Below are 288,358 nucleotides of genomic sequence, written 5' to 3'. Positions count from 1 at the left end.
GATCTAAAAGGTGCGAGGGTTGTTTAAAAAATTAAAATCTTAGAACTCTTAATGTTTACCCTTACCAATAAAGTACTCGCATCACCCTGGTATCAGGCAGTTGTGATACTTGCATCCTAAGAGGTAGAGTCTGTTAATTGCTGATATTAAAACCAGTTTTTTTAATAAAAGGAATTACTAAACAAGTTCCTGTAAGATCTACTTTATCTAGTAATAATGACTGTATGTATAAAGCCTGCCTACATGACCATTTTTCTAAGTTAGTGCAGAGGGGGAAAAAAAAAAAGCAAGCACTATCAGATACTGAAAAGAGTATTTTTCTAAGCACTGGCATAATCAAACACTAAATATTTGAAATTCAGCATACTATTTTTAGCCTGAAATGTTGTTCTTCAGTTAAAAGGGAAATTCTTTGTGGGTTTTACTTTGTTCTGCTTTCTGTGAGTCTGAAGGGTATCTGGACTAGATCTGCTCTCTGAGTCACCTCACTCTCCCATGGGACCATGTAGGGAATATGGAGGTCAACACAGGGTGGCAGAGGACAGCACACCTTTTAACGCCCTTCTCTTTGTATGGGATCACAGGGTGCAGGCAAGGGCAAGATGCATCCTGGAGATGCTGCTGTGTGGAGACATCTTGCTGATGTCTGTGAGTGGGGAGAAGGCAGGAGGTACACCTTGGTTAAGTGTCTTTTAATGATGCACCCCTCAGGGCAGGGCACCCCCTTGTTTTCCCAGGTTTCTGTGATGTGCTCTCCGCATCCACAACATGCAGTGTAGAGGGAGGGGGAGATAGATGTGTGGAATTTGTGAGCTTGTGGGAGGAGACCTGTTGCTTTGCTGTCTGAGTGTATCTTACTGCCTTGTTGGCATTAGCCCCTCGGTATCTGCACTAAACTGCCTGCCCTGATTCAGCTTACGCTGGTTTGTCAATATGGTAAATCCAGCTTTAGGATTAGAAATACCGAATCAGAAGCCTCATGGGTGCACAAAGTGAAATGCTGATCTGGTATAAACCTGCTCAGTCAGTTCAAATGCATTCAAAATTGTTGTCAGCTTATACTGGCAGGCTGTGTGCCAGGTCGAGTATTATCTATCTGTGTCGCTTCTCGCTTTGTGCTGGGCAGTCACGTGGCTGATGTGAACCATGTGTACTATGCTCTGTCAAATTAGGCAGCGTGATTATGTGACCAGGCTTGCTCTCTATCAACACAGCTGGGAGATTAATTAGCACATGTATCGGGTGCTTGTGGAGTCCAGGCGAGTTAGTTCATAGCTTGTATACATCTAAACTTGTGCTTTCAGCTATGGATTGGTGATTCCTTGATTTTTTTTTTCTACTTCATTGCTGTTGTTTTGACAGGTATATAGACATCTGATTCAGCATTTTGTCTGTGCCCTATGCACATGTTAAATTCTCCTACTGTGGAGAAATTTGGTCTTCTGGAGCGCAATGCGAGATGCAGCATTGAGATGCCAGTGCTCTTCAGATGGTGCATGCTTCTGGGGATATTTTTCAGGCAACCAGAAGTATAGGCAGTGGTTAGGTGACTGTCAGCAGGCCTTAGCATGGTGTTCTTCCTGCTGGGATGACTGTGAGACTGGGGATATCATTACCAGAGTATTGTTTTATAACCAAATTGTTTGCCTGTGTGTTCTTGTTCTAGTTAAACCACGAAAGCCTAAAGGTGGCTTTCACCGAGTCAGCATATTCTTCAAATCCCTCAGTGAGGATTAGCTGCCTTGCTCCAACACCTCATATCTCCGTCCTCTCAGGTATGTCACTTTGTCCTAAAATGCCTCCCTCTGGGGAGCTTTGCTGGTGCTTGTAGTGCTAGCAAAAGCCTATCAATGTTTGTGTGTACAAAACAAGTATAGTCTGGTTGGAGAGGGAACCTTGCTTATTGATGTTGTCCCGTCTCCAAAGCCAAAGTATGTTATACAATTTGAAAGTATGGGGTTCTTTCCCCCTTTAAATGGCAGTTTGGCCATTTTAGTTATGCTGGCATTTTGAGTGCTCAGGAGTAAAAATCCTGAACTATTCAGATGATTCTTGACAGGTTAATTCCTTGTTCGTTCTAGAAATAGTTTCTCAGAGTTTAACAGATTACAGTAACTACTCACATGAGTATCAGTTGCAAAACCGAATTTGAGATTATTTTTTTTTAATTGGAACAAACCTGTTTCTGGTAGTAGCTTAAAATGTGGGCTTTGGTTTGTTTGGGGTTGTTTATTGTTGTTGTTGTGGGGTTTTTTTAAGCTTGGCAGAGCAGAAGCGTGAGTTAAATTTTTAAAACTTGTTCTTTTTTTCTCTTACAATCCACTAAGAACAAGTATTTAGCAGAGTAAGTCAGCATAGTTATATGAATAATGCTGGAGATGAGGAGATGGAGATGAGGAAGGATAAGAGGGAATGAAAAGGCAGTCGGGATGGGCTTTGTAATAGGAGAGCAGAGCAGAAGAGTTGAAGACAGTAAGACTAAATGTTTTGTCTTGCACAGAAAAGATGCTGGGTTTAGCCCAGGTTAAAATATTCCTGTTCAATTGCAATGTCAATAGTTACCAAAATGGCTTGATTTTCCTAAAAAGATTGAAATATGTTTCTTTGAAAGTCAGCTAGCTTTATTTTTCCCATTCCTGCCCTTACACTGCCATGGCTGGCTACTTTGGCAAGGTGTTTCTTTGCAAGTGCAGCCAGTAAAATGTGCAGTTTTGCTGCTGTTTCTGCAAGAGCTTTGCCCTGGTAAGTGACAGGTGTCTGGTCCCAATCACTGATGAACACTTGAGCTAACTTTGACCTGGCTTTGCTAGGGCAGCATTATGAGCAGCTCTTGCAGTATAGCTTATATGTGATGTTCTTAATTTTTTCAGCTTTCTCTTGATGACGACTATTATGTATATAGATTTACTTTTAAAAAATACATGGGAGTTTTTGTTTTCATTTTGATCCCTTCATTAGAAAACTTTCTTATCGTGCAGTTTGAGTGCATGTTGGTTTCCAGGTGAGTGACTCACGGAGAGGCTTACTGTTTTCCATTGATATGTGTTCAAGGAGAGCAACCTTTGGGCAAAGTTTGCAGCCTGCAAAACTTGCTGGTTTTTTCAGTGTTTAACATTCCTCGTGGTTCTAACTAAGAGTTCTTTGCCCTGGAAATGAATCTTCTTGATTGTAGCTATTCTTAGAATTTTACAACTGACTTAGCTTCCCCAAAGGAGACAGTTGTTAACTTCATTGTTGTGATGTGGTCAATAGTTTCTTCTTGAACATAGACTTTGTGTCTAATCTCTCTATTGCTTAGATGTTGGCAGTTTTTGTGAGGCTTTTTGTTCAAGGTATAAGACTTCAATTTATTCTTGTATAGCTACTGTTTGCAGTGAGCACTTCTGCATCACAGTGATGTTGCCATGTTTGCCACTAAAAGTAATTTTCCCGTTTTCTATTGAACTCCAGTTTTGCAGTAGATCACGTAGGACCGTGGCAGGCAGTACTGATTCCTTCAGAGGCGTTGATAGTGCTTGCTGTGACAGAGCTAATTTTCTTTATGAGTTCACATAAATGTTGCCACCCTTATGAATAATGGACTAAAGGTCCAATAGCCTTTTCCACAGTGCCTGACTGAACTGAGTGCCTGACTGAACTGAAACATGCAAGCCGATGACTTTTTTTTTTTACTATGTGTGGTTTTGGTTTTTGTTGGGTTGGTTTTTTTCTTCTTCCTGCTGTATTGATACTCCCTGTGTCTTGCTATAATGTGATCTCTCTTTATTGGCAATAGAACCAGTACCTGTACTGGTAACAGTACCTCATCCAGTTTCATAGAACAATGATGTTTTCAAGCATTCTGACAGTCACCATTGAAGTCCTAACTAATTGTATTTGGCTAGCAGCATACTTTACTGTTGGTTTATTACCTAGCCTTATCAACGACAGAATTGCTTCCTGAATGCAGAATGCAAGAGCTTTCTGGCAGGAAGAGGCAGCGGAGTTGTGTGTGAATTCAGTTCTTCCCTTTCTTCTCACCCATGTTAAAAATAGTGTGCATTTTATTCATGTTGTAAATTTATTTTTTTAATCCCTGATTGTTTCCTGACCTCTTGGTTTCTTCCATTTTCTGAACAGATGAATACTCAAGGCCAGCGGTGATTGGACATGCTGGAAGTTTTGGATCATACCCAGACAGTGCTGAAGCTATCAAAGACATTCTCATGTCTGTTTTAAATGCATCTGGTTTGAAGCCCTCTTTGACACTGGAGCAGACCACAATGCAGGGAGCTGAGCATCTGGACAGTGATGTGGAACAGTGGGAAGAAAGCAGTGATGGGGATAGCCATGACGACAGTGATTCTGTGCATCGCAACTCTGCCTCTATACAAACAGACATTCGGTTTACAAGGCACCGGGCATGTTGGGACAACACATGCTGTGATTCCTCTAAACCTTCGCTGGATACTTTTATCTGTCCCTATTACTCTGACGGGGCTCCTGTTGCTTCCTCCTTAAACAGTTTCACTCTTTCAGACACATCCCCTCTGAAGCGGGACTGCTTTACCCAGGTGACGTTAACAGGAGGCACAGTCACATCGGCTGTTGTGCATTCTGGAAAAGAACGTTATACTTCCCCTGAACGAGACGTGGCTTTCACAAGGTTTCTTCCTGATTCAACTGTCGATAAGCCAGTAGATCTGTTGAAATACCCTGATGCTTTGGAGCCTGCGCCTGTCAGCAAGAGTGGCTGCAGTTTTCCTGGTGGACTTTCCCAGTCAGAACCACTCAATCCAACAGGTAACTTTACAGGTCCATTTTTGTTTTAAGATTTCTGTGCTAGAAAAGACTGCTGTAATTAAAATGGGCCTTGTTTATGGTGATTGTGAATTAGACAAATGCTGTCATTCAAAATAGGAGAGAGCGGAGAAAGAGAAAGCTTAAAAATGGAGAACCAGAGGGTTGGATTTGTTGAAATGGGAGACACTCGTTGCAGTAGTCATCTGTCTTGTGATGCAGAAATGCTTCTGTAATATGCAACCTTTAGTTAAATGTAGAAATCGTGGAACTGTGAGCAATGTAGAACATCCATTGGATGAGGCTTCTACTACCTACGTCTTGTCTTCACTGTTACCCTTCTCGCAAAAGCAGATAGCTTGGATCTGGGCGTTTGGTAGTGATTCATTGGTGTGTGCGGGCTACCTGGGACATCTTGTGTTTTGTGTGAGCTGGAAGAGAGGGAGTCCTTTGATTCTGGGGTTTTGGAGGCAGAGCATTAACATCCATGCTCGTTATGACTAAATTTTGGCTTGTGTCAGGGCAGGACTGTTTTTCCTCTTCCCCTTTTCAAGTGCACCTGTCATCTCGGAGCCACATAGCCCCATCCAATGCAGATCAGGATCTTTTTACCCCTCACCAGTTTCTGACGGTATGGATATCCCACATGCTGTCTGTGAAGAGATGTAGACTGAGGGCTGTTATCAGAGGAGAGGGTGCTTCCTGAGCAGCGAGTTCCTGCCATGGCAGGGGGCTCAGGGCAGCGCAGGCCTGCAGGTGAGGACCTGTTCAGTGCAGTGTCCCCAAGGCTGGTGGAGCAGCTGGCCTGGCCTCGGGGCTGTGTGCACCTCCATGAGGTGTGCTGGCCTTCCTGGGCAGCAAGCCAGGGCCCCTGCCCCTCTGCCAGCACAGCAGAACAATCCCCTCATGTTTAATACCTAACGTTGATATGAATGGCCTTTGCTACAGCAAGAGGAAGCATTTTAATTTTATTTATAAAGGGTGTTATTGGTATCTAAGGGCATATTCTCACTAGATACGGAGCCTTGGAAACATGCTGCAACTGAGGCCTGATTTTTCTACTTGAAAGAAGGCAAACAGCAGGGAGCACATAGCTTACCTTTGTATTTTAAATACTGTTTGGTTTGGTTGGTTTTGTTTTTTGTTTCTGCATTTATTTTTGGGTTGTTTTTTTTTCTCCCTTTGGTCCATACTAGTCCTAGCGGTGATGCTCCATTGAGCTCCACTTCCAAGCTCTGATCCTCCGTAGCTATTTACTCAGAGCTTCTCCAAGGACTCAGGCTGGCAGCGAGATCTCAATAGGCACGTGCCATTGCAGGACTGGGATCTTTTAATAACTTTTGTCATCTGGGGTAGGCTGTCGTCAACAGTTAGTATGGTGGCAATTATGGTTGTTTCCGTCTGCTGGGTGTTTTGTTGGCCCCATCCATTTGAGAGGTGCCCGCCAGGGAGAAGGAAACCGCACCCAGTGGTTGGAGCTGGCTGGGGCCAGTTGTGCAGGTTTGGGTAGCTGTGTCTGGAAAACATGGCCCAGGCACTCTGTCAGTGGGAACCGCGAGGCACGTGTGTAAGAACAAATAAACTGTGTGTGACTCGATCTTTTGGCACGAGTAGGACATGTCACAAGCTTGTGTTGGGTCAGTAACACTGCTGGCTTTCCAGAAAGCAAATGGAGGAATGCAGCAGCCAGGTGACTGGAGAAGTAGCGTCCTTGATTTTACTTACAAATACTGCTCACAGGAGCCAGGATCCTGTTAGACACTGCACAGTGTGGTGGGCTGTCTGCATTAGACTTTGGTCCGTTCTGTACAAAGTGAAAATTTCTGCAATTCATCATTCCTTGCTGCTTCCAGCCATTTAACTTGCCACTGGGTAGCCTAGGGTTGAAGGAGTGAGGTCTCATTCTCCCCTGCATTGTGCAGGACTATGAGGATGGGAAAAACAAATGGTGAACTGTAAAAGGCCTAATTTGAAGGCAGGAATTACACAAAGCATCTCCTGTCTTGCTATCATTTCCATTTCTATCTCAGAGGTAGTGGTTTCTCACAGGAGAATTTGTGAGGTATGTACAAGACTTAAGAAAATTACATAAGATGACTTAAGTCAGAATTTATTTTTTTTTTCAGTGGGATTTTCTGCTGGTTCTGTGAGATTCCTGTTAGGCCTTGTTCAGACTTTTAAGGACTATTCTCTGGTAGCCTTATGCAACCTTCTGGAAAGACTCTATCATTTTTAATGAAGAGCCTGTGACTGAATTTGGTGTTTTCTGGGGGCTTTGTTGTGGCTGGTGTGCCACTGCAGTTTACAGGGCTTGTTCTTGCATTTAACCTCTGTGTGCATCAAGGTTACTTCCTTCTGTGGCTCGTGAGCCCCAGCAGCCTCCAGGCAAACAGTGGTCAGGAGCAGAAGGGCAACCAGATTATTTTTTGCGTCATACCCAGAGTTGTGTCCAGTTGCTGCATGTGCCGGGCTTCTTGCTTCTTCCTCATGGCATTTTTTTTTAATTTTTGTTTTTACAAAAAGCCTTTGATTAAGCAGTGTTATCTGCAGTGGCTTGAAATGGCTTGTGTGGTGATAGTGTTTAGATGTGGTCTGTTTTATTCTGTAAACATCACCATAGTGAAACAGAAATTGCTTGGTTATAAGGTCAAAGAAGAGGTAATAAACAAATGCCAGTCAGCTAAGAAAACCCCTACAAAACAAAAAGCAACAAACAAACCAGGAGTCATTTCCTTTAATATTTCATAAGTGTGTACATCCATAGACATTATATATAATCTTCACCATCCTTCCTGCAGATTACTTGTAGCAGTGGTGAGTTCTTTGAAAACAAAACATGAGGGTGAGATCTCACACCTTCAATTCTCTGGGGAAGAAGATTGTGACTATATAAAAATCAATCCATGGTACTTCTATAGAAAACCAGATGCATCCCTTCTGCATAGTGAAAAGTTCTTAATGGGAAAAGGAGGTTAATTTTGTTTCACGTGCTCATCGTACTCAGCAGTGAATGCCAGGAAAACAAAACGGATGTTCTGGGAAGCAGAGAGTACTGTGGCTAGTGTGTCTGCTCCAGCTGTACATACTACCACGCAGTATGGGGTTGCATTTGGAAACAGGAGGGAGATTTCCTCAAGGTACGGAAACATAACGGCCAAGTTTTCTCCGAACTTGCTGTAGTCGCACAATACCAGCAGTGAGTGATTCAGGGAATCTTTTAAGGCTGATGCATCTCCCTGCATGCCCAGACATCAGTGAGATTTCTTTTTCTTCCAACTATTGTGAATGAGCAGAGAGCAGTGTAGCAGGCCATGTTGCAAACTGCAGAGCATCGCTGTAATCCCAGCTTGAGGTTCTGGCTGTGGTTGTCCCCAGCAGCTCAGGCTATAGCTGAGAGAAGGATAATGTTGGGAGCACTGTAGCGCTGTCACTGCATGGCATTTAAACCGTGTTTCCCTGGTATTTGATAATCGTGCTTCAGGTTGCCCTGGTGGTTCAAACAGCAATGTGTTCCTTACACTTCTCTCTGCTTCTCCTTAACTTCTGCCACAACCTCCAGCCCCAACAGTGTTCCATTTTGGGAAGGAAAGTTTGCTTTGCTTTCTGGAAACCAGCCTGCACACATCCTGGTTGCTGCAGAGAAAAAAATTAATAAAAGTTCTTGTTACACCCACAGATTCTACTTCTCCTTTGAACATAAGTGCTATACCCTTGAATCGTTCGTTGCAGGACATCTGCATGCTTCCAGAAGATGTGGAGAAGGTGAGCACAACAAAGTCTATAGTCATAATGGGTTTTTTCCATTTTATAGTCACAAAACCCAATGACAGGAGGTGTTTCTCAATAACAGAACATTCTTACAGATGGACTGATCTTTACAAATGCTGTATTTTCCCTCTTCTTCCCCTCTGTCTGTGAACCTACAAACCTAAAATGCCTGTTTCTTAATTTATTTTTACTCTTAATCCATCCATTAAATATTTTAATTGTTTTTAAATAACGGGCATATTTTAGAACACTATACATTTCCACTTATCATTTAATCATTTTCCCACACATTCCTTGAGACCAAACTTAAAGATTATTATAGTCACTTTAAAGTTACAGTAGAATGTTACGTAGAATTTGTTGCAGTTACATGCATATGGATGGTATTTACCTCATGCTTTTACTGTCAGGAGATAGGAAGAGGTTGGAGGGTTTTTTGTGGATGCTTATGATAAGCATGTAAGATGATAAAGAATTATAATATGAATAACAAGCATAGTAACTAACATTTGCAGTAATTTAAGCAGTTTCTCATGGTTTCTAATTTGCATAAGCGACTCAAATGGTCTTAGGTGTGTTCCTAGGTAGGCAGCCCATTCGATCTTATAAACAGAAGTAGAGATGAGAAGATAATGCTGTCATACATAATTCTCCTAAATGATAACCCTTCTTTTCCAATTGTTAGAAAAGATTAATGTTATAATTAGTTATTGCAATGAGTAGGATTTAATACAAAAGAGCTTTAAAAATGTGCCTACAAAAGATTTTTTGGTGGACTGTGGATATGCATATGGTCCCATGTCCTGAGTCCAGAAGGTAATCATCTTGTGCACAGCACTGGTTCACTGGCTTTACTGGAGTGGTAAATTCTGCATTTGATTTGAAGATCTCAGTGTCCCTAAGGTTCATTAAAAAAAACCCCAAAACCAAACCACTCGATAGATCACACACCAAAACCCAACAAACTTGTGAACTAGCTTTTCATGTTGCTTTTTATGAAAGGTCTTTCAGAAAGGAGATGATGTATCTCCATCTGTAATGTGGGAACCAAAACCAAAGTAATTTGCTTTCAGTCACCAGGAGACCAGAGAGTAGATATGGATTAGAAATGATAGTCTGAGAACTATTAAGTGAGGCAAGATTGCATCAGCTACTTCTCCTTTGTTAATGATTGGAGGCTGATGTGATTACAGGTGTTAAGAGATAACAAGAGAGCCCATTATGAAAGAGGCTGCCTTTAAAAAGAAAAACCAAGAAAAAACCCAATAAACAAAATACAAACCCCAAAATGCTTTTAGGTTGTGAAATAATCTCTTTGAAATTTAGGAGACTGAAAACTAAGGTATGCATGTAGTGTCAGCAAGTCTGAGAGTCAGAGTTGTGTGCCAGGAAGGAGATGGGCCAGATAATCTAGTAGGGGACTTTCCACTTGATGTGAGTAGAAGGGAAGAGCAATGAGAAGGTTGATGTGTCACAGCTGAGTTGGGACTGCTTCCTAGGGTGAGGGACCTATCAGGAGGCAGAGCTGAAAGCTGATAGTCATGCTGAGTACAGGAGTGCCTGTATCATGTTCCATCTTTTTGCAGCGCAGCTCTTGGATACACTCATAGTTGCTTTTATCAGCAGAATGTGCTGATATGCTGTGCTCTGCCACAAACTTAGAGTTAACCAGTGCCACACGGGCTTTTTGATTTCAGTCTTTATCTCCCAAAAGGAAAAAGGCTGTTTAATTCTTATCTTTGCTAATGGTGTGTCCTGAAGTTCACTGAAAGTTGTTTCTGGAGAAACTGTGCACTGTGATGTTAATCAGTGTTAGGGAAAAGATAAAAGTCTCTTCAAATGCCCACAGGGACTTGTGGGCTGTCTGTAATGTTGAGATTAATCTCTTCTAAATGCATTTGGCTGTAGACAATAAGAAAGCATCGATGGCTGTTGTGCTGCTTAAGATTTATCTATTTCTAAACACTGATGTCTGTCTTCATGCTACCCATACAGGTTGCAGGGGATGTCACGAATACTGACGTTGAGTGGTATGGTTTTCTGAGCATAAGCCACTTTTTATAAAGCTTTAGTTATTCTGCACACAGGTTCTCTAGCCTTAGATACTGCCATGGTTTTTTAGACAGAGGTTTAGCTTTGCACGATGCAAACACGTGCAGCTGAGAGAGGAGAGGGGGAGAGTATCTGGACATCTCTGGGTTTCCATCCATGCACCTGAGTGCACCTCCATGGTGCATCCACTTTTGAGCTGAGCCCGGGCTGGGAAGCTGTGCCCAGGCCAGCAGCAGTAGTGCAGGTGGGGGGCTGGTGGGATGCTTTGTTAGACCACAGGAAGCAAGGGATACAACAGTGACATTGGGACAGGAAGCCCCAGGTTTGTCTGGATGTCTCAGGGGTGCTGGAGGTGGCATTACAAATTCCCTTTTCCTAGAGAACAGGTGACCCAGGCAGGCAAGATGTTAAGGGACACCATGAGGAGGAGTTGTCTGTCAGGGAAATGCTACTGTGAAGCTTTGAAATAGCTGCCTTATATTTGAGGCAGTGTGCCCCAGGCGAGCTAGGTTCCCACTTGCAGCCTTGGGTTGACCATTTGAGCTATCTCACTGCATATTCCCTATTTCACTGCCTTAACACACCAAAGCATTTTACTAGCTTCTGTACTACCCACCACCTGAAGATCTACAGTCCCTTCAAAACTTGCCACTTCTGGCCCCATCCAAGTTAGTATGTATGCAAAACTGCTTGTACACACAGACTTGAAATTAAATCCTATTAAATAGGTTACATGGACTCACACTTGCATATTAAATAATGTAGTGTAACTAGAAGACTATGTCCCTAAAATGCATACATATTCATGAATGAGGCATGTAATCAAGTTTCTTTTTATCTAATAGATGAGTAAGATAAAAGTAAATTGCATGTTTTAATCAAAGATGAGACAATTATCTGTGCAGTTGCCTTTTGCATGTTGTCTCTGAATTGCCCTTGGGGTGTTTTTTCTGTTTAAATGAAAGGTGAGATAGCCCTACCTTTTCATTTCTTGAGTTGAAAAAGTACAGGGAAAAATTACATATTTCACTTAAGTAAATATCAAATATGCTGTATACTAATGAGTGTTCCAATCTTGTGTCCAGGAAAATGCGCACTTCTTCATTGCAGATATGATTATAGCGTCACTAGAAAAAATGAAATGCAATATCCTAAGCCAACAAGCAGAGTCCTGGAGTGTGGAGGAAACAAGCGGATCAGATGGCAGCTATCACACTGATTTGGAGTTATCTTCTTACCCTGGAGTGAAGAAGTCTGATTCTCCCGCTGCCTCTTCAGACAGTGGTTACGAAGGCAAGTTATGTAGTCTTATGGCAACCTTGTCTGACAGCCATTGCCATTTATTTTTGTGTAAGAAAATACTAAATGAATTTGGACATTGCTTGGAACCAAATCCTGTTAACCTCTTTGAGTCTCAACAGCTGTATTTCCCTGAGGATCATTATGCCACAAGTGTTTTCCCTGTGGGTCCAATTGTTCCTTTTGAATGCTCACATCTGTGTTTTATTATTTTTTATTATTGTTATTATTTTAGATTAAAAAAAAAAAAAAATTGAAGTGCCACATGCCAAGCACAACTCTCCATAGAGAGTGCCTGAAGTTGGCTGGTTTTCTCTGCTTAAATCTTTTCAGGATTTGAAGCTTGGCTCTTTCCTTCTGTGCTTACTTCTGCAGTATGCAGATTGGGTCACACAACTGATTTGAGTGAAACTGCCCAGATTATTCATTCACATATAGTTTGAGGCAAGATAATAAATGCTCCTGGAACTATAATGTTTGAGTCAGTACATGCATTTTTAAGTAGATTTTAGTGTCTTGAGTAATATGGACCTTAGTGATGGAACTTAAGTCTAAAGTAAATAACTTCTGGGGAAAATGGAATGGTGTGCTTGTACATGAGAAAGGGAGAGACCAGTAATAGTATAAAAGCTTTTGATTTAGTCTCTAGAAGCTTTTTCCCAAGAAACCGAGGGACATGCTGTATGACAGACTCACAAGAATTTAATTTCTGTGCTTGTGTATGAAAATAAATAAATTGCTCTGTAAATACAGACTGTGTGCTAAACTTTTGGTAAGCAAAGAAAAATATAATTGCAGCTACCCTATAAATGCTGGAAAAGTTTAACTAGTGGTGTTTTTGTTCTGGACAGGCTGTGCTCTGCTGCCGGTCAGCTCCCCAGTGCATCTACCATCACGTCATGAGGTTACCAGATTTCGTTGCCATAGTGACTCAGAGGATGAATATGTAATTATTGGTAAGCCTTTAAAATTATAACTGCAGAAACAACTCCATTGTTCACCTGAATCTACTGCATCGTTTGGAAAATCTGTTGACTTATTAGATGTTATTGCAGGAGAAGTAACATGAGAAAATGGAAAGAACAATCTATGCATGACTCCTTATTAGAATGCATGCAGAAATACCAGACTGGTGCAGGACTTCCTTTTTACAAGAGTATCTTTGCTTGTTTGAGGGTGTGGTGGGTGACCCTGGCTGTACACCAGGTGCTCACCAAGCCACTCTATCACTCCCCTCAGCTCGTCAGAGGAGAGGAAATACAATGAAAGGCTAATGGGTTGAGATAAGGACAGGGAGAGATCATTCACTAATTACTGGCATGGACAAAACAGACTTGACCTGGGGATATTAATGTAATCTATTGCCAATGAAATGAGAGAAGGGTAATGAGAAATAAACCCAAATCTTAAAAATACCTTCCCTCCACCCCTCCTTTCTTCCCAGGCTCAACTTCACTCCTGATTTTCTCTGCTTCCTCCCCGCAGTGGTGCTGAGGGGCAGAGGATGGGGGCTGTGGTCAGTTCGTCACAGGTTGTCTCTCCTGCTCCATCCTCCTCAGGGGGAGGACCCTCACACTCTTCCCCTGCTCCAGTGTGGGGTCACTCCCACTGGAGACAGTCCTCCATGAACTTCTCCAAAGTGAGTCCTTCCCATGAGCTGCATCTCTTCACGAACTGCTCCAGTGTGGGTCCCTCCCATGGGGTTCAGTCCTTCAGGAACAGGCTGCTCCAGCTGGGTCCCCCAGGGGGTCACAAGTCCTGCCAGCAAACCTGCTCCAGCGTGGGCTTCCCACAGGGTCACAGCCTCCTCTGGGCACATCCACCTGCTCCTGCGTGGGCTCCTCCCCGGGCTGCAGGCGTAGATCTGCTCCCCCGTTACCCTCCGTGGGCTGCAGGGGCACAGCTGCCTCACCACGGGCTGCCCCATGGCCTGCAGGGGAATCTGCTCCGGTGCCTGGAGCACCTCCTGCCCCTCCTTCACTGACCTCGGTGTCTGTGGAGTTGATTTTCACATATTCTCACTCCTCTCTCCGGATGCAATTGTCCAGCAGGCTTTTTTCCCCCTTCTTAAATACATTATCACAGGGGTGCTACGACTGTCACTGACGGCCTTGTCCAGCAGTGGATCTATCTTGGAGCCATCTGGCATTGGCTCTATCGGACACAGGGAAAGAAGCATTGTTTGAGAGAATTTAGGACATGATCATTTCCCAATTAAAAAGGTTGATTAGCTTTTAGGCAGCCCTCCCCCTGCTTCATTACTAGAGCAGAATGTCTCTGTCCACTTACAGTCACCAGTGCTCAGCTTCTCTTCAGAACATCCTGAGTTTCTTTGTTTAGCTTCTGGTTTTTACATATACAGAATTAGAAACCCTTAAAAGTAGCCTGAGCTACATTTAACCTCTATCTTACTTTTTTCCTGTTAACAAAGGCTTTTTTATTTTTCCCTTTGGTTTTAGAGATTTGCTTTTTTTTTTTTTTTCACCTCCTCTTCCCCTAATCTAAGAATAAACAACTAGCTTCTAAAACTACATTTCTAGTAGCAAGACTTATTTTGACATGCATGAATGGGGAAACATTTGTCTTGAAAACAATATGCATGGCCAAAACTAATGCTGCCACTGTGAACACCTTGTCTGCATAAGCATATTTTGTCTATATAAATATAATGAAGAGGTGTGTGCTTTAATTCCATTCAGCTCACCCATTACTAATTTGTTTATGGTGTTAGCTGACATGTTTGTGATCAGTGTCTCCAAATATCTGTCAGTATCCAAAAAAATTCACATGTGCTTTGTTGGTTCTGTATATTATTATTTATGTCTAATGACTTCTGGCTGGACCTGAACTAGCAGGCACTTAGTCTCTCCTTACCAATTCTTCTGCTTCTGAAGGGAGGGTGATGGTGGTGATATGATGTGTAGCTGTTAGGGAGTACTCTTCATCTGTGGATGCCAGAGATCTGCAGAGGAGATAAGACTCCTTATGCCTGTTTCACAACCACGAGGTTATTTCCCACATCCAGCAAGGGTGTTGTAAAGATTAGTGTATTTGAAACTGACACTGTGGTAACACAGAAGGTAGATTTAAAACAGTGCTGAGTAACAGAAGCTTTGTTTCTTAGATGACTTGATAAAATTTTCTCTTTTACCACAGAACTTGAAGACCTTGAAAATCTGTCTGTCGCCCCAGATGAAAGGTAATGCTATGTGTTTTAGCCCATTGGCACGACCTTTTCTGCTGGACCAGCTTTCTGATGACTCTTCTGGCCAGGGTGGGGAAAGCTGTGGGAGTGGTAAATTTGGTCCTCCCAAGGAAAAGGAAGGAATGCTGCTTGACAACAAATGTCTGTGGCACTTGGCTTGACAGAACATTTCTCTGGTCCTGGAGTCTCGCTGGAGGGTGGTGGCTGTGGCTCTGCAAGGGCCTGGGTGTATCAAAGCAAGGGGATAGGAGAAAACTTTTCAGGGATGCAGAAGAGGCAGCGGAGCTGCTGATGACATGCTGCTATTTTTCACTGTCTGTATTGCTTAACTTTCAGATCATCATTTGAACCAGGCAGCAATTCTGCTGAAGCGACAGCCCAGGAGTTGTGCAGAGCTTTCAGAAAACACTGGTTGCAGACAGACTCTGCAGTTCAGCTGTCTGGTTGCCTGAGCTCATCTAAGCAGAGAGTGAGTCTGAGCCGAAAACAGCGCGCTCTTTATTTGGTTCCCCAAATAAGCATTGTTTCCCTGCAGCTGCTTCACTGTTAGGAAAAAGAGGAAGCTGCATTTAAAAAAAAAAAAAAAAAAAAAAAGAGAGAAAGAAAATAAATACAAATGAGTACTTACAGTTTATTAGTTCAGTTTAGATAAATTTTTAGAAGACTTCTTCTTTAGCAACTTTCAGCACACTTAAGATGTGCAGTTGTGAACAGTGACGATGTACTTTCTTCTGGGACTGATTTAACTGAGGGGGACTACATGCATGTGAAAACTGAACTTTAAAATCCTGGAGTATAAAGGGAGAAGTTTCATAGCATTTAACATATGTCCAGTTGGTGGGCTGTTCATCTTCATGATTCTGTCTTTCCCAATAGTCTGTGCTGAAAGAAGACATTCCAAGAGAGCTTGAGTCCAGTTTGAATCTGGCTGAAGAAATAAAGATCATATCCAAATTAAGAGGATCTTCTGGCTGGACCCCACCAAGATCACAGATTATATTTAATATTCACCCTTCGGTCAAGTAAGTCTAAGAGATCTGAGCACTGATCTGTCATTCGGTACAGTGTGGGGATTTGTCTAAAACCTGAAGTTGATGGAAAGAACCTGGATGATTTAACAAAACCTAAAATTAGACGTAGTGCATGATGCAGCCTTCTGCAGTGTCTGTCACCAGCTTTGCTAGAAACCAGATGGCATCTCTTTCCCTCTGTTTGGCATGTCTTGATTAACATGACACATGCACTTTTACATGTGGTAATACACGTACTGTTAGGTGTTATGGTGACAGCGCAATTAGCTGGACTCCTAAAAATTTTATTTTGTGAGACTACCTGGAGAATATTCTTAAGAATTTCCCATTTTCCCTGCTGATCTTTATGGGTAGTAACGTTTTCAGAAAGGGAGAAAACATGTAATGTTTGGGGAAACTCCTGTCTTACTCTGTTTAAAGTGCTGTTAAATGCTCACAGTAGGCAAACTGGCTAATTCCCTGTGGTGCTGCAGGTAAGTTGCTTTTTCAGTTGCAGATGTGGACTTCTACCTTGCCCTAGATATTGATGCCACCTTAAGAAATGGAAAAGAACTTAACCCTTGCAACAAGCCATATTTAGAAGCAGTAATTGGTGGTATATTCTCCACATAATAGCTCAGAGATTCCCACTAAAATAATAAGGTGCGCCTCCTTCTGGAACCCGTGTGGAGGAGTAGGAGTCAGTTCCTAATTTGGACATTTTCACTGGTGCCGGTGTAGCTCTCTTGAGCTTTGGGAGAATGATAACTAAACTGGATTTTGGGTGCTGAAAGGTGTAACTGTTTGCCTCTGTATGCAGGAGAGATGCGGTAGTGGCTGCCCAAAACTTTACATGTGTTGGTTGTGGAACCCCAATAGAAAGCAGTAAGTATTGCTAAAAGGGAAAAAATCCTTATTAAATTCATTACTAGTAATCAGGCTATAATCCTCACCAACATAGATGTACCACTTGTAAAATTATCTGAGCTAGAAGGCAAATCTCATTATTGGATGTGCCTGCAATAATAAAACAGGCAGTGAAGATCTTACCACTGCCTGAAATTTCTCACTGCAGACAGAATACAGGACTTGATAGATGTCCTTCTCATGTACAGTAAAAATTCATGACAGTCAAAAACAAATCAAAAAAAGCAATTAAAAACAAGCTTCCAGGCAGGAAAGTGCTGGGTTTACATCTTCCAATGGTGTCTTTCAGTAATTCTTTTTCTGTGCCAATTTACACATTTTTCAAAAGTCTCTTTTTAGAGACCTTATGGAAGTTTTATGCAACCTTCTGGAATGTGCATTTTTGATCTTCTGGGGTGTGTTTTTAAAACTTTTTTTTTTTCTTTACATCTTCATCACAAAATTCTGCTTGTGTTTTATTTGTGATACTTTAAGAACTGCTTGAAAGCATAATGATTTACAGGTCTGACAACCAGACCTTACCCAAGAAACCTTTGAAGTGGCTTTCAAGTCTTGTTCTGGGTCTGCTCATGAAAGAGCAGCATTTGTGATGGCCTGTAAAGTATCGAACAAGCAGCATTTGTGATGGCACATTAACTTGAGCAAGCCTGAGATGCTGAGATAGCAGCGAAAAATTCACAAACCTCTTTGTATGAAAAAGTATTATATGAATGTGTCCCCAAGATCAGTTTGTCTTTCCATTTGGTGGAGGTATTTTGTTGTGTGTCTTACCTTGTGTGTCTCTTTTGTGGGTAAAGCAATGATGATTTTTCTAAAGTCTCATGGTGATAAATATTATCAGTTGAAGTACAGACCTTGTGCATGTGTTTAGCACAATAATAAAATCCCCTACGTGAAAAAAAAAAAAACAAACCAAAAACTCCTCACTCCAGTAGATCTGAGTTACTTGGAACAGGCATACAGACAAGAGGTATGTCCCATAAGTATTAGAAATATTCACAATTTCATTGCTGTATACCTGCAGAATATATTGGGAGACTCCGCTATTGTGACTACCTGGGGAAATACTTCTGTGACTGCTGCCACAGCTATGCTCAGTCTTCCATTCCTGCCCGAATACTTTCGAAGTGGGACTTCAAAAAATACTATGTATGCAATTTCTCCAAACACCTTTTGGACAGCATATGGCAGCAGCCAGTTTTCAATGTGTCATGTATTAACAAAGCCCTCTACACAAAAAGTAAAGAAATGGACAGAGTGAGGGTAAGTGTGGGGTTTTTTAATTGGGAATTTGTGGGTCTGAGACTTTTGGGAAGAACTTCTTAGGGCAGGTTGTCCTTTGTGTGTGTATGTGGAAAGGAGCCAGAGTTTGTTTCTTTTCACTTGGACTTGTCCCATCACCTCTTCTGGGATTTACCCTCTCTATCCTCAGATGAATGGGGAAGAGAGAGAAGTCTCCAACCTATGTCAGGCATCTCATTTCCCCCTTTGTCTTTGGTAGGTGTGTCCTTATTGGTTTCCAGTTTTAGTTCACAGAGGGGTGCTGGGCTCCTGCAATAAATATTTACCTCTGCTTGGCAATTGGCTGTTGAAGAGCTCTGAAAATTTCGAATGGCTCCTTAATTGTGTGGGCCATTAGAGAAAACACCCTTGGCTCATCTAAGGGCTGTACCTGCTACAGCTTGAGGAAGGGTGCTTCATTGAAGATTACAAGTTGCCATGGGCTTGGCTCCCTTTTTGGCTGAGGAGACGCCTGTTCTTACACAGGTTTGGGTCAAGCATCTTGGTGTGCTGACCTGGAGCCATTTGTAGCATTAGGAATTGCTTCCCTTGTCAGTGAATAAAAGTAGCCTTTGCCTTCCTTGGCCTTTCATGTGTTAGAAAACCCATTTGTTTAATTCTGTGCTGAGTGTGAAGTTCTATTTTTAGGGGTGGCTTGATGAACTGACAAGGGTTGCTGACTCAAATATTGTGTTCCTCACTTACAGATATATAAATACAATTGTTTTTCATTTAAAAATTGTTTTGATTTTTCCCCTTCATCTTTTAGGAGGTGCAAGAACAGCTTTTTCATTTAAAAAAGCTTTTGAAAACCTGCAGGTTTGGTGAAAGGTATGGACCATGAAAAATAGCTTGTTAAAAAGTACCTAAGAGTCTTCTTTTCTAGAGACATTTGAGTGCAGTTTTAAATGACCTAAAATGATCATTAGAGAAAATTCGGATTAAAAAAACTTTCAACATTTTCACTAAAATAGGAGTGAAGAACAGGTTTTATGTGGTGATTTTCTGTTTCTTGTAACAGACTTACACATTAAGTTTTAAATGTTGAATAATTTTTTGTTAGGTGTGTATTTTTTCCTACTCTGGCTCTCCAAGGTTATCACTCATTCTTAAAAGGTCAAAGATATGAATGTAATCTCTGAGATTAGTTGTCTTTAAAAAAAACAAACAAACAAACAACAAATGTGTTCTGTGAAGGTTTGAAGTTTTCTTCTAGAAATCTGTCATAATGTTCAATTCAGTTTATTTTATAAAGATACTCAGATGAAAGTAATAACCAAAAGTGATAAATGCTGAGATATGACCTTGTTTGTTGCTGCAAATTAAAGATTTTTGGTATTCACCTTCCCAAACTGTGGGCAAAACTAATAGGTAGACGTGTGAATGATAAAACCTTCACTGCAGAATTGCTGACCTTTTTAAAAACAGACATGAGCAAAATAAGATTTAAAAGTAGGTTCCATTCTTTCTTTGACATGAACTTCTTTTATGCATCAATTATGTGTTCACCAAAATTAAATAGAAATGTATTTTAATGTCTCTGCTGGACAACCACCTGTGATTCTGTTATAGAAATAAGGAATATAGGATCCTTACTTGTACCTTCTATGTTGGTGATATTTTAAAAGTAATAGTTATATTTTTAGTATCACTTAGTACAAGCATAGTTTCACCTAGTAGTGAATGACCTGTGCAGGGTAAAAACCCTCAAAGCTCTCTTTACAACCCCCCCACCCCCCCCACCCCCCCCACCCCCAAAAATGTAAATAACCCTAGCTTATTGCAGTAGGTAATATATGGGATTTTACATACTGTTCCTGAGGTAGGAGAGCACCCTTTACACATTATTTAAGAACTGATGGCAACTCCAATGCCCAAGGAATGTACGTTTAAAACAGACCTTTTATTCTAAATCCCAAACACTCTGTTTTTTGTTAATGTGATCTCAAACTGGGAGGGGAAGTAGGATTTAGCTTGAACTTGCCTTGTATGATCCCTGGGTGACTAGAGAAGTGAAAGGGATCTATTCTTCAAATACACTTGAAAAACAACTTTTTGTAACTTGTTTTTTCTTTCTCTTTGAAGTGTATTGAAGGAATTTGAACAAGTCCCAAGCCACCTGACAGAGGAGCTGCATCTCTTCTCACTGGATGATCTGGTGAAGATCAAACGAGGGCAGTTACTGCCCCTTCTTAAAGATATTCTGAAGAGCTCCACCTCCCATGTGGATGGTTGCGAGGTAAGGAAAAGCCAGGACTCTTTGTGTCCTTGCAGCTGCTAATGTGAGGAATATCCCTGCTGACATTCCCAAATAATATTTTTTTTCTTGGATTGAAAGTATATCAACTCTTCTGCTGTCCCTGCAGCTCTGTCAAGCGAAGGGGTTTATCTGTGAATTCTGTCAGAGCGCAGATCTGCTCTTTCCATATCAGATTGCCAAATGCAAAAGGTGCACAGGTATGTTCCAGACCAAACATTTTTCTTTCTTCCTTGGGGGGTAACGTTGGGTGTCAAGCTGTTCAGACTTATTTTAGGAAAACACTGAGAACTTGCTTCACTGAAAGTATGTATATTTGAAAACCTGCATGTGTATTTGAAAACCGTGTGTCTTTGAAAACCAGCCTGTGGCAGCTGTCTTGAAGCAGTGAATTCAGAGAGCAAAACCAGGGACTTGCCTGAACATAATTATGGCTGCAGGGGGAGGCTATTTTTTAGGTCTACTCACAAGAGCGTGCTTGGGACAGTGCTATGCTGCTGCTACAGCAGGTCTTGCTGACATTCCTTGTAAGTCCTGCAAATCTTACCAGAATGTTTAGTCACAGTTATTGCAGGGGTGGTTGTTCTGCCCTTGCACTGCTTCTGTTTGCTTTTATACTTGAGGGAACATCCTTCAAGGAACACAGCTATCGATACATTTTTTTTTAAATTTGTTTTTTCCTGAATGTTAAACTGCTATTATTTATAAACAGAGTGCAAAACGTGCTACCACAAAGCGTGCTTCAAGTCTGGAGGCTGCCCCAAATGTCTGCGGATTGCAGCTCGGAGGACATTTTTAGAAACTCCACCACTGGTGCCTCCGTGACACTGGATTCTTCTGACTGCTGATTTCAGAAGATGCTCAAAGCCAAATCTTCAGGTGTCTGACTAAGAATTAAATAATGTTGTTTTAGACATTACTATTTTTAATGTGTGTCTCCTTTATGGGGGGGTTAAAAAAAAAAAAAGAAAAACAAAAAAAAGACCAGAAGACTTTAATATGTTCACTGAAAACTCACCCTAGAGGAATTTCATCGTAACTGGTGACAGAACGACTGGATGTTAATTCTGTGAGCAGCCTTTTGTTGCTATGTTTTGTCCTTATATGTAAGATTTTCAATATTTTTTCATACAAAGATTATTATACTCTGTAATTCTGCAGATAATGTATAGACAGTAAATGAGTATTTGGAAATCCTTACCCGTGTCAGATTTTGGAAATAGGAAAAAGTGGTAAAGTACAAAATCATTCTCTCAAAAGCTCTACAATAGAAAAAGCTTGTCTGCAAGCTTTAGGCAGATGCTGATCTTTGAAATTCTGTTCTGGCAAATGCTTAATGTGAACCACTGTGTTTTAAGTTTCTTTTAAACAGATGTAGGCAACAGCTTGTGGGTGGACCTTGGCCTGCTGCTAGATGCCCACTCAACTGTTCTCTCACTCCCCCTCTTCAACAGGACAGGGAGAGGAAGTGAGATGGAAGAGCTCACAGGTCAAGATAAAGACAGGGAGATCACTTACCAGCTTCTGTCATGGGCAAAACACTCAAACTGGGGAGAATTAAATTTATTGCCAATTAGAGAAACAAAGACAAAAACTAAAACAACTTCCCCTACCTCACCTACCCTTTTGCCTTGGCTCAACTTCACTTCTTCATTCCCAACTCTTCTACCTTTTTCCCTGCCCCAAAGGGTGCAGGGGGATGGGGAGTGGGGGTTGCAGTCAGTCCATAACAATTCCTCTCTGCTGCTCCTTCCTCTTCACACTGTTCCCCTGCTCCAGTGTGAGCCCTTCCTATGGGCTGTATCCTGCTCCTGCATGGGCTGTCCAGGAGTCGTTATTCCTTCAGGAAATATCAGCGTGCTCCAGTGGGCTGCTTTCCACAGGCTGCAGGGGCATCTCTGCCTGGAGCCTCTTCCGCCTCCTCCTTCACTGACCTTGGTGTTTCTAACTTCCCGCACACCCCTTCCTCTGCCTGTGTGATGTTTTGCCCTTAAATAAATCTTCTCAGAGGTACCACAATCTTGGCTGAGGTGCTCAGCTGTGTCCTGCAGTGGGTCCCTGGGAGCTGGGTGAAAGTAGTTCTGTCTGACATGGGGCAATCCCGGCCTCTTCACACAGAGGCCACCCTGCAGCCCCCCACCGCCAACACCTTGCCACTTACTTCCAATACGCTGCTCTGAAAGTTTCTTTCCAGAGCACTTAGAAGGAGAGGCAGTGAGTGAGCAGTGATGTTCCTATTTAGATCCACCCTCATGCTTGCAGACTGAGTCCTTGCCTAAAGGTGAAGTGCTATAAGTTGAAAGCAGCTTTCTTTCCTAGCCTGGTTGGTTACTTCTGATGAAACTGGCTTGAGGAAGCAGCCTCTGCCTTCAGAAACCTAGAGCAGCTGCTTGAACCTGTAAAACCATTTTTCTGTTTGTGGCACATATCAAGTGAGAAACCCCAGAACTTGAAAGCGTGTACTGAAGTTCTGATCTTTCCAATGGGATGCTCTTAATATTTTGAATTTATTGTTCTCATTTTGCGCTTTGTTCTTCCTCCTCTCACCTGCTGGCTCCAGCTTGTAGCAAGGACAAAATCAGCTGTCTGTTACCAGGGTCTGTGTAAGTTCACCTCCAACCTAATGCTCACTAACTCTTCCACTTAGCTATTTTTTTCTGTGACTGAAAACAGCTTACCTACTTACTGCTCAGGAGCAAGATTATTTTCTCTTACTCAACATCACCAAACGGATACTGACGTAGGGTAAGACGTGGTGAGAAAGCCTGCTTACACAGCTGACTCTGTTTAATGTTATGCAAGAGTAAATTTTCATTTAAGATGGGTGCACGACTAACTGAATCACATGAAAGACCTTGCTGTAGGGATTTTCTGCTTACGAAGGAGCTCCCTTGAAAATCCTTCTGTGGGGTAACCTGCAGGGCAGCTGAATACACCTTTTTCATTATTCATTAATTTAGGAGAGCTGATCTTGTTTCTGGCTGTGCTTTTCACATATGTTCAAGTCTCATTAAACAGTAGTGGTATGCAGGAGGGGGAGTGTCAGAGAGTAAGTTTCATGCATGAAGTGTTCATACTTTACATCCACTCGGTTCAGTCCAGGTCTCATAGAGCCTATACTTATCCTAACTAGTTATTGTTATGTACCACAGTGTACATCACAGAAATAGAACATCCTTGACGAGTTTGACTAGCTGACGGAACGCAGAAGACCCAAGAGGGTAAGCATGCCTCTAATCCAAATGAAACTAGTTAACACGTTCTGCTGCTGAAGCTGAAGTAAGGATGACCAAGGTGTGAGGTGCCAACAGGTTGATCACAAGTTAGAAGGAATAAGACTGCTTTGGGTGGGGGGCGTGGCACTCTTGACTGTTGGGTCTGGAGGCAAAACCTTTTGTCTTATGTGCTGGTGTCAGCACAAGATACCACATCACCCTGACTGAACCTCTTTGGTGAGAAGCAAGGTGTGGGTCACTAGACCGGTAGCCACAAAGTGTTCTCAGTGTTGTTGAGGTGAGAATTTGTACTTATCATCTGCTCTCCTGGGATAACATAAAGCAACCATTATAAAACTGAAAGTATACACAGTATCTGACTGTATTTGGTGTTAAAGTGGCTTGAACAGGAAGGAGTGATTTCCATGCTACAAACCCTCTAGGTGTCTTTTGGGGTGTAGCTGTGGTCATTGAATCAAGTTTTGAGACTCACTAAGCTGCTTAGATCAATATTATGCTCTTCCTGAGCATATCTCTGTGGATAAATCCTGAGTTTGATAATTTTTGAGTTTAACCAGATGAAAAGGCAGATCCAAGATAAGAACTTTTTAAGAAACAAAAGCTATATGGCTACAGCGAACATCTCTGCAGGAAGTAAAATCGTACATGTGGGAGCTCTGAATTCTTTGAGAGGAGAAGACATAGAAGGGTTAGGCTGTCTTACCAAGGGGCTGGGCTAGTTAAAAATAAGCTGCCTGCTAGCTAGAAAGCTGAAGATGTTTCAGAGAGGACAGTGACAAGAGACATGCTTCAGCTAGGGAAAGAAGGGGAATTGTCATGCCTTTCTGTCTGCCTGAGCAATGAGGACTGATGCTCATTCTTAACAGTGGCTTTCCATGATGCCATGTGGATGCAACAGAAGCACCTCTGAGGACTGACTCCACTGGAGGAGCACTCCTGGGGACATGAGAGGCAGAGAAACCTATTCCCAGTTAACTGCCTGCCTCACTCCACAGGCAGAATTCAAGTCAAGACAGTTTTACGTGTACTTTCTGTAGGAGCAGATTTTCAAAGGAACACAATACCGATATCTCACTCCTGCTGCTAACAACTTTATCTGCTTTTCCGCTAGGTATTTCTTTATACTGATTTGTTGTGTTTTTCCTCTTAGTTTCAATTCTGAGTTGTATGGAGATGGAAGTGCTTTGTGAAGACTTTGTACAGCACATTGCAGCCAGAATGTTTCATGATACATCATACAGTCGTTACTGTGAATAATAGAATAATACTAATTACCAGGCGTAGTATGGACTTACAAATACAGGTCTTGTTGCAACTGTAAGCAAGTATGTCAAGTAATTAAGTAGTTTTATGGGTCCATATAATTCTGGGGATGTGTCTCACACCCATTCATTTTAAGAGAAGCAAATATTTACATGTTTTATGAGAAATTATACTTTTGTCTGGTTTTACACACAGAATACACAGACTCCTTCAGCAGGAGTGTTTAACCTCTTGATGGGCCCATTTCCATGTTTTTAATTTTTTTAAAGGAAATTTACTACTATTTCTTCACAATTGCTCTGTGACTGCTGCATCATAGTTTTCTTTAGGTCAGCAGTCTAAATACTGTGAAAAACACATGAAGTCTTCTAAGATATAGGTTGTACTAGAGTACCTTCCCTCACAATTCTGAACAAAGCTATACAACCATTTCATTCTGTACATGTAAATGCCATGTTCACACATTGCATATCTGTCTGACCACAGACTGAAAAGTCTTCTGAAGATTGTAAAACCAGGAGGTATTAAGGGAAATCTAGCCAGTAAAGGAGGGAAAGGAGAGGTAGGGAATAGATTTACAAGAAAGGCTTGGGTAGCGTACACTTCAGTGGAGCGTGGAGAGAGCTGAACAAAACTGACAGCAGTAAAAGAAGCTCTGCACCAAATAAATCATCCATCATGTCTACAAAGGATGATGATGATTTACAATTGACTAGATTAAAAAAGCAGGTTAAATATTTTATCAGTAAGTTAAACTTGCCCAGGATGGGTCTCTAGTACTGAGGGCAGATGGTGCAAGATGGGCCAAGTTCCATGCACTCTATGCCTTTGTCCACCAATGGCCTAGATCCCATAAAAAGTGCTGAAGTAGGGATTAAGGAGGAGCTGAGTAAAAAGCTGCAGTTTTATGGGGGCCTTAATTCAATGGTCCTTTTCAGTAACAATTTTTCTGTTACCTGGAGGTCTCTTCCTCAGGCCCAGAATTGCCCTAGTCGGAGCAGCTTGATTCTAGTTTCCTGCCTTCCCCTCTCTGGGATTTGGAAATGTGGAATTTTGCCTGAACGATGGACATATGCTCACTATAAGAGAGAGCTCAGGGAACAGGAAGGAATGTTTGTGGAGCATCCTTCAGTGTCCGCTTTTAGCTGGAAGCATAATTTTATTCAAATGCCTGTCTTGTCCCCCACCACGGATGCTGTGAATGATGCAGGATCTGGATGCACCCAGAGCTCTTTGGACAATGGGCATTCGCAGGAGCTGAGCTGGACTCATTTTTGACAGCTGTTCCCACTGTCCCTGTGTCACTTCTCTGAAATGATCTGACTTGCCTTAACTTCCTCAAGCAGAGCAGCAGTTCCTCTTGGATTCCTTCCTCTACTGTTTTAGTCAAGGCCTTTCCAGTTGTCCATAGAGGCAAAATGAAACCGAGAGGTTAATCTCCAGTGTTACCAGCTCCTCTCCTCCTAGGTCTGTTTATTCGCTTTCTAAACCATTTTTACATCTTTACAGCCCAGATGAACTTCTTTATGAGATGGACTCCTTATGGTAAAAGAGGTAAAACAATAAAATACTTTTGCTCTTCCATAACCTAAGGATGACACTGTGGAAGATATTAGCAAAAAAGCCCCCAAATTCATTGAGATGTTTTCAGCCTTAAGAAAAGAAAAAGTGTTGTAAAGTAGCACAGACAGGTCCTCGGAAAAACTCACCTGCTGCCTTAGGAGACAACAAACACCAAGAAGCATTCCCTGGAAGAAATCACAGTGCCTTGCATAAAGCAGAAGGAATGTGGTGTTGTGGTCACTTCAAAGCAAGACAGTGACTCTGCTGAGATGCTGTTATTGCGCATCAAGGAGTGTGGTGTGGGAAAGGAGAATTTATTTGCCTCACCTGGAACTTGGAGCCATTTTACTGTGCTCTCATCTTGGTCCAACAGTTACTGTAAATCAAGATCCACCTCCCTGAGTTCTCAGAAGGTGAAACTAAATCAAAGCAAGAATGGTTTTACTGGAATGGGGTATGTTTTTACTCCTCCTACACATTTCATGGATGAGACAAAAGAATGTGAGTAGTAGTTTATGTGCCAACACAGCACAAAGGATATATCCATGCTTCTCCTGTAACAGAGGATTTCCTGAGCTAACTCAGACCATAGTAACATCTGGCTGCAATAGCAATGTTCTTCTCACAGTACTTTCCTGTGCCAGCATGTTGTGACGTGTCAGGCTAGAAAAAGTTTTGTGGGTCTATGACTGAAGCAGAGCGCCAGGGCTCCTCAGAAGTGTAACAAAAGACTGAGAAGTCACTGAAGTAGGAAAATATGATGATATGATGAGCAATTGCAGAAAAGCATTTGCATTGTTTTGTGGATAGCAAAATGCAGTTGAACTGAGTCTGAAACAGCCCTGAGGAGTTTGATGGTACAGACGGAAGCACACTCCAGATCTAGACCAGGATCCTGAGCAGAGGAGCATCTTTCTTCTTTAATTTTGAAAGACAAAACAGTGATGGAGACAGACATTCTCAGGAAAGATGAAGTGCGCAGAAGTGTGAAGACGCACTGTCCTCCCTAATGAAGAAAAATTTGATTCTCTTGTTTCATCAATTTATTAGTCAACATGTTAACAGCACCACTCATAAACCTTCCCTCTCAGTCTGCTTAACATGGAGGATATGTTTGCCCCAGACTCCCCTCTAAATGCCTTTGAAGACACCTAGTTCTCTCTCCTTGTTGAATAGCAGCACTGTGTTTGCTGTAGCAGGGCTCCTTCAGCAGGTTCCAGCGGTCAGGCACAAGGCCTGTACCAGAGTTAGACAGGCTAGACTCCCCTGATCCCAATCCCCAGGATTTCTGTATTTGACAGACTAATGGGAAAGCAGAAATAACTACCAGCATATCCTACACACTTCCTATTTCAAAATGCTTTCTGGCTAGTTAACACATGCACTTCCCGTTTTACAGAGCAAATGTGCACAACTGCTGCTCCAGCAGATGCTGGCTGGAAATGGCCACGACATTTCCCCAAGTCAACCTTCCAGTTGCTCCTACCAGTAAATGGGGAAATTCACAAACAACCCATCTACTGGTTGTGGATCTAGCCTCTGATGCTGGATCCAGGGACTGTCCCCATGATGGTCTTTGCACTGCAGTGTGCTGAGTAATCACCAAAGGAGTATGATGACTTTACTCTCATATTTTCCCAGCAATTTTCCTCACATTTTTGTCTTCCCAGATTTCCTTTCAACAGGGAAACTCTTCAAGCCTTCCTACCCCATCCTCTCTGAGTTCCTGCAAACACCTTGTTCACTCCTACTTTCCCAAGAGTTCCTAGCTTCCACAGGTTCCTAGATTTTCCCTCTAGTATTTCCTCCCCTCTTTCTCTAGCATCTGTCACCAGTGGTTGTCTGGAGCCTTGAGCATTCTTTCCTTCACACCTTACCTGCCAAGGAGGGGCACCTTGGTGCCTGCAGCTTATTGCCTCCAGCCACTGTTTCTCCTGGGCACTCATCTCAGGCCAAAGTACTCCCCTGCTCTCTATCCCTGTTCCTCCTCCAGAGGAGCAACCCAAAGAACTCTGATTTTCCAGTGCATATCACGTGAATTAGCCTTTGACTATTACTAAAAGACTTTCTCTTAAATCCCCATTTGTCTCTGCCAGGTACCTTTTCACCACTCGTCCTTTCTTCCAACTTGACCTGCCAGTGAAGCCTGAAACACCTTTCAACAACTTAACTATGACTCTGTTTCCCATTGACCCTTGTCCACCCATGTAACTTCCCAGTCCAAGGAATTCAGAATTCCAGTCAAGCTTATAGGAAAAGAACTATTTCTGATGGTGTAAGACTGAGCTAGCTCACACTTTTGCTTCCCACATCCTGTTGAGGACAGAACACAAGTACATGCTTTTTTCTCAGAAAAAGGATTTGGTTGTAAATCCTCAGATGTTATAATCCAGGGTTACACATCTGCTCTCGATCTAGAAATGCTATTTACTGTGTATCATCAAAAAATGACACTTCTTTGTCTTCAAAGGTGGGCTGTGACCGCATGTGCTGTAGTATCTGACTGTCCCTAGGGCACTGTTTGCCATGTCAATAAGCCCATAGGTACTTCCAGTCTTTTATGTGCACAGGGTCTTACCGGGAAAACAAATGCTGAAACCATGCCAGTGCCTAAGGGCAGACTTCTCAAACAAAACCTATCATCCAAATCTGACAGCAGATGGCAGAAAATACACCTGCTGCTCCTGCCACTCTCCTATGTCATAGATCATTGCAAGCACTGCTCATGCAGGGATGGAGGGGTGGGGGGTGATGTGGGCAGCTGGTGTTCACTGTTCACCACTAACTTGCCTTGGCTGACCAAGGATGTACAAAAAGCCTGTCTCAGGAACAGACGGCTTGTGGCTACACAGGACTTCTCTCCAGAGTTCTGCCTGAGTCAGAGGAAGGAGGAACAAGAGAAAAGTTGCTGACACTGAATCATTTTTCTTTCTGCTGCAGTGAAATAAAAGCTGACCCAGGGATTTTCTGCTTTTTGCAAAAAAATCTTTGTCCTCTCCCTCCTCTCTGCCAACCAAGCATCAGAATTCAGGGCGTGTGTGTGTGTGTGTGTGTGTGTGTGTGTGTGTGTGTGTGATACCTGCATTTGCACTATGACATGCAGTACTACAGCAGTTGGCAGCTGGGAATCACCAAGTGAGAAAGGTGTCCCAGGGTCACGCTGAGGGTGAGTGGCGAGGGTGCCAGGGTGCCACTAAAGCAAGAGGCTTTGGCATGGCATGAGACCCACCATGTGATGGTTTGTGCACTGGGGCTAAAGGAAATTGTGAAATTTGTACCTAAGCTCGAGCTTCTAGTTATTTGCGATGGTTGTAAGCTGCTTGTAGAAACTCCAGGTGACCGGTCTGGTATTAAATGGTCACTATGTTCCTGCACAAGTAGGTATGTTGTCATGCCTGGTCCTGGGTTTCTCAGCCACAGGCAACTGGACACTGGAAAATAAGACATCACTTAAATTTTGCCCTCTGCACTGCCTGAGGACTTTGCCCTAAGTTAAGATGCAGGGCAAGAAAGGAATGAATCACACGTTGGTCAGAAAGATGTGCCTTGACCTCCAAAGGGATTTGGCACAGTTCACAGGCAGGAAGACAGAGGAGAACAGTGACTTGTATCTGTTCACCACCTCCCTTCCCCCGAGCCTCAATCAATAAAGCAGAAACCTCAGTTTTCCTTTCACTGTGAGAGGTGCGAGATGCTTGCTCAGCTGGACTCCCAAGAGATGGCTCCGTGCAGATGGCATAGGAGGTGAGGCTGTTGCAGGCAACAGGAATAGCTGAGAAAGTATCTAAGTGTGCTGAGCTCAGTGAGAAGACAAAACGAGGAGCAGAGAAAGAGTGAAAAGCAAAAGCTTGGAACAGCAGGAGCAAGTCTGCTTGGAGTTTTGTAAATCTGATGGGGCAACAGTACGTTGCTGTTAAGCACAGCTCGTTGCAGTTTTTCCTGTTGTAAGCTTCCCTTCACTCCCCCTGCACACACATCTTTCCTGTGCTTGCCTAACGCACAACTGCGCTGCGGCAAGTGGTTGCTTCCTGGGCAGAGGACACGCTCCAGAACTCACCGGGCGACAACACTGCGCGCTCCAGCTGGCCCAACTGTGTGTTGGCCTAGAAACCTGTCTGTATTTTACAGGTACAATGCCACGGGTGTAGCCACACAACCAAGGCCTACAGTACACAGTCCTCAACCATTGGCTTTTCCTCCTTAGGCAATGGGAGAGGACATGCTTGTCAGTTATTATCTTGTGGCCCGAATCCTCCCCACTGGCTGTGCAAAGTCAGTCCATAGGTGTATGTTGCTCACAGCTACCATCTCCTTGGCAAAGGGAAAAGCTCTCAGAGTGTCTCGCTACAGCATCTGTACTGCCTGCAACCTTAAGCCATCTCCCAGCTGACTGGAGAAAGGACTTGCAATTAAAAGGTTCCTTCCCCTCTGACCCTGCCTGTCTGTACAGGTGTGTCCACACACACCTCCTTGTACATGCATGCGCACAGACACACGCACACACACAGGTGTTTAAAGGAGCTCAATGCAAAACCATCAAGAAATGCTGAGTTTAACTTTGGCTGAATTGCAACCTCTTGTCTCCAAATTGGCCCACATCTGAGAAGCAGGAATGCTGTGTGTTGATCACCCAGTATTAAGCCATCGCTGTGCTATCTAAACATGATGTGAAAGTCAGAATTATATTTTTAATGATCTTTTGATAAAACAAAGTAATGATTTTTCTTCTAACCTCACTGAAGCTTGTCCTCTGCTTCCAGGGTACACAATTTCAACACCTTGTGTCAGTGGAAAGACCAAATTGAGGCCCCCAGCACAAGCTGGCTGTAATTTTAATCTTTAGCAGTCCTCTCTTTGAGGAATTGTATAAGCATGAACTCTGTATATAGGCCATCACATGTAAAATATGATGCCTACACTCCAGCATGTGGGTCAGATGCCTTAAGTTACACTGTAATAAATATTGCTAGTAAAATGTTCAGGTATAGTTATAGGGGGTGGATGTCCCTTAGCTTTACACTATATAGGTGATTTTGGAAGTGCCCTGGGTGAAGAGGGAGGCAAATGAGGCTTGAAGTCTTTCACAGAGTTTGAACTGAAAAGCTGTGTATTCCCAAGCAGCTGCAGGTTTGTTCACGTCTGAACGCTTTGATCATCATTTTCATTTCACTCCGTCAAAGAAACTTCAGAAGGTGACTTGCTCTGTATACCTTGCTCTGCAAGGACAAGAGAGACTTTAAGCGAGTCACAGTTTAAACCTGGATCATGTCACTATCGTCACACCATGCTATATGTGTAAAATTAAAAAAAAATCCAGCCGTTTCACAAAGCATTTACAACTTCAGGGGAATGTACCACTAGAGGGGGCTGGTTGTACATCACTCGGTTTAGGTGTCTGCGCGGCAGGGCCGGGTACGGTGAGCGCTCCCTTGGTGCCTCAGTACCGGTGCAGGTGTGTGGCCAGCGCAGCCCTCAGGGACGCCACCATCCTGTGCCAGCACGCCTCACTGTAGCTGGAGCCACATAAACTGCAAAACCTGCTGTTAGGTGTTGGAAGTGTGGGAAAAGCAAAACAATGAAAAAATCTGCAAAACACACATTTCCTTGACACAGAACAAACACAGGATGGGAGGTGTTTAAGAGTAGGGTTGACTTAGTGCTGAGGGATATGGTGTAGTTGGGAACTGTTAATGTTGGGCTGATGGTTGGACTGGATGATCTTCAGGGTCTTTTCCAGCCTGGATGATTCTGTGATTCTGTGAAGATCCAGTGATTTGTGCTTGCTGTGTCGCCAAGGAGGAATGCAAAGTGAGGTGGAAGCCACGCAGTCCCATTCTTTCACTTACCTCCTCTCAAGAACTGTTTTGCCATTGTCTGCCACCTTGTCTCTCACTCTTCCTCTTCTCCCACAAAAAACAGTGCACCCCTCACACCAAGGGATGTGCTGTGTCGTTATTCAAGCGATAATGGCTTCCTACCCACTCACACATACATACTATGATAAATACTACCCCGAGTTTGTACCTAACTTGGGAGGACAATAATCCAACACCAGATTGGAGGGACGGATCAACAGGTGTGTGCTCCTTGCCCCCCCCCCCCCCCCCCGAAGGGACACCTTTTGGTAAGATTTGAGCCCTCAGCTATGCCAAGTGACTACTTGGGAATTAAGTGTGTGTGATTGCAATCGTTTTTCTTTTTGTCTGTAGTGTTATATAGCCAACCTGCATTTTGTGCGTTTATTGCAGCAATCTTAAAGAATCTGTAAATGCTGCATAAAAAATAAACCATATTGTTTGTGAATCTGACTGCTTCTCTTGAATGCAACTGGACCTACAGCACATGGGCTGTTTGTGCATCTGGTGTCAGGCCTATAGTTACAGCCCTAATCGGCATACCTGTTAAGAGATAAGTCCAGCCACCCCCGGCCCCTCTAATCTCTGAGGATCGGCTATAACAGAAGGGGATTAATCTCTTACCAAATTTAGCCTCACCTTAAACACAACACCTGCCCAGAACCAGGGGCAGAACCCAGAGCACTAACCTCATCAATGCTGCGTTGCTGTGTTCGTGATGCTCTCTACTCCAAAGGTGTGTCTGCAGAGCCACCCCCAGCTGGAGAGGAGCAAACGTTCATCCCAAGGAAGCAATGCCCACACACCCCAGCAGTTGTAGTGTCTGCAGAACACAGCTGCACCATGTGTTCACTTCAAGCTCTGGCTCCTCATTCTCATATCTCCAAGCTTGCCCACCTCTATTCCTGTATTCTCTTAACTCCTTTTACTCTTCATGTTTTGTGAAAGACACACTGAGTGCCAACTCTCTCTGCTGCTGCCAAGTTAGCAATGCAGAGAGTACAGTGTTCTGCCCCTAGAGCCTGGTGGAGAGTCTGTGAGTCTGGTCCAGAAATCCTGAAAGCGTTTGGAGCTCTTTCAGTCTGAAGACACTTTCTATTAATTAGTCTTGGGAAGCTTTAGAGCCATTCCTAAAATAATGGAAGAAATTGCTTAAAGATATCCCTAGAGCTGCTCACTATTAGCAAATGTTTTCTCTCTGGAACACACAGGAGTACTGTTCCTTAAAGGCCTATCTATTCAGGCAGGAACTAACACATACCACCTCCTCCATGCCAAACCGGCACAGTCTAGCTCTCACTTAGAAGCCAGAGAGTGGAGCAGAACTGCACTTGAGATCATCATCATCATCATCATCTTCAATTTGCATGGAAGACAATGTAACTGCAGCTCACAGCTCCTGCTCTCCCATGCTATCTCCAAGACAGGAGGTCTTATGTGTTCATGTTTATCTGCACCTGCAACTCCCTTGCAGAAGTACCTACTGTACTCTGGTAGTGCCAGAGTTAATTTTCCTGACTGTGAGCAGCCAGGAACAGGTGAGAGAAAGCCAAAGGCTGCTGGTAAGTTTACCGGAGATCTTATTAGTTCCTGGATTTGGTGATGCTTTGAAATTATTTTGAATTTCAGCCATGGGCTCTTCAGCGTGCACAAATCCTCTGACTACATCAGTCCCAAACAACTTTAAAAAAAAAAAAAAATCTCCTTTCCTTTTGTACCATGGAGTTTTTCCCTTCCTGCTCCTCTCAAAAATCATGGGATAGTTGTTCAGACTACCCGCTCTATGGTAGACATGGAACCTGCTGTGGTGTCTAAATCAATTTTCCACTCTGTATCTGAAGGTTTAACACTTAGCAAATGATGATCTTCATGCAAGCGACACATTTTCCTGTTTTCTGTGTTTGAATAATTCTTATTATCATTTGCATAAACTCTTTCAGATGTTTTCTTATGTAATGCCCACGAGTTCTACTAAACCTCTGAATTCCCTCTTTCAGTTCTCTTTCTGCTACATCCATTTCTGCTTCTGCATTTAAATTTCTCTAACTTCACTCCCAGTTCACACTGCTGTCTATCCCCATTTCTGCCAGCCTGTAGCTGGGTACTTGCACTGGGAGAACATTCAGCAGAATTAACTGACTCCAGTGAAAATCTCAGCAGAGACAAAGCAGTTTGAGTTTTTACTGTAATTAGTATAGAAGTGGAAAAAGAGTCACAAAGTTACTTTCATCCTTCAGCTCCACAAAAAACAGATTTTCAGGTGCATTTTGCTAACAGAGTGAAGCCTAGCCTTTGTCCACAGGCAAATTCTCCTTGCAGATCCCCAAGGCACGTGAAGATCCATTGCTGCGCACACTGGGATGTTACCCTTCTGTGGGACCCACACAAAGACAACACCGAGTTCACATGAAATTGCTGAGGAGGGAAGAAGGGAAACTGTCAGCACAACTGCGCAGAGGTTGAAGCCCTTACCAGGAGGTGAAAATCATACCTTCTTTGCCTGAGGTGGTTTCAACTCATGTAACCACACTGCAGCAGAACTCACCAGCAACAAGTCAATAGGAATAATGTGATGTGCGGTGGAAAGCAGAGGGCATGATGGTGAGGGAAAGGGGGACTACTACAGGTGCATAGCTGTCATCAGGCATGCAAGATTCACAGGGCCAGAGGAAGAAGTCAGCAGAAAGTGCTTGCCTTTGTGGACCAACGCTCATAGGAGCAGGAGGCCCATGTGTTGGGCCCTGCCCTTGATGTTACTGGTGCAATTTATCCAGCAGGTCTTTTGGGACAAAGTCTATGTTCTCATCACTGGAGCAGACGTGTCCATCTGTTCATAGGAGTGCTTGGTACAAAGAAGTCCTGTGTCATCAGTGTTTCATCCCTCCCTTAGCATTTCCCTCTTCTGTCTCTGTGTCCTGACTGCCTTTATTGTGTTGTGTATACAACTTCTATGAAAAGCCATTACCAGTCTTTCCAACCTCAAGTCACACAATATTGAAGGGCTCTTAAGACACATTAACAAATCCAGGGCACTTGCAGCTGAACATTGTGAAAACACGAGGTTTGGGGCAAGTACGATACCAGAAAAATAAGGCAACAGTCCCTTTCTCCTGTTCGGTGCAGCCTGTAGCTGCGGGCGTTCCACAGTCAGGGGAGATGCAGGCACTGACTTCAATGCATCAGGGTTGGGAGTCCGTTACAGACCTGTGATAAAAATTCTTGAATATAAAAAATGCTTGCCTTGGAATAGGCACAAGTACAATGGTTGTTACAGAGATCAGAACAAAACTCTTGAAGCGTAGCCATTAAAAAAAAGTTGGATTTTTGTCATTTAATCAAAAGATGCAAAAATCTGTTGTACCTAATAATTCTGCATCTGTCTTGTTAAGTGAATGATAGTAAAATCAGAGGGTTAAGTTTCTGAGTTTTGTGTGTTAAAATGGCGGCTGAGTTTCACTATTTTTGTATATCCTATCACTCTGTCTTGTTAAGTGAATTATAGTAAAATCAGAGGGTTAAGTTTCTGAGTTTTGTGTGTTAAAACGGCGGCTGAGTTTCACTATTTTTGTATATCCTATCACTTGCACTGACACAATATGTGAAACAATACAAACCACCAACTAAGTCCTTACTGAACAGTACTGTGGTTAGGAGTACCAAATCAGAAGTTGGAGCTCTGACCCCAGTTCTGTTGCAGGCTGTCTTCATCATCAAGTCACTTAGGCAAGGGTTTTTGTTTGGGTGTTTTTTATGTCTAGAAAAACATCAGGCACTTCAGATTTGGGGACTGGAACTCATTAAAAAATATAGTAAACAAAATGTATTTACAAGGATACCAAAATGTATTTATAAGACCTTCTATAGCTTGCAAAAATATTGCAGTTTTGACAAATCAGTCCTAGATGTAATTTGTAGCCAAGGAATAAATTTATACTTTTTTGAAAGGAATGACATATTGCTAGCAGCGGGGAAGAATCTGATCCCTTGCCAGGTATCACTGGAGGAAACACAGGGTCAGCATATAACTTCACTGATATTACATAGGGCCGAGGATGCCCTTCATTTTGATTCTACTATATATTCATTGGTATGAAACTGACCATTCAGAGCTGAAAGCACTTTAAGAAAGATACGGCAACAGTACACAACAAGTGACTCCATCATTCCATTGGAGTCCCAGGTCGTCCAACAGAATATCATAACATGAGATCTTTTATTTTGTAACTATTTTATCCCATTTGCAGTTCCTCTGCTGTAATCTAGATAGCTTTCCAAAGTGCTGGAGTCAAGCCTCAGTCTGAGAAATGAAGTTTCTATGGCATGATGATGAGCAGGCATGGAAGTAAAAGGGAAGCCTTCCAAATCTACGTACTTTCCTATAGCATCAGATGAGCCAAAGTCCTTTGCCATACCAAGGTCCACTGCAGCACAGACAATAAAGCTACAATGGGGAAGAAACCAGGTCAAAAAAATTGTATCATCCTTCTAAGACTATGTACACACCCAAAGCAGTTCAACTTCTTCACTCACAAATGCAAATTAAAGAAATTACATGGCCTCAAAATGACTGTGGTTCATTGCTGGAGAAGGTGCTTAAACTTCCTCAGCTCCATTTTAGTGGAAGCCCATGCTATTGCAAAGAAGTAATTACTCTAGCCTTAATGCACAGTCTGCATGGCTCCCACCGGGAAGAAGGAGACACACACATCAAAAATAGAAAGATGTACTGTACAGTGGAGTGGGATGAAAGAAAATGATTCTGAAATTCCCAGAGGTGGAGCTGGTATCATTTTTGTCTCAGCTGTAAGCTTCAGGTCCATCTCCCTTCTGAACAGACTAACTTGACACACAGCCACAACATGAAGCTGCAAGACGCATTTTGTCAGGAGGACAGGTAGCAGTGTAAAATCCTAGAAACCTTAAATGCAAAAAAGTATTTGCATGCCTGATAAATCTTAAAACTTAAAGGTAGTTTCACATTCACTCAGATATGGTCGAAATCTGAATGGAGCACACCTGCATGGAAACCATTTTATACCCCACCTTGTGTAACAGCCCCCTTTGATCAACATTAATTTCATGGGAAAGACTGGGCCAAGTGTGAACTTCCACTCTCCTAAGACTTGTACAATGCTGATTAGGGGCCATCTATGCATATTTCTTGCTCACAATACTCCTCAGGGAGGGGAAGGGAACGGGACGTATTTCTGTATTACTTACTCATCCAATATTTTTTTAATATCTTCTGTGATGTCTCTGTATCTTTCCTTTATGTTATTTCTGGAGAAGCAAAGGGCAGCCAGATGAGTGAGCTTCTGAGGCTGGTTCTGCATCTTTTCATTCCACAAAAAGGGATGTATCAAGTTATTTTCTATTCTGAGGAATTTCAGTGGAAGATTCAAAATCCCAGATGGCAAAGCAGAGAGCTGATTCTCTTCAATGTTCAAACATTCGAGCTTTCTGTAATTTTAAGGACCACCAGGTATTTATAGGCTGTTCACACCATATTCTACCTTGACCACAGTTATATAATGTCCTAATTCCCGTCTGATGAATAAATAAACCAAGATGGCATGTATGTACAAAATGCTATGTGTTTCTCACAGTGTACTTTACATTCTAGACACAATTGTACATCTAACACTTTTCTAATTATAATTTAAATACCTGGGTTATCTAGAAAGTCAGGGATGGGTGTATCTGAATACACTAGACATGTACACAGAGAACATCAAGGGCAACAAAGAGCAATACAGTCTCATGTACGAATAATTCCTTTTCTAGTTTCTACTGGGTGGGTTCCACAGAGTTATGTTTCAATTCCTATCTCACCAACATTGCACATTGCTTGAAAACAACCACACATGGCTTAGAAATACATTTTCTCTTTCCTTATCATACAGATCAAGTGTCTGTGCACATATATGGTCCAAATGTGAGAATGATCGCACTTTGCATAGGGATATTTGACGTACAGCTATCATCAAGATGCTTGTAAACAGTGGTTTGGCTCTACTCTATCCACAGCTGTTTCAGGTATGCAAGGTAAACAAAAAAATTTACTGTTTTTGTTTAAATGAACTTCTCACATAGGACAGGATTAAGAAGGGGGAGAGAGGGTGCTGTGAATCTTCCCAGTGTATTCAGTGATACAATTAATATCCAAGTATGGTGCACAGCATTGTGATGTACAGATCTGGTTTCATTTTGTGTTGCTTATATAAACCTGTGGTTCTTGATGTCACTAGGAATAAAGCTAATATCCCTATAGGCAACATGCAGATACTGGAGATATTCTAATAAAAACAACCTACAACGAAAGAAAACAGAATAATGAGTTGGAAACACAAACGACAGACAATCATGGAGTCAGAATAATTTAGGCTGAAAGAGACATCTGGAGGTCATCTAGTCCAACCCTGTAGGTCCAACCATTTCTAACTGCTACACAGTGTGTAGGCCTCTATGGTTTTTACCTAGTATGGAAAATTATGATGTCTTAGGCTATTTTCAGGATCCAAAACTGTGGTTCAGCTCTTACATGAGCTGAGATGATCTATAGAGGTATTCTCTCCACTCAGTGGGGATGTTGAGATGGCTGCCTCAATTAAATATCTAAAGCCAGGAGGATGAAGCTAGGTCATAGCATTCCAAAATACTCTAAAAAGGGACTTTTGCTTCTGTACTCCAGAATCTCCACAGGACAATCAAGTTTTAATGTATTGATTAAGTTTTAAAATGCTACCTATTTTTACTGCTACACAAAAGCAGAGAGTAGACCTAAGAATGGAAGCCACAAGACCATTATTTCTCAAGATGTTTCAGCTAGAATGTCCGTTTACTGAAAATGAGCCACAGCTAATATATTTATGTAGTAAATTTAAATATGGCAGGATATTTTAACAAGAATTACAATTAACTTTCAGTACCTCTGCTTTCTACTACTGTGAGAACGTCTTTTTTGTTTGGGTTAATTGTATGTCTAGAATGGAAATTAGTGAATTATTATAATGTAGGTCAAGATAGAAATCCTTGTTTGTGGTTATAAATGCTGCAGTTAATAAAAAATATCTTACCTAGATGTAAGATGTGATAGCAAATTGAAGGAAGCTGTAAATTTCTTCAGTGAATTCAATGTGTGAATGACATTAGGGATTTCTCTGATGGGACTGTTCAGGAGCACCAGGACTTGTAAGGTTTTAATATTAAACACCTGAGGAGGGAAGGGGACAGTGAGTGGAAACAACAATGGCTGCCCATCACAAAGCAGGTCATAGTTCTTTTATAAGCATTCTGTATTTCTAGTATCAGTAAACTATGCTGGAAGAGCTAGAAAATCAATATTGTAAGAACAGCTAGTACAAGTACTGTATACATAGATACAGCTAACTACTGTAAACAGCACTGCAGATACAGTGTGAGATACAATTGCCAGTCACTTACTGTATCACTTAAAACATTGTGACTGGGAACTGCAGAGCAGAGCTCCTGGGTATATAGACTGCCCAGAACTTCCCTTTATAAGCCTTGGGTTTGTTCCTGGTGTCTCATCCTAACTTTTTGACATTAAACTCTCAATTTCTATAATGTCTGCTTGAAGCATGTTTTTGCTAAAACTGTATGAAAGGATATCAGAAAAATATTTTGTTTGGTCAGCATTTAAACAAGACTTGAAAAGCAACCTGATAATATTTCTTGCTTTTGGAAGTGCAGTGTTTTTCAAGTCATGGATCAAAACCACAACAGGAGTGGTGAAAGTTTTCAAAAGAGAGGTTTAACTATTAGAAGCACCTTCGTTTAAGTTACTCATCTGACTTTTTAAGGTCTTACATAGTTGGCTGCATACTGATGGCGAGTCAGAAAGGCAGGAAGGGGAAGGATCACATTTTAGAATAGTTTGAAAAATACTGATTTAGCTCCTTAGCTCAAGAGCCCTGAAGGAGACATTTGAAGATCTAAATTGGTGCTGCTCAGAGCAGGAGTTTGGGCTAGATGACCTCCAGAGCTCTCTGCCAGCCTGCATCTACAACTGTCAGTTGTTTGAGAACAGTCTTTGCCAAGGCAGACACAGCCCTGGGCCTGAACATGGGAGACCATGTAACGATGTAGGTACCACTGTATCAGGGAGCATGGCAGTGGGTGTGATATCCCAGGCTTCTAAAAAGAAGGAGCAGGGAAATGTTCACAGTCCCCTAAAATGGACACATCTGTCCTATCACCAGGAATCTGCTTAAACTGCAAGTGTTTACAAAATCTAGTCAGCCCATGTTCACTAAAGCTCTTCTAGCTTTTAGTAGCTACTCATGCCTGGCTCTAATTTAGATTTTCCCACTCACTGCAGATGTTTAGCTGCTGCAGATGACATCTAGATACCTTAAGTGAGAGGCCCAGACTGAGACCACTGGGAATTGTAGCTACAGGTTACTCATTTCTGGGGGAAGATTGTGGATAAGGGACAGGAAGACCCGTGAGAGCAGACAGGAGCCTGGGAGGGTAGCCATGAAGACTTCTGTGATCCTTCCTGTGATTCTTCCTAAATTCCAAATAAACATGAAGGTAAAGAAGTTGAATATTGTAAAGTATTATTTTTCACTTCTTTTAAGTATCTGTGCTATGCCATTTGCTTCACTGATTAAATCATGACTCTTAGAAAGTAATTTTTTATATCTAAACTGTGAAATATCTTCTGTCATTTTAGTGAAGTCATGCAAAAAAAGCAGCACATATCTCTATAGGAAAGAAGAGTAAATTATTGAATGACAAGTTAAGGTAGACCAAGGTATTCATTAAAGGGGTCAGGTCTGGAAGGTGAATCGAAAAGTAGACCTAAAAGATACATTAAATATGAATCAGCTGCATTAAAAAGTCTTTCAGCATTTCATTTAAATGCAAAAAAGTAATATCCTTAAGAACAATTCCTCAGGGCTCACAGATTTATCATGAAAAAAAAGCCAGAAATACAGAGTTTGATTCCCCTGTGGATGGAGTCAGGTTAAGCAGTGTCAAAGATATGCCTAAAGGCCGTATTAGCATCTCAAAGCCCAGCCCACCTTGCCCCTCGCCACAAAATCCTTCAGTCATTACTACTCCCATCCATCAATTCCAAGTAACCTATTCTCTTTTTCAAGGTGGACACAGTCCAGAATTGGACTTTCTGCTAAATTTATCTGCTCAAGGAGCAATCCCTGGCCACAGGCCATGAGGTAGAGAGTGGCATATGTGCACACTGACTGCTTACCTGCTTGAGAACAGACTGCACCTATACTGCACAGCACTGGGCTATGGTATCCTCTCTGCTTTCATGCATAATTATTATTTTGTAAGGTAGGGTTTTTTTCAGATTGCAAAGTCTGAAATAAAGTGAGGACACTTCCTGAAGCCTACCATATTGAGTCTTTATAGTGTATACAATAGCATACAGGAGGGTAGAGGGTGACATGCCCTAAAGCATTCAATTAATATGGAAGAGGGGACATCACAGGCAGCCTTGTCCATAGTGCCTATTAGGTTGGGGCCCTGCAATGAACCACTCACAACAACACGATAGTGTTTTGTTATAGAGGAAGCTGTTTGCTCACACCAAGAAATATGGGGATGAATGAGTATTTTTGCAGTGTAGATGATCAAGGAACCAACATGTAATAGAGCACAGACACTGACACGCAAGCTCTGCACCTGCAATCACTGAGACCAGCAAGATCTTCACTCTTATCAGTGCCCTGGTTCAGGCTTTCCTAAATGTGCCATGAGTAAGTGGCCCAGTTCTGTGGCTGTCCCTAAGCTCTGTGATTTTTGGCTTGCGTGTTCTTTTACCCCACTCTCCCATGTTGTTCAAACTGTTGGATTTGCCTTTGTAGCTTCCTAAGGCATACTGGATATATTAGCTCAGGCAGCCTGGTCAAGTTCTGGACTATACTTATCCTCTAGAGAGGATCCAAACCTTCCAACATGCAATTCAAAGCATGTCCAGAGCCTGGGCTGTGAAACTCTTTTTCATTTTGTTGCTCCTTTATTAAACTCTTTCTTTCATTTCTAACCTAGGAAATTTTGCACAAACTCTGCTAGAGCTTCTGCATTATTATGATTTCTCTGTAAACTATACAGTTATTGTTGCATACACTTTCAAACTACAAACTGATACAAATTTTAGCTATTGACCCATATAAACTCAAATACACTTTAATATATAGAATCTAGCATCTGGTTCCTTGTAAACCAGACTTAAGTATTAATTTTCATGACAGATACACAATAAAGTATATCTATACAACATATACTGCCTATTAAATTGCCTGTAGTCATATCAAACCTAAATGTAAGGGTTCCAATACAATATGATAAAATCTAAGAATTATGATAAATATGTACATGAATTAAATAATTAAGATTACTATAGTGAAAGAGAATTTATATACTGCATTGGAGTTCAGAATTTTCTGATTCTTGGAATCCATTCTGCAAGAAAAACAATCTTTCAGTGCTGAAAATTTCCCAGGGTAGTAGCAGATGACTGTAGTCAGAGTAAAAGTGCATTGTCTATATTTCATTAAGATTAAAAATCAGAATGAAAATTCTTCTGGATGTAAACAAAAATCTACAAAACGTGGTTCTAAAGATACAAAATATTCCCAGCAGCAATGTAGATTCCAATGCAGATGTTCTCATTGGTAGCTGTGAAACATTCAAGAGATGTAATATGAACAAGAAAGTCTGAGATACTTAAAGGATTTTGTCATGGAGTTCAAGTTTGTTATGGTGATGAATTTTTTCAGTGTAATTCACGAACAACGGAAAAGAGCTCTCAAGTATCTGTTCCTCATATGGATCAAAGTTCACTAATTTAGCAAACAGCTGCAACAATTCCTTCTGATTTTAAATAACTGCTTCTGAGGAAGTAGAAGAAAAACCAGAAGCACTTTATCTTCTAAGTGATATGATAAGCCTGAGAACAAATATCTTGACATTTACTGAGCTGTGTGGACCGTGGTGGCTCTGTTTCATGTGCAAGCCCTTCTCCTTTTCAATTCACGGCATTTCTGTTTCTAAGTGTGTGAATGGTCAGAGTGTCTGAAACACCAGCTGAGTGCTGTAAACCTGTCCTGTTTTGGCTTAAAGCAGGTGATGGCATCGGGATTCTTTGGTGGGCCTAGGCAGGAGGACTGGCAGTCAGTGCATCTGAAGAAGAGGTGTGTCTCTGACCTTCCTCCCCTCTCCAGAGAGTGTTCTGGAGGCAGCAGCTTCTAGGCCCTGTGTACAAGGGGGAGTTTGGCTCTTTGGTCACGTTCCCCATTCAGACAGGTACCTGTCATTGATTCTTCCAAGGACAAGACAGTGGGCTGGATGCTTTGGTCCTAGTCTGCTGATGGGATCATAAAAGCTTAAAGGCAAGAAAAATTTAGGGTGGTGTTTCTTTAGCAACAACAAATTATGGTCATATATCACTTACTTGAAGTTCTTCTTTTGCTGGAATTTGTAGTTACACCTTCAAGCAAAAAAGCAAGACTTACTGTACAGTTGCATGAAAACCTGTCTTCATATCTAACACATTTCTAAGATGCTGAAAAATATTTCCTGCTTCTAAAAGAAAGCAATGTCAATAACATTTAGGATTGTTTCATACTGAGCAAATTGCAGTGTCTTGATGACCTAGAAAGGGTTATTATTATTTAATCTTTTTATTAATCTACACTTCTGCTTTAATAAATAACCTGACTTTTCAAAGGCAATGTGTCTTAGACAAATAAAATATGTTTTACAAAACAGAAATGAAGACATTTCAAAGACATTGAAAGTGTTGACCACTTTTATAATTCAATTTAATTGGAAAATTTTGGACCAGTTTTTAATGGTGGACAAGAAGTATCTGGACCAGAATACTGACTCTGAAATGAGGCCCCTCCACAGTTTTCATCCTTCTATTAGCATTTGGCATGACTCTGCCAAGATTTTTACACGTGACTCTGAAATTTCTTTACCCACAGATCTTCATGGCTGTACTGCAGAGTGGCACACAGTGACACAGACTTCTGGAGTGTCTGGACATTGTGGATTTTCAGGAACAGAATCCCAACCTCAGCAAAGCATCAGCTCTCTCAGTTCTCCCATAGACAAAAAAAAAAAAAGCGCAATATTTCCCTCATTGGAAGCCTCAGCAAAGCTGCAGGGATCATTGTGTTTACATGCTGCATAAAGTTATAAGATATGTATACTGTGTAATAAAGTTTCTCAGTCCCCAGGCAGCAGTGGAGAGACTTTGGGAATAACTGAAGTCAGTCTGCTCCAGAAAAGGATGCAGCAGAACCATGGCCGTGCAGGGCTGCGCTGACTCGGCTATCCTGCAGACCCAGCCTGTGTCCCTGCATGTAGCTGCATCTTACTCTGTGGATGTCTCAGCCCACTCAATGCTTGCCTGCAGCTCTCTGCAACATGTAAAAGGTGAACGGGCCCTCACAAGGTTGCGACAGTGCTGTGATATTTAAGTACTTTTAAGTAATTTAAAATAATTTAAGTAGCTCGCCTCAAAAGAATAATGTATGCAGCACAGCAGAGAAGATTTCACCAGTGATGACCATGAGCCAAGAATCTTTTTAGCATGTGGCAAGGCCTATCCGTCTACTAAAAACACTTGACAAGTGTGTTGGTTTAGGCCCTGCCAGTACCGGAGACCACGTTGCCGTTGTCCCTCCCCCACCCTCGGACACAAGTAGGGCACAAACCCCGGGTTAAAATAAGAAGAAATTTAATAAATCAGTGTAATAAACAATCTGAACAACAACAGTAGCAATGATAACAACAATAAACAGTAATAACAGTAAACAAGACAAAAGATATACAGAGAAATACCGCAATGAATACAGACAGCCCCGTGCTCCCCATCACCAAAGCCACAGAAGAAAAAGTTCCCATACTCCCATGCTGGACCTGACATCAGCATGGCATGAATAACCCGGCTGGAGATCCCTTTCCCCTCTCTGCTGGGGAAACTTAACCCCATCCTAGCTGAACCAGAACAACAAGACTAGTCTTTCCCCTCTCAAAAAGTCAGTAAAATGGTAATAGTGTTAGCATATAATTATCTTAATAAACAGTAGGCAAAGTGTAGAGAAGTTGAATAAAATAAGGAGGAGGGGTCATTTGAGGATCTCAGATGGTGAAGTGGGGAGTACCTCCATTGATTTAGAAACTTTGGAGATGATTTATACAGCTGAGGAATTTATACCCTACATGTTTCAGCAAAGAGAAAAAAGATCTATAAATACTTTTCTCTACAGCCACATAAGGGTTTTGCTGGCAAGAACGTGAAAAATCAATAATTGTTTTTTATAGTACCAGGAAAGAGAACTCCCAGCACTGTTTGCTTGTGATGATAGTTCTGGTTTATCCATCTCTTCATTGCCAGTTTCCATTTTGGTCACACTTGCAGAAATGGACAATAAAGTGACATAATACGTTTGATGTTATAATTAAAACTTCTTATGCATATGGTAACAAAGAACCTCAAAATAAATAGGTATCAGATAAAATTTGTACCGTATGGCTGCAATGTGGGATACTTCTTACCACAGCTTCCAAACACAGCCATATCACAGCATAACATTTTCAGGTACAAAGCAAGTTGACTGTGAATACTGACATTGCAACAGCTTTTCTAGATCATAGAACAGGAAAAGCAAACAATATTTCACTTGTTTGAAACAATAATACTAATTCTTTAAGGGTCATGGAAAAAGGAATAGAATATTTATAGTTAATTTATACAGAGCATTTGCTTAAGTCTGAGGTTTATTTAAAGCAGAATATACCCAGCTAGAATTATTCCTCAAATCCCCAGTCATTAATTTGTGATCCCCCCTCTCACTATATACATTTATTCTGAGATATTAAAAGTCCATACCTGAAATCCACTATCTACAAGCTTGCTTATCCAGATAGCAACTCCTGTTTCAATGGAAGCCTGTAGCAGACAGTTGGGTGAAGCCTACAACCATTTATATAAAAGTGGCTTAGAAAACCATTTCCTCATGCCAACAGCCAGGTACTTGTGTCCTCCATGAAAGCAAAAACATAAATTCTAGCAGAGGATCCCACATGGGAGTTTGGGTGAAGCTTCCTCTGGCTTGTTCAGCTAGGTTACTAAACTGCTGGTTCAGACCCACCAAAGGACAAAGTTTAGATCAGCAGGCAAATTCCCAGAAAACATGAAATATTATGTTTCTGGTTCCCTACCAAAAGTAAGAGGCACCTTTGCTCATTTTCCGTGTCTGACAACTACTTTGTATGGTGCTGACATAACTTGGGTTGCATTTCACTTTGGCAATAGGTACAGTGCTGAGCAAGTGCCATGAAAATTATGCAGGCTGCATCAGAAAAAAAATTAGACACACTAAAAGTACAGAGGAAGTCACAAAAGAAGGTGAGACAAAAGAAGAAGTAAACAACGAAGAATTTAAATCAAGGAAAATATAGAAGAAAAGTATGTAAAACAGTTATCTCTACAGCTATGCTAATGTTAGCAAAAGAGTTTTAAATCATTCTAAGCACTTCTTTTTTTTGTGCAGTGTTATAGTAAGAAATCTAAGATGATTTTTCTGTGGATGAGGTTACAAAGCCAAAAGGTACTTTGAATGAAAGGTGCTATTGACTATTAAACAGAGCAACATGAGTTTAAAATGCTAAGAGAAATCTTCTGGTATAAGAAGCAACATAATACTTCTGCTTGGGACCTAAACGTCAGGTTTTTGTCTTCATGTTGCTTGCTTGTTTTAAAATGGAAATTAGTTTCCCAAACATCCTCCATGCCATTGCCAACAGGGGCATCATTAGGGTCTGTGATATAAAAAAAAAAGGATGTCAGGCATTAGAGAAGTTCTTAGGGGAAAGCAAACATTCAAAAATGAAGACTGAATGAGAAGTATTCTGCAAAACTCCTACATCTAATCCTTGAGATCCTCTGTTGCCATACTCAGACAAAGCTCTCACACAGTAATCAACTAACGCATAAATATCTGTATCAAGATTTAAAGACTGCAGTTTCTTTACAAACGCTTCCTTTCTTTTTACTTTGATGGGAGAAGAATAAGTCTTCATGTACAGAAAAAAGGGACTGCGGGTAGAATTAGATTATGGTCTACAGTAATGGCAGTAGTTGTTCTGGAGTGTACTCAACCCGAAACACTTCAGAAGTGGCACCCTTTTCCTGAGTGCTTTAGGTCTTGTACCTATAACCTCACTGTCACTTCAATGCCAGATCAAGATTGCAGATTAATTTGTTACATTAGAATTGCACTATTTTGCTAATGCAACAGGACGTGGCAGTTGTAGTCCTCCAGCGTCTACAAGCGGCATGCTGTGTTTCTGAGAATCTCATTTCACATAATGCCATTTTATGACTGTCAATCCATGTCATCCATCTAGCTTTCCTCTCAAAAGTGATATATACTTCTTGATCCTACCTGTAAAGGGTCCTTCTTCTCTTTCAAGTTCAGGTAGCTTCAAGTAATGTATACTATACACTTTTTTTTCTTTTCCTCATGCAAAATTTCTTCTGGTTAACCAGATTTTATCATTTTCTTTTCCAAGGCCATTTCTAAAGAGAAGTGGAAAATAATAGTAGAAGATGGGTTGCATGTACAAGAACTAGATTCCTCTGTACATATGGCTCAGAATCTTATTGCAAAAGCCCTATATACTATTCAATATAGCAGTAAGAAAGACCTTAAACATAAGAGATTAATTTTAAAGCTTCTATAGTTTTAAGAATGACATAGAATCATAAAATAATTCCTATTGAAGGGCATCTCTGGGAGATCATCTGATCCAACTCCCTTCTCAAAGCAGGCCTAGATCAGGTTACTCGGGGCCTTTTCCTGATGACTCATGATTGTCTCCAAGGATGGAAACCCACAATTTGTCTCAGCAAGCTGTGCCAGTGTTTGACCAACCTCATGGGGAAAAAGTTTTACCTTGTATCTAACCAGAATTTCCCATTTTCCAGCTTGTGCTGGTTGCCTCTTCTGCTGTTCTGAATTTGACTCCAGCTGAAGACAGCAGCAGTATCTTTCTTCAAGCATCTCCTCTTAAGGCTGAACAAACCCAGCTCTCTCAGTCTCTCCTTACGTGCCATGTGTTCCAGCCCCCTGACCATCTTACTGGGACTGTCGCGGATGAAAGTATTAACACAGTAATGATTCAGGAGCAAATCAGCATTTATCAAGATTTACAGAGTAATTCAGTAAAATATAATTAGAATAGGGACTTAACTACAGATACGAAGATGACAAGATTCACACTAACTTACTATATGGTACTTTAAATCAATACATATATATACACGCACATTCACAAACACAAGACATACAAATGCATAGACAGACAAAAGTATTTGGAACCAGTAAAATAAGTATGTATCCACACTCGTGAAAATAACTGTATATCCAAACACATAGGTAGGCAGGGAGAGAGTGGGTGAAAGAAGCTAAAATTTCCCTCTTCTCGAGTTTAGAATAAATACTCACAATGCATTGGCATTCCTCAATGGGCAATAACTGAGACTTGAGCAGGTCAACTTCTCCCTGGCCTCCTGTCGGCTCTATTGGTGAACAGTAGTACCTTGAGGAGTTAAGACCTGAGAGGCGTCCCAACTCAGGGAAGATGTGGGTCACAAGCTTGCTTCGTGGTGATCCAGGAGAGTTCAAAGGGTCTCTGTTTACAGGGTCCAAGATAGTTGGCTTTTGTTAGGTAAATTTCACTCTGGCCCAGCTCCAACAATGAGGTATTTTGGTGTCTTCCACCAGCTGCACAAGACCTTGATGGGTGTGCAATTCTGCTATTGTTCTCCAGGCTGTCAGAGGGGCACCTTGACAGCTCTGGTTTCCTGCCATTATCAGTGCTTATTTCCTCAGGCTGGTATGTGGCCCAGGAGGGGGTTAGAATCACACTAATCACCAAGTGGCCCAGGAGTGGGGAAGGGATTGCACCACCACAGGGCCTCTGCCAGGGTGTGTCAATATCCATCCCGTACTGGAGAGCTCCAAACTGGACAGAGTACTCCAGATCTGTTTATACAAGTTCTGGCTATGGACTTATAATCACTTCCCTCCACCTACTGGCCATGCTGTTGTTAATACAGCCAGCATGTGGTTGGTTTTCTTTGCCACAGGGGCATGATGCTGGCTTATGTTCAACTTGTCACCAACCAGCATTCCTGGTCCTTTTCTACAAAGCCACTATCCAGCCACATGGCCCCATCCTGGTGCATGAGGTGTAATTATGTCTCAGGAAATATGGGCCTGAGATTTTGTAGTTTATCATTGTATTGGGTGTACACGGCAAGGTTTTGGTAGTGGGGAGCTGCAGGGGTGGCCTCGGTGAGAAAAGGCCAGAGGTTGCTATGCAGCTGGTTCCAGATGGCTCCAACAGACCCACTGCAGGGCACAGCTGAGACTGTCAGCCAAGAGGGTGGTGCCTCAGGGAAAATGTGCTTTAAAAAGGGCAAAACACCACACAGCAGCTGTGAAAGAGAGGAATGAGAAAAATCTGAGAGAAACAGCCCTGCAGACACCAGAGTCAGGGAAGAAGGAGTGGGAGGAGGTGCTGCAGGCACTAGAGCAGAGATTCCTCTTCAGCCTGTTATAAAGACCATGGTGACACAGGCTGTCCCCTGCAGCCCATGGAGATCCACATTGAAGCAGATATCCACCTGCAGCCCATGCTGAGCCACTACAGAAGCAGGTTTCCTGGTGGGACCTGTGGCCTGTGGGGGACCCACACTGGAGCAGTTCTTGGACTGTATCCCATAGGAGGGACCCCACTCTGGAGCAGGGGAAAAGTGTGAGGAGAGAGCCACAGAGATGAAGTGTTATGGACTGACCCCAACCCCCATTCCCCATCCTCTGGGGGAGGCCATTCGTGGTTAAGGTGTTTGTATTTTGAAGCAACCACTATGCACACTGAGGCCCTGCTTTGCAGAGAGTGGCTGGACATCACCTGCTGATGGGAAGTAGTGAATAAATCTCTTTTTGTTTTGCTTCTATGCACAGCCTTTGCTTTTCTTATTAAATTACCTTTATCTCAAACTGCAAGGATGTCTGTCTTATTTTATCCCCCTGTTCTGTTGAGGAAGGGGAGTGAGAGAGTGGCTGGTAGGGGGGGTCTGGCAGCCAGCCAAGGTCAGCCCACTACAGTCATAAAATGCTTTATGCTGTAATGCAAATATTATGAAATAGTTTCACCAAAAAAAAAGCATTCTCAGCTTCAAAAAAATGAGATGAAATAACAATATACCTGTTCAGTACCAGGCAGTGAACAAATATATAACTTAACAGCTGCATACACACAACTCACTGGTTTGCACATCAGTCTCAAGTACCTCCCTCCTCTCAGCCACAATCACCATACGTGCATCAGCAGTGTAAGCAACCAGTACAGAGCCTCAGCACTGGCTGCGGTGAACAGCTATGGGTTTCTGTGCTTAAAATACAACCAGTATGGTTTGCTGCTTTTTATGAGTTTTTCTGCCCACCATGGATATAACATCAAGTGTCAGCCAGCAAATGACACTAAAAAACTATATTCTACTATAAATGGTCAAAAGACATATATCTATTCTGTGTTCAGTCATTTCACCCATCTTAGATGTTTATTGTGGGGTAGTAAAAATTGCCTTCTGGAAGTTTCTTGTGCTTCATATGAGAAAATTTATGATTTTTGCAAGATAAGAAGCTACCAGGCCCACTAGGACTTTTAGTAATGAAATTTATCCTAGGAGTTTGGACAGGAAAAAAATTTTATTTTTGCTTTGTTTTGGCATCTTGCTGCTTGAGTAGACAGGAATGTTTGCAGTAATGCCTGTTAATGACCAACATGCAGGGTTGTTATTCTTATAAACTAGACCTGGAGAGCATCTGTCACCTTTCTGCTCCATTTTCTCTGTCAGGAAACTTGCTTCAGAGAGAATCAAACCTCTCCTTAGGTCATGGAAACCTGTAGATTTAGGCTGGAACTGTATTTGCCCATGGTTACTATTTTGATTAAGGACACAGGCATATCTGTGTTGAAACAAACTGGGCATGAAGAAGTGTGGTCAAACTGTGTACTGCCAGTCTGGAACTAAGTCTGAAGAAGGGGTTCTCTGAGTTGGATTTGCACTTCACCATGGCAAATCTGATGAACAGACAGGCATGTATCTTTAGGTTGGGTTTGCAAGGAACTGTGGGATATGTGCTCATTGCTGAGGGAAGCATCTGTCTGCTTGACTTGCCCTTGAGCACTGCCAGACGCTGCTTTTACATTTTCATAATTTGTACTATTTATTGCTCTAGTTAGGTACTGTCCAAAAATCCTGCCTGCTGAAAAGAGAAAAAAGGACACTTATAATGAGGTGTACTCTAGCATCATTTTTGAGGAAATGATCATGTGACAAATTCTCCATGCCCCACATGGATTTTTCTCATTCAGAGGAAATGCACCAACAATTAAGACTAAGCATCTCGGCACTGCAAATCACAAAATATGTTAGTCTTTTTTCAACGCATGGAATTCACCCACGCACTATATTGAATGATGTGTAGCATGCAGTAGAAGAGTTAGATAACAAGCAGGACAGAAAGGTCAGGTTTTCAGAAGTACCTCGTGAGTTATGTAATTTAATGAAGAATCCATGAGCAATGTTCTACTGCATGTGAAATATGGCCATTTGCATCACTGACAAGTTCCTATGTAGGGATCCTGAATCCATTCTGTAAGGTGCCACGTGCCAATGCAATGAGATCTTTCACCTAAGAAGCAGATGGGGCTCCTTCAGTGAGTGTTCCTCTGTGTGCTCCCATTCCCTGTATCACCCGAACCTCTCGCTAACCTGACTGAATGGAAAAGGGGAAAACATTCAGGCAACTTCCATATGAAAAAAGCACCAGAGGGGACTTGTTTAAAGTATGATGATACAAGTGAGGTCAACTGTTATCAGACTGTGAAAGAAATGGGGGAATCAGCTTCTGGAAATCATCTCAGAAGCGACCGCAGGATCTTTTACAAGTCACAGGCAGCTTCACAGAGCCTAACATGCCTGTACAGAAGCACTGCTATTAGCCCCTGAGGTCTGATTCATCCTTCTACTGTTAGGCACCTAGCTGAAGCACCAGAATCCAAAGCCTGTTTGCTCCCCTCTTGGGTCCTTTTAAGAATAAAAGAGCATATACAATTCCTCTCTTCAAAAGAGGGGAAAGATTCTTCAGAAGGTGAATCAGATCTTCAGCCAGTTGAACTCACTGAAATTTCTTACCTCTATTCACTGATTACTAAGAGGCTTACAAATTCTATTTACTTTGTTTGTTGACCTCCATTCAATGACTAAATGTGTGGCGGGGTGGCACCGAGCCCTGGTGTCCCACACCGCTGAAGCAGAGGTTCATTTCATACACCTCACACTAGAACAGGACTTGGACTTTGCTACCAGGGCTATTTCCAAAGACCTCACTCTGGAGGTCCGTTGGTCCTTAGCTAGTCCTCAATTTCCAAACAGCACTGCAGACAGTGGTCATTTAGTCCTGAACATTTTTATCAACAAACAAATACTTAGTAAATTATCCTTCATTCAGCCTGTGTAGTTTCACAGGGTTGATGCTCTGTTCCCTTTGCCAGGGATACTTATTTCCAGGGACCTTCTGAGGGAGAAGTTACTCCTTAAAGCTCTGCTACAACTCAGCTCTCAAAGAAACTGGGACCACTGGTTTATCTCCCTAGCTTTCTTGCCCTCCAGCGCTGTGGTTGACATCTTCCAGCCCTCTGCTGGGCACTGTCCACCCCAAAATTTCTGCTGCCTTTTCAGTCAACTGCTTCAATGTGCTACATCCTCGTTTTCTATACTCCCCTGCAGGGGAAAAGACATTTATGCCACACCACAGTATCTTTTTTTTCCTAGCCCAGGACTCCCACTCTCAGGTCTCAGCCTTACACTTCATGAAGCACAAAACAATCCAATCCACCAAAATGATCAAATTATCATTGCTGAAGAGTTGCTGTTGATCAGTGGGCATGCTGCTGTATAAATACCTTTCAGGTGTAATGGTCACATTTGGAGAAATGATCCTCGAACAAACTTTACTGCACAGATCTTAGATTCTTGTCAGGTTTACTACATAAATACATAATCTATAAATAGCATCCGTCACTACTATGTACTACTACAAGGACAGCCATCACAACAGAACTTTGTTTCAGGATAAAAGGTTTATCTATCACTTTTAAAATGCTTTAAATCATTGAAGCACAGCTCTGGTAGTGAGCCAGAAATACTCACTTCTGGACAGCACCAGAAGTGTATTGTACAGAAATAGATGTTACCAGACTTTCAGAATAATATTCAGGTCTTAATACTATGAAGGGGCCAATAATTACATCATCTGAATTTTCAACCTTTCTTCTCTAACTGAATTTTCTTTAATACCTTAATACTGTTATAAAAGTATTACTTTTAATACACTATTGTTGTTCATTTTAAATTAATATTACATAACAATAATAAAAAAAACGGTACGACAGTATTCTAACAAAATAAAAAGTCAAATTACCATTTGTTTCAAACATCGTAAAAATGATTTTGATTTATTTTCTTTCTGGTTGCCTGCTTTATTGACTATGTAAAGATTGAGGTGTTTTAGCTATTAACATACTCCTACAAAATTACAGAAGCTATATAGAAAAAAAAAAAAACCAACGTGCTTTTGTCTCTTTAACTCAGCTTGTAGGGACAGCATTGTTTTTTCATGCTACCATTTCCTTCTACTGTGCTGATTTGTGAAAAAAACATTGTAAAATCTCTGTATGCTATACTTCTACTGCAGATCCTGGGCCTGACATTTTTGACCCAAGTCAGTGAACACGTTCAGATGCCAGGGTCCTTTCCAACAGATCTGTTTTCAGGTTTGGTGCCTAGTTTCCATCTTATTTTTTTTATTACTTAGGTTAAAAATGTTTTGATTAGAGAACATGTTATTGGTTTTCACTTTTCTTTTTAAAGCTCAGTCCTTAAATATTTAATCAATAGCTACTTTATATAAACTGGAAAGAGCTTTTCATTCACATATACAGGTACACAAAATGTCTGGTTATTTCTGAAGCATATGGCGCTGCAAGTCCTTTGTTCTCAGTACAAGTCCCTGATGCCTTTAAAATATTATAAGCCAAGACCTGTCTTTTTACTTGGAAGTATATTCTGAAAAGAGCAGGACCATTCCCAAAACATTTTTTTTTGTCTGAATCAAAGTTGTATCTCACTTCCCCTAAAGTCTGACTCCATGTGATGTATTTTTTCTTGATGCCAGCAGTTTTTCATGGTATGTCTCATATTTCTGGATCAGCTAGAGGGAACTGCTACCCGGTGGGTAGCGTTCAAGTCTGATAGGTGGAAGATCCAAGTTCCAGGACCTGTCCCAATGACTCTTCCACTATTTACATGAAGACCCTCCCAAAGGGATCCAGGTCATACAGGTCGTACTGCAGTTTTATTCACACTGCTTTGCACAAGTAGCTTAATTTCTAATCTGTCTTCTTCTATGTTAATTTTATAGAAGACATGGAATTTGAAACTATGAACTACAGGAATTGTCTTTGTACAATTTACTTTTACCAACATCCTCCCTTGGTGTAGACAGTTTAGATGGCAGCTTAGGAGGCAGAGATCTACAAAGAGGTTTTGGCTGCTCAACCATTTTCTGCTTTGCCTTTGTTTCTGATGAATGACTGAAGATATTTTTAAAAATCAGAAAAATCTGACAAGATGAAACAAAAGAAATCATCATCTCTAGTTTAAGGTGCTGAACTGTAAATGTCTGCTCAGATAAACTAGCTGATGAAAGAATCATAAAACAGAAGAAGTGGGCAAAAAGGACATTTGTTATCTTAATGAATGATTCAACATTTTTTTGAGTTATCATTAATGTTTCAGGAAATAAATCAGTGATATTATTTAAAAAAAAAGAAAGAGCTATTCTATTAACTTTGGAATGCTTGCATTAAAGAATGTTTTTCAGCACTTCTGTCACAAAAGGTGAGGCAATTGGAGTTTTTAATCTCTGAGACAAAGGAGAAACAGTAAAATAGAGGAACGCCCCTTCTCAAGCGTTCTGAGAACACCCGGAAACTGTTTTCTGCTGGATAAACAGATTTAATAAGAGCAACATTTAACCCTGGTAAAAGGCCGAGTCTGAAAGTAGCAATTTTATGCTTCTTTCTAGTTTCCTATTGGTTTATGAATACACACAATGATACTGATTTCAATCAAAGAACCCCTGATTTGGTTTCAGAAATCTTATTATTAGCCAAGTTTAGCAAATCTCTGATTCACAGTAATTTTCAAGATTATCTACAAAACCCAAATTGCAGCATTTGTGCGTTGTTGTTGTTGGTTTGGTTTTTTTTTCTTTTTGGTGTAGAGCTAAAAACACATAAAGACTCAGTCCTAAAGAACTGGAAATCAAAAGGAAAACACAGAAGGGAAAACACTGATGAAGGTGACGTTGAAGAGAAACTAATGGCTCACAGGAAGATTTAGGAAGATTAATAAAATTGTCATATACAGCTAGAAGCAAGGACATCTCTAGCAAAAAGTATTTCAGTAATTTGATTTGAAAGTAAATAAACTTGAGACTTCAGTGCAGTTTTGCATGTGGACAAGATTAATTTAAATGAAGTATAGCATTATATAAAACTGATGAAAAGAAAAAATACTGTGATTAAAAAAACAAACACAGTCCTGAAGCATATAAGCAGGGCTGAGTTCAGATTTGACACTTAGCTAACAGACTTGAATGACAATTCAAGAGAGAAAGGAAGAAGAAGGGGAAGTCTGAAAAGGAAGCCCGGAGTTCAGTTATAGCCATGCTGAGTTTGAATAAATGGTCAAACGTTGCAACAGGATGAGCTATCACTACACAAAAATACCTGGAACTTGGCATGGTTCATGATGTTAACCAGAGGCTGGGGACAGCATCCTTGAAATAAAACTGGAGGCACAGGAGGGAGAATATAATGTTTAAAAAAACCCAAACTGGTGATACACTGCATCTTATCATTCCCATCTTTCACTCTTCAGGATAAGGGTTCTGGAACTTGCCACACGCACAGGGAATAACTCAGTTTGGACCTCAGGACATCTCTAGTCCTCTGGGCAACCTCTGGACCTCCTTCCAACACCGATAAAGATCAAGACATAGAGTGCACACCCAGTTAGGGCATACATCTAAAGACAGATAAATGTCATTGTTTTCTCTCATTTATAGGCAACTTGTGTTGAAACTGGATGACAGATCAAGGACGGTGAGAAATGTTCACAGATGTGATTAAGAGGAAATCATCAGTGCCTTGAGGAGCACTGCCTGCAGATTACCCCAGGGCCAGAACAGACTGGAAGGAAATGAAGGCCTAGGATGAAAGTGGAGTGAAAGAACTCCTGACAGGAGTGTAAACAGCACATTCAATTGGCTCAGGTTCACGGAAGGATGTGAAAGCACCAGAGGAAATTTTAAGTTAGGGAGATGAACAGAGTGGATAAGAAGGAAAGCAGGAGACTGGGTGGCGACAGTGGAGCAAATGCAGCGCAGACAAGAAACCCTAGTGTTTCTGGCTGAGAAGAAAGATAGAGTTGTTCAAGCTGCTAGAGACAGGAAGGATGAAAGCAAGCCAAAGGTAGAGGGGAACATGATTTTCTCATGAGAGAAAATGGACCATTATAGTTGGTGAGATTCTAAGTAAAAATCAAAGTGAAAGCAGAAATGAGGAGTATAGAGGCTGTGGCCATGAAAACACAGCTGTGGTCACTACTGTAGGTGTAATTTAGTTCAAGACACCAGACAGTTAAGCCAGCAAGACTCATCAATGCTGAAGAAGGGAAGAAGAAAATTAGCAGTGGGGAAATTCAGCCTGGTGAACATGCAGGAACAGAGCAAAGGGTACAGGAGCAAAGGAAAGGGGCATCTGTGATATACCCTGCCATATCGCAGGATGGGAGAAGAGCAAAGTCAGCAGCATAAGAGAGGCAGGGAAACAATTTACAAGAAAAGAGGCAGAGTGGCAGAAAGCGACTTCAGATGTGGATCAAAAGAAACCTTGACGGCTGCATTCTGCTCTAACCACAGCCAAATGTCAGGAACTTTCTGCTGCACAGTATCAAAACCAGGTTAATGTTGATCAGGAAAAAGCATATGTTCTGTGTATCAGCTTAGAGCAGAACTCTTTACAGACGTACCCTTTTAAAAATGTATTTTCTTGAGCAATATAGTAACTGTACAGTGTAATACACAGTACTAGTAAGATACAACACTGTGCTTGGTTTTGTTCTTCACCCTGAATCTTTCCCACATTTAAGTTGAAATTTTCCCTTCTCTTTATCACAGTTATTGCATCTCTGTTTGAAAGGTGCCTTGCACAGTACTGCCCAACACAAGCAGAACAGATGAACCTTTGACCAGACTTAGCTCCTGCCTCTGATCTAAGAAGGGGTAGCTCAGTCACACCATGCAAACATCTCCACACACTCAGGACTTCTCATTTTTGTATCTGGTTTGTGTGGCAAGGTTTTGGTAGCAGAGGGGCTACAGGGGTTCCTTCTGCGAGAAGCTGACAAAAGCTTCCCCCATGTCCTATAGAGCCAATGCCAGATGGCTCCGAGACAGACCTGCTGCTGGCCAAGGCCGAGGCCAAAGGTGACAGTGGTAGCGCCTTTGGGATAACGTATTTAAGAAGGGGAAAAAAACCTGCTGCACAATTGCAGACAGAGAGAGGAGCGAGAACATGTGAGAGTAACAACTCCGCAGACACCGAGGTCAGTGAAGAAGGAGGGGCAGGAGGTGCTCCAGGCACCGGAGCAGATTCCCCTGCAGGCCGTGGGGCAGCCCGTGGTGAGGCAGCTGTGCCCCTGCAGCCCACGGAGGGTAACGGGGGAGCAGATCTACGCCTGCAGCCTGGGGAGGAGCCCACGCAGGAGCAGGTGGATGCACCCAAAGGAGGCTGTGACCCTGTGGGAAGCCCACGCTGAAGCAGGCTCCTGGCAGGAGCTGTGGCCCTGTGGAGAGAGGAGCCCACGCTGGAGCAGGTTTGCTGGCAGGACTTGTGACCCCGTGGGGGACCCACACCGGAGCAGCCTGTTCCTGAAGGACTGATCCCTGTGGGAGGGACCCACGCTGGAGCAGAAGAAGAGTGTGAGGAGTCCTCCCCTGAGGAGGAAGGAGCGGCAGAGACAAGGGGTGATGAACTGACCACAACCCCCATTCCCTGGCCCCATTCCCTGCTGCCGGGAAGGAGGTAGAAAAAATCGGGAGTTAAGTTAAGCCAGCAAAGAAGGGAGGGGTAGGGGGAAGGTGTTTTAAGATTTGGCTTTATTTCTTATCATCCTACTTTGATTTGATTGGTAATAAATTAATTTCCCCACGTTGAGTCTGGTGTTGGTGAGTGATCTGCCACCCATGAGCCTTTCATTGTATTTCCTCTCCCCTGACCAGCTGAGGGGAGTGATAGCCTGGCTTGGTGGGCCCCTGGTGTGCAGCCAGGGTCACCCACCACAGCTCTGGTTCACCCATTGCTGCCCGTCCCCGACCGGCTGCTCCGGGCACCCGCTGCCTGCCGGCACTCGGGCTGGGAGCTGAGGCACCTCTGGGCCAAGCCGCCCAGGAGAGCCACCCGCCTCCCGCCACGGCTTCCCGGGGGCGGCCGGGCGTCCCCCAGCCCCGGGGCGGGTTTGGGGCAGCCGGGGCTCCCGGACCCCCCCGAGCCCCGCCGCTGCCCTGCGAAACGGCCACTGCGGGGGGCCCGGGGGCGTGTCCGTGGGCGGGGCCATGCGGGGTGGGCGGGGCCCAGGGGTGGCGCGCGGCGCCGGTGGGAGCAGGCGGAGGGGCTGCGGCAGCCCGGCCCGGCCGGCAGCGCCTGTTGCAGCGCCGCTCCTCGCTGGTAACTACTCTCTAATAATCGTAATTATTTTAAAAATTATTTTCATCATCGTTATTATTATTACTATTATTATTTGCCCCTCGGTGCTTACGGGAAGAAACTAAAATTAAATGGAGCCCTCGCCGCTCGCCACAGAGGGGCCGGGCAGCGCGGCCGCCGGGCGGGCGGTGCCCGTGTCCGCTGCGGGGCCGGCGGGAGCGGTGCGGGAGTCCCGGCGGCGGTTCGGCAGGGGGGGCGTGACATGGAGCGCTGGGTCCGGCGGGCGGCTGAGAGCGTGTGTGCGGGCGTGGGGCCGCGGCCGGGGACCGGACAGCCCCGGCGGGGCCGCGGCCGGGGCCGGCGCTCGGCTGGTTTGGGTTTCACGCTCTGCCCTGGCATCGCGGGCGGCGGGTTACGCTGCCTGGGCGGGATGGCAGGTGTAGATCTGGTCCTTCGTGGTGCAAACTGGGTCGAGCTGAGCCAAACCTCTTCAAATTCATCTCGGAAATATAATTAATTTCAGAAATAGCCCCGGCGCTGCCGTCCTGATTCAAAGCAAACCCCGTTTGATTAAGTGTGATGGAAATCTTGCCTGGGTGTAAAGGCTGTTGCGAGTGGCTTAGGAATGTGGAATAGGGCAGAGAGGGGGACTGGAGAGGACGGGGAGAGGTGGGGGAGAAAATTGCCAAAGTGGAGGCTTTTTTAGCACCTGCGTTAGCTGAAAATTATCTCATTAGGCTGCATTTAGGGACTGAAGAGTAGTCTGCATCAGTGTTACATGAACACTGACCACCCAGCATAATTTTCGGTGTCAAAAACTGCTTAGCTGTTACATTTAATCTTAGTATTTATTTTTTAAATTCCTTTTTGTCCACAGGATCCCGCTAAAGACAACTTCATTATAGCGGTAATAGTTTTGAGAATTTCTGAAGGGCATTTCCTTTGCCTCATTATGGAAATGAAGAAGCTGGTTTGCATGTTGCAGATGACTCTGCTGTTTGTCCCCTGCCTGCAAGGTTAACGTTTCCCTACCAGGCTGGCAGCAATCAATTTCCCCCTTTTGCCTCTGCTTCTGCTCTTCCTTTGCACATACTCCACTGCGTAAAGTGAGTGCAATAGACTGAGGGAAAAATTTTGATGTCTTCCCTCAAAGAAAGTGCGTAAGTTAAATTAGAAGTATGGCTGCAATCGGCATAATAGATACCAGAACGGAATTATTTACATAACACACCAAAGCATTTACATTTTTTTTATGTAATCATCATTCAAGAATCAATAATGTGCCCGAGTGGTTTATTTTATCATTGGCTTTTGTGCTTAGCAGTGCAAGATTCAAAGCAAAACGTCACAACAAAGAAATACACGTTATGTGCATGCTGTGCAAAATTGCAAGCTCTCCCCCAGTAGGCTGTAAGCTCATTTGGGCAGGACCTCTGGGGTCACTGTCTTTGCTCAGTAGTGGTGGTTGTGTCTCCACTGTGGTGCGGCCACCCACTGCATGGTGCTCGGGACTGGTGGGACACCTCACTTCCCGACCCGGCATCCCTTTCTGAGGGAGGCAGAATGGGGGTGGTCATGCCTGCCTTTGGGTTTGGAGTTAGGGTACAACCAGGGTGAGCCTCCAGACCTGGGAGCCCCTGGGTGATGTAGGTGCGTGTACTGAGGATGACACCTTGAGGAAGGCTAGAAGGAAACCTGAAGGATACTGGAATCCCCCTACTAAAACATTTTGTATGTGCTGATGCCATTGACAGCAAAATACTGGGTTGCAGTCTTCCCTTAGAGTTAAATGAGGAATTTTGTGGCTGGCAATAGGGATAATCCAACAAACCCTTGCTGAAATTTTAATTTTTTCTTCACCAAAGCACTGTCTTCAGCAGGGTTAGTAGTTTCACCAACATGCATGAAGCCAAGGATTTGGCAGGTGGGATGGCGGGTTGGCCTAGGTACAGCAGATGATGGCACTGCACTTGGGCTTGGCCAGGTCCCTTCTGCCTGGTACCCGTGGTAAGGATGGCAGGGGAAGCCTTCCCTGCAGTGCCATCTCCTGGCTCTGAAGTGGTGTCTGTATGGGCCAGTGCTAGGTAGTATGTGAACCCCAGACTGAAAACCCTACTTGTCAAATCCCAGAGTGTGATTTAGGCTTCCTCTCTGAAGGAAGTTTTGTATCCTGTATTTTGTGAGAGGGATGAAATTTTGCTCTTATAGGGTCTCCTGCAAAACTTCTCCAGGCTTCAGTGGGATTGGGTTTTTTCTTCTTTCAGATGAAAGGAATAAGGTGGCCTTTGGGTCTGTAAGATCAAGGCCTATCTTTTTTTGTTTCAGCGTAAAAGACATGTACAAGAACTGTGCTTAAAACACCATCTCACTCAAAGGCTTGTGTGAGTTTTCCCTGCTGGGGAAAGAGTCTTTTTTAAATTTTCTGTCCAGACCCTTCCCATGGCAATGGCAGGGGCCATGACAGCAGCTGTGTGGTGGCACAGCCATCTGAGCGGGTGTTTGGTGTGACAAGACATGTGGGAGGGACTGTGGCCCAGATCCCCAGCAGTATCTGGAACTGATCTCCATTGGTGATCTGTCCTGGATGACTGGTAGGATGGTGCTTCCATCAGCTGCTTCCAAAATTTTCACCCTCTATTCCTTCAACAATTGTTAAGATGTACTAATTGTGAGTGTGAAGGTCCACCACAGTGGCAGTCCAGTAATGGAGTATGTTATTCCTGAGTTAAAAAACGAGATGAAACTCCTTTTCCCAGACCTCCACATAATGCAGGGCTTCCTCACTGTTGACGCTTTCTCTCGTATCCCATCACTGTCTATTATAGATTTGCAATTCCTGAATTTTCCCATGTGCAATGCACACTTCAGGTAGCCTTTGCTAAAAAATAAGTACTCAGAAAACTTAGACCCTCCAGTCACCCATGCAAAATCAGAGAAAGAAGCAGCGAGGAACCATAGTCAGGGTTGTGTTGGGAGCACATGCTGGGAGATCTAGAGGAGGAACTCAGAGATGAATGCCATCTGCTCCTCTGCATGCACATTTCTAACTTGTACTATTGCTAAGTAGTGAGACTTATTTATGTATTTATTTTACAGATAACCTGGAGGTTTTTCCTCATGAAAACACAATCATTTATCAGAGATTATAGTATCTTCCTTGTAATTAGAGAATCCACATTTCAGTTTTGGGGTTTGAGGGCTGGATGAAATAAGTACCAATTGTAACAGTGTGGGTTACCAAAATGGAATGATTTTCATCAAGAAGCTAGGACCATGCTGCTAGTCCTCCTACTGACCTTTAGTATTGGTAACATAGGGACCATACTGGAACTGGAAAATTCACAAATTGGTAATATCATTACAAGGTGGACTTGAGGGATGGATTTCTGAATTGATGGTGGACTCTGAAAGAAAACATCTGCTTCTTTGCTGTCAGTGTTTTGCTTTTTTCAGGCTCTTCGTGTGCAGCCTGTAAGTAGAGACCGTCTGGAGAATGCCCAAGCAGAGCCCCTGACCCAGCCAGCTCTTGGGAGCCCTGAAGTTGGTCCTGCTACATGCAGGCTTAGGAGCCTGAGTCAGATGCTCAGTGTTAAGGAGGGGAATACTCCCCATGTAGATATCTGCAGTCAGTAGGCTTCCTTCCTAACCTACCTGGTGACCCTTAGTATTTACAGTGCATTCATTTCATTCTCACTTGTGGGAAGACAGCTAGTCCAATTTTCTTCTCTCTTATGGAAAGATAGCTAGTCCACTTAATGAGCATTTTGAATAAGCATAATTTATTTTTTAATCTGCTTTAGTCATATTTAATTATCCTTATACTTCTTCGTTTAGGGTTTTACTCTGAATCAATATTTAACATACTTTCCTAGTTAGTATTTACCTAGTTTACAATTTATTTATTATTGTTGGTTTTCATTATTGAACCTTCAATATTTACTCTTCCTTTCCTATTGTGATATTTTAACACTACTAAACCTTTATTAGATTGTGGATGTATGCCCTTTACTACTGTTTCAGGAAGCCACTGAAGTTACATTATAGGGTCTTTTCTTTAAGGGAAGTCTCAGAAGAAGGTCAACACATTTCATTTTGCTCTTGCAAGCCTTTATCCTGCAGAAAATGGACTGTTTTAGCTGGGAACACTCATGAGTTAAGTAAGCATGTGTACTTCTACATCAGAAAAGTTTCCTTCCTTGTAGCATTGCATTTTAATGTAAACCAATGAGCATGAGATTTGGGTAGATGAACTCCAGAGGTCCCCTCCAACCAATGTATCTATGGTCCTTTCTTCTCAGCCTGTTTAAACTGGGCACCACAGGATGGAAAAGTGTGGTTAAAACTCTAGTGTAGAAGTATTGGAATAGCAGAGTGGCCACACATGCCTTTCACATCACACTTAAATCAGTGAGTCCAAAAGTTTTTGGAAAAGGAGGTCAGGATCATTCTGGAATTGATTTCCCCAAAGATAAAGCACTGTAAGACTGCAGTAAAAAGAATTTGTTTGAGACCTGAGTATTTTACAAAATGTTTTGTTTCTGTAAGCAGAAATAGTTGTATTTCTTACCAAAGTGGAATTTCTTTCCTCATTACAGTTCCTGTCACCGTGCTGTTATGTTGCCTAACCTTGAAATGAAAGCAGTTTTGTTAACTTTTTACAAATGCTTGTTGCCATGTTGGGATTGAATTTCCTATCTGTCTCGGGGCAGAAAAAAAATACAAAAAATTTTCCTTTTCTTTTGTGCACTGGTGAAAAGGAGACAGTGTGCTCCCTTGAGTGGAAAAAAAAGTCTGAAAAAAACCCAGACTTACTGCTGCTTTTTTTTTTTTTTAAATAAGTTTTATATGGTCATTGTGTTAAATAATAAGGAAAAATGCAAACCCCCATGTCTGCTCTTAAGCAGAAGGCTCAAGTTGAATCACTGAAGACATACCTAAAAATAGTATCTTTTGAAACAACTTGTTTCATGAGTATGTAAAGATGCATGAGAGCATTCTTTTAATTTTTATATAAACATGTTTCTGAATTATTGACTCTAGGAAGTTGTCAATATAATTTTTCTTCTATTGCTTATGGAAAGAACTCAATGAGATTTCAGTGTATCTTAAAGACAAATGCTGCTTTGCATTTACAAGAAAATAAATAATTTATGCCATATATCAAAATCTCTTTACCAACTATACAACTTTTACCCTACTTTTAAATTCAAAAGCATCTGTACTGCTGTCAGCAAACTTTTCTAGAATTTATGCCCTGTTGTTTTGTATACAGTCCTTGCTTGATTGATAGTTCCGTAAAGAGAAATATGAAATTCACTTTGTGAGATTTTTGTCAAATATTGGTAATAAACTCTTGAAAATGTAACTGTTTCCTATTAGTTAGCTTTGGCAGACTATTTTTCTCTTCTTCACCTTCCCATATCTTTGCTGTCTTGATGTACAAGCAGGTGTCATGACTTTGCTCCTCAGTTTTTTCACCTGTGTATCCAGGCCAGAGTTTTCAAATAAAACTTAGATTTCAGATTACCCGGTTTAAGACATGATAAAAATAGAGCAGTCCCTGGAAAGTGCTGAGCAGCTACCCTAAGAAGGCTGTGCTCCTTAAGGTCCCAGAGAAGAGGATGCATCTGAGCTTTCTGGAAGGCCTGCAGACCAGAAGTTCGTAGAAGTCTTCCGGTTCTGGATCTCAGGGCTTCACCCATTTCCACTCGAGGTTAGAGAAATCAGCAAAGACCACACAACATAAGTGAATATAGTTTGAATTATGTTTTGCAGGCACAGTGAGGTAAGTTGCATGTTAGTGACTTGATCAGCTTGGTTTTAATGAGCAAAGTTAATCAGAACTGAAACAAAGAGCTTCACTCAACAGTCAGAATTGAGTATAACTGTTCAGCAGGTGTTCTTTATTCACAGTACTGGGCAGCGCTGGGGATCGCTCCACCACAAGTGCCGCACTTACTAACAAAACTCTCTTACTAATATACACAAAAAGCATACATATGCATTAGATTGCTTAGAAAAGGCAGTCTTCTGCTAATAGATTCTTAAAATTCATTTACATAGCCTGAGCGTGCGTAGTAAAAATAGAGTGAGGGTCTTCCCCCCTCCTTAGGGATCCACATAGCCTTTCTCACACTGCCTGTTAGTGAACTTTAGGTTTCTAGTGTCCATACATGGCCATAGAGTTACTTCATCCATCCTTCAGCTCTGGTTTGTTCCAGCTTTCAGCACTTAACCATGACACTGGCATCTTATTAGGCCCTTGTTTTCTTTAGGTTCTTGCTATTAGGGATGTACTCAGGGAGTTTTTCAGACTGTCCAAGGTCTGTCTTATCTTTACTAGGCAAGGAAGTAAAGGTTTTAAAACATCTTATAAGTGGGTATCTGGGTAACGACTACAGAGGGTAGTTAGGAAAAAGTATAAATGAAATTATGTACCTTACAGTAAAATACAGGAAAAATAGAGGAAAAAATAAAAGTAGTAAAACATAAGTGTTGTCTAACATTAAAACTAAATGTCTTATTTTACAGGTCCCTGTACATTAGCAATTTCAAGTATACTTTTAGCAGCTTCCCTTCAGAACTTGATTAACACAGGAAATGTGAACAGGGACATGCAATGAGCAACAGTGTCAGAACATTTATTTTTGCCTGTGAATTTAAATGAAGTAGTTTATGGTTCTTTAAAAAACCCTTAGTTTCTCCTAACAACTCTATTTCAAAATACCAACCTTGTCATTTCTCCATGAACATGCTTTCCCATCAGCTTGGACCCTGCTCCTCAGGTCCTCACTGACTGCTCTGTTGTAGCTAGGCAGAGTAACTCCTGGCTTGGACAAGCTCCCCTTGCTAAAAAGACAAAGAACCAGAGGAAAGCATCCTCCTCACCAGGTACCCAAACCCAAATGCCTTGCCAAGCTGGCTGGTGGGGTTGCCCTCGTAAAAAAGCCATCTCTGAGTGCGGGAACAGGCTCCCCTGTACCTGGTGGGAGACCTGCAGTGTGGTGCCATCAAATGATAAGCCTGGGTGCATCTGCTATCTGGGAAGTGTGAAGCACAGTAGTAACAAAGACATGGTGCAAGGGGACACTGGGGTGGAGGAAGTAGCACTGTGCTACTCCCTTCCTGATGAGGTAAGGTCATTGGCCACTGAAGGTCTCCCATGCCCGTGATGGTGTGTTTCTCTGAACTAACACCAACCATAAGTTTTTAAAAAAGAAACTGGTTTCGAATATGCATGTCACTAGGAAGCCTGATATTTGCAAAAGTTGTTGGGCTTTAGGTAATGCTGGAGGTGCTGGTATGCACATGGTGTTTGGGACAAATAATTTAAAAAAACCAAAAAAGTCCTACAAAGATAAAATAATGTTTTACACATTTTCCTTCTTGATGATGATAAATGTTTTACAGGATGAGGTAGTAGTCAGGTTCTTTATTATTATATTGCAAACGCAGTTCTTATATTGTCTGTTTGCCTCAGAGAGATTGCTAGGTCAAAAAAGAGATACCAAAGGAGAGGTATTTCCCAGAAAATGGGAAGGGGATTTATAGTCAGTCAGTCAGAGAAGAAAAATGCCCTTACTAAAGATCGTTTAGACCCACCTTCAATCTCCTGTAAGTAATAGGATAACTGACACGTTTTACATATGATTTCTAGTATCAGAAGGAATCAAAGTATTTGTTAATAATTTTTTTTAAGAAATACCACCCTTCCCCTGCTGCCTTTTCATTCTGGGTGTTCAGTTAAAAAGGCATTACAATCTTAATGCTGTGATATACCAGTGAGCCCCAATATTTTTGTGTGGATGCTACACACAGTTTTTCAAACCAATTCAAAAGCAGCCCTCAGGTGAGGATTAGCAGTTTACACTGATTTTCAGATAACTCTTGCTGCAAAGGCCCAAGCATTCACCTTTTCAGTTCTAATTTGCATCCCAATGTCCAGACTTCATCAACATCTACTTCCACAATTACATGCCTCACACAGAAAAGCAGCAAGTGGGAAGAGGAAGGACTGTCCAATGGTGAGACCACTATTTCAAACCATGGGAGATCTCTCAGATATAGATGTTAAAAATAAGTCTTTTTTTGAATAAGTAGAATACAGTAGTTAGCGGCAGGTTGGTTGCTCCCAGCATTTGAGATAGTTTCTTTAAGCAAACTCGGGTAATTCTGCACTACTCTGCTTTCAGTGGCTACATGCCCTTACTTAAATGGGTTTGCGCAACCAATGGTGACCAGAAATCCTAGTAGCTTCAAGAGAGGTATCCCCTTAGGCTGTGACCACCATGTATCTGCCAGGTGTTTATCCTCTCATCCTTCCTCTCAGAGCCTTTCTTGGGGTCAGATTTGAGGACTCTCCTCTGTTGGCCCAGGTGCACAGAAGCCATGCAGTGGCATGTCCCAGAAATTTTGGACAGAATCACCCAGCCTTTGCTAAATGCGAACTTATTTCACAAGGGTGGGTAGGAAGCTGTGCTGAAAAGATGGCCTTTAGTAAAAGCTGGGGTTTGTGGCTGCAGATACCTGTGTACTGGGAAGGAAGGGAGACCACAAAGCTTTGTGGAGAGGTTGCAGATCAGCTGGTACACAGGATCTTAGTAAATGCACAGTAACTCTCTCATTTATGAATCAACACCTCTTACATTCGTTGCTGGAACATACCCTTGGGCATAGAGTAGCTGGAGCATCATAGTTCACATGCCAGCTGTCCTCATTCATGTGGCCGTGGCCAGAAATGCACCTGCCAAGGGTATCCCTGAACTTGAAGCAGAGAAAGCCCACAGTACTGATACCTCGCTGGGATGTGGAAATACACTTATTTTTAAAATGAAAGGTAACAGCTCTTCAGCCATGGAGGAAGCAGAGATTACAACATACAGCTGAAACTACTGAGGAAATGTGAACAGGCTGAACTAAATCTAATCTTTGCGAAGGCACCTGCCAATGCTGCTGTTTAAAGGTGATTTGCAAGTCAGAGCTTGCAGCTTGCCGTTGGGGATGTACTTACGGTATCAGTGTGCTGCACAGGAGCATGGTGGGTCTTACTGCTCTGGAAATTAGTATGGAGAAGGTTGGTTTGTAGGGGTTCATAGCAGGCTCTCAGAGCCACCCCCGGGTTTTTCTTCCTGTTGTAGGAACAGCTCACATGCAGAGGAGGGAGAGGGACCAGTCAAACTGGTGGGATTTTCTTCAGTGTGAGATCTTTGCCTGGCTCTGCTATACTTCGGCTGTCCAGTGTTTCTGACATGAAATGGATATTTCATTACACACTACTCAGTCATGTAATATGTAATGCTGTGAAGAGCTTAAGAACATATTTCATTATACTAAAATTTAGGTAGTTTCCACACTAATGTTTAAAAAAGGATTTAGTTACTGTCATGTGAGAAACTCATTGCTGCTCATGTGAAGCTCCTAACTCACCAGATGGGAAAAGCCAAAGAAATGCCTGAAGGAGCATTAAACCAGCCAAAGCAAGTTTATCTAGCAGGCAGACTGCTCCTGCCACTCTTGACACTGAACCCTCTTTCCCTTGAGCTATTTGGTGATTTGTTCTTATCTTTTATCTCAGTCTTATTCCACCTCTCCTGTGTACCCTGGCTAGCAAAGGGGATTGAAATAAAAACTGAAGATGCTCCTGCTTTCTTCTCCGCCCACCCTTTTCAGCTCTCTGAATGATGATGGTAGAGCAAACTGTCCTTCTGCCTATCTGTTATATTGGGTTTCTCTTGCCTCCCTCTCTGTTTCATCCTGGAGAGTGCAAGCCCTTTGGGGAAGCTTTCTTTCTTATCCTCTGTCTTTCTTTATTCCTGGAACCACAGTGTCAGAAGGCTCCAGCCCTTGTAGGAACCAGCCCTAGGAACAAAGAAGACACAAAGATGCAAAGGGAAAAATGCTAAGCACCCAGGAGCATTCTAGAAGAAAAATTCCTGGCTGCATTACCTATTTCTCTCTGCAGACTTGAGGTACCAGGGAAGATCATTTCTGGCCAGTGCCTCACAGCGACTGAGGCAATGTTCAACCTTGAGCAGAAACATGGCTTATTGTACCTAATCCCGAGTTTTGGAGTGGACTCCATGGCCAGTCTGTACATATTGCCCATGGCAGTGCTTGCCAGGTGTGTCTTTGCCACCAGCTTCTGTGGGAACATGCCCAGCAGAACAGGACTGGCAACCCCAGGGTGGATGTTTAGATATCCTGCCTGTGGAGATCTGAAGAGGACTTACAATGCAGCCTCTTTGGCTCTGTCCTTGTGCCTATGGAGTATGCAAAACACTGCCAGCAGCGTGGGGTGTTGGAGCTGTGGGAGGAAATCATCTCATACTGATGGTGCACCAAGAAATCCTACAGCTCAGGTGATACTCTTGGTGCCCATCCCTCCTCTATGTGCCCTCAGTTAACCCCTGTGGGGTGTGTAAAGGAGACCGAGGCAGAGAATAAGCTTCCACGAATGACTCTTGGGAAGCCCGTCTGGCTCCATCCTTCCCCAGCCCCTGGACCACCTGCTTTCCCCTTTCCCTCCTGCTGCTGTAGGACAGACGCCAGCTCACCGGGCGATCCCAGCCCAAGGCTCCCTGCACACCCATGTCTTGTCCTTGGCACAGCTTCTGCTGTCTGGCCAGGGGGAGTGATGGCAGGGCTGCTGGCCATGCCTCGGTTGTCCATACTGGCCAGTCCATACTGCTTCCAGGTCACAACATAAGCTGTCCAGTGGTATCATCTGCAGAGGTTTCCTTCCTCTTCAGCGTGTTCAGAGGTCTGTGCCTCTGCTGCTTGGGAACACCTGAGCTTGGAGGTGATGGAGTTCACCATTCATTGCTTGAGGCACTGATAAATATCTGAGAAGGTGCTAAATGTATCTGCCTGAGACCATCTCCAAAGCTGTCATGCTCATGGGCTCAGCTGTATAATGAGGGATGGAAACTGCAGCAAAGCTATCCCTTTCAGGGTTTCAGTGTAGGGGATGGGTTGTGTGCTCTTGCTCCCTACAGGTCAGTGAGTGCCAGGGAAAATGGACATCACTGTTGACTTGGGGGTAACCTGCAAGGATGCCCTGGTCTTGTGCATTTATTTAGTGTGACGCAGAGCTGAATATAGCTGAATGCTATTGCTCCTTGGGTTGCTTATGCAGGGGATTTCTAGGCAGCTGCCTGGAAGTGTTTATGCTTTTTGCATGAGGAAAGTGCCCCAGAGAGGGCACTTGCTGGGATAACTGGTGTGCATTACTTGGGTACTAGCTTTCAGTGTTCACTGGCCAGAACAGAACAGAAAATGGAGCAGCTAAGTGAGGATGTAGAGATGAGAAACTCCTCTGCTTGTCTGAGGATGTGTTCTGCCTGTTTTCTAGCAGAGCAGGCAGCTCCTGTGTGATACCCTCTGGTAACAACACAAACAGCACCTGCATGAGCAAACTCATGCCACCTGATACGCATCTGACACTTCACACTTGGTACTTGCTTTCGAGTGGTGGATCTTCTGTCTCTCTGTGTTCCCTCAAAGGTTTTTCACTTTAAGCAGTTGGCAAAATTAAGTCTAATTTTCTCTTTTACAATATGTGCCTTCTGTATGATTGTTAACTACTATCCCAATATAGAGGGTCTTCCTGACTGTATTTTAGTCAGGTACTAAATATGTTGTTTGCTAAAACTTGTCCAAGCTGCCTCAAACTTTTGCTCAGTTGTGCAGAGCCTCGCAGTCTTAGCCACTTTTACTGTCAAATCCCAGCTACTCCTCTATATAGACTTCTTAGAATAGGAACATGCCTTTGGATGAAAACCGTTCAATTGCTTTGTAGAGCATATCCACATCCCTTCAACCTTATCTCAGCTGAGCTTCCCAGAGGTATCAATGCCAATCACAAGGACAGGAAGGTGACTGGCAAGATGAAAAAAAAAAAAAAGCAAGGAAAAACTTGGTTTTGCTTATTTGAGATAAACAAAGCTAATACTGAAAACATGAAGGAATCATAACTGGGTTTTGGGATGAAGCAGAATTACAGCTAAGGCCAGGTGTAACTGGCGTTGATGATTGCTATCAGGTAGAGAGACAGAAATGTCTCCCCCTTCCCAAGGTTTTTCCCCTCATATTTGTTAGTTTACATATGTCATGGAAGGGATTCATCCCAGATACGAGCTCTGACTCAGAGGTTTTATTAATCACTGTGTAAAAACATTACTGGGACTAGATTTGTTGGAAAAGTGTGGCCTTATAGGCATTCCTTTTCCAAAAATAGAGATTCCAGGTAAGGAGTTTGTTGGATTCAGGACCTTTGTTGAAAGCCTGACTTCAGATACCACTGTGTTTAATTTCCAGCCTAATGTCTCCACCAAAAAAACTTCCACCCAATCTTTGTTTGGTCTTCCTGGCCAATGCAGGACCTGTTCCTTCTGAGCAAAAGACTGTCCCCCAGCACAGGACACGGTCAGCCCAGCGCTGGCTTTCATACTGCACCCGTGAGAAGTTGGCAAGTCCCCCCAGTGCAGAGCCAGAAGAAAGGCTGTCTCTGCAAACGCAACCATGGCAAGGCTGGAAATGAACGCCCCTCAGTTTGGGCATTTGATATCCAGATTCTGCACTGAGATTTTTTTTTGGATGTGCTGTAAGAGCACAGCAAGTTCCTCCTGAGGGACGCAAACTTCCCCTCTTGACAGGGAACTAATAACTGCTTGTACAAATTTTTGAGCATCAGTTTCTGTGCAGAATTTCAGGCCATTTATGCCCAGGATTGGAAGATGCCAGCGGGAGGCTGCAAAAAGAAGTGAAGCTGAATACCCTTAGAAATATTATGAAGAACACTGGCAGAAGAGCACTGCATGAGAGCAACTGATCAGAAACTGCTAGGGTAGGAGTCAGGGAGTAACAAAATGGCAAGAGATAGAGGAAGAAGGGAAAAAATACAGAAAATCTGCAAAGGGAAAATGAGAGAATAAAGGGAAATATGCCATAAAAAGAGGAAGAGATAGAGGAATATAGCTTTTAAAGAAGCTGAGTCAAAAAATGAAAAATGAGCTAAAAGCAAAGCAAACCGCCTAGGAGGTTAAAATTTCCAGCATTTAAAAACATATAAAATCAAAACATGATAGAGTATTCAAGGAGGTATGTATGCAAGTGAGCCTGCATGCACACGACATTGTGTTCAGTCCTACACGTGTTTGTGTGCAGATTTTCATCTGGATCCAAAGGAAATGGAATTATTATTTTCTTGGCAAAAAAAACTACCCATGAAGAACTTGTTCAGGAGAGCAGCCTCATTTATAATCGTGGGAGTTTTTTGCTGTTATCGCACTAGTTTGCAGCGGAAGACAGGTTCTTGAAATTCTGGAGGTGGGATGGTGGCGCCTGGGTTCCCAGCAGAACTTTGCCCCGACAGCTGCCTTGGGCACACAGCGAAGCCCTGCACCCAGGTAGCAGGCAGGGGCGGGGGCCTGGGGAAGCCCATTTGCTACTATGCCAAAGCCACCTACAGTTCACTCACCAAAAACTGAGATTGAGGCTGTAAGTCTAATAGATAAATGTGAAGATTGGTTGACTATGAGACAGATTTTACCAGATCCAGATTTTCAAAAGTTATGACTTTGTTTCCTTCCAGCTTTGCAAAAACAACTGTCATTGTAATTAAAAATAAAATATTTTTTCCATCTGTTTCTCCATGCTTTTTACTCTTATAAGCCTCTGGCCACCTGAGCCACCAAGTCACATTTTCATACTTTTCCCCCCATCACAAAGATGAAATATTTCCTGAAAGAGAACTAGAACAGCTAGGAAACAGATTTAGGGCCAAGTCATGATCTAGCCAAGACTCTGGTTTTCATAGGAGTGCAAAGAAACCCCAACAACATGATAGCCAGTATTGTTGCAACAGCCTCTGCAAATGGCACTTCTAGACCCATATGCTTCCTGAGGTGGGTTTATCAGCTGGGGCAGTCACTGCTGGTCTCTGTTCAAAACGTGGGATTCAGGTGCTTTCCTGGGAGAGCAGGTGCCCTGTGCCCTCCTCCTGCTGCAGTCAGACCTGGGGGCTGGCCGCAGGTTGTGGCTGCTTGGTCAGTGAACAGTGGCGAGGCTTTTCCCACCTTTTCTTCTCTCTCTCCTACCAAGTAAAACCTAAGATTAGCTCATGCACTGTTATTAATATTTCACTAGTACTCCTCATTTCAGCAAATGGATGGTTCTGCTCAATAATTCATGGCTGGGTGTAGCCTATTAAATTTGTAGTGGGGTGTACACTTTCCTGTTATTTATTTATCATTGTTTTCATTTTACAGGGTTTTCTTCCCCTGCTATTTCATTTTTCACTTGCTTAAATGACTCTCCGTCAAAGTTTAGACTGCTTGAGTAAATTAATCTTGTTCCTTACACCTTTTAAATAAGAGTAAGCTCTTACTGCAAGGGCCTGCGACTGGGCTGTAAGGAAAACTTTCAGACACAGTCACTTCAGTGTGACAGATCTCTTTGAAGAAAATTACTCTGGGAATTTGGAACCAAGTCTGACAGCCCAAAGTTCATCCACATCCTCCAAGCTTCTGCTTTTTATTTCACAGGGATGTTTGGCTATTTCTGCTGAGGGAACAACCTGCTCCAAGACCAGTGATTGATCGTTGCCCCACCTCCTCCTCTGCCAGCAGACACTGTCTCTCCTAGGCCCCTGTGCACATATGTTTGGGGAGTGTAAATCTTTCTAGGCTGGTTGTGCGTTGTACCTCGTGCCTAGGAGTGATCTTTTGCTTTGCTTTGTGGAAGCAGTCTAGTTTATTTGATCTTTGTGGCTCATTTTGGTCCCTAAATAAGACACCTTCATAATGAAACTGAAATGTAGATTTCCTTAGAAGACTCTTAAGGCAGGTTTTCACAGTTAAGGGTTTGGAAACTGAAAGCTACACAAGCATGTAAATCACAAACCAGCTTCCCAGCCTAGATTTAACGGAGATATCATCCTCCTGGTCATACCTGTGCCCAGCTCCAGGGGAAAGGGTGAGGTTTGGAGACCCACTGCTTCTGAGACTGACCCCACCAAAACCATGCTTTTCAATATGAAAGAACTTCTTTCTACATTCCTCTGTCTCCAGATGTGCCAATATACAAGCCTAGATGTCCCTCTCTGCCCAAGTGTAAATGCCTTGTTGCAGGTTCACACTCAAGGCTGCCAGCTCTGCTGTGTGGCAGAGGTTTCTCTTCATTTTCTTCACATCTGGATAGGTATGGGCCATCACCCTCCATGCTACTGTCTCTCTTCTCCTCTGGCTCCATGCAGCAGCTGTGCCGGGTGTCACTGGCGACACCAGTACAAGAGGTCCATGGGGGTTGGTGGGTCCTGGCATGGAGGGCGGTGGTTGCATGGGGGTGGGAGATCCCGTGTCTCAGGGAGGGAGAGCACGGTGGCAGACTCCAGCTGGAGGTGAAGCCCTGCTGGCGTAGGTCTGCCCCACTCCTTCCTGCACAAACGGATTGAGACAAAGAGTGAGATGCTCTTGTTGCACCAACAGTTATTTCATGATATTGTGATTCCAGCCCCAGAAGACCTCAGTATCCATGTTATGAAAGGTTCAGTGTGGTCACCAACCACTGCTTTGCATTCTCAGTGTTCTTTCTGTCAGATGCAATGCAGAAAGAATACAGCATAAAAGGTATTATTTTCACATTCGTTCTGCAAAGCCCCCAGTCTTTATTATTATGTCTTCTGCAGAGATCACACGTGGCATTTCAGGATACATTGCTAATATAGACAGTCCCAGCAGTGGTTCAAATTACCTCCCCCCACTTGAGCACTTGTTATCACATCCTGCTTCACAAGGACTCATTTACCTTTCAACAGCATTTAAGTTCTCAGGGTCCACTTTCAGAAACGAGGCAGAGACTTTGGTACCTAAATCACTAGTGGCTACACGAAGTGTCACTGGCTTTAACAGGAATAAGAACAGGGTCACATGGAATAAAGGTGTGATTCAGATCTCATCAAACTAGTGGGAATTAGATCAGGCCCTCTGTACTTATACAGGAGCAATGTATTATTTGTTTAAATGAGATCAAATTTAATTAATTTCCATTAATTTTTATTTGCCCTAGTTTTTCATGGACCAGGAGGTTCCCCTCAAAGGGTTCATTTAAAATTGTGCTGTCATTAAAAGAAAGCTTCTACTGTCAGCTTGGAAGATCTGTGCTGCTGTCTCTGCTCAGCTCTGCACCACACCCTTCCCATCCTTCCCATGTGTGTTCTTGGATGGAGGACATATCCACAACCCGTGACTGTATCAGCAGTGGCAAGGAAGGCGTTGCATTATATGAATGTGATTTTGCAAAATAATGGTTTTGGAGAAACTCATACCCTGAAGCAGAAGCAGCCTGGAGGAAGACAGAGGTCTTGGGAGTCTGCAGTGGGCAGTTACAAGTGCAAGAGCCAAGAGGTGGTCATGCCAGAAAAGGCCACTGCAGGATTACCCTTCCCTAGTTCCCGCAAGGAAACTGTTCACCTCAGCAAACCCCAACTCCCTCCTCAGTTTGGGATCTCTGCAGACCCCCTCCAGGCTGCCAGAACACAGTGCTGCCAAGCAAGATGAAGCTGCTGTACCTCTTCTTAGGCAGATGCCCTAGTTCCCCTGAATATAATTCCCATTCATTGGCAGAAACTGGATCAATGGTTCCTGAAGGCTTTTTGGGTTGCTGCTTACCTTGCTAAGAATTTTCCAAGCTTGATGATGGGGGAAAGCAGGCAGTCACTACCCTTCCTAAGGTTCCCCAAGACACCAAGGATGAAGGGGAGGCAGGTGAGAGGCCATCGGCAGGCAAGGAGGCAGGAGTGAAGGCGCGCAGCCTCTCTGAGCTGCGGGGCTGACCCAGAGGCAGAGGAGAGCCGAGGCTGCAGGGGAGGAGGAGAAAAGCGGTGAAAGGGTTTGAAGCCTGTGGTGACACGGTCTGGCTGACTTGCAGTGAAGTGTGGCTGCGTTACAACGGCAGCAGGATGAGAGTGTCAGTGTTGCAAAAGTTAAGTGGAAAGAAAGGTCCCTCAGGCACAGGGACGATAAGAAGCAAAGCTTTTGAAGTATTTTAGTTGTGACAACAGAGAGGAAAGTATTGGTTTTGACCTGTTCAGCTGGCTCAGGGGCATGGTCTAATTATAATTATAGTCCTTCCTCTGTGAGAGTTTAGACACGGTGCGTGCTAATTTATGGTACTTAATTTGCAGTCATTTCAGCTGTTTCCTAATGTCTTTTCCTGTAACTGGAGAAGCACCCATTTCTAACACTTCTGCCTTTCATGCAAGTAAATCTCAAAGTAGCTGCACTGGGATTTTGGCCCTAAGAGTGGTCAAGTGTATTATAACTCGTTATCACAGTACATCCTATTGTAACACCAGCTAGCCCGTTGCTAACCCTAAGCAGACTTCATTGCAAAATGTAAGCTATTTATATTGAAGAATTAGGATTCAACACACTTCTAGGAAATTGCCGCTATAATGATTGCCTGAAGTATCCTGCCCCATGTAAGAAATGACATTAGAGAGATTGTTGTCATATAATTGTACACTCCAGCAATACCATAAACGGACATGACACAGGTACAAGTTAACCAGGTACAGGTAGGAGTTAACTATTGCACCAGACTAGTTAAATGTGTTTCAATGCTGCCCAATAAAATTGTTATTTGTGTGATGCTTCAAGGATGCACAGTGCAGAATTTAAATAGTGTGTGGTCATGACAAGACTTCAGCTGGAGTTGTATGTAAAGACTACTTCAGTTTAATAACATTTGGTGAGACAGCGTTATTAGGTATACACAGCGACATTCCAGTAGGTCTTGAAATGAGTCAGAAAAAGGGAAAGGGATCCATGGTCTACATGGCAAATATATCAAAATCTTTTGTTTATATTTGCCTTAGAAATCCATCATACTTTAAATCTAATTCCCACTGTCCTTGTATTTCTAAGCTTGTTCAAGCACTGTTTTACCACAGCTGGTGCCTACTGGTATGAACAAGTGTACTGATGACACAGTATGGAGCTCAGTCTAAGTGAGATGAATACACTAGTGTGGAAAATCTGAGTCCCTTGCCTACCTTCTGCATAAGCTATAATAACTCAAGAGAGGACGTTAAGAGTGCTTAGCAAACATCTCTGATAAGGAAACACCCACCCCTAGTTTTCCTGTGTAAGTAAGATGTTAGATGTAAGGCATGCATCTATTTGGTGCCCTCTTCTCCATCACAGAAAAGATATTGCAGCATTCAAGGAGACGTGGAGAGAAACAGAAATAAATAGAAAGAGATCATAAAAAGTGCCTAGAACATGTTACAATGTAATTCTGAATACAGTGAATGTACAGTGCTTCAAGAATGGATCTTAACTCTGGAGTTCATGAGAAGGTTTTCCTGAAGCTCTCTACATCAGCGTGTACTTGATGGTCCAGCTAGTCGGATGAATCATGAATGACAGCTTTTTCATTAAAGCCATTCAGTTTGGTTATTTTTTCAGCTGCCTGTTTTCAGAGGTAAAAGTCAGAACAGAAGTTCTTTAAAAAGCTGAAGGTTGATTCTTCAGGCTGTGGAAAGCGGTGGGAATTTTGCTGTAGGGCAGGACATTTCTTAAAATCCCCATGGGGTTGATGAATCACTTTATTGATGCTGTGTTTTCAGTTCTGTTAAAGCTTCTGCAACTCTGCATTATCAGGGTTGGAAGACAGCTAATGTTTGCATCCATCAAGCACTTTTACACTTGACCCTCATCTTAGCTGGGAAACGTGTCCTTGAAATCAGTGTCAGTTGTGAGGCAGCGTGAGGAGCCCTGTGTCCTGTTTGAGGCTCCCCTGTACAAGAAAGACTTTGATAAACTGTAGAGAGCCACCAGGATGGTCATGGGCTGGAGTACATGATATATGAGAAGAGGTGGAGAGGGCCGGGCTGGTTCAACCTGGAGAGAAGGCTGAGAGGGAACTTCTTGGTGTTTAGCTCTATCTAATCAGAGCTTATAGAGATGATGGAGCCAGCCTTTTGTCAGACGTGCACACTGAGAATAAAAAGGTTGCAAGTTGCATCAAGGGAAATTCCAACCACAATGCAAAGAAAAAAGTTTTCACAGCAAGGACAGAAGTTGCCTAGAGATGCTGAGGAACCTCCATCTCTGGAGACACTGCTCCGAGCACCCCAGCCTGACTTTGCAACCACCCTTTCGTTGAGCTCGGAGCAGGACTGCAGACCTTGTTGTTATGCAATTTTAAAACATGGCTACTTTTATCACCGAAGAGAGAAGGCATTTTGTCTATGCCTTCATGCATGCGTGTGCTTAGTGAGAGAGAACGGAACCAAAGGGGGTAAAACTGAGAGGAAGTGGTACCCAGCAGTGGACCTATTGTAGGAGTAACAAGGTGGAGAGGGAGACCAGAGAATGCTAAATTTCCTTATAAAGACAAAATCTATTTCACTATGACGTTTTGTCACCAGTCACTTCCCTCTCTGAGCTCAGTCTTGGGCTCACAGTCTTGGGCTTGACTAGTTGCTCTGCAGGAAAGGAAGATTTTCCTAGCCACGCAGCAACCTGTTTCGACATACTGCTTTGCAGTTCCCCAACCTACAAAAAGTTTGTTTTTTTAAGAAGTTCTTCCCTTTCTGTTGGATTTGCAGCTGTTGAGCTGTTGCTGTGGTAGTTTGGACCCACCGCTTGAGCCTGGGAGGTAAGATCACAGCACCTGCTGTTTTTTAGCAAACTGCCCTCACTGAGTGTACGAGCAGTTTAACTGCACAGGAAATTGTGGTCGCCATGAAAAAGCAGTGCAGGTTCTGTATTAGCATGAAGCATTTTCCAATTGTCTTGTGCACAGCATTTCTACTAACCTTCAGAAAAGTGTTTGATGGATTTAATTGGGCAGAGTGGCCTTTGGCTGAGTGATAGTCTTTGAATTTGCATTAGTTTGGCAGGGTGTGATAAAGGAAGAAGCCATTATTTAGATTACAGAGTGGATACCTGTAAGAATGTAATTATAATTCCAGTGATGAAAAGCACTGATTCATAAAGCTAAAGTGTTTTGGCCTGTAGTGTTTACAATATACTCTGCTGACTGTTAGAACATTTATACTAGGCTTTTATAAATGTAATTTTACTCACTGGAGAAAAAACAAAACTGATTCATGATGGAGCTTGATTGTAGTAGGGACTTTTGCTGTAAAATCAGTGATGTGGGATGGTCCTAACATTACATTTGCCTTTTAAGATCTTGACTGTTGAGGCTGGTCAGTCTTGTCCCTTGTTTTGGATATTTCAGCTCAGGCTGCAGATGAACTGTGACTTACAAATGTCTACAGACATTTTAGCTGGTAGTGTTGTGAACAGGGGCCTTTGGGATTAACTTTTTGCTCTGTAAGAGCAGTAGACTTGCTGGTTTTGTCAGATAGTGGTTTCCTCAGTACATGGGTTTGGTGTGAATGCTGTCTGTATAACTGACCCTTAAGCCTGTGAGCAACTTGATTTTTCAAGCGAATGGGACCTCAGGTCTTTGTTGGAGTAGCCAAAGTCACAGACAACGTTGGCTGGCTGATTCTTTACTGCTGCAGATATCAAGTGAAGATGATCTCTAGCAAATGGCAAGTGAGATTGTGTCATCAGCAGTGCAGATGGGTGCTCAGCAGATGGTTGGTTGATTGTCTTGATAAAAGCAGATCACGCCCTGAAACCTCTCATGTAGAGAAACTCCAGCATGTATCACCTTCCTCCCCCTTGCTGGTCACACAGGAGCAGTTTGCCCTCCCGAGGTGGGGCCAAAGGTTCTGCAGAGGGTCAAGGATGAGGCTGGGGAAGCTCTCCTGTGCGATCCAGGAGATGTGGAAACCCCCTCTGTGGTGGGAAACTCCATGGAGGAGGGATGCTCGAGCCAGGAGGGACTGGGAAATACCTGCCCGCCTGCTGGTAACAAGAGCGGGGATTTCTACTTCAGTCCTGACCATGGAGTCCAGATTTACTTCGCTCAGAAGCTGAAGACAGTGCTCACACAATAGATCAAAAAAAAGTTGTATTGTTACTGGTTTTGAAGCTGCTTCCTTAGTTGAAACCAAGTAAGCATTTGGACTGAATATTGTTATGGTTATAAAATATTTGAGCGTCTATATGAAACTCATTATACTTAAACAAGTCTAGTGGTGTTGCTTCTCTCTCCCTGCTCACAGAACGTACCACACACTCCATCATGTTGTATTATGCTACCCATTTTTTTAATCCCATGTCCTTCTGATTTCAGTCATGAGCAGCTTAAAATGCAGCTGTGTAGCATGGAGCAGAGCTATCTTGATAGAAATCGTACAGTAAAAGTAATCACCATATGTTTTTTATGAAGTGTGAAAGAACTTTAGAAAGAGATTGAGTAAAGGGGAAGGAAGGAGATGGTGAAGGTCAGGAGAGTACAGTGCATTCAGAAATGTAGCTTTCATACTCTTAGCCATTTCATACAAAACAGCACACTCCAGTGAAATGCTGATACAAAAATGTAAAATATCTGTCAAAATGAAAAATACTTATTAAAAAAAAATTAAATGGTACTTAGGACACTGAAACCAGCTGTGCTGCAAGATGGAGTAGGGGGCTTTGCATTGGTCACTCTGTGCATCTTTGCAGTTATCAAAAGGGAAAGCTGTAGGACAGGAGATAAATAGCCACCCCCAGGTGAGACAAGTAGGGTGTCCTGGACATGGAGGCAATGCCCATGGGGAGAAGAGTGGCATGTGAGCCATGAGGGGTGCCCTGTGGCGGTGGCTAAGCAACCATGCTATTTATGGCTTTAGCCAAATTATTCTTCAGAGTAAAGGGGCACAGGAGGACTGTGCCTCCCGCTGCTCCAGTTCCTACTTTGGTTCCCCATTGAACACCAGAGACCCTACAGCTCCCAGCATGGCACCACTGCAGGAGGGAGTCCCAAGCAGCAGGAGAGTCAGTAAGGAGGGCTATGTTCAGATGTGTTCGCCATTTTCTCGTCTAGTTTGGTGGGTGGAAGGGCCTGATCACTCAGGGGCTTGCTAAGCCCCTATGAATCCCTGCTGAAATCAGTGAAGAGTCTTGCAAAGCTGAGGACAGAACACAACTCCTGGCATGGAAGCAACAGCAACAGATTCATAAATCCAGGTGGAATCAGTCAAATGCAAATATAATTTCATCTCTAAAAATAATATATCCACCTCCTTTTTACAGCTGGAACATGTTTTTAATATTTTCCATCTACAGAGGAACTGTTTTCCTGCTAACAAGCTGGAAACACAGGCCATGTTCTCCTTTTCTTGTATCAGATACCAGCTTTCACAGGATATTTGGGACTGAGTCAGTACTTCGTGACCCAACCTTCTGCTATCAGGATGCAGTACGATGACTACCTCACAGGAATAGCAACAGATGCTTTTACATGTCTACCCAGCGTTTTGTGTCCCATCTGCCACCCCAGTCATGATGGGACAGAGGTGGGGCAGCTCCTCATGCCCATATCCAAAGCAGCCCCTGTACATGCTCTCCTCTTCCCCTACCTTACTCTGCCACATGACTGAAGCTGTTTGTCAATTTGGCTTCGTTTGAAAACCAGCTTTGGCCAAAAAAGAAGAAAAAAAAAAAATCACTGGAAAACATTTGAGAATCAGAATGTTTCTTTTTCTATGGGAAAATGTTTTTACTTTAAAACTAGCTAGCTTGTGTTGGTAAAGGGATAGAAAAGATAAGTGACTCAACAAAAAATGTAGTGTACTGGATAAATTTTTTCTTTTTAAAGAAAAATTCTACATACTCTGATTGAAAAATAATATGCACATATATGCTGTGTCCCTTGTAGAATGTATCTGACAGATAAAAGACACATAAGGAGAGTATTTATGGGTTCACAGCTCTGCTTCTTCAGTGTCTTTGTTTCCTTGAAGGATTAGCACTCCCTGCCACTGTGAGGTATATTGGAAAGACATCTCAATTTCTTTACAAACTCTGTGGATTTTCCCTTCCTAAGCCTTGTTGGCTCATACTTGATTTAGGACTCGAGTATCGCATTGGCAAATAAGGTCCTTTATAAAACAGAACATTAAGAAAATAACTCATGGGCATCACCATGTTTCTGAACAGTGATAAATGTCTTTTTTCTGTGTTTCTTCAGATTGTATAGGAAATAAAATATGTGAAATGCAACAGTTTAGTAATGCCTGTGCCTGCATACACGATGAGATTTTGCTGCTGCAGGCACCAGTCTTTTAAAATGCCTTTGAGGCAAAGATTGTCATTTATTGTGGGCTAAACTGTGAATCTTTACCATGCACCAGGGAGGAACTATTTGCCATAACTTCAGAAAGATTCCTCTCTGTGTTTTGTATGCTGATTTAAACAGGAAGATCCCACCCAGACTGAAGGTACTGTAATCCAAGTTACACATCGCTAATAAAGCCAAGTATGTTTCTGTCTACTTTGGGATATAAAATTTAGCTCAGCATCTTTGAGGAAATTAGAAAAACCTCCTATTCATGTGTTATTTATAGCTGTTTAAATAGGGAAATAGTCATAACACTAAGTGCACAACTTGAAATACAAACTTTTTTTATATGAACCACCTCACATGTTCAAAGATTTCACGATTTCTCCTTTTAAATTATTTTCGAAGTTGTTATGTAAGAAATGCATCAGGTTCAAAACCTGATGGTATTTGCTGATGCTGTCAGTCATGGTGAGTAGCTGCCTAGCTGAATAACGCAACAGGGAGGAAGAGGCATATGGATATTAGTTTTTATCTGACATCATTAGCAGAAAAAAATCTGTCACGAAAAAAATGTCCACACAGTTTGCCTGGAATCTGTGACACCAGACAAGAATAAAGGACACAGATGGGAATGATTGTTTGTATAAGATGGCTGGATATTGCCACTGCTCCAAACTGATAGTAAGGCTGGTGAAATTTAACGTGAATGCTACTATCCTACTTTGCTGTGTGTGCACTACGGATCACCCTGCTAATGCAGGGATACAAGCACATAATTTTGATCAGAACTGTAGGAATAACAACAGAATTAAAAATATATGAGAGAAGCATAGTAATAGCAAGTCTGCTGAGAATATGAAGTTTGATTGGGAGATGAACTATTCTCGATTATGCAAAAGAATATGTTTGGCTGACTGTCAATAAGATGGCTTTGCCTGTTGCATTTTAGTTGAAGTTTTTTGCCAATGAGCACAAGATGAAACTTTAAAATTAAGGAACTTCCAGGCCACACTGTTGTGGTTACAGCATTGATTCTTCTTTCAACATGAGATCCACTGAGTAATTTCTCTTTTTCTCACCCCTTAGTGACAAAAACTTGTCTCCAGAAGGAAAATATTTATCACAGTCTAACTCATAAATTTTCTCTTTCCTGTCTCACCCTCAGCCCTTCCATACTGTAGAAAATCAGGTGACTGAGACACATAGTTTGAACAGAAATGCATATAGATACATGGACTTATGTGTGGAACCTTATGAGAGAAAGGTAGAGGGAAATATTTCTGAGGACAAATATCCTATCAGGGATATTCTGATGAGTGACCAGGAATAAGGAGGGCCCCAAAGGTGCAAGAAGTATGGAAAAAAAGATTGAATATGCTCAGGATACTCCCTTTTCCTTTATATTTTTCTGGCATGCAAGACACTTCAGATCTATCACAAGAGTTTCTTCACAATTCTGAGGCCACTTCTCTTATTCCTGCATGCTGGTGGCATTGTCCAGGACAGGGTGAGCATTGGGGGAAGATTGCTGGTGGTCCCTCTTTGATGTCAGCTAGGAAGGGAAGGCTAATGGAGAAAAGAGCTGGTATTTATTCAACTTTCTCAGCACAAAATTCACAGTTAAATTGTTCCTGATGACTTAAATATGTGTTTGTGAAATATAGTGTTGCCTCATGAAATTTGCTTTTTTTTGCTTTGGGGAAAGGTACAACTTTATGTCTAGCTGTAAAGTGCAGTTTCACATCTCTAAAGTTTTCATTGCCTTGCTTGTACCAGCTTAAACACCAGAGAAGTGGAGGAAAATATGAAACAAGGTAACAATTTAATACAAGTCCTGGAGACCTTTAGGTTTTAATGGCTTTGCCATATATTATTTATATTGCATTGTGGGTGCACACTTTGCCAAGTAATACATAACCAGTCAGCTTCTCAGTCTATGGATTCAAAATCCAAAGAGACGAAAGAACATCAATATCTCTGTGTTTCAATTTAGCAGTAACATTCAGGTTTGAGATTATTTTAGATCTTCCTTTATATTTCAGACTGAAAGTAGTTTGTTATTAGATCTCTTAAAACATCAGTGTGATAGTCAGGTTCCTCTGAGGATAAGGTCAAATAAAAGGAGGCTTTATGGCATGGCTGTAATGTATTGGTTTGGAAATGACAGCAGGAAAGGGAGTGCTTTGTAGAGGCTCTTTTGATATCAGTTTGTTACAATTCTCAGCAGCTTAGGTTAGACCATTTTCCCTTTTTTACATTAATGTGTAACTCAACAGTCTTCTGGGGAGGAAGGAGAGTATTTGCACAACTTTAGTTTTGCTTTTGCAATAGCAGGTTTATGCTGTTTGGCAAACAAGTACGAAGTGTCACTTCCAGGCAGTGTCTAATCCCGATGTCCTGATGCCTTCTGAAGCTCAGCCTTTATCATGGAGTGTTTTATTTTCCTTCTGAATTTTTATTACCTTCCATTTCTTTCTTGTTGGCAGTTCCACTGTCTTTCTTGCCCTGACCTGTGGAGCTGCCTTCCCCTCAGTGTCCTGCCTCCACATCTGAGCATGTGCTGGCTTTCGTCTTGTTCTCTCTAAGGAACATCAATTCTTTCACTGATCTTTGATCATGCCAAGTTCAAGACCTTTCCTCACAGCTGCTGCTGACTTTCAAAATCTTGGTTTTGCTGATAGCTAAGCTATCAGAGAGTGGACTTTTAGTCAGTGATACCAGGTGATGTTAGATACTGGAGCTGACAGGCTGAAATCAAGAGATGCTGCAGGAATGAAAATGCAGAAGAAACTCATTTGCATGTTGGAATGGGCAGTCATGATACCTCCATCACCCAAGTACAACTACTCCTAGGGTGACTGAAGAGCAGTTCTCATGCTTGGTGCAGAGATACATTTGATTTCTGAGCTAAGCATAGCCATATTTACAAGAGTGGATAATATTGACCTAAAAAATACGTCAGAAGGGTTCATTACAGCAAAGCCCTTCATTCTGCTAGGTATTATTTGTATAAATGCCCACACATGGAAACAAATATGCTATTAAGAGGATTCTCTGTATTTAATAGATCAGTTAGTTACTCATCAGAGGTCACAACTTCTTATGCAATCAAGAAAAGTCCATTTTATGTTGGTGATATTTTTTTGTCAATGTTATAAATCTATTTGCTAAAGTAATGTTATAGGCAACAACCTGTGGTGTTTCTTATCTGTTAGGCTCTCGAACAGTCTTAATACTATTAAAAGTTGTGTTGCAAATCATATTGCTTGATTAAGTGACTGGACCGGAAGGGGTGTTCTTCTAGTGGAATATGGATTTTCTTGCTGGTAGTGTAAAATTTTCATGTGTCCAGGTGCATTTTAGGTAATCCACATGTTGCAAAAATATACAGCATGCAACAGAATAAGATTGGTAGTGAGGAATCAGAAACAAGAAAGATACCAGGATGAAGGAGGAAGACTATGGATCTAATTTTACCCTACATAACACACATTGCTGGTAGATCACAGGGATTTTTACAGGTAATCCTTGAAAGTATGGTGGCTAGAATCACTTTCAATATTTTATTAGTATTTCAGTAGAAACCACTATCACTGTTGTGCTGAAAACTGCACTTGGGTTCTCGTGCCCCAAGAGCAACTGCGTTATGGATTATGCTGCATTTCTCTATTTATGAAAGTTGGAGTGAATGAACAGATTTTTCTCTGGAAGCTGTTCTCACCCTAAAATCACAGTGATGAGGCAGAAAAAGGGTGCATGATACTACAGGGAGACAGCAGACAAAAAACTAACCCCATGAGATTGCCTTTGGGCTGTTTCAAAGCCTCAAGTCCATAGTGGTTCTCACGGACAGTTCAGGACAGCATTAATCTGAAGCCTGGAGAGGCTGTACACAACTCTGAGTTTTTGTAGAGGGCTAGAGCAAATCTGTAATTTTTAAATTATCCCTATATATCTTTCTATATCCAAGAATCCAAGCCTCCAGGATGCCATGTTGGTTTTAGTCTGGGAATGAGGTATTTCTGATTTTTTTTTCTCCTCATTTGAGCCTGTAGCTACAGCAACCACTTTCTAGGATCAACTCAGGTTTCCATGCTATTCTATTTAAATAGTTGCTTGGTTAATTAATACTTAAAGAGACATAGGACACTAGAGTCATTCTCACAAATATAGAATAATAGATACCCTGTTGCCCGAACAGTTTCCTCATGAATACATGCAAGGGACAGTAGATGCGTGAAAAACAAGAGAGGTATAATGTACATCTTCTGGCAGTGTATTAAATGATGTGACAAATGGAAGTAAACTTTCTCTTTCTGATTATTAAGAAAGGTGCCTAGAAAGGGGAAGTCTAATCCTTTCTCCTGCTTTATATCTTTGATGAGACAAAAGTCAGGAAATCTCCTTCCAGCCACCCATTCCTAAAGTGTCACCCAACCTCAGGCACTGACTTAGGTACCTTGGGGGGCAAGTCCTTAAACTCTCCCCATAGCCAGGAAGAGAAGCAGGCCTCTGGGAAGCCCAGCCTGGTGCTCTGAACACTTTGTGAAGGAGTTTCTCTCCATCCATCCACCATAAGGGTGACCAGCCTCCTCATTAGGTAAGCAGAGGTAGGCAGTGCGAATATCCCTCCGGGCTCCAACTCCAGCCCAGAGCCCCAGGAGCAGACAGGGCTGCTGCTTCTCTGCCAGCGCTGCTGAAAAGGCATGTGGTGAACTGTGTTTCCAAAGGGGGAATGAGGAGAACCAGCACAATTTTGTTTGTTTTCTCCATGAGAAACAAAAGTTAGCAGAGGTAAGATTTAATAGTTAAATTAGTATAAATAAAACTTGCGATTTTGAGCAGGGTGTGGCAAAACAACAGGAGGGACATGGATTTGTATCTCATGTACGCAGGATTTTACCCCTTCACTTGCTTTCGGAATGCTGAGAGGAACTAGGTTTTCAGCTATGGGGAGCTGCTCCGAGACGCTCCAAGCCAAGTGAAACCCCCTCTTTTTCATCACAATTACAAACTCAAAAAAGGCGCCAAAACCCCCAAATGCTTTCTTCTTGCAGACCTGCCACTTGAAGAAATAAGAAATGGCGTCAACAGCACACTTCTCGGAGGAGGAGATGGCAGAGCTACGAGAGGCTTTTGGCAAAGTCGGTGAGTACAGCAAACAGGAAAGACACGGCAGAAGTGTGAAGCGGTAGCAGGCTCTTTTCTTATGTACCAGTCAGCCATGAGGAAATGGTGTTTACTCCAGTGCTGATCTGCTGTGTCACAGAAACCACAGAAAGGCCTTTTCCTGCCACTGCAGGGCTCCTAGATGAAACCACATCAGCACGCAGCAGAGCAATGGCCTCTTACCAGAGACAGATGGCAGGGCAATGAGCAGAAGCATTTATGATTTAACCTCAAAAGCTGTACAGAAAACAGAAAACCATGTTGGAAATATGTTTTCCTAAGAACTTTGTTTATTCCTGACAAATTATTTGGAAGGCAAAAAGTTTTTATTTTAATGTAAATTGATTACATCTTCTGAGGAGAAAGAGTCTGCAGAGGATAAATGTGCAAAGGGCTACAAAATTTGTAATCCCTTTACTATGACCTCTCAAGCCCATATATTTTTAAAGTGTGTGTTTCCTTTTCAAGCCTTTAAAGGTCTCATTTGATTTGTCTCCTTTAAAGTCATGCAGACCCATCACTTTCTACCCAAATTCTAAGAAAAGATCCTTGTGCATCTCACAACTCACTTAACTTTTATTAGCAGATCTGTCAGCCTTGTCGGCTTATGTGTTAGTCAGTTGTCCTTGCTGCTTCAGGTGATGGTGGTTTCACTTCTGAGCACACAGTAGTCCAGGCTGGAAATCTTAAACATCTGGTCATGGTGTGTGCTCTGTACAAGCTGGTGCACTGACAAGACAAATCCTGGAAGGAAGCTGTCCTTCCTCTCCCAGACATTTCTCTTTCCAAGTCCAGATCCTTCTGTTGTACAACTTCAGAAATGGATAGGATGCTCTCTGCTATCTGTGTTAGTCCATGCCACTGATGCGGAGAGCTGAGTTCCTTTGAAATCACCTCAGCATCTGGGCTGGGGAAAAAGAGCCTGCAGAACAAGAAATACACAGATATTTAAAAAACAAATATAAATATATAACCATATATAACTATATAACTATATAATTATGTACATAACCATAGTGTTATAACAGAAACTCTCCACATGATAGATTCAGTTTCCTTTTTTATCTGTGGAGATTTACACAAACTGGTGTTGAAGATTTAACCTGTGTTGATGATCTTCTCATAAAATCCTACCCTGGATCTTGCAACAGGCTCAGCAAGACTATCCATGTTAGCATCATCACAGAGAAACATCCAAGTTTTTATTCTAAGGATGACCATATGCAGTTCCAAGCCTCTAAACTCCTGACTTCTGATGATACTACATGCAGAAAACAGGCCAAAATCACAAGTTATATCTATGAATACATGTGTAAGGTGTAACTCTGTATTGTGTCAACTCCATTTTCTTTAGCTGTTCTGTAGACAGGATGGTCCCTCTATAAATCACATTTGTCTACATGTAAAGCTTGGAAACTAAATTACATCTAAACCTAGCTTTGGTAGGATATTATTATATGTCTAAAACATATAAATTCACCACTCTGAGGTTTTTTTTGATAAATAGTGGTCTTAATTTTTTCTTGGGTGTGAATGACACCACAGTGGTTGAAAATACTGGATTTCAGGATAACAAATCTTTGTATATAATATACCCTTCTCTGGTAAAATAAAAACAACAGCCTTTGTGTGCATAAAATTTCATTGGGCTGATGTAGAATCTAAATGTTTGCTTTAATCTTTGCAGATATCAGTGGGAACGGCTTCATCCATGCCAATGATTTAACAGATGTGTTGAAGGCAGCCAATCTCCCTCTCCCAGGATATAAAGCCAGAGAAATCATTCAGAATTTGAACACAGGGGATGGCAGGATCAGTTTTGATGAATTTATTTCAGTAAGTAATATGCCAAATGGGATACTCAAGGTGGTCCTCAGGGCACAGCAGAGGCACAAGAAAAGGGTCTCATGGGCACCTAGTTAATCCAAGGAGTCCCATCACTGTAGAAGATGAGAATGAGAGAATGAGAGCAGGGGGTAACCAAACTAGAAATCCTGCAATTAAGTGGGGCAAGTTACATGAATGCAGCTGCCTATTGAGTAGATGTAATATCTTCTAGTTTGGTTACATGAATGCAGCTGCCTTTTGAGTAGACATAATATCATCTAGCAGGATAAAGCTTTTCAGTAGTAAGATGCAAGAAGATTATGTTCTGGCTAGATGGTTATGAAAAATTTCAGCAGATTGAAACTGAAAAGTTATGGGGCATTTTTCCTATTAAAAAAGCTGCTTCTTTTTCTGGTCTTAACTGGGGCAAAAGCAGATGCTAAAATAGTGGAATTTCCCTTGAGATGGCGAAACTGATTTTTACTTGTCCTTTCTTCAAACAAAAACTGTTAAAGGCCCTCCTACTGCACATTTTAACTCTGTGGTTTCATACTATATACATTTCTGTTACTTAGCTTATCTTTGTTCACTGCTTTGAAAACATAAAAGCTGTGTATCGTCCTGTTCTGCCATGGCAGATATACAGATTTTGCACAGAAACCTGCTGAACAATGCACAAGCTGTGCTTCCCTATATATGAAGCAGGCAGGACGTGGCTCCTGGCCCAAGAGCTCACTGTTTTGATTTGGTTTAATTTTCCAAAATTTAAAAATTGTCTCTCGTGCTTGAAAGATTTTCCAAAACCTGAAGAGTGACGATGTTGCTAAGTCGTTCCGAAAACAAATCAACAAAAAGGAGGGCATCTGTGCTATTGGTGGGACATCTGAGCAGTCCAGTGCTGGCACACAACACTCTTATTCAGGTAGGTATGGCTGTCCTACACTGATAGCAACTAGGAACAAGTGTGCCCTTGGAGATCTGCATCTTATCTTGGTGCAAAACCAGGTGCTCTGGCCTTGGTGGGCTTTTGTGGCTGTTCAGGCAAGGCTGGTGCAAGGCAGAGTTGTAAAGGTAGTGAAGCACCAGAGCAGCATCTCTCTTTGTCAGAAATAGTGTGAGCTGGTTTACTGGGGTGGACAGAGCTGTGGCTGCTGGAGGAAGCTCCATCCATCTTAGCTTCCCTTACCTTAAATGCATTGGAGCTCTGCTGGCATACAGCTTCCCGGCATGGCTGCAGCAGCACAAAGACTGGCCTGTTGCTGTCCCTGCTCACCAGTGAGGCAAGGCACAAGTTTCCCACTGTTGCTAACCTATTTCATTTCATATTTTACTAGTCTGGTAGTCTCTCTGTAAACACCTGTAACCAAATGGTTCCAGATCTTTTTCTAAAGTACGCATAACCCCATTGGGGCTCTTCTCCCAGAATGTTTCTCCAAGCTGAAAGTTTGGGGCAGCCATGGTTACTTCTGCTTCCTCCTGAGCATAGCCCACTCTGAAGCAACCCTACAGGGAGGAGGTACCACCCTTGGCTGTCTTCTCCAGGGGTAATGGTGGGGAACTGACTCTCTCTGGGGAAGGGAGAGTGAAGGATGCTTCCAAGGTCTCCACCCACCTGAGCACAGATGACACCTTCACTGAGCTTCTGGGGCTGGTGTGAGCTGCTGCTGGTACAGGATAGCTACATTACGTTATAGCCCTGTTGAACTATAGGGAACATTTGCCTATTACCCTCTGAATGCTCCTTGTCAGAGTGCAATCCTGGCCAGGCTCTTCTAGATATTCCACATATGGAGAGTGTCCTGTGCAATACAGAATTCGCTTACTTGTACTTATTTGAAGTTACATGGGATTTCTATTTAGCAGAGTGATGCAACAATGCAAAATTATGGTGTAAGTACAGATTACTCTTAGCAGAGCATATCAACTGCAGCATACAGCTGAATTATGTGAACTTCATTACCAGTCTATAATATGCTTGTCCTCATGACACAGGACAACCCCAGTCAGTGGGAAGAAATATGGAAGGAGTATTAATCAGCTCAAGCCCATTGCTGTCTTCAGCTCATTTGTCTGTCTCCTCAGAGCCTTCTTCCCTTGTGGGAACCCCCTTGTGGGGGCTTGTTGATCAGTCACACTGATGGGAGACTCTTCTCCCCCAGGAGTTCTGCCTTTGTAAGTAATATTACAGTAGAGGTATTGCACAGCAAACTGATGGATTTGATGTTGTGTCCACAGAGGAAGAAAAGTATGCCTTTGTCAACTGGATTAATAAAGCCCTTGAGAAGGACCCTGACTGTAAGCACGTGGTCCCAATGAATCCAGAAACAGATGACCTCTTCCAGGCAGTTGGTGATGGCATAGTGCTTTGGTAAATAATACCTATCTTCCTCACAAATGGGAACCATGAGTCTGCAGAAACTCAACTCTCTGCTTAAATGGAAGCTGCTGACTTTTACATTAAGCTCATGAATCTTTGCAGAATCAGGGCCTTAATAATGCTAGGTTTTTTGCTTCTTTCATCTTTAAAAATGCAATGCTTCTTTAACGTTAAAGGAGGGTTTTTCCTTGCAATAAGATGAAGTCAGTGAAATTCAAGGAGTTACTTGGTTTTAGTTTTGTCCAAGGACTTTTGGGGATTCACATAAAGTGTCAGGAGATAGCGAGTTTTTTCACAGAAATTTTCTACACAATAAACTTCTCGCACAACCTCACCTTGTGGCATTCTTGACCTCACATCTATAGTACAATCTGCATGTGACCCAAAAGAATTGCTCAAGTATTGAGCATGTGCCTGTGTGTGTACATGTAAAAACAGAGGCTATCTATATTTGTTCAGTAACTTTCCAGCTCTTTGACTTGTCCTGCAGCATGACAAAAGTTATTTCTGTCTTTTGTGTGCACATAGCTAGTAGTGTATTTCTTGCTATTTTTTCTTTTATTTCCAGTAAGATGATCAACTTTTCAGTGCCAGATACCATTGATGAGAGAACAATCAACAAAAAGAAACTCACACCCTTCACAATACAGGTACTAAAATACAGCAAGATTCTTTGCTTTTCCCCTTAGGATGCTTTGATATAATCACTTAGTGCAAAGGCTGGAGATACCAGCTGTTTGCTGTTTGTGTCAAAGTGAGATGCTCAGGTCTACATCATAACAACATAAAGACATGTTTCTGTTTCTTTCCAAACGTATGAGCAATCTGAGTAAACAAACTGTGTTTGTATTTGCACTTAACCCAATGTATGTTTGCCAGTTCAAAGTTTCAGATACCTTTGTGGTAGATGCCGTACAAATGCAAGAGCAACTAGATAATACAGTGACCAATTCCAGTTGGAGTAGCTCTCAGAAGGCAGAACTCAACATCCAAGGTCACACAGGCATGTCCATGGACTTGAATTCACAGCTGCTGTGTTGCAGTCTGATGTCCTCACCAAAATATTAACTGTGATCCAAGAAATACTGTGGTATGCAGCATGTCTGAGATGGGACCATAGCCTTTGCCTGCCTTTTACAATCCATGTTATTTCACCTTGAATATTAAATCCATTCTTTATTTCCATTATGTGCACATGTATATGATTTAAAAACTGGACAAAAAAGCTAATTTTCACCTATTTATTGTGTTTCTCACACAGCAGTGTGTAAAGCGATATTTTTATATGAACAGCATCTATGTATTTGGGTACAGAACATAAATAGATATATGGAATAGATATGAACCTAACCCAGTTTAGCCCTCAGCTACTCTGATTTGATGGAACATTAGCCAGGCTCAAGTAAGCTCAGAAGCCATTAAATTGGATTTTTATGCTGTATACCACATTTTTCAGTTCTAATCGTTTTGGTCAGCAGCATAGCTTAGTGATGCAGCTCAGATCAATCCTTGTCACACATAGACATGATTTGATCAATATAGCTTCCACTTTAATGTAACCCTTTTACAGCTGTCTGGTGGAGAAAAGGTAATTAATTTGAAATGCTCCAATTTTTCTAGCTTATGAGAATTTACACTATATCTCTCTCTGCATTTAGTATCTAATCAAATCTCTCTGTCATGCCAGCAGTAATGAAATTCATGTGAAAGATTGCAGATCTGTGTGATAAATGATATTTTCCAGGCTTCTTTGCCTGCTTTACTTGCCCTCTGTTTACAAAGCCACCTTTTTGAATAGTGCAGACCTGTGGGTCAGATTTTCTTATACCTTTTGTTTTAAGTGGGAAGGAAGTAGCAAAAGAACATAACATTCCTGAAACATCACTTTCTTTCTGCCCCTCCCTGGAATCACAGAATACCTCTGCTTCTATTGAACACTCCCAAAGCAGGACTCTATACTCCACAGTTCAAAAATAAAATATCCAGAATTGACTAGTTCTGTCATTGACTGAACTGCAAGGTTAAGAACTCAACAGCTTTATTCATACTGATTCCTATGACCGTGTGTTTTTTGAATACATTGCCAGCTAGCAACTTACTTGCATCTTAGGTGTTACGGCTTTTGCATAGAGCTTAGGGAGTGCTGAGCCTGGAATATCTTCCAGTTGATTCGGTTGTAGCTCCCTTGTTCTTCCATGTGTGCAAGACTGAGTGGAGGAGAGTTTGCCCCATGCTGAAGCTATGTCTGCACTTGTGCTTGTGCATTAGCTATAGGGAGAGCCTGGCCTTGATAACCAGGATTGAGCCAGGACATCACTGTGAACACAGACATATGCTCTGAGCTCCAGTGCCTTGTGATATGGTATCCTTCAACTTTGCCAAAGAGATCCTTTCTGTCTTCGTGTTGGGACTGAGAATTTACCTGTAATCCCAGGACACTCTGTGTTCCCCTGATCCCTGTGATCAGACACATATCCTGGGCTGCATGAAAAGCAGCGTGACCAGCAGGTCGAGGGAGATGATTCTCCCCCTCTACTCCGCTCTCATGAGACCCTACCTGGAGTGCTGTGTCCAGCTCTGGAGTCCTTAGTACAGGAAAGACACAGACCTGTTGAAGCGGTTCAGAGGAGGGACACAAAAATGTTCAGAGGGCCAGAATGCAACTTCTTTGAAGAAAAGTTGAGAGCTGGGGTTATTCAGCCTGGGGAAGAGAAGGCTCCAGGAAGACCTTATTGCAGCCTTTCAGTACTTAAAGGGGGCCTATAAGAAAGATGGAGTCAAACTTTTTTAGCAGGACCTATTGCAATAGGACAAGGAGTAAAGGTTTTAAAGTAAAAGAGGGTAGATTTAGCCTAGATATAAGGAAGAAATTTTTTACAGTGAGAAGGTGGTGAAACACTGGAACAGGTTGCCCAGAGAAGTGGTAGATGCCCCATCCCTGGAAACATTCAAGGTCAGGTTGGATGGAGCTCTGAGCAACCTGATCTAGTTGAAGATGTCCCTGCTCACCACAGAGGCATTGGACTAGCTGACCTTTGAAGGTCCCTTCCAGCCCAAACTGTTCCATGATTCTATGTATGTGAATACATTCATAGTGAAGCTGCTCACAGGTTTCACTAGTGTTGGCTGTGCTTCCTTCCTGTAACCTCAGCTGTCCGGTTACTGCATCATTTTTAAGTTCTCTTCTTTCCCTAGGAAAATCTGAACCTGGCCCTGAACTCTGCTTCAGCCATTGGGTGCCATGTTGTTAACATTGGAGCCGAAGACTTAAAAGAAGGGAAACCTTACCTGGTTTTGGGTCTTCTATGGCAAGTCATCAAAATTGGACTTTTTGCTGACATAGAGATCAGCAGGAATGAAGGTATGTATGGCTCTTTGTTTCAGTGCTCTACTGTTATCACTGAACAGTCTTTGGGATAAAGCTCTTCTAAAAAAATAATCTTAATTCAACTTTTTATTCAAGTATTTGTTGCCTGTCTTTTTGACTGCTCTAATTTCCCTTGTTCTTCACAAGTTTCAGCACTCCAAAGTCCAAGGCTGTATGTAGGCTTATATGTGCAGAACCAGTTGCATGCTCACTGGGTCAGGAATAATGGTCTACACCCAGGTATATTGGTACTTTGGCACTAAATCTGGGATAAGGAAATGCTACACTGCATTCAGGAAGCTTTGCTCTTTTCTTGCTCTTGACTGCCAAACATCTCTTTCTTTGTGAAATCAGAATCATAGAATAATTTAGTGTGGAAGGAACCTCTGGAGGTCCACCCTGGAGGTCCTCTGGTTCAGCCATCTAACTACCTCCTTACAGCAGAACCTGTCTTAAGGTTAGACAAGGTTGCTCAGGGCCTTTTTGAGTGCTCTCTGGCAACCTGTTCCAGAGTCCAACCACTCTTGCTGTGGAATTTTTTTTTCTCATATCTAGTTGGAATTTTCCTTCCTCCACATTGTGACTGTAACATCTCATCCTTTTGCTGTGCATACTGAGAAAATACAGCTCTGGCCCCTCTGCAGTTGTTGAAGACAATACATTTTCATCTCTTAAACCTCTTTCCAAGCTAAACAAACCCGCTTTTCTCATTTTCTTGTCATATATCACATATGCCAGCCCAACCATCTTGGTCTCCCTCCATTAAATTTGCTGCAGTTTGTTAATGTCTCTCTTGTTCTGGGGAGCTCCAAACTGCACACAGCACTCCAGATGTGTCTCGTCAATGCTGAAATTATCTGTGAAATAGCTTCAGTGTGAGGCTGTGAGTGTGTACATGCAGTCCACGTGGCACCTCATCTTGCTGCTTTGTTCCCTGTGTCTCTGTTCACTCAACCAACAGTGAAACTTCTTCAGTTACCATGCAGGTGTTACCTTCATTGCTTCACCCCTTTCACATTTCTATCCCTTTCATAGCCAGAACCACCAGTTTCCAAAGTTCCCACTTCCCATTCCTTTGTAGGTAGTTGCTTAATACCTAATTTTCCCTTTCTAGTATTTTCTCTTTCACTTCTCATCTCAGACTTCGGTTTGTCAGGGTCAAGCCAAGATCATTTTGATGTCTTTTCAGGCTCTCTCTGATAGCCCTTCTCCGCAGCTGTTCCAGGTGAAATTCCCTTTTCTTGAATATGGGACACTTTATTTCCAATGAGCATTCATAGCCACATGATATCAAGGCAGTAATACATCCCAACCTCTATAAGAAATACCTGGGATGCACTGATATAGAGTCAACATAGCACTTAGGGATATGATGTAGTTGGGAACTGTCAGTGTTAGGTAAATGGTTGGACTGGATGTTCTTCAAGGTCTTTTCCAACCTAGACGATTCTGTGGTTCTGTGATTCTGTGATACCATGTTTGGTTTTCGCCTGGTCATATCACATGGTGGCTCAGAGTAGCTCAGAAGACATCTAATACACTCAAGTTGTTCTCATCCTCTATTCATAGAAGCTTTTAGCTAATAACAGTTATTCATATTAATCCCCTAGTGAATGTCTTTGAACATGGCGCTATTAAATTACATTTCATTTTTATTACTGTCATCTAGTTCTTTCTGTCTGATTTCCCAATAATCCTCTGTATTGACTATGCCACCTAGTGAATATCATCATCAAATTTTTAGCACATTACTAGTATTTTTGCCAAGATAATTGATACCAAAAGAAATTAAAACATTAATCCAAAAATCAATCCATGATCAACTTCACAAGAATCCTTCTTCCAGCCTACATTCTCTCAGTGTTAACATTGTTCTCTTGATAAAATCCACTGTCTGTTTCAAATGATTCTATTATTCCCTTCTGGTTCAGCTTAACCCTACAGCACCCTATGTCAAACTATCTATGGAACTCTGAGGAGACGAAGACATGGACTCTGTGTACAGTGTGAACAGACAGAGACCTTTATTGTTATTAACACTGAGAATTTATACTATCTTCAAAGCTATGTCAGTAAGCACAAGTTAGGCTGCCTTATATAATTGGTTACAATGTATTGTGCATTTGCTGTCCGCGTGCTCTAATCTATACACTGATTGGCTAAGCTAAAAGATTAACTCTACCGTCGGCATCCTGGTTATCAGTCCTTTAGTTCCTTAGTTCTGCAACTCTGCATTTTTTTGTTTACCCGCTGCCAACTTTCTTCAATCATTCTTTATTCTTCAATCAAGGATATCGTCGAGCCAAGATGTCCATTTTCTGCCAAAAAGCTCTCCACAGAAGTCCAGATAAATTAGGTCTCCACTCTTTCCTTTATGTAGCGAATCCATATTTCTTTCAAAGAATGACTAAAGATATCAGAAGGACATCAGACTAGTGTGACACACTCTCATGCTATGATCATCTTTTCATTAAGATCTGAGGCAAGGAAATTGGGTAGTTCTTAGACCACACTGAAATTGTCTTGCATTTCTATATGATCCACTACTAGATCCACAACTAACAGGCTTATCATTTTGTTGATGAGGCCTTTTTTCTGTTTATGTATATCCTATCATGATAACCCAACTTGAATTTTGGCAACACTTTGGTTACTCACTTTTAGAAACTAACGTAGCAAAATGTGTAAGTGAGAAAATATTTACACATTATCCTCTACAAGTATTCACAACATCATTCATTTTTTTCTTTTTACCCTGCTTAGCCTTGATCGCTCTTCTGAGAGAAGGAGAGAGCTTGGAGGATCTGATGAAGTTGTCTCCAGAGGAACTGCTGCTCAGGTGGGCAAACTATCACCTGGAGAATGCAGGATGCAACAAAGTTAACAACTTCAGCTCAGATATCAAGGTATGAGAAACACTGACGAACAATAGCAAAACAGCATCTCCACACCCAAATCCCTGTCCTCCAAACAAGGATTGTGCACTGAAACAATCCAAGCAGCTGAGACTGCTCTGCTGAACACATGGAGCTGCGTACCTTTTAGTGGGGTTTACCTTTCTGCTCAGTAGTATTCCTCCTCCTAACCTCCCAGTCACCATTGCCAGCCCCAGCACACCAAGGAATAGCTTTTGGATCTGGACAGGGCATATGGATTCTACTGCTGCATTTTCAGTTCCCTGCCTCTATTGCTCTCTTCCTTCCTAAATGCCTCTTGACCTGGCTTTGGTTTGGAAAAGACTGGACCTTACCCAGACATGTAACTAGGTGGAGGGGAAGAAGATAGGGCTCACTTGATCTTTTCTTCAGTACAGCACCTGGGTTATGCTTCTCTGTCCCAACCTTTGCTACAACCCTGCATGCACTTACCTGCAATTTTTAATTCCGTGGGACTATCAAAAATAATATAGCTAGATGGGGAGGCACTTGCAAGGATGGCTCTCTAGCCCATGCAGGATATTTCCTGTACTTGGGATTTCATGGGCAGATTTCAGCAGAACTTTCTTTGTAGGACCTTCATTCTTCCTAGACAGATGTATTTGAACCTCAGTGGTGCACAGTGATGAGTTTCAGACACTAAAGTTACAGTGTGAGGCCCAGCCAGCATCCCAGGGCTGTAAGGGTATGTCAGGGCAGGTGTCTAAGCTGGTGTCCAAGATAGCATGAGAAAAGCCCTGCTCCAGAGATGCCTGGTTGTAGGCTTCACCAGGGACTGAAGCATGAGAAGTTATTTACCATGACTTACTTGACATACAGTAAAAAACACCAGAGAAGGCAACAGGAGAGTCTGAGAGTCACATTTGACAGTACAATTTTTATTGGAACAGATTTTTGATTCAGTAGGTGGAGGTGACTGGAGAATATCCATGGAGAGGGAAGGGAATGCAGTGTTTCCCATATTTCTGTAGGCTGACTGAGAGGACTATAATGCAACTGATTAAATCCTATCTGCAACTGAAAGATAAATCACACTTACTGCACTTACAGTTGGAAAATAAGGCTCATATTTACCTCTGAGGCCAAGACTTCTGATTTTACAGCCATTCTCTAATTCTGTCTCCCTACCTCACTTCTGTTATAAATAACCACTTTCTAGACATGGTGGGTGGTAATGTAGATGTATAAGATTTACAATAATTCAGGTAATCTGCTTTATATTTTGAAGAGCATTCATTGAGTTAGTTAGTTAAGTCCCTAGACACTGACATGTATTTTCAATTCTTTGAGTTATTTCTGAAGTGAAATTCATATTTTCCATGCATGTACTGAGTCTGGCAGAGCTGGAATTGGATTTCCCCTATAGCAGCCCTCACGGTGCTGTGTTTATGCTGGGAGCTGGCAGGGTGTTGGTAGCACCCTGGTGTTGTGGCTGCTGCTGAGTGGTGCTTACACAGCACCAAGGCTCTTTCCGACATTTCCCCCCTGCCCCAGTGGGACGGGGTGGGCACGATCTTTGGAAGGGACACAGCCAGCACAGCTGCCCCGAACTGACCAAAGGGATATTCCAGACCACATGACGTCTGCTCGAGTATAAAGCTGGGAGAAAGGAGGAAGGGGGGAGGGGGCAGGGTGTCATCCTTGGTCCTCTGAGGCAACCACTATGTGTATTGGAGCTCTGCTTCCTGAAGGCCTGACATCGCCTGTTAATGGGAAGTAGAGAATACATGTTTTATTTTTTGCTTCTGTGCACGGACCTTTGCTTTGTTTTGCTTATATTAAAACTGCTTTTTTTTTTTTTTTTTTTTTTTACCCACAAGGATTGTTTTTTTTTCTATCTTATTTTCTTTCCCCCTTTTTGCCCTGTTGAGAAAAAATGGGGAAGGGGGGGAACTGATAGAGTGACTTGGTGGGTACCTGGCATTTAGCCAAGGTCAAACCACAACAATTACACTTCACAAAAGATTAAAGATGCAACATGTTAAATCCTTGTCTTGTTCCTGCCCCTTTGCCTGAAAAATGCTGATACTGTTGTTGGTTTCAACTTCTGTCCTTGAAAACTATGCTTTCTCTTCCATAACTGTTCCAGCGTTGCTTTGAAATCCACTTTAAACATCTGCTTTCTCCTTCTGCATTTTCTTTTATTAAATGCTCAGCAGCTTGACTTCTACAGCATTATAAAGGTATGCATTTTCTTATCTCTAATTTAATGTTCAGATTAAGTCAATTCTAATGTCTCTTTGTTGTTTCTGTCCTTTTTGTAAGTGCAACATACAGCATTCTGTCTTGCGTGTTGTGTGTCCTGCAGCATATATATTGGCTCAGGGAAGAAACATCTGGCAAATACAGGATAAAGTAGGAATTGCTAAGTGCTTCCAGCTTAATTAATTTAATTATGTAGCCCAGTGATTGATGTAATAAAAACGAAGCATGCAGGCACATTGTTCAGGCATGCAAAACCTCAGCTTTAGATGTGATTTTTCCTCCCTTTAATTTCTCTGTCTGTCACAGGACTCAAGAGCTTATTACCATTTGCTGAACCAAGTTGCCCCCAAGGGAGACGAAGAAGGCATTCCAGCTATTACTATTGACATGTCGGGATTAAGGGTAAGATGAGATAAATTTAGAGTAAATGCCGATATTTTCTGTCTGTTACTTGCTTTGCTGGCCAACACACAGTCGCACCGGGATGCCAGAACAAGCAAACTCTTTTTAGCATTGCAACATGATCTTGTATTTCAGAAATCAAAGCTTTCAAATAATAAAATGATTTGCCTTCCGTTAGATATTATTGCTGAAACTAATAACCATTGAACCACACTGAACCAAACTACTAGCATGTAACAAGTATATTTAAATATAATTATTGGGGAATTTCATCAAGCCATCCCCTTTTTTATGGAATATAACTGTAAAAGCAATATGGTGAGATGGCTGGATTGTAGGTAAAGCCCATTTGAAAACACAGACCTACCGTTAGTAAAAGTGTGAAAGGAAATAGCTATAAATCCAACAAGGACCTGTTTTAACAGCTCCACACCTAGCTCCACACGTAGGGACCCTGAATGGGTCTTGCGTGCAGTGCCAGGCAGTGGGGTGAGGCTGATGGCCCCATTTTCTGCCGGCGCAGGAGAAGGACGACGTCCAGCGAGCAGAGTGCATGCTGCAGCAAGCAGAGCGGTTGGGCTGCCGGCAGTTTGTCACAGCCACCGATGTCGTCCGAGGGAACCCAAAGCTAAATTTGGCCTTCATTGCCAACTTGTTCAACAAATACCCTGCCCTGCATAAGCCAGAGAACCAGGACATCGACTGGAGCTCTATTGAAGGTAAGGAAAATGCAAATAAAGGATGTTTCTGGACACCTGTGCTACAGTATCCCCAGCTCTGAGTTGATCATTTGTTAACTTAACCTTATGTCGTTCAGACATATATTCACTGCAGCGTTAGCACAGGCAGTCTTGAGAAAGGGAGGCAGCTCTTTACATTCATGTAGCTTCTGGTATTGTGTATGTCTGTTCTGTGGAGAGCACGTGTTAAAAGACAAAAATGTTTGTGGAATGTCTGAACCAGTATGGACTATTGAATGTGCTTGTTAGTTGAAATTAGAGTTGACCTGGCATTCCCTTAATTGAGAATACAATTTAAAAATCAGATCTTGCATAAACTTCCTGCCTGCTTGCTCTGGGTTGTGGTCAGGGCCACAACTGTATGGATCATTTGCTGAGCTTCACGTTCTTCTTTCTCAGCCTCATAGTGAAACTGTTCATGCTGGGGCACAGGCTGTTCTTGAATTCTTGAAGGCAGCCTAGTCTCTTCCATGTATAACATGTATAACTAGTGCAACTAAGAAAAGGTGACTGGTGATGGTAGTAGGCGACTCTCTTCTGAGAGATATGGAGCCATCCATCTGCTGACCTGACACACTCTCTAGAGACCTGTGCTGCTTAACAGGGGCTTATATCAGGGATGTCACCAAGAGACTACCAAGCCTCATACAGTCCACAGACTGTTATCCACAGCTGTTGTTTCACATGGGCAACAATGATAACAGCCAGGAGCAGTCTGAGGGGTAACAAAAAGGATTACAGAGCCCTGGGAGCGGAGGTAAGGGACTGGAGCACAGGTAGCATTTTCATCAGTGCTCCCAGTCAAATGGATGGGGTTTGAAAGGGCCAGTTAAATCTGGCAGATCAACAACTGATTATGGGACTGGTGCCACAGCCAGGAGTTCAGCTACTTAGACCATGGGACTCACTTTGAGAAACCTGGTCTACTGGGGGCTGATGGGGTCCATCTGTCAGAGAAGGGGAAGAGCACATTTGATCATAGGCTTGTCAAGCTGGAGAAGAGGAATTTAAACTAAAGTTGCTAGGGGAGGGGAGCCTCAATCAATCCCACTCCTACCAGTTTGATACCAGGGCCAGCAATAGATGCCCAGAGCCTGGAGAGGGATCACAGGTCAGCAGGAGAGCACCTGAAGAGCAGCACAAAGGAATTTCAGTCAGTAAGTCAGCTTCATCAGGGACCAAACTTAAATGCCTCTATACAAACACACATAGCACAGGAAATAAACAAGAGGAATTAGAGACGTGCACACGTCTGCAGGAATATGATCGTATTGGCATCACAGAGAGTGATGGGCTGACTCCTGTGACTGGAATATTGGAAGGAAGGATACAGGCTCTTTAGGAAGGACAGGCAGGGGAGACAAGGAGACGGTGTCACCCTCTATATCAGTGACCAGCTGGAGTGCAAGGAGCTCTGCCTGGGGATGGATCAGAAGCCAGCTGAGAGCTTATGGGCCAGGATTAAAGGGAAAGCAGAGACAAAAGACAGTGGGGGTCTGCTACAGGCCACCTGACCAGGTAGACCAAGCGGATGAAGCCCTCTATAGACAGATAGGAGCAGCTTCATGTTCACAAGCCCTGGTCCTCATGGGGGACTTCAACCACCCCAATATCTGTTGGAGGGACAACACAGCAGAGCATAAGCGATCCGGGAGGTTCCTGGAATGCACTGGTGATACCTTCCTTCTCCAGGTGATAGAGGAGCCAGTGAGGAGAGGTGCTGGGATGGACCTTGTTCTCACCAGCAAGGAGGGTCTGTTGGGGAATGTGAAGCTCAAGGGCAGCCTTGGCTGCAGTGACCATGAAATGGTGGAGCTCAATACCCTTAGGGCAGCGAGGAGGGCACACAGCAAGCTCACTACCCTGGGCTTTAGGAGAGCAGACTTTGGCCTCTTCAGAGATCTGCTTGGCAGAGTAGCATGGGATAAAGCCCTGGAGGGAAGAGGGGCCCAAGAAAGCTGGTTAATATTCAAGGATCACTCCTCCAAGCTCAGGAGCAATGCTTCCTGACAAAGAGGAAGTCACACAAAAATGCCAGGAGGCCTGCGTGGATGAACAAGGAGCTCCTGGACGAACTCAAACACAAAAAGGAAGCCTACGGAGGGTAGAAGCAAGGACAGATAGCCTGGGAGGAATACAGAGAAATTGTCTGAGCAGCCAGGGATCAGGTTAGGAAAACTAAGCCCTGATAGAATTAAAACTGGCCAGGGATGTCAAGGGCAACAAAAAAAAGCTTCTGTATGTATTTCAGTGGTAAAAGGAAGACTATGGAAAATGTGGGCCCTCTCTGAAAGGCAATGGGAGACCTGGTTATGTGGAAAATGGAGAAGTCTGAGGTTACTCAATGACTTTTTTGCCTCAGTCTTCACTGGCAAGGGCTTCTATCATACTGCTCAAGTCATAGAAGGCAAAGGCAGAGTCTGGGAGAATGAGGAACCACCCGCTGTAGGAGAAGATCAGGTTTGAGTCCAGCTAAGGAACCCGAAGCTGCACAAATTCACGGGACCTGATGAAATACATCCATGGGTACTGGCAGATGAAGTGGCCAAGCCACTATCCATCCTATTTAAAAGTCATGGCAGTCTGGTAAATTTCCCACTGACTGGAAAAGGGGAAACATAACCCCCATTTTTAAAAAGAGAAGTAAAGAAGACCCAGGGAACTACAGGGCAGTCAGTCTCACCCCTGTGTCCAGCAAGATCATGGGGCGGATCCTCCTGGAAACTATGTTAAGGCACATGGAAAATAAAGAGGTGATTGGTGACAGTCAGCATGGCTTTACTGAGGGCAAATCATGCCTGACAAATGTGGTGGCCTTCTGCAATGGGATTACAGTACTGGTGCATAAGGGAAGAGAAACCGACATCATCTACCTGGACTTGTGCAAAGCATTTGGCACTGTCTCACACAACATCCTTGTATCTAAATTGGAGAGACATGGATATCACAGATGGACCTCTTGGTGGATGTGGAACTGGCTGGATGTTCGCACTCAAAGAGTGGTAGTCAATGACTCAATGTCAAAGTGGAAACCAGTGACAACTGGTGTTCCTCAGGGGTCAGTGTTGGAACCCGTGCTGTTTAACATCTTTGTCAGTGGCATGGACAGTGGGATTGAGTGCACCCTCAGCAAGTTTGCTGATGACACCAAGCTGTGTGATGTGGTCGACACACTAGAGGGAAGGGATGTGCCATCCAGAGGGACCTTGAGAGATTGAGAGGTGGGCCCGTGCAAACCTCATGAAGTTCAACAAAGCCAAATGCAAGGTCCTGTGCATGGGTTGGGGCAATGCCATGCACAAATACAGGCTGGGTGATGAGTGGCTTGAGAGCAGCTCTGAGGAGAGACTTGGGACTAGTGGATACAAAACTGACTATGATCCAGCAACGTGCACTCACAGCCCAGAAAGCCAACTGTGTCCTGGGCTGCATCAAGAGAAGTTTGGCCAGCAGGTCGAGGGAGGGGATTCTCCCCCTCTACTCTGCTCTTGGGAGACCCCATCTGGGGTGCAGTGTCCAGCTCTGGGGCCCTCAATATAAGAAGGACATGGACCTGTTGGAGCAAGTCCAGAGGAGGCCACAAAGATGATCAGGGGCTGGAGCACCTCCCTTATGAGGACAGGCTGAGAGAGTTGGCGTTGTTCAACCTGGAGAAGAGGAGGGTCCAGGGAGACCTTATAGAGGCCTTCCAGTACCTAAAGGGGGCCTACAAGAAAGCTGGAGGGAATTTTTATAAAGGCATACAGTGATAGGACAGGGTGTAATGGCTTTAAAATGAAAGAGGGTGGATTTAGCTTAGCTATAAGGAAGAAATTCTTTCCTGTGAGGGAGGTGAGACACTGGCACACATTGCCTGTAGAAGGCGTGGCTGCCCCCTCCCTGGAGTGTTCAAGGCCAGGTTGGACGGGGCTTTGAGCAACCTGGGCTAGTGGAAGGTGTCCCTGCCCATGGCAGGGTGGTTGGAACTAGATGATCCTGAAGGTCCCTTCCAACCCAAACCATTCTGTGATTCTATGATTTCAAGGCCAATTTGTGTAAATACTACAATATATAGGGTATGAAGAAATACTACATGCTGCATCATACTCTGTTATTTTACACATCAACCAGTGTCTCTCTCTGTTTATGGCTCAGTGCACTGTAAATGCTGAGTTACGGTTTCAACACAAGACACTTATTTTACTGAAGTGTTGTTTTTTGCAGGCCTGTTGACTGATGTATCTGTTGTTTTAGGTGAGACGAGGGAAGAGAGGACGTTCAGGAACTGGATGAACTCCCTGGGTGTCAATCCACGTGTAAATCACTTATATAGGTAAGAGGAGGTATTACACTTCCTTCAGATGATAAATACAGACAACAAATTGTTTACAAAACATAAAAACTTTTGGATCCTGTAAGAATACATGCTTCTTTTTCTTTTTTGGATACTAAGTTTATCACTACTAATAGTTTAGTTGGATTCTTTTTCTTTTTTTTTTTTTCAACAATGATATATTTTTTTTTATTGGTTTATTGTTTTCAGCGACTTGTCAGATGCCTTGGTTATCTTCCAGCTTTATGAAAAAATCAAAGTGCCAGTAGACTGGAACAGAGTGAACAAACCACCATATCCCAAACTGGGTGGCAACATGAAGAAGGTACAAAAAGCTGGAATAGCTCCAGTATCAATGCCTTATCCTCAAAGGATGTCTCTATCATTTCAGACAGCAATGTGGGCACTTGTGTTGCTCTCAAGACCCAAGTACAGCACATTAAACGATTCTTTCTATTCAGTGAATAATTTTTCATCCTGAAAAAGAAACATATATTTGACTCACTGGCTCTGTTGACAGGTGAACAATATTTGTAAAGTAAAAAGACTTGACACCTTTTGTGTCAACATTTAAAAACTGCATTTGCAGACCACTTTTCCTACTGTATTAGTCACCAATTATAATGCATCTTCACCATGAGTCATTTGGTACCAGTTTAATTGCAGCCATCTGGATCACTGCCCTCCACATCAAATGAAGACAGTGATGATAATTATTCTTGACCAGATGCCTCAAGAACCGATCACAGAGTTGCTGCTAAATACAAAGCTTTCTCCCAGCTATCTGGATGAGTAGTTCCATCCAGTTAGGCCAGAGTGATTAACTGACCTAAAATATTGACTGAGACACTAATCCTTTGTCTCAGTGCAATGCCGTGATGCTAGAGGTACCCACGAGCCATAGATTTGTATTTTCCAATGTAATCTGTTTTTCAGGCCCTGGTGATATAACATTTCCTTCTATGTTAACTGTTTACCGTGGTATTTTTGGGATGGAACTGGCTGCTGGTAGTCTAACAGTTGTATTATGAGAGAGCTCCAATGCTCCTGTATGCCCAGAAGGATCTGGGCTAAGCGATCCAAAGAATTTAAAGTAACAGTGTCTTGTTTTTTTCTATATTATTGAACCACACTAATTGACCCTGTCATTAACAGCTTGAAAACTGCAACTATGCAGTAGAACTGGGAAAGAATCAAGCCAAATTTTCCCTTGTTGGCATCGCTGGGCAAGATCTGAATGAAGGAAACCGTACGCTCACACTGGCCTTAATCTGGCAGTTGATGAGAAGGTATGGCAGTCAGACACAAACTTCAGAGTGTTTTGGTATACTCAGTTTGAATTGTAACAATTTCCTGATGGTATCACTGAGAAGGCTTTACAGGCTACAGCTTTCTCGCTCCTCTGTTTATACTTACATGCAAAGACAGGGTAACCTTTTGCTCACTCCTAGTTAGGAATGTGTTCAGGAAGCACATTATCTTGTGGGCAAGGCTCATGCAGAAGATTATTGTCACTATCTATATAGCATGAATAAATGTTCATTGCATGGAAGAAAGAAAAAGAAGTTGAAAGGTCTCTGTATCAGGGAATGGGGAGAATGTACTGGAAACAAGGAATTGATGCAGAAGTTTTGTAATCTGCTACCTGAAGTGGATGAAACTCAGTAGCTCTTCCCACTTTAATGTAATTGTGTGTGTGTGTGTGTGTGTGTGTGTAAGAGCTCCATAATTGGGTGTAAAGAGACCCAGTGGTTAGGAACTGAATACAGACTAAATTCAGTTTATAAAAGCAAAATATAGGTTTATTAGGCAGGTAATTAATCTAGGGATGTGGTAATTACTTGCCATCAATTTGGGATGTCTTTCCAAGATGTACACTGACATATAAGCAAAATATTCCAGGCCTGTGTTTATGCAGAAGATCAGTTTTAGATGAGCATAACAAGTCCCTTCTGACCCTAAAGTCAGCAATTATTTTTTTAAGCACTACGGGAATGAGTCATTTACACTGAGATCCACTAAAAGGGACCTTTTAGGAAATTTTGACACCCCAAAACAGTTATTAGGGAATCAGGGATGAATTAGATCCATTAGATTAATTATCATGTTATAATATAATTCATATACACTGTGAGTGTGTGGGAAGCAGGAGAATATCATGTCTAAGAGGACTCTTGGGTGATCCCAGCCAAGCTGCGCACATACAGGATGTTTCTGAGGTTATGGTAGACTTCAAGCAAATACAGGTATCCTGGCTTCCCTCTTAAGGTACACCCTGAATATCCTTGAAGATATTGGCGGTGGAGAGAAGGTCAATGATGAAATCATTGTCAGCTGGGTCAATGAAACACTGACTGCAGCCGGGAAGGATTCAACCATCTCCAGTTTCAAGGTATGTTTTTTTTGTTAGAAGTCTCTGCTTAGGGATCTCTTATTCAGTGTGTTTGTGTGTATGTTATATACATTGCCTGTATATAGACATATATACTTGCACACACTACATTATGATACAACTAACTGCATAGTTTGATTTTTTTTTCATTCCCTTTTAAAGGCATGTTCAGATACACAGATTTTATTTAAGGGGCTTTACTAAAAAAGGTAACAGAAACATGAGATGAACATAACAGAAAACATGTTGAATGCCAGTATGACATAGAAAATTCAAGTATAGAGCCAGGAACGATGACTGGAATTAAGCAAGAACTGCTTATCCTGTTGATTATTAAACAACAGCAATTACAAATGATGGTATTAAAAAGAATAGCTATACGTTTATAACCTGGTAGTACCATTCAGGGGCATGTTGCCCTATTTTGAAAAGTACCATATAAACAGAGACAGACCAATTCCAGAGAGCTTCTGATTTTGCTAGTGCATTCACAACACCTCCCAAGCTGGAGAACAATCAGTGAATGCAAATCTGCATTTTGCAGCAGGTGAGGACAGATCCATCAGACTTCATGTAATGAGCTCAGGAGTCACCCATCTGGTCCCCCTCACACCTCTCATCAGTAGATGTGTCTCAGTGTCATCTCCCCATAGGAAGCAAGTTCACTAGCCCAGCACCCCATCTGTTGCTTTAATGATGTCTCATCCATTGGGGGGGGAAAAATCAGTGAAAGCGTTCTTAGTCTGCCTTAGATGAAAAATTATCCGAAGCAGCCCTTTGTGAAGATCTGAATGGTATGACTGAGCTGTCCATTGCTCTTGAGCCTAGACTCTGGCTTTGTGGGAGATCTATCACCCTGTTCTTGCACCTAATTGTATTTTTCATCTATGCAGGATAGCAAAATCAGCACCAGCATGCCAGTCCTGGATCTCATTGATGCCATTCAACCAGGATCAATCAAATATGACCTCTTGAAAACAGACGACTTGAATGATGAGGAGAAGCTAAATAATGCTAAGTACGTTTGTGCCAAATGACACTTAACACAAGTTACTTGCTCCGGCTTGCCTGACTCTGTCTTTGAAAACTGCTCTGCTATTATTCTTATCTGGCACAACCTCCACTGAGAAATACCTCCAGAGTTAGAAGCATGAAGTCTAGGAGCTAGGCAGTAAAAAAGACTAGCAATGGAAATGAAGTGTGTAATGTTATAATTCCTGCTTTATAATTCCCTTGAAGGTATCAAAATCACTTAGCTTCATAAGCCCCTATTTTCTCTTATTAAATTTAAAATTCTTTCAGAGATCAGGGAACAATGCCAACAATGGTGAGCCATGGAAACCAGTGATTAGAGGTCATGATATCTCTTTAGTCACATACGGGTGGAACAAGGGCATATTTAAGAGAGAAGGGGGAGCACAGGATTCACGCCTGAAAAACTGGTTTCATGGACTTGGATATTATTTTTTTTTCCTGAGTGCAAACCATTTCCTAGCAGGGAGCAAATCCTGGGTGCATCTCCCTTTCCTTTCAGAGTTATACTGAATACTGTATACTATACACCTCCCAGTCTGATCATCACTTTAGCTTCTCCTTCGCTATGTGACAACTAAAAAAGAGAATAGGGTGACTCTAAGGCAATCAGAGCTGCCATCATTTTCCCCACTGTTCTTTTTCCTTTCCATTTCCTCCCATCTGTTCTCTTTCTTTCCTTGCAATCCTACATGTGCTTAATTCCTTCATCCCCCTGCTGATGCGTTCCTCTTTTCCTCTCACTTTCTTCCTTTCTTCTCCACCCCCACCCCCCATGTTTCTCTGCAGTTTTGGGAGAATTTCACAAATGTTTGTGCTCTGCAGTGGGAAGAAACTGAGATTTTCTAGCTTTTTTCATTAAAAAATAGAAGAGACATACCCACTGGAGAACATCCAGTAGCCGTGCAACAGTGCACTCTGAGCAGGGAGATGGGAAGGTCAGCTTGCAGATTCTGGGTTGTGACTCAAGTAGAAGAGAAGTCCCTGAATGTTGATTTCCAACAACACTGTTCTGCACCAACATCAGCCTTCTGCTTTCCAATCGTGTGAATTTGTTTATGTGCAAAGACTGAGTTGCAGTGATTGAGGGAAGAGCAAGATCAGAATTTCTGGTTGTGAAGATAATCTTTCAGGGGATGGGAGACTAAATGTTTCATACTAGAGTTTGACCTGCAATCTTCCAAGCTGCAGGTAATCAGTGCTCTAACTATCATGGAATACTGTCTACCTTTACTAGAAATGTAGTTCTTTATGAACCTGTCTCATACATTCTTATAGAAAAGTTTAATTTTGATGAATCAGAAAGAAAGCTCACTCTGGTACTGATCATGTAAAAAACTGCTTAACAGAGGGAAAATCAATGCTACTGCACTAATTTATTTTTTATTTTATTTTATTTTTTTTCATCCCTGCAATGCAGATATGCCATCTCTATGGCAAGAAAGATTGGAGCAAGAGTCTATGCCCTTCCAGAAGACCTGGTTGAAGTAAAACCCAAAATGGTTATGACAGTGTTTGCTTGCCTTATGGGAAAAGGCATGAAGAAAGTTTAAAGCACAAAAGACTTGTACTGATGCTTGGTATTCATCCCTTTGATTCCCTCGAACTGGATGCTCTTCTCTGTATAACAGAAATATGCAGGGTGCTCATGATTTTAAGGCATGAATGTTACACAGTTCCAGATCATACAAAAGTTGTGTATCCACATGTATCCAGGAAACGTTTTATTTTGAACAGTAATATGTGCTTGATTTCTTTGCCTTATTTTCCACTTTGCTAGATATAACCATTTCAGATTCCTGAATAAGTTTTCACTAGCGAGGCCTATACATATCCTTTTATTAATGGATACCAGGGTTTTCTGTCTGAAGTCACCTGGAGATCTTTGTCTTGTGAAGAAGAGACAGCTTTTAGGATTATGAAATGTTATATACTGCTTCTGCCTGAAAATGTCTTCATGCTTTTGGTAGCCTTTCTGCCATACTTTCCTTCAGTTTGCACCTGGGATAACAAGAGGGGTTTCCCCAAGCCAATGCAAGTATTAGTGACTATATTTTTGGAACAGTAGGATCCTCTTAGGAAATTCTTGTGAAAAGTGTTTGAGGTTTGCAATGTGTTGCTGATATGTGAAGTGAGCAGTACTTTTCCCTGCAAGTTATGCCTCTGCTGTCAGTGGCATTACTCACAGAGTACTTTACTACTCACTGAAAAGAACATACCATAACTTGGTCCTCCAAGAACACCCAAACTCTGGAACCTTTGCAAGAAATGCTTTCCAAAGGATAATTCATTTTTATGTCATATATGCTTAAAACATAAGCAGATTGCAAAGCATGATAGAAATGAAAACCATGTTAAAGAAATTAAGGGGATATACTCAGCAGCAATATGATAAGTGAACCAAAGGGATGCAGAATGACATATTTATGTAGTGAATAAAAATTTAAAAATCTGTTTACTTCACAGACTTGCACTTGAAGGGCTGTGGCCCTGATTCAGGAGAGCATTTAAATCTGTGCTTGCATATGAAACACATACTAAAATGCTTCCCTGAACCCAGCCTGGGATCCTCAATGGAGCTAAATCAGCACAGCTTTGTGGCTAACAAGGTGCAGTCAATTTGCCTCAGTTGAGGACCTAGTCCTGTCTATGGATAGTCAGTGGGATATATTTGCACTGAATCTCTTCCTTGGCATAAGTCATTTACTGTTCTGGCCTTTATGTGGATTTTACTGTGGTGAAATGCAGAAGGAGGGAATTTTGCCTTAATGCAATCCCATTGACACAGTCTCAGTTCCCTCCCTCTCCCCTTCCCTCCAGCCCTTTCAGAATTGCCTTAATAAAGAACCAGTATTCAATGACATGAGAAGTCTCTCCAAATAAAATGTTCTATGAAGCCAAATGTGTATTCTTTGCTTTTAGTAATACATGTGTAATGGGGAAGTGTGTATCCTACAGCTGAAACAGGGAGGGATTTAAAAAAAGCAACTGTGGGCTCGCTAAGGATGTGTCTTCCATATTGTTATTGAAACCACAGACTGTGGAAAACAGGAAGAATCATTTCCTAGGTCTTTTCTGAACATGCCGCTCTGAGACACTGCTGAAGACAGGACACTGTTCTGGCTGGACCTGACCCAGTATGATTTTCTCCATTCAGCACAATACCCGTCATCCTCTTCCTTTGCTCATATACCCATAAACTTTGGTTCTTTAGGCATTCTCCAGTGCAAACATGCTACTTGGTTTCTGTACTAATGGTCAGATCCTGTTCCTGATCAGATCTGGCTGCCCTGTTCCTCTCATGAACCTAAGTATTTAATACAAGGTGGGAAGGGTACAGTGTCCTAAGACCTACTCCATCTGGTCGCAGTATTTCCCAGCGCTGGCAGAGGAGGAGAACATCTTGAGTGTTAGATGACAGAGACATCGCCCCAGATTATTGTCCATCAAAGGGGAGTTACCAGAGCATGACACCTATGCTGCCGCTCTTTTCAGGTGTAGGACGTGCTGTTGCCATACAAGACGGGTGGCACTGCAATGGTGTCTGCCCCTCCCTTGTGTTGTTTGACTTGGGAGTCCTGCAGAGGTAAACCAGAGAGGAAACTGCAGGCAGGAACTGTGACCACAGCATTTCTGTCAGGCGGGATGACCATGTATTTTGTGTGAGTTGCATGCATGTGTGTATGTTTGCAAACTGCAGGGGCCATTTTCAGCTGGATAGACAGTGTAGATCAGGTGATCCTGCCTGAAGACTGCCCTGCTCCAGGTTCTGTGTCTCAGGGAGATGCCCTCACCCCAGACACAGGGGTGGATGTGAGGGATGAAGTAGATGACAGATGGAAGATGGTGAGAGGGGGGCTCTTCCCTTGGTCCCAAATGAATGCAGGCACTTGCTCTCCCCAGGGAGAAGAAGGGATTTCCAGGCATTTCCCATTCACACCAGCCCTTAGCAACTCAGTTCTTCGCAGGGGGGTTAGGATTTTTCGAGGATCCTGCCGAGAGAGGAAGGCAGAAGAGGATTTCACACATTATGCATTGCCCATTGCCCAGGGGCCATGGAGATCGAAACCTGCCTCTGGCTCAGGCTCTGGAAAGCGGCCAGGTGATGTACGCTGTTATTTGAAGCACGTTTTATGAAGGGCGCTGCTTTTCTGCCTCCTCCTCAGCATCCCAGCACTGAAGCCAGGCACCCTGCCATACAGCCCTCCCCGTTGCTAGTCCCGTGCCCCCAGGCTGCGTTTTGGGACACTATCACTGAGCCCCAACCTGCAGCTCTGCAGCCGCCGTGAGCCCTGGCACCAGCCCTGGCACCAGTGCAGCAGGGAGAGCTAACCACGAGATGGCACTCACTCTATCTGGAGTTTGAGAGACTGGCATGCATGAACTCTGAAAATGCTCTCCTCTGGGAAATGGAGAAAAACCGGGATATTTAACCCTAGGCAAAAAGCTAGCACCTGCCAGTGTGCAAAAGGGAGTAAGTGCTGTTGGCAGGGATACTATAGTAAATGTCTTACTAGATCTTCATCCCTATCTCTATAATCTCCCTTGAAAAATAAAGCTGTCATGGACCCGATCGTGCAGGAATAGCTGCATTCTGGTACAGGAGTAAAAACATTTTCACTTTTCAATGCACCTCTGTTTAGCTGGGTATTCTTGTTTATTTGGTAGACTTGAGGTTCTGCTTTCATGAACTGGTAATAGGAGCTGGTAATAAAGCTCCCAGCAGATGCTGAAGGGGTTAAACTCACGACAAACATCACAAAAAAACACAGGATCTGGAATTTTTGCTGTTGCTTTTCTCCAACTTTTTCCATCATTCTTAGAGGAAGCAGCTGTCATTGGGATTCACTCCCAAATCAAGCTGGCTTTGTAGGCACTTCCATTATTGATTTTCATTGCACAATTAATCATAATTTTCAAAGCTTCAAAAAGGCTTAGACATTCACATGAATAAAAATAAAGCATCAGCAGTTAGACTGACTAGGAGAAAAATCCTTGAGGGCAATCAATCCGCATGCTTCAGGGTACAGTCTGATCACCAGATGGACTCAGAAGGAAATATCCCCCCATAGTGTAGTAATGCATAATTAGGTGCATGATGAGGATTTTACACCTTCTTGTAAATCATCTATCCTGGCTAGAAATCATCTATTCTGGCCTTAGAAAGGGTATAGCAAGTAGTACAACTGGCTGCTGTGCTCTTGTGCAGATAAAGTCATGTTTCTACTTTCTTCAGAGATGGATTTGAACCAAAACCCCAAGCTGACATCATGCCTCCTTCCAAATGCAGCTTAATACTGCTGTGCGCCTGATTACAGACTTCAGGCCTTGGTGTGACTGCTGCCTAACTGAGCAGCAGCTTCAATCTGGCTCCCACTTGGAAAACAGCACCCTACCTCTGGCAGATAGCTGCAAAAAGCACATGAGCAGCACCAGTCCTACAGCAAGTGCTCAGCTACCACTGCTTTCAGCTTGATGGAGAATGGATCCCGGTGCCTCTGATCTTGCAAACCCATGTGTTGATTTGCTACTGCGACTCTCCAGATCTCCAACTTCTGCCATTTCTGTCAGACTTCCCCACCATCTGGAGAATGGACTTGTCAGGAATTTGGAAGCGTTTTCCTCCAGGCTGCTCAGTCACTTTAAGTTCAGTACTTTTCAGGCAAGCAGACAAGGCAAGCAGCAGAGAGTAGCACCACTGAATGCCTGAGCCTCATTGCCTGCTGTGTCGTGAGCAACGTCACAGTTAAAATTTATCCACAAACCTAAGAAGCTGTTCATTAAGCAAGACATTAAATAGAGAAGCTCTGTGTACTGGTAGAGGTGATAATCTGTGGACTTTATATAGCTTAGTGTGGTGAAACTCTGAATTGGGACCAACACCACTTGATAACGTTCTCATTTTGTTCTTATTCTTTACATGAATCAGTGCTCAGTGGCAGTTCTCTTCTGCCACCAGGAAAACTGTCGTTCCCCTGATGGTTCTTTCGCTGCGCTGAAAGTAACACACAGCTCTTAGTTCTCTTTACGCAAAATTACTGTATTTTTCAGCCATTGGTTTTTGTTTCATTGCTCCTTATTTACTTTTCGTGCCCTGATCACTTTTTAAAGGCAACAGTGTGTTACAAAAAACCTCATTTTCGCCCAGGGTGAAAGCTACTATTGCTTTTCCAGATCCATGATAAATTGTCCAAAGCTGGGAAAGACCAGAATTCACACAGGTCACGTGCTCACAGGTAATGATACGACTGAAAAGAGCAGAAACCTACATAACCAATCATGCATAGGAGCGCTGAACTCCCTCAGGGCAGGCACTCATTAAGTGTATGAGTTAAGGATCTAAAAGAATACAGCAATGAATATCTGTAAGCACACAAACCGTGGAGAGGAACCCCACACATCCACTCAGGAAATCTACCAGGTGATTGACATGCACAATGCTGCTTTGATTCACACCGGGAGAGAAGCAATGTCCCATTGCCAGTCACCTCTGGCAGCCTATGAAGTTGTCCTGGCTCTTCACTGCAGTTAAGCAAACTGGACACCTCAGAGCACGTGTCAGTTTGTCACTGAGGTGGGGAGATGTCTTCTGACCAGCCCCTCAGTAGGGTAGCATGCCCTCTCTTGTTGCAGCCTTGAAGGAGAACACCCTGCACATCTGAGAGGTGGTCAAAACAGTCCCATGATTAAATAACATGCCAGTGAAAGGCTCAATCAGCCACATCAATGAAAAGTAATAGAGATCTCTGAGGAGGGATGCAGGTCCTCACCACCAGCCCTACCTCCACTGCTTGCTGCACTGTTACATTTCATGTCAGGGAAATGTGGCCATAGTGCCCCACTGTGCTTCAGTCACAATCTTTCTCAGACCAACATGGGGCGATGATGTCCATGTGGTGATCAGACCTTGCAGAACAGTCAAATGCCTCTAGAAACTTCACAAAGTCACTGTTGGAGCCAAATGCTAGGAATATAGGGTTTGCTAATTTCAGAGGTTGTGAACTGTGCTAATGAGACCTGCACTGTCAGAAACCTCCTTTGCTTGCCAAGATTTACAACACGTGGGAACAACCTACTAAGCCCCTGCTGACCTGGTGGCATCCATTCATGAGCACCCAGAGGCTTCGAGCTTAGTAAAGGAGCAAATTCTCCTAAGGTCATTTCACAGCGCACTTCTTGTACAGGCTCTGGGCAGGGGAATACACAGCACCGTGACAGAAATCCCTCTCTAGCCTGCAGTGATCTCCTAAAGGTTTGGAAATGACACCCCAAACAGGAATCACGGGGCTTTCAGAGCATGGTTCTTAGATGCAGATTGCAGGAACTTTCAGCACAGTTGCCTTTAGTTGACAGAGCAGCCGCACCATACTGGGCTGGAGCAGCCACACAACCGTGTCACTGCTTTGCTGGGGGGCTGCAACTGCAACACTGGTAGTGCACTGTAGGAAAGCTCATCTCTTCCCTTTCCCATCCCTCAATGGACCGAAATGTTGGATGCATCCATCTGGATACATTTGTACAGGAGCTGTTCTGCTGAGACAGTGATGAGTCTCTGCAATGTGTATCTGCTTGTGCAGACTGATGGTCGGCACGAGCTGAGAGTGAGATGTGCCTCTCCGAGACGGGGACCACACCAGCTGAGAGGGGTCAGTGGAAGGGGGCAGAAGCTTTGCTTCATGGAGCTTCTCTTCACCAGCCTCCTCAAACAGCTCCTGGCATCCTCCAAACAGGCCCCAGAAGCCTCCAAAAGCCCAAAGGAAGGGCCCACTCTTCTAACCTCTGACAGATGCCATGCAAGCAATGTGAGCAAGTACAAGCAGCGCAGAGAAGAGCAGCAAATACTGTTGATGCACTCAGAGACAGGCAGAACACATCACTACTCCAGGGCTAATTGCCTTCCTGATATGTACACACAAACCTATGTACACAGAGAGGGGGACAGGTGTGCACCCATTCTCTTGCACCTTAGCTGAAGCGTGCTCTCTGTAGGTGGTGCTTGAAGCACCTCTCTCAAGTGCTCAAGAGCTCTGCCTGCAGTGCTCCTGTGGCTCCCTTTGATATCCTTTGTTTAGCAAGTGCTCCTTGTTAAGACACTGGCAAATAAATCAGTATCTACCAGGAATAAGAAAACATGAGTCACAACGTGTTGTTTGGGTGGGAGTTATGGACCTTCAGGAAACAGAGCTCATGAGGAAAGTGTTTAACCAGTACAGACACTTCTTCAACTCCCCAAAACAACACATACACTACAGTGTCTTTCTCTCTGCTGACCCTGGAAAGCTAAACAGCAAGGATAGTAGAATAAAAAACTAATAAAATAGGCTGGCATAACTGAGTACTCAAAACCACAAAGTGAACATGTATTTTCATTCTGCCTCTGCTCATACCTATCAACCATGACTGAAACATACTGTCTGTACAGAACTCATCTAGGGATGAGAAGTCTGTTTCCTCCTAGGTTTACGCATCATTTTTCTAGCACAGGTAGCATTTGATTTTTATATTTGGGAATTACATGAGGGACAAATGCCAGAACCACAGAAATTTAGATATAGTCCAGATTTTCCCCTCCTGGTGGTTTCATGGGCTGCAAAATTGTTTCCAGAATGAAATGATAGAGGTTGGTGACATTGGCCATGTATGTAAATGATCACAGTGTCCTACAGAGATTAATTGGTTCATGAATAAAGATGAGGAGCTGAGGTGTGCAGGGAGAAATCATTTATCAATTATATGCCTTGGAAAACTGAAAGATGATGCGGCCTTAATGGCTGAATGGGTTTGAAAGGGAGACTTTTAAATTGAGTTCTAATTCTGTTCTGCCGCATTCATAATAAAGAGCTGTTAAACTAATTGCATCCTTGTGTGGCTCATGAGCAATGGCACTCAGCTGCATCGCACAGGAGGCAAAGAGATCAGAGTTTAGTTAGATTTTAGTTGTCCTTTGCCTCATGTAGGAAGGATGCTAAGCGGTTACCTTTGGCCTCATCAACAGTGATAACACACACGAAAAAAAGGGCAAGAGCCTGTAAGTATTTTTCAGGAGATTAATTTTGCATTCGAATCTGAATTTAAAGAACCAAGAAGGACAGCACAGACTCACTTGGCTTTTGTGTCCCGCTTCAGTCACATGGATCCATTGGTGTGATTACCCCATCCATGGAGAGACTCATTGCCGATTAACTGGCAACAAGAGGATTCTGGAGGATCAAAACAGTAGTAGAATATGCTAATCTCGAACAGGGAAAAGGATCTGAGGGATTCAGCTGCTGATAACAGCTGACCTCTGGTCCTCCTGCCCCTTCTGTGTGCTTGTTAACAGGTTTACTGTTACAAACAGACAGTACCAACCTAGCATGGGCTCTGGTACATGCTGAAATACAGACTCAGATCTGAGAATCTTGATGCAGAATGAGGCTTGTTATGTAAAATCTTGCTGCTGGATACCATTCAAGCAGCAGGATCAAAGAGGATAGATATACTTAAGTCCTGTTTGAGTTTAAAGGAAATCTCATGACACTTGGTTGCTGAAAGCCAAGGGTACCACTGATGGGAATCACTAGAGATTACTCAGTGGCACTGCTGCAACTGCTTGAGACCGTCTGGCTGCAGCAGTTCAAGCAGTTCCTCCTTTGACTTGTTTTATCTGACCACTTTCTAGAGTCTGGCTCTCCTTCACCAGCAAGAGCAGCTGCAGGAGCCCAGCATGATGCTGGTGCAGACTCCGGAAAGTATGAGTGCTCTCATACCAGTGTATGCTGGTGCAGAGGGTGATTGAGCAATGATAGATACCCTGACTTGGCTGGGACAGGGATGCCTGGCCTCTTCTGCTGCCACCTTTTTGGGCACTGGCATCTTAAAACCACCACACAAAGATGTGCCAAAGCTTGGTCTGGGTGAGGTACAACACCTATGCAGCATCCAGAGGCCACTGGTGTTACTACATGTGAATGTGGAGAGGTTCATCCAAAAGAGTGGAAATATCTCTTTAGAATTGCCTTCAAAGTGTGATTATACTTAAAGAAGCAATATAGTAATGTCAGCAGGAGGCTTTATATATTACCAGTCCTAATTCCCACACATGTAATTTTGAACAAAGAAATCAGAGACTACTTTGTTAATTATCTGCTCTGAAAACTAGGACCTGATCATCCCTTTTCAAATAAAAGCCTGTGAATGTCTGAAAGCTACTCTGAAAGTTAACAGAAACCAACACAGATCAAACTGTCCCCCATTACTGCAAGGCTTCTGGTCACATCTGCTACGGTAACACCTGCAGGCACCAGTTGAGCATAGCCCATGGTCCACCTACGCAGTGTAGAAGGAATGACTAATCCAGGTGCAGCAAAACCTTTGAACTCAGCCAGAATTTCTGACCGACCAGCTCCTCATCAGGGAATGCTGATTCATCAGAAGCAAAGAGGGTTGCTGGAAAGGATCAGTTTTGATGAATTTCTCAATTAGAGAAAAATATATTTGTTCAAGAAAGAAAGCTTTCAAATGGCTGGAATCTACCTTTGGAACAGTTCCTAAATTCAACTTTATTTCCTCCAGGTCTTAAAAAAAGGATCATAGGAATGTGAGTTAATTTTCAATAAAATTATGAAAAAGCCTTGAAATTGAGTAAAAATCAAACAATGGTTGAAATTAACAAAATTAAACGTTTGATTAACTCAATTGTTTTTACAGTTGTCCTTCACAGTATTTTTTAAGACTGCATTTTTCTTCCCATTTTATCTGGGAAATACTTTCCAGATTCAGAAATTCTTGAAGGTTAATAAACAATTTCCTGTTGTAGGTAGAGCAAGTATATCTTAATTTACGACTTTTGTAGCTCAGAACACCATATATTGCTTCTGATCTGAAGTGTCCAAGCTGAGGGAGGGAGATATACAGAATCCATGGGATACACTGAAACAAATGTAGCCTCCTACCTCCAAGTGAGTCACCCCAGGTCCAGTGGCCATGAATAGGACCAGGCATTTTATCACCCTCTCAGATGTCCACAGGACGTCACCAATGAGTTGCTCCCGAAAAGCGCCCACTTCTCTGCAGTGCCTATGCAAGCGGCACGAGATGGCTCACTCAGCTATGGCAGTCTGAAGTGGGAAGGGCTAACGTTAGAGGAGATGATTCTCTTCCTAAGCAGATGAGATGAGCAGATAGGGGGAATGTCAACGTAAGTCAGAGGACAAATGATAAACCCTAACAACTGGATGGAAGCAGGGAATGCTTAATGCTTAAGTTTGGTGTCTAAATACATCCCCATCCCTTTCTATTATGTCAGTAGGTTTTTTCCTGATGTTCTGCCCGGGTACTGCTACAGCCCTCCTCAGCAGCTCACAAGGCTTTAGGGGTAATCAATGTATAGCTGGTATAAATTACACAGTATACATAGATTATATCAGGAAAGGAAATCTGACCTGCTCAGAGACTGAACTGTCACAGAAATTGTCTTTGTGTGTGACATGTGCCTCAGCACAAATATCTTTGCAATGGGAACCTCCACACTTTCAAAAATCAGCCCACTTTATGGAGGTGCTTACTGACCAGGAACATCATTTTAGGCACCCAGATTCAAACAGTTTGGCTGCTGCTGGTGGGGTGGTGGTGCCGGGATGGAGTTAGGGGCTGCTGTGCGTGTGGTGCTGCCATTTAGTCACCCAAGGTTGGTGACTGAAGATAGCAGGGAGGATGTTGTCTTCATTGTTTGAATACTAATGGAAGGAAAAATAAGCAGAAAGACAATTGATCCAAATAAGCAATGTCCAGCACACACTTGAGTCGATGGGTTTGTGTCCTACCTTGGGTCATGAGACCTCTGAGGATTTCAGACAAGCAAGAGGCATGGGGATACACACTTTTGCCTCCTGGTCGGTCACATCTTCTATTTTATTTCTGTTTATTTTTTGATCTTTCATCCTACATTTACTTTTCTATTTACTGTGTTTTAACCTGTGCAGTGCCTTAACCACCACAAGACTCCAGTTTGTCCTTTCCTCAGAATTTCCTCTAGTGCTTTTAGTTTCCTCAAACACTCATTTTTTTCATTTTTTCGTTGTGAAATATTTCCACTGCACACCAGAGACCAAAAAGCTAGTAGGAACACAGCAGCTTTCAAACAATGTGTGAACTATCTCTTTGCAACAAGATGGAGAATCCAAAGAAAAAGCAACCAACATACAAAAATGTCTGACACCTACTACTTGCCCAAAACGTTCTTCTAAGGTAGATAGCAGAAAGTGTTCCCTTTTCCCACTTAACTAACACTTTAAGACATAGTGAAGTATGTTCCTTTTCTTTCCGTTGTTACCAGCAACCCTATTCCATTTGCTTTTCCACCTCCTCTGTTACACCCATCTCAGCAGATCAAATTTTTCTTTAAATTCATATCTGTACATCAGACATTTCCAGGTGAAAGTGTGCCTGAGTGACCAGGTTTTGTCTCCTGTATTTTATGATCTGTTGGCAGCTTCCTTTTGCCTACATGAGGGAAGAGCACCTGAACCGCTGGTTTAAAAATCAATCCCTGTGGCAGAGCGCTGTCCACACCCCTTGCTGGGAATGGCCTCTGTACCTTGCCAGAACTCCCTATTTGTTTGAACAACATCTAGAAAAGATAAAATAGGAACTACAAAATCTAGGTAAGGTGTCAGGGGTTTAACTTCCTGTGAGCCTTTTTTTTCTTTCCCTTTGGTGTTCAGTTTGTACTCAGCTCCAGTTTAGGGATTTTCAGTGTTGGTATATTTTCACAAAGATACTAACCCCAGAGTACTCAATGCGGAGTGTGATTCACCTCTGCTGACTTCAGCCATCTAAAACTTACCTGTCTGGCTTCTTAGGGCTGATCTGCCCTCCTAAATGAAAATGAGCGAGGACCGAATTTGAGCTCCAAAGCCCTGATTGCCTGCCCAACTGGAGCACTGGCTCTGATCTGGACCACTCCAGATCTGTTTTAGAGGAGACTGGTGGGTGCAATCTAGTCCATGTTACATAATCTTAGCTCCAGGGCTTGCTCCCAGGCATTTTTCACTCAGTTGCACAGCTATAACCCTAAGCTACACCTACAGCATCAAATAATTTAGTTCCCCCATTCACACCCAGGTCTTGGCTCCCTGGTTTCCCCATTTCATGTATGATGATTCACTTCTCAGTCCTCTTCCGGAATTAATTCCCTCCGGAAGAAAATCATGTTCTATTTCTGGGGACCGCTCACCTGAAAAACCTTTTATTTCAGACAGCAGGTTTAGTTCCTTCATTCTGCACCTTTATGACATACTCAGCCAAGAGCTAATATTAGGGTGGCTCTGTTGCTGGAGATGTAAATGAGCACTTCTCCTCTGCATGAGTCTGTCAATGGGGTGTTCTCTAACCAGTGTCAAGACTGGAACTCTTACGCTGGTGCATGGTAGAAGAGGATTTGGACCATGACAATAAACTGTGCCCTAGCCCAGTTAGATTTACTGTTCAAGCACAGAATGTAGATGGAGATCATCTATTCTGGTTGTGTCAAATTCATTCAGCTTTTTGACACGTCCTTTCTGGACAACTGTGTATAGAAATATGGTAGGCAAATCTTGGGGCATGCAAAAATTAATAATAATGAGATTAAGAGTCATTGGTACTTTTGCTTGAAAAGCTAACCCAGTATGACATATGGAAAATACATGGATGTCAGAACATCACAAAAAAGAGGACATGGACCAGCACAAGCAATCTGAAATCCTTGGATGAATCAGGCTTTAACCAAAGAGGTAGAAGCCAGCTGCAGAAGATGGAGACCCAGTTGATATGCTCTGTCCTGAGCTAGAGGAACTGCCCTCAGTAGCAGGTAGGCATCATATCCCACTTGCGCCTTCTTTTTTCTGCTAACAAACGCCATCAAAAAAAGCTTTCCTGCTCAGGATTTTTCCATTTGGACCTAACAATCTCACTCCCACTCCTCTCACCCACCTTCATGCTTGGCTGTGACATGCTATAGGAGTTCTGATTGCAGAGCACGCTGCTGGACCTCCATAAATATTAGATCACAAAAACTTTGTGTTGGTTGTTCTTTCTTATGTCTGAGGTTCGTAGCTGCAATGAAATGACACAAAGGCTGAGATGACAAAGTGACTTGCCAATATGAAAATTTCCAAAATGTACTTTATCCTTTCGTAGATGGAGGACAGCAATACAAGCAGGACCTCCCAAGGGAGCTCTGTCATATTAACTTAGCCACCAGTAGCTTGGGGTTGAGGTGAGAGACAGTATTAAATTTTAACCACTCTTTAAATAACATTTTTGAAATCAGTAATGTGGATCCTGAACCCTTGACTTTCCAATTGCATTTGGTTTCATTGTGGATATAAGGAGGATGAAGTCTTACCTGTTCTTTTCTGTCCTACTTATTTGGATTCAACAGAAGCCTGTCTTCACTCTTCCAAGGTAAATATCTGCTGGTGCTACTGAGCTTTTAGTGTGGGGTGAGTGGGAGAGGGAAAGTATTGAGGCAAAAAAACCCTCTAAGTCACATAAGAAAACATTTGGCAAAGGTTGACATTTATTTATTGCTCTTGTAATTGGATATGTGGTTCAATTTAACATATAGATGGTGGAGGAAATGAAATTATTCTAAGTCTTCTTTGCATCCATAAATCCTATGTTTTTAATCATATTAAAACTATTCCTTTTGGTCTAAGTGCAAATCAATTCTGTTCATTCAGTGCTTCTGAATGCCAATAAAGGGCATTCTGAAACTTAATGGGAAAAAATAATTTGCTTCATTTGCCTTAAAACAAGATCTTAAATGAATTACTTCTTGAGGTAGAAACAGAAACCATTTCAGAAAGTGCTAACAATCTGTTTTCTTTCTAAAGCAGCTTTTATGATTGTTTTTCCAGTCATAAATCATTTTTGAATAACCATTTGGTATTTGTACAATGTTTCAGAAGCAGCTTTATTGTTACCTATCGATAAACTTCAGAAATGCCCTGAAACCAAATGCTTTCTTAAAACACGAGAACATATGTCAGAGATGAAGACAGGCAAAATGCTTTTATTTTCTACATGTACAGCAAGTTTAAAAACCTGAAATATTTTAATAGGTAGAACTAAAAGGATAAGCCCCTCCTATGGTGATATTAAGCAAGATGAATAAGGAATCACAATGAAACACAACGTGCTCCCAGGACTGAAATACCTACACAAGTAATAGTGAATTATGTCTCACAGCCCTTCTGTGGCTCTGCACCACACACCAGTGGCAGACCTGTGACAAGTGAAAACCATTGAGTTCATGCCTTAAAAGAGAGGATCTTTCATCTCCATTTGTGTTGCAACCATATTTTCTTGTGGATTGCTATGGAAGGGTAAGGATTATAATAGGGGGACAGTTAAAGAAGTTTCTAGGTGAATTCAGTGGAGCAATATTGCTCTGTGCTACTTGAAGGTTCATTTATTTAATGTTTAAATAAAACCCTGAATATCTGACCCTTACAGAACAATATGGCATTTCCCACTGCAAAGCACAAGTCTAATCCTCCCAGCCCCAGTTATGAAAATAGCAAATGTAATGAGATTTTAAAGGTGATATATTATATCTGACTTTTTACTTTTATTTGAGCACTAGTGTTGGAGGATTTAACGGTCATGTATTAAAGCTTCCCTTTGCAAGGCTATAGTGTGATTACTGCATCAGGACTTCTAAAAAAAACCCTGATATTGTGACACTTCTGAAAGAGCTTATGGCACTGGAAAGACACCTACCTCACTTGTAGGGAAAGAGGAAGGCTAGAAGCTGTTGGAGAGCCAGCAAGGTAAGAGAAAAGAGGCAGACATCTGTGTTCCAGGCAGATGAATAGTTTACATGGTCCAGGAGGACAGGAGAAGATGCTAGCAGTACTATTCTAGTGACACTACCTGCCGAGAGCCATGGTGAGACATTCAGTTGGAGGTAAGTAGGGAGGCCTCTCTTGTGGAGAGGTTAGTCAGAAAGAACATGCAAGGTTTAAATGGCTTGAGGCTATGAGGACAGGGAGACACATCCACGCTGATGCCTTGGTGTTGTGGGCCTGTGTGATATATGCTGCTGACAGCCCTCCTAGTGACTGAGAAATGCAATGGAGAGGAGAGGTGAAGAGACTGAGACGCCAGCAGAGAAATGGCACTGATTTATGTCTATCTGTGAGATGGTGGCCAGGGGCCCTGGATGGGATTCATTTGACTATACAGGCTTTCTGCACATTTCTGCATAGGCACAAAATTCCTTCATCTTCCTGTACAGCTAGTGGAGAAAAAAAAATATATTGAGGTTATAATTCGTTCCAGTTTAGAGTACACATCTAAATTAACTCAAGTTAACCAGACCCTGAGAGTGCCTGTTTCTTTATTAAGATGAAGATATCAAAACCATCTAAAATGAACTCTAATGCATCCCACTCACTCTGTCATAGCTACAGGATAAGACCTGAGCATTCTAGTATGAGAACGGCAGCTGGATTTCTATTTACCCAGAAACAAAAGGAAGAGGAAAAAGAGATGGGTAACAGTGATAGAGTCCAGCGGGACCCGGGCAGAAAGTTGGAGGGGAGTGAGAGGGATCCTCTCAAGGACAAACTCAAAGAGCAACCAGGGAAGCAAAGCATGATAACAGAAAGTGAAAGAAAAGAGGTGTGTTCAAGATTAACATGTTCAGCCGTACGAGGGCAGCAAACAGGGCAACAAAGTTGGGGGTGGAGGGTTGTTTCTGAGGTTGGTATAAAGGCAATAATTAGAGCTTTTGGTGGGTGTTTTCTAACAGGAGTGGTGCAGAAGACAGATGAAGGAGGGTGTAATGATAAATCAAAGCAGAGGAACTGAGAAGCCAAATGACCACAGTTTTGGCTGTTAACACTCCCCATGTTAAACACGACTACAAAAGCAAGGGCAGAACTTGGATCAGCTTGTTCAGTGTATTCAGGTCCTATCAATGATAGCTACAGAGGAATGGCTGATGGCTAGCACCTGTCCAGTACTTACCACACTCAGCTGAAGCATTTGTGCAACAAGTACACACCAGCTTCCTCATTATGGTACTCTCAAGCTGTGGGAACAAAACCAGATGCAGCAGCCCTTTTCTGATCTCCCCTGTGAAAAGACTTCCCCAGATATAAGAAGACAAATTCACTTCTAAAGTAGCCCCAAACACATACTTTGGAGTGCACTTGCCTGAAGAAATAGGCAAACTGCCAACCCTGCCTATCTCTGATTGCTTTTTGATGCTCTGTCAAATGATGCTGGAGGCAAAAATAGGGTTGGCATATTGTTGGTTCTGCATGAGAAACAACAGTGATTGCTTGGAGCCTGGCTAAAAGTAGAAAAGATGAATCACCTGGTTGCCAGATGCTGTCAGGTCTCTGTTTGAAATCAGTCACAACAACGAGTTGTGACAATCATGTTATACAGCTTCAAAATACTAGTTCTGAGAGCCCTGCCTGTTTTCTTTTCAGAACAGTCTTTGCAGACAGAGCTGGCAGGAACTTCCACAGTGGCTGGATTATGCACTGCCACTAACTTCACACAGTTAGAGGGCCAAGAGCCACCCATGCCCAGAAAATGAAAACACAGGTCTGACACTCCCCTGAGTCTCCTCTTTCTACACGTAGAGATTATTTTAATTATCTATCCAATGTAATTTTGAACTACATGGCTTGCAGGGCACTGAAGATCAGGGCTGGATTTACAATGCAAAGTGGTATTTTTTCTTTCTGGAAAGTGAACTTCACTTCTGTTACTGATGGTGGGGTCAGGCATGGAGTAGCTGCAAAGATCCATCACATGCACAATGTGTCCAGACCATGGGTTTCAAGTAAGAAGGAAATATAAATTACTGGGCAAAAAGGGTGAGGATAGTGGTATAGACCAGCTGAAACCATACCTGGCAAAGGGACAGAAATGAGGAGATCAGAAAAACTGGACTGGCGTAGGTATGATGATGGTAGTAGCTTCTGTGCATCTACAAAACATCATGTTTGGCTTTTGCCAAATTGTGAGGGCTTTTGCCAGACTGGGAGGGCTCATGACTCTACTGAACAGTGACTGAGACCAAGAAACTCAGGGGAGAACAGGAGAGATGCCTTCCTAGTCAAAGCTAGTTTTCCACTGGTGCTGCTGCACTCTGGATTAGCTGAGGCTGGTTGCTGTTGTGCTTGTGCCAGTTCCCAGGAGCCATCTCAAGAGACCAGCAGTAGGTATTGGCTACCAAAGCCCTGAACCACTTCTTTCATTAATTTTACTGACTGGCAGAAACAGGGGCTGGAACAGGGCTCAGCATCTTCATTATTGAATCTTCATGGGGAATGTCAGTTCATGGCAGCAAAGCCAAGGAAGACAAGAAAGGTCAAGTCTGCTTCTCTACTTTTGTGTGACCTAGAGTAGTTTCAAGTACCTGTGCTTTACCTAAATACCCTTATTTTTCAGGGATGAAGTTCTGTGTGCTCTCCCACAAACAGACAGACAGGTTGAAGCCCTTCAGGATTTACTGAACACCACTGAGGTAAACAGATCCCTCTGTCTTTCTGATCTGTAGGCCAAATTTTTCCCCAAAGTACAGTAATACTGTTCCCCTCACCTCAAATCCCTGAGAAAGATTTAGTCCACCTTCATTCATCCTAATACAGCAACTGAGAAAATGCTTGGTTTTCATTGCTCCTCTACCCTCTGATTTACATGAGGTGACCCCTCCTTCATAACATTAAAGTAGTGCGTTATATGAGAGCTTAGATTTCTTCAACTGATTTTGTGTGTTAAGACACTGCAAAATTGGCAAAGCACCAACACACAGTAAGTAGAAATACATTTCTAGGGAACATAATCACTGTAGACCAATGCAATCTTGAACTATGACTTGCACAGCTTTGAAGATCAGAACTGGACTTTTGTGGTGTTTGTCTTAAAGGAGTATTTAGAAAATGAAAATCTCTTAAGTGACACTTTTTTTTCTTTTTATTAGTTGAATCTTTCATTAAAGAATAGAGTAATTTAATTAAAATAAGGCATCTCTTCCTCTTCAAAAGCATTTGCTCAATCACACCAACTCCCAGTTTGAAGCCAACACTCTGCAACAAAGGTGTAACCATTCCCTTGACCAACATAATTTACAGGATGATTGAAGATGTGTCTCAGATGACTGAGAGCTTTTAATGGTGCCTATGTCCAGTCTTTCTCTGTCTTTCTTGGCTCCTACACATTTTACATCCACCCCAAAAATCTACTAGTTTTCTGCTGTCCCTACTAGCATCTTCTGATACTTCCCTTCAGTTCCCACAAACCTTGATAACTTCCTTTGCTTTTTTCCACTTCCACAAGTCAACTCACATATCCATCTACCTTGCTCTACCAAAATCAATCTTCCCTCCTCCATCTCTTCCTCACCACTGTCATTCTTCACTTTTTTGTAGACAGGACCCCCAAGAAGTCATGAAGAACAACTGCAGTACATTCAGTGCAGAGAGAGCATGCAGTGGCTTCTACCAAGTCACTTATGTGAATATGCAAACTAAACATTTTTCAAGGGTTATAAGCTGACCATTTTTTCCCCATGGTTATAAATTGGGCAAGTTATAAGATGAAAAGGGAAAGGGAAAGGGAAAGGGAAAGGGAAAGGGAAGACACAAATAGTACCTCCCAAAAATTTTTCATGCTTACAATCTAGCGACAAAGAAGAAACTGAAAATCAGCATCTTACAAGAAGAATTATCATGCTATTTATAGGTGCTACTCCTGCAAAAGTTGGAAGGTAAAAACCTAAATCAGAGGAAATGCTTTGTTCTTACAGCACATATATTGCATGTAGCATCCATCAGAAGACCTGGACATAGGAACACCTTCAACTGTCTTCTATAGCTGCCCCTGGGGCAGTATTGACCATTGCTGATGCTGGGTAAAGAGACCCATAATCATATGCATTATCAAAGTTTCTGATTTACCCCCATTCATTGTTCCTCTGCCACCTCAGTTGTGTCAACCCAGAGTTCCTTAGTTCTCCTTACTCTCAACTCAAAGAACGCCTACACCAAAGAGAAACTAAATCTGAACTGGTGCACATCAGTGCAGACAGCAGGCTAGCAAGGGCAACAGGGAAACTGGTGCTGGGGAGCTAAGCATCCAGATTACTTCTTGGATGGGTCTTCAGAACAATGCTGAGCCATGTGATGCTGTTGCTACCCTGCCAATAATGTCTGAGATGGCTACACTGAGACTAGCTCAGCCATTTGTATAGCACATTGCAGTAATATATCTGGGGGCCAAATTTTTTTACATTTATTGTTCCAAAGTCTTGATTAAAAGCATGGATGAGTTTTCTGCATGATTTTTCAGACATGTTCTCTCTGAGAAATGAGTGAGGTAACCAGCTGACAGCTGATACACGCCTGGAAACATGGTGCCTAAGTTTAACGGCACCATGTATTATACATGAGAAATACAATATTCCTGGTGCAATTGCACCAGAAAGGAAAAAAAATCCTATTGTCTGATGACTCCCTGCTGTATGTCTTCAAAAATGCATTCAAGACTTATGTTGATCTTTTTCACATTGTAAATTCATGCCTAATTTTCTGCTTACTGTCACCCCTAGATCTTTTGGTATTATTGGTTTTAAAGTTGCAGTGTTTTATTGAATGTGTTGGCTTCTGATTTTAGTATTGTAAAAGATTTAATTTGATCAAGAAGAATCTAATTTTCTTATTTTCCTCCCATTTCTAATCTCTGTATTGCTGCTTCAACTTGACTTATATTCAAACCCCTTCTGGCATTTATTTATTCCCTGATCAAAGTCATCAGCAAATACAATAACTACAAAGACTGGCATGATCTTCATTAATTCTCCAAATACCCTCAGGGAAAATAACTCTCAGCAGACTTGAAAACATGTAACATAATAACCAGCTAAACATATATATTATACTAGAAATACTATCTCAGAAAAGGTTATGTTCCTGTCTTTGTTCTTGATTTATCAATTTATGTGCAGAAGTCATTATAAACATTTCTTAAATATGCACGTTTTATTTCCAGCAGCAGCAGAATAGTATAACACAACACAGGGAACATTAAATTGCTTGTTACAAGTGGTGTCTTAAATTGAAAGCGTATGCTTTGATTGTTTTCAAAATACTTATTAAATGTTAGTAAGAATAGTTCTTCTTTTCCCAGTAAAAAAAATTCATATTTTTTTAATTTGTAGGTTATTCTCTGGCAACCTGTTGTGGTTGAAAACATCAGGAAGGACAGAGAAGTCCATTTCTATGTCAGGGCATCCAGCATAAATAGCATAAAAGCTCAGTTACGGCAACTGACCATCCAGTACAAGTATGTATTTTTTATTTATTGTCATGAATGTTTCTGTAAAGTTGTTTGTCATTTATTTAACAGGAGGTCGTGCTCTTTCTTTGTTATTCAGAGTCTCAATGGAAGATGTTCAAGGACTTATTGAAAAACAGACTATCAATGACACAGTCAACCCACGCAGATCTTCATCATATTATGAAAACTACCATTCTATGAAAGAAGTAAGATATTTTTGTTGTAATCTTCTGTAGATTCAAGAGGTGAAATTTGTCTCATGGTTGAGAACGGACATAGGGAAAGAAATCATCAACAGGTAAATAATTACCATTGTATTGCTCAACCACTGAGAGTTGTATTTACTGTAATGCCTTCATAGAGAAAGAAACACCAGACAAAATCTCTCATACATGTATTGCCTCGAACTGCCATTCAAATGCAGTCCATAGAAAAGCACAATGAAGTAGCAAAACAACGCATAAATATTTAAACCATGAAATGAATAATAATTTAACCAAACAGAAGGAAAGAGGAATTTCAGGGCTATTCTTGGACTGTGTTGTGACTATATCTTAGTCTATTTTAAGAGAAATTAGAGTCAGACAAGTGGTAAGTGAGCTGAATTGCTAGTTTTTCTTTTCCATCAACTAAGAGACAGGATTTTGGGAGGAAGAATGAATTTAAGTCTAAACCATTTTCAGGGATGAAGGAAAACAATGGAGAGAAGATCTATTTATTAATTTCATCCTTGCAGATATATCATTGGATGGAAGAAGTAGTGAAAGTCCATTCTGACCTCCTCCAGAAAATATGTATTGGATCATCATATGAAAAACGACCACTTTATGTTCTGAAGGTACAGCTATGACTTAATGCAAAAACTTTCCAAGTACTAATGAAAGCAAGTGATGAGGCTTGGCCAGAACACTTTTTAAAATCTATACTTACACGCATTTTTTTGTTTTAGAAGTTTCCTACGTTCTTCTAGTAAGGTGCATTACCTTTGTAAAGGCACATGACCACATTAGGTTCCTTGTTGGGTCATGAAGAAGTTATTACATCTAGGCCATCATCCAAGTCATGAAATACTGGTATGGTAGATACCCTCCTCTGTTGACAGTGAAGCCAGTCTAGTTTGTTGCTCTGCATAGTTGGTGATCTTGGCCTCAGGTCTTGCTGTAGTCTTGGTGTCTATGGTAGGAGCTTTCTGCAAGCAGTCTGAATATGGCGCTCTGTCTGTATGTGAATTTAACTGAGAACAGTATCCTGGCCCAGGATCAGTCTAAGCTCTCCCTACAAGACAGGTGCTTCTTCTTCCATCTTGGTTACCCTTTTCACTTCCATTTTTATGTGGGACACTTTACAATGGTGACATTTTAATACAATTTCTCTTTTGTCAGCTTTCTAAAAGCCAGGAAAACCCCAAAAGTGCCATATGGATTGACTGTGGTATCCACGCTAGAGAATGGATTTCTCCTGCTTTTTGCCTGTGGTTCATAGGCCATGTGAGTAGATAATCACATCTGATTAGCATTTTCAAAGCAAAGCAAAAAATCTTGATGTCATTTACCTTCTCCGTACAACTGAGCTCTAAGCTCCATGGTCTTAATCCATTTAATTCCACAACACTAAGATATGAGATCTGTGTCTAACCTGCGTATGTAGCAGTGAGTGTGTGTGTGTATGTGTCAGTAGATGGAGAGGCATGTATGAGAGAGAGACAGAAAGTCATACAGATTGAATGTAAAAGAGCTCAGATGTCAAGTATGAAAGAAACTTCAAAGTATGTGCAGCAAATACAATAAAGACGTTTACAATTATGAACAGTCAGGGATGGAGAGGGCGCACCAGGAAAAGCAAGTTTTTGGTAATCTACTAGGGCTATAACTATACTGCCACACGGGTTCAAGGAATTATCTTGGTTCTGGGTCATGCAGCACGTGACGGCTCATGCCCATATTACTCCAGCTGGCACTGGCTGGAGTAGATCAGAGGACACCCAAAATGAGCTCAAGCTGTCCTACAACCCATGGCTCTTCTCTACTTGCCTCCTAGAGCAATAGGTACACCACACTGGCCTGCTCCAGGCATGGCATAGCTCCACAGCAGCATGCACACCAGCAATCTCCACTCAGCACTTGCTGTGATGTGTCACCTGCTGCTGTGTCTGCCGCTACAGCTCCTCCACCTCCTGCCTCTGCATTTTCTATTTGTGCTCCTGCTTTTTCTGGATCTGCCTCATTCAGAGAATGAGGCCACATAAGCCACCTTTTTCTGAAAGTACCATCCCTGCTAGAGACACCCTCATTTCAGACCTCCAGAACATGACCAACAACTGCCAGCCACATGTACAGTTCATGGAAATCAGTAAATCACAGATGGGATGAGACTGTAGTATGGGCTTGGCCTGACCAGCCTTGATGTGCAGCCGCAGACCGATGGTTACATCTGATCTTTAATATCTTTAATATCTACACTGCTCAGGATAGTGAACAGAGGTATGCCAAAAGATACATCATCCATGGTTCGTACCTGCATTTTAACATATGTTGACTCTTTTGGAATTTAAGGCACCTCTGGTCAAGGCATTATACTGAGCTGATAGCCCAATTCCTAGTATGGACCACAAAAAGGCTCCTAAGGGCTTTCTGGCTCAGACAAGGTTGCCCAGCTTGCTCAGTTAAATCCAGAGATATTATTTATTTTTCTTTTTTCACAAAAGCAAAGTTCACAGTAAAAATAAACTAGATCAGATTGAGACTTCACAATAACCAGTACTGTAGCTAGAGAAACAATGTAGATGACTCCTTGAAACATGAATTATGCTTTGGCCATGATCGAACTAATGATGTTGATAATAATAATAAGACGTGTTTATTTCTGTCCTCAGACACAACTATAAAAGCTCAATGTCTATAACATTTGAAAGGAGATTGCAGGAGTTAGGGACAGATACAGCTGAATGCACCTTGTGACCCACTGATAATCCCAGACTTCAAGGTTCCCTTGGAGAGAAATGCATTTGCCCTTTTCATGCTGCTCCAAGTAATTACCAGCTGTGCTGTCACTTTGCCAGTGACATGTCTCTGCAGCATTTTTCAGAAGTAACGAGCTGAACATTTAGGTTCTCCATCCCCTTGATCTAATCTACATGTTTTAAATTCAAATTTTATTTCTTTATCACTTCATGAAATAACATTTTAAAATCTGACATCAATACACATCTACACACACACATTAAAATCACTACCTCTCTAGCAAATCCTAGGCATCCTTTATAATGGGTCTACTCTTTATCACTTAATTTTGTTGTTAAGATTGCAGAAAGATTGACATTTCTCATTTAGTCAGAGAAAGTCCATTGCCCGAGGAAAACTAGGAAGGATTTAAAATGAAAGAAGGTGATTTAAGTAAGGCATAAAGAAAAAATATATGATTAAGGATTTAGTCTATTCTGGTAGTAACAAAACCACTTGTCTAGGTTAAAATTTATCCCTGTGTCATGAACCAACAACCAGGTTAGGTATCACTAAAGCCTTCAAAATAGGCTGTGAAGCAAAATTAGCAATGCAGATCTTATCAATTCTTGGCCTACAAGTGCACTGAACTCACAATGCAATAAGAAAAAAGAATGTCATGTACAGCAGCCATTTTAAATGTTCCTTGTTATTTTGGGGCTTGTTTTATTTTATGCCACTTTTGTAGTGTTTTGGGTGGGAGGGATGGTTCCTATTATTTATACAAACAGCAAAAGCTCAAACCTTCCTATTAATAGGCTTCAACTCCATCTCATGACCACCCATTAACATTAAAGGACTGCAGTGTATCTGATTGACTGTATCAGCTTGATCCCTACCCTCTCACTGGCAATTCTAACTAAAGAGCTACTTTGCTATTTAGCAATTTCTGTGGTGCGATGCGCATCTGTCAGGAGGTAGACTGGTCTGATAATTGTCCAATGATTATACATCTGCCATCAGGTGCCTTTCTAGGAAGGTAAGAAAACCACTATGACAAATGCTTTTAATAAGTTTCCCCTGTGCTTTATAGGCAATCCATGTGCGTGAACGAGATCAGACAATGACAACACTTCTGGAGCACTTTGATTTCTACGTCATGCCTGTGATAAATGTGGATGGCTACGAGTACACATGGAGCCATCCCTCTGTACGTAGAGCTTTTTTGACATTGCACAGGCTGTGTAGTGTACTGCTGTGCTATTTATGGGAACTATCATTGTGCACGCTGAGGGCATCATTTCCATCCTGGAACTGCATGCCCCAAACTCTTAATCTGTGCTTGGGATTTCTGCATTTCTGCCTTATTCAAACCACAACAAACACTACAACTAATTGACATTTGGCCCACAGTATCTTTGTGTCTTCCAAGATGCTGGAGATGCCTTTGGAAATGACAGAATCTCATTCTGGGATTTTTATAGTTCCAGATGTCAGGGAATGGCTGTGTCAGCCTTCAGCAGTAAGGTTACAAATACCGGCCCAATCTAACACAAGCTGAAGAGCATGCTGCATCATGTAGAGCACAACCAGTAACTCACTCCTGCCTCCTTTTTATTTCAGATAAACAGAAGGTACAACAGGTATCTTTTGTCCAGGATTTTATTTATGCGTTGGAAATTCCAAGCCGTTGAGATGGTTCTTTGATTTTCAGATCCTTCACTCAAGTTAAAAAAAAAAAAAACAACTCCACTCTTTTACTCTTTCAATCTTCAACCCAGCTTGGTTTATATTTGGATAACTATACACAGACACCTCAACAGCCACACCCCAAATTTCCAACTTTCCACATGCTGTCAGCAATGCCTACAGAAAAGTTGGACTTGGACTCCTAAACTCACATACCTGGCCAAACTGTATGCCTTCTCCCCTCCTTCCACAGTCCAGATTCATTGAAATAGATGAGATGGGACCACTACTTATCCTACACAACACTTCCTTTCATCATCTTGCCTCGCTTGTGATCAGACTGTGGTTTCATAATCTTCCTTGCTCTTTTGCCTCTCCATTGGCACATGACCTGTAGAGGCACAAGTGGGATGTCACATTTAACTAACCAGTGAGATGGTGCATCAGTTTTAACAGCATTTTTCCTGAACACGGCTTGTGTGTCTCTTTTCATAGAATCGGCTATGGAGAAAGAGCCGCTCCTCACACGGTAACAGCAAGTGCATCGGTACTGACATGAACAGGAATTTTGATGCACACTGGTGTGGTATGAAATTATTTCCTTCCTACTGTATCCCTGCCTCACTTTTAACCTTTAAGATTCTTTATTTTGAAAACATTATCATTTACCATTTCACAAAGTTGATATAAAGATATATGCAGCTGACTATCTGTTATGAACCAGTGAACACCTCCCCGGCTTGAGATACTTTTGTTGGGACTCAGGATTCTTCCTCCCCAGATGCCACACTGAGGACTTTTCCCAGCATGATGACAAGAGAGAGGGGGACCAGGATCCTGGATCCTGCCCCTTGCATCACACCATGTTACATCTGGTGCAGGTTGTTAGTGGTAAGGAGGAAAGAGGGAATAAGTGGCCCTTGCCATGTCACCAAAGGCCTGTTGTACCATATAGCTGATGCTCTACCATGTTGTATGAATTGCCCACCTCAGTCATCCTTCGGTAATGCCTACCTGACCAAGATTTTTTGGCTCTCAGTGTTTGTTATCAAGACTATATCACATTTACTTACTTCCACAGGCACTTTAGTACTTGACAAGTTTTTAATAGTCTGCAGAATAGCTATCAGATCTGGCTTCACTCAGTACTGACAGTAACGCCTTGTATGACTTTCTATCATTTTAGTCCATTGCTAAACTGGGAGTAAAGATGTTTATTTGCCATCCATGGCTTTTTAGATTAAGAAAAACATACATTTTTTTCAAGCATAAAATTATTAAGATGGTGACCAAATACACAGATTTAAAAGTGATATTCAGTATAACTATGTCATAAAAACAGAACTTGAAGTCTGAAGGAATAAGAACAAAAACTCATGTGATACATATACTAGTTTCAGGGAAAGGTTATGTAATGTAGTGCTTTCAACATGTAAAGCACTTTTGGTGGCGAACAACTTCTGAAGCAGAAAAATGATTCTACTTTACAGAAAGCAGAAGAATACAGGTAGATTAGAAAGTGCTTCCTCTCTAAGTAAGTCTTTGGACAAAATGTACACCTTCTTAGAGGGCAAAACCAGAACATCTTACTTGAGTAACTAGGGAAGTATTCATACAGTTTTCAGCCATGCTATGCTCCTCTCTTAGACATGGTTGAAAACATAGAAGAGAGAAGCCTTAGCACCTTGCAGGGTCATCTGAGACAAAAAACTGTACAGATGAGTCCAAGCACCAAAGTCAGGTGCTTACAATAACTTAAACAGATGATGGTAAGGATATCCCTAGGTTTCTACTTCTTTTAATTATACAGTCAGTAAAATGCTGAAAAACAAAATCCTATTTTTCTTAAGTAGCATAAAAATATTGTTTATACTGATTCAGATATATTAGCAACTGATAGAAATGGCTGAACAGATTTGATCCAGATCATATTAACTGCAGAATCTCCATTACTGCTATAGCTGTGTGAAACACCAGGAGTTCAGCAGGATCCTCAGAAGAACCAAGCTGGAGTTTTGTCACTTTATAATGCTATTGTAATTATTATTAGCTGTGCCAATTGAATACTATAACGTGATTGTGTTCATGGGAAATGACCCCAAATTAATGGGAATGGGAGATTTAATCTTTACTCACATACTTCTAAAGAGAGAAGAGTTCTTGCAAGGGGTGCCAAACATTCTGAATTTCACTGGCTTCAGATTTGTTTGTGAACACATTGAGCCACCACAAAATTTCAGGTTTTAGATCCATGCGTTTAATTAGAAATTTACTGCCGTGTTTATCTGTTCTTTCTCTTCAGCTGCTCAGATAACAACTTTACAAACTTTATGAACAGGCCCTCATGCTTTTTATGAAGAGCAAAATATACTAAATGCACTGATACATTATATTTTTCTTTTATACCAATAAAAAGCAAAATTACTCCACTAAAAGCAATGCACTACTTGGAATTTATTCTGTGGAAATAAATTTGACTGCAACCTGGATTTAAAATTTTCTCCACATTTTCCGCATTATTTCCTTAGCTGGTTGTTCTTAGTATGATCAAGAATTTAGGAAAGCAAACAGAACATTTATCCAAGATTGCCAGCCAACAGATTCTTCATTGCCTTTTTCTTTGGACAGTACTTTTGCGCAAAACAGAACAGTGTAAAATTTAACATTCTCATTTGCCACTTTTGCATGATTACACATAGATACCAGGAACTGTTTGTATTTTCATGTGCATGAATTTTCATGGATCGTCTGTGAAATCCCCCTCAATTCAGAAACATTAAGGCTTATAAATATATCCCAGAGCATAAACGTACCACAGCTCTCTGCCCCGGTACCTTTGTTTCTGACCTCCTAGCCTGCATCTCCCAGACAGTGTCTCTGCAGCCACTTCTCCCACACAGCCTGCTCTCTTCACTGTATTATTTCTGCTTCTTCTGCTGTGTCATACAAGAGTGTAGGTCATCTGAGGATTTATTTTAAACTACTGATATTATAAAGGGGCTTGCAGTATCTGTGGAACAGTTGAATGCATGAAAATACAGGTTTATTCTCATTATTATCTATTAACATCAACAACCAGTTACCACCATATCATCTAGTCTTCCTGTCTATCACAACTACATTTCACCCAAATACACCTGTACAGAGACTCACAACTTTTAATTAACTAAACATAGATTTTTTTTTTTTTTAAAAAAGAGTGTTTTGGGGATCCAGATATGCTCCCCACTACTTTGTGGTGTGCTACATATTTCCCTAGATATTACTGGCACCAGAAGATGTTTCCTTCTCTCCTGTATTGTATGATAATACCTTGCATTGCTTCTACAGGGCTGCTACTCTGCAGATGTAACTGGCATTATTGATTTCTGGAAGATGGACATCTGGTAGTATCCCAATGCTCAGGGATGCAGAAAGTCTTATGTTGTTACTCACTGAGCTTTATTTCTGCATAAGATTTAAGGATAGAATGTCCATTTAAATTACAGATAGAGGAAAATTTATAAAATTTATTGAAGCATAAAGAGCTGACATTAACACTAAAGAACCTGGCTGCTTCCAGAAAGTTATTTGGTCTTATTTTGAAAATAGCAAAAATGGTGAATCCTAGTTGTCTTCTTGGTAACTTGTTCTAGTGCCTAGTTTTCCTCATTCTTAAAAACTTTCATTCTGATTTGTATTTCTTCAGCTTCTAATTGGCAGTTTGCTTTCTCCTAAGACTAAATAATTACTTAGAACTGTCTTTCTTCCTGTAGTACTTCTAGATTTTAACAAGGGATCTCACAATCCTGTTCTTGATGAGTTTAAACAGAGCATATTCATCCTGTCCTCTAAGACTTTTCAGAACAGTCTTTGAATCATTTTTGTTTTCTTCAATTTTTTTCAAGAGTATAGTAGGTGAAAAATCCCAGTAGGCTCACACTGATTTCTACAAGCATGACAGTTATTTCCATAGCATGGCAGAGTCCCCAGTTTCTTGCATATTAGCATCATGCTCTGCTCTTTCATTAGATGAACAGAAATGCAGAAGGGAAGAAGGAGTAAAACTGTGTGCTTTTTTGTTACAGGGGAAGGAGCATCTCCCTATGAATGTCAGGAGACATATTGTGGACCCTACCCTGAGTCTGAGCCTGAAGTGAAAGCAGTGGCTCGCTTTGTCAGAGATCACAAAGACATCATTAAAGCCTACATAACCATGCACTCTTACTCCCAGTTGGTATTGTTTCCATATTCTTACACTATGGACAGAAGCAAAGACCATGATGAGCTGGTAAGTGTTTTCATGTCCTGAAGTTTCACATTTATTTCAGAACTTCTTACCTTGCTTGGTTAGGCTTGTAACGAGGGAGTCACAGTGTTCTGAGGATCGAGAATTACAAAATGAGATTTCTCTTGAAGTTCTCAAGAACTTAAAGAAGTCTGGGCTGGTCTAGCAGTATCAGCAAGCTTCTACTGAAAACTATGGGAAAATAAAAATATTTATTTGAGATCGATAACACATCAACAACCCCTCATATGTTCAAGTTGCTGCTAAAAGAGCAAAATCTCTTTTTTTTTTTTTTTTTTTTTTTCTTGGACACCTCAAAAAACTATTTGTGCAAATTCCTGATTATGTTGTATGGCTTACACAAACTCTGAAATGATGTGGGTGTGTAACTCTAAAAAATACTCTCCACATACTAAGCAATGACACTTGTGGACACTTGATACTTTTTATTAAGTTTTTGCTAGGGATACTTATTTAAAATGGTCCTAACAGTAGGATGGAAAACATATCCTGCTTATGTAGAATTTTAGATTCCTGAGCCACCAAATCACACAGTAAAAACTCTCCTACAAGACAGAGTTCAAAACAGAAAAAGTAGCTGCTGCTTTTTTTCCCACTGACCATAAAGCTCTGTGTTTGTCTTGATATGGAAAGGATATCCAGGCTAAAATGGGATTTGCTAATACAGACTGATCAAGCCATAAGAGTAGGTGGACAGCTTAGTCATATTCTTTTCATGTAAAGACATCAAACTTCCTAGAGCAAGGAATTTCCTTACCTGCAGTTCCTGGCCCACTTTTGGTGTTTCCTAAGCTCCAAGTGCTAAGGCAACAAATTATTTGCAGCAAGACCTCCTGCCTAGCAGTAAGAAAGGAGAAGAAATCATATCAAGGTGAACAGCAAGCAGGTTTGTAGGCTTTGGGATTTGTCATATGGGAAGACAGTGCATCTCTGAGGTGGACAGGTCATTTCATATACTATATGACATAAGGACAGACAGTAAGTGAGTTTATAAAGATACAGGATTTACATTTGTACACACTGCGGTCATTTTACTGCTTGTCAAGGTCATGCATCTCCCATGTCACTTAACATATTTATTTTTAAAAACCATATTTCAAAAAACAAATGTTGTATAGATAAGAGGACTGTAAAAAGTACACAATTAATGCATTGGAATCACCCTACTTTGTTGGACAAAACCCCAGTCTGATATAGCATTTCCATTGGTAACTAGTGCTAGTATGTACAGAAGAAGAAATAGAAAAAATCCAGAAATGTAAACAATTTCTATTCTTATGCTGTGTTGGTTACTCTTTAATTTCCTGAAACAAACTGTTTTATATACTGCAATAAAAAAAATGCAGTTGTGAGTGAACAGCAATAATGTATTTGTGACTCCTCTGTAAAGCAGAAAGAGATGCACCGATTCTGGGCATTTAAGTCTTCTTCATGGCTTAAGAGTAAAATTGCCTTAATGAAAATATTTTCCTGATGGTTTTGTCAATGCTGCATAAATCAGCTTAGACTTAATATGACTTAAATGATTTAAATACTGTGGCGGAAAAGGAAAAATAAAAGACAAGTGCGAACAAATGGTTTGCTAACAATTTGCTGCCTGAAGTGGTGGTAAGGTCCCATCTATATTTTTTAACTAGCTACAGCAGAAAGGCAATCTGTAGCATGGGCATATGGCAAAAATTTGAACCACATTCTGTGGGTTTTCTAGAGCCTTTTGTAAGAGTATTTAACTTATGCAAGATCCAGAGCACAGGGTAAGTAAAGCCTAACTGCATACATGTTAACTATTATCACGAGGTTATAAGGCTAATAGTGTTTTATTTAATTTCAGGAAAGTCTGGCAAAGAAAGCAGCTAAAGCTATAAAGAGGACAACAAAGAAAACTTATAGACTTGGTGCTGGAGCACAAACAATTTGTAAGTATGACTTTACTACAACAATAGGCATGACAGCACATCCTTGCTAGCACCAGAAGACTGCTTTTGAAGAGAAAACTGAAGTTCTGGTTTCAAGTAATTTATCTATTTTCCTTTTCTCACATAGATTTAGCTCCTGGAGGTTCAGATGACTGGGCTTATGATCTTGGCATTAAATATTCTTTTACCATTGAGCTTCGGGACACAGGAACTTACGGATTTTTGCTTCCTCCTCAAGAAATTAAACCAACTTGCTTAGAAGCACTTTCTGCTGTCAAAGAGATATCTCAGCATGTTCTTCAAAATTTGTGATGTTGAGTATAATTTATTCCAGTATGACTGTACTTAGCTCAAATAACAATTAAAAAGCTTGATTTATTAAATTTATTTATATATAGGTAAAAAAAAAGAATTACTGCACCCCCTATACTTCATTTTAGAATGCTTGAGGTTTTTTTCAATCATACTTATATACCTATACCTACAACAGGAAGGGGAAATACCTACACTGTAAGGGGAAAATAGGATAGATAATGTTAGATTCCTCTAGATAGTGGGAACTTCAGGTGATGTAACATTGAACACACCTCTCACTGACACGTGGCATGCTGGGCAGATCACATACACAAAAGATTTCCCCATTTTGATCATTTGAGCTGTTACAGGATTTCCTTCTAAGACAACAACCCAATTCATTGTTTCTACTGTCAAACACTAGACATTTAATGGCAATGACACACAGTGGCCAAATCATTAATACCAAGTGGGAGCTGCCCACAGGCTCCTCTCTGCTAGTTAGCTGGCTAAACTTGTTTATCCTGTGGCAAAGGGTTTGGGCAGCACAACCTAGGCCTATGGTGATTTTTAAAGGTCCCTTCCGACCCAAACCATTCCATGGTTCTCTTCTGCACCTCCGCTACGCTGTTTATCATCCCCACAGCCCTGATGGGCCCAGGCCGACAAACGGGACTGGCACACCCACGGCGTCCGGGCAAACGCCCCCGGCATGCCCAAAGCTGCCGAGGAGCGCCAGCCCCGCCGACTGCCGGCCCGGCCACAGCCCTGCCCAAACTGGCGAGGGGAGCAGGCGGGCAGGCCCGCGCGGGGCGGGGGGAGGCGGCGCGCCCGCCCGCCTTCCCCGCCCTCCCCCAAGATGGCGGCGCTGCCGCTTCCGCCCGGCCCGCCGCCGCTGCCCTCCCCCACCTCGACGTCATCACCAGCGGCGGCGGCGGCGCGGCGGGCGGCGCGAGGGCCGCCGGGAAGGGCGCGCGCGGCGGTGGCGGCGGCGGTTACCCAGCGGCCCCGGCGCGCGGGGGCAGGGCGGGAGCGGCGGGCGCCGTTGGGCTGCGGGAGCGGGTGGCGCTCCTCGTCTTCCTCTCCGTGTCGCTCCGCGCTCAGGCCCGGGAGGACGGACTCCCCCCTCGCCCCCTCCCACCCTCTCCGCCCCGGGCGGCGGCGGAGGAGGCGGCGGGGAGCGGCGCGGCAGCGGAAGGAGCAGGTGAGTGCGGCGGTGCGGCCGGGGGCGCGGAGGGGAGGGGAGGGGGGTGAGGGAGGGGAAGGCCGGGAGGGGAGGAGAAGGGGGGGGCGGGGCGGGCCCCCGCGCTCCTTCCGCCCCGCCCTGGCCCGGGGGCGACAGGGCTCGGGGGCGCTCGGCCTTCGGGGCGGAGCTGTGGGGCTGGGCCGCAGCCCAGCACGGTGTGAGGCTGGGGCGAGTCCCGGGGGCGCCCCGAGGAGGGGAGCGGGGGGGGGCCGCGGGTTCGCGCCTGGCGGTGTCGGCCATCCAGCCGTTTGCTCGGGGTGCGGTTCCATCAGTCGGTGGCCGTGCTGGAGCCTGCCGCCCCACGTACGTGGATCTTCCCTCTTTGTGGGGCCTTTTCCACTTCAGTGGGGCTCTTCTCACACTTTCTGGTAGTAAAATAGTTTCTACTTTTTGCGCTTAGAGGAGCTGCTAATATGGCTGGTATCAATTCGCCTATCACCATTTCTTTAGATAGTGGCTACAGCTAACTCCCATCCCTTCCAGAACTTGTAGACTTGGCATGTTGGGTTAGTGTTACGGATGGTCTGCATAGGTCCTCACCTTTGACTTCTCTGCTGGATTCTCACTCCACCACTGATTTCTTGTCGACTTTCTACAAGATCGTTTGAAGATCAGATTGTGACAGATAGTGGGTTAGCAACCAGGACCTCAAGGGATCTTGCTGTGGTGATGAAACACGGTGCCTCTGTGCAGAGGGGAGTGGACAGACCCAGCCTGTGAACTGCGTGTACCAGAAAACTATAGAAGTGTGGCTATACGTGGCAGTGCCCGAGATAATACATCCCGCTTCTCAGCATGTGTGCTCAAGTGTGATAACATGCTAATGTGGTGATCCAGTTTACAGATTGGAGATAACGTGTGTCCAACAAACTTGATATGAAGGCTGAGAGAGCTTGGATCTGTCCGCACCGGTCTGTATAGACTGTCCCTTAGTCTGGTGAAACTTGAGTATTAGGACTTTGTTAGACAAGATATGGAATACTGTATACTTTTTCCTTTGTGATACTAGGGCCTGATGTTTTAATTTATTTACATGTAGAAAGCCAACCATGATTTTAACTTGTGAGAACATAATTAGCAGTTGCTTATCACAACTAATAGAGAAATACCATGTGTTAAATTAGAGGGATAGGTTCAAGTTAATATGGTGATGGGTTAACAGCATGGAGTTGTTAAAGTAAACTTAGAATAATTTCTAGTTTTCTGTCAAACAGGCTTCTCTGTGTGAGTTGAAGAGTGTTAGACTGACATTGCATAAATGTGCAACCGGTATTTGACTATTTTTTTTGAAAGTTGCTTAACAATGCGTTTTACTATTTTTAGCATTATTTTTAGGTAGTAAACCTGTGGAGCTCCTTCAAAAAACTCTATTTTATTAGTACTGTTACATGGAAACGTTAACATTGTAATCGACAACAAAACCTTTTCAGGTAAAAGCTCTTCATTTGTAAAAGTGAAGGGAAGCACCAACATTTTCCTCTTTCTAAGCTGTTATTTAGTTGTCAACAGGTATTTAGTTTATCCTAGAGTGTTATAATCAGTTTTTATCTGAATTGCTGTAGGATTTTAAAATTAAAACTTTGCTTATTATTTTAAATGGCATATTATTTATCACTTCACAGGTAGGATTTTCTTAAGTGATAATGTTTAGCCTGTGCGTGGTGTGCACGTATGCATGCACAAACATTGACTTGCTTACTTACTAGTGAAGTCTTGGAATTCTCAAAAAGATTTTTTATCTCCTCAGTTTTTTATGAACTTTGCTTTTGTTCTGTTAAATCTCAGTTTCTAGTTTTCCTGTAGAAGCAGGATTTAATTTTTGCAGAGGACTGGATTAGGTTTTTGTAACAGAAAAGTGGGTATTTCAGATGTGTTTCTCTTGATTGTGGCTTATGTAATATCATACTTCTATTGAAGAAAAATGTTAAGCATGCTTGACACCAAAATGTAGGAGTACTGATAAAATAAATATAGAATTGCACTGAATATTGTGTTGATCATATCATGCTTCAATGATTTCAGTTACTTGGTTAGTGCCCACTAGCTATACTCGCTTCTCTCAAGTCTGTCTACATTTTAGATTTATTAATGAAATAACACTTGGAGATATATTTTACTTCAAGTGGTAGTATAATTAGTGTCATTAACAGATTGTCTCTCACCATGGAAAAGTCACTCCATTTCAAGAATAACATAGATGTATCTGTGAGTTATTGTAGTGTTAAAATATTTCTAATTTATTAATAATGATTCCTGTGGATCTTATTTATGTGGCAAAGTGATACTTTACAGTTAAAGCCTTAGGTGTAGAATTTATTTTAGGAGTATAAAATTAATTTCACTTAGTGGTAGTAAGCTGTTTCAGAAGTTGCAGACACTTCAGTGCCCCTAAGTGGATTTAGGAATGCAATGTCATCTGCCTGAAATAGACAAGCACATAATTTTCTACTTAGAAACTTTTTTAAAGAAACCCATGGTAGTAATTATTTGAAATGTTGAAATATGAATGCTCAAGACTGAGTCCATACTGGTACTCAGTGTTGTTTAATCCACATGATAAGGAGATGGTAGTTCAGACACAAGCATTTGATGGATAGGAAAATCATTGCACTGGCCCTCAGTGTGGGACAGATAGCAGGACTGTGATCATCAAGGGTAAAGCAAAGTAAGATGAAAATGTGGGGAAATCGAGCAAGTTATAGGCATTTTTATGAGATGTTCCATTTAAATTGTTCTTGATTATCCATTAATGTGCAGTCTGAAGAATCTGGAAATGAAAGACTTAATTTTTTTCCTCTCATTACTTGTTTATAAGCAAGGAAGCTCGTCAGTGATATAAAACCGCTGTTATGCATCTGAGATTTCAACTGCAATATTGTTTTAAATAGTCTATTTTTCCAACTTGCTTGGTCTTTGAAGAATGTAAATGGGACTGACTGTGTTTTCAGATACAGTCTCTCAAATGTAATGTTTGACATAGTGAAATTTTGTCTCTGAATAATATGTCTGGACTCTTAATTCTGCAGCCTGTGTAATAGCTATGTGCACTTAACAGTGAAGCCTCATGCAGTTCTGGTTGCAGGAGAGAGACCCTCATGTGATAGTATGTGCATACAGAAAGTAATATGCTGTGCAGTCACAGCATGCTGGTTTTGTTTATTTAGAATAATTTCTCATGAAATATCTCTTATGTTATAAAGTATCTGTTCATAATTGCAAACCGGTGGATATGGGTCAGAATGTAAGGACAGAATTAACAGAATGCTACCTGAAACAGTACGTTTTTTTTTGTTTTACATTCCAAGTTTTTAATTTATTTAAAATAGGGTGTTTTACAAACCCTAGAAGATTCAGGGTTGGATGATGTTCTCTTTGTTTCCTTATAGGAAATTATTGGCCAAAATATAGGGAAGTAGGTAGTTGAAATGAAATTATCTGTTCAGTTATGATGATGTTACCCCCTTCATCCTCTTCATGTTTGTAACTATCCTTTTAAGGCTAGTCATCATCATAACTTCCTACAGAAGTTAATTCTGAGAAGGTACTATTTGCTGCTGGGTAAAAAGTAACATTTTAAAAAGTTTTGCCTCTGTTTCTTTGAAAATAAAAGGACATTCAAATTAGGAGGCAAAATGAATGTAAATTTTTTTGTATTTGTATACTGCTATCATGTCAGTGTGTACTGTACTTACGTATTAGATGCACTCATTTTATCTGTCCTTCATGTGTTGAACCCTCTCCCAATGCCATTGCCAGTGCCGTTCTTCTAACCCTTTTTATTTCAGATATGGCTCTTTTTAATGTAAATATTTGAACCAAATTCAGTATTTGGTGTATGGTTGTCGTATTAAAAATGCTTTTGCATATGTCAGTCGATTTTTGTATCCTCTATTAAAGGATGTAGCTGCATGAAACCTTACAAATTCAGTGGGGTTTTTTTGGAAATACAGTTGGGGGAAAAAAACCCTGAAATGGAAGGGTGCTCAGCTAGGTGAGATGTGGTATTGTTTTGCTTTCTAACTTTAATGGTTTATCCTGTCAGACTTTATAACTACTGCTGCACATTGAGCTGTCCACAATGACTCCTAATTATTTTTCTCAGAAGACTGGACTAATTTAAACTCATCAAGTATTTAGATAAAATCATTTCTCCTTGTGTGCATTACATTGTATTTATTTGCATTTCATCTGCTGTTGTATTACTCAATTTCTAACTCAATTAGATCTTTCTGGAAATCTCTATTCTCCACAGTTTTTACTAACCCAGATAATTTCCTACTACTGGCAAATTCTACTGTTCCACTGTCTGCTTCCACTAATTAATGTTAACCATTGTTTTTAATGTCTGGTATACACCACATGGTTAACTTCTACCCTCTCTGAGCATCTTGGTGAGCATCTTGGTTATCTGAACCTTACTTTGAGATAAAATTTTTCAGATAATCAAAGGTTTGGAGAAGTAGTTGTAGAGCTGAGCTGAGAATCCTGTCAAGTACATGGTGTAAGCTTTCTTCTGTTTATAAAGGACCTGAAGTCTTAGCCACAGCTTCAGCACAGAGTTTTGTTTATAGAAGGTGCACAGCTGTCAGACTTCTATGGAGGTCTTGTCATTGAAATAACCATAGGATTCAGTTAATGAAGCTTCACCAAGCTCCAAGGGGGAAAACCAGGTATTATCAAAGTATCAACTGTAAAATGTAAGTTACAGCAGTATTAGGTTTGATGTACATTTGTCCACATTTATACATTACACATTTTTCTGCTGTGGAAGGGAACCTTCCAATCTGAATGCTATGGGAACATATTGCTGATCAGAGCAGTGAAAATTTGTGTTAATCTAATCTGGTGGGTGTTAGTTTAAATTTGTAGGATTCTGATTTTTATGGATGCGCTTTTTGTCGTTTGTGTATGAGAAATCAGCTTAAGTGTGCGTGTACTAAATGCAGTGACATGTGGATAGGAGCAAAAGAGACAGCAGAAGGGTAGGAGATTAGTGTTTGGCTAATCATGTTATACTGACTAATGAGCTCTAGAATGGCACTTTGCGGTACAACAAAGAGGTGGGTTTTTGAGGTGTTTATAAATTGTCCAGCAACTGGCAGATTTTCCCAAATTGATTTTATTTCTGTGTAGATCAAGTAGCGTTTTAAGAATGGAGAATAGTTTTTGGATCCCATTTTGACCTTTTTCCACAACATGTCTCTAGTGCTAAATATGTATCTTCCTTTTTTTTTTTAATATGGTTTTCTTTCTATATTCAATAACTCCTTCCTTTATCAGGTAAGATAAATTATGACTTCTTATTTATCAAACTTATAAAGCTGTATTTGCTTTAAAATCTATTTTTTTCTTAATGAAAAGGCATTACTTTTTTATAAGCTTAAGAAGTGTATCACTTTTGTGGGGTTTTTGTTTTTTTTCTAAACTGAAGTGGTTCCAAATAGTTGTAGGATGCAAACTAGTAACAAACACAGACTGTGGATGATATCAAGGTGTTCAGTAGGTTGTCACACACAACAAAGTGGGGAAGAAAATGGAGCTCTCATTTTTGGAGATGTGTTTCTGAAAATGGCAGCCATTTGTAGTGGTCAAAACCTGTTTCTGAGAGGCTGGTGAAGTAACATTAAAGATTGTTTTCTTTTGAAGTCACTTAAGCTCATGCACAAAAAATACATGACAAAGGAAAGCATCCGTTCTGTGTGGTGTTTGCTACCTAAATGAATAACATGTCATATGATCTTTCCCAAAGGGAAGCTGAAGAATCCAAAGCAGGTCATAAAATCAAATGAAAAATTATCATTACTGGTGTTCAGCTGACTATTTAAAATCAGAGGCATTCCTTGTTACAAGATACATTTCACTCATTTGTGACGACTTTTTCTTTCTTCATCACCTCTGCAGCAACTCTTGCAACGTATATCATACTATTTTATTCATGTGAGTTCAGTGTCAATAGCCCCAAACTGAAGGATTTTACAGTTTTGCTTTTTTTTTTGGTTGAAGTAGTACAAAATGTCAAAAATTAGAAGGAAGGTCACAGTGGAAAATACCAAGACCATATCCGATAGCACATCCCGAAGACCCAGTGTGTTTGAAAGGCTTGGACCCAGCACTGGAAGTACTGCAGAGGTGAGTTGTCAAAGTGTTCTTCTTTTCCTCCCCACCCTAGCATCTTCTTTTCCAGGATTTAGGTGGTGGGAAAGAGTAGCTCACAAATACCAAATACTCAGATGTCACTAATGTTAGTAAAGGTGAAAAGAACTCCTTAACGCATAGATGTTCAAAATACTAATGCTAGAATTTTCAAATAACGTGTGTTGTCCCAGCTTCTGGAGAGGAGCAGTAGTACTGTACATATTAATAGTATTTCCACCAACCTACATTTTTCTCTGCCAGACCTGATGCTCATTGTTGATTTTTTTTTTAATTAGTTCTGTTACTGGTAGACAGAAATTGCAGATAAATGGGAGTTATTGTGGAGTCATTTGTTTGTTTTGCCACACTCACACCAATGGTATTTCCAGAAATGAGTGTGAAATTCACCCAGTAATGTCTGTCTCTTAGACACAGTGCCGTAACTGGCTGAAGACTGGCAACTGCCTCTATGGGAACACATGTAGATTCGTACATGGCCCTTCACCACGAGGTAAAGGCTATAGCAGCAGTTATAGAAGGTAAATCAAGAACTCACTTTGAATTCTTCACATGCTGTAGGAAAATAGCTTTTGCAACTATGTCTGTTTTTATAAAAAAAAATTGAAATGCTGTGGTGTGCCTAATGGTATGTTTTATCAATAACCAATTGCATTGTGAAGCTGCTTGAAACAATTTAGCAACTTGCAGTGGGTTTTCCCCGTATTTTTGTGTGTATGTAGCTTTAAAAAATGAACAGAGTCCGCTGGATGCAGATTAACTTCTTATATTACTTGAAATGGGAAGTTCAAGTACATTAATATTCTTCTTGGCATAGTGTCACTGCAGCTTCTGATACGCCTTTCTGTCCTGTACTAAAATGCTGGTTTGCAACTACTTGCAGCAGTACTCACATACTTGCAGCCCTTCTGCCTTCGCTATATTGTTTGATGAACAAGGTGTCTATCCTACCTCTCCTGTTGTGAGAAAACACTTCTCTTCAAAACATAGTTTTGTGACTTTTTCTGTCTGATAGAACAGATATCCTCTATCGTAGGAGGAGATCCAAAAAGTTACTTCATTTTTCAGAAGAGAGTATTTTTTTATTATCTGCTTCTTGGTTTTTGACTGTCCTTTGTGTGGCATAACACCTTACTTAACTGAAACTAAATGTGGCAGTAAGTTTGCAATATTCTTGCTATAAAGGACAAAAAGATAGTATAGTTTTAGCGTAGTATCTCTTTGTATAAAGGCTTCACATTTTACAAACTGTGCTTCATAATGCTACAGTAATGTCAATGTTACCTCTAGATTATGAATGGCCACACTGAAGCATCAAAGTGCAAAGCAACAATAGGAAGGTTGGCATGAGGTTAGGGTTCTGTTTCTGGTTCTTTTTCCTGTTCCCATGGCGTACTCTCAGGATGATCTTGACTGTGCTTGTTTGATCTTCCATTGCTTCTAAGGTGGTAGCATCTGGGATACAAAATAGACCACTGAGTTTAATGTTTCTTTTGGTCTGTAAAAGATTTTACTGTGTTCTGTACTGAATGTTCCAAATGGGAAAAAGGAGTGATTTACTGTCAGAGATTAAATTTTAAAGCTCTTAGAATGTCGCTTTCTCCTTGCTTTCAGTGTTTGGAACACTCAGTGCATAGTTCTGCTTGGTCATTTGAAGAAAAGTGACATTTCTTTTAATGATTAAAGCTGTGTTTCTGCTTCACTGTCACGACTGACATTTAAGAATAATGTTGATTTACTTTTTATTGCTAACTTTTTTTTACTAGGACTGTATGAAAAAGTCAAAGGTCAAATCTTGCTGCTCTACCTGATAGATTCAACATTTAATAAAGGTGTTCTTAAAAACGTAAGGGGAGGAAGCCCCTACCTACCCACTCATGCACACACACCAAAACAGACAAATGAAAAAAGCATCCTTGTCTGCAGAAGTTTCTACTTAATAGCTCTTGGCCAGGCACAGAAAAAGCTGTTTTATGTACATAATAAAATGTTGGCATTTTCATGCCATTTAACATTACAGAGATTTTTACAAATGTTATCCAGGTACTTGGAGTGCAGTTTTATTGGCTTCTTGCAAGCCAAGGTAATGCTGCTCCCACATCAGTTCAGTTCAGGCAATACTCTTGTTGAAGTATCTGAGACAACATGATGGTGGCATGTCTACATGTGTTCAGCCAGACCTGCTGGCGAAGTCTTTTGTCTGCTTTTCCAGCAGTTTGGTAGGACATAGCATGTCTTACTGCCTTTCTGTCTTGCCCCTTCAATTTCATACCTATCTGAAATAAATCTCATTGTTAATGGTTTCATCTGACCATAACGCCTCCCATAGTTCAGAACATCACCAGACAGTAGGAAAACTTGACTCTAAAGTGTGAAAAAAACCTTTTAAATCTCGTTTCATTATAACCCTGTTTCAACATTAATGCTGCCTCTCACAGCATGAATTTTAATCTTGCTATTATAAAAATAAAACTTAGCATGTTTTTACATATAAAGCTTTCCTGATGAAAATGTTAAGAATTCAGTAATAGATCTGCCAGTTTTCCAGGCGTCTGAAGTAAGGAGAAGCTAATGAGGAAAGATCTGTGTGTTAACATGCTATCTCACAAGGAATTTTGCTCTCTTGCTCCACTCACAGATTGATGGTTAGCTGCTTGGCAGTGACCTGCTTGTTCTCTTACATTATTGTCAGGATCTGTGCTGTTGTAGCGTTCCTCTCTTAGCATGTCTGATCCTCTTCATGCTGGATCATTACACTGGATTTAAAAACCAAACCAACAGTAATAATAGGTAAGAATGTATGGATTTTGTAGGGTTCAAATATTGTTGTATGGGGAACTGAAAAATGGGGCAGTGTTTTCATGAGCATTCAGTTATATGTACATTATACACTAGTAATTGTCATCTGCCTATTACATGCGTGTGTGTGTGCACACACAGACACACACAGAGATATTCTCAGCTAGGTGTGTTGTAATGTGTGGCTGTTGCTATTTTGAGCCCAGAAGGCAACTGAGCACCATGCAGCTACTCACTTGCTCCCCCCCCTTTCTCTCCAGTGCTGGGAGGGAGAAAATAAACCAAAAGGCTCTGGAATTGAGATAAGGACAGGGAGGGGTGGCATACCCATTACAGTCACCCATTAGGTCTTGGGCAAAAGACAGACTCATTAGGGGAAGAAAAAAGACTATAAATTTAATTAAGAAATTACCACCACCACTTAACAGACAGAGTAGGACAGTGAGAAGCATTACCACATCTTAAAAACACCTCCCAACCCCCCCTCCCTTCTTTCCAGGCTCAGTTTTTCTCCCGATATCTCTACATCATCCTCCCTAGTGGTGCAGGGAGCAAGGAACGGGAGGTGCAGTCAGTCCGGCTGCTTCTTCCTCCTCAGGGTAGAGGGAACTCCTCACATTCCTCTCCTGCTCCAGCATGATCCCTCTCACAAGAGACAGTCCTCCACAAACTTCTCCCAACTTTTTCCTCCCATGGGCTGCAGCATTTCCCAAGCTGCTCTGGTGTGGGTTCACCCCCATTTGTTGCAGTCCTCCCAACACTGAACTACAGCCCGTGGGGACCTCTTCTTCCCACAGAGTCCTGGCCTTCTTTGGGCACAGTCACCTGGTCTGGAGTGGAGTCCTCCATAGGCTGCAGGTGGGCATCTGCTCCACTGTAGACCCCCATGGTGGCAGGAAGGCAGCCCTGTGTCTTACCACAGGGTACAGGGAAGCTCTGCACCAGCTCACCACCCCTGATTCCTTTCTTCAGCTGTTCGCATAGACATCACAACTCATCCTCACAACTGCAACTCCTCTTCCCAGGTTCCCCTTCTTAAATACGTTATCACAGAGGTGCAGCCACTGTCACCAATTGGCCTGGCCTTGGACAGAGGTGGGTCCAACCTGGAGCTGGGGAACCTTTGAGAAGCTTCTCACAGGGGCCACTGCTGTAGTCTCCTCCCCCTGCTACCAGAAACCTTGCCACTCACACAAACCCAGCACAGCTAGGTAGTTGTTCTGACACTGTAAGAGGTACAGAAGAAAATGGAGATGCTGTTACGAACGTGCATTTCCTAACCAAGCTGCTGAATATGGAGAACTGAACTGTTCGAGGAAATAATGCAGTTTAAAAATTGTTTAACTTCAGTGCTTAAAACTGGAATAATGAAATTCTGCATTTTAGGCCTTATTTAAAAGGTGGGCCCAGGACAAAATATTAAGTCAATAAAGAGAAATTTTTCATTGAGTATTTTTCTTTCAGTGTACAGGGACAATGCTGTGGAACCTTTTACGTGAAGGGTTCTACCAGTTGCAATCTAGCCACATCATCTTAAACTGTAGAGGTGAAATTGTAGTTAGCTATTGAAATTCAGCAGTGTGCATTGCAAGGACTAACCAAAGATCCCTTTTGGAGGGGGAGCAGAGGGAAAGTTATGTAAAAAAGAATCCATTGTGTAAAAAACTAAAATTGTGGTGTACCTGAAAGAAAAATCAGTTAGTAGACAAGCTTGTTATTCTGTGCTTTAAGCCAAAGTAATTTTTTGTCACAGTTTCATGAGTAATTATTTCTTAAAATTGACACATTTTCAGTCTCATTTTATTAGCTCTTTTTGGGAGTTATGTTTTTTGGGGAAGGAGGGGTAGGGTGGTTTACCATGACTTCACTCCAGTGTTCTAAAGCTGAAAACCCCCCCACCTCAAAACAACAAAACCAAACAAAAAACCACCAACAAACCCTACCCTGAAGCTGCAGATTTTTTCACTTCTGTTATTTCTTGATTACTTTTGTAATCTTTAAGTAAATTTGAATAACGTTTTAACAAAATAAGGGTTTTTTCCGCCCTCCCATACTGAAAAAGGTATTGAGGGTGAAATGGTTTGGATGTTTTTTCAGCCCAGCATATAGCTTTAAAAAAAAAAAAAAGTATTAAAATATCCAATGTCTCTAGAAAGTCCATGAGCTGCATTCAGTGTAAATTCTCTTTCTTCTTCAGCTGCTGGGGTTTTTCCTCAAATTGTTTTTCTTGAGGAGTAGTGTTACTAGTACGTTATCTATAATCTTTTTGCCTTTTAATTTTCTGTTTCACAAATCCAAATCCTTTCTATCATAGCTGAAATAATATTAAAAATTAAGGCATTGAATTGCCTCTTTAATGTTGAAAGATAGTTTGTTTTTTGAGGTAGCTGATGGCTGGAATGCTTCAGAGAGTTTTGGTAATGCAAAGGAATTCTCTAAGATGGGGGAGGGGAAAAAAATACCTTGAGTCATCATCTTTGCTAAAGCCAGGCACTTTAAAGATGATATAATCATGCATGCAAAGAAGATAACTGGTTTATATTTGTATGCTGGATATGATTTGATTCTTCATCATGCTGAAAGAAGCAGCACGCTACTGTTTTGTACCTTTCCTCTGATCTAGATTGACCTGTATTTACAACTTCATGAAGAATTAAATGCATTTAAAAATGAGAACAGTCACTGGGCTTTCTCTGCTTAGATCCTAAGTCACTTAACCTTATGACATAGTTTAAAGAGTTAAATATAGGTAACATTGCAAAAGAGGAAGTGGAAACCAGTTGCTGTTTTTCAAATATGCACAGGTTGAAAATGAAATCATATTAATGTAGATTTTTGTATGCATAAACTGTGAAAGGCAATTTACCCTTTGTGTATTATGTGACAGAGAAAGGGTGGGAGAAACAACACTTTCTAAATGGAAACCCTAATTCAGTCTGAAAAACAAAACAAATGCAAATTTCATTGTGCAAATATTATGTATAACTCTCTAATCAACTAAGGCAGCATCAGTATCTGTGATTTTTAGTGTAAATTCATAGGTGCAGATCCAGTACTTTCATTCAACCATTTCACAGAATAATCTATAATGACAAACAGCCATCAAAGAAGTACCAAACTTGGTATCAGGCCAGATTTATATGGAGAGAAAATTTGTTTTCTTGAACTGAAAGATCAAGTGAAGCAGCTGCTATATCCCCTTTACTTAGGAACTTGTTTGAATGCAAGGGTTTTTCTCTCTTAAGCCATAAAGGATAAATGAACTTGTGAATACATACTAAGAGGTGACAAAATTATATAGATGTCTTGTGATAGTGTAGGATGTTCCCCCTCCCTTCCCACATCACAGAAATACCTTTTACAGAAAATATACCTTAACGTTGCATGACTAGTAGAGTTCATCCAATATTTTGCTAAATAATGAAGTAATTATGTTATTGCAAGATGGAAAATGGAGGAAGCCTCCAAGAGTGGATTTCTGTTCTGGTGCATGGTCTTGCAACAGTGTCTTTTTGTATGGGAGTCTCCCCAAGGTCATGGACGGATAGCACCTAGGTCATATTATCTCTTCATCCATATTCAGAGTTGTTCTTCTGTGTGACTATCATTGCTATCCCACAGTAGTTTGACTCTGCATTAATTGTATTTATATATATACTAAAAATATGTATTAGATATATTAAAATCGGTGCAGCTTAGAACATGGAGAATATAAAGATATCTTGAAAGACTTGGTAGGAGTGATTGTGAAACACATTTGCATGATTTTCAGAAAAAAGATTGTGTTCTGGGTAGGATCACCTGAAGCTGAGCTAGAGTAGTAACTGTGTCATGCTGTAAATACATACAAGTAATTTTTCTTCTTAGAGTCAAGTCTTCCTGAATGTTTTGGAAGAGTTGTTTTTTTAGAATGCTTAAGCCCATTAGAATGGAATATTTTTTTTTATTCACCTACTTTGCTTTTGGGTGGGAGGTTTAGATCCTTCTGTATATACTAATAAAAAAAATAATTAAAAGACAGTTTATATTCCTTTAAAAATAGTCCCATAGAACTGGTTATATTATGTTTCTGTATTATACAGGTCACCAGAAAGACCCACTGGAGATCTTCGGGAAAGAATGAAGAACAAACGTCAAGACGTTGAGGCAGAGCCACAGAAACGAAGTACAGAGGAGTCGTCCTCTCCTGTTAGGGTAAGAATGGAGTTTGCAGAACTCCAGAATCCCTCAGTAGCAATTGGGCAGTGTGTCCTAGAAACCTGATCATGGTGACTTGTAATATTTAAAATGCTTTAACGAACTGATCATTTTGTACATAGCATATGGCATATTTATTGTGAAATGTCTTAACAATTGTATTATTTTGCAATTTTAAAGCCCTTTCTGGTCTTTTGGTTCCCAGAGATTTTATAAATCCTTCAGACTAAAATATGTTATAAATACTGATAAACAGATATTTAATAACAGTGCAGACTCTTTGATTATTACCAAGAAAGTGCGTTAACCGTTGTTCCAATCATCTGTGATTTTTTTCCCCCAACATGTATTCATATCCATTGTTCACATGCATCTTGACTTTAGTTGTTCTTCCCAAATTTGCTTTTGATGAGACCATGCAGTTACTGTTGTGCTGGTTCATTTTGCCTTCCTCCTCACATACTCATCAGTCATCCCAACTGCTCACTTCTGGATTTTGCAAAAAATTAATTCATTATTGTTCTCTTTTTCTAATCATATTTCTGCAATCCTATACCATCAAATATCAGAAGTTACTTATTTTTTAATTGTTTTATCTGTTCCTGATGTTACAAACAAATAGGGGCAGAGTTGGTAGTGTGACCCTGCATCTGTGTAACAATAGCACCAGTGTATTCCTGCATCATGTTTTTTAAGACCCATTTTCGTACGAATAATGATTAAAAGTTTTTATTTGTGAAAAATCATTTTTGCTTCTGCAGGTATTAACAGCATTCTTTTTTTTTCCTCTCGGTCTGTTCCTACTTGCTGTGTAAAATGAATTTTTATGTCAGGTGTAAAGAAATCGACAGCAGCTGCTATCATTAAATTAACAGAATGGCTTACCTTCCAATCATGTTTTCAGTTGCTGTTAATTTGTGTAAACTTTCAGTCTTTTTACTCTTCTACTTAAATGTGTTTCTTTTATTTTCTAATACTTTGAATAAACTGTTCAATATTGAGTACATGGTTGGTGGGAAAAGTGTTTTTTCCAACCGTTATTAAAAATTTACTGTAACTTCTTCTCTCCTGGTACATCTCTAATTTTGATGTAATTCTTACTTTTGGTTAGTTAATCCTGCTTTTTATAGTGTTCTATTAATGTCATAATAAAATATTAAACAACTAAGCCCCAAGTAAAGGTGAACTGGAAGCGGGAATCAAAAGGAATCGGAGAATTAGTGGGTCTGTTAAAGTACCAAAGAATTATTTACAGGGTAAGAACACTGCAGGGAAAAAAATACTCTACTTCAATCTGATAAAACAGAAGTCTGAGGAAAACCACTGAGATTTTGTATTAGTTGCACGGAGGCAACTCTCAAAATATGGGATATCCAAAGAAAATATTCTGGAACGAATAGATGAAGAGTGACAGTCATCAAGAGTTGCATTGCAAAGAACCAGGATATCTAAAAGAACAGAAGACTCAAGTGACTGAATCGCTAACAAAATTTGTTCCATTGTTAGAGCTACTGTTATGGTGGAGATCTAATATATGACATTTCCATCTCTTATTAAAGCTTTTGGGGTAACAGAGGAGCTGGATAAGAAATCTTAACTTTATTTTGAAATAATGAAAAGTAGCTTGTTCCATTAAAAGTTTCATTATTGTGGTTTTAAAAAGAAAAAAAAAAAAGTGAGCAGCACTGTTTTTGCAGACAAAATTTGTGCTTTACCAGTCTGCTAACCCGAAATTTTAATGGAGAGTAGTGGCTAAGAGAACTGTCTGATATATGTGAAACCTTAAACAGCTTCTTTTGAAACAAGACTTTTGAGGTGTATAGATAGTCAAAGAATAGCAGGTATAATATTGTCAGGTTTAGGGACCATCTCAGGAGATAATTTTAGATTAATTTCAAATTACGAAATTACAGGGGATGCTGTGGTGCTTCATCTAAAGAGCTATAACTTTTTAAGAATGTGGAGAAAATGTTGGACATTCCAAATGTCAAACTTCGCAGAAGATACGAAAATTATAGTCGAAATTACTAAAGTCTGAGGAATGCCATAGGGGTTGGGGAAAGATAGTTTTTGTCAGTACAATGGCAGCTGAAACTTGGTGTTGGCAAGTGCAAGGTAATGCATAATGAAGAAAGTATTTTTTTAAAAAATCACGAATTAATTTTTTAAAAGTGGCTGAAACCATCCAGTAGGAAAAGAAGTTATTGTGGACAGCTCAATGAAACCATCTTTTCAAAGTGCAGTCACAATTGCAGAAGCAAACACTCAGGTATATAAAAATGGAATAGAAAATGATCAATATTATGCTGTAGAAATTCATGGTCCAGTTTTATTTGAAATGCTGTTTGGTTGTGATCACCTGTATGCAAGAAAATACAGCCAAAGGTCTTTTTGAAGTGGGCAAGGAGGTGAGAAAGAGACTGGAGAGAAAAAAGGACATGTGGCGAATGACACAGTGTATGGTTGAGTGGATGTAAATTAGATGCGTCATATTTGTACTTTATTTCAGTAGAGGGAGTGGCAAATTTGAAAATGACAAGGGGAAATGCTATTTACTTTATATATGACAATTCTACCTGATTGCCAGAAGATACAGTCAAAAACCTGAATAGGTTCCACCAAAGTTGAGGCAGTATAACTAGTATAAAATCTTGTTAGAAGAGATTTCTTGTTCTTTGGAGACATGAGATAACTAGTACAATCTGTATGTATTTAGGAAAAAACTTCCTCGATGGACAGCTATAGAATATATCCCTTATTATTTCTTCATGTTTTGTACTGTCATTTTCAGAGACTATATGCTGCGTTACGTGGACAACTACATTGAACTCAGTTGTTTCTGTGTTTCTCAGATTTGTGTTTGGGATTATTTCAGCGCTGTATGTTAGTGTATCAGTTATTATACAAATAATTAGATAGGCTTCCTGCTGTTACTGTATTTAGTTGGAAATTTTTCTGTTGAATTTTTCTTCATATTAAGAGAAGACAGTTACGTTGGAATATATGAAGTATTACCTGGGAGGTGTGTGTGATTTGGGAGAAACAGTGGGAAGAACTTAATGTACATTTAGGAGAGGTTTTTGTAAGGAATGTGTTTCATTTGTTTCATATCTGTGCTTTTTGTCACTATGGTTTTTTAATATCTCCACTGGAAGTGGAAGTCAGCATTGTCTTCCATCTCTGAAATGGAAGCAATACTTGTTCATTTCAGGGAAAATTCAGATTCATTTTCTTGTATGTTTGTGTAGTGTGGTAGTAGTTTACACTGTAAAGGTATTGTACCTAAAGCAAAATAGTACTGTTCTTGCCCAAAAGATCCTAGCTGTAATACTTGATAGCTTGTTCTAGATTTAAAGGACTCTGTGCTTTTGAACTAGTTTATATTGCTGCTGCATGTACATGTGCTGATAAGGCTGAAAATGAAGCTTCTGCTTTGTAAGAATTCTAGGTTGTAAGAGTCTTACAAATATTCTCTCCGACGGTGTTAGCAAAATAACACTTCTTGGCTAGAAGCATGTTTTGCAGACTGGATGAGACCTTTGGGGCGTTGCCAAACTCTTCTGGTTGTAGTGGGAAATTCATTCAAGTAGACATCAAGTCTTGTACTGTAGAGTGCTGAATGTATCTTATGGGGTGTGGAACTTCAACTTAAGTAGACATTAAATTAAATCTCACAGAATTCAGCCATAAGGTTGTGTTTTATGTCTTTTATTAAGTAGCATTTCTCCTGAATGTCAACATTAAACTGTCATCATCTATCTAACATGTGTAAATAGTTAACTGTGAGCACATACCTGAAAACAGCATAGACAAAGCCTACTAAATTGTTGTTTACTCTTAGGACAACCTACAATATTTTTTTAAAAATATATGGTTATATTATTATGAAAGTTTATTGTATCTCATCTAGTAATTGGCATTTTTCCCGAATCAGCAGACAAATAGTTTACAAGTGTGGCTGAAGTGGATACAGCGTCTTCAAGGATAAATGGAAAACATGTTATTGGCCTTTAGGAGCTTGACTTATTTTATTTTTGGCTTATTAAGGGAGAGACGAAAAAAAGCTGTGCAAAGTACAAAAAGGACTATAAGGATATGAAGGAAACTCCCTATATTATGAGAGAATAAAATGTGTTGTAAGGGGAATGAGTACAATAGAAGGAATATGTTGAAGGCTTTTCGATGAGAAAATGCAAATATGTGTTCTAAACCATCATAACTTAAATTCTTGAATTGCACGTCCCAAGAAAATATATACAGTTTCTAAACTGAGATTTGTTTTCAAGATGCAATGTTACCAGAATCTTTTTTCCTGACAACTGAAGTCATTTAGTGTGTGAATGGATTTGAATTAGGTTGTCCTGACTTGTAAAATAGCATGGTTACATAAAATTTGTCTATTCCCTTCCCCTATATTCAGTAATTCAATAAAATTCCTCTCATAGATGTTTTTGTTCTCAGTTCTTCTGTAGAAGTATGATTGTGCCACTTGCTGAATCCACTGAAACGAGAAAATACAGGCTGTTTCAAGATGCTTGTGTTTGGTTGTAAGTTCAGAGATGTAGGCGAGATACATATGGGTTGTGTAGTATTTTTACCATGGGTTATTAAATTGGTCTTGAAGCATTCTGACTTACCTGCATGTTCTCTGCTGACAAGTTATTTGGGGATTTAGCTTTGAGAATTTTTTTGAAATCAATGTGTAGAGGACGTCCTAACATTCATATTTCAGTTTGCTAGTAACAAATAATTGTAGTATTAATAGAAATTAGTATTTGTATTTAAGAAATTATGCTTATTGTTTGTTTACATTGTAGGAATTAGTTGGAATATATAGCAAAATACACAATTTAATAGAACAGATGCAGCCTTCAAGAAGGGCAGTCTGGAAAAATTAAGAAAATAAACAATGGTTGCAGGAGAGGCTTGCTGATAATGTTACAGATTTTCAGATCTCATCTGAGTATTTTTCTTTTAAAGTAACTTGCTTTGGAGCATAGTATAATTCTTGCTCTTAGACTGAAATGCCTTTAGTACATGTTCTGATGATGGCTTAGTTGATGTAGATTTGTCTACAGTTGATGTCAGCAACCAACATGACTTGATAGGTTAGGATTTTGTGCATCATTTTAGAGATCCTGTCATGAAATGACGAATAAAGAACTTTTTTCCTTATTCTACAAGCCGTTTTAAATTAAACGTGACAAATTAGTTCTTTAATGTGAAGTTCCTTCGTGTTATGTAGCAACTTTCTAAGGCTTTGAATAGGTTATACTGAATGCATCAAGATGAGAGGCTTGAAGATAACTGTGCGTTGAAGCATCTGGTTTAGTTCACTAGGTAAAATAAATGCAGTGCTTGATCTGTCACAGTTTACATCATTAGACTAGAGATAAGATTTTAACGTTGTTAGTGAATAAAAAGGAATAGTTGAATTTTACTCAAGAGTGACTATCCATACTTGGGAGTGACTATCTACAACATTATGCTATTTCCTTATTGTGTTTCTAAGGTGATGTTAAGGATGTAAATTAAGTCAAGATCTAAGTCCCAATAAGGAATAGCTAGTGAAATTCTCAGGCATCTCCTTTTCTTGGCATAAAAACAAAGGTTCCTACTTATCAACGCTGAAGAATCCCCAAAAGGCGGCACTATGGGAGGTGAGAACAAAAGGGATATGGGACAGACTTTCATTATTTGCTCTTTCTGGTTTCCTACTTTATAAATTAACCTGAGATACTTCTAAGTTTGAATGTTCTTTTTTTTTGCAAATAGTGAAAAAACTTTGTCCTGTATTCCACTTGAGCCCAGCTAGTTTAATTAGAGAATGTCAGTTCAGCAGAGTGATGCAGCTATGCAGCTTTACTACTGGAATTTAGGAGGGGAAGAAGAGCAGCACAGGTTCAGTTGCCTTTTGAAATTATCTTCTTTCCTTTAAGACTAGTCTCTGGCTTCCTTAGGTATCCACAGGATCATCGCCACATATAAAATGGGTGCTACTGCAATAGTTAGACTTGTCTAATAACGCGCAGCCAGTGAAAGTTCAAATATAAAGCTGTCAACAAAATTTGATTCCGGTGCATTGCTTTAGACTTTTTTCCCCTTCCGCCAACCAAGGGTCTCTGGTTTTTTATTTTATTATCTCCCCCATTCTTTATCCTCGGGAGAGTTAAATGGTTCAGCTGAGGCTCATCTGCCTTGCATATAAATACTCTTATTTACAGCGGAGAACTCTTACTTAAGCTCTTAAAATTATACTCTAATTGTTCATTAAACTTCTAGTCTTAAGAACCTGATCTGTACTTTCGGTTCCTGTTTTAAACTTTATTCTCTGATACATGCTAGATTCTTGCCCTGCCTTTAAACCTTCTTATTTTATGAATCCTTTCTTCTCTTTTCCCCATCTGCTGTTTGCATACTGATTATATGAAATTGCATTAGAACGTGTTGCCTGTGGAGTCTCTGCTTATTTAAGAAAGTGTTTGTTCAAAAGGCTAAAGGGGAAAATGCTTTTTGTACTATAAAAAAGAAACAGCCAAAATACCATGTAAAATATACCTGCTTCTTCAGGCTTCTTTTAAAATAAAGTTGTATACTCTAATGCAGCATTTTTCCTTTTATAGAAAGAGTCTTCACGAGGAAGACATAGAGAAAAGGAGGATATCAAAATTACAAAGGAGAGAACACCAGAAAGTGAAGAGGAAAATGGGGATTGGGAAGCAAATAGAGAAGGTAAGTATAATTAAACTAATGGTCCCCCTGCAGCTCAAAGCACTGCAAGATTGCTGGGCTGTAGTTAAGCGGAATACTTTTATGCAGTAGCCATTAATGTTTATTTCAAAGAAGCAGTCTGAGTTGGACTGTTACAGTGGTAAAACCAACTTACTTTTTAAACACATGTTTGGTTTTGGTTTTGGTTTTTTTTTCTTGACTCCCTAGACAACAAGGAATTTGGCCATAGGCTACTCCATGGCTGAACCATTCACATTTAGATCACTAGTTGAGTCCAGGTTACATCCAGAGTAATTCTGAAACTGGTCAGTCTGAGGAAATTAAAAACTCAGCAGATTTTTGTTGCGTAATTTGTAATGGTGTGGACTATTTCATTAACAAGGGCTTCATTGGAATGAATATTACAACAGCTGAAGGTAGCAATTGGTCAACTATTTATACTCTGAAAACACTTGAAGAGTGGTAGGAGTCTTGCATGATCTTCTGTGGTAATTTTTGTTTGAGGGGAGTTTTGGGGGGAGTTTTTTAATGGTTAAAAGGTGATTTCATTGTCTTTGTTGATAATACTTATCTGTTTAATAGTAGACAGTTGAGGAAAAGACTCTTTGTTTTCTCCTGCCTCTCCTGAGTTTCGCTTTTGTTAGAGACCAAGTTCACCTGACAGTGAAAATATGGCAGCTTCTAATCAACTGTGGTGTTTATGTAGTTTTGTAAGAGTCAGTGTTTCAGAAGTACTTACAGTACGGCAAGAGAAGATGGGAATCCTGATCCATTCTGAGTGATTTCAGATAGAATGTATTTGCAATAATTATACTGCAAGTTGTTTGTGGGATGGGGCTCTTCTGTAAATTTCATTAAGTAGGTAGCTTTTCTATAGTATGTGCTCTAAGTGTTGCAAATACTGGTTTGCTGTATCTTAAGCACACTACATGAATGGAAAAGTAGCCTTAATACATTTTTCAGTCCCTTCTAAATTTTGGTTTTGGGGTGATTTAAGAAACATTGGCCTATGACATGTATGCATGAAAACAAAATGTAAGTCAAATAAGTTTGGAATAGAAAAACCTCAAGTTCTATACGAATATATAGTATGAATGTCTTAAGTCTTAGAAACTGAGGCTTTCAGCTTGATAATTATGATTTTTTCAAAATAGTGTTGATCATAGTTACGTGGATGAAGTAGAATTACTGCCTGTTAAGTTCAGGTGAGTGCTGTATAAGCAGACAGATGGGCTGGGAAAGAATGTATACTGTTAGGAACTGCACCTCTATAAGCTGTTCCCATGACACGTGAAGGGAATTTATAGACTGCATTTAGTTATTTGCAAAACCTTTTATAGGGTTCCTGTGCAGAGAAAGGGGAGTGAAAGCTAATGACTTTTCAGTGAATTCATCTTTTCTCTGTCAGTTATTTTCCTAAAGTGCTTTTTGAGCATTAGACATAAACAGCCATGAACAAAATAAGAAACGTTAACAGAGTGAGTAAAACTGCTTTAATTTTCAGTAAGATTTCACTTGTGAGACTTGACACATGTAATATTAACTAGTCATGACTTAATGAAAAAGTGTATCAAATGATTTGTGGAATACTGTTTTAAATAAAATCCTCTAGTATCATGCATCACTATTTAAATCTACTTCATATGAGATTTCCCAGTTAAGTAGCGGTCTACATATTTTTGGTCTTTGTGAAGATACACTCTTTTAATTTTTCTCCATTATTTAAATATAAATAAATGTTTTACTGGGTTGCCTTTGCTACCTCAGCTTAATAATTGACATAAGTCTCTGAAGTTAAGGTGGATTTTTTTAATGAAGGTTAAGAATTTAACTGCAGGTTGTATGGAACTAATGAGTTATTTCAGGTTTACACACATAATTGGAGAAGAAATTTGACTTAGCTTCATTGATCCATTCATGTAGTGCTCAAAAGTCACGGAAATATTTATGCTTGGCATTCAGTATCCTAAGTGTTACTATTGATTTTATATGTAATTGCTTACTAATCTATTTACTTTTTTAAATTAAAGACTCTGATAATGGAGATGTTAATTATGATTATGATCATGAGCTGTCTTTGGAAATGAAGCGCCAAAAGATTCAGAGAGAACTCATGAAGTTGGAACAGGAAAACATGGAGAAACGAGAGGAAATAGTCATTAAAAAAGAGGTCTGTATTACATAAATGTGAAATTAAAAAAATAAGTAATCAGCCACTTCATAGGCTTCTAGTTGTTTTCTGGAAGAACTTGAGCTTCCTGGGCTACAAATGCACTATTGTGTTACATGGTAGTAAATAACTGGCAGGTGTATAAATTAGTATGTGACTTGGGTATTAGTTGTGAGTATCTGGTCAATCATCCAGCACCATAACCAAGTTTTCAGCTTTATGAAGTCAGCTATTAAATGAGTAGGATTCAGTGCATTTTAATTATTAAAACTTCCACAGAGAAGACATGTAGAAGAAAACACAAGATATTTGCCAAGCTCCTTTTCCAACATGTCTTGCAGTAACAGAGTAGAGTGACAGAGGCAAAGCTGTAAGTGTTAGAAACACTGAAATTCTGGGGAAGATTAAAATACCCCAAACCTGAAAGGAGGTCTTTCTTTTTCAGACAAACTTGAATGCTAACTGGGAACATACTGATTTTAAACTTTTAGTTACAGTTTTTGTAATGTATTACAGAGTGTATCATCTTTTCCCCCACCCTCTGTCATTTTCCTTTTATGGTGTTCTGTGAAAAAATGTGGCTAGTTTATTTGAGGTAGATGTGTATGTGGTTAAGATCTCAGATGCAGACTGTTACTGAATTTACACATTTGACACATATATCAGCTTATTGGTTAATATATTCTTTTCCCCAAGATTTCTCCAGAGGTGTCTAGATCTAAATTATCACCATCACCAAGAAAGTCTAGCAAATCTCCAAAACGAAGATCCAGTCCCAAGTCATCATCTTCGGCTAGTAAGAAAGAGAAGAAAGCATCTACTGTATCTTCCCCGCTTTTGGATCAGCAGAGGTCAGTGGGTAGATGCATCTTGTGAGAAAGTGAGAATACTGATTTTTGTTACTGTGGTTTTCATAATTAATATGGGTTTTCATTTTCCTTGCTTTCAGGAATTTGATTATATAACTTTAGGGGAAGGTCTCTAAATTGTGCACTGTGAATTATTATGCAGAAAATTATATACATGTAGTTGTCAGTTGATTAATTTCATGGTTTACAAGCAGGTCTTTTCTTTTTGAATGTCCAGCGTCTCTGGGAGGTGATGAGGAAATATAAAGCATTAAAAAGTGGGAAGCCGTTTTATTTGAGATGCTGCAGCCTGTGAAGTAGCTCCTCTAGACTGAAGTGAAATGTTTAAAATTTTACCAACAGCACATTCTGTTGGTATTGCATATTGCTGTTCAGGAAATAATGTTTGACTTTGAAGGCAGGGAATTTCTCAGAACTCAGGATGGCAAAAGAAGCAGGGAATGGGGGGATGATGGAAGGACAAGGTATGTGAAAATCCCAGGAAGTTCAAACTGGGCACCTTGCCACAAAAAGTCACTCTCCGAAACCTGTTTCTAACTTCTTACTGGATGTAGGACCTTCTGAGTCATTGTTTGCAGCTTTTAGATAGGAAAGAAATCACTGCAGCAGTGTAGGCAGACACATCTGTATTTGCTAAGCAAAAATCACCTTTAAAATAGAGACAAAACATTGTTCCATGGGGTTGTACAGCATAAGCTAGTATGCTACTGACATTCAGTATGTAGTGATGTCTAGTTTACAGTGTTTATGTCAGCGGTAGTTTATATAGAAAAATATATACTATTTCTCATATTGTGAGATGCGTATTCAAAAATACTTGGATGCTTTATCCTGTGTCAGTTAGTTAATATTAAATCAAAGACATGAGTTGTTCAAGTCATTTTGCATATGTAATTGGTGTACTGCATTGCTGAAATGGGAGTCCAAATGGACAAGATACTCTGTAGAATTCTGGTCCTCTGATGTGTGCAGTTTATGCAAGGGTATTTTAACTTTGAAAATTGGTTCTGTCTGAACGGGACCAATTTCTATTTTTGTTTACTTGCTCCAGAAATAAAGGTTATAAATGGAAGAGCTCAATGTGAATTTTTACCGTCGGCATTTACCCTTCAGTCAAGTACAGTTATTGAATGCTGCTTGATAATGGAGTGGTGTATCCTATCCTAAAAGCTTCAAGGCCCTTTACGTTACAACTTTCCTGCCAACATCTGAGGAATCATTATTTGAAATAGTTGGAAGTCCTTCACTTTTCTCTCCTCCTGTTAATTTATCTCTAGGAGTTCTAAAAGTAACCAGAGTAAAAAGAAAGGTCCTCGTACCCCTAGTCCTCCTCCTCCGGTACAAGAGGAAACTCCCCTGGGGAAAAAACACAAAGAAAAACATAAAGCAAAAGAACGTTCAGAAGAAAAGGCAAGAGAGGTGAAAGAGAGAGGGCGTGACTTTGAAAGGCACAAGGAGAAAAAAGAGAAGCAGAGGTAAGTTACCTTGCAATATTAGCTTTTAACATTAATGTAACATTGCCTTTAAAGTTATCTTTTATAGAACACTGAATAATAGGGATTTATACCTGCTTTGCCAATAACCTTTTTAGTACTCAAATATTTTAAGTGTGTTATATAGATGGATTGATAGACTAACTAACAGATGGGTAGGTTTTAATTACATAACTTAGTAGGTTTGTAAAATGTCCTTTTGAAAGAGTCATTACTTTTCAGGAATGGACCTTCACCAGTGGAGCAATTCGTTTGCTAAAATCTTTATCAAAGTAATTCACTTGTTCACTTGCCTGCTCTTCTGAAGTTTTAGAGGACTAATATCTTTCTAAAGTGGCAGTGGCACGTTAAGACTCTCCCTAATTTTCAGTAGGTTGAAAGTATTTCTGAAGTAGTCAGACTACTGCAATTTTAGAATTACTCTACTTTTGCATCTATCTATCTGTCTATCTTATCTGTATCTATCTATCTCAAGTGGTGGACTAATATGACTATTACTATTATTTTTTGAAGCATAGCTGTCCATTTGTCCATGAAAATACAACATCTGCATTTGTCTTGCATTCCCTTCATGAAAATACAGTACATTTGTAAGTGTTTACTCTGTAACTGGCGTAGCGAAGACTAAGGAGTGGAAGACCAGTGAATTGTGTTTTTTAATTGATTAAATAAATTACACCATTCTTACTTTAAAATATATTACTTCCCTTCATGTTTGCTCATTCCATTACTGGAAGGAGGTCATAAGCAGTAAAACAGAATATTCTAGGTAGTGCTGAAAGGATCAAGAGAGTACTTGGCTTACTGCTGTACTATGATCAGGTATTGCTGTGGTGACTACAGACTTTTATTTCAGTGTTGGATTTTTGTCTTTTTTTTCCTAAATAATAAAAATTAAGAAATAATGTCAAATCTTCATGATGTACAGTAAATTAAATAGTTGAGGGTTCTGGCAGATCTCATTCATTTGCAACTGTGATTAGTATTTGAAAATGTCTGTGAGCTTGAGGCTTCCTAAATGAAGTTCTGACATTAACAGAAGTTTTTTAATAGGGTATCAAGATAATTCTTCATTGGGGAATTATGTTTCACTGCCACATGAAATACTAGGTAAAATTACAAGAATATCTTTTTAGTTTTACCATATTCTAGTTTTGTATTTTACAGTCCGGTGATTATCAAGAATTTAAGTGCATATCTTGTTTTATTGAGTTTTGCTAGTTTAAGGTAATTTCATATATGAAATTATAGATGGAACAAATGATTCTATAAGATAGTTCTTGATCTTGTAACCACAAGTTCTGTCTTAGAGTTGTTTGTAATTTCTTAGAAATGTACTAATGCCATATTACACCTGTTAAACAAGCTGATGTTTGTTTCCCAGGGATCCCTCTGAAAGCTCACATAGACAGAAGCGTTCTCCTAGTCCTGCAGATCATTCTGGCAGTAATTCTTCCCCTTCCAGGGAGTATTCACCACCTGCTGCAAGGCGAAGACAAACCTCCCGAGCTCCAGCCAAGTCAACCACTCACAAACATAACTTCTCACCCTCTCGCAGGTAGGATTTCAATTGTATGGATTTTATTTCCAAGAATAATTCTATTTTAGAAACTTCCTCTGTTGGTTTGACTACTTGTTTCTATATGTCTGTTGTGGGTGTGTGTGTGCCTCAAACACTTGAGCTCTGAGACATTTTTCTTTTGCTATGTTATTACATTGAGAGTACCTGTCATGTCAAGAACACAAGTCATGGTGCAGGCTTCCATTTGTCAGTTCCTCTCAAATGTTCTGGCTTCAGGTCGAACTTCAGAAGTCTGGTATGAGACATAGTTAATCTGTGGTCCTTTGGGAACTTTTTTTTCTCCTTTCTTACCTTCTCCCTTCTTAAAAAGTAGAAAATGTAAGAACTCTTCTGTTTTAGAGATGGTGAAGGAGCAGAGTTTCTCCATTCTCAAATGGGTAAGGTGATGCACAGATCTTGGTTCTTTCCTGAAAATCAAGGTATATTACAAGGACAATTTCAGAGACCCTTCTTGCAGGAACCTTCAGGGCAGATAACATCCTGCTAGTTCTAGGGGGCCTTAGAAAAAATCTTTTACCAGCCATTAAAAAGAAAGGAGGAGACTTCTTATTTTGGTCTGAAGGAGTCTGTAAGCTTAGGTTTAGAATGGCAGTGCTAAATACTACTGTAGTCCTATGCTTGTACAGTGGAGAGGGAGGCACTTATTTTCTGCACTTCTGTTGAAGGGTGGGGAAAAAACACCAGATGGCATATATATCTGCACACTGATAAAAAAAGCAAAATAAACTCCATCCATTCAGCAATCCTATGAGTTGTAAGCAAGCTCTTTTGCTGCTGTTGGGACTCAGTTCAGCTGGAACAATGTGATATTTTTTTAAGCTACATGTCACTGATGGACATTTTCTTTAAATTGGATTGTTTATAGGGAAGGGACTAGAGTCCATTCCCCCTGCAGCTGGCAGTAGTAAGGAGACTGAAAAATACCTTGCAGTGCCCTTTTCCCCACTGTTTGTAACCTACTCCAGTGTTTTGCTTGTCACTGCCTGCTTGGGGGTTCTATGCAGACGTATCAAGTGTTGTGCAAGGGAATGTTAAGCAGGGAGGATAAATGGGCCTTCTGCTAGAAGCAGGGAAGGATATTTGAAATGTTTTGTCTTCAAACCATGGATAGCCTTCCATGCAAGCCAATTTTGCTAACCCTGTGTTTCATAATTATGATTTGATAGTGAAAACAAATGTAGTCTTAGTTCAAAGATGGTAAGTTATGACATTATATTAGATTCTGTCAGTCATTTCTGACCCTGACAGAATTTTGAGTGCTTTGGAAATTCTACTACTAATTCCAAGACATCTGTTTCATTTGTATGTGACAGCATGTACAAATTGTCATCTTACATGCAGGTAACTTGTTTCCTCAGACCTTTCCTCCTGTGATGGGAATCTGTGGCCAGCATGAGTGATATCCATGGAGACAGAGAAACTTAGTTTCCTCTTTCCTGCTGTCCATGGGAAATGTTTAGTAGTAGCATGCATAAGAGGACCTTGAGGCTTTTTAATTTTCCAGACAAAAGAAGCTACACATAAGCATCCTGGGGGTCAGACTGTGTGTAGAAGTTACAGGCATCCCTGAGCCACATCAGGAGAACATCAGCTGGATCACATACACTTTTAGATCTTCAGTCAAGGAGATACAGAATCTTCATCTACTGTTGAGGTGTCCAAATACTGTCTGGCATTGACCGTCAGAAACTCATCTCAGTGGGATAGTCTTTGAGCCTGACAATATCTGAGCATACAAGCTTACAGACACAGTATGAATTAAAGTGAAAAAACAGGTGCAGCTGGTTCTTCAGAGTGCCTTAGTTAATCATGTTCCAAAGGGCTGGTTTTATTTATCTTTCTGTCTCACACCTTTCTTTCTGCCACTTTTCTGGGTATATTTTCTAGTAGAGATAAAGTGGCTCAGTTCGAGTATTGTTTCAACCTGTCCTGCAGAAAGTTTGTTTGACTTCTTTCAATTGAAAAGTCTGAAGTGCCTCAACATGTAAAACTACCATCTCTGTGAGATTGGTCCAGTGGCAACCAGCATACTACTCCATGGGGCTCTGAAGGCAATTTTCTTGAGTCACTGACATTGACTAGAAAGGAAGGATGAAATGCTGATGTTTTAAGATTTCTACCAGGTTGCCTTTTATCCAAAAAGGACTTTGTTACAGACTTGAGTTCCTACCTCAGGTTGCCAGTGATTTCACTTTGCATTCTGTTCCCAAAGCTTTGCTCCTTGGAAGTTAAATCATTGTGCTCTGTTCTTGACACGAGGAGAATCTTTACCTGCAGAGTCTGGGTCTTTCAGAAGCCTTAGCCAGGAGATCCACTGCTGAGTAGCATTGGTTGGGCTGCTGTTGTTTTGCCTCTTGGATAGCATCATGACAGTGTGTAAGCCTGCTAACCTAAATTATTCCAGAGCTCATTAATTCAGAGCCCAACTGACATCAGCTATCTCACTGAGAAGAATTTCTTGCGACATTTGCAAGATACTCAGCAAAAGCTGTGTTACAGATGTATATCTTTGCCAACTGCTGGGCTATTGCAGAAGATTGCAGGGAGGTACTACTGCTTTTGGTAAAGTAGTCCCTCGTTCATGAGTCACCTGAAACTGAGAGTTTCATCTGTATGATCTAGATATTTATTTGAAGTCACCAACACTGTATATGGACATTCAAAAGCAGGAACTAAATTACTTTAACTAGGATTTTTGAAGATGTATTGTCTGTGTGTGATTTTCCTGACTCCTGCTCTTTTCTCTGCAGTCTCTGGCATTTTGTGAAGTGAAAGGGAGTTGGGAGTTAAGGGCAATGCATATTTTATAAGAAAAGATACTTGCGAGTTGCTTTGATGCTGATAAGGGAAAAAAACCACTACTGAGCTCAAAGGCTTGAAGTGTTTGTCCACGTATTATGAAGAAATTTGTTTACTGTTGTGCAAATGATCTCTAGTTAAGTGGACAAAGTTTTTCCTGTTTGTGTAAACATTCATGTTTGCTAAAATTTTAAGTAGATATGCATATGGGTTTTCAGGATCCAGGCCTAAATTGTTTTAAGATCAATGCTTATAGTAGAAGCTAAAAGTGCACAAGAAGGAGACACTGTCGCTTTCTAAAAAATTGAATGCTCTTGGAAACAAAAGAAGAAAAACTCCTCTTAGGTATCACTGTGTAAAAATTACCTGCCTAATTTTACCATGAAAAAACGTCTTTTATATTGAAGAAAATAATTGTTCTTGGTTTTGGGGTGGGGGAACAGATCAGGTTTGTTTTCTGACTCCTCCCTCCCTTCCCCCAGGAAAGCATTCTGGTAGTTGTATGATGTAATTTTGATTGGACAGCTTGTTCTTGGATATGAAGTAAACTGTAACTGTTTAAAGGTAAGCATACTTTGAAAGGAGGTGCCCTTGAGGGAAGACTAGTTTGATGTATTATAGAAACAGCATTTATTTTCAGCAGACAGAGGGGTAGAGAATGCACAAATTACTTTAATCACTCTTTTTTGTAGGGTATGGTAAGAACCTTTCATATCAAGTTATTACATGTGTGCCTTTTCTGACTCTTCCTTGCAGGTCTGCTTCCCCATCAGGTCAGCATCATTCTCCCATATCCTCCAGACATCACTCCTCTTCCTCACAGTCAGGCTCCTCTGTTCAAAGACATTCTCCTTCCCCACGCCGCAAAAGAACTCCTTCTCCATCCTATCAAAGGACAACTTCCCCGCCTGCAAGGCGATCATCTTCTCCCTATCCCCCACACTCTTCCTCTTCTCCTCAGAGGAAGCGAAGCCCTTCAAGACACAGATCTCCTGGAAGAGAAAAGGGAAGACACGATCGTGATCGAACTTCACAGTCTCATGACAGACGCCACGAAAGGCGGGATGGTATGAATAAAAAATAGCACTTCAGAATAATTTTTGTTTGAAAACTGCATTTTGAAACTTGTTTTTCAAATTGTGTCATTGTCTGCACCTACCCCAATGGCTAGAGGGTGAAGAAAATACTGGCTGTATCATCCTTCCTGTGCTCGTGGTGCTGTTTTCAGGGGCTGTGCAGTGGAGTATTCCTGATAGGACTGCTTATGTAGGCTCAGCTGATTGTAAAGGTCCTGTAGGCATCTGTCTAGGTGTTTCTTCTATAATGCAATGGTGGTGTCAGTAGGTAAGTGATCTTCTCTTGGTATCAGGCATATACTAGTAGATCAGCTGAGTGAAGACAGGATACTTGTAAGTAACTATTACTCTTTTCTGTGAGATGCCCAAATGATAATCCAGTCTTCAGTGATTGCTCTGTCCATTGTCTTTTTAATTGACGTTGTGAGGTGTGTGCAAAGAAACAGTTATTCCCTCTGGAAATCCGTAAAGCTGGTTGAGCAATTTGTGATGGGCAAACAGGCCAAACTGTTTCTCTCAAGAGACAGATTATAAAGAGTACATATGTCAGCTTTTATGAGACTGGCTATAAACTTACCTTCTTGTAGCAGTAACATTATAAATAGGTACTTTTAAAAAAAGAGAAAAAAGAAAAAGGCTTTAGCAGGCCATTGGAGTCTTAAAAGCAAGTGGTCTAAATACATCACAGATTTCCTGAAAATAAGTGTGTATGGAGGAAAAAAAGGAATGAATGATTGGAGGACAAATGATCCTAGGTTGAAATGTGCTTGCTCTCTAATATGTTCGAAATTTATTTTTATTATACTTACTATATTTTGAACCAGTAAATATTTGTAAAGTACAGATTCAAATTCACAAAAATATTTTTAAAGCTTACTGAATGTATAGGTAGATACCCAACGTGGTCTTCTCCTACTTACATATTCATTTTGATTTTCTGTGGGCATATCAGAAATATATTTTGACTGTATTGTGTTATTTGTGTGCTAAATTTTTGCTTGCTCTGATTAAGCTAGCTATATAACATTCTTTTAAACATTTTACAGAAACCAGAGGGAAAAGGGAAAAAGAAAGAGAAACAAGAGATGATCGTGATTATGACCAGGAGCAGAGTACCTCCAGGGATCATAGAGATGACAGAGAGTCCCGTGATGGAAGAGATCGAAGGGAGACAAGAGACAACAGAGATCGGAGGGAGCCAAGGGAATCCAGAGACACTCGAGACTCCAGAGATACGAGGGATTATAGCAGAGATACCAAAGATAGTCGTGATCAGAGAGACTCACGCTCCACGCGAGATTCCCATGACTACAGAGACAGAGAGAATCGCGATGCCCATAAAAAGGATGACCAGTATCAGGAGGACTCACGCAGCTATGGAAGATCCCATGGCAGAGAGGAGAGCTCTCGTACTGAAACAAGGAATGACTCCAGAAGTGACTCCAGAAATGAGAGCAGAAGTGATAGAACTGGAAGAAGTCGAGGCAGAGGTCCAGAATTATCTGACAAGGGTATTGTGTGATTTATTAAAAAATAAATGTGTCCCTATCATTGAAGACTGAATATTGACATTCATACTATCTTTTTCGATATTTGGTATGGAAGTGTTGCCAGAGAGTTCATGCTTTTAAAGCTATGTTCTATTGTTGTTAAATCAGAACACTTGCTTAAATTTATAGCACTTCTGTGTTCTTATTCATTAAAGTGTCATAATGTTGGTATTCTGCCATCCCATTTTAAAACAAACACTAACCCTTACACCACTTTATTTAATGTTTCTGCAAGCCCAGGTTTTCCCATGGGCTACAAACACAAGTAAGAGGCTGATGTGTAGTGAGAGATTCGTGGGAGGCAGTGTGTTTCAAAGTACTGGGCAGAAGTTCTTTTGCATTCTCTCAAAAGCAACTGCATGTCTTAGGTACTTGAACACCTTTCACACATACTCACCTCTGGCCACCCTTCTTGATTCACCAAAAAAACCCAAAAACCTGGGATTTTAGCCTTTGGCAGTATTTTTAGTTGGTAAAAAATACCAGTGGATTTCCCTACATGTGGAAACTCATCGTTTTTATTTATGCATCTCTATTAGGAAGTCGGGGCACAAGAGGGTCCCAGGTTGATGGTCACAGCAGTAGTGGAAACTACCATGACAGCTGGGAATCAAGGAGTAGCTACCCTGATCGGGACCGCTATGACAGTCGAGAACAAGCAAGGGATTCCTCCTTTGAAAGAAGACATGGTGAACGGGACAGGCGTGACAACAGAGAAAGAGGTATTTTAATGTATATTTTTACCCATACCTATGTAGTCAAATGTATATGTACGAATGTGTGTGTTTCTCTCTCCCTCCTTTTTCTTCCTTGTTCCATTCCACACCACTAACTCATAACTAACTCATTTGACACCTCATACTGACACTAGTCCTACCCTTGATGTAACTTAACTTCCATAGTAAGATCTCTCATTGACAGTGTATGCATGAATGCTGTGGCCTTTCTCCCTCCCTATGGCTAGATTTTGGCACCTTCTGTTTTTATTCATCCAAGTAGTCTTTAAACAAACTTAACTTCATCAAGAGATTTCATTGTACAGCTTCAGTGTAAAATGTTTTTTCCTCCTCTTTGCCTTCTCCTCCACTTCATGTTCATACGCGTGTAAGCTTTAGACCCATGATTGCATTTCATTACTGGTTCTGTTTGTATAGAAACATGGTACTTCTGCACTGTAAATTACTTGAGTGTGTTTTGGGGAAGACCTGACTGCTAGGCTGACTTAATTACAGACTGCTTACTACTAAAGTAAGTGAAAGTTTAAATTTATGATTAATTCAAAAATTAATTGCCTGGGGAATTTAATAGTGATGAATGCTTTGCTGTGGTCAGTCATAATTGGCTAGTAAGTGTTGGTACAGATACCAGTGATCATGGAAAGAATATGCGAGACCACTTCTAGACATAGTACGCAAGATGTCACACTTCTGCACCTGAAAGGGTACTGTGTTGTCTCTAAGGAACTTAGTACCAACTTTCAGTCTGAAAAATATTTGTATTGCTCACCAATTAAGAGAACAGGAGGAGTCAGGGAAATGAAAATGGCATGAAGATGAAAGGAGGAGCTGTGAAGAATAAATATAAAATTTTAGTGGGTTTTTTTCTGTGGACTTTTGATTTGGAAGTCACAGATAAATGTTTTAGCTGTTGTTTTAACTTCAGCTTTTCAAAGAGGTGTTTTGTATGCTACTTTGAGAAATGGTTTTTGGCCCATTGAAACGTATCTGTTTTGCTTGTTCTTGCGAAAGGTTCTGGTTTAGATTCTCTCTTGTCTTCAAGGCAGGATTTCAATAAACCTGATCTCCAGGCTTCCTTTGTATTGTCAGTTGAAAAATCCTGCAGTCTGAATGTGTCCTGGGGGTTGGCTTTTGCAGACTAGCTTTCATCTCTTCCACCTCTCCACCTTCAATAAATCCTAGATATATTGTAATGTGATCTGTGCTCTTTATATCATACTGAGTTCTTAATTTATTAAGAAATTTTTAAAAAAGCAAAAAAACCCAGCTTAGGAGTAAAAACATGTCATCACAACAAAATAAATTTCTAGAAGGGAGGTTGCTTTGAATGGATTGTGCTTTTCTTTGGGGGGAAAAGATACAAAGGGCTTGAATGGTGATAAGATTTGTTGTTTTCTTCCTTAAAAATTTAGGTCAGTTTTCCTGACAGTAAATCTTCCTCAGAGTTACAATTCAAGACACAGTTTCCATAATTAGACCACAGTCTTAACATTTGTCATTCAGAGAAAATCGAGACCGGTTTTGGTTGGTACTGAGTTCTATGATATGTAAGGAATCTTTTTAGTATAATTTTAAAATGCAAGCTTGCAAATTTAGGCTGCATTTATTCAACTAAGGCAAATCTTTAGGTGTTCCAAACAACCACTGGAACAGCACTTCAAAAAATGAAGTCGTGTAAGAAGTGCTGACTATCCACATTTAACTGTCTAATACACTTCCAGTATCTTGAATCACGTAAGACTTTGATGTGGATGTTTTGTCACCCAAACTGACATAACAAATAGGCGTTACAGAACTCTGATCTACTACTTAGTATGCACAGTAAATCATATGTTATAGGCACCATTAAAAGAATGTGAAACCTGTTCACAGAACCAATTGCATGGATTGCTGATTTACCTTTTTAAAAAAGAAGTGTTACATCCATGGCAGAAATGTCACTCAAGTTTACTTTTAATTTTACCTAGTAACAGGGGAGCATTAAGTCGTCATTAATTCACTCAGAGATGAAAATTGATTAAACTGATGTAAATGCAAGTTTTATTGATTTATCCTGTTTGAACTCTGCCTGCTCGCCCCTGGTGGACATTGTCTTAATTTACAGTGAAGTACACACTCAACCTCAGAATAATGAACTGAAAAATAATAACCTCTGTTCATGCCATTTTTTTCTCTTTTGTATAGTGCTTTTAATAGATACTGTGGAAAAATAGTTTTATTGATTTGTTATAGTTCAGATACTACTAACATCAGCATAGAAATTGTTATGAAGTGGTTAAAATATATAGAAACACCCTAAAAATATCTAAAATATAATTAACAAAAATGCAGCTAGGTCTGTGGAGAGTAAATACTGTTAGATAAGTCAGATTTCACTGTCCTTCTGGATCACTCATTTTCTACATAAGTTTAGTTTTCTCCCTGATTCTAATCTGCCATCTGACCAATAAAATCTCAGTTTCTAAAACTCTTAAGACTCTGCAGTGAATACATATCAAAACTTCTAGCAGTTCTGCTTCCTGTATCTCATCCTCCCCTTTCCCTTTCTTATGGATTTGGCTGTGTATTTGCAGGATCTCTTCTGTGATGAGACAGGCTAGTATGTCTTATTTTGCAGTTACTTTTACTGTGTATGATAAATAGCGTGAGTTCTTGTAAAGCCCATGATGCGTAACAGGTTTAGGAAGTAAGATTTTTATACAGAAGTCATAATATTTCGTATGTATTTCATTCAGAGCTTTTCAAGATTTTATACCAGGTTTTGAACTGAGTAATGCAATAGTAGTAGCTAAGCTGTGAGGATTATAATCTTTGTAGTAACTTTTGGTTAAAATAAGGAAAGCTCACTCCCTAAATAATGAAAAACTCCTTCAAAATTAGTACTTCTTTTTATCTTCCCCTCACCCTCTCTGAGAATTTCCAAGTTTCTACAGGGAGTTGCTTTTCATTAACGCAAACCAATATCTGCATTGTCAAAACAAAAGCTCTTGGGTTTTTAGTAGCGTAGTGGATACAGTGTATGTCCCTTTAGCACTTGGTAATCAAACCTGCTTCTCTTCACAGATCAGAGAGCAAGCTCACCAGTACGACATCAAGGACGAAGTGATGACCTTGAGCGGGATGAAAGAAGAGAAGAGCGAAGGGTAGATCGGTCTGATGATAGGAGAGATGAAAGGGCCCGGGAGAGAGAGCGAGAAAGGGAGAGGGACCGAGAGAGGGAAAGAGAAAGAGACCGGGAAAGAGAAAGGGAGAAGGAAAGAGAATTGGAACGAGATCGTGCTCGGGAACGGGAGAGGGAGAGGGAGCGCGATAAAGACAGGGACCGTGAGCGGGACCGAGACAGGGACCATGACAGGGAAAGGGAGCGAGAGAGGGAGAGGGAGAAGGAACGAGAGCGAGAGCGGGAGGAACGAGAAAGAGAGCGAGAGCGAGAAAGAGATCGAGAGCGGGAACGAGAAAGGGAGAGAGGTCGAGACAGGGATAAAGAAAGAGACCGTCAGAGAGACTGGGATGACAAAGAAAAAGGGAGGGAAGACCGCAGAGATAAGAGAGAAGACATCCGAGAAGAAAGAAGTTCAAGAGATGTTCATGAGGAAAGAAAATCCAAGTGAGTGGATCCAAATGTTACTTCAGTTAAAGAAAAGAAGAAAATGAAACAAAAAAGGCAGTCTTTTACTGTTGATTTCAGTAAGTTAGTAAGCAAGGGAGTATCGTAAGGAAGAAGATATCCTGTCTACGCAGAGGCCCTGTCTGGAGCCATGTCTCCTCAGCATCTGTGTGGCACATACTGGTGGCCTCAAAACCAGTTGCTGTGCTGGTGAAGGCAATCCAGTGCTTTGTTAGTGCAGAATTATGGAACTACTCAGGAGCTAACAGTTAAGTCAGACAGTGTCATTTTCCCTTCTAAGTATACTTGTATGGCCTCGCCTTTAATAATGTAGCTGTGTTTGGAAACATAATAGCAGACTGTGGTACCTCTTGAAGCCTGGAAAGTCAGATAGCAGCTAACTAGGTCAGGGTTTGTGACTTTTTCTGTTAAATTTCTGTGAAACATTAAGTGCCCTTTACTAAATTTTCAATACCAGAAGGCTACCAGTGAAGGCATGAACAATATTCTGAGTAAATGTGTGGTGCTTCCTTTAAGTGCTTTTTTTCTTTTTTTTTTCATTTAGTACAATAAAATTCTCATTGTTCCATCAACTAATAGGCAACAAAACAGCATTGCCCTGAATGACTGCTTTGTTTGGAAATAATTAGTAACTTTTATGTGAGAGAGTTGTGGATTCCTATAAATCATCTAGTACAGGCTCTCTCGCATCACATTGCAGGGGGAAGTAAGCAAGCATCTAGGTATGGGTTTAGCTGCCAACTGGGGTCAATTCGCTGCAAGGATCATTGCCACAGGGAAAAATTGATCTTAATAGTCTTTCATTACTTTTTGCTAAAAAGATAGTTGTCTTAAGTGTTTGAGTTTTAGTTTAAGGTATCTTACAGTATGGTCAGAAAACTTGATTGTACTTGCAGTTTTGGAATAATGACTTAGAAAACTACAGAGCTTCCTAATGTCCTTAGGTGCATTGTCTTCTGTAAGAGGTGACTTAAGGGATTGTATTGATGATAAATTCAGATAATGAATGTTTTCTTTAAAGAATCCTAAAGAAATTTGACTGTACGTGTTGCTTCTTCAGGAAGCGTCACAGAAATGAAAGCAGTCCCAGTCCTCGTCAGTCACCCAAACGTCGCCGTGAGCACTCTCCTGATAGTGATGCTTACAACAGTGGAGATGATAAAAGTGAGTAAGAGTGGGCTTTCTCTGCAGCTGGATCCAGCTTACCCTCTGCCTATAGAAAATAACTTGCAATCTTAAATAGAAAAAACATGGGGAAAGCTTTGGTAAATGTCCTCCCCTGCTTTTTATGAGCAACACCGTTTTTCTTAATCTATATGTTTGTCTTTTATCTTCATTTCGTCACTATGTGTTACATCTGCCAGGTGATGATGACTTTCACATCTGTTTTTTTAAGATGCATGTTTACCACAATGGTAGTCTGTTGCTTCTGCAGCAGTAGAAAAACTTAAGAAATTTAACTGAAACAATGGATTAGACATTTTAATTGACACTTTTTGGCGTGCGCAAGATACCAAATGCTCACATGTTCTCCTTCCTAAACAATACAAGTACATCCTTTTTCCCATTTTGCAGATGACAAGCACAGACTTCTGAGCCAGGTTGTGCGGCCACAGGAATCCCGGTCACTGAGCCCCTCTCATGTTACAGAAGAGCGGCAGAGTCGCTGGAAAGAAGAAGAGCGAAAATCAGACAGAAAGGAAAGTTCCCGACGTTACGAAGAACCAGAGTTTAAAGAGAGGATTTCTTCAGCAGATAAGCAAAGAGAGCAACCGGATGCTTCAGAAGGCTCCCGGTCCAGGGTTCAGGAAAATCTTGGACACCGTCCCTCTGAAGAAAGAGATGGTTCTGATAGAATGCATGATGACAGCAAGAAGAAGTCTAAGGTACAGAAAAAGGCCACAAAGAAGAAGAAAGATGATGACAGTGTGGTGGAAAGGTATGCTAATGAGTCAACGGCTGAGGAAAGCCAGGTCTTTTCACCCAAGAAAGGTCAAAAAAAGAAAAACATTGAGAAAAAGCGGAAGAGATCCAAGGGTGATTCTGAAGTTTCTGATGAAGAAATTGTTCCACATCATAAAAAGAAGAAAGGTCCAAGAACCCCCCCTGTAACAAAAGAAGAATTGGTTGAAGCACCACCTGAGAAAGCTGTGGCAGAAGTCCCTCAAAAAAGAGAAGATACAACATTTAGTGACTGGTCAGATGAAGATGTTCCTGAACGCAGTGACATTGTTGTTCCAGAAAGAAGCACTGAGGATTCCCATAGAAAAAGTCACAGGACAAGGGGAGAAAAGGTGGAAGCCCCTCATGTTACTATAGAGGATGGACCACACCGTAAACCCGTGGATCAAAAGCGTAGCAGCAGCCTTGGTAGCAATCGGAGCCATGCCTCAAGCAGACTTAGATCCCCTTCCAATGAATCAGCTCATCGCAGTGGAGATGACCAGACTGGACGGAAGAGGATCCTGCACAGTAGCTCTAGAGACAGAGATAGAGACAGGGACAGAGAAAAGAAAAGCTTAGAAATCACGGGGGAACGGAAATCCAGAATTGATCAGCTGAAACGAGGGGAACCCAGTCGCAGCACATCTTCAGGTAATAAGATACATTTTGGTGAGACTGACCTATCAATTCTGTATAAAAGTGCAAAAGTAATAACAAATCCTAAATCATTCTTGCATGGCTGTATACTCTTTTCATTTGTAATTAGTGTGAAGGGAGAAGGAAGGTGCTCTCTGCCATTCATTGTAAAACCAAGTGAATTAAGACTCTTGCAAGTGTTACCATATTTGAAAAGCTGATCCTTAGTGGGCAGGATTACCACTTTATTTACACCAAAACATTCAGTCAGATTCAGTTCATGCTGTCTGGGGAATGAAGTAATTTGTAGGACAAAAAAGCCTCGTAGAAAAAGAAAATCCTTGTGCTAACAGAACACTGAGGTAGTTTTATCATCTAAATAATGCTCTTAAATTCATTATTAACATTCATTTTGATATGGAAATTCCAAAATATATGCAAAATGAAAACGTTTCCTCTCTGGGAGACAAATCCATTATCTCAGGAGCTATTTTCACTGAGGTAAGTCTGTCCTGGTTCCTGTTAATCATACTTCTAATGCACATGGAAATCATCTTCGTTGTAAATAAAAATATCGAGTGTTGACTTGTTTTATTTGTGTAGTTCCTGGGGAAAAAATGAAAAAAAAAAAAGTAAAATTTTAAATTTAAACAAAGTCAGTAGGAAATGATCTTCTTCCTAAAGCTCTTCAGCCCTCTGTTCTCACAGATGCATGCCTGAAACTATTTTTCTGAATTAATCATTTGGTAGCCAAAGCATTCCTAATTTTTAGAAGACATATTCTGAAAATTTTGCATTTTGAGATTATTCCTTTTTCTTTTTTTTTTCTCCCCTCCCTTGCCTAAATTTCTGAGTTAAAATGATGTACCTTCGGTTTGGCTTCTGTCATAGTAGAAAGTATCCACTAAAAATCTTTTTTGGTAGTGGGATAAATACCTTATGTTTTTAAGTAAGGTTAAAAACTAAAGGCAATCTGAAGGCATTATTAATTTGAAGATGATGCTTTTGAGAAGTACGTTTTCATACCTAAATCTTTACAGTGCTTTGTTCTAGTAAAATAGTAAAATTTACGTGCTGTAGTCATGCATATATTTAAATTATTTCATTCAGATCGTCAAGATTCAAGAAGCCACAGTTCAAGAAGAAGTTCTCCTGAATCAGATCGTCAGGTCCATTCCAGATCTGGGTCCTTTGATAGCAGGGAAAGACTTCAGGAGCGAGATCGACACGAACATGATCGAGAACGCGAGAGAGACAGGAGGGAGGGAAGACAGAGAGACTGGGACCGAGATGTTGACAAAGACTGGCCAAGGAGCAGGGAACGAGAGAGACTCAGAGAACGAGAGAGGGAGAGGGAGAAAAGACGGGAGCTAGACAGAGAGCGAGAGAGACAACTACCTGATACTACTGAAAGAGAGAGAGACAGAACTCTTGACATCTCCTCTCAAAAAGAATCAACAAAACACAGTGAAACAAAGCTGGACAGAGATCATGAAAAGGAATTTGATGGTGTTTGTCGAGATTCAGCGGCTTCAGAGAAGGAAAGAACAGACAAAGATTTAGGACCTTTACAAGGTTTTGAAGATGGAAATGAGGCTGAAAAGGTAGAGAGTTTAGAAGGTGAGATATTCTGGGAAAGAACCTGGACTGACAAATATTTTATTCTTTTTAGCATAGTGCTAACCTGAGCTATATTAGAATCATTTTCTACTCAAAGGCTTATTGTGTCCAGCTTCTCTACTGTGGAAGCAGACACAATAAGAGAGGAAATCTGATTATCGTGTTCTTTAGTGTTAATTGTGTTAGTGTTATTTGTTAATTTTTAAAGAACTCTTGAGGCAAAGAAGCAGAAATGATTTGAGGCATAATTTCACCAAGGTGTAACATTTCTGAATGGGCAGTTTACAGAATCACAGAATCGTCTAGGTTGGAAAAGACCTTGAAGATTATCCAGTCCAACCATTTACTAAATACTGACAGTTCCCAACTACACCATATCCCTCAGTGCTAAGTCGACTCTACTCTTAAACACCTCCAGGGATGGGGACGCCACCACCTCCCTGGGCAACCCATTCCAATGCCTAACAACCCCTTCTGGAAAGAAATGCTTCCTAATATCCAGTCTAAACGTTCCCTGGTGCAATATGAGCCCATTCCCTCTTGTCCTATCGCTTATTACTTGGTTAAAGAGACTCATCCCCAGCTCTCTGCAACCTCCTTTCAGGGAGCTGTAGAGGGCGATTAGGTCTCCCCTCAGCCTCGTCTTCTCCAGACTAAACACCCCCAGTTCCCTCAGCCGCACCTCCTACGACCTGTGCTCCAGACCTTGCACCATCTTTGTTGCCCTTCTCTGGACACGCTCGAGTCATTCAATGTCCTTTTTGTAGTGAGGGGCCCAAAACTGAACACAGGAATCGAGGGGCGGCCTCCCCAGTGCCGAGTACAGGGGTAAGATCCCTTCCCTGTCCCTGCTGGCCACGCTATTGCTGACACAAGCCAGGATGCCATTGGCCTTCTTGGCCACCTGGGCACACTGCTGGCTCCTGTTCAGCCGGCTGTCAATCAACCCCCCCAGGTCCCTCTCTGACTGGCAGCTCTCCAGCCACTCCTCCCCAAGCCTGTAGCGCTGCTGGGGGTTGTTGTGGCCCAAGGGCAGCCCCCGGCATTTGGCCTTATTGAAACTCCTCCAGTTGGCCTCAGCCCATGGCTCCAGCCTGTCCAGGTCTCTCTGCAGAGCCTCCCTACCCTCGAGCAGATCAACACTCCCACCCAGTTTGCTGAAGAGTAACACCAACTTTTGATTGCCTTGTTATATCATTATAAGATCTATTTCTTATTTTAGCAGTGACTGTAAGTGAGTGAAAAAAGATGAGTGTTGACTTGGAACTGTTCTTTGGTGGTTTTTTTTTCTGCAGAGCCCAATTATCATAGAAATGATTATCTGATTAGTAGGTAAAACATACGTATGGCTTGAGATCCAAGAATCCAAAAATGGCTTTCCTGAAGGAATCTTATTAAATGCAGTGTTAATTTGCTGGCCTTAATGGTACTGGGGAAAACGTGTTTAGGATTAGTAAATGAAGTAAGTAGGGGGCAAACACTGACAGACTTAAGAGTTTGTCACATGGATTAGACTGCTTGAGCTTTGCATAGAGAGAGTTTGTGAAGTACTTTTAACTTATGTCAGCAGTGTAAAAGAAGGAAGAGTGTAAATCCAGAGTAACTGGTATACATTACGGTTATGTTCAGTAAACTGGGGTTTTTTGGTGATTGCAGGAATTTTCTTCTCTAAAATCTTCTCAGAGGAAAAAAGGAATTGTAGGATTTGGAATTTTTGGATGTTTGAGATGATAGGGCCTGAAGTCCAGTCTTCAGAAGCAGAGAAACAAGTGAATGAAGCTTTTGTAGTTTTACACAAGATAACAGGACATTGTCTCATTGTATTTGCTTTCTTAATAAGAACTATCTATAGTGTTTGTTGTTAATTTGGGCAGTTAAATCAAATGTTGTCTGGAGAGGATGATGAGGAATATTTATTGCTTGTATCTCCTACCTGATTACTCACGAAGTGGTCATTAGGGTTGACTGGTACAACTGAGAAAATTTCATTTAAGGAGATTATCCGTGGAGTGGAAGCACTTGTCAAAAATAGTATTTTGGAGTGAGTATGTGAAAGTCTGCTTTGTCTTGCTGCAATGGACAAAATTCAGTAATTTTAAAGCAGAATGTGACTTTCTATGTGCAATTTGACTTACTGCGCAAAAAAAATGACAGGTATGTAAAATTCAAACTGCCACATTTTATATGAGAGAAATAACTTCTTTGTTTCCATGGGTTAATATCTGTTTCATGTTGAATATATATGTCCCCAAAAACTAACAGTTTAGCTTGCTGAACCTCTTTGTTTTCAGGCTGCTTAAAGCATGTTTAGAAAGCAATAATGATTGCTTTAAAGCTACAGTATGCTATCTGTCTCTGTAGGAGGAGAAGACGAAGCAAAGATTGATGATGTACAGTCACTGGGATCTGGTGCTGGAGAATATGAACCAATCAGTGATGATGAACTGGATGAAATTCTGGCAGGTGATGCTGAAAAGCGGGAGGATCAACAGGAGGATGAGAAGATGCCTGGTAAAAGTATAGCAAAACCCCTTTATGATTATTTGAATGTTAAGATTAGATTGGTTTGCACGTAATGCTGTTGTGATGTTGACAGTATTTCTGAATTAGGAATGCAGTTTGTATGCTCTTCAGTATTCTTGTATTCTGTAATAGGTAAGCCTGAGAAGTATACAGGTAAGTAAAGAGGACTGGGAGTTGTATTGTGAAGTAATACCTATCTTTTATATCACTAGAAGGGTAAACTTTTTGGTTTTATAAACATGTTTTCATTTATCCCGTTTGGTTTTGATCATTATTTGGAAGTGATATTTTTATGAACAGATTTTATCCGTGCTTGGAAGGCTTCCCAAAAGCACTGGGAAGCATAAACTCTTCTACTTATTGTAAGTTCAGTTGTGTCAGCTGGGCTATATGATCAGTGTTCATATTTTCTGTGATAAACATAGTAGACAAACTCAATTGTATGGTTTTTCAATAAGTAGTATATATCTCCTTTGAAAAAAACCTCAGCATCCGGAGTTGAAATACTGGCTTTTTAAGCATTTAATTTGGATCTGTCATAGCAAGTTTAGTTGTACTGTGACTTTTGTGAATGCATAAGTATGTGTTTAAATGTGCTGGCTAAGCAGGGTCCTAGCAACCTTTCACAATTAGGGGTGGGATTTTTAAAATCCAAGAATCTTAATATTTGTATGCTTGTTTTTCCACCAATCAAAGTGAGTTTTGACATTGTTACCTGAAGTGTCCAAGGATCAGGCTTTGAGAACTGCAGGACACTGTTCATCTAATAAATGTTGCTTTCAGGAGACGGGGATGTACACAGCTTGTGCAATTCACTGTGGTAAGGGATGATGATGTGATAACGCATTCTCTGTCAATGTTTTTGCAGACCCTGTTGATGTTATAGATGTAGATTGGTCCAGTCTTATGCCAAAGCAGCCAAAAGAACCACGTGAGCCTGGGGCTGCGCTCTTAAAATTCACACCAGGTGCCGTTATGTTGAGAGTTGGCATTTCCAAGCGATTGGCAGGACCAGAACTCTTCAGCAAAATTAAAGAGACTTGCCAGAGGGTGTTAGAAAAACCTAAAGGTAATTGTTTATGCAGGGATTAAACTGTCTTGTACTTAGTGAAAGTCCTTATGAAATGTGCATTAGTTCATTATTTTAGGTTTGGAGACCATAGAAATTGTATAATGAATGTTGTGTGAAAATTGCAGGAATGTAATACAGCTGCATGTCAATCAAATCAGTCTTTTAATTCCAGCGGCGGTGAGGAGGTCTTGAATAACAGCCTAAACAAATTTAATGCTAGAGGAATATTCTTTTTGTGGGACCATTCATGCTTTCCTAGCCTAAAGCATGTCAGCAGGTTTTTTGAGAGCTAAATATCTTCTGCAGTGAACCAGCAGTAATATTGCAAGAAAGAAATAAGATTCCTTATTTTCTCTGAAGGTCCTGTGCACATTCTCTCATTTTCCTTCTGAGGATTTTCTTCAGAATGCATAGATAGAAGGTTTTGGGTCAGAATGAAGGAGCTAAGTGGAATTTGTATATTATGTCTCTACTAGAAGTGGGAAATTAAATAATACACAGGTCTGACATTTGGACATGCATGATAGATGGGATGGGCATGAGCTGTACCAGCAGTTCTGTAGCATAAGCAGGGCTTTTGCATGAGAGAGAGTACTGATTTTTCTCTTTGGCATCCCAGGAACCTTTTGAACTGCTTGCAACAACTTGCATGATAGAATTGGTTTTTTAGGACTAAACTTCTGGTTTTTTCTGTAAGATCTCTATGCAAATGATTCTAGATCTAAATGTGAGAAGATCATGATTTATAAACAATAGTATCTGCAGAACCCCTGCTTTGAGGGAATAGCAGGTTTTTCCAATTTGTCTTTTTTCCTTTTACTCTGTAAATTCTTGTTCTTAATTTGAGACAATACTTTTTAATTCTTTGCAACATTTTTCTTTATGTAGTGGTCTTAACCTCGCAGTCTCAAATAAGTGGAGGAAAAAAAAAAAAAAACAAACAAACAAAAATGTGCTTTTCCCAGCCCTGTTAATCTCCATGAATGTCACTGCTTGGTTGAGCGCTTTAAACGGTGTAACTGTTAATCACGGGCTGTTGCTACTGCTTATATGCTTATACTTTTTTTTTAAAGTCAATGCAAACCTTTTAAATGCATCATAGATAGTATAATTTGAGGTATGTAGTTGGTACTAGTAAGTACTGTAAATGTCCCACTGCAATATTTGCAGTTCTTTCTATTCAGTATTAGTATTCTAGTTTAAAAAAAAAAATCTCAGCTCTTATGCTTAAGACTTCATAAAACCAATGTAATTGATTCAATATTGAATCTTCCTGAGTTTGCAAAATGTCTGATGTAGTAAAGTTATGAACCATGTCTCTCCCCCTGTGAGCTTTGAGTTTGCTGTATACTTCAGTGCTTCTTATCAGGGAATCCTTGCCACAGGAACTGCAGGGCAGAATCACTCCACCTGGCTATTTAAAACGATACTTGAAATAACCTCAGCAGTCCTTTCATGCTTCTCTAGAAATAAACAGCAATTCTATACTGATAATAGGAGGCTCTCCAGCACTGCCTCTGGACTGTCTTAAGTGTACTCAGATTCAGCAGAACTTTGCTCTGGAGAGGAAGGGGGATTGAAGTGCATCTGTTGATTTCCCTTTGGTGTGTGCAGTCTCACACACTTCAGAGTTGCTGCATGTGATACTGCCAGTATCCTTTCAAATGCATGCATTGCCTCTGTAATCTGCTAGATGAAGGTTCCTTGTATTGTGATCGCACAGCCACAATACCTATATCCTAAACAAAGGCACAAATATGGTGCCCTGAAAAGTGAAAGAGTTTGTAACGCAAACCGAATATCTAGCTCAGTGAAAATGTGGTGTTTTCGCTTTGGACTACTTCATGGTGGTGTAATTTGTTTCCCTCTTTTATTCCTGAGTTTGGTGTTACCTTCTTGTTGTGGATGAAAAGTTTCTGGTAATACACTGAAATGCAGGAAAAAAGGGAAAGTGATAGCTTGTTTCAGGGATTTTTTTTTTTATTATTATTTTTATTTGGAAACAAATCTATAGTATGTGATGGAATTGAGATTTGTAGCTGACTTACCCTCTATCTATTATATGCAGCTGTTTCCTCTAAGGATATGGACATGCTTGCTTGCCAGATATGCTCAGTATCTGGCACCTCAGCAGACCCTCCAAGCTGTTAGTGTTACCTCTGAAGTGGCCTTTTTGTGTCTTGTCACATATTTGTGTTGGTGATTGTTCACTGAGGTTGTCTTGGTGACTTCAGTGCAGTTTTCTTTAACCTGCCCTTGATTTCATGTAATTTTTTTGTTTCTTTTCACCTTGTTTAAAAACTAGTCTTACTCAGCTTCATCCATATTCTCTGAGTGGTTTAATAATGCATCTTTGTTCTCTCCTGCATGCATGCTGCCAAACTGGTGTAGCAGTCTGCTTTTAGCTGCTACATTTTCCCCAGGTTTGCCTCTGTCTCTAGTGAGGTGTCAGCTGCTCTGCTAAACACCCAATGTTTAACTATATAGGGGTGGCTGGACTGGACTCAGCTACGTAGCTTACCTTTTTTTTCTTATTTCATAATCTTCCTATTTATTATAAAAGGGTTATGAATCCATGAGTTGCAGTCCATCCATGTGCACTCTTTTTGTCTTTGTCTGCATTTCATAGAAGCAGAAGAAGATTCACCCCAGTATCCATCTTTTGTTAAAGTATTCTAGTTGCACACTGTTTCTTCTGATAAAAGTGTTACAAGACTAGTCCTGCCACTTAGAGTACTATTAACAAATGCTTTATATGAGCCGGCAGGAGGGATGTAGTTCATTAGCATCTGACTTGTTCTCCAGGTTCATCCACCATGGATGAAAGAATTATTCTATATAGTTGTATTTCCCTGCATAGCTATACAAACCCTGTGTTGACACAGTTCTCTGATGTCTTGCAGAGAAATGAAACTTAGACCACTTTCTGATTAACACTACTAGTAAACACCTTTTGTCACACATGTCTGATGATAAATGATAACCCCTCTTCTGTCCCAGAGCTCTCACTTGATTTTTAGGCTGCTTGGTGATTGCTGTTTCAGCACTGCTTTCTAGTGCTGAAGCTACATACAAGGGTAACCATCCTTTCCTTTAAATGGTGAAGGATTTATTCGATTTTTTTGTTTTATAAACTGCAATATCTTTTTTTTTTTTTCCGAGCCTTGAAATTGTTTAGAAGGCAGAAATATAAATAGTAAACCTTTAAGGAATTTCATGTTACTATATATTGCTGTTCAAAAATACCATGTATATGTTGATCTCTGCAAATATCAATTCTTTCTAGATGCAGAAAACCTTTTTGAACATGAACTGGGAGCCTTGAACATGGCTGCGCTGCTACGAAAAGAAGAGAGAGCAGGTCTTCTCAGTAATCTGGGTCCTTGCTGTAAAGCTCTGTGCTTTCGAAGGGATTCTGCAATTCGTAAGCAGCTAATGAAGAATGAAAAGGTAAGTAGTTTGTTTACAGTGCTTGGTCAAAATGTAGAAATACAGATACCACTATTCAAAGCATTTCCCTAGAGAGATGATTTTTGTATTTGTTGTTCTGAAGTAGACCTAGTCCTTTAAATAACGGAGAGCAGATATTTATTTAAAGCAGTTGTAGGGTGTTTATTTTTTACTTAGGATGAGAGATTAAGATTGAGACTAGAGGTAAATGCTGTTTCTCATTTTGGATTCTAAGTTCTGGAGATACATTTTCTGTATTTAGGGAATACATAATAAAAATAATTGGTTAAAATACAATTTCAAAGACAATTGTTGAATAGTTTTCCTGCTTGAGATTCCATATACTTTTATAAAAATGCCAAGATTCTGTTCTTCCAAGTTAAAATTCAAAGAAAAAAATACTTCTGCCATTTTTTGCACTACAGTAGATTTTATGATCTTGCATGCTAACAGAAAAATCGTTAATTCTCAAAGTCTTTTCCAGAGAGTATGTATGATTAAACCTCTAATTATTAAGAGTACTTGAGTTTAATTTCTCAGCTTGGGTATTAGAAGCCACTGTTTTCTGTTCTTTCTTTTTTTTATTTTTCATTTTTAATTTCAACAGGGTGCAACGAAACAAACTTACACAAATTCTGCAGCAATGGACAGCGACTTGTTACGGTTGAGTCTACGGTTATTCAAACGAAAGACTGTATGCCAAGTTCCTGGGCAGGAAAAGACAGAAGACAGTAAAATTCCACAACCAGCTATCCAGCAAGAAGTGTGTGTGTCTTGAGCAAATGACTGTGGTGGCACTTCCTATTTGATTTCCCACTACCAATGTTGGTATTGATGTTTAGAACTGGTTGGTTGGAAAGCAGCTGTAGAAGATGAAAGAAAATACTCTGTTTGTACACAGATAAGAGTTACTGGGTTTGAATGTGAATAAAAGGGGTAAAAAAGAAAGACTTCTGTGTGAAGTTCTCTGCAAGTTTTATAATATTGAATCTTACACTGTAACATAAACCTGTTTTATGGTGCATCAAGTGTAATAATGTGAAAATGTCTGGTTTTAGCAGTTTATAACACCACCTGATATTAAAGTGAAGAAAACGGTCTGCGTATCTTTTTCCTCATTATGAATGGGTTTTTCTACCACCACTCTGGTGCCTCAGTATGTGTCTAGAATTTCTTAAATAGCTTTCTTCGTGGGAGTCTGTCTACCTCCACTTTCCAATTCCGCTTCTTTATCACAGCAGCCTCTGTTGTGGATCTGGATTTGGACAAAACTCTAGCTCTTTTCCATCTTTAATGTAGGTTTCTGATAATTTGTGGCCACAAAAATCTAGACTTGTCACTTAAGGCTCCCCTTCTTGTTGATGAAAAGAAGTAAAATCTTCCAGGAAATTATTTATGACCGGTTTTGATGCCTATATTTATGAAACGAACAGCATTTTGGAAATGCCTGCTGCTTACAAAGGAGGACTAGTGCATATATTTTACATTCTGTTAGGTGTCAGGGATCAATCCCATGCAGCAACCTGAGGATATTTCACACTTGAGGTTCAGGAGTTTTCAGGTGTTAGAAGTAAAAGCAGTGAGCAGTGATGTTCTGCTGGGTGTTAGGGATTTCAAGGGCCTGTTTAGAGACTTGTCAAGCCTGGGCTTAATTTTGTAAGAATTGTTTTCAGTTTGAGGAGGTAATATCTTGTCTTGGGATCTTTGGATTATACCAGTCAGGTATGTCTGGGTAGTCTGTGGAGGCCTCCATGTAAAACTGAGACTTCTAAAACTTCAGATTGAGTCTCTATATATACCTCTCTACTTTTCCTACATTTAAACCTGAATTGTTGCTTTGAATTCTGTTCATAAAGGGTGGGAAAGAAATCTAGTTTAACCTTGATACTGGCTTGCTGCAAAGCAACTTGTCATCATTCTCATTCAGGTTCGAAGTGAATTATGCACCACTAAATTTTTTGACCGTTGGTTTAGTTTAATAACCTTTTTCTCTGCTTGGAACCAGCACACTGAGGTGGGATGTTGACGGTGCAGTTTAACAGCAGGGCTGTCTCACATCTCTTGTGATTACTGACAGTTGTATTGGCTTCAGGCAAAGGCCTCAATATGAATAGCAATTCAGTTCAAATACAAAGCTTTCTTGCCATAATGCTTTCCTAAAATGCTTAGTGCATAAGCATTCAGTAAAATGTTCTTATGCTACGTTTAAAGAGTTGTTAAAATGTGAGAGGGTTTTATTTATATTTTTGTAAGTGCCCACACACTAGTTTATATGTACTTGTATCAAATATAAATGACATGAGAAATTTTTACCATTTGTTTTGATTCTTACTAAACTGTGCTCCAGGCAAAACTTTATCTTCCTAAGTTTTTCACCTGTTGAACATTTTTAAGGGACTTGGTGACTATTTTTTTTAATGTCATTGGTGATTTTATATATGCTTATTAAAAAAAATAGTGTCTTTTAAATACACTATACTTCAACCTGAGCAAGAGTTAACAAACCTGTTCTATTCAGCATTTAAATGCATTCTCAACTATTTTATAGCTACAATAATGCTGCCTTTAAACTGAAAGTATTAGATCATTGCTTCCAATTATGTTAAAGCCTATTTTAATCTCCATCTCTAAAAGACATAAAAATGTTTGATAGCTAGAAACAGCCTTGTCTGAGACTGCAGTACACAAAATAGATTCACTGCGAGGCATTTAATTACACTGTGCTTACTTTAAACATTCTTCCTGTAAAACAGTCAAGGTGTGTATATGCACTTAGTTTGCAGAAGAATATTTCACATCCTAGAAAATGAAAAGTAGGCTTGATGGGCTACTATGAGTTTCTCGTGAAGTGATAGTGTCCCACTGAAGGTCAAAGCCAGTTCTGACCTGTACCATCATTTGTTGGAATTATTAAAAAAAGGTGCTGAAATTGCCTCTTATGCACCTTTGTTTTGATTTGATTTGCAGCACTTATGAGTGCAGAAGTACGTTACGGTACTGGCAGAAAACACACCTGTTCCTGTGGGAAGCACTGAGATCTTTTGTCAAGCATTCCCCTCTCACCTGGCAGGAGTTAGTGCACAGGTTAGTGCCCTGCAAGTTTGTGGATGAGTATTTTAGTCTACATCATTTTAACAGAAGGTAGTGTTTAGTTTGCAGGGAATGCAAGTTACAAAACTGTCATCAGGTAATTTTACAATAACTTAAAGGGAGATTTGCCCACGTCCCGATTTCAGAAAAAGGCATGAAACTGGTCTGAATCAGAGAACTTGCTTTAGGACCCTCCATCCCCTTCCCATTGGTGGTCAATCACTCTTCTGATGGGTTGTGCCTGCCCTTTTAGCCTCCTCCATCTCTTCCTTTCTCCCCATTTCTGTCCTAGCTTGGTTTTGTGTGGAGAAAAAATTTTCATCTTGCAAGTCTTCAGCAGGGTACGCGGGAGCCTGTAATATTTCAGGCAGTGGTGTGTGGACAGGGCTGAACATGTGCCTCAGATGCCCTAGTGTGCTCCAGCTCCAAGTCTGAAAATGTGGAGAAGCATCTATCCCTACTGTTTTCTCCTTTTGAGCTGTGACAGCAACTTTAAAGTCATCCCTGTACCAAAGTAGAGATGTCAGCCCTTTCTGCTGCTAAGCCCATGCTGTGCCTAGTTGGATGATAAATTAGTTTTAAGCATTCCCGAGGTGCAGTCTGGAACGTGGAGCTGCAGAAGAACAAGCTGCCACGTGTGCCGGTAAGATGAGGAAGGCGAAATGCTATGCCCAGCTCTCGCAGCCATAACGGATTCACAGGCAGAACAGATTTTTAGAGCCTCGAGACACAAATGGGACTGACCTTAGCTTGGGTTATGGTCATGTTCATTATCTCAAATAGTACTTTCAGGCTATTACCGCTTCAGCTAGTGGAGTGAGATACAGATTTTGACAGTGGGCCATCTGCACAGTGTACTCAAAAGACAGAGTTCAGACAATTTTGCTAAATTAAGGCTTTTGTTTGAATTGCCTTGTCACGGTTGTGTTCTCCCTTTTCTGCCATAGGGATGCCCTTCAGCAGGCAGCAGGCTGACTGGAGCTGCTCTGCCTGTATGAGGCAGGGCATAGCATGTGTGTTCAATTCAAACAGTTTCTACCAGCTTAAGAAGTTCAAGAACATTTGTTTTGCAGTAACAGCCAAAGTCTGGTTTTCAAACAGTCTTCATACAGAACGGTTGTTTCTACTGTACAGGTCTTTGCCTTAATGCTAAGGGGAAGCCCAGGGAGGTGGTACCAAATGCTTGTTGGTACACATGGTGTATAGTAAGTAAGGTTTTGTAGGCAGGGTGGGCATCCAAGCGGTTTTGGATGCAATTTCAGGACATAGCTTGAGAATGGCAAATGTACTCTTAAAACAATAATAAAAAAGCTACAAACGAAGCCCTTGGGTTTAACTCAGAAGTAAAGCAATGTGACTGAGCATCAAGATGCAAGGGGTTTCTTAAACAAAACTGACCTAAGAATCTGGAAACCTGTCCCATCAAAATCAATAAAGGAGTCCAAACATGTGGGAGAGGCAAAGGCTAAAATAATATTCATAAACCAAATAGCTAAACTTTTTTTTGGAAGAAGACAGTGTTTTTATAACGAACAGCCAGTATCTTTGCCTCTGCCCTATCAGTAGGGACCAACAGATGGAAGATAAGTGTATCCTGGGGAAGTTTAATTTCTTGGTATCAGCTTTCACTGCCAGGGATGCACCTACCACGAGCTTGATTTTTCCTTATTAATGAAGTTAAGGTATTATCTTTAAAGCCTGAAGTGTCCAAAGAGGTGCTAGAACAAACTGCTGTGGCACAAAGCAATGTGCTGCCTTATTTTAAGTGTATGTTCATGTATGAAAGGGTTGTGTTGGTTTCAAGTATGCAGTTCCTAAACAAGAGGGGTAATTGAAGTAACAGGTATTGGATGGGGATTTTAAGAAAGCTTGCAGCCTAGGGGGAAATGGAAAATGCTCTTTCTCATCTACTTCATGATCAAATTTGTTGTTTGAACATATTATGTGTATGAGGGATGCTTGGGGCACTGTATTGAAAGTACATAAGGAAGGGAATAGTAGAAATGGGACAGAATTGAGTAGCATAGGTTGGAGTTGTCAGCCTGGGAGTGTGACTCCACACTTCTACAAGCTGGGAGCCTGGCCCATCAGAATGATGGAGACAGAAGGATCTAGGTGTGCTAACTGAGCACAGGATGCACTTGGTAAAAGAGCTCTGGAAACAGGCCGTGTAGCCCTAACACTCCAGATGAGTGTTTCCAGCAGGGACAGGAGTGGTTTTACTACTCTCTGTAGTCCCTGCAAATTCTCACCTGATCTGCCCTGCTCTGCTCCCCTATGCTTGCAGAAGTTGGATTCAACCTACAGAGACAGGGAGCTCTGAAAGTGAGGAGAAGCATGGAGTATGATTGCTGTCTCCTGAAAAACTGCAGAAGTGAGAAATGAGGAGAAAAAAATGAAGGTCGGCAAAAGAACAGGTGAGCCTAAGCTGCCCATATGTACCTTTAAGATGGATACTTAAGAAGACCCCTAAGGACCTGAGTAGGTGCACACAAGTTTTGCCTTTTCTCCAAGTTGCAAAGGTGCTTTGGGCCAGCATGAAACCTGCAGTTGCCTCTATGTTAGACATCATCCCTGTGTCTGTTTCTTGCATGCTCACTGAAAATGTGTTAGCAAGAGGTTTCACAGGACTTTTGAAATGTCTCACACAAGGTCACTATAAAAAATAAAGCTGTAGCAAGTGAAGGATAAAGAAATGACATGAATTAAAAATTAGCTAGGAAACAGAAGGTAAAACAGAGGATTAAATGATCACATCTCATCACAAACAGCTCGCAGTGGGTGACCTCCCTGTACATTTGTGATTTGGAAAGGAGTTGACTGAAAAAGAAGATCAGAAAATTTGCAAATCACAGTTAAAACTGGAGAAAAATCCATGGAGATGCATTTTCTACCATGTGGCCCATTCATTTAGCTCATTTCACATCCTTCTGCAAGTCAGCATGAAGATGGACAAATTGACACATCACTGAAAGGGAAAATTTAATCAACTTCTATACCTTACAGTGCCATAAGTTAGCAATATCAGTGCCAGAAGGTCATGGAAAACTTCAATCTGCTGTAAAGAGATGTGTGTAGAGCCAAAAATAGAAGAATATACAGAAAAGATGATGTATGCGAAGGCAGCAACTGTGCTGAGTAGTTCCCTCATGCAAGAAAGCTTATTGCAAAACAGGTGAGAACTCAGGGAAGGCACAGAAGATTTTGTAAAACTTGTTAAAATTCTTGGGACCGTGTCCTTAGAAAGGAAAGGTGTAATAGTAGTTATGATTAAAATATATGAAACAGTGGTCCAGAAAAAGGAAGATGGAAGTTATTTTTTTCTTGCTCCTTATGACAAAGCTCAGTGGTGATTCAGTAAAATTAGAGTGGCAGAACTGAATAATAAAACAGAAATTCTTGTATTCCTCACAGTGTATAATTAGGCTTAGAGTTTGAGCTGTAGAACATTGCAGAAGCTAAAATTTAGCATAATTTCCAAAAAGATTGAGCATGCTGTGAGTATATACAGTTGTTACTGAGAGGTAAAATGAGACTGCATCTACAACAGCTTATATCATATGAATTTATACACAATGCGGAAGGCTCTTGGGCAATGCAAGTGCCTGGTACCCAGCAGTTTTTTTCTGTGTGAGCAAGATGTCCTAACTCCTGAAATGGGAAGGCTGTCAGTTGGGAAAAGTCCCTGACCCAGCTGCCACATCACACGGGAGATTTGTGTGGGGAGAATTCAGGTTGAGACTGGCCAGGTACAGTCACACAGTCATTCAGACTCAGACAATCAACATTCCTTTTCTCAGGAACAGTCCTGGGTGTGTTGGAATCTTGCAGGATGTCATATGTGTGGGCTTAAACTGCTTACCTTTTGGAGACTGTAAAACCTGCTGAGAAGGCTATGTCAGCCTTGTCTAACTCTGGTAGAAATTAGGAGACCCTATATCTGATGGCTTTTGAACTTTCCTTTGAGGTGTCGGGTTAGGACCACTGTAAGAGAGAGATAAATTGACAAATAACACGCCTGATGGTGACATTTTTCCTGCACAATCTGAATATTTTTTTCTTTATGCAAAAGGCTTTCTTGCCAGCTTATCCAAAAGCAAGTTGCCCAAATAATAAATGCACTGTTAAACTCACACTTAGGAGCAACTATTCCGTTCTCCCCTTTCCCTAAGCAGTAGTACCCCTCTTTGCAAATTTCATCTGATACATGAACTGTCAAAACATAAATGGGCAACTGTGACTTCTCTGCTGTCTGCTCTGGAATGATAGCATAATTTATTTGTTGTATCCATCCCTTTAATTTCAATTTTTATTGCTATAACCTAACCCTTTTTTTTTTTTTCTTTCTTGGTGCACAAATTATAAAGATGGCCTCGCCTATTCATCACTAGAGTCTAAAGCATGTGCGGTGTGTGATGCACGATTCTAGCTTGCTGTTTGATATAGTTAATGCTGCATTCATAACTATACATAAAAAATGGGGAGTGCTGTTTGATGACAGCTTAGTGTATATCACAGTATCCTCTGGCCCAGGTAGAAGCATGGAATCTTAGCAGATCTGAAGCTTAAAAAAAAAAAAAAAGACTGATAAACACCCATTTTAAAGTGTATCTAAACCTGTGGAAAACAGAGCTGTTCTGTTCATTGTACATGTTTGAATGGGCACATGAGACTTTTCCTGGAACGCAGGACCTACAGCATCACCATCTACATGGAAATGTCATCACAGGATCTGCATAACCACAAGGTTCATTCATAAGGAAAAGATCAAATTAGAGTCCCACTTCAGCACTGTTTTAGGAAAAGCAATTTAATACTACTCAAATACCATAGGAGCATAAAACAGCCTGATTTTGCATTAAGTTGCTGGAGCCTATAATAAAATATACCGGGTAGTTAATAAATAAGGCAACTGGATAGAGAATTTCAGAGTAAGATTTTTTTTTCTGGCAACAGGCATATATCAGTTCCAGCCTCAGCTCAGTCATGCACATCTGGATAGAAAGGAAAGATCATGCTTATGTGTGGAAGATTCAACTCTAATTTTCACCTGTATAAACCAATGTGAACTGTGAAGAGAATGACATGATTAAATTGATATACTACCAAAGTGATAAATCCAATATCTGGAAAGATGTTTTCCTTCCCTGCTTGTTTCTGAACCGTAGAAATTGGTTTTCAGCTCTTCACCCGAGAACAGCAGAGGAGGATTTATCAGGTGGTGTTTGGTTTTTTTCTTTAGAAATATTTTGTGTTACTCCAAAAGTGCCTAATCACTGTTGTATTGATCTGTGTATCGAAAAAGGAATTTTAGGCAAGGAGCAGGAGTTTCTTTGGCTTTTGTCCTTGATTGTTGCTGAAATACATATATATGTTTTTCCTATAGTTTCCAGGTGTTAGTTTGTCTAGTCAGGCCACAGGACAGAGCAAAGTGTGGGCAGCCATCTGCCTTAGATTCCTGTCAAGACAGGCAGCAGAGTTTCTGCCATCATGCAGAAGTGTGTCGGGTATCTCTGCGGTGGTCTCGGTGCCATGGAGGGCACATGGGCTCAGTCTGAGGCTCCCAGCTGTGCACAGGACAGGGGCAGCTCTGATGAGGAGCATCAACAAGGTGGCCACTGCCCCACGGGGCTGATCACACCTCGGACTGCCCATGGGCAGGAGCGTTCTTGATGTTTGCAATCTACATCTGTAGGAGGATTTACATGATATCACTGTTTTTAAGTAGGGCATAAAAGCACAAGGTCCACACCTCCAAAAGAAGTATTTTATCTGGAAACATTGTGACCTACTTCAATATGATAAATACAGGCATGGTCCCATCAAGAGATGGAGGAGAAATCAATGTAACCTAAACTAAATTGAATTGTTGGGTTTTTTCTCTCCCTTCTGCAAAACTCGGGTAACCTTGTGATTCATCCATCACACACTACTGAGCAAGAGCTGGAAATGTTTCCAGCCTTAGAAAAACTAAATTTTATGCAGCTTTTGACCTGCATTAGTGGTGGGCAGAGCAATATATAGCCTGATCCCAACTGTTTCTTAGCTGTTGCCCCTGGCCTGCTCTGTTACTCCACTGCTGGCATGTGCTGCTCTGCAGGCTGGCAGCTCCATGCAGTCTTGCTGGAAAAGAAACCATGGAAGGGTTATTAGATGGCAATAGAAAGCTGTTGTAAATAAAAACATTCAAAAAGCCAACAGAAGTCTTCAGCACATTTAAAAATACATTGTAAAGAATATCACAAAGACCATTGTAGAGGTATAGTTATCTTCAGTATGGCCTTCTTTCTAATTGAGTCTTGGACCCCCACTGGTTAAATGACTGGCTTTCTATCTACATGGTTAAATCTGCTTTTTTGCAGATAACTCGTTATGAAAATTGTTCCTGTTACAAATCATGAAGTACAATTTATACCCGCAATAAAACCTTTAACAATTGCTAAAACAGTTAACCAGCTCACTAGAACATTCCCCATCACAGATCTAGCCTTAGGAAGTTAACTAACAAACATGTTATTAACCACTGATGAGGAGCTGTTTGGAAGAGATTATTGCTTAATTAATCTTTGTACTGAGCTAATAAGAGTGTTAAATGGGCCTCTGTGCTGAATTGGGTTGTTAATACAGATTGCAAGTTCCCTCAGGGGGAAATCTGAGACCAATATGACATTAAAGTTAGCCATCCAACAAAGAAGATATTTTAGGCATTAAAAATAACAAACATCTTCATTAATAATGTCATAAGATTCAGTGGCTGTTGTGTGTATGAGTGAGTGTATATGCATGTATGAATTACCATGCTCTTTCCCTTTCTGGTAAGAAAGCTATATCAAAAATCTTGTTTAGATTCAGCGTTTTTCATCACTGTTCTGTTGTGGCATAAATTAAACTTGTCAGGCTTATCTGTAGTAAGCAGGTTATGCTGATCAGGAAAGCAGAACCTGGAGCAAACGCTAATGTCATCTGCTTATCCTAAAAAGACAAACAAGATCAAAAATCTCTTCATATTAATGAGTTGAATAAACCTTGTGCTTGATACAATTTGATGCAACAGTAAAAGGCAGTGACCAGATTGCCCTTATGCTTCATGACATTTTTAGTAGTGAGTGCTGAGGTCTTAGCCATGATGCAAGGTGCCCATACTTAATATTAAACTGTTGTTTTGAAAGGCATTGTAATTCCCTGCACGAGAAGTTACCTACTGTCTTCAACTCCCTTTTAACATACTTGTTACATCTTTTGGGATAAGAGAAAGATTCCATAAAAAGGAAGGTTGGAAAGGAATAATTTGCGCTTGAATGTCTGGTGTTAGCAATTCAGAAGGGATATTGCTCTGTCATTACAGTCATTTCCATGCCAGTCCCCGTGCCTCATGAGAAAAACTTCCATCCTTATACCCAGCTCAGAGGTGTTGACTCTGTGTACACCTGCATCCCATGATCTGAATATTATACTCAATGTGTGATTACATTTATTTGGTATGAAATGATCTTAAAAAAGACAAGGCAAAGCATTTGTGACATGAAAGTGGCAATATGACAAAAATCCATTCATGCATACCCATATTTTTGATGTTAGGGCTTTATCTTGTCTGAATTCTTGCTGGCTTCAGGCTTAATACACCGCACACTGCCTCTCACCAAAAGCCTGGGCATGCCTAGATGAGGTGAAGTCCTTGTTTTCCTGACTCCTCTGTGACTAGTCTTTGACATCTTACAGGTTTATTTTATGGTCTTTTTCTATGCAAGCTTGAATATTGATGAGAGTCTTGCACTTAGGGAATGCTGTCTTAGTACAGATCATCGGTTAGTGGTCTGTTGACTTGTTTCTCTGTGTTGTCCATGTTGTCTCTTATGCATCACATTGAAGCACCAAGGCAAAACTTTCTTGATTAGCATACCCTTGGAGACCTCTAAATATTGCCTCACTTCATTACTACTGCAAAATGATCAATATGCCTCACCAAAATTAACTGTACTTTGGACATCTCCCTTGCCTGATTACTGTGCATTTTTTATTCCTCAAGGATAATGGAGGTTTGTTCCCAGCCAAGATGTTATCATGCTTGTAGGCACAGCTGCAGAGTCCCTCTGTGCCTGTGGCCTTTTCAGAGTCTTAGTTGCTAATCAAAAAATAGTCTTTGTACATGTGCACGCTATTTGTATTTGGCAAGTATGAGCTGGAATTCATAAATGGGAAGTGATTGATTAGAATAACATACCCCTGTGCTTTTATAATCATTGGGATGAGGGCTGGAATACCTCACTCCTGGCCGTCTACAGTGTATGTCCACAAATCAGATGTGTTGTTTTCCCACCCCTCGTTTCACGCTGAACTTTTAATGTACTAGCTGAAGCTAATCTTGTGTGCAACACCATATTGGCTTGATGTACTTGTTACAGATAATTAATATTGCTCTAGTCAGCCATCTTCTCAATTATTATCTCCAGTTGCTTCATAGTTATTAAACTATTATTTCAAGTGTGGACAAGTGTCCATGATGAAATACAGAGGCCTGTCAAGTGGAAAACCTTTAGGTGCCTTTTTATTACTCAGATCCCCAAGGAATACTGCTGTGGTCATGCTGTCTTCAAATTTGACCTGTACTTCAAACGCACAGTTAAAGGTTAGAATAAATATGCATGTTTTCTTTGCTTGTTAAGCGAAACTCTAGACATTAAGAGAACATGAGAGGAGTTTCCACTGATCTCCCAACTAACAGAGGAAATTGCTCATGTTGGCTGCACCTGCCTGCCTCAGCTCTACTCCGCTCATCCACGCTGCTGTTTTTCCATACATGCATTCATAGAAATCCATTTGCATGGAAATACAGCACAGTAGTTAAGCCTTTGCACTGTAAATCCAGATTTAATATTATTGGCAGCGTTCCCTGCTGTGCATCAAGGACCAGTAAACCAGTCCTCCATACTGTGGATTGGAGGACCCATATCACGTCCTGTGTCTTCTGGAAAGACACTTTCACCTTCTTCCATGAGTGATGCCAGGTCCCTCTTGCTGCAGCGGAGGCCAGTTGAGCTGCTGCAGTAGGTGCAGGAACCTCCTAGATGCCACACCACTAACTTGTTCATGTGTTGTCCTCAGTAAAATCTCCTTATGAATGGTCTTCTTGCAGGATCCTTTCTGTACAGAAGGAGTTGGATCCCAAGGGAGTGTGAGCTTCAGGGTGGAGGTCTTAAGTGATGAGATTAAAGACTGCAAAACCCTGTCCTCCCCAGCTCACCACCACATCTGTAGTCCTGAGCACTGGAAAATGAGTGGGAAAGACTATGAATAAATGTCTAAAGAAAAAAGCAAGAGTGATAAAATGACAGGACAGATAACTTTAAATCTCTGTTCATCAGGTAGTAAAAATCTCCCCTCTACAAAGAGAAAAACCGTTTACTCTCCAGGACAAATCCAGCTCCCAACAAAGTAATGCTGGATTCAGAGAATTGTCTTTCACAAGCTTCTTCCCAAGCGCAAAAATATCTTGGCTTTTTAGTGAAAAAAAGCTGAACATGAAAGTGGTCAGGAATCCAGCTAAGGGTAATCTTCAACTCCAGTAGTCCTGTTTGTCCAAGACAGGTCTCCCCCTTCTGCTCTCTGCTGTCAGACCCTCATACTTCATTTTCTCACAGTCACTCAGGAGACCCTTTTGTTCCCAAGCACAACTCACTGGCTGCAACAGCAGCCCCCAACCCCCTTTCCCCTCTCCTGTTTAGGTATGTTTCCACCACTGCCTGACCTTCAGAGCTGATGTATGGAGCATCCCTGCAGGATTGTTCTCTCTGACATTGAGCGCAGGGCTGGGCAATAAAATGAGGAATTAGCAGACATTTACATTCCAAAGTTAACGATGAGGAGTGTGAGCCTTTCGAACATCTGTTTCCCCTGTTTTCAAGGGGGCCTTCAATTTACTCCTGGTTCTCATCCATGCAGCTATTACCATTAACTGTCAGCCAGCAGTGCCTTGGGTCTGGGGAACAGAGGCTGGATTGTGGAATAAAAACCCTCTAAATCACAGTACATCTCCATTTTGGGAGGACAACTGTAACAGTCATGGGGTTAGGAAACACTTGGAGACTCTTCTTTGTGGGTGATGAGAGAAACACAGGGAAAGCTGTGCTGTCCTTGAGTCTGGAGCTAGACTCAGGGCTGTATAAATGAGGAAACTGTTCTGCAAGCGGCTGTGATCAATCTCCCAGGGCACCGCTGGTCCGCCTCTTCCATCAGCCTGCTAAATCCTAGGCTGGTGACTGTCGCCCAGGGAAAGAACAAAGACCTAACCCTAAAGTGAGAGAAGTGCCAGAAAATCCAGAAATTGGCAACTTGCAGGGGAAAAAGAATGAGAGGGAAAAAAACAGTAAGGAAAAAAAAAACCAACCAGGGATTGAGCGTGTAAGGAAAAAGAAGTCAGAAGGGATGGATAGAGAGAAACTCTGGGTAATGACCACTGTTTCAAGATGGACTTGGCAGACATAGGAGCAGAACACTCTTCCCCAACAAAACACAGGCAGAAGTAAAGCTACCAAAGATCGGTCATCTCCTGATCCAGGGTATGAAGGGGGAAAACTGGGCACCCTGGCACCTGGTCAGGGTGTGAGAGCAAAACATAGAAGGGATCCCTTATGGAAGAAAATGCCTGAGTGGATTATAAAGGCAAGTATAACAATAAATCTTTCCGGTGCCTCTGCCTTTGACTTTCAAAGCTTTGTAAGACATTTTTCAGCTGTTACACCCCTCCCTGATTTAGTGACACTGGAAGTAGCCTTCTCCTCCCAGAGTCCCACACTTCATTGCCTTTAATAACCTCGTGAAAGGTAATGATGCATTTTAGGTTTTGTGTCAAGCTGGCTGGTGTGGTGGGTTGGGACATGAGGGCTTTGGGACACCTGGTCAAGGTTTCAAGATGCCTTTGTGAAGGGACCTGTGGTGGGGATGAGGCATCCCAAGGCTCAGTCCTGGGGACAGGGTCTGCTGCTGCAGCAGTTTCACCTGAGAGCTTGGGGAACTCCCCCATGTTTTGTGCCAGCTTCATGACCTTTCCCAAATTCTTCCTAATGCCTCCATGACTTTTGTGTGGAAATTTGGGGCTGAGCAGTATAAGGATGCAAGGATGAAGGGTGGTCATCTGAGCCTCGCGTCTGCTGCCCACCCACAGGCAGAGCTGGAGGTGGGTTTTAGTGTTCCCCCTTGTCAAAATCTATGCACAGTAATAGCCAGGGAAGGGGGGGGGGGAGGGGGGGGGGGGGGGGGACGGGGACGGACATGGGACGACACGACAACAATGACACACACTTTAAAAGCCTTATCCCAAAAGCGACTTTCATTATTCATCATGCTGCTTGCAGTCATCCGAACGCTGTGATACCGGTGCACACCTTAAATTATGGATCTGTGACAGCTGGATTCAGCGTGGAGGTGTGGGAAGCCTCCATGGTTTACCAAATAACAGGGAGAGGAAAATCATCATGTCACACCAGTGTCTGCTGGCAGTCTGACTGATTTAACTAGCTGCATGTTTTTTAGAATTTGTGTTGGATTTGCTTGGCTTTTAAACACAGATGGGCTTTCAGGCTTGCAGCCATTTTCAGATCAAACACTCCACACCACTCCTGTCCCCATCCTCTTCTGAGATGCTTTTCAGCTAGCATAGACTGTTTGATGAGGATTTGGTTCCAAAATGGTGCCTCCAAGGGTGTAAGAGAGCTTTTTCTTTTTGGCTGTTTCCCTTATAAGCGAGGTAACCAGTAACCAAGAAACCCCAATTTGCACCCGGGAATCCTGATTGAATAAGTAGTTAAGTCCATCAAGTTCCCAATGACACTTTCTGTCTGTGAATTTCAGATAAAGACTGGGAGCTAAAGTAGCTTAATGGATTAAAGCAATTGCCTTTCCCACCTAGATACTTCGGCTGGAATCCGATTTTGGTGCTCAAGTGAAATAGCTCATTTGCTTCAGGGGCAGGAGGTGGGGACAAATCACCCAAAATACCCCAGTGTCCAAAAGCCCCCATGTGGCAGCTGCGGGGTGGCTGTCACCAGGACCAGGGCCGTTAGTGCTGGTAGGTGGGATGGCCCACTGATGCACGTGTCCCTGCAAGTTGTTCCCCTGCTTGATGCACTCCCCATAGGGGACTCCCCCCCCCCCCCCCCCCCCCTAAAAATTTAGCCCCCTTTTGCGTGGAGTAACTATCCCTCACAGCAAATGTGGAGAAGCTTATCCCACTATTGAATACACTATGACAAATTCTACCAGATTCTTGTTCACTTGGAAAATGGTGTTCAGAGTGAGGAGGTGCTAAATGGTTAACCTTTCCATCAGACCAGGGAAAGGCTCTGGATATGAAAGCACCAGTAATTTACCTTCCATTAAGATGCTGCAACTTCTCATCTATTTGAAGGCTGACAGAAATTGTTTTCAAAATAATAAAGCTTTCCATGTAAAAAATACCATAGGTAATGGAAAGATTAAAACAGAAGTTGAGACATCACCAATCCATATGTTCAATAAATGCCAAATGCTTTATGTAGTCATTCTCTACTTCCCAATACATGTTACTAGGACCATAGAAGAAAATTCAAGTGAATTTCCAAGAATTGCTGCTATTTTAACTTTCTCTGTATTTTTTTTTTTTATTCAGCTTTGAGGTCCAGGAGAGAATAATAGAAAGCTGTCCAAATGACCTGAGAGATCAGTGGAAAATCTTGCAGAGAATCCGTGACTTTTCATTTACAGGCCTAGAGCTACTTCCACAGGAGCAACACAGCTCTCAGGGCTGTTCCCTTCACTCTTCAGTGTGGCTGTAACCAAAGTGTACTTTCTTAAAGGATTTGTTTCTTTCTGTGTGTAGCTGAGGCCCACCACTCCTTATTTCCCAAGACATCCCAGAGCACCTAAGAAAATGTGTCCTGGAGGGTCACCTCTTCATTACTGTCTTCTCCAGGGTGTAACATCACAGTTTTGTCTGGTGACAGTACACCACAATTTTCACAAGAAGAAAGTTTCTCCAAGATATTCGGATTTTGATAAGGAAGAACAGAACAAGCAAAGGTGAATCTGAACAGTCAGTGCCCTTTTTTCCTATGTAACATCTAGAAAAAAATAGCCTATGAGAACAGTAGTGAAGAAGAATCCATTTCTAACCTCTGCAAACATTGCTGCTTGAAGCTTATGTGAAATGTATCATGGCCAGTGCTTCACAGGAATGATGCATCTGTGTGACAGAGGAGAGAGACAGAAATACCACTTAATGCCAGATTAATCCAACACGATTTAATAATAAGACGCAAAAGAACAAAGTTGTCATTTACCATCTGCTTTAAAATGCTTTGTGTTAACCGTATTTACTCCTCCATCCGATGTAAGCTGTCCATTTAAACCCTCTTGACACACTCTCTCTGTTATCATTTCCTACAGATCCCTGCTTTACTGCCCCTCTCTTCTGGGCTTTTCTTCCTGCCTTAACTTTCATCAAAGTGTGGTTGGAGCAGTCAAATGGCTCAAAAGCTGCTACAATGGGTGTCTATTTCTCTCCTCTCACATTATTTTCTGTTAAGAGTCTAGAAGACTGACCTTGACATAGGACAGCAAGTTATTGCCTCTTCTCCATGCCATGTCATGTATCCATTACTCCCTCTCATGAGGATGTAGGAGGAAGCCTGCTCTGCAACCCTGGCAAAGGGAAAAGTTTTCCTTGCCAGTGAAGTGAGCAAATAGGATGGGAAATTGTTCCTGGGTCCTATCTGCAGCATTGTTTCTAGACTGCAACTAGAGCTGATGGAGATCTGGTTTTGCCATGGAATTAGGGAGTTTTGTGGTCTGTGCTGATGTTTTTCAAGTTTCTCCATGAGAATCCCAGAGTTTGAAAAACGGAAACATTTGGGAGTTTCTTGGAGATTAAAACTTTTCAGATCATGAAAAATCATTGAAAGTAGCATGTTCTTGAAAATGTTTATTGAGTGGAAAAGATGTTTTTCACTGGAAAACCTCAGGGACAATTTTATTCTCTGCTCTAGCAGATCAAGTCACACCTGAGCCCGATCACCTTTTTCATACTGCTTCAATTTTGTTTATTTTGCCTCCCTTCCCCCAAAATGCCCCTCTCCCTCTCTGCCACCGACAGGGATGGTGCTGTGGTCAAAGGGTCAGCGCTCGCCAGCTCAGCCCCTGTAGAAGACTCACAACATCCTTTAAACATCCTGGAGGCCAGCGGGATTTCATGACACTCTGGTGTTGAGGTGAAACCACCTAAACATTCCCCATTTACTTCTGGCTCTAGGAAGCAGGAGAAGGCTACAGCCAGAAAGGGGAACAGAGCTCTGAAATTTGGGATACATGGGCTCTCTTCCAAGCTCTCTTTCGGACACTGCCCAGACTATCCATGCAGGTGGTGATGAGACACTTAACCTCCACGGCCATCTGCAGAGGGAGGCTGTCATACTCACTACTGACCCACCTCCATGCTCTTTCTGTCCCCTGCATTGTCACATAAAGATCCCCGTGATCCTCAGCTGAAATGTTGTGGTACAACGACAGTATTAGTAGGATATGAGTGTCTGCCTTAGTCCTACTTGTTAGTTAGGATCCACTAGCTAAAGAAATTGCTAGTTGCCCCAGTCAGCCACCGAATACTGTTTATTTAACTTATAAAATGCAAATGCTGGCAGTCAGAGGGTTAAGAGAAAGCAGCAACTAAGTACTTGCAAATTGATGTAGTGCCCTGAGGGTACCTCTGTTGGTAATAAAGTGCATCTCATAAACAGATCTGACTCAGTGCTACAGTCCAGCAAAGCAAAGTGGAGTGGATCTGTCCCAAATTAACCGTAAGTGAGACTGACACTCTAACACAAATCGAACGCCCCTTAGGGCTCTGCTTACATTAATTACAAAGCCTCGGAAAACGACCTAGAAGGGCTTTCTCTTCTCCAGGAGAAATTAATTGAAAGGATCTGTAAATGGAGGAAAAATCAGATGTACAAGAAGCAAATGCCATTTAAATCCTTTTCTTTGCTCACCTTTCTCATGATGAAAACCAGTAATATTAGCAATAACTGCTAAGTGTGAATTCATCTGGGTGCTGTTTTCCTCCTCCGCCACTCTCCTTGCCCTGACCTTTGAGGTGGAGAAGTTCATCTTGTCCATGGATGTGGCCACTTCCAGACATGCCATGGGAGGCAAGAAATCTCCACTCCAAGGCTGGTGGTGGGAGGTGAATTCGGCTATGAGAGCAAGAACTGTATCTGGAAAATACACGGGCTGGGAAAGGCTGGACTCCCCAGGGGACCTGAGGACACCCATGGGGGCTGTGAGTGCCCCTACAGCTGAGATTGGGGTGCCATGGATGGCCCTCACCCCTGCCTTGCACAGACCCTGTTCTTGCGACAGGGTGTAGGGCCAGGGTAGGTGGTAGGTGTTCTCCAAGGCAGGACAGCTCCTCCTGAGCTTTGTTTCAAAGCCACGGTGCCATCAGGCAGAGGGGTGGAGGGCTTGCTTCATGCTTTATCCTCCAGCTCTGCTGCTCTGCATTTCAGATGCAGGGGCATGGTTTATAATCTAATTCCAGAACAAAGGCTGACATCTATTTTTTATGCTTTGTTAAGTAGCCTGTTTGGATTTTTATGATTCAACTAATATTTGTGGGTTTTTTTATTGTGAGCAGCCATCCAATAGCAATGTTAAATAAAAAGTGGAGTCTCTTTATTGATTTGCTTTTAGTTAAAAACAAACATGTCATATATAATCGAGATGTACACTGCTTGTAGATTGTAGAGAGCACATTTATAAAAACATCGAAAGAAATAATTAAATGGAATATATCACAGCCACCTTTCCAAATCATTTGAACAGGGATGTTACACACATAAAATGCTGATAGTCCTTCTGGCAAACTTTTAATCCAATCATTTGGTTTGCACTTTAAATGCCTGGCATATTTTAACTCCGGAGATAAATGAATCTCAGTGGGATTGCTGAGTAATTAAGAAAAGTGTCTCTGATGGGCTTGCTTCTTACAGAGAGGTGAAATAACACCAGGAGAGTCAGCTGATCATTTGATATCTTTACATTAAAAAAAGAAAGAAGGCAAGCCCCAAGACATGCCATTGTCACTATGCGGCAGAGATTGCTTTCAAGCAAGTTGGATTTTCAGTGTTAGCTGTATTGTGGTTTTATAAATTGCCATCTAAAATGTAAACCAATGCGTGTTCTGGAAGGAAGCCTCTCAAGACCCCCCGAGCCAGAGCACGATGGCCTTGAGGCCGCAGGTCAGGGCTCATCTGCTCAATGGGGCTTTCTCTGATTGAGGGCGATAGCTCGGTGGGTAGGTGGCAGTGGTGGAAGGGCTTGCAGAGGAGTGGTTTGCTGCTCGCTATCTACTTCCTTGAAAAAAATCCATATGACTTGTTTATTTTCTAGTAATGGGTCAAGATATAGTCAGGATGGTCTTGATAACCTTCTTTCAGGTTTTGTGTTGCGCTATCTGGATGCTCAGTTTTCCTGAAGGCTCAAAACTTTTTGTAAGAAACATTGAATAGAGGTTGAAACACTGAGCCCCGAAAAAAGGAATCACGCTTTGAATTACTGTCTGACTCTTTGATATCCCATGATTAGCAACGCATGCAGTTTTAGTCCCAGTGCTATTACACACAAATCACACTATGAATTCTCCCTTAGCTATGACTGCCAGCAGAGGGATGTTTTCGCATTGAGACGTTTAACTCAAACTAGTCACTTTGCTGGAAAAATCTTGGAGAGCAGGCTCTGAGAGTTTTCCCTTCAGCACAGAGTAGCAGAGCTAAATCCTAGGCTGGGAGCTTGCAGCCTTGACCTCTGAGGTCAGGCTCTGCTTGCCCCTTGGGAGTTAACTGTATCGCAGTCAGAAACACAGCGTCAGCTGGGATTTTTGCCAGTAATATTGCTCTTGGTTTCCACGTGTGTCCTCCGGCATGAAAAGCATTCCAGGAAGAAGGTGGTTCTATCCCCAGAGATGACTGATCTCGTTATGGAAAACATTAGTTATTCTCTGGAAAACAGACCTGGAATTAAGACATTAGGCAAGTAGGACAGTCGTCCCTTTAAATGATTATTTTCAACTAAAAGGTGTTGTTATTATTGGCAGAGAGGTGGCTGCAGGAACAGCCCATTTGACAATTGCATCTGAGAGCAGGGGACAGAAGCACCTGTTTATTTGCTATATAAATCAAATTAATTTAGTTAGATTTACAAAGGCAGGAAGAAAAGCAATAAGGTCTGTCCTGTGGCTGTGCCCCAAAACAGAAGCAACACAGTATTAAAACAGCTCTCTCCAGGGAAACTGAGAGTGCAATGTGGCCACAAGTATTTATTTCGTCGTTGTAATTTGCAGTGCTACATATTTTAAATTTATTTCAGACTCTGTTGAAAACCTACACCAGTGAGAAACCACCTGCCCAGAGGCACCCAGTGGGGTGACATGCTCACCAGCATGGAGGGGAGTTGTGCCATCTTGCTCCAAGGAAATAGTGACTTGAGGGTTTATGACCAAGGTTAATAACTCCAGATATATTTCCTTCTACCACACAAGGAAGGTGGATTATTTGTAGGCACGTGTTCTGGCTACTTAACTCTGATCTTCTGCCCCTCTCTCCCTACCTCTCTCCACTGTTCTACCAACATCCTCTGCCCTGTCTGTGACTCCAACAATGTCTGAAACATGGCACAGCATCACTTCTCCACCTGTGATGCAGAGAGGAGGTAAAAAGAGGTCATACTTCCACAATCCACCTCAGTGTTTCTCACCTTGGAATTTGCCATGTTAGTCAAAACAAGACAAGATGTGATGTGAGTCCTGGACATGACAGGCTGTCTCTAGCTCACGAGATACTAGTCCAGATGCAAAGAAAGAAATGGTCACTGTGGGATGTAGCCCAGAGGGAGCTGGGTGGTTTTCACTGCACTGATGATGGCAGGCATCAGTCTGCTCTGCCTTTGCTGGCATCAGCATAATTGCAAGGGTATAATAAGCTGAAGGACTAGCAGCCTCTGGTTTTACCTCCTGAGAAGATTCTGAAGGTGAAATAAACAGTCTAAGAATGAAATTGTGCCATCAGATACCTGTCTACAAATGCCACTGGTGTCATGGGAGCACCAGATGTAAACAGGGGAAGAGGATTTGGTGCTCCAGGTGAGGCCCTTCTTGTTGAGCATCCTTTTTTGTGCACACTTTCTAGGCAGATGAGTTCCTGCACCATCTCTGACCTAGGTGGGCTCAACCTTAGATACCTGTGAACTGAAAAAATGCCACTGGCTGCCAGTATACCTTTTGTGTATGTACAGATGTGAAAGGACATGGTCCAGACAAGATGTTACCGAGTGCAGCTCACGAGGAATGGATGCCTCTGGTGATACACTGGGACATGGTAATCATTTTAACAGCACTTGGCACTGAGTACTGTCTCCCATCCACATTGCTCTACGAATCTCTGTGCCATTAGTTAATTGAACTTCACAGCAGTACCTCAGCAACACTGGCATTGGCAGGCACATTTTTCAAATGAGAAAATGCAGACTTGGAAAGGCTATGTGTCCCGCCTGGCCAGTGGTCATTAGTGGGATCTGTGAGCCTTTAGATAGCAGGAGCTGGTGAGACCTTTCAGATAGCGGTGGTGGCCCCTGGGCTCACCAACACCATATGGGGAGGTTACTGCTGGGCTCCCTCCCAGAGACTCTCATGAAAAGGGTTTAGAAATTTAGAAAAGGAGTCTGAAATTTAGACCCAGTTGGCGCTTCTCCAACCATCGCCAGCCCATGTCTGTGTTGGCAAGGAGTATGGCTGTCCATGGGGAGCTCCACTGCCCAAAGCAGGATGGGAACCAGAGGGGACACAAAGGCTCTCGCACCGGTGTCTACCAAGACAAATTTGAGGTCACCTGGGCTCTGGGGCCTTCACTAGGGCCAGGCCAGAGGGATACCACAGCCAGGGAGAGCAGTGTGGGCTGTGCATGTACCCCTGCAGCAGGCAGGACCCCTTGCAGAGCCTATTGTCCCCGGCCACGGCCAGGGCTGGCCTTCCCACAGTGCTGACTGAGCAGTGCCAGTGACAAGTAGTTTCTCACTGAAGCAACCCCTGCCACAGCACCCACTGTCTGGGTGGGATGTGTGGGGACTTCTGTGGGGTCACAGGGTGACACGTATTGGAGCTGCTGCTTGTGTGGCAATGCCCATCTTGCTTGTTTTGGGATTCATCTCACCTGCTTATGGAGGAGTGTGGTGCTGCATCTGTGGGAGCTGCAGGTGTACAGTCAGTGGAGGCAATTTGGTACTTTTAGGTGGTGAGTCATCTACTCATTTTAGATATTTCCTTTAACTTGAGGTGCCCCACACATTCTTCTCCCCATTGTCTCAGGAGGAATGAGTGGCTAACTCAAGCGTAGGCATCCACTAGAGGAAGATGTGTACCACCTCCGATGGCTGGAAAATCCTCAAAGAACATTTCCTAAATCTGCCTCAACCAGATTTTGAAGACAGAAGAGTCCAAGACCAGGAAAACATGGATGTAGGACCCAAAGCTCTGAAGCAAGTCTGAATTATTTATCATTCTTGTGACCCAGAAGAGCAGGGACTTCAGTCTGTCTTGCTGGGTCATTTGGACATAGCTCTCTACCTCTTCATTGCCTAGGCCCTCCTCCTCCATGAGGGAGGCAGGAGCAGCATGACCTGGTTCAGCAGGGCTTATCCGCATGCCCAGAAGCTGCTCACACTTTAACGTGAGTGCAGTAAGTCTGTCTTATTCCTGCTAGCTCTCCATCCTTTGCATTTGTCTGTGCATGTACCTCTGTGTTTGTTTTAAAGCAGTTGGACCAAAAAAAAGCTCGTCGTGACTCTGGCAGGCCCCTAGGGAGGCCCCCAGCATGCTGATTACAAACCAGGGCTGGACTGGGAGCACACTAAGGAGGTTAAAGGGTGAGAACGGCGCTGCCGCCAGCCTGTGTTGCTGACTGCCGCTTCCCCTGGCTGAGTGCAGCTCTGGGAGCGAAACGCCAGCCCGCAGAGTGTGACCAGAGACAGCCTTTCAGGTGGGCTCCCTGGCAAATGAGAAACTCTCTGGCGCTTAAAACCTGCTCAGAATTAGAGACTGCCTCTGAACAAGCCACTGCCCAGGCTGTCAGCAGGAAAAGGAGCCTTCTCCATCCATCACTACGGGCTCCTGGTGCTTTTTCTTTCTGACACAAGGCAACCAAGTACGGTCCATCCCCCCCATCCCCCCCTCCCCGTGTCTGTATGGCCTGGGGCAGCAGGACTCTCTGCTGGGCACTGCGTTAGGCTGGCAATTGAAAACAATATGTCCTTACGGTAATGTGGGCACCAGGCAGCCACTATGAATAGGAAATTATGGCAGTTACTTTATCTAATAACAGCATGAAAATGCAGAGTGTCTTTATTGAGCTGCTGGCTTGCTGGTGAGAGTTAAAGGAGATGCTCTCTTGGGTATAACATTTGCAGAGAGAAGTGGCATGAGATATTGCCATAAACTATGCTGTTAATAAGTGAGCAGAGGAAGGGAGAGCTGAAACCAGGACACAAATGCAGTGGTGTGAAGGTGGAGGCAGCAACCTTTTTCCCTAGGCAGCAAATGTCCCCCAAGGAGAAATGAAGAGTTCCCCTCTTGACCCAGTGACTAGAAAACACATGTACTGCTAATAATAATGTAGAAAGGATGGCTTTGAAAGGAATAAAAGAAAAACACCTCTTGCCATATTAGTGTCCTTCAATACCAGAGGGAAATGTGCGTTTCTGCTGAAGGGAGATTAGCAGGAAAAGCCCAGCTCAGCAGCTGTGCATTGACAACGCACTGCAGGCGGCCAGGGGGTGCAGAAATTACTTTTGTCCTGTAACAGATGCAGGAGACGTGACCCAGGCATACGAACGATGGCCGCATGCATCTTCAGTTATTTCATCAATGGTGTTGGATGTGCGGTGTTGCAAAGTAGCTCTGAGGGAGGTGACCACATGCAGTTGAAGGCAAGCTGCCCAGAGGGAGGAGGAAGACAGTACTGAGGAAGTGTCAGGAAGAACCTCACAACTGTGAAATTGGTTCCAGTTCAGCAAATTCTGTTTTTTCCCTAGTTTTGTAAGAATATCTGTGGCATTTATCACTGATATCTTAATTGTCATGTTATTTAACTGCTTTAAAGACTGCTTTTGATAGTTCTTGCCCAATAAAAGCTGTCCTCATAAGAAAATGAAAACTGTTGAGACATTTAAGATCAGTTTCTGCTTAAAGCATCCATACAATTCCAGTGCAGCTATTGCTTATATTGCTGCATGAGCTCAAAATGGATTTTGAAAAGGTATTTGGCAAAATAATTCACCACAAATTAAGCACTTCAGTAAAGACAACAACTTTTGACAGCATACTGCTTTTGAAAAAATAGATCATTTTTGAAAAGACAGAAAAAGATTCTCTGGTGTCCTTGACTCTCAGCACTGTAGACACCAGAGAATATGAGAGGAGGGAGTACCTCCATGTATTTTCCGGGGAGGTTTGTGGTTCTCCTCCCTGCTCAGGCAACTCTGGCTCCCACGTGGCTGTGCTGAAGTGGTGTGAAATCTGCCCTACAAGTGAGGAGGAGGTGTGGGAATGGGGACCCAAAGGAGTGGACATGTCACACTGGTGGACAATGCACCATGATGCTGTGAACCAAATGGGTCATTTTGCTTCTGCACTTGTTGGCTCTGAGCAGCAGATCAGGCTCAAGAAGAGATGAGGAGGGGGTAGAAAAAATGAGTAGAGAAGCTGCTAGAATGACATGATCTTGGGCAAGAAAGGTGCTTTGAAAAGGAAACACTGTCTATTGGGTTTGCTGAAGGAGGTTTTGGGCAAGAACTGCCTTCACATGGAGAAGGTCTGTGATGGCAGAGTCTGCCCCAGCTCAGGAAAGGAAAGCACAATGACTTTCTGCAGGCAGAAGCTTATGTAGGAAAATAATTCAGTCAGGAAATATGATAAAAAATGCTAGTGGTGAAGATAAATAACCTTTGGAATAACTTAACACTGGTCTCTTTCATGGGAAACTTCAAAGCCAGGCTTTTTGTAAAGGGTGGGCTCCAAGCAAAGCACAAAGCAGTCAGTATAACATGACATGTGCTTTACAGGGGGCAGACTGGAGGACTACAACTCTCCTCTCACTTTTAAAAATTGCTGGTGCTGCTTCCCTAGGGATGTGCCTTCCAGTGCCCCAATACAACAGTTGTAGGAGCTGAAGGAATACCAGGAGAATGGACAGCAGGTGGTGGCCCCTGCTTATGAGCCAGCTTGAAACGTCATCTCACATACTCACTGCTGGGGACAGGGTGTTGGGCTGGAGGAATCATTGCACTGAGCTAGTGAGACATTTCTTACGTTCTTGGTTTAGAGGTCTGGTGAACAACAGAGGAAAATTATAACTAACAGTACAAACACCTCTCCTCAAAACCTGCTGTGAGACCCAGGAAAGCAGATGAAGCTTCATACATGAAGTTTGTATTCAGAAGATGTAGAAAGCTGCCTGATGTCCCAGCCAGCCCCGGGGAAATACATCCTCAGCACATCCCATTCCCCCTCAAGACTACAAAAGGAGCTGAGCAGATGCACTTAGATGTAGTCTCTCACAGGAGAGATACCTCGTTGACACAGATACTGCTCTTCCAGCCCCTAGCCAACCAGAATGTGGACTTGCACCTTGGCTAGAAGGTGGCAGGAACCTGTTTAAATAGCCAGTTAGCATCCCTAGAAGGCAGGGCTGAGAGTGTAAAAGAGGTCTTTCCCTGATCCAGGACACAGGGAAATATAGGTAGCAGAGTACATCCCACATCAGCCAGCACTACCAGAAATCCTACGAGCAGTCAGCAACAGGGCCGTGCAAGCAGGCTGGTAAGCTGCCTGAATGGATACTAATGATGCCCTGGACAACATCTGCCTCTCCTATCCCTGGGACAAAGGCTAGTGTCTATGCTGTTTGAGGCAGATTAAGCTTCCCCTACAGCTGTCAGTAATGGAGGGCAGCCTGGTGCCATCTGCATGGGAGTCATCCCACGGATGTCAGAGGCACTCACCCAGGTTTATACAAGCAGGGATGAGAAGGGACTTGGACTCACTGTGGTGTCTGGTGGGGCAGGAAATAAGAGCAGCATGTAGGAAGGTCACCCCCAAAAGCGCCCAGTCAGAAAGATAAAGAAATCCAATTGAAACCTAAGCCCTGCAATTTAATGTTGGGTTTGGACTGAGTGATGCATCTCCCAGGCTGTTGTCCTGCTGTCACACGGTGCCTGGACACCCATGTCTTCCCACATGTGTTCTCATTTCACCTCGGCAGCTTGGACTAAAAGCAAAGTGGGCAAACTGGAAAGCTAGCACTGCTGCAGTCAGTTTTTATGTCTAGCTGATCTTATTACTGTGCTAACCTGACGCAGCTGCACCACCAGCTGAGCTGTTAGAGAATTATAATCCCATGCGTATTATGGTGATGTCACTAGAGCTGCTAATTTGGCAAAATCTGAATCTTAATGAAGATTTAGCCTATGGCCTTTTGCCACGTCATGTTTGCATGTTACAGAATTAACTATCTTGGAAATAACATCTACAGTCATCAGAAATTTGCAACCAACAGTTAAACGGGATTCATCAAGTGCCCCTTCCACTTGCATGTGGACTTGTTCCTCCTCTCTCTGGCTACATCCATACAGCTAAATAATGCCTTCAAGGACCTTTCTCCATGGTTTGGGATCAGGTAGGGCAGCAGACCTTGCATCCACAAGCCTGGATGAGACCATGACAAACTCTAATTAATGGAGTTACGCTGGTCAGAGCCCCAGTGTGCAAAAGCAGAAGAAAGACCTGGATCCACACACGCACGCCAGACCACACTGCTGAGTTTTTGCTTGTAAGCGAAGGTGCGTGCACGGCTAGCTGCCACTGTTCAGCCAGTGTAGGGTCCCTTATCAAGCTAGTGCTTGACAAGTCATGTGTTGAAACATAGTGAGTGCTGCATGTGGGTCTTGGGACATGAACAATATGACCAATAAAGCATTTTCCAAAAGCGTTGCTGTGAACATGAACTCATGCACTGAACAAGATTTATGTTCAGATGCACTGAGCACTCATTTTCATCCTTTTCCACAAATATTGCTGGTGGGGAGATGCTCCTCAGAAGGTCATGTATAGAAAGTGAGATGGGAACAGATGCATACGGGGATTTGGGCACTGCAAAGGCCCCTCACCCACCCTTGAAAGTGGTCTTTTCTTTGTAAGAAGGACAACACTTTTTGTATACCAGCCTAGTGGCTAGCATGTATATTTAGGTGGAAGATGTCCCTGTATGCCTGTGGGATCAGGGACACCTCTCCCGCCCACCCTAGGAAGGCATCTGGGTCCCAAGGGGGCTGGACCATGGCACTGCGAGAGTCCCGAGGCTGGCTGGACAGCAGGGATGAGGGGTGCCTTCTCTGCTGCCCACGGATCTGGTCGTGCCCCACAAGCCTAGGCATTCAGTTGAGTCAAACAGAAATAATCCCAGGGGATTTAGGTGGCAATAACCAAAAAAAATAGCAAGGACCTTTTGCTTGTTTAAGGCTTTGATGGCACAATACTTGTACTGATAACTGACAGACTGAAATTTGCCGGTATAGTGTTCAGCTACCAACTACAAATCAGGAAGAAATAAATAATAAATAGCGGGATGCTCACAGTTACTTTGGGAATGGAGAAAAGGATACATTTAAGCAAATCAATTCACTCGCCCTCAAGTCTGTCTGAAAATATTCTCAAAGTGTCTCTCAGCACTGCAAAAATTATCTCCTCATTTACAAGCAAATGTTAAGAACTGGGAGATACATATTCCTCCTGTCTTCAATGTTTGGTGGGGGGGTGTTGTGTTGTCAGCTGTTCCAGCATTCACAATTTCCCACTTATTTATCTACCTAGGCCTCCTTTTTTTTTTTTTTTTTTTTTTTTTTTTTTTTTACGCACAAGCTCTCTGCAGTCTGGCAGAGCCAGTATTGCAGTATTGATTTAGGAAGAGGCAGTTGTGACAATCCAGTCCCAGGCTGAAGTCTGTGCTCTACGGGGGCTGCTCTATCCAGAGCAGCAGCCCCACCCCCAGCACAGGGCTCACATTTAAAAAGAAGCAAAAAAAGGAAAGAAAAGCTACTTTTATCTGTTCTGCTTTGAAGGGAAAAAGGATTACCAAGGCTAAATAAACCATGTGAGTATTTAGCTAGCAAGCCTAAATAGAACCCTGATAGGAAGTTCTGGCAGAGAGCTAATTAAATTAACTCTCTTTGATTTATTAACAAGCACAGCAACATATCACACAGGATTGTCCCGTGAAATGAATGTGCTTTCTGATTCCCTCGGCTGCTTCGGTGTAGTCACCTCCTGGAAAACCCAGTCATGGGGACTCATGTTTAATGAGACTCAATGGCTCGAAAAGGATCCCTGCCCACCAACAGAGATACGCACTGGTAATAATATGCAAAAGCATGTTATTTTCCTTGCACTTCCCTAATTCCTTTTTAATGCCTAGGACGATCTAATGGCTAATTCGTAATTTCCTGTCCACTGATATGCAGATGAATGACAAGCCAAAGCTTTCTGCATGTTTAATTATTCTGTTGATTTAGAAGCCACTTTTCCCTCAGTGCAAGTTTCTCTCTGTGTGCTCTCATGCATCATGTATTTCATTATTTTTAGAAGCACGTTCTGTGCCTTTTTATGCTCTCATAGTTCCAGCATCCAGTAATTGCCATGTTTTGTGTCCAATGGACCTGATCCACCAGCAAGTGTAAATCAGGAAAACATCGCTGACTTTAAATGGAGTTATGCCAAGTTACACCAGACCTGAGACCTGACCTCTCCTATTTTTAGTAGTGAGGGAAATATTATTTGTGTGCTGGGACCCTTGTGAAGTAGCAGAATATAAAATTCAGAAAACTTCAGAGTGGTTAAAATCCAAATTGAAGCCTGCAAATGCACAGACGTGAATCTATTTATATAGCGAGCTCTACTTCTGCTTAACCCCTGCAAGGAACTGTAACTCTCTTTGCATATTTGATTTCTCTCCCTCAGTAATACATACTCAATCTATTTTTGCTACTTTCTAACAGTTTCACTGGTGGGCTTCTTCCCTACGTCTTACATTTAGCTTTGGTGTTCAAGCGCTCTTTTATTAAATTAAGGTAATTAATAAATGGAGACATTAAGCAATCAATTTTGCCTGCATATCTCCACAGCCTTACGTATGACTGGCTGTAATCACAAGATAAATGCAATGTGCTGATGTATGGTAATGTTCAATAATACATTCTCCACCAGGCTCAATTCATCAGGGAGTTTCTGGAGGGGAGGCATTCGTTATTGGCTGTCTCCGGACCTCAAGGATAACATTTCTGTCCTTTCCATTGGCCGCCCCGCTGCTGCAAGCCTCTTCCCGTCTTATTTTGATGATGAATATGAAGGCATGCTAAGCCGTGCCGGAGCGTAGCGCTCGCCGACTGCACTCCCTCCCCGGGCTCAAGGACTCAGGGGCTCCCTCGCTGCTTCCCCTGCCCGCCAGCAGCAGCAGCAGCAGCAGCAGCAGCGGCAGCAGCAACGCCAAAAGTTGTGATGCTTTTCTTCACCCAGTGCTTTGGGGCTGTGTTAGATCTTATTCACCTGCGGTTTCAGCACTACAAGGCAAAGAGGGTTTTCTCGGCTGCCGGGCAACTCGTCTGCGTCGTCAACCCAACGCACAGCCTAAAGGTGAGTTAAAAATATTTTTTCTCTTCTGACATCTTCTCGTCTTCCCCCACAGCCACCACCGGCATTTCTCCGCAGGGAATGAAATGATGCTCTGGCAGCAAGGGGAGAGTGCTGTTAACACATTGCAGCCCTGGCAGAGAGGATGTTTGCATTGTCTGGCTGCATGATTCCCCTTGGAGCGAAGGGGAAGCAAGCACTGCTCCAAGCGATTGCGGGAAGTTGCTGCTCCCCCTCCCCAAAGTTTCCTCATCCCTTTCACCTGTGCAATAAGCACGCGTGTTGCAAGCATCTGGAAAAAATGACTGAAAAAGTTAGTTGAATAAATTTATGACCCTTTTTAGTGGAAGGATGCTGGGTGGTCTCCCAGGCTGACACCCAAGCACAGGACGCTGTCAGGCAGTGGGGAGCAGGGAGGAGGGGGGGTGGCAGCAAAGGGGTCTCTGACTGCTGCTCTTGTTTGCTTTTTTTTGGGGGGAAAGGCTAGTTTTGTCTCCTGAGGGGACTCTGAAGGCGTTTCTCTGGCACTGAAACTGTCCTTAAGCTGTTTGCAAGGTGAATCTATTTTAGGCGGGAGAATACATTTGCCTTAATGCAAAACTATTTATAGTCCCCATAAAACATTTCTCTTACTCACACAATTCTGGATTTTCACAGACAAAGTGTCAACATCTCTGTCTGTGTCAGAGCCCTGATGGTTGTACGTAACGGAGCAGCAGGAGCATAAAGCTATTTGGGAGGCTTTAGTTACTTTACAATGGTAGTGAAAGACCAACTTTAACAAAGTGATTCCTTTTTTGCAGTGAGTCCTTGCGTATCTGACTTGCCGCTCCGCTAGCCCCACACAAGCTCAGAAATTAATTTAATTCGCAATGACTTATCTTTGGCTCTGCTGGGGTCCCTGTGAGAAACTCAGAGGGGTTGCAAAGAACATTTTTGCAGAGCTGCAGGTCCCCAGAAGGTCCACTGATGGGATAAATCCCTCTGCAGAGCAGCATCCCCCTCCCCAAAAAGGCAGATTTCCCAGAGTTATATTTCCAGTCTCAGGCTGTACTCTGGCAGGGACAGGTTGTTTCCAACAAGGCACCAGCTCCATGAGGATTTCTGCACAAGGCTGTGCTCAGCCCATCCAGTACCCCCGGCCGGGGCAGGCACTCCCAGGGGATGCACTACTCGGGTGCGGGCTCGCCTCTCCCAGCATCGTGCTCCTCTGCAGACACAAGCTGTTTAAAAAACCCGCAGCCCTGTCATTATCTGACAGGATCTGGCCATCCAAATAGAGACAAGAAATAGCCACGTTCTTAAGTGCACGGGGAGATTTTGTAAATGAATGCTTCTGTGCTCGACCCCTTTTATGTGACTGTCTCCTGCTACTTTCATCTATAATTTTGTTTTTTGTTTTTTGTTTTTTTTTTTTTTAAAAAAAAAAGAGCAGAAAAAAGGTTATTGAAGGTCACAACACAATTTCAATGCCAGTGGCACTGTCTGATGAGGTCCCATAAGCACACAGAGGGGTGTCCACTGACTGCTGCACTGGTATCTACGACTGGAGCTGAATTTATCAGTTCAGGTCCTCCTGAGTTCCAAATCTGCTGTTGTAGGTGCTGCAGCATTTTACCTTCGAACATATAAAAAAAATTCGATGCTTCTGTTCCTCTCTGTTAAACACACTGGGCACTTCAGTTTATTAAAATCCCCCATGGCCAAGCTCTTCACTGGTCAGACTCAAAGCATGGTAGATAGATGAACAATCTCGGTACTCTTGGCAGATCTTGAAAGCAGACATGGGATGCAAAACTCTCTTGGAAGCAAACAGGAGCCTCTAGGAAAAGATCTGAGAACTTTTCCTAGTGAGAATTGTCTTGACCTGGGTGGGAATTTCTCCCCTGATAGGACTGCAGTGGGAACCCCATGGCATGTGTTTCCCCACATGGGCCTGTTGAGACACCAGGCAGATGGACAAGCTGACAAGAAATCTCTCTGATCTGAAAAAACCCTCTGACTGTAAAGTGAAATATGCCTTGAAGGTGCTCCCAGGTTACCCAGATCACATCCAGCTGGGTAAATACAGAGAGGGCTTTAGCACTGATCTGCTCCCAGGATGTTCAGGTTGGTTTCCCACCAGCTCTGTAAGGAACATACCATCACTTTGTGCCAACACCCAGAAGAGAGTGTGGGTCAGACCCCTTTGTGCCCAACACAGCACTACTGGCACCCATTGCCAGCACCAGCCATAGGAGCCTTCGTGCCAACACCAGTCATCTCCGAGCAAAACACCTCACCCTGCCTGCTTGTGCCTGGTGGTGGAGAGGTGATCACCTTCAGCCAGCAAGGCACCATGTCCAAAACCTGGTGTCAGAGACAAGCCAGGTGAACTTGGTTCTCAGGGTGCCCCTTTCTCTCCAGGGGATGCCCAGGGAGGTTGTGGTTGCTCTCTCCAGCAACCTGGTGCAGAGACTTCTGAAGCTGGAACAGGGAAATCCCCCCCAGACTGTCCTGTATGCCAAATGACACCTGAGGGACCATTAAAAATAAAAGGGCCAAGCGTACTCCTCAGTGGTGATTTACAGTATTATGGCTACTTTGATGTTTCATAGTCTATTATTTCTAGCTGGGTCATTTCAGCTGTAACATTTTGTTGACATCCCCCAGATCTATCTTAACAATTGACAATTGGAGTGAAAACTGTATTAAGGTTCACGGCTGATGAATACAAGCCTGCTAGGAAACAAGGGCTAGGAGCAATGACATTTCTTTCCCTTCCCTTCTAGGTTTAAATGTTTGTGCTTAGTTCAAAACAGTAAGTTCTTTGCAAAGGGATTATTTTATTCTGTATCTCCACAGCACCCAGGCGAGGGGGCTCCTCACTGACTGGTGCAAACGATAAATGTCAGGCATCATATTCTGGTGTGATTATGCACATTGACATCCTTCACATAGGTCAGGTTCTCAATCAGTGCCAACGCACATAACTCCATTAAAGTCAAATTGCAGCAGGACCTCCATTCTCAGTCCTTCCATCCAGGGGAGTGCTCAGAGATGGTAATGAGATCCAGCCCACCCTGAGGACCCTTGGTTGGTGATCATGTCTATGTGTCAGAGATTTGGCATCATGTAGAGCACTTGGTGAGCAGCAGAGGGCAGGGGAGACCTGCTACCCTCCAGGGAAAAGTTGCACCATCTTCTGCTGTTACAGACACATAGTTAGACCAAGGGGACCCTCCAGAAAAGTTATGTCAGCATGCTGTCATGGCAATCACAGCCCAGATCTCTGACTGTGACCAGAGCCCATCACTTACCTCTTCCTTTAGGAGAGGTCCCGAGGATGGCAGAGAAGCACATGTTTCTAAAGAAACCTTTGCCTTTCTTCCCACTGAAAGGCTCATTAACTGGGAAGGCTGATGAGTGACTCAGTGTATCTTAAAGGAGAAGACAGTAAGAGTATCAGTGCAGACATCTCTATTGATCTGCTGCTATTTCCCTGTGCACGACAGGCTGACACAGGCAGCTCTAAACAAGGAAAGACAATTTTGCAACCATGCCCCTCCGTTTTGCCTGTTCGGCAGGGGTGTGAATAGGGTGGGGAGGTTGTTTTTGAGTCTTTTTTTCCTTCTTGATGCTTTTCTCTCTTTGTCCTCCCACAAGCTTTCTCAGGCATGGCAGCAGCACCTTATGATGCAGTGTTACTCTGGGATCAAAATCTACTTGCCAAGCAGAGAAACACACATATTTACTTCACTTCTATAGGTCACCTTTGTTCTCAATTGTATTGTATGCATTACCTTGTAACCTGCTTTCCTTTAAGCATATGGTCACCCTGATGTCTCCCCTTGGAGAGGCACAGCCAGGCAACAGTTCCCCAGCCAAGTGGCTGCTGCCTCCAAGGCCGTATTAATTAAAGGAACATTGCTTATGCTGCTGGCTGCAGGGTCCAGCATGTGGGGAAAGTTTTAATGTGCTCCATGTGCGTGGAAGAAATGAGCAGGGTTTGCTGGTTCTGCAGAGATGAGGCTCATTGAATTCCTCTGCATTTCTCCCCTGTTAATAGATGTGTGCAATCACAGCCTAGCGAGGTGCTGGGTCAAACAGACCTTCTTCATTCAAGGAGTTACTAGCTTTTTGCATGCAACTTTAACTCTTTGGGGAGTGTGAAAATTGTTCTTGTAAAGAGTGAAAAAGTGTGTTTACAATGTTCTTGTAAAAAACACTCTCTCCTTCTTTGTAGGACTTCGAGGAACTCCTTGAATGACAAAAAGCAGCATATTTAAAGGAGGGCATAGATAGTTCAACCTTATATTCAGAAAGGGTTGTAGCATGGTTTATGGGGCCAATCTGTCTTCTAGCTACTTTTTAAAGCAACAAGCAAATCTGCTTTGAGTTAGGGAAGGGATTTGAATTCTGTTATAAAAGCTTCTCTCTGCACGAAGTGGCCAGCCAAATAGCATTGTAATCCACTTTATCCCCACCAGGATTAAGGTGCTGTGGTGCATTATAGCCCTGTGAGATTTATTTATTTATTTATTTGGTGCAAGGGAGTAGAGAGACTGAAACCTGCTGCTAACAACCCCCAGACATCCTCTGCCACTGTCTGAGCTCAGACACCCTCAAATGGCCTGTGTAGGTCTGTGATCTGGGGAGTCCAGGTGGCATTTGACCCCAATGTCCAGCAGGATCATGACAGCCATGGCAAGAGGGGCTGCAAAACCCCCTGTTGCCTGCAAACACAGGCTTCTGGCAAGGTGCCTGTGTCCCATCCCAGCTGTTAGCCAGAGATATGTGAGCACTGGGTACCTCAGACTTTCAAATCCTTTTGTAGGGATGTGGATGGCAGCAAGAACCGCTGCTTGGACACACCTCCTTCAGCTCCGCCTCTGTTTGAAGGGATTCCAGTGGGCAAAACTGGAAACCAAGTTGACTACGAGCACCCAGGGAGCCTCCGGTCGTGCCTCCACAGCTGCCTGCAGATGTGACCATAAAGGAGCTCTGTGGAGGTGAGGCAGAGCATGCTCTGGCAGCTCTCCTCCAGGACTCATCCACCAATGCTGCTGCCTGGTCCCAGGAGCTCCACTCTCCCATAACCCATTAACCTTGAGCCCACAGGCCCACTCACCTGCACAACTCATGGGGCCACGGCACAGGGCAACGTGAGCTTTGCTCCAAGCGCACTGCAAAGCAGGGCAGCTCTGAGCTTCAGCATGGTCTCCCAGAATAACAATGAACAGCATCTCCTTGGCGGAGGGAGAGGGAGGAGAAGAGCTGCCGTCTCAGAAGTTTCTGTGTTAATATGCTCCAGCTTCCTTCTCCCCACTTCCCACCCCAAACCTGCTCTGGAAAATTAATCACTGCTGTTAACTGACACTGCCTGTCATGCTACAGCTCCAGACATGGGATAGAGTGGGTAAGCATCTAGTCCTTTCCTACTAACATTTGATTTTGAGGGTGAATTTCAATAGTAAGCCTGACCTGGTTACAAGATTGCTCAAGTCAGATGTTATCAATGAAAGACAATGCTGTTATTTTAATATTGGAGAAATGCCTCTCTGCTTGGCAGGGTGTTTGACAGCAGGGTGAGGAGTAGCCATCAGATATCGCCACATATCACTTTGTAATCCACCCGCTCTGATACAACTCAGTATATCAACAGTTTCTCAGTGCAAGCCTTTGGGTTAGACATAACAGCCCAGATACCTCCCTCAGGAGAAATACTGACCCAAAACAAATGCTGTGGCTAAGACATGGTGTGCAGAGGAAAGATGGATGTTTTAATATAAACCTTGATTACATGAAATGAGTGGTGAGGTCTCAGTCTGCTTCCCAGCAGATGTAAGTCACCTCTGGACATTCCTGGCATTAGTTAGCACATGTTGCTGGTTGCCTCAGTAGAAACGTCAAGCACTGAATATAGTCCTGCAAGCCTCAGATGTTAAAAAGTCCCAGGCCATGCTCCCAAATATTGTGAATTTTGCCTCAAACCCAGAATTCACATAGACAATAAATTTTTGTTTAACTGTTAAGATTCTCTCCTAGTATCAAAGACCTCCCAGCACACTTAGCTGGAGGGGCACTTAGAAACTTCTTTTATTTTCTCTGAGACAATCTGAGGTTCTTAAGTAATCCAATAAACTGAGTTTAAAGGAAGCACAGCAGATCTCAAGAGCTCTGGTAAAGCAAAGGAAAGGAGCCTCTGTGGCTGTGCCCTTTCTTCCAGGGACTTCAGTGCTTCCTATACCATAGAAAGCCCATAATCCTTGTCCTGCTTGGCTCAGAGCTGAGACTTTGGGTCCCTCCCCACACGGCCAAAGCTTTCCCATCACAATGGGCAATCAGCATCTCTCAGCTGCGTACAGAAAAGTGAAAAACTGTGAAACCTGCAATAATTTCACAGGGTGGTAGTGAGAGGACAGTCTTTACCCAGATTTACCAGGGACTGAGCGAGGCAATGAGGAGCGTGGGAGAACACAGCCACACTTTTCTGGCTGCATGAGGCTGGGGTGGCGAGGAGTGCTTCTCCCCCAGCATGATGGGCGCACTGACCATGGGAACGATGACCATGATGGGATGCCCTTAGCACCTCTCGGTGGCATTGCTACTGGCACACATGACACAGCATGGCATAGCACAGTGCAGAGCCATGGTCCTCCTTGGAGCTGGTGAAGATCGGTGCCAGGAGGCACACGAGCCACCAAAAAGGAGAGAATGATTTTGGAGGGCTGAACAAGATTTAGGTAATACACTGGGCCTGCTTTTGGTGTGATTTTTGCAACAGAGGTGAGCAGAGCTGAGCTACCATGTTCAGCTGATCTGGGTCCAGGTTCTGATGGAGCTGTGGAGAGCCTGAGCCTGAAGCCCCCACCTGGGTCTGGCTGAATGTGACGGCAACTTCCCAGCCCACCTCTGTATATATGCTGTGTTTGGAAGTGAAAAGCATGGATGTTGAGACATTAAACACCTTATCAGACTGCATTATTTTTCTTTCTTTCTATAGCTTCTCTCTTTTTGTTAAGTGCCTTTTCTTCTGTGCTATTGTTCCTTCTCATCCTGTCCATTCCCTGCTATACCAAAGTTTTAACGCAAAAGATTCTCGTCCTTTGTCATTCAGTAATCTAATCTGGGGCTTTGTTTACTCCCACTGAAAGGAAAGCATCACTAATTTCACTGAAACTTTGGATCTCTTATTTTCCTCTAAGCTCTTTCAGAAGAAATCACAATCATTCCATCCTCAGCTTGTTTGGTGCCACCAATTTCCCCATTGATAGATGAAGTCCCACAAAAACATTGCTGTTACCACTCACAGATGCAGCTGGTGAGGAAGTCAAGTGCCTTACATGGCTGCAAAACCTGATTTGCCATCGTGCACTGGATCAGGGCTCAAGCAGGAGGTGCCACGGCACTCTGCTGCCCACCCAGCACAGTGAGCCATCATCATGATCTCTTCACCAGTGCTGGCCAAAAAGAATATCTTCCTTCTGTTTCGATGTGGCAGAGCAAATCCACTTTCAGCAGGGATTTGAGCTTGTGATCTGGTGTGTGCACAGCTGAAGTAGGCACACACATCCCTTCTGCTTCCATGCTGCAGGAGCAAGCAGCTGGGCAGGGCAGTGGCCTCAGCTGGTTTTCACAACCTCCCACAAAGCTCTTATCCCTAGGGATTATTGAAGGCTGTGCTGAATGGCAAAATTTCAGTTGTGCATGGAAGATGTCCTGAAAATTACACTGGGTGACCTGCTGCTAATAGCCACCTGCAATACTCCTGATCAACTCTCCCACAGCGTTCTCCTCCAAAGAGAGAACAGCATCCTGGCACTGCTGATAAATCACCTGACATGTACACAGTGTGCAAATTGAAGCACTTTTATTTATTTAGAGGCATTTCTGAGCATCTTATATAACATTAATGGATTTATCTTTAGCTCTCCCCTTTAGTTTCAGCAGCAACATGAAAGTGTCACTGGGGGAAAACGGCTGAGACCTCTGAGTACTTTGCATGTTTATTGTGGTGTATTTTTTTTAAAAGGTAGAAATGTTTGAAACAACTTTGGAAAAGAGTTAACCAGTTATTTCTACACCAGATTCAGTGCTTACAGTTCTAGTCTTTTCTTCCAGAGAAATTTTGTTCTGACCTGATCCAAACTGAACCCTCTTTTCCTTCCAGATTGGCCTCCTCAGTAAAAAATAAAAAATTTGCCCAGCTTTTGTGATGTTACTGATATTTTACACATGGAAATATTAAGCTCCAGAGTGGCTGGAAAATTGCCCATCAACCCCTGGGAAATGCATGGTGAAGAGACATGGTCCTTGTGAATATCTTAAACACAAGATGACACACTCTCTCACATCAAGTGCCAGCTGAAATGGAAAGAGAAACAGAGAAATTGAGAATAAATGAGACAGAAAAAGATGAAATCGGTAACATCCCCTTCTGCGGAAAACAAACACTATAGATGAGCAAGGAGGCGGATGCTACGGAGCAGAAAACCACATCAGCAGAGGATGAAAACATTCTTCCACTCCTAGGGACTGCCATGTGGAAAATAAGCAAAGTAATAAGTGTGGAAATGGAGTAAATAACCACCACACAAGGATTACATAGGGCAGCTGGGGTAAGGGGACGGTTAAGGTCACCTTCAGGCTTTATGGAAATGAGATGCTGAAGTGCAAACAGCAGGATGGCAGCAAGTAGGGTGATCACGGTAGTGCCCGGAACTCTGCAAGACCACTCAGAGGTTCAGCGTCAAGCACAAGTTCAAAAATACTTACGTTTTGCAGGATCAGACCCTTATTCAGACATATTTATTCTAAAAATTATCAAACTTGACCCAGCAAAAGACCATATGAAAAACCTGCTGGAGTCCAGCAAATTTATCAATCTCTTTTGAAGAGCACAGGGCAGAAAATTGAAGACATCTTCCTCTTTAATAGGGACGTCTCACTGCTGCATTGCAACATCAGCTCAGGTGAGGATACTTGGTTGCATGCAGGGATGTTATCTCTACTGATTGAGCCCCAGTGGTATGAAAAGGCACTTTATACATACCAGTGGGGCCAGGTTTTGCTTGTAGAGCAGTACTGTGAATTCCCTGCTTGTACTACCTGAGTGCTGAGGACACCTCTGTGGTGCAACATCTTTTGAAGTCTAGGATCAGTGAGATTAATTGTCCTCAAAGGAAGTTTGTCTTTCTTGTCACTGACAATCAAGGAAACCAGAAGACTAGCTTAGGATGAATATGTCATTTTTGTCTAGCTGAAGTTAGATGAAATGAATCCTACTGATACCCTACAGTTCCTTTGGCCTATGCAAAAGAAAACCCAATCAGTATAATTGTCTCCCTGAGATAAATCCAGATAGTTTGGGCACAGTAACACCAGTTATTATATTCACTACTATTTTACATGGGTTCAGGTAAGACAATCTTCTTTCCACTATCCAAAAGCAAGCTTTGAGGGAGATTTCGGTTTTAGCAAAAAAATGTCTGGCAACATAATTGCAGAGTGAGATCTTTCAATTTATTTCTACTAGAAGGAACTTCTCATCAAGAAAAAAAAATAGGGAATAACTTTTTGGACTAAATGGTAACAGAGAATTTCAGGCAAAAGAGGCGAGTAAACCATGGATGCTGTCACCATTGCCAGCCGAGACAGAAAGACAAAGGGGTCCTGGTGGACAAGCTGAACGTGAGCCAGCAATGTACCCTTGTGGCAAAGGCCAACCTCATCCTCAGCTGTATTAGTAGGACTGAAACCAGCAGGAGTGTAACTTGTGAGACCACGTCCAGAGTACCAAGTCCTGCCTGGGGTTCTCTACCCCAAGAAAGGCTCTGACACAGAGAAGCGAGCCCAGTAAGGGGCACCAAGCTGGTCAGGAAGCTGGAGCACAGGGTGGGGGAGGAGAGGCTGAGGGCTGCACTTGCTCAGCCTGGAGAAGAGAAGGGAATTGCCATCTACAATTAATCTATGAGACTGTATAGAGAAAATAGAGCCAGACTCTTCCCACTGATGCACACTGGAAGGAAACAAGGACCAGACATAAGCTGAAACAAGGGATACTTTGACTAGATATGAGTTAAAATGTCCTTCTCATGGAAGGGGTGAGGCACTGGCACAGCCTGCCCAGAGAGGCTCTGCCATCCACATCCTTGGAGATTTTAAAAATTTGGTGGGACTCCAAGCAACCTGATCTATCCTTGCAGTTAACTGTTCTTTGAGCAGAGGTTGGACAGAGGGGTTGAGCAGAGGTCCTTTCCCACCTGAATTGTTCTGACTGCAATCCTGTATAACAACAGAACTTGGTGTGCAAGGAGGGGTGCAAGAGTGTAAGGGTCTCAAGAGCAATCATTGAACATTTTAATCAGCAATAACCAAGCCAAAGTCATATCTGAAAGACGTATCTCAAAAGAATGAAGAAGGCAGACAGACAGACATGTGGGACACTCTCAGAAATCATCACAGGAGACTGATGCCAGTGAAAAAGTATGGAGCTATAGCAGTTACATAAGTATTCAGTACTTTAAGCTCATCAGAAATGAAAAACCTTATGGTATTCCAAAGCCCTGGGTATTACCAGCTAATGAAATCAGTCTGGATTGGAAAGGAGGTCACCATGGTAGATGAAGTATGACAGAATTGAGAAAGACATAGTTTAAAATATGCTTTGGAATAAGCATCCTTATTGGTAATTGCAAGCAATATAAAATAAACTCTAAAGAAGAGAGGACAGATTGTTCAAATTCTATCAGAAAAGACTTTGCACCATGGCACCAGGGTAAACATATTCTTAAAGAGCTCTGAGTGGAGCAAATAACATGGAGCAAGTCACACGGAGAAAATAATCCACTTGGACAAATCTGCCTTTCATTCTCCTTATGGGATGGCTGCCAGCAGAACAAACTTTCTCTGGGTTTATTCAATTAACTGCTTCGTGATTACTTTCCCCCTATGGCAGGATCCCTAATGCTTCAGGCTCACTTTTTGGCATGTGAGCTGTGTTAATTAGCTGTGCAAAGAGGTACAAAGCAGAAAGGCTCCTTAGGTAGTGTCATTTCTGCTCTCTGCCTGGATTCTGGGTCTGCTCCCAGGCTCTATGGAGTTTGTTTCTGTTTGTGTTTGGTCAGTGAAAGCCAAACTTCCTACATAGACTTTGGTGACTTAGGATGAGATAGCACCACTAGAGGTGAGGAAATGCTGATTTACCCAGCCTTTTTAGGCCAGCTTGTGGTTTATAGTACAGAAGTCTGTGGGTGACCTGTATTTTGTTGGGAAAGCTTAAAATACTAACATTCCACTTGAGTTTGTTGGTCCCTTAAAATCTGTCATTGCTGTGGTGGCAGGGGCAGCAGAGGGGGAGATAAAGCTTGGTCCTCATGCTCACAGGCCTTTGTGGGATTATTAAAAAAGTTTGCATTAATATGTCAAACTAAAGTGGCAGCTGAAATGCAAGCACATGTTCTCCTTTGCTGCCTTGGCTGTGAGAACATGACTCCTTGCAGTGGCCATGAAGGCACCGAGATCAGAAATGTCCTAGGCCACGAGCTTCAGCCGAGGATATATGACAGAAGCCTGAGCACTGGTCCTTAAAAAGTGTTTTGCTGGTGTTTAAGGTTTGTTGGCTTGGGAGAGGTTTTCGCATTTCATTTTCTCTCCTCTCATTCCTACAAAACAGTTGTGATGTGGTCTGGGGCTCATCTGGCTCATTTAGCTTCCTCTCTGTCATCATTCCGGAAAATATTTTTTGGGGACCTCTTTACCCCTGTTAGTCAAGAGGTATTCCACATAAATATTTACTTCAAGACATGTACCCGGGTTTAGACCTCTCATTATCTGTGCTTTTGGGGGTGGGTGAAAAGACATGTTTTCTACAACCACATGCCAACTTGGAAGAATGAAAACTCAAAGAAGGCAGCAATGCAGCAGGAACATGTGCATTACAAATAGGGGTGTGTTTACTTGCAGACAATTCATTACTATGCCCAGGTCAAGATTTAAAGTGTAGCAGGAAATCAGACAAAAACGCTTGCAGTAATTCACCATCACTTCATCTGGTTTCCCCCTTACAGCCAAACTGGGATTGTTTGTCCAATTGTAATTCCTACCTGGAATCTCAAGGGCCTAAATCATACGGGAAATAATACAGCTTTAAAAATAAGCAAAACTTTTACTGGGTTTCTTCTGTCATAGAAAATGTTTCAAAAAAGAGACTCAAAAATGTGAAGGTCATGCAAGGTTGCACAAACATAACCACTGGTTTGTAAAATAACTGATTATTAAGACCGAATTTTCTTTCAGGCTGTTGGTAAAAGATGAAGGCACTATCAGAAAACAGATCTGAAGCCAGCTTAATCTCCAGGAGCTTCACAAGGCAACTGGAGATAATTTAGTGTTGCAGTTTACTGGTGATGTATCTCTTAATATTTTTTAAGCTTTTAATGATTTTTTAATAATAAGCCAGTGATTAGAAAACAACATCCCAATTCACAAATAAATCCAGGCTGTGTCTGAGTATTTTGCCAATTTGCTGCTTTAACTAAAGCAACTTTAATTTGCCAGAGGCCAATCAACAGCCTATAGCAGAAGAACTCGGGCTGATGAAGCAGATGTTAGGAATGGGAAGACCTTTTCTTTACTTGCTCGTAGGGAAAATTAATTGATGCCAAAACCAGCCTTTCAGCAATTTTTGTAATAATAACTTTTGCTTCTTGACTTTTACAGCAGAGAAGAAACTTGCAGATCAAGTATCTTCTTAGTTGTTTTTCATGGAAAAGGGCCTTGATGTTCTCTACAGGCAAGTCACACAGTGGGTTGCAGCCAGCTGCAGTCCTGGCTGACCCGTAATTACAGCTCAGGCACTCCAGTAAGACCTGTGCCACCTGATGTTTGCAAAGAGCTGAGTGTTGAAAGATGAGCAAGAACCTAGTCCAGCCCTTTGCAGGCAAAAACTCCATCAGCCTAAATCCAGTTTTGCAGATAACAGACTTCCCCAAGAGCAGTGAGCATCTGTTCCTGAGTTCATGGGAAAAATCAGGCTGAGCTCCCTGGAGATCACTCAGTGATGACAGACCCAGTGCTCTGAGCCCAGGCTACAGCTAACGGTGACAGAGAGTTTGCTGTACTTACGTCTGTACCCAAAACTGCTTTTCCTCTCAATGCACAAACACAGCCTTTGAGCTCACCAACAGCACCAGCAGGTTGCCCGTTGCCTGCCCCTCTCACCCCAGGAGCTGGGGTGCGAGAAAGGATGGAACAGAGATGCAGCAGAGGCTAGATACAAGCCAGGCCGAGCCTCATGGATAAACAGCTGCATTGAGTGGGTGCTGTGCCTGAACTAATAAGCCCTGCGGGAGGCAAGATCTGTTCACTGCAGCATTCTGTCAAGTTGTTGTGGTTTACGTGCCTCCAAACCTGACGGGCACATCCATGTGCTGCAGCGGTCCATCGTGCTGCTGGAGCTGTGGGGAGGGGATCAGCTAGCTGGGACACTCTACATGCATCTATGCGTTTGATTTCTCTCTCTGTGAATTAGGTGGGGGACAATGTTCTCTGACATCAGTTAGGTAGTTTGGGATGGAGGCCAAAACAGTCAAACCTCCTGCTGTAGGTTAAGCTGCTGTACATGTGTGAGGGACCCATCCACAAAACTGGTCCTTTTGCCATAAATACTGTGAAGTTTCCAACCCTTTTGGTGTCAATAAGGCTGGTGGGATATGCTTTTCTGATCTCACAGTCGGGTTGTAAATATGTAAGACCCAAAATGAGGATGCTGAAGCTTAATTGTACCCACCTAAGTTTGTAATTTTTTTACCTTAATCCCTTAATGATGATTATCCTGTAAGTAGAAAATATAAAGCATTTTAGGAGCATTAAGTAATACTTAGAGGGCTCATTAATCCACAGTTAATATGCAGCCACCACTGAGAGGGAATGAAGCAATCATGTCGCCTCAGCATTACGCAGCATGCCATCCCCACTTGCCTTCAGGAGGGAAGTGGAGGATGCCCCCTTCACCACCTGGGACCATGGGAGGAGGTGGAGGTGGACGGAAAATGGTGGTCTGAGGTAGACACCACAAGGGATGTGCAGCCCCTTAACCTCCCTTGTCATTATGCATTGAGGTTTGGGGGCAGATCTGTGTCAACATCTTGACTTTTTCCCTGACACAGACAGCAAAGTTAGCACCTTTTACTTTCAGTGTGCAACCAGAGTCAAATTCAGCCACCTATGTCAAAGCTGAAGGTAGTGCTTTGGAAAAGTGTGTATTAGTGCAGCAATCTCTGTGCTTTTCCCTGTCAAAGGCAAAACACTTGGGAGGTCAATCATAAATCATCTAGGCTTGACCACACCAGTGACCCGATTATAAAATGTGTGGGAGTATTTGCCAGCCTTATCTTCACTGATAAACAAAAATGCTCTTCATCATTTGGGGTTTTCTTGGTGGTTCCCCATGCACAACAGTGATTAGACTGTGCCTTGTGCAGCCCCAAGCATGTTGAGTTCCCAGCACTGAAGCAGAAGCAGAAACTGCAGAGTCTGCAGTACCACCATCCACTCTCAAGGCTTTAATTCCAGGGGGATTTAATTCTCATAGAAAATGTCCTAATGTCACGAGTCAAATAAAAAACTTGTCAGCTCAGTGATCTTTAGGAGGTTCTTAACTGGCAGAAAATTCAAGGGGGCACTGTGCACTGCCTTAGGACAGGGTAAAACAAGAACGGAGTGGCATATCAGGCCAAAATGTAAATGTACCTATACTATGTGGTCCAAGGCAAGGTTTTCCTTTGTCCTGGCAGGGAACTTAATTTTCTAGATACCTGTCACCATAGGAAATGAGTACTGAGGCTGTCACAGTTTTTTCATGTATTACCTTCGCTTTCAGTATGTGAGGTAAGGCTAAGGGCACTCGTGCTGCCAGGCAACGCGACCAGCTGAATAGCATCTTAGACACAATACAGTGTCATGGCCAAATCTCCACAAAGGTACAAATCCCATCAACCCGGGGTGGCTGCTCTAGTTGCAAAACTGAAAAAGGAGCAAGAGCAGGAGTCCTGGCTTTCTGGTGGACTTGCTTCTCAAACGCAGTCGCAAAGTTGAAGAAGGAAAGAAATGCATGTGCTCTACTGGTTAAAACTTTCTCTGGACAAGAGTGGCAGGGGTGCAGCCCCCCCCCCAGCTCCCAAGCCTTCAGCTGTGCCCTGCAGCTCATGAATGGGTGCTACCCTGGTGGGAAGCAACCTGTGGTGTACGTGCAGCATTGGCAGCCACCCCAAACCTCATAGCCAGGAAACAGGGGGTGTTAACAGGTCATCCTCAACATATAACGGTTTGCTGCAAATCAGTGTGCCTTCTCTAATCCAGAAGCTATGCCTGTGGAAGCAATAAATGCCATACCACGATATGATGCTCCTGATTTTTCAGAATTTTTATCTAAGCATAATCCATTGATGTTATTTAATTACCATAAACCAGCTGCCTTATAGCATCCAAAATACATCTATTTGCCTTAATTTTACAGTATGGTAATTAACTACCAACGACTAATTTAAAACATATTTACAGAGGGAAATGTCAGAGATGCATCACTTTTTCATGCCCAGTAAATGTACCTGCAATAACCAATTTGGTATTTAATTAGCTTGCTTATGAGCTCACCTCTGAGAAAAATTATTTCAGAGAGTGTGTTAGCTATGATGCTTAAGCATGTTCTCAGAGAGAGGATGCATCAGCTGCAGGTCAGCAACAATTTTTTGCTGTATTATGTTGGGGTGTTTTGCTGTTCATACAGGCTTAATGTAGTTATGGCCTTCACATCATTTTTAACTTAAACTATTAACCACACAGAAAATCAATATGCAATAGAGCAACGTTCATTAAGCGAACTATAAATCAACTCTTCTGTAGACACAGCAGGTACCAAAGACTTTCATAAAACTCCTGGCCTGTCATGATCAAAGGAGAGGAGACTGTCACAAGGAACAATAAATTTCTGTGCATCAGATCTGGGTTAAGTGATATATATGCATGCTACCAAATATTAATTGGGAAGGGAATTTGTGTCTGTCAGGACCTAGCAAATGTGTGGGCCTTCAAGGGTTCCTTCTGTTGTAGTTCCCTGAACAAGATGGGAATCGCACAAGTTAAATGGCTTTTCCATTTCTGTTAGGAATATAGTTTTCCTGGGTAGTGGAGTGGTGGTCCCTGAAATGAGCGTTGTACTACCATTCCCTGGGATCACTGAGCTGCCTCTTAGCCACCAACCCCAGGAACTGCAGGGCATCATGCTTGTGTCTTCTTTGTCCTAATTGAAGTATGAGTTGGAAGGCTGAGGATTTTCCACTGCTCATCATTGACTTTGTGTACTCACAGCATGTTCATCCATCACTGAGGACAAGCATGTGGGGGGAGGAGCAGGCAAAAGAAGGAATCCCATTTTGAAACCTCATTGACGTAAGACAGACTGAAGCTTTGGTGAAGGCACAGCAACATTTTCTAGCCTCCCATACATAAATTCACATCCTTTAAAGCTAGAAGAGGCTCTTATGGTGACCTAACCGTAAGCCACTTGCAACCTAAGCCAGTTGCAGAAATCCAAAGCCAAGATCCTTTCTCATGAGCTTAAGGCCATAAGTTCATGTCCCTGATGTATTTTAGAAAGACCTCTAGTTTGGACACAATGACTTTTGTCAATAGATAACATGTCTAGGGGCAAAATATGATATTTTTAGAAATGGTACTGTCAGCAGAAAAAAAAAAAAAAAAAGCCTACATTTGATTACTTTGGAAGGCTTTGGGGAACCTGGGAAGACTTTGTGCAGTGTTTTATTTTTCCTAAATGTTAAAGAAATAGCAGCTATCTGAGATCCCACACAAAAAGCCTGGAAATCAAGTACACCCTCCCTCCTGCTCAGGAGAACGTTGATATCCCCACAGAAACACTGCGTCAGTTGTAAAAAACGGAGTAACTTTGCTGGGGGTTGGAGGGAGGCAATGAAACAGACCTAGAAAAATCAATTACAGCCGACTGACAATAGAGGTTTGTATCGATTCAGTGAGGCTTCCCTTCCTCAGGATAGACTTGCAATAGCCTTACATTCCCTCGGTGCTCACCACATCAGCCTGTTCCCTCCAGGGCGGCTTTTCCCTTTGCTCCTCTGTCTACCAGCTTTCACAGGTGCAGTTACAGCTCATCTCGACTGCTGGATCAGCATTTTTTGTCCTCTGAGGCTTCGTGAAAGTCACCCCAGTTTGCAAAACCACTGACTGGTGCTTCAGCACTCTGTAAAAGTCAGTGATGTCTGCACACACCACTTACCCCCACAGCAGAGTCCCATCTCTCTCCATTGTTTTCCCACGTTAGCTGTAGTATCCTCCCCCTGCCCCATTTTGCCAGATTGCTCCTTTATTTTTCCCCCAGTCACATCCTGACCCATCCAGCTGGTTTCCCCATCCAAGAGTGGGCAGAAAGCACTTTCCCTACACAGCATCTGCTCCTGCAGGCTCCTGAAGCAGCCCTGGTCATCCTACATCAGGGAGATCAGCTGTGGGCTTTCTGCTCCCTCAGCCTTGGGGGTCCAGCCTGGCAGTGTTACAGTGCCTTAATGTCCCACTTCTGTTCTAATTAAATATCAAAAATCCTGTTTCAGAGGACTGGATCTCCTTGTAGATTTTTTTTTCTGCACTAGAGAGTCAGTCCATGGCTCATCGGTCTGGAAAATATCATGCTTGTCTTTGGCAAATAGCCAGGCTTTCATAAAATGTTCCTCAAGTAGAAACTCACAGTCTCCTTATAAATACCGTCACCTATGTTTTAGAGCTGAAAAAACCCAAGGCCTTTCTGAGGTTAAAGCAAGGTCTGAGATACAGAAAGGAGAAAGCCCCAGTCTCCTCTCTTTTCATTAAGAAGGTGTTCTCAGTAATTCTATGGAACAAGAGATGAAACCTCTTCTGAAGCCAGGGAAAGTCTCAGGGGCTCAGCACTTACAGGTTCACACCTTCTATCAGAAGAAAAAAGTGACTTTTTTTGAAGATGTTCAAAATGCATTTGATTTTGAAGTTACAGAAAGCCATTAATTATGCTGTTTTCAAAGATAATCAGTCCAGGCACCTGCCACATACAACCAACAGAAATACAGTGGGAAAGACAAAAAAAAAAAAAAAAAGAAAAGAAAATGTAAGGTGATAGCATTTATAGTCCAGAAAGGTGCCTCTTGAAGGACAGACACTATTCCCTATCTCTCTTCAAAGCACATGAACAAGTAGCTTTGTGAGGACATTTCAGCTCCTGACAGGGCTGTTGTGCCAGCCCCAACAGTCTAGAAAATAATTTTAGAAAGTTATTTTCAAGTCTGTGCTGCATCATCTCAAGATGACATTAAACTTATTATCCAAATAATAGAAAAAATTAAAATGCTGTTGAGTCTTCAGGGGCAAAAGTGCAAATTTCATGCAAGATGCCTTCTGTTTGTCCCTGAGGGCAGCACCTGGGCAGCACCCTGGGATGCTGCCTTCCAGCTGTGCCTCTGCTGGTGATGGTCGTGGAAGGGAGACCTGCGGCAAATGCCTTCTGCTGATTATTTAAGAGAAAGAAGAAAGTTTGGGTTGAAATAAATCTGTGATGGAATATACTTAGGACTAAATTGCAGCTAAGTTTTATGTCCCTATTTTGCAACGGGGTGTGCATTGTGCTTGCTTCCTTGAGATTTTATCCACCTTTGAACCAAAAGTGGAGAAAGGATAGTGGAAAGTGGGAGTTGGTTTCAAAACAAAAAAGGGGACCAGGTTTCAGTCCCTTCCCTTTGGGCAGGTATGGATATATCCCCACAGGGCAGGCAATGACCCCCGGACAGGGCAGGAGAGGTACATGACAGCATTCCAGTGGCAGCAGCTCTGAAGTTCAGCCTGGCTCACCGGCCATTCTGCAAACCAAGCTCCCTGGAGAGCAACAGGGTAATTGTCCAGCGAGTGGTCAAATCTGCATTTTTCTGATCACTCAAATTCACAGCAAAACTGATGATAGTGCAGGGCTTGTACTTTTCTCCTGTCTTTTTCTTCCCCTTAATATAGCAAAGTGGTCCACTACTAATGGACATGTATTAAACTGCTTGGCACAGCATGCTCAGCACTGAGAGCAGGAAATGATCATTTCAGGGCCACTGCTAAGAAAACCCGTGGAAGTGTCTTGGGGCAGAGTGAAAATCTAGTACTTGGGGATTAATTATCTGGAATTTAATGAGGCCAAAAGCCAGGTAGCAATTAAATGTCTGTAGATGGAGAAGGTAGTTTCATAATAGACTTCAGTGGTGAGACTGGCTTAAAAAGTTTTTGCTCTCTCATCTCAGTCTGTTACGAATATAAGCATTTTTGGGGCTGTGCTGTGAACCAGATTGCTGAAGTGATCTGCATTGCAAACTCTTTTGGGGGATTGTATTTGAGCTGTGACATTTCAAAATTAGGCTCAGGTTTCTGCCAAATTGGAGCAATGAAAAAGCTCTGTGTGTGCGTGCACTCACGTGTGCGTTTATACACATCAATATAAATGCATTGCAGAAGTGATGCTTGCACAGAGAACATACAGTATCAAAGCTTGAGGTTGGCGGGTTATGTCTATACTGCTAAATGAAAGAGGAAGAGGAATGGGAAGCAATCTCTTGCCTTAAGCTAAATGCCAACAACTTCTTCAACTGGTTAGGGTTAGCTCTCACTATAGCAATTTTGCCTTGGAAAGAAGTAGCTGGAGTGGTGCAAACAGAGCCAGGGAGTGATCTTATAATTCAGGTATGTGGATGATCAGGAGTCCAGTGCTTGTGTTCACTACTTGATCTTCTTTTGCTGGACATAGCGACATGTCCCTCTCTGAACATACCCAGCTCCATATACTGGCTTTGTGTTTTGGGCCCATCTGTATGATGTAATCAAGTTCAGAATATTTTGGTTTGATTTTTGACCGTCCTAGTTTTATCTATATATGTAAATATATGGATAAAAGAAGGGGTTTTTTTCACAGTAAATTATACTTTGAATAAGTTAACAAGAAGTCCTATTTTTTTCCTGATTTATGTTGAGAAATATGTCAATAGTTCCTGTTTAGTGCTTTTAAGAAAAACATGTTGCACAGTAAAACTCCTGAGCACTGTATCATCTGCTATATAGGTGCCTACTTTGCATTAGCCAAAATCCAGTCCTATCCCCTATTTCATCCAGTCCAGTTTTTCTGCAGAGTTCATGTTTCTCTCTGAGTACAATAACCATATCACTTCAGTTATTACTGTCATAGCAAGGAGATCAGACACGCTCCCTGGCTTCTCCATACAATATATCAACTCTGGTTATGTAAAATATTACAATAAATTATTACATCAAACAGGATGCAGACAACAGGATTAAAACACTATGGCATAACACATATAATATGAAATTATAGGCACACTATCTGACTAGGTATATGTGTATATATTAGTTTGCATATGGGGCCTATGAAAAGATTTGAGCAATTGGAGATAATTTTATTTTTAAAATCGAGAATCAGCATATAACTACTCCGGGCTTGAGCAGAGCCCTTTCTTGCTTATTGCAAAAAGACTGATTGTTTTCTTACAGCTATGGACCAGCTCTCCATCACATATTTTGTTTTTTAAAGCTATAATGAGATCAGCCATAGCTCAGCTTTCCTTAACTCTCCGCAGGCTTGTATCAACGCAGATGTTCATGAAGAAGAGATAATGGTTTAAAAGCTCTAATTTTGTTACCCTTTCTGCCATCTAAGCTGATCCTAATGTGATTAGGAAAGTCCTTCCTTACTTAGGCAGGGTCAATTTGTTTCAGTGGAGGTAGGGAAAGGAGACACTGAGGGTGCTAGTGCTGGCTCCATGCTCAGAAATGTTATTGTGGCAGCTGAGAGGCTTGTTAATGCAGTGTCCTTCATCACATCCAAATGCAGGGGAGAGTCACCCACTTCAGTCGTTCCTTCTTTATTTGTATTTATCTGGAAGCAACGGGCTGCTACATTTGCACAACTGCACTTTATTTAAAGAGGCTCCCAATCCTTGTCGATGTGGTTGTACCAGATCAGGCTGGATTCATCACATCTGCTTTATCACACAGCTTCACCTCAGTGTGGTGGAGGACCACAAGAAACCCAGTACATCAGGCAGCAAGCTGCCAGGGTGTTGACACGAGACATTTGGCTGCCAGACCTCCTAAGCACTTCGTATCATACACCACCAAAAAAGGAGAAGTTAATGCAGTCATAAGGAAGTTTAGCTTAAGGTCAGAAAATAACATGATGCTACCAAACTATCAGAAGGTCTTGTGACATAATAATAGTAACTGACACAGGGAGGAAGCCCTAAAGACATGTTGCTGCAGTGTTGGATGACGGGCCAAGATTTGCCTATCAGCCAAGGGAATATCACAGGCACCAAGCTGCAGACTGGGGGGTCAGGGTAGGCTGTGGGGCTCATGCTGGCCACCAGAGTTGGGCAGGAGCATCGGGGAAGGAAGGGCAGAACTGCAGGATGAAGTCCATCAGAGGAAAGATACACGATATAAGTGATGCTGAATGTGCCCATGGTCAGGCCACATCTGTGCTGTGTTTTGGGACAGCCTCACACCAAGGAGTTGTCTGGAAAAGTCAAAGACAAGATCACTTCTCTTCTGCATTCACCTAAAGCAGGCCTGGGTGAAGAGAAACACCACTGAACTTTCGTATGGGCACTGCTGTCTGGCCACAGGGTGTAAATTACCACTTCTCTCTGCTGCAGTTGTCCATCACATTAGTTTGTCATGAACTGACTAATTTTAAAAAGAACACATTACCATATTTCTACAGCGTGTGATCGGCCCTTGCATTCACCATCACACCTGAAACACGAGCAGGCAACCACAGCTCAGGTTAACCTTCATTTGCACAGACTGAAGACTGCATCCAATCTTCACTATCAGCTTAGCCCATTTCCTTGGGGGACACCTCTGACAGAGCTAGCATGTCAGTCTTGGTCTCATGCTGACATGTTGCCCTGATGTCTTGTTTCTTATGCACTTATTTTCTGGTCATTCACATGCAAATCACAAAATTGCCCTGGCAATTCCAGCTACTGGTGCTCCACACTGCTTGTCATCCACATGGTTCCTCCACTGCAGACAACTCATGTGTGGTGTGCACCAGCTCTTCAAACTGCACGGGCGAATGTTTCCTACTATCTTTTCCCTCTAAATGTTTCTAGTGTAGGTCTGGGGGCTGTAGTTTGGGCTGATTGCATCCCTTGCTTTTTCTCTGCATCGTGGTGGTGGATACCATGGGCTGGCTCATTTGTCATTTTTCCCTTCCACCTTATCTCGGCACTGTATTGCAAGGTCTTTTCCCACTACTTGATTAAGTGCAAAGATGGCTCAGTGCTGTGGACTATCTTTTCCATAAATGGCACAAACAGAAGTTTGTTTCCAAAAGCCTCATTATCAGTATTTTAAAATTTTTCACTTCCTGCTTTTTTGGTCTTAGCTTTGGGTTATGTTTCAGCTTTGTTTGCCAAACTGCTCTTTCATTAAGTGTGGGAGTCCCTGAAGCTGGCCTTGTTCAAACAGGATTTTCAGGATTACAGTAGTAATATTGCTGAGACCTTATACAAAGTGGGAAGGTTTTTTTCATGTCTGATGCAACCAGATGCTATAAACTTCCAGTAAAATGGCTACTTTCAGGCTGTGGCTCCTCGCCTGTTCTGCGTCACCAGAGCCCTGGAAGTGCTCCCTTCCCATTTCCTTCATGTTTCAGCAATGATACCAGGGAACTCCAGAGTTTGGTTTATTTCATGCAAATGTCTATTTTCTGTTTTCCTTTCCTTTCCATCTTCACTAACATTTCTTGCCCTTTCGCCCTTTGTGGTGGATTAACCCTGTCCAGCAACTTAGCACCCACCATCTGCTCACTCACTCCCCACCAGCCAGATGGGGGAAAGAATCAGAGGAACAACAGTGAGAAAATCCCATGAGTCAAAATTTAAGTGAAGGAAAGAGAGAAAACAAAGAACAAATGATGAAAATGCAGTCACTTGCCACCTCCCCCAAGCAGACTGATGTTCACCTGGTCTCTAGTCAAAGACTACTTTGGAAAGACTACCTCCCACACACAATTTATTGCTGAGTATGACATTATGGAATATACCTTTGTTCAGGTAGGGCTATGTCTCCCCTCCAAACCTCTCACCCACCCCCAGTCAACTTGCTGGAGGGGCAGAGTAAGAAACAAAGACATTGATGCTGTGCAAGCACTTCTCAGCAACTATTAAAACATCTCTGTGTTATTAACACTGTTCTGGTCACGGTCCAGCTTCCAAAGTCCAGCATCATATGGGCTGTTGTGAACAAAGTTAACTCCATCCCAGCCAGACTCAGTTTTGATTTCTATTTTTTGATCTCTATTTTTGATTTCACTCCACACCCACAGTGACTCCTCCCTTCTTGCACACTGCTCTTTTTGGGAGCCAAATCCGAAAGATACCTGACTAAATGGAGGGTCCCATTTTACCCAGTGGAGGAAAATAGGCATGCCTAGAGTAGATGCAAAGGCAGATCAGGAGGTGAGCCCAGAGGACTATGCTATTTACTTTGAATATTAGGAGAGCCTATATTGACTAGATTGTACACAGATATCTGTGAACCTGTTAGGTAAGATGAATCACACTTTTAGTTTGAGTTGTTTATGAAACCTTTCAGTGACCTCAAAACTTTGAAATACAGAGCATAAAACTTTAACCAGACTTCCCTTTTTGAGATCGTAGATACTCTAGTCTAGCAGGCTCTCACCTTCCACTACCTAAATTGTCCACATCTTCAAAGGTATTTTGTTCCGTAACTCTTACTAAAATGTGAATTTTGTCCTTAGAAAGAGTCAACACCATGACACACTACATACATCGCTTTCCACGTGTACAAGTGTGTGAATAAGTGGAAATACAACTCTGGGTGCGTTTTTTACCCCTATGCCTTTGTGGTAACACCCAACACCAACAAATCACAATGAAAGTATTTCATTTTATTAGCTGAAGGGACGATGAAGATTAAAAGGGAGAACAAAAACAAAGAAACCGGATTTTCTTCTATTGGACATGCTGTCTTTCTATGCTGGAGATAGGAAATTGTAACCCTCCTTTTCTAGGTCACTTTGTTCAGGCACCTTTTGCTATGCACAAAGAGATTCTGTAAGCAGGATATACACAACTTTGAAGTATAACACAGTTATTGGTTGACACAGACAAGAGATAGCTGGAAATTAATGTGCTACCAGGCTAAGTGTTAGTATGCTCAGTGTCCCCAATAAGACACCTGGAGAGTCCTTGCTGGTCAGGCAGTCAGCCGTCAGGTGGGGAAGGGTTGGTTTCGACTGCACTTGCAGCAGGTCCTCAGTGTTGCTGAGCTTCCAGTTCCCAATTCTGTGTTGCCATCTAGGATTTTATATCTTCCCACGTTTTTCTTCTTGAATTCTTGCATTGCTCCCTATCCTCATCTCAGCAATCCTACCTCTGCCTTTTCTCCTTTGTCATTTAATGAGTCACTACTCTACAGACTTCCTCCCAGCTCTTCCTCAGTGGTCTGAGCCAAGGCTATGTAGCTGGGCTGAACCAGAGCCAGGTGCTGGATGCCTGGATCACAGACAGCTACATTTCTAGGAACAGAGGATGTTGCAAGCGTGTCAGGGCATAAGTGATTTATAGATGTACAGATTTTTTGCTAGGCACTAAGATCAGCAGTTCTGGTAAGGATGCATATTACGACTGATAGGTTGTGACACCATGCCAGACTTGCATGCCACTGATATCATGTGCCCCACATCTGAGGAACACCTGTGCAAGCATTTCAGACTGAATCCCTAACCTGGCTGAGCCTAGTTTCATTGTTCCCACACTTCTGCAGCCACAACCACCAGCAGGCTCAGCTTCCATAGACAGAGCAGAGACCTCCAGCACCTGGCTCCTCCTTTTGAATGCATTTTCCCAATATCTTCAGTCAAGGGGTCCCTTTTTTCTCAGCTAGCTGTATGAGACCCATTTGGTGCAAGTTGAATGTGGTGTCACAGAGCAGAGTAACTCTTCTACAGTCAATAGACTGAGGTACTCCTGGTTTTCAGTGGTTCCCCAGTATATAGGGGATGGATAAAATCCCATGATGGATGGTGCCTTAGCCAGTGTAGGGGCAAACTGTGATATTTCCTTTACCTGCCCATGAACATGACGTTGGGGACTCAGGACAAGATCCAGCTCCTAAAATAAAATTAAATGCTCTTTGGTCTCTAAGTCTAAAAGACTAACCTGATCACTTAGACATAAGAGCCCCTGTACACCAAAGCTGGCACTGAAAATGTGCTAATGTGCTTAGTGTGTCTTCTCACCCCCGAAGGGCTGACATCTTGACACCATCTTGCTCAGCCCACTTGTATGTCTCTGGGTGCAAAATAAGGCAGTCCCATGCTCCCCAAGGGACTAGATTCTGTATTTAATTTGTGAGTGTACCCAACACAGAGTGACAGCATGGGGGACAGAAGACACAACTCCCTGGCAACAGCTTTCAGTCTACATTTCATCCACTGCTTGCAGAGCAACCTAGAAATGAGAAGTCTCTCCCATAGAGGGGGAGCTACATCTCCTACTGCCTACAGGAGTGCCCTGGTGGAAAGGATCAGGGCAGGGATCACCCTCCACTCTTTCTGTTGAAGTGAGGTCATCATGCAGTCAAAAACACAAGCATCTTGGGCTAGAAGAAATACGACTCCATACCTACACCTCTTGTGGAAACAGTAAACTGCAGCCTGGTTTCTTTTAGCTACTGTCTCCTGTACAACACAATCCACAGAAACTAGGACTGGATCTTAAATTTATCTTTCCTCATATCAGCACAAATAACGTGAAAGCGTCTGCTGTCCCCACGTCTCCCTGCTCCTAGCAGTGCAGCTTCATAGCAGAGGTGCAATGGCTGCAGTGGAGCTGTGCTGGCTTTGTTCAGCTAAGGATGTGGGTTTATAGCAGTTCACCCATTCTGTACAATCCTTTTTCAAGGCATCTGTTATGCTCAGTGCTGGAGAAATAACAATAGCAGAAATAATGGGGGCAGCATAATGGTAAAGCAGCCAAGTGAGAAATGCACCACTCCAGCGCAAATGAGACCCATTCTGGCCACTCAGCATCTGCTCTTCTCCCTGGAGCCATGGCTCCTCTACCAGGGATGCCTAAGAAACCTTGAGGTGCCTCCACTGAAACATGATGTCACCTGCACACAGCTGAGCATGTTCAACTGAATGTGACCCTTCACCAGGTGTCTGTAGTTGTGCTGATGGGATTTGGATGTATAATGAGAAGCCAAATTTACTTGAGATACCCTTGTTCCAGAATGCCAATATCAGGAAACAAATGACATAAAAGGAAAGTAATGCACTCCTATGCCCATACTATACACTTAAAATTAATTCCCTGTAACTGAAACTGATTGTTCACATAAATCTCACCCTGCTTTTAAGCTAGGACATAACCTCTGCTTAATTGATATGCGTGCTTGAAGACAAAGAAATCAATTTGTCACGTCTAAAGAGCCTTTAGATTTTTCACAGAGAAAGACTTTTCCTGGTAAACTAGCTTGTCTTTTTATCGGTTCGGGTTTGTGAACACGGAAGATATGCCTTTAATAGTTACACACATAGATGTAACTCTCCTTGGTGGGCTTAGAAACAAAACCACTTTCGGGATGAGTCCTTACCATAGTCCCCTTGGCTTTCAAATGTCTGAGCATGTGAAAAGTTGCACAGGAAGGGTAAGGTGACCATTTATGATTATTTATCAGTGTGTACGCATTCATGCCCTGTGGAGCCACCTACTGAAATGTGGGTATGCCATTTCCATTCCTGTTTTATTGTTCTTTAACTACTGCCCACCCATTAACATCCTCAGATTCAGGTAAAAGTGCACAAATTAGGTGGGAAATCTCATTTTACCATCAAACCTGCAATGTGGGCATATCAGCATAAAAAAAATTATAACGTGAGAAAGCTCAGCCTCATTTCTGGCTGAGTGGAGTTTGGATGGGGTTTGCCCCATACCCTCACAAGTATACCCTTCCTTAAAGTTCTGAACCAAGCAGGTGGGAGAACGAGGAGTCTGTGCTAGACTTTGAAATGAGCTTGTACAGCAGATTCACTGCATGCTTATCATGCCTCGTAACACACACTGCTCCCATGTCCTACGATTTATGTGCTAAGTATTTCCAATATAGCAACCACATTGATTTCAAGGGCAGTTTGCAGAGCAGTGTGACTCTTCAGCTGACAGGGAAGGTAAAGCCTGACTGCCCTCTTCTAGCCATAGAAGAGCTGTGGTATGGCTGAGGAGTTGAAATTGGTCCAAAAGAGCTGCTGACACAATGTGCACTTGAAGGAAGAAATGTTTTTTACATAGTGCCTTATGAAAACAAACACGTACCTGACATGTAACTGCATCTTGACATAAGATGCCAAAAGAAAAAGCCTTCCACAGCAAACTGCTTATTATTTTCCCTTCCAAATGACCGAGTCCTTAGGAAAGGTGCCAAAAGATGTCCCTGAAGGCTGACAGTCTCTGTGCAACCATTAACCTTCAAGGGCTTGGGAAGCAGCACATGAACTCCCCTGATGTGAATTTCTGCCTCTCACTTGTGCAAGCTGAGCCACCTCTGGTTGTGGGAAATTCATGTACGGCTGCATTCACCAAGCCACAGCACGCCAAGGCCACAATTCCAAACTGCAATCAACCATGCTGTGTGATGGCCAGCACACTCCCTGGATTCACCCTGTGACAGCAAGAGCTCTCCTTGATGGGCTCAGAGAGACCAGGGGCTGTTTCCACCATGTGCAATGCAGAGGCCACCTTGTGTCAGAGGAAAGCTGAACCACATGGACACAAGATGTGCCACTTGTCCTTTGGGCTAGGGAATGGCTCCAGCCTGGTTTATTGACCTGTATAAAGATAGCCTAGGCTAACAAATTAGTAATGAAGGCCGGATTGATGTCTGGACCTTGACCACCTGCACCACTTTTTCCTTGGCACAGGTTTAGGCTGCCCTACCTCCCCCCAGTGAAGTTATGTCTGCAAGCCAAGTTGTGTCACCGGAGCTTGGGACCAAAGATCTGTCCCTAGATCTCCTTTATTTGGTAGTTTAGGCCTTGAACATGAGCGCAATGCGTATCATTTTCCTTTAAAATTTGCAAGCCATGATGAAAACAGGGATGCTTTCTTTGTCACATGGAGTCTTCCACACGAGGGACCAGGTGGTATAGAGTTTATCAGCTAGATGGGCAGTGTCAAGGCACATCTTCACATGGCAAAGAGAGGGCACAGAGGTACTCCAGCTGGTTAGCTGAGATTCTGAAAGCAGTCTAAGTTCAGAGTGGGATGTTGACAGTTCTGTCTCATGTTTCAGTTAGGGCAGAGTTCAGGGAAGAGCAGAGATGTTATTAGGAGAGCCTGAGTTCATAAAATCACTAACCTGAAGAAGGACATGTAGACAACAGGGGGACTGTGTCTGAGGCAACATGGGGACAAGCCAGTGCAGGCTAGGCAATGGATCAGGAAGAGACAAAATCAAAGGGCTTGAAGGTGACCAAGAAGCTCTGAAGGCTCCAAGGCAGCAGCAAGGTGGGATTTGTCTCACCTGAGTGTAGGAGCTGAAAACTAGATGTCTGCATCAGTCTACTCAGCTTAGACTCTCTCAACTCCCCTTACAGGCAATGGAGAGAAATAGCCAAGTGATGCCAGACTGAACTAGGAAGGAAGTTTAGCTATAACTCTGTCTCTCTACAGCTTCAGATGGTTTAACTTAATCCTGATGTTATTTCATACACAGACTTTTCTAATTTTTCAGCCTGCATTCCTTTAACTGCATTCACCTGTGTAAGGCCAATAGCAAGGGACTCCAGCATTTGCAAGTCAGTTTGAGTTGATACTGCTGTCACTGATGCTCATTTTCATATCTGACTGTTAAGAAAAAGTTGTAGTTTACCTTACCCCATATCCTAGCGAAAATATGTTTCTTAAAACTCTTTTTTACCTTAATCTCTCATCCTGAAACATTTTCTTTCCTCTCATCTGCCAGTGTGGCATTAATGTCCATCACCTGGAGTTGTGACTGTCTTTCCTTTCTGGTTCTTTTACCGTCCCTTCTACTTCACTGGCCAGGCTACATGATTTGAAAAATAGTATCCAGCCATCACTATCAGGAGGACTTGGCACCTGTATAAGTATAAAAGAAAACAAAATATTGTGCCATAGTAAGTGAAAATGAAGCACAGAGCAGATCACCACAATGCTGATGTTCCTGAATCACAAGGGTTTTTTCCTTGAAGGTTTCTCATTTCACAACTTCATCTATGTAACTACACTGTAACCAGGCCCACAGCTATTTAACACAACACCAAGTCTTCTCCATAACCTATTAATTTGGATGATCTCTGTCCAGTTTAAGCCGCAGCTGATTCAGATCCTGTACGTCTTGGCTGCCGCTGATTGCCATGCTGATAAACGGCAACAGAGTGAAAGGAAGAAAGCAGCATGGGCCTGCTCCTCCATTTACTTAACGTATGCTCAATAGCATTGCCCTGTAATATATCTGTTACCAATCAATACTCGATATAATTTCAGTGAATGGTACTGGAGCAAGCCCAAAAACTAAAGCAGAACTTTGTGTGAAACAGGCAGCAGGAATAAATGAGGAGAAAGCTCACATGAGAAGCAAAATGGAGATGTGACTTGCAGGTCTGACTTTGCAGTGCTGACCTCACAACCTCAGGTCCAGCAGAAAGAGAAAGCAGCTTTGGGGAAAGAGCATTTGTGATGATGGGTTGGGACTGGAGCAATAGAAAGGGAATGGGAGGCTTCCCACTGTAACTGCATCATCACTTTCTGTGGAAGGAGGTTCTTTCCTGCCTGCCTTGAAGTTAGCTGCTCTCACCAGTGCTGACAAGACTCTAAATAGGGATGAGGTTAATGATCTGTATCTTAAGCTGGTGAGTACTGGGTCTGCTCTGGTTGGCAGTGGTGGAGGAGCTGTGTTCATACAGCCCTGTTCTGTGCTGGAGCACACTGGCATAAGTGGCTGTGGGTGGAGGAAAGCAGTGAAGATATTAAGTCTTTCATTGATCATTTAACTTCTGGTCTATGGTCTAAATCTGAAGCAGGTCTTTCCTTATAGCTTCACACCACAACTTTGCAGAGCCTCCTGTTTGTGCTTCCCTGAGCCCATGAAAACAGGGCAGTCAGCTCTGATGTTCTGCTGTAGAAAAAGAGTTATAGCTCTGATTTCCTTCCATCCAGTGCTAAGCTAAAACCCCAGTATGAATAGGAAAGAGAACCCAACTCCGCAAAGTTAGGATACTGCTCTGAGGACTTTCTCTGGATGCACTAAACAGACCTCTGTGAGCTAAGAGCAATGGGGAAGTTTTCCAGCTTATGTTAGATAGGAAAAAGGAACAACTAGTCAACTAATGACTAGTTAGTAGTTGATTCAGCGGCAGCCAATTCTTACAATTTTCTTTCCTTCAATACACGAGATAATGCCAGGGCACTGTGTCACACAACGAGAAAAGCCTGGTAACTCAGGGTAAGTTACAGGGAGAAACAACACTGCTACTTCAGAGATGGCTGGCAGATTTGAGGGTACAGGGTGTAGATAGAGCACAGGCCCAGATCAGAACAGGTGTTGCAGCGCTGATCTACAATGCGTGGCATACAGCCCCTACAATCTAGGGGCAGGAGGGTCTGAGCAGAAGCCAAATATGTATGTCCTGAGCTTGAGACTCTGCAAGACTGCTAGGATCTAATCTTGCCTTCACACTGCTCAGTCAGGTTATCCATTACATTCTTCAGTATTTCCCCTAAAACTTGAAAGTTATTTTTTTCCCAGCACTGAGGATGCTTTTGAAGACCAGCTTTGTTACCTGGCATCAGGGACCGGTCTGCAATCAGCATCGGGCTAGGCACACAGGAGTCTGCCATGGTGGCTGCTGTTGAGAGCGAACTGTCCTATTCACATACCCACTTTGGATTCAAAACTTCTTTAGTGGACAATCTAGCTGTGGGCAGTGATGGAGGGAAGAGGGTCAAGCAAGTACGTGGCTAACTGCTCCTTTGCCTGTATGAAGTCCAAGGAGCAGCAGCTGGACTACACTTCCAGGTAACAATGGGAGAAAGCCAGTGCAAGTGGAAAGTCCTGCTGGGCTCTGCGATTAGGACCCATGGTTCAAGGTCCTGTTGTTGCTGAGCTTTTCCCACATGTAATTCTAGAAAGAGCCTCTGGTAAAGGCAATGTTCATCTCATTATCAATTCAATTTTTGTGACAGCCCTGCTAGGGCTCTTAATTTCTTGTGTTAAAACAACAAATGAGATGACCCAACTGCAATCTCTAATAGGTATCATGGGTCAGTAATCATTCATTTGTTATAGTGCCTCTCACATGAAGGATGGAGATGAAAATTTGTCCTTCTAATGGCAAGAGCAGTAAATTAGTTTTATTTCACTGTTAAATCTAGAGGCCTGAAAATGAGGATGACCAACCCTTATCTGGGAAGAAAATGTGTCAGCTCAAGGGATTTTCTGCATTAGGCAAATAGGCTGCTCATAATCACCCATTAAACAGTCACAGCAGCTGTCTCCTGACACCCTTTGCTGCTCCAAGTAGTTGTTGCATTGGACACTGCAAAACTTTTCAAGTCTGATGTCCAGTTCTGGGCTACTGACCCCAGCTCCAATTCTAGCCAAGGAAGAGAAGTAAATGTCTCTTGCAGGTGCTGCATGGTAATTTCATCTTTCCCTGAAGATGGGCATGTTCAAAACAGAGACAATGAATTGCTCTGTGGAGGTACATCTTATCTCCATTTGTCCTGGTTTGGACCAGGATGGAGTTAATTTTCACTGGAGAATTTCATGCCCTGTGATGTCATGCCCAGGTGGGCAGGCCGCTCGTTCCTCAGGCACCGTCTGCTGGTTGGGCCATGCTGTTGCTGTGGGGGGCGGTCGCCCTGCGCTCAGTAAGCCACTGCTGCATTTTACCCATTTTCTTTTTGAACTCACTATTGTTACTGTTGTTCTCTTGTTCTATTTAGTAAATTCTTTCTTTTTACTCAACCCACAAATCCTCTTCTTTTGTCCCTCCCCTACCTTACCAGAGTGGGGAGGGGCAGGTGAATGACCAGCCACGTGCCGTCTGGCTGCCACCTGAGTTCAAACCTCCGAAGATTTTGGCACCCAACACGGGGCACGGAGGCTTTTCTTTTTGTTTGAGATAACAAGAAAACAGGTAAAATGTGGATTGCTTGGCTCCTTAAGATCTTGTCACCTCATTTGCAATACGTGTTTCCCATGCTGTTGCTGACCTTCCGTGAGAGTTGGGTTAAGATTTTGTTCCTGTTGTACTGTGTGATGCTCATCTATGATAGCGTGCAGTCATAGGTCCTGGGGCTATTTACAGCTGTGTTTGAGAAATTTGGAGAGTTCAAATATCTTTGGAATGTTGACAAAACATGTTTGCTGTGATGTTCGGAGCTAGTGTTTTCCTGCACGTGGTTCAGGTTTTGTTTATGGTTAAGCTACTATTTAGGATTAACCAAGCAACAGAGACTGCAGCCACTACAAGCCCGAGGATGGGCGCTGCAGCTGAAACAGAGAACCAACATTCGACACCATTATTAAGGGAGCTTCAGGTGAGTATCTCAGATTTGAACATGTCTATCTCTTAGACATATACATTTAGACAAGAAAAATTCAACTCAAAATTTATCCAGTTGTTTGTCATAGGTGTTTCTTCTTTCAAGTAACTCTATACTTCTCCTTGAAGCATTTGCAAGCCCCATGGGTCTAAAAGGTATTCTGATATGGCATGGACTCGCTGTGGATCTGAAAACTGAAGCCATCACTTCATGCTCATAGGGTGGAAAGGAGGGAAATGAAGGGTTTTAAAGACGGAAGCTATGTTGACAGGGGCATGAAGGTGCCTAACAGCCTTCACTGAGCAAATAGCTGCTGATGAAGTCTCAGAAACAGCTGAGTGGCTCCTCCTGGGAGTGTGAGCGTCTCTCTTGAAGTAACTACACATGTGATTCACACCTTTGGTCTGACAGGCTGCACAAAACAGCACATAGCCATTCCTACTTGTTAAACCTGTTCCCAGAAGTCTGCCCTGAGCTCTCCTAGCCCTATATGAAGCCAGAAGGGGATGTAATGCCCGCCCTGACTGACTCAGGTAGTCACAGGGTGTGCAGTTCCTTACAGCAAAGCCATGCTGTTCACCCCAGGGTCACATCCCGACAGGGAGCAGGGACTGCAGCTGGGAGCTCAGTGGCCTGAGCCCTGGGCGGTGGAGCTGTGCCCTCTTGCACACATGCACCCTGGCCCAGGGAGCAGGTAGGCAGCACTGCAGCCTGAGAGACAGGGAGCAGATCTTCCCCCGGTGCCCCATCCCTGAGCCACCACACTTACTACCTCCAGCCCTGGCAGCCCTTTGGGAAGATGGAGAGAAGTTTATCCTGGGGAAGAAAGGCTGAAACACCTTTGATGTGTTGAAATGAGTGGTCTGTCATCTTGTTCAATAATATGTCACACAGAAAGCTCTATAAAAAGCTGAAAACACAAAAAAATACCCCACTCTTAAATCCTCAAAACCCATAAGTGTATCAGAATAGCTGTACAACTATTCACTTTTACGAAGCACAAGGTATGGAGTATTGTACAGCCAGCCAAGTTTATGAGAGCATGTATTAAGCTGCCTCCATGGGGAGGACCTAGTTGAAGTTAAAACATAAAACCTTCCCACAAGACAAGTGAGGGTGTGAGAGGGGACATAAAAGTGCAAGAATGGCTTTGAATAAGAAATGTGGCCCCTCTGCCTCCTTTATGTAATGCTACACTTTCACTGAAATACGAAATTTTAGGAAGGAGAGCCAGAGAGACAAGAGCAAATAGAAAGAGCCTCTGGTGCTGCAGCCAGAGCTGCACAGCTTACACCGGTGGATTTCCAGCAAGAGCCTACCCAACTTTAAAAACAGCTAGACTCCAGGAGCTGCTGGGTGATGGGCGTCTTACCTCTGGATTATTCAAGGTTTCCCTATGAACAGCATTGTCGTCCCCTGGTGACATCCAACCAGTGAACCTCACCTCAATGCCTGATATGGTCATGGAGCAGATCCTTCTGGAAGATGTCGAAACGTATGGAAGACAGGGATGTGATTAGAGACAACCAACATAGCTTCACCAAGGACAAATCATGTCTGACTTATCTAGTGGCCTTCTACAGTGGAGTGACTGTATCAGTGGACAAGGGAAGAACTACAGATGTCATCTACCTGGATGTCTGTAAGGCCTTTGATACGGTTCCCCACAGCATGCTTACCTCTAAGTTGGAGAGAGATGTATTTGATGGATGGACTGTTAGATGGATAAGGAATTGACTGGATGACAGCATCCAAAGAGTTACAATCAATGGCTCAATATCCTAGTGGAAACTAGTAACAAGTGTTGTCCCACAGGGTCTGTACTGGGACCGATACGAGTTAGTATATTCATCAATAACATAGGTAGTAGGATTGAATGCACGCTCAGCAAGTTTGCAAGTGACATCAAACCAAGCAGTGCTTTGATTTGCTTGAGGAAAGGGATGCCATACAAAGCAACCTTGGCAGGTTTGAGTCTTGGGACCTTGTGAGTTTCATGAGGTTCAACAAGGCCAAGTGCAAGGTCTGGCACCTGAGTTGGGGCAACCCCTGGTATAAATACAGACTGGATGGTGAATGGTTTGGGAGCAGCCCTGTGGAGGACTTGGGGATACTGGTGGATGAAAAATCAGATATGACTCATCAGTGTGCACTTGCAGCCCAGAAAGCCAACCATATCCTGGGCTAAATAAAAAGCAGCGTGACCAGCGGGTTGAGGGATGCGATTCTGCCCCTCTACTCTGCTCTTGTGAGAGTCCACCTGGAGTACTGCCTCCCACCTTGGGGTCCACAGCACAAGACAGACATGGACCTGTTGGAGTGGGTCCAGAGGAGGGCCACAAAAATGGTCAGAAGGCTGGAACACCTCTCTTGTGAAGAAAGGCTGAGAGAGTTAGGATTGTTCAGCTGGAGAAGAGAAGGCTCCAGGGAGACCTGACTGTGACCTTTCAATATATAAAGGGGGCTAATAAAAAAGATGGAGAGACACTTTACCTGGGCCTCTAGCAACAGGAGAAGTGGTAGCAGTTTTAAACTGAAAGAGGGTAGGTTTAGATTGGACATAAGGAAGAAATTTTTTTGTGATGAGACATGGCAACAGGTTGCCCAGAGAAGTTGTGGATGACGCATCATTGGAAGTGTTCAAGGTCAGGTTGGACAGGGCTTTGAGCAACCTGATCTAGTGAAAGATGTCCCTGTCCATGGCAGGGGAGTTGAACTAGATGATCTCCAAAAGTCCTTTCCAGCCCAAGTCATCCTGTGATTCTGTGACTCTATGCTCTCTCATGGTGGCACATGATGCCAGCAGGCTAGGGGATGCCAGGAGACTCCTTCCTCAAAATGGCAGTGCTGCAGGAAGGGCAGTGTTCCACCTCTCCTGGCTAGGGGAGACCTTTTTGTGTCATATCTGAGGCATTTTGACAGGACAAGTTGGAAAAAAATGAATACTGTCTTTCTCTGTGCTCTGCTCCTTCTGCATGTGGAGCACTGCAGACTTGGAGACTGTAAATACAGTACCTTTCTGTAAGCATGAATGTTAACTTAGAAGGTTGTTGTGGGCTTTTTTTTCTTCAACAAAACCCTTTAAACTTTCACTCTATTTATAGAGATAATGTTCTTGCTCTAGGTGGAACATTGTCTTCTCTGGCTAACCTGAGCCTCCTTTTTTGTTCTTTCTTTCCACCTGCATCCCCCCCATGTGAAGAAAACTTATAGAAGAACTATTCTTTGAGAATTTGAGGGGGAGGAAGAAGAAGGAACAGGCTATGATTTGCACAAAATTAAAAGAAGTATTTGTGACACAAGCTAAATGTTCCCACAGAAATGTCCCTTTCCTTACTGCGAAGAATGTCTCAGTGAAGCATCAGCACACATTACACAAACTAAAAAAATTTCCCTGGACTTGCAGTTTGTTTTTCATGCCAAAAAGCTAATGGATCATAGTGTTTTTCTGGATTGTTCTTCATTTTTTCTCCTTTCTTAAGACTGACTGCACAAACTGAAGACACACTTTCAGCTGACAGTGGAATAATGATGAATTTTGGGTTGTCTTGTAACAGGGAGGTGTTTTTCATTCAGTGCTGCACTCACACTGCAGGTACCCAGAGCAAGGGCAAGCTGAAAGCTCAGGGCTAGGTCACTAGTGGAGAAGAGGCAGGGACATATAGAGGAAAGGAGAGTTACTCTGGGCCCAGCACAATTTATTTTCCCCACTTCTCTTCCTAAAGCTCCTGAAACCTGAGCATGACCTCCGCCGCACCAGGCCATTGTAGATGGGTTTGAGATGCCTGTCACCCATTGGTACCAGGGGTGGCTCAGCAGGAGGGAGACAGGTGTGATTTTAACCACTCTTGCATTTCTCCAGACACAGTTCTCAGGAGATCTTAACCAAAACTGAGGAGTGTCTTACAGTTCATACATTGCTCAGTGATTACTACAGAGATGTTAGGCACAGGCACAGCCTATGAGACAGGACAGGGAGCCAGCATCAGCAGCATTGCATGCCCTGTGGTCCCTCCCTGCTCCACCGACGTGGCCCCAGCCCAGGGTCTGAACTCAGCTGTGACCTGCCTGGTGTGGGTTTAATTGCACATTACCCTGTGACAGTTGCAAGAAGAGTGTGACATAGACCATAGAGGAAATCAGTCCCACCAAGAGAGGTTGCAGGCTTGCTCAACAACCACCACCTCATCCCTTCTCTCCTTCCAACAGACCAGTAATGTTTGTGCTGTCCTTTGGTACTCCCGGGGTGCATTTCTGAAAGAGCAGTTAGTGGATTTAAATGTCATATAATTGTTATAGCTGGAGGTTGCCTGATGGAAGGAAAACATTTCCATTGTCTCAGGGTGGATTTGGTCTAATTATCTCAGATGACACCAGCAAATCTGCTCTTCTTGGAGACATGCTGTTACTGTAGTAACTTGTAAATGATTATTGGATGATGAGTTATTAGAGACAGTCTGAACTGTAAGTTTATTAGCACAGTGGGCAATCTTTTTTTTTTTTTTTAATCTTTTCCATATTAATTTATTTTTCAGTGTGAATGTAAAACACAAAATCGACAGGTCAGATATAGGCCTCTTGTGAACTCTGCCTCCCCTATCAGACAGAGCAGATGCAGCTCAGAACTACTTTATCACTTTGCTTTTAATTAAAGCCTATAATGGTTTTGCACTTTGTTAACAGGCTTTATCCAAAATACAAAGTGTATTGAATGAAATGAATCTTGAGATAATTCTACATTTTCGATTATCTCTTTCTACATATGCAGGCCATTTACTACATCACCCAGAGCTACAACCAGCATTGCCTCATGAGTGATCTGATGATAAACAGTGGTTACACCCTGCCCTTCTGGAGCAAGAGCTGATAGCATGTGCCTTGGCTTTCCATATATGCCTTCTGTGCATTTAGAGGCATCAACCTTGCTTAGAACAAGGTACCTGGGGGTGTTGATTGACAGCCGGCTGAACAGGAGCCAGCAGTGTGCCCAGGTGGCCAAGAAGGCCAATGGCATCCTGGCTTGTGTCAGCAATAGCGTGGCCAGCAGGGACAGGGAAGGGATCTTACCCCTGTACTCGGCACTGGGGAGGCCGCCCCTCGATTCCTGTGTTCAGTTTTGGGCCCCTCACTACAAAAAGGACATTGAATGACTCGAGCGTGTCCAGAGAAGGGCAACGAAGCTGGTGCAGGGTCTGGAGCACAGGTCGTACGGGGAGCGGCTGAGGGAACTGGGGGTGTTTAGTCTGGAGAAGAGGAGGCTGAGGGGAGACCTCATCACCCTCTACAGCTCCCTGAAAGGAGGTTGCAGAGAGCTGGGGATGAGTCTCTTTAACCAAGTAACAAGGGACAGGACAAGAGGGAATGGCCTCAAGTTGCACCAGGGAAGGTTTAGACTGGATATCAGGAGGCATTTCTTTCCAGAAGGGGTTGTTAGGCGTTGGAATGTGCTGCCCAGGGAGGTGGTGGAGTCCCCATCCCTGGAGGTGTTTAAGAGTCAGGTTGACATAGCGCTGAGGGATATGGTGTAGTTGGGAACTGTCAGTGTTAGGTTAATGGTTGGACTGGATGATCTTCAAGGTCCTTTCCAGCCTAGATGATTCTGTGATTCTGTATAACATTTTCTTCTGATCCAAAGAGAAGACAGCAAATGTCTCCATGCGCCAGTGCATCAGCAGTTGCAATGGAATATCAAATACTCTGCACTATGGTTTGTTGTCAATGTATTGTGTCCAGTCCAAAAATGCAGCAAGGAGAATTCAAGTGACAAACCAGGTCCCAAGCACATGTCCCACCCTCCTACCTGTCTTCTTCCGAATTCATAATGGGACCCCAGCCCTTCTGTGAGGCTGGGAAGTGTGCCAGGAGGAGATTCAGGGTCTCCCAGGACCAAACCGGAGAGGGAAATGGTCAGATCAACCCTAAACTACCATCAGAGGAGGAAAACCATGTTTCTGACATGCAGCTGCTCACCCTTTCCACATCTATTGCTGACAGTAACTGTAGCTCAATATCCAGAATGTGGATTCATCCTCAGTAGCCACCTGCACTTCAGGGAAGCTCCTAATAACAGAGACAGAGCCTGTCCCTGATCCTTCTATGGTCACAGCAGGCACATCAGCTCCCGCTCCAACAAAACAGCCTCAGTTCAGCTTCTCTCTTGGGTACCTCTGCAAAGGGCTTAAATGTTACTGGCAAGGGTACCCTCATTGGCTTCTCCTTGAGGAACAGGAGCAGTTTATTGTGTTCTTCTACTTCTCCTCTCCATTTTAAAAGACCTTCAAAATTTCCAGGAAGCCACTGTTTCTGTCAGGGGGTCCCAAACACAAGTAACAGAGAGCAGAAATATTACATGGGTGAGGGTAGTGAGTATGGGTGCAGGATAAACCTTCACTGAACAAGGATTCACTGGGCACTATGAGCATGTCTGGTCCTATTTGTTCCCACAGCCATGGTCTCATGGGCTCACTGTGTTTACTCAAAGCCGGGATGCCTTTTTTCTGTTGTTACAGATCTTAAATCTAAGATTCATCTTTGGTTAAGCCCTTGGAGCTGGCACAGGGCAATTATCCCAGAGCAGGTGATGTATATCAATGTGCCAACCTGCCAGACCTCCACGGGTCCAGATGCTTCCATTTCATCCATTTCATCTCCATGCTTTTCAATTATTTTGGCTAGCAAATAATGGTGCCAGATGCTCCACAGGAATTGCCCATGTACATGGTTTTACTTGTATATACTCAATGTATTTTTTTCCTCAAAGAAAGCACAGAAAGTGATCTCAGGTAAGATCCAGTAAACACAGCAGTTAAGCCAGGGTCCTTTGTCTGGGTGCCCATGACCCATCTACAGCTTTGGCTGGGGGTCAGCAAGGTGGTGCATCCCCCTTCAGAGTGAAACACAGAAAGTATCCATGTCCTCCCTCCTGGACTGAGAATGGTCTATCAAACTTGGTTTTAAACCAAGAGAGCTGGACAGCATTACTTTTATCCACCCTGCTGGTGTCTACACCTTGGTATGTCTCAGAAAGCATCTATGAGACTGCAGTGCTTTAGTATGGATCCTGTTTATACTGCATTATAATTACATTGTTTTCAATGTATTGAAGAATGTAAAGTTTTTTGATTATTTTGCACTTCAGGTCTTCATGACAGTTTATGCTTAAAAAACTGATTTTTGAAAAGCAAGCAAAGGGTTTTAATTTGAGAATAATGTCTTTCTTTCCATCTGGAATCCATTTAAAATGCCGTGACATATTTTTGCTACATCTACCAGAAAAACAAATTTTTTTTTTCCAAAATACCTCTAAAAATATGTGGCCTCATCTAAAATTCAGGGTTCTCTGATACAGAGAAATGTGGTGCTACAATGTGGACATGTACTAAAGCAAGCAGCATTTTCTCTGAATACTCATATGTATGTAATTAGCATGAGGACACCCATTAATACATCCCATGCACTGTGTCACCAAATCACACCTGATTATGTTGCAAAGTGAGATTAGCAAAATGAGCTTGAAGTTGTCCTCTCACTGCCATTTGATAGTAGGGAAAACAAATCCTTCCACTGCCAAAACTGCAACTAATATTCAGTACTTAAGAAATTCAACTGATGCATTCATAATGAATAGGATTTTGTGTAATTAAAATTTTAAATAAATCCCCAACATAAGCCCTGGCTTGGACTTCTTAATTTCAGATACGGAAGTACAGCTTTTGACAAAATATGTTGAGAGTTGTTTTATAATTTTTTTTCCTTCTCTTTTCTTTCATCTGAGAGATTTACAAAATCTCATTAGCATACTAAAAAATAGCAGAAAAGAAATTAAATGAAGACCAGGATTAAAAGACTCACTACTTTCTTCATGTCACCTTTATAGTTCTTTTGAGCATCTGTCCCTGTGTGGTGGGTGTAAGTAATGTGGAGGTGGATGTTAGTGGGTGGCAAAGCTTTTATGAGGCAGAAAGAAGCTGAGAATTAGAAAATTATTGGAGGCAGTTTCCATACAGATGAGAAGAAGCAATCAGACCCTGAGAAGCCAAAGAATAGGAGGAAGACAGTAAGAAAACTGAATAAATGGCACATTTCACTGGCAAGGAAAATTTGTCTCAGAAGAAACCCTGAAAGTTGCCATGGAGCTCTCACTCAAAGCATCCCACAGCTGCAGGCCCAGATCCTTCTCTACCTGCAGAAATCTTTAGGTCAAATCCAAAAATCCACCAAGTTCTCATGGCATGTTTCCAGGTTGCTCACCTACCTGTGGCATTCCTCGTTGTCCCTTGTCACACGTGGGTCGGTGGAGGAGATGAGATAAGCAATGGCACATTAGCAAGGAGGTCCTGTAGTTGGGAGGAAGATGGTGTTGCCCTGGAGAGCTGGACTCCACACATGCCTCTTCCCGGAAAGCCCTGTATGATTCTGGAGAGTCATTTACAACAAGCTGTTCATGGATGGCTTCTAGTCAGTCAATCTCTGCTCCCAGGTTGCTTAACCTAAAGTCTTAGACCTGATTTGCAGATAGTTTAATCACTTGTAGCTGCATCTGAGGTTAACGGAGGCTGAGTTTTGAAAATATCAAGTGCTCTAGGAGGCAGTTCTACTACGAAAAATCAGGGGCTGTGTGATATGAGCAACAAAATGGGATCAATACACTTGGATCTTTGATCTCTTCATGCCTGAATTCCTTGACCCTAAACTGGGAAATAATATTGCCGTTGTACTTTAGCTCAACATCATAGGTATCAGCTGACATATGTCTGTGATGCAGAGAGACAGCCACAGCAATAAGACTCATAGGAGAAAAAAGACATGACAAAATGGACTCTTCTCAGAGGCAGGTTTTTTTAAAAAATATGCAGTCTCAAATTTGAGACTGTTTTCACAAGAACAGGAAAAATAAGCTCACCATCAAAATGCATGGGCTTCCATCCGCCCAGATCCCACTATTTTTTAAATAAAAAGGGTTCCAAAATTATTTGACCTGGACAAAACTTTGTTTTCCCCCACTGCATTATTCTCAGAAACATTTAAATCAGACCTGTGTTATGAGTCTATATATAAATATGTGTATGTGTGTTTATGTAAAAGTATATCTATTTTAATACATATTTTAAAGTCAGACTGAATCAGGTGTTATCCCAAACAATGTAAATTTTACTGAGTTGTACACAGTAGGAGTCTGGAGTGGGATCAGCTGTAGCAGGAGGTAGCATTAGCACGGGGGGTAGGTTTGTAACAGGCGGTGTGAGAACAGCCCCTCTCAACCCCTGGCTCCCACCAAAGGTCTCACGGTGAACATACACGGCTCTTACCAAGTCTTCTGTAATCCCCCCAAGAAAGCTGTGTCTGAGGAGGAAAGTTTGGATCCACAGGAGGAGCATATACGGGTACCCTCTTGGAAGGAGGATTAAGTTGTAACATCTCAGGGTGTGCTAAAGCTGGGCTGGGGTGGAGAGGGGAGGTCTGTCCACTGGTTTGGTTTGGCTGGCATGTCCGACAGTTTTATTTTCATTTCTGCCACTTTCTGCATGACCCGGCTCAGAAGTCCTACCATGATGGCCACCAGACTACACCATTGGCTTCCTCAAGCAGATAGCCCAGCCCATGGGTGAATTAATGAGTGTTTGCAAAGTTGTGTGTCATCACTGAACAAAATGCAATTGCACCGGCGTAAAGTGTCTGGAAAAGGATGATTATTCGCAGAATGTGTTTTGTTGACAGAAAGCCTTATTGACTGGGCAAGAAACGAATCCTTGTCCTCACTCCTTGGGATGTTCTTGGCATGCACTGGCACTGTTCACAGGCATGTAAAAGGCTGATTTTTTACAAGTTATGGGTGTTACTGTAAATAAAAGTATGAATATGGCATCCAGGCTCCAGGTATAACACTAGTGCAGAAAGGCAACATTTAACCTTCACTCTGAATACCTGAGCAGCATTTGTTCTTCTATAATGTGGTGGTGCTACTCACCCTCCTTTTATTATACTCCATATCATCAGGGTCTGGGGTGGGAGGACTGGATTCAACCCTCCCTCACCCTGAGGGGTTTGCATCAAGCAAATTCTCCATTTGCAAGTCAGGACTTTGATTGTAAGGCATTTGGCTGCTCAGGGCAGCAGCCACCAATGTGCAGCAGAGAAGCAGTGCTTGAAGGATGGTGGTATAGCCAGTGCCTGCACCCCCCAGTGTCTGGAACTCAGCCAGCAAGGGTGCAGCATGGGTTGCTGCCTCTGTTTTCACTATTTTTACCACAGTTGAACTAAAGTTTTTGCTAGTTAAAATACACAAGGTCCCTCAGAACACGAGGAGCAGCACCAAAGCCGTCCCTCCTGGCTGGGTGCCTCAGCTTTGCAGCTGCAGACTCAGAGATATGCTTGTGTCTTTGCTACCTCTTGGAAATCTCTACCTCTTGGATCTACCTTTCAACCTTCCCCTGGATTTTCTGTCAAGTCATTGGTGACTGGAGGTGTAATGGTGGGAGGGAGGCAGAGATTTACACCCTCATGTGAACAGGCATCCATTTCTCTCTCCACGGACTGTGTTGTCTCCAGTGCAGCAGAAGAAACCCATAGCAGTACAACTCTCTCCTGACTGGAATAGGGATGCCCTTTTACTCCTTGTCTAGAAACCAGAAAAACCTCTGCGGGTCTACCCTGAGGACGGGTTTTGTCCTGGCTGTGTGTAGAGCAGTGTCTGGAGGGGAAGAGCCTTTGGCGTCTTTTGTAATGAAGTAAATTGCACTCCAGGGCTCTGCATGGGCTGTAAAAGCAGATGTTCTCCAGTTAGACACTTAATGCTCAGGCATCAAAGTTAGAAGAGATGAGTCACACCTGGAGCAGGTTGTTTCATTTTTAGCAGAAAGTCTGCAGAAAGGCTGGGGCAGGATCCAGAAGCCCTGAGACACAGGTCCAAATATAAACATTTTTTTTTTTCCCATAAGAAAAGCACTATGTGTTTATAAATTGCTCTTTGCCAAATGACTTGTTCTTAAAAAGAATTACACTGTAATAAGCTACATCATTAAAAAGAAATTTTTCTGTGAGCAGCAGAGCCTGATTTCCTGCGGTTTGGTGTCTCATGGCGGGATTATCTCTCATCTAATGAGGAGCACTCTGGCTGAAGCCCTTTCTCCTATTCATAAAGGCGCTGTCTCATGTGGGTTCTCTGGTGTCCATAACACATGTGGGATCAAACTGCTATTGTTTAGGTTCTCTCCTATCTGACCATGTAAAACTACCCACACAGCAAGCTGTTCCTCCCTGGAGATGTGAAAGGGTCATACTTCTCTACCCTGCTGCCTCTTCTCACAAAACTGGTTGAAAATTAAAGTCTTTAAGACTTCTATCACACAGTTAAATTTGACTGAAATTGGCCAACAGGCTAAAAGAGCATAATACTGGACTGATGCAACAATATAATAAACCTAATTTTATTAGGTAATCAGGCAATAAATGATGGATAATAAATACTGGAGCAGATTAAACATGGAAAAAAAGTGTTCATAAATATTTATTCAAACATTTAAATGCACTCAAGGTGACCATTATATGCCCGTTTTGCATTTCAGTTTTAGAGGTTTGATTCACAGCCATATGAAAAATCAGCAAGGGCACAGGCACTCCAGTACTTACACTCATACCTCAAAAGTGAAAGCAAAATAATAGTTTTCTATGAGATTTTTTTTTTTTTCACAGAGAAAAAAGGATTTTTTTCAACCTTTCTTTCAGAATATTACAAAATTTAGAATTTAGAAACAGGAATGTTAAATCATTCAGAAACCAGATGTTGAAGATGATTCTCACCTAGTCAGGGAATAAAAACAGATCATGTGATTTGTGTTGGATTTCCAGAATTTTCAATAAACCTGAACAAAGTCAGACCAAAAACCCTTTGCTGAAATGATTCATGGAAATGTTTTGAAAATGTGAGATGTGAAAAGGAATTCTTAATTATTTGCACACACACACAGATCACAAATGAAAAAAAAAATTATACATTGAGTAAATTGCTCATAGTAATTTATTTTTCCAGTTCCTGAGCCATTGAAATGTGCTTGTCATAAAGTGATTTTTGGAGATATTTTTCTTACCTTGGATACAGTTTAGATGGATGAGCTACCATTGCTCTTCATGCTTATCAAATTAGGAGAATGCATTTCTAAATTCAATTACATCCTCAGTGGAAATGGTTTCTCTGACTCTGGTAATCTTTGGAGAAGAATTATACACAGTCTATAAAACTTCACATTTCAAAACCTAATTTTGAATGTTATTCAAGAGGTTAATTTAAGATTCATTTTCCTAAAGAGGAGTTAAATAAAACTGATAGAAGGCTGGAACTTGTCGAGTGGTTGAGAGGTTTATCAGCATGTGAGTATGAGTTCATTAGTTTTAATTAGTATAATCACTAATGTTGCATTAACAGTTTGGTGAGAGAAAGTAATTGCTCACACCCACTGTATTAGATTGGGAGATCAGAATTCATTTTATGAGGCAATTAGCATTTCAGGGATTTTTTTAAAAGGTTTTTACGATCTGCCATTGCAGTAGCTTCCTTCACCAAAAAGAGTTTAAATTAACCATAACTTTCATCCTAATGGGATGCAAAAATTAATGTAGAATTAAGTGTGAACCAGCCATCCCACTGTGATAAGGAGGCAGCTAAAACCACAAACCTCGATTAGTCTATAATGACCTGTTTTATTTCCCAGACAATGATAGTCATTTATCTGTCCTCAATTCATTATCTTCTTGGAAAGTTTATTTTCTTGGATTTTATACAGCAAAACAAATAAAATATGAGGAAGAGACAAGCAAGTAAAAATTCTCAAAAGAAAAAGCTGCAAGGTTCAATAATAGGGTTTAAATAGCCAATTATTCTTCATATCAAATGTCAGAGGAATAAGAAACAGGACACCCGGTGCCTTGGGAAGAACCATGAATTTCACAGCAGCAGCAATCACAACCCTTCTCTGTCCATCACATGCCTTGACAGCTACTGGCAAAATGAGAACGGAGATCCAGGACTTTGTCATCTTCATTGGCAAGGAAGCTCTGGTCATCTGAGAGTTAGGACAGTTGACCCAATTCTTCCAAAACATCCTAGAAAGCAAAAGTGCAAGTTCTGGTGGGAAAAAATGCTTACAGTAGGAATGCTTACTCTCATGTCAAGGCTGTAATGAAAGGCATCACAGTATGCATAGAGAGATGAGACAACACACCATTTACAACATATCTGGCACCTATTATGTGGGATTATGCTTGCCACTGGTTAAAAAAAAAAAATCTCTGCTCAAAAATAGCTGAATAAAGCACAAATCGGCTATAACTTGTACATGGCATGAAAGAGAACTGTTAGATGATAGAACCATACTGTTGTCCCTGTAATTTTGGGTACATACGTTAAAATGAGCAAACATGGGGAAGTATTCAGGGAATTACATGAATCTTCCTAAAGCATACGTTAAAGCAAAATGTACATACATATGTATGTTCTCTTGATTCTCATACTCCTTACAAGCATTTCCAAAGGAGTTCAGAGAAAGACAATGTCCTCTTATATTTAAACATGTAAAATTTACATACAACTAGACAGATTGGATTTCAGCCTTAGTCACTCTTAGGAGTTGAATTACTCCAGAGAAGAGAAGGACTGCCTCACTCTATTGACTGCAGAGGCAGTCTAAGGTAACCAGGTTTCTGTCTTGGATAGCTGAAGTAAATGCTTAAAAAAGGGTAGGATGAATCATGACCAGCATGTCTGTGCCTTAGGGTTTGTCTATGAGCAGAGTTATTGTGGAGAGCCATTACTCTTCCTGAATAACAATACATGTGGATACACTCTTGGTTGAATAAGACTTACTCATTTCTCTTCAACATCCTCCTGACAGAATCAGAGAGGTTTGCTTCCTAGTCATGTGGAATTTTTCTGCAAGAGATGCTGCCTTTTTAGGTAGTTGCCCTACCTTAATCCAAATTTACTTTAGTATAAAAATGCCCTAAATTTGCCATCCATCCACCTTTAAGAGCCATTTAAGATTTATGGAGGTAAGTGCATCAATTAAACACAAATACACTGACAAAAAAAAAGAAGCAAGCATCGTATACAATAAAAACTGTTATTTCACAAATTATGGGTGTTATAAAGCATATTGTTTCAGGAGAAATGCCTGTTTTTGCCAGTGTGTTTCATTAAAGAATAATAAAGCCATACATATTTCATTTCCTTGTTCTGAGCTACAAGAGCCTTAACTATATAAAATGCCCCATGCTGTCCTTGCTTTGTTGGGCTTTCTCTTCTTTTTAATCAGATTTTTCCCCAAAAACTAATGAAATTGCTCTTTAAACAAATACATCACTTTCATTTGAAGTGACTTATCATGGCTCAAATGATTTCTCCCTTATCCTGGAGAACAAGGCAACTGCCAGCACCTTTTGCTGTGCAGATTCAGGTCTGGATTGCCCCTGATCTCCAGAGTGGTGAGTTCCTGGCATTCCCACTGGTGCTGTTTTAGGGGGGGATATTAGGTGACTGATGTCTGTAGGGTCTGCACCTTGCATATCTGTGTTGGTTTCTGGTCCACTTGCTATCACATTTAATTTCTCTCTTCTTGTAGTATGCACCGACCCGCTGTGCAGGTGCACAGACATCCGCGGAGCAAGGCATCCTTCCTCCCTGCCATCACCATGAAGCAGTGCATGATCCCCAGCTGGTTCCCTGCACATGCCCACTCTACTCCTGCCCATGGGAAGGGCACCTGGAGGTGGTGGTGTCCCACCTGAGGCAGACCCACCGCATCAACATCCTTCAGGGGGCAGAGATTGTCTTCCTGGCCACGGACATGCACCTGCCCGCACCCACGGACTGGATCATCATGCACTCTTGCCTTGGCCACCAGTTTTTGCTGGTCCTCAGGAAGCAGGAGAAGTATGAAGGCCACCCCCAGTTCTTTGCCACGATGATGCTGATTGGCACGCCAACCCAAGCAGACAACTTCACCTACCGGCTTGAGCTCAACAGGAACCAGAGGCGCCTTAAGTGGGAGGCGACCCCCAGGTCGGTACTGGAGTGTGTTGACTCTGTAATTTCAGATGGGGATTGCCTTGTGCTGAACACTTCCCTGGCTCAGCTCTTTTCTGACAATGGAAGCCTAGCGATAGGAATTGCAATAACCACCAGCAAAGTTCACAACGCTGAAGATGAAATGTGAGGGGGAAGAGGAAGAGGAGAAGGAGGAGGAACAATGGTGCTCTAGCTGCCTTGTGAGAGTCAGAACTTACAGACTTTTTGGGGGGGTCTCAGGTCTTTTATGGTATTTAGTACTTGTCCACAGTGGGCATTATGTAAACATCCTGTGGTTACAGTCTCTGTGTAATGTATTTACTGTTTTGTTAATACAATTTTATGAGAAATTTTAAAAAGGCTAATCAATTTATTGTCGACCTTCAGCAACACTGGAAACAACACTTTCTCCTGGAAAGTGCACCCAGGCTGACTCCTAGAAACCTTTGGCCTGAGCATGCTGTGCAAATGTGTTTCCTTCATTGCCTAACTGCCTGGTATTAAGGAGGCCCCTGTGCCTGGTAGAAGGTAAAGTATTCCATGAAGGGACAAGAGCACCCAGGTTTCCATATTAGCAATAGTGATTTAACTCTTACCCTGTGGTCACAACCAAGTCCCAGGGAGTCTGCAGTTTCAGAGCTCCCTTCAGCTTCTGAGGAACCAACCTTCATCACCCAGACAATGAAAGCTTCAGAAGAAAAGTGAGCAACTCTGCTGAGCCAGGGTCTGGAAAGCCTTGTTCTGCCTTAAATTGGGGATGACAGATAGTGGGTGGTCACTCTGAGCATGGTTAAATCTCACTCTTGTATCATGATTGGGCAGTGAGAGGCTTGCTAGCTGGTCTGTCTCCGGGATGGATATAACCACAGCCAGCCATTGGGGCGTTACCTTTTTAGCTGCTATTTCCTCAAGCATTCAAAAAGAGATTTCCAGAAAATAAAGTATCAGAACAGTCCTAAGCTGTGTACTGATCCTGCTCTTGAATTCTGTGTCCCTTCGACCCACAGCATGTGCTGCTAAATATTGATTTAAAACAACGCAACTGGAAGATCTGTTTGCAAATTGGCTATGCGGGGGGTGGTGATGGTCCCTTTCTTCTGCTGAGGGCCTTTCACAGATGGCCGTGGTCACAAGGAGGCATTGGGCTTCTCTAAGAGCTTCTCCCTTGGATGGGTCCTTGGGGAGAGTCAGAGGCAGGTGCTGGCAATCTGACACTCGGTCCCATCTGCAGTCAAGCATGTTTCCTCCATAACCAACAACAGCAGTGAAATTCCACCGCAGATGGTGATGTGTTGAAGGAGGGGGCTCTACAGTGAGTGTGACACATGAGAAGCATGGGAAATTGTCTTTTCCTGTTTTCCCTTCTGCCCATGTGTGGCTGTGGCCTGGTTGCTCCTGAATGCTTTTTTGAGAAACATCTGGTGGGTTGGGTCAGTTAGCAGCTAGAATGGCTCATTGATCGAGTCCCTTGGAAAACAAAGGAAGGGGGGAAGCGAGCTAAGGACAGTCCTTCAGTGTTTCAAAAGGCACCTTGTTGTAGCTAGCTTTGGGTAGCAAAATAACTGATGCTAATCTCTCTCACCTGCTGCTCTCCTGGGAATTATTATAAATGATGTGTGAAGTAAAACGAATTGCAATTTTCCTGGGATGAATGCTATGCAGGTAATGCTTTCTGAGTTGCAGATGTATCTTGCGTCCCTCCTTACCTGGGCTTTCATAGCAGGTCACCGCTCAGAGAGGAGCTAGGGTCTCTTCAACAGGCTGTTCATGACCACGCAAGCTGAGGCCTGAAGAAGTTTCAGTCCCTGTAAGAGTGTGCTGAGGCATACCTTCACAGCTCTCCCACCTCTCAATTTGGGGGGCCAGGGGGACATGCTGGTTTGCAGTGCTTCACTGGAACATGCAGGCTTCAGAGTGGCTTGCTTGCTTTTTCCCTGCGATGTTAAATATTCAGAACCAGCAACTGCTGCCCTTTCCCTAAATGATAGCAATAAATAAATTACTGGCATTTTTGTGGACTGAAACTGGATTCTCCAGCTCCTCCAGCAAATATTCTGCTTCTGAATTAAAGCAAGTCAAAGGCAATAAAACCCCAATAAACACAGTTCCTCTAGCTTAAACTTCCTGAGCTCTTTGTACACTGTGGTAATGCTGCTTTTGTTACCTGATTACCACCAGTCCTACAGAGGGTACCCCTCAGGTATTCACTTGTTCCAGAACTTTGTTCTTGAAATAGCTACTGAAATGAAGAATGTGCTGTTGGTATTTTCGGGCATGCCCCTGATCAAAGGATGAGTGTAAGTGACAATAGTAGTTCTCTGGGATGGGCATGTCCATCCCTTGACAGTATCCTGTATATTCTGGTTTCAATGGGGCAGGAAACACAGTGGAAATGTGACATCCCTGACACAGACCTCCTCACATCCCATGTGTCCTTCTCCCAGAGCTTTCTTGTTACCACAAAAACAGTTCAGTCTATTTCCTTCCTAGTCCTCCCCATCATCTTGTGGCCACCCTTCTCAGCCCGTTCTCAAGCTTGCCTCCTCCTGCTTTTGCCTCTTGGGTGACATTACTTAAATTGTTCTCACTGCTCTTTGCAGCTAACTGGGTAACCTCCTTGCTTGGTTCTCTCCACTGCTGCAAAGCCCCAGGTCTAGCACGGTTTTCAGAAATCCAGATATGTTGGAATACTGATGAAAATCTGCCCCTTAAGGCTCCCAGTACAGAAAACAAGGACACATTTTGGGGAGAAAAGAGATATGGGTGCCTATATCCAGCCTTCATAAGCATCTCAACATAAAACTCAAACGTTTAAGGGTATATTTAAGGACTTTATACCACAGAGGACATTCTAATTCTGTCATAATTCAAAGCCTATGAGCAACCCTTCACTGCTACAAAGCAAAGGTGAAGCAAATATTCTGCATTGTGAGACAGAAATCCTAAAATGTTGCCAAGTAGGATCAGCAATGAAATCCAATTTACATGTACTCTTTCAGTGCCCATAAAACAACACTTTCTACAGCTACTCATGGTTGAAAGGCAGCTGTAGCTTGGTTTCCTAAATTTGGGCTGAAATCAGAACTTCTAGAATTCATTTTGTACTCTAATGTTTAGCATCTTTATAATGTATTGTACCCAGTCACTCCAAATTCCTTTAAAAATATGAAGAACACAGCCTTACATCTCTTTGAAGCAAGGAAGTACCCTTCATTTGGTGCAGGAGAAAATGAAGTCTCAAAAAATTGCTATGCAGCTGTTGCAAAATTCTGTTTTTCTACCTACCTGAGAGAAGCGTTCCCTCTTTATTTTGGGGTTGGTTTGGGTTTTTTTACATAGACAAAATGGTGGGTTGGTAGGGTTTTTTAGAGTTTTTACATATCTGTCTTCATGGATGGATCTTCTTGTGCCTAGATTAGTAAATTGCAGCAACAATATCATCAGACTTAGCCAGACGGATTTCTACCAGACCCACTAGAAAACCTACTTTGGTTCTTCTGCACTATCCATCAGACACAGTGTGAATGTTAATGTCAGATCTGCAGTAAAACAGCATTAGTGCTTTCAGCTCAATCCCATTATGAATTAAGCTCACATCATATATCCATGACTCCTTATAAATCAGTTGAAGCATCCGAAGTCTCATCATCTTGAAGATGACAAAGGATCTTGCTGTGCCAGTGCCAGCCCGAGGGCTTTCTGAGAAGTAGGGCAGTAGTCCTCTTCCCACTGGACTCTGATATCACGTTCTCTGTTTCATACCATCCTTTATGAATACAGGCCAGTAAGCTACTAGAGAAAGGAGGGATGGTAAATTCTAGACAATGAAATGGGTATAACAAAATGATTTACAGTAAATTGCTGGATACTACAGCATGGCTCTCTCTTTTGGGCGTCAGAGGAATGAAACCCAATTGACAGTACCGTAGTATAGGTGATTTATCTGCTTTTCTAGCCCATAACATATCTGAAAAACACTTTGATCAGAGAATAGTGTCAGAGCAGACTCAGAAATGCACTCCTGCTTCAGGTGGATGAGAAACACCTTCTCACATGGAGGAGCTGCAGCTTCTAAAACTGTTCAACACAAGCATAAGTTTTTTAGTTCTTTTTTTTTTTTTTTTTTAAATCCAATTAACTCCGCATGCTCACACCATCTGAGTGAATGGCGGAAAACAAAGATTGCCACATGTATCATCACCAGAACTATTCACACAAAAAGATGATTCATCTTCTGCAGAGATGACCCTGCAGAAGACAAGGGGGTTTCACAACAAGGTAGCACAGGGCAGTGTCTGCAGGCTCCAGAGACATGCACATGCAACCGAGGGCAGAGCTCAACCACTGGACAGAAACATTACTCAACAGACACCACTTGAAGTTAGGTCATTGCGGGGCCTGTCAGGAAAATGATCAGACCTCCTGAGAGCAGCAAGCCAGTGGGGAGCTGAGGCTCTGTGCAGAGAGGTGTCTCCACATTAGCACCTTCCACCCAGCACAAGGGTCTCTCATCTGCTGGAAACCTTGCCTTGGGAGCAGTGCAGATGAGAGGATCAGGCCTTGGCACTGTGGGTCTGTGTGCAGATGGCCCCGATGTCACATAGTGAGTGCAGACACCCAGCCCCAATTCTGTCCCACAGCTCCTCTGGTTTCGGTGGGTACCCAGCTACCTGCAGCTGCCAGTAGTTCCTCCAAGTCCTGGTATCTGACAGTTTTGTTGTCTTTCACCTGCATAGCTCCCATTGAGGTAGGAAAGTGTTAGCTGAAAAACACCCCAAAAATCTTTGACATCAGATTAAACCTATACCTCATACCCATGGTTAGGACTACGATCACTCATTCTTTCTCACTGCACAAAAACAACAGACTAATGCATAACTCTTTTATCCCTCTTTGGGCTCTGCCCCTCCAGAAATGCATGTGAAGGATTAGCAGGCAGTGATCATCTTAAAGAGAAGGGTAAGGACTAACATCCAATGCAAAGGTAGCTGTTCTTGCAGTACTTTCACAAAGGGATGCCAAGCTCGAAAAAAGAGCCTAACAAACCTTAGCGGGAAGCAAATGGGAAACACCAATTGCAAAGCCTGCTGTCCTTCAACTAGATTGAGCTTCATATCTTCCAGGTACTGAAAATCCTCTTGAGACATTGCCTATCTGAATACATCACTTAATCTTGTAGAAAGCCCCAGGACTGAGGGGTTCTTGCTGTTAGAAATTGCATCAAGTAACCTTATTGAAGATAAATGGCTTTGAACTTTCATGGCAACAGTGATGAACTGCTTCAACATCCATGCAGTGAAGGCTGAAAAATCAGAGCTTTTAGACAAAGAAATAAACTTATTCAAATGCAAATGCAAGATGTGGGGCAAAGTTTTCAGGTGATCCTAAAAGCACTTTCCTTATTGCTGCAGACTGAATGTCTGAATAGCAAGAATAATTTCACTGCCAGTCAGGCCCTATTGACTTGAGTTCAGGAGAAACTCAGATATTCTCCCTTCCTCTGCTAAGGGAAACCACTTTAAAAGGAAAGCAGACACTGTCATGTATGAAACAAGTCTGGAAGGGAACTTTCTTTTCAGACCATACTACCTGACCAGCAGACAGTGGGGAGAGCGCTACACCTCACATCTGTTCAGGGTGAATCCAGAGTTGCAAGCACAACCTTATGTAGACACTTTCTCCGTGTTACAATCCCTGCTTCAACTATTGAAGATAACAGCTCTCAAGAAGCTGGCTTGCAGCCTTTGATGGCTTTAAGACTGTTTTCTAAAAATCTACTAATACTGACTTTTAAGCTGCGATGGTTTTAGGGCATGAGACACTGAGGCTCCACTGAGGCTCGGCGAGGGTCATCAATGTGTGTGCACGGGAGGGACACAGGCAAGCCCTACATCTTTGCCCCTGCCTTTCACAGCAGGAGCACTGGATACACCTGCAGAGGTTTGTATGGATTTCTCCTAATAAACTGTGGTGAATTGCTAGGCCACAGAACTGGATGCCATCAGTTCTAAGAGATGTTCAGCCCAACAGCAGCCAAAATCAATGCGAGTCCCTCTCTTAGCTTTGAGAATTAAAACAGGATCCTGCACAGAAGCGTTAGGCCCATTCATATCTCTATCAGATGGCTTCTGTTTTGGGATATGGGTTTCTCTCTGGCTTATGATAATGACAGCAGTCTACAAAACATGGCTAGGAGCTACTGCACCTTCCACAGTAGGGTACTGATCCACAGAAAGGTCTCTGGGAACTACAGTAATATAAACGAATAATCATATAATATACCAACATAAAATAATAATGCAGCAAGGTCTTTTAGGGCGGATAACATCTTTAAAAGTAGCAGCTGATAGTGAAAGGGATCATTACTCAAAATGATTCTCGGGTGATGCCTGTGCTTTTGCCATATTGAGATGTGGAAGAAGATATTCAGAAGCGTGACAGTCTCAGGGCTACCCTGATTATTCAGAGAAATGTTGAATTAAAAAAATAACTAGGAGAGTCCTGAGTGACGCAAAAAAATATATTGCTGTTGCCTCTGGGCAGCAGTTACTTGTGACGTGTCCTTGGAAAAGGATTGCCAGTAGACAGAAGGTTGAACTTTGGCACATCACAGCCCCTGCTCTGTCACTTACAGAGTTTTCACAAAGAAATACTTAACCAAAACTGTATAAAGAGTAGAAATATCCACTGAACAGTGTGATCAGTATGAGAGCTGCCAAGATTTATCCAGCCTCCTCTGGGTAAGCCTGCACGTGGCTCCTCTGCTGGACTGGCAGAAGACAAGAGACAGCCCCAGGTCTGAGGAGGACTGGCTGCATTCCTGACAGCCTGTAAATTGTTGTTGCTGTTGTACAGCAATTGTGTGTGATAACTCTTGCCTTGAAAACTGGCAGAGATTAAACCTGGGCCCTCCAGCAGTGTACATCTGTACAGGCTGATGTTGACAGCCAGGCTGTGGGTTACGGCAAACTCACCGACCTATTATGCAGGACTGACATATGTTGACTGGTGGCTATGTATACACTGAGAAATCATGCTGAAAAAACATTTCTGCATGAGATACATCCTTAGTGTATTGAGGATGAGCACTTAATCGTACTGCCCGTGCTGGATCACGTCTCACCCATGCCTCCTGATTTCTCTTCTTCTCTCAGCTGGAAACCTGGAGAAAGCAGATCGGAGTCACCAGCCACGCAGGTGCCCAGGCCACTGAGGCCGGCACAGAAGAACCGTGAGGGTGTCCGTCCTGAAGGGCCCATCATTGTGCATAGAGAAAAACTCCAAACAGCACAGACCTAAATACTGAGAAGTCTTTGAATATAAACCTTAACTTCATAGCTCTTCCCATCCAGAGAGAAATAGAGGATTTCTTTCTGCAAAATACACTTGTCTTCACTCAAGTCCACCTAAGTGAAAACCCTGCCATGACTCATGAGTTTTCCCTATACAGTGACGGTTGCACATCCCATGAAAACTCAGTGGCTATCAAGTCAAATGGACCACACTTTTGGTTCTCACTTCCTCAGTGACTGACATGACTGCTTTTCTGTGTAGGCACAGTGTAGTTTTTCTCCAGACTTGATGATATTCCGCAGGTGCAGGCTTGCTGTAGAAACCCAATCTGCACCATTCAGCCACAAGATCAGAATGATCCTTTACAGCCCTAAATTTGTAAAGCAATTACATTCACACTGCATTGCTGTGAGGTTTGTGATCTGGCTACAGGTGAGCCAGCACAAGCATCAGAAACCATCCTGCCATGATAGTCCCACCACTTTACAAGGTTAAGTCACTTGCTCAGCCCATGGTGGGTCAGCTGCCCATCCTGGAGCTAAATTAACCCTACAGATTACAGCCTTCTACAAGGCTGGTATACTGTCTAACATGAAAAAAAACCCAACATTTTTCTCTTCTGATTGCCTTGAGCAGACACAACAGCCACTTCTAGAGACAGGTCTGAATCATCACAACTAAGTTAGGAGCTACATCGCAGGTAAAAATTGGCAGTGGGACAAAACGGCACCAAAACGTAACTCCGATACAAGGAGTGGTGCAGTCCAGCAGTAGCTGGAAACAAGAAGAAATAGGGGTTGCTGATAAGGAGGATTATAGCAAAGTGCCCAAACGCAAATGTGACAGGAAAAAGACACTCCTAGGCTACAGGTTAAGAGGTTTTTCTGGAGCAACCTTCAGTTTTGGTGATAATGCCCTGGCAGAAAGCTGACACAGCTTGGATTTCAGACCCATTGGGCTGGGAAGCAGCCAAGAACAGCATTTATTCATTACATGTAAACTGAGCAAATTGCCCAGGGAAAGGAGTCAATAAACATGGAGCCTCATGGCACCATTTTCACAGAGTGACCTTTCAAAGCATAATTGCATGTTAAAAGACTCATGGCAGTTGTCTCTGATCAGAGAAGCACTAACTGAGCTGGCTTAAGGACTTATTTATTGTCAAGCGGGAGCGCATTGGAAAAGGGCTGTGGCTGCTATTGGCTAGCTCCCATTCAAGGCTGTGATCAGGAGAGGTCCTCCTGACTCCTTAGCTACACAAATGTTTGCTCTCAGGACCTCTAGGGAAAGGCAGAAATAACAGTGGTGATACTGGGAAGCATTTTCACTGTCACTAAAATGCCTATGGCTTACTGCTCTCTTCCCATCCAGTGGTGATGACAGCATTCAAATCACTTTGTCAGGGGAGATTTTGATTATGGTCATGGTGATGCATGATTCTGAGAATGAATGGTCCTCAGTCCCTCAGACCATAGGCTTCAGGCTGCAGCTCCAGCTCAAACACCATCATGGGGTAGGGAATCACCACCCCCAAGGCAGAAGAGCTGGTTGTCCCTTCATCACCCCACCACAGAGCAGTCTCCTTCCCTCACAAGCAGTCTTGCCTTCAGCTCAAACACCCCACAAAAACTATCCTTATTCTTCCACAGGTGGCAATTGCATTCCCTTGCAGTCCTTAAAGGCCCTCGATTTAATTCTTCTAAAAAGAAAGATTTCCAGCTGAAAAAGCGAACCCAAATCACCTCTATGTTATATCAACATAATTGCACAAGACTTCATATTCCCAAAGGGTTAGGGGATCCTGCATATCTCTTTAGCCTTGTGTTATATGCCACATGTCATAATACAGTGTCTTTTCCCAGGATAGACACATTTAACCCCAAGGCAAACTAGCGCAAGGTATTGCGAAGCGTGCAGCAGGCAGAAAACTAGCACGAGATTGCAGGACAGGCTTACAGTTTCAGTTAGAAAGAAGCATCAGAGAGTGCACTAAGGAGTGCTTGGGTCTTGGTGGGCATCCCTGAAGCTCAGCAAAGGACTACGGAAAAAAGGGGTTTCTGGAACATGACTACTCCATGATTTAATTACAGCTCAGGTCACTTAATCTAAATGCTTAGCTTAACCTTTGAGACTCTGAGGTGTGTCCATCTGTAAGCATCAGTGACAGCATCTTCAAAAGCCCATTCTTTTCTTTCCAAATTCAAGCAGTATCACTCTGCTAATGCCTCAAGAAAATTAATCCTTTGAGAAACTGAAACTGTTGCTTTTTGGGTGAGCAGTACAAGGCTGTGCCACATGAGATCCTAGAGCAGCTGCTTCATTTAAGGACCAATGCATAGCAATTTTTTCCTAGGGCTTCAGTCAAGAGATCTTCGCATATGCTTAAGCATTTCAATGGAGAGGAAAGGACTAAACACAGACTTGAAGATAAGCATAGATAACCTGCCTGAACCCAGGTCAGGTATGCCATATTGAAATTTACTAAGTAAAGAAAATGACATAGGAATAGGTAAGAAATTTAATGTACAAATCCTAAGCAGTGTTTTCTTCCATACGTTTTTTGAAATATAATGTTCATATTCCACTGTCCCCCTCAAATATTTGACATTGACTTAATATATTACATTGTATGAAGTGCTCTGCTTTGACATGCAGTGGTACCACAGAGAGAATTTCTTAATCTGAACCAGTGTATATAATTTTCTAGAAATCCTTATGATGATATATTACTTAAAAGAGCAGCAATAAACCTTTCTATTGGTATCCGTAAAACATTTCACAATGTCTGCCATGAAAAATGCCATTAAATCCTATTTGGCATTCTCAGCTTGCATCACATGTTTGCATTGGAGGGCTAGTTTTATGAAGAGGGTAGTGCATCGTGAAAGGGTAGAAATTAAATATTAGAAAGAAAAGAACAATTGCCGAAGTGCTCTGCCTGCTAAAGCTTGCCTTACAATTTGTTATTGCCTACCTTTAATCTTCTACAGTCACAACCAGTTTGAAAAGAAAAGCGTCGCCGTCACCAAAGGCAAAACACAGGTCCCAGTGCTCCCAGCATGGGCTGTCCCCAGTTGCCCTGATGAGCTGGATTCAGCACTGCCTGCATTTGGTGATGGGAGCTTAAAAACCCATATGGGAATCAGAGCTTTGGTCCTGTGTCTAGTCCGAAGCTGGTCATGTGGGGGGAAAAAGAAAGAGGTTCTTGGCATTTTCTGATCTTTCTGTCATTTCACTAAATGGAAACAACATGAGGCTGCTCCTCATTTCTTGCAGGTTTTGAGGGTTGATTCTTGTTTGTTTTTTTCTTCTGGACAATTAACAGGGAACGTATTTTAGCACTATCCCATAAATAGTCAAGGACCTTCATGGATTAATTCTTTAATTTCAGGTTGGTTATTTGCAAGATGAGAATTGGGCAGGATCTCTAACCCTATTGCCTGTCAATTCCTTTTAACATCAGTCTTTTTCTTTGCTTTCTTATTGCCAAAACCTGTTTCAAGCAATCATGAAGCTTGATAGAAATTGCCTTGAAAAGAGCTGAGTGATCAAAACTGACCAGATGTGTAATATGAATATTCATGATTTATTGGAGCAACTTCCACCCTCTTCTCAGAGCAGGGTACCTTCAGCTGACCTGTTGTCTCTCATACAAATTACTGCCTCATTACCACTCATTCCTCTGGAAGCTAGCTACAGAGGACATCGAGCTGGTGTTAAAAAACTCAGGAAAACGGTGAAAGAAAACTGTATGTGATCCAAAATGGAGACATCTGAAATTCCCTGCCACATGTGCAAGAGAAAGTGGACTTGAAGGGACTAAAAGAACCAGTTTCTCCCCTTATGAATGAAGCATGGATGTTGTCCCCTCTGATTTTAGACATGCCTGTGTCTGCACAAGTCACCAATAGTTTTTCTTGTAGAGGGTGGAAGTGGGGCAGTTTGAGGATGTGACTCGTTTCAGTTATGTACAAACGTAGTTTGGGAGGAAAGGAATAAAGTCATTACATTGCTCACATCAACCTCTGCTCTTTGCTGGGGGCTCAAATGTCCAGGAAAACCAGAGTGAAACCTACCCTAAACACTGCAGGCTAGAAGCGAGGGGTGTCTTGTGCTTGGACCCCTGCCATATGCTGAAATTTCCCAGGGAGACCACTCATTTACCGCCTGACAAAAACAAAAGTTTACTGAAGGAGCATCCTGGGTTGTGAGTTAACATTGGTCTCCAGTTCAGCAGCAAACGGAGAATTTATGTTCCATTGTCCTTGCTTTCTCTGGCCTGCCAGCACAATCCTAGACTCTGTTTCAACAAGGTCTGAAGAGGATGACTCCACTTCTTTCAGGATTAACAACATTCTTCACAGCAGACACAAAAAAAAGAGCTGATGATGGAGGAGGGAGATCTGGCAAGTGATTTTCCTCCACTTCCTCATGAACAAATACACTGGTGGTTGCAGAGCAGTGTCTAGTTTGCAGAGAAGGCAATTGCGCCTTAAAACATAAGGCAGGAAAGGGCAGAGTGCTTTTTGTGGACCAAAATGATGTTTGGGGAAGGCAGTGTAGTACTTCCTTTAATACAGCCAAATTTCATGCACAGCAAGACCAGGGGCTAAAAATAGACCAGGATGCTAATGAGGGCCTGGCTCACAGTGTACAATGAGATGATGATTCTTTTTGAAAATGCAGTAATTTAAGGGGTTGTTTCATTTTGTTTCTTTCTTCTGCTGTGAAGTGTTCATAAACATGAAGCTGTTTGGGTCCTCAATTTTTTCTCCTTAATCTTAGGAAAACGAAATGTTAATGGATAAAGGAGAAAACCGCTAGAAGCAAGAGTTGCTTTATTTTTCCCGAGGCTGTTCACACGTGATCGGCAGACAAAGTGGGTCAAAGAGAGCTTTCATAACATTTCAGGTGGATTTCAATACAACCCAAGATGGGGAATCAGGATATTTCTTATACAGAAGAACTTGGATTTTCCCTAATTTATAGGTGCTGGGGGCTGAGGCATCCACACTTTTTTTATTCCAGCCCAAAGCTTAGACATGTGGCTAGTGCAAGAGATGGACTGTGAGCTCCAGCTGGACCTTTCTGCAAGCCCAGGACATTTCTGCAGCTTCATGGCCCTTTCAAAGGCTCCACACTGTCCCCCAGGAGCACACACATGATGCAGCCTGTCCTCCTTTGCAGGCACCAGTGGGAGCAACTTGTCTTCAGCTTGGTCACCTCTCCTGAAACCCATCTGGCAGCTTCAGGTTATCTTGGGACATTCCTTTTCATGGGACACCCAATTCCTCAGCTGCACATATAGATCACACACAGTCTTTCCCTGAGGATGAGACATCCCACCACCCTGGAAGAGAGATGGGGCAGAAGGAAGGCCTTTCTCACATCTGAGAGCAGCATGGGCACTGCAGAACTGAAAAACAGCCTTGGATGCAGCTGCTGGTGATGAGGCTGAGCCACCCCCAGCTCTGGTGCACCCCGGCAAAATCACCGAATGGTTTGGGCATGATGAAGACATTGCATAGCACAGGGCTGCACAAACCGTATCTCTGAAGGAAAGAAGCCAGACTGAAAATCAGAGCAGGAAGCTAGAAGTGTTTATGAAACAGATCTCTTTTTTCTGTCAGAGGCAGCCAGGTAACTGCCTGCCTGTTAGCAGCCTACATCGGTGGACCATAAAGCGTGCAGCAGATCAGGAGCTGTTTTCTGGCACACGCAGACTTGTCTCCTATAAATACTACTCTGGGAGGGAACAAAACAGGTATTGTCTCTTAATGCTCCCATTAAACAAAGCCACACAGATGGTAATTAATACATCATGACATGACTAAATTGTAAGAAGAAACTGCTGCAACAAGAAGTCGCCACAAGAACAGCAGGATTCAGATTAGTGTTCATTTCGAGATCAACTCCTTCTTTGCTTGAAGAGCTAGGGACCAACCATTCCACGTTATGAAAGATTTATTTGTCTGCTTTCCTGAGTTTTGGGTCACAATGGAGCTTTGTTATCTTTAATAGATTCATGTACTCCTTCCCTAGTGCTTTGTCAAATAATAATACTTACAAGGCAATAAAAGGGAAAAGAAAGCACAAAGAACAGAACCACCCCCTGTGTCATAAGTCCCGGATAGGTGAATACATGTGTGCATTTATGTGCGTGTGTGTATAGGAGAGGGGTTGTTTATTGCACCGTCCAGTGCAGAATGAAATAATTTATGTACCATCTACATGCAAATGTATCTTTCATTTAGGTAATAAACTGCACCCTTGTATAATTTACTCAAACAATGGAGCTGCGAGGACACCGCTACTAATCTTCAAAAATCAACTGTGCCTTTTCAAAAGGGATTTTTGTCTTTCTATGAATTGATCAAACTTGACAAGTAATTTCAACCTAATGTTCACGGCTATCCTCCTCTCTCCTCACCATCTGTAGGTGAGAAATCCTATTTTCTGGAAGTGACAGAGTAATGCAGGAGGCTGCAGACATCTGTAAAAAAAAAAAAAAAAAAAGAAGTGGCTTTCCCAGAGCTACAAGCAAAACAAGGGTGGATTCAGGAAGGATATGAGTATTTTTGAACAGATGATAAATTCTTCATGCCTGCAACTGGACATGGAGTCACGTTTTTTTAAGCCACTAAGTTTAATGAGAGCAACCGAGATATTAAAATGTCTCTGTCTTTAAAATACTATGGTAGAAATGCTCCAGTGGAATAGACTTGCTCTTGTTCATAAATATAATAAAGACTCTTAGAAGAAATTCATTCTGCAAACTTATTGCATCAATGAAAACTGCATTATAGAAAAAGAGACTGAATGTAAACTCAATTTGCTTCCAGATTTATTTACAAAAATATCAGCTTTGACTGAAAGCTGATCAGTCGTACATCAAGCAATACAGGAGAAATTGGAAAAAGGCCAGTTATCACCCTGCCAGGATCACTGACATGACTGAGATTAATCCAAAATGATTTGCACAGCTACAAGAGGGTCTTGTGCAAATTTTGTTTTTTGTCCCAGGAAGTACAATGCCAGCTCCTTAGGGCCCTTTTTGGCCATATGAGGACACTTCAGGGAATACAGAACAGCCCCCATGCACTGGTAGATGGAGATTCTGGTATCCCTAGGCTAAGAGTATCCAAGACCAAACTTTAGCACATCTGTGTGCAATCCATATAAATGCATCAATGCTGAGTGAGTAATTAATTTTTTTACTTAGAAAACCTTCTATGCATGTGTTTTCCTCCTTTCTGGATTACTGCTGCTCCGGAGAAATCATTCAAGGCTCTTTTCCCTAGGAAGTAGGAGGTCCTGATGTGGGATACCAGACACCCTCACATTCAGACCAAGGTGAAAGGGTGTTTTTTTCACCATGTTTACACCTAGATAACTGGACCCAGGAGTGTCCTCAGCTTCTGAGTCCTGCTGCACATCTCCATGAGTCCTGCCTCCAATAGCTCCAAGCCACGCTCTTTCCCATGTACACACTACTTCCCATACAGACAGATCCCCTACCTCCTCTCTTCAACTCTCTTCTGGGGTTGCTTATTGTCATCTTTGGGACAGACCTGTTAAACATGACCTAGAGTATTCATTTCATGAGGATGAAGGGGATAAGCGGTGACCATCAGATGAGCTATGACTCAAGGCCAGCTGCAGGGCAGGTTGAAGCACTTGGCTGTGCAAAGCACAAGGGATGGCTGGAGGGTGGCCATTCACTTTGGTGTCACGAGAATTTTTGAAGTTCTGAAATCTGCTTTAATTTTCCCATTAGAATAAATTCCACAGATTCTGATGGTTTTGCACATCAGAGAATTATGTCAAAACAGATTGAAAAGGTGCTCTGGAAGACTGAAAAAATCAGGGCTTTCAGGTCTTCTGTATTTCTCCCCCTTTGTTTCCTTCCCTTAAGGTTATAATCAGACAGTGCACCTCAAACTTCACTAAAGCAGAATGAGAAAACACAGTCAAAATCAATATATGACCACAAAACATATTCTTCAGGAAGCTAGAAAAAAAAAAAAAATTATTTCTGTAACTTGCCTAAACACATTTTGTTCTCGGGCATCCCAGCTGAAATAAATGTTAAACTTCTTTCTGTTGTTGGGTAGGTGGACACTGTGTTAGATCCTCAACCAAGAAAATTATCTTCATCTCAAGGTCTGCTTATTTCTGATAAATGCAGGCCATGGGGTTTTCTGATTGCACAAGCAAGAGCTGATCCCTTAGATTTGCCCTGTGAGGGCACTGGCAGCAGTAAGTCAGTGGATCATGGCAGGTTGGTCATGCAAGGACAGAGACAAGACTTTTTTGGTCACAGAACTCACCAGAATGGGATTTCTGAGCCAGGAAAATGCCAGGTGTGTCTGTTTCTACTTCAGTGAGGGGAATGGGATTTAATTTCTATTCTGTGTAAATAAATAGCCATTTGCCAAAATACATTGACCTCTACTAACAGCATTACTCCTGCAGGTAAAACAAAACAAAACAAAAACCCAAAACAAACCCTCTATAATCATTCATCAGTTTCTCCTCTCCTCTCCTCTCCTCTCCTCTCCTCTCCTCTCCTCTCCTCTCCTCTCCTCTCCTCTCCTCTCCTCTCCTCTCCTCTCCTCTCCTCTCTCCTCTCTTCATCTGGGCCACCTATCACCCATCACCCACATCAGACAGGACTGGATGTGCTGTTCCTGACACCAGTAGGAAAAAGTTCATTAAGTTCTCCAGATCGTTTGGGTCATTGAAGGGAGTAGGGCGAAAGCTCAATGCCAATGAAACCTTAATTTTTCTCTAAAAAGAGAGGCAGCAGACTAAGGTACTGTCAGTTTCCATAAAGCCATAAAAGACCGGCAGTATCAGTAAGATAGGATTCAGTCCTTGGCTGTTCATTATTCAGAGGGATGGGAGGATATGGAGACGCCAGAGTAATCTGGAGCAGACAATGAAAGTTGTCAAGGCTCCTCTGATTAAAACTGCAAATCCTACAACCCTAACCCTAATCCCCCCCTGTGGAAAGGGGAGATTAGCCTGGGTCCTGAAAAAGATAACTCTATCTTTTCCTTAAGTTATGTGTTAAAATTCAATCTCCTCCCAGGGGATAGTGTGCATGGATATTGCTTCTTCTCTCTCCCTAATTAGGAAAGTATAGCAAAGTAAACACTGCTGCTTGCACAGTAACTGATATAGAAGAGCGGGCTGCCTCTGTGCTCTCTGATTGCTTTATTAGCACAGTAAGCCAACCCACACAGCCAAGGAGGCTGAGCGAAGGGCCCTTTTCCAGCCTTTGGGGGTTATATGGCGTTTTGCAAGACACTGAAACAATCTATCAACTTCCGCTCCCATTCACACCGGTGGGAATCGGCAGCAAGCGGGCATGCTGCCAGGGAGAGTGCCGGCCTGACAGGGCACCACAGCCCGTCTGCCTCCCCGGGTCTCGCGTGTTCCTCTGGTCATTAGGAGCAATTTTTTAAATGGGATTATTTTCTGCAAGTTCTGTGCACACCAGGGGTGACCCTGATTTCCCTAAGGGTCCTGATCCAGCCAAATCTCCACATCCCTAAACGCTGCCTTTAATATCAGCAGAACGGGCTGGGAAGGTTGCTTTCTCAGCAGCACGGAGAGGTGTGTCTATGTGATTTGAACTAAGGAGCCCACACCCTGCAGCTGGGGCCTGGGATGGCTGATGTCCTCCAGGGATGGAGACAGAGGCAGCCCTGTAACACAGGCAGCAGCCAGTGGGATAAGCATTCAGAAGATGTTCAACATAGGTACATAGTGACACGCTCTCCCCTTTGTCATCCCCCCACTGTCCTTCACTTCAGTAAGCCCCCGGTGCACTTTTTCCTGGTTGACACCTCAGAGAGAGCAGAGGCAGGCATGGAAGGCTTCACTGCACAATGAACAGGGAAGGACTGTACAGAGCAGAGGGGCATTTTCTAGTTCCCACTGGTGCCAACTGTTCCCTGACACAGAGAGGGACTTCCTTGACAAATTTGCTCACCAGTGCCTCCATAAGGAGCTGCAGGTTATCAACAGAAAAGGCCGGTTTTGGAGGACAAGGTGGAGCAGAGGAACCCTCCTGGAGAACTGCAGCTACCTCAGGGCAGGGGATCCACTGCAGAAACCCATGACGCTGGAGGGTTCAGCAAATCCTACTGAGGTGCACCGGAATGAGCCCCTGCTTGTGAAATGACCCTTCTCAGAGCCCAGAGAAGATGACAAAGTAGCAGCCTGCATTAATGTGACACTTTTTTTTTGTAAGACGGACTCTGACTGTGCTCAGATGGAGACAATAATAACTCAGTGTTGTTTTGTTTCCAAATCAAACATGGATGAGACCTTTGAGATTGACTGGAAACCCTGCTGATGTCTCTAAAACATGTGCATGGGAGGAATGCAAAGCATTAGCTGTAATATTTATTTTGCATGGCATAACTATGTTTTGAAAAGGGGAGGGTGGCGCTCATTAGCAGCATAAATGTACCAGTCTGTGTTTTCAAGCTATTAATATGGTGGCTAGTGTTAATGGAAATATAATGGAACACTGTGCTTTTAGAAGTATGGGATTTAGCACAGTCAGGGGAAAAAAAAAAAAAAGACATTAATGAAATTTTAATGAGAAAATCAGCTTGCAGTAATCTTACAAGTAGTGATTATTTCTTTGGTTTGACTAGCCTGAATAGCTTTGTCTTTGGTGGGATGCACTTACAGGGCGTCCATGTGAGGACAGTGAATGATGAATTACACAGGCCACAGCTGTGACTGTCCTGGAAAAGAAACATGGTTCAGGTTTTTACTGTCTGCCTGGATGAGAGGCTAGAGCCTGACCACCTCCTTTCCACTGAGAAGTGGGAAAGGCTCTTCGATGTGCTCTGGCCATTGGCTGCTAGTCACTCATCATATCATATCACATCTCAGCTCTTTCAGTCTATCCTTGGAGTCACCTACCCTCCTCCTTTGAGCTGGACCTGAGGCTCTTGACCTAGCTAGTACACCTGGTCTTCCAGGAGCACGTGCACCTTATTAGGCACTCAGTATAAACCAAATAATACATGGGATCTTATTACTGCACATGCACGTATACACATGAGCACCTTGCAGAGGTTTACTCTTTGCTAGGAAGTGGCAGCGCTCTCACCCACCTCTGTGGTGTGCTGACATGAGGGGACCATCACAGATTTCCATCAGTGAAGCTGACCTGGAGGGATGGGATGGGACTAATTAGTCTAGAAGGGCCAGGGATTTGTCTCACCTAGCTTGAAGTGCCAACAGAGCAGTCATCTCCTCCTGAACATCCCACTTTCACCTCCCTTTATTGTCTGTGGGTAGAAATGGGCACATTTAGCATCTCCCCCATCTGACTGCTTTTGGACCACTGTCCTAGGAGAGGTCTTGCACCTTGAAGGTGACTATTTGCCTTCACTGGGGATAACATCAACCATATCTGAGCTTGGGACCTCAGCTGTAAACTTGCCATTTGAATCCAGACAGACTTGGTCAATCCTCCCAAGATCCTCCTAAAGTGAAGCAAGTGTATATACCTACATCAGTCTTCTCCACCGATGGCATCAGAAATACCCAGAGGCCTAAGGAAAGAGCAAGAGAGACATGTTTCAGGGACGGATCAGAATGGTTTCTATACTGTAGTTCCAACTCAGGTTGCTTGAGCCTGCCTTATCACTCCCTGGTGGTAGAGAGGACACTCAGGCAGAAAAACTTCTCCCTTGTCCGACAGACACAGCATCACTGTGATCCTCTGCTTGGATCACATCTCCCTAACCCCACATGTTTGAGAACCTGTATCTGAGTAGTATAGTTAAATCTGCATGCATTTTAAAGGATGCAGCCTCAAAGAGACATTTCTTGTTGTTCCTGGAGTCTGACATCTAGAACATCCTCTCACCATCTCCCAGTTCTTCATTTGTTATAAAGAGATAAGTTCTGACACTCTCTAAAAGGCAAATTCTCTGTGCTCACCCATAAAGGGCTGGATCATGGTAGTAAGCCAGGGGAGAAATCCCCTGTGACGAAGACTTTCTCCCGACTTAAAGCTCCTGCTTCCAGCCACTGTTGGTACAGAATTCATTAATTCTTGGGCCAGGAAGAAACTAATTGTCTAGTCTGAGCTGCTTGACAGAATTAAGGGCCATTTGATTTCACTCAGTATTCTCACACTGAGCCCAAAACTCCTTGCATGTATTTTAGGACAATATCCAATTGCTTTACAAGGTCACTAGTGAGAAATCAAGGCATGGGGGTATCCAGGAAGGTTGTTGCTTATGGTGCCCTCTTTTTTAGTACTTGGCATGCTTTGCAGCAAAAGTAAACTTAAACCCTGTCAGACTGCAATGATTTGTTAATTTTATGTTCAGTGCTCTGTCTCCACTGTTACTGCTCACTCAGACAAATGGTGTGTGAGTCCCCAGCATGGTCTGCATGCTTTGGCAGGCCAAAGTCCAGGAAATATGCTATTAGCTGAGCTTTTATTTTTTAATTTTTATTTTCATTCTGGATTTGAAAAGGTTAAAGTGAAAACTGGAAGCCAAACCTTCATGCCTGAACTGCAGTGACTGTAATACAAGAGAGGTAGCTGTGACCACTTCGAAACTGTAATACCCATGAAATCAAGTGGACACCTCTAACGTTCAGAAGTCACTGGAGCGACTCTCCATCGTTTTCTTTTCCCTAGTAGATTTATTGTCATTTGGGTTTCTTTTCTTTCCAGCATACTATGAAATTTAAAATTAAAGTTCTACTCTGAGGGGAAAGGAGTACAAGAGATGTTATAATTTATCTGAGCTGCTAAAGCAGAAGGGGAAAACTCAGCGGAGATATTTTTTGTCACCTGCCCTTTAAACTAGAGTATATTGCTCTGAAAGCTGTACCATATTGCAAGGAACCTTTAGTGCCATTTGCAATATTGCTTCAAGCTTGGTTGCTTGCAACTTAATTTCTCCAACAGTTTCTACCTAAAAGCAAATGGGATATTAGGAAATAACACTGCAAACATGGATCACGCAGAAACAGTTTTCAGCGTCAGCAGTAGCATCAGTCCCAGAGCATATGGAAATTGTGGGGCTGTGCAGAGCTCTCGCCTGCCAGTGCACACAGACGCGAAAGGGGTCAAGAAATGTGGTCACTGACTCATGACTGTTTTTTTGCTACCTCTCCTGTGCATTTTATTTTAGTGAAATGTAATCCCACAGGGTTTCATTTTACTTATTGCCAACAACAACATAAAAATAGATTAGTCACTTTCCTTTTTTCTTTCATTCCGCCATATGAATTTTCTGCGGTTTGAACTTCTTGGCTTTTGGTCCTAATTCAGCAGAGTACTTAAACATGTATTTAATGCTCACTTATTTATTAGTAGAATGTTTG

The 288,358-nt window shown here is 42.2% G+C and overlaps 5 protein-coding genes across 16 annotated transcripts in view; all 5 read left to right on the top strand.

The window, feature by feature from the left end:
* The window catches only part of RUBCNL (rubicon like autophagy enhancer), a 23,108-nt gene extending 1,287 nt beyond the window's left edge, over positions 1 to 21,821 (top strand). For both annotated transcript variants that reach the window (XM_074912849.1, XM_074912859.1), the window contains exons 3-16: positions 1,667 to 1,775; positions 4,120 to 4,782; positions 8,456 to 8,541; positions 11,685 to 11,892; positions 12,750 to 12,854; positions 15,055 to 15,097; positions 15,440 to 15,572; positions 15,980 to 16,125; positions 16,934 to 16,998; positions 18,065 to 18,303; positions 19,091 to 19,152; positions 20,407 to 20,560; positions 20,688 to 20,778; positions 21,291 to 21,821. In XM_074912849.1, the coding sequence (XP_074768950.1) occupies positions 1,667 to 1,775; positions 4,120 to 4,782; positions 8,456 to 8,541; positions 11,685 to 11,892; positions 12,750 to 12,854; positions 15,055 to 15,097; positions 15,440 to 15,572; positions 15,980 to 16,125; positions 16,934 to 16,998; positions 18,065 to 18,303; positions 19,091 to 19,152; positions 20,407 to 20,560; positions 20,688 to 20,778; positions 21,291 to 21,403 (2,217 nt within the window). In that variant the 3' untranslated portion in view covers positions 21,404 to 21,821. The remainder of the gene's footprint in view (positions 1 to 1,666; positions 1,776 to 4,119; positions 4,783 to 8,455; positions 8,542 to 11,684; positions 11,893 to 12,749; positions 12,855 to 15,054; positions 15,098 to 15,439; positions 15,573 to 15,979; positions 16,126 to 16,933; positions 16,999 to 18,064; positions 18,304 to 19,090; positions 19,153 to 20,406; positions 20,561 to 20,687; positions 20,779 to 21,290) is intronic.
* A 37,534-nt stretch (positions 21,822 to 59,355) lies between these two features.
* LCP1 (lymphocyte cytosolic protein 1) lies at positions 59,356 to 112,254 on the top strand. Of its 5 annotated transcripts, none has more exons than XM_074931514.1 (17): positions 59,356 to 59,432; positions 87,662 to 87,752; positions 89,461 to 89,609; positions 90,393 to 90,522; positions 91,836 to 91,968; positions 92,546 to 92,627; positions 95,173 to 95,338; positions 98,108 to 98,250; positions 100,437 to 100,463; positions 100,792 to 100,887; positions 101,411 to 101,606; positions 105,861 to 105,939; positions 106,150 to 106,264; positions 107,095 to 107,228; positions 108,208 to 108,331; positions 109,225 to 109,349; positions 110,784 to 112,254. In XM_074931514.1, the coding sequence occupies exons 2-17, from the start codon at positions 87,686 to 87,688 to the stop codon at positions 110,914 to 110,916; spliced, it is 1,899 nt and encodes a 632-aa protein (XP_074787615.1). In that variant the 5' UTR covers positions 59,356 to 59,432; positions 87,662 to 87,685; the 3' UTR covers positions 110,917 to 112,254. The 5 variants fall into 5 exon arrangements, with proteins under 5 accessions (XP_074787615.1, XP_074787634.1, XP_074787655.1 ...); XM_074931523.1 differs by lacking the exon at positions 59,356 to 59,432 and adding an exon at positions 78,974 to 79,073; XM_074931533.1 differs by lacking the exon at positions 100,437 to 100,463.
* Positions 112,255 to 123,719: 11,465 nt separating this feature from the next.
* CPB2 (carboxypeptidase B2) lies at positions 123,720 to 141,846 on the top strand. The gene is made up of 11 exons (XM_074931500.1): positions 123,720 to 123,790; positions 127,802 to 127,877; positions 130,569 to 130,693; positions 130,785 to 130,893; positions 131,424 to 131,525; positions 132,070 to 132,174; positions 134,720 to 134,836; positions 135,811 to 135,901; positions 139,383 to 139,585; positions 141,435 to 141,519; positions 141,647 to 141,846. Exons 1-11 carry the CDS (start codon positions 123,720 to 123,722, stop codon positions 141,829 to 141,831), a joined length of 1,269 nt encoding a protein of 422 aa, XP_074787601.1. The 3' UTR covers positions 141,832 to 141,846.
* A 941-nt stretch (positions 141,847 to 142,787) lies between these two features.
* Positions 142,788 to 192,321, top strand: ZC3H13 (zinc finger CCCH-type containing 13). 7 transcript variants are annotated; one of them, XM_074912838.1, is made up of 20 exons: positions 142,788 to 143,017; positions 149,066 to 149,188; positions 149,624 to 149,733; positions 156,094 to 156,205; positions 162,832 to 162,940; positions 164,971 to 165,110; positions 165,807 to 165,961; positions 167,257 to 167,454; positions 168,857 to 169,030; positions 172,610 to 172,920; positions 173,976 to 174,440; positions 175,019 to 175,201; positions 178,280 to 178,823; positions 179,905 to 180,008; positions 180,420 to 181,439; positions 182,535 to 183,044; positions 185,406 to 185,561; positions 186,436 to 186,636; positions 189,926 to 190,089; positions 190,697 to 192,321. In XM_074912838.1, the coding sequence occupies exons 2-20, from the start codon at positions 149,072 to 149,074 to the stop codon at positions 190,865 to 190,867; spliced, it is 4,944 nt and encodes a 1,647-aa protein (XP_074768939.1). In that variant the 5' UTR covers positions 142,788 to 143,017; positions 149,066 to 149,071; the 3' UTR covers positions 190,868 to 192,321. The 7 variants fall into 7 exon arrangements, with proteins under 7 accessions (XP_074768939.1, XP_074768941.1, XP_074768937.1 ...); XM_074912834.1 differs by having other exon boundaries at positions 142,915 to 143,017; positions 149,063 to 149,188; XM_074912835.1 differs by having other exon boundaries at positions 142,915 to 143,017; positions 149,063 to 149,188; positions 185,406 to 185,555; positions 190,697 to 192,320.
* Positions 192,322 to 219,674: 27,353 nt separating this feature from the next.
* SIAH3 (siah E3 ubiquitin protein ligase family member 3) lies at positions 219,675 to 267,904 on the top strand. The gene is made up of 2 exons (XM_074931488.1): positions 219,675 to 219,934; positions 267,240 to 267,904. The coding sequence occupies exons 1-2, from the start codon at positions 219,800 to 219,802 to the stop codon at positions 267,831 to 267,833; spliced, it is 729 nt and encodes a 242-aa protein (XP_074787589.1). The 5' UTR covers positions 219,675 to 219,799; the 3' UTR covers positions 267,834 to 267,904.
* Positions 267,905 to 288,358: the final 20,454 nt, after the last annotated feature.

The sequence above is a fragment of the Athene noctua genome, chromosome 1 (assembly GCF_965140245.1).
Source record: "Athene noctua chromosome 1, bAthNoc1.hap1.1, whole genome shotgun sequence".
NCBI lineage: Eukaryota > Metazoa > Chordata > Aves > Strigiformes > Strigidae > Athene > Athene noctua.
Note: the sequence above shows the minus strand (reverse complement) of the source record. Positions and strands in the feature narration are given on the sequence as shown.

Excerpts from the sequence above, each read along its gene's own strand:
- ZC3H13 (XM_074912838.1), top strand. The coding sequence starts at position 149,072 with ATGTCAAAAATTAGAAGGAAGGTCACAGTGGAAAATACCAAGACCATA. Across the intron at positions 149,734-156,093 it reads TATAGCAGCAGTTATAGAAG|GTCACCAGAAAGACCCACTG; the intron begins GTAAATCAAGAA and ends TGTATTATACAG. Across the intron at positions 186,637-189,925 it reads GGTGTTAGAAAAACCTAAAG|ATGCAGAAAACCTTTTTGAA; the intron begins GTAATTGTTTAT and ends AATTCTTTCTAG.
- SIAH3 (XM_074931488.1), top strand. The coding sequence starts at position 219,800 with ATGCTTTTCTTCACCCAGTGCTTTGGGGCTGTGTTAGATCTTATTCAC. Across the intron at positions 219,935-267,239 it reads ACCCAACGCACAGCCTAAAG|TATGCACCGACCCGCTGTGC; the intron begins GTGAGTTAAAAA and ends CTCTTCTTGTAG.
- LCP1 (XM_074931514.1), top strand. The coding sequence starts at position 87,686 with ATGGCGTCAACAGCACACTTCTCGGAGGAGGAGATGGCAGAGCTACGA. Across the intron at positions 91,969-92,545 it reads GGTGATGGCATAGTGCTTTG|TAAGATGATCAACTTTTCAG; the intron begins GTAAATAATACC and ends TTTTATTTCCAG. Across the intron at positions 107,229-108,207 it reads ATCTGGCAGTTGATGAGAAG|GTACACCCTGAATATCCTTG; the intron begins GTATGGCAGTCA and ends TTCCCTCTTAAG.
- CPB2 (XM_074931500.1), top strand. The coding sequence starts at position 123,720 with ATGAAGTCTTACCTGTTCTTTTCTGTCCTACTTATTTGGATTCAACAG. Across the intron at positions 131,526-132,069 it reads GACCACTTTATGTTCTGAAG|CTTTCTAAAAGCCAGGAAAA; the intron begins GTACAGCTATGA and ends CTCTTTTGTCAG. Across the intron at positions 135,902-139,382 it reads TTTTGATGCACACTGGTGTG|GGGAAGGAGCATCTCCCTAT; the intron begins GTATGAAATTAT and ends TTTTTGTTACAG.